Source organism: Mobula hypostoma, chromosome 1 (assembly GCF_963921235.1).
Source record: "Mobula hypostoma chromosome 1, sMobHyp1.1, whole genome shotgun sequence".
NCBI lineage: Eukaryota > Metazoa > Chordata > Chondrichthyes > Myliobatiformes > Myliobatidae > Mobula > Mobula hypostoma.
In genome coordinates, this window is record NC_086097.1 from 144664737 (window position 1) to 144953094 (window position 288358).

At 42.0% G+C, this 288358-nt stretch overlaps 1 pseudogene; it reads right to left on the bottom strand.

Moving 5' to 3' along the window:
* Window positions 1–68183: 68183 nt before the first annotated feature.
* On the bottom strand, window positions 68184–217258 carry LOC134345944 (uncharacterized; annotated as a pseudogene).
* Between the last annotated feature and the right edge of the window lie 71100 nt (window positions 217259–288358).

Consider the following 288358-nt stretch of genomic DNA (forward strand, 5'->3'; position numbering starts at 1 on the left):
TTCTTTACCATAGTTCTTGATCAGCCAAATTGGATAATGCACTGTTGTTCATTTTTATTTTCAAAAAAGCTTGTAATGCTTTTTAGCTTCCAGGGATGTTTTGGCACAAACTGCAAACACAGCTCGGTTGAAAGTAAAAAGCATAGTTGCAAAACCTTACACTTGCAGCTGATAGTAAAGCATTTAAAGAAGTGCAGAGCCACAGCTCTCAAGGACAAGGCACTGACCGAAAAGCTCCAGCCCGAGGATTAGATAAACACTGGAAGTTTCATATTAAACAGAGCATTTTACGATCAAGCATGCTGTTACCTCAGCAAAGAGTCACTTTTGATGTTTGTTTAATTGACTATTCAGTGAAATCTTGTATATTTATTTTAAGTGTAATGATTTTTTGTAAACGTTGTATATTATATACATGTTGAGCAACAGATATCTCATATCCTGTTGAGTGGGCCAACAGTTCAATAGAGGGTCATTTATACCAAGTAGAAGGGAGTCAAGAAGTAGAAAGAGCTCTGAATGCAAGAATACGCAAGAGTCAAAAGAGGAGAACATTGGTTGACGCTACTCCAACTCCCACCTGAATTTTGATCCCTTAAACTATCCATTGCTCCACACCTATTGACCCCCATTTTCCTACAAAGATTTGTTTAATTCCTGTAAAATCTAATTGGCTAAACATTCAATAATTTTCTGAGAGTTCTGGATTTCCACTGTTCTCAGTGTGAAGATGTTCCCTGTGATTTGGTCAGAGCATTGACTCTGCACAACCGAATTGAAGTAGAAAGCTATCAGTTTAGACTGCTATGCAGGACCACACCCTGTAACCTAAGTTGACACCACACTGCGGTACTGAATGCCGGATGTTAAATGGTGAAAAGCTGTCTGTCTGCTCTGGTGGTTCAGGTTGGTGTTCAAAATACAGTACTATTCAAATAAAAGGAATTTTACTGCTGTCTTGGCCAACATTTCCCCATCTTTCATTTTGCTGTCATTCGTAAAATATGACAGATTGTAGTCCTACACTGTAAAAAAACAAATGAACACCACATGCCAAACAACACAATGCAAAGCAACCTATATGCTATAACTGCAATAGTTCTGAAATGAGAGAAAAATAATCTGCAAAAGCAAGGAATTTTGCCTATACATCTTCAGTAGTGTCTTTATTTTGGACCCCAGTATGCTGGGGCTTCTGCCACTGTTCTGATAAATACAGCATATGGCAATACCCTTGGCAGCTATCTGAGAAAAGACATTACTTCTCTAATGTAAATGTTTGCTAAGTCCATTGAAAGTTGAGGTGTCTTCATCAATCTACACAAGGATACTGCCCAGAAAATAAAGACATGAATATTTCCTCTCCATCTCCCATCACCAACCAAGCATTCCTTCCTTCTGAAGCAGCAACAATAATCCACAGCTTCATGACAGAGGAATCTATTAATTATGAATGGATTCCGACTCCAGTGGAACAGAACCTGGCTCAAGGTTTTGGAGAGGTCCTCAAAGGGAGGCCAAAGTTTCCACTCACAGACCGATGAACAAGTCTGGCTTTCTTAGATAGAGCCTTAGCCAAGCCCTGCCACATCCCATTAAACTATGATTATTATTAGCCATTTATAGGTTGTTTCCTATTGCCATCTAGACAAGAAAAGCACTGGAAAGAATTGTTCAAAGATAATGGGGGTTATTCTTTTGCAGTCTGAAGATCAGCAGACAAGTTGTTTCCACAGAGATAGTGTACAATCTCCTAAAATGAAACTTTCCATTTCCTGTCAAGTCTTCTTTGTTTTCTTAGATATTAAAGAGAAATACTAGCAAATTTCAGTGATACTTGACTCTAATGCTGTTTATACAAGCAATGTCAAAAACACATGAGAAAAGAAGGGATTATCACATTCAAAGTCTGCACACTAACGACAAGCGGCACAACTCTATGGTCAAGGCTTGGAGAGGGTGCAGAAAAGATTTGGTGGGATGATCCCAGTGATGTAGATCCTCTGTTAATGACAGAGATGACAGTTGCAGGGATGATTTACTGAGAGCAAAGTGTTCTAAAGAAGATTTTGCAGAAGCTTACTAAATAAAGTTTATAGTTTTAGCAGATTACTGATTATGTCTAGGATTTTAAATGACTGTTATATCCACTGGCAAGAATGCTAGGTAACTCAAAGGACAGGGAATTAGGATAATTGGCAGAAGAACCAGAGAACAGATGTAGAAAATATATTCAGGGTGGCATTAATATAAATTTCTACTGTAGTAAGATGAGGTACACTATCTAAAAGAGTCGTGGCAGATTCATTATTAGCTTTTAAAAGAATATTGTAAAGAAAGAAAAATGAAAAGGAAAGTAGGGACAGCCTCTGCTTTAAATGAGCCATTATAGGAACGAAAGGCTAAATGCTAGAGCTTTACGTAGCTGTTGTGTTGCAGTTGTGTTGCATTCATTAAGATTCCACTCGCATCTGAATTTCAGAATTGGAATCAGAATCAGATTTATTATCACTGAGCAGACTCGGATTTAGTATCACTAACTTGTATGACCGAAAGTTTGTTTTGCAGCAGCAGTACAGAGCAAAGAAATAATTTTTCTACAAATTACAAAAATAAATAAGTAGAGCAAACTAAAGAAATGTGCAAAAAAAAAGCAAAATGATGTGCTGGAAATACTCAGCAATACCTGTGGGGAGAGAACAGGATTCATACTTTGAGATTATTGACATGAACTAGTAATTCTGTTTCCCTCTCCATAGATGCTGTCAGACCTCCGAGTATTTCCTTCATTTTATGTTTGCATTTCAAACTTATGGCATTTGCATTTTATCTTTTATTCTTTTGGTTACTGCTGTCTGTATGAAGTTTTTATGTTCTCTCCTGTGACTATATGGGTTTCCTCCAGGTATCTGGTTCCTCCCACATCACACAGGCATATGCGTTAGTAGGACAGTGTGAACTTGTAGGACTGGAAGGGACTTTTGCTATGATGTAAATTTAAGTAATAACACTGGACAGCAAATTTTCTCAAAAGTGATGCTTCCTCAGAATTTTTTTTGTTTCTGATAGACCAGTTGAAGCTGAACACAACTATAATTCCAGACTACTTGTATCACGTAGGAATTTGGAGAAACAGTAAACTAACTTTTACTGACTATGATGCATTTAATTGCATAACGGTGCTGACACTTTGCCTTGTTCAACTAAGTTAAAAATGTTTTACTGATGATTTTCATTTGTACTCTGTCTGAGGGTTCTCGCTTAAGTGTTCAACAATAATCAGCCAGCATTGATGGATTCCAGTTGCCCTGGTACCGTTTCTCCATGACCGCAATGTCCTAGTGAACTCTCTTAACATGTTCATCACTGACAGCGTCAAGATTTGCAGGGAAGAAGTCTAAATGGGAATGCAGAATATGAATCTTTAGTGATATGTTGCACATCATGGTTTTGTATGCTTGAAGAATGTTGTCAACCAGCTGCACATAGTTTGGCACTCTGCAGTTGTCAAGAAAATTTTCAGCAACCTCCTTGAATGGCTTCCATGCAATCTTCTCCAGCTCCCTGAGACGTTCTTCAAATTGCTTGTCATTGATGATCCATTTGATTTTTGGACCAACAAAAACCCTTTCCTTAAATTTGGCATCAGTTATTCTGGGAAACATCTGTCTCAAATATCGAAATCCTTCACGTAAATTCTTGTCTCTGGTAACAGCAATCCATCCTTACAGTCCTGAAGCCAGTAACTCTGCTTTTGTTGTTGACAAACCCAAGTCTCTGACCAGGTCATTTAACTCAGATTGAGTTATCGGATAAGGCTCACTCAACAGAAAGGGTTCAAAATCTATATCAGTATCAGTGTTGTTTTCCATTCCTGGCTCATGCATCATGGCATCTTCATCTGCCTTCTCTAGACTGCATATCTCTCGTGGCTTCCATACTGGAAGACTATCGTCATGCAGCACAGGGAGTTTGGTGAATTCAATAGATTTCTTGTTTTTGGCAGAGAAACCAGACACACTAGTGAGACAGAAGTAGCAGGTTGTCACATGATCCATCAGCTCTCGCCATATCATCAGGGCAGCGATCGGCATTGACATCTGAGTATCTCTGAGCCAAACTGTGAGATCAACAGCAGATGTTGCACAACAAAGGTGAGGATCCCAGGCTTTGTCTTGGTCACCAATTTTACACCCAAAGTAGAGCTCATAGGTTTTCTTAAGAAGAGGAGTCATGCTCCAACTTTGAGATGTAAGAATATACTCACCACAAATACTGCATAACAGAAAATTTGGCAACTATTGTAACACTGCCGAGACATTTTGCTATCACACATACTCTTGAAAATACAATTACTTTATCATAATGAGTACACACAACATGCTGTGCACATAGAACTGATTACATATAAGGGCAATGCATAGAATAGTGTGTTCCTGATGCTTTTATAGTCTTTCGAAAACCTGTCCTGCCATGGGGTGTTCATCCTGCCTAAACATGCCCAGGCATGCCTGGACAAGATAGAAAACTTTTCAACTAACATTGTGGGCAACACTTTAATTGACTTGAATTATGAATTGAAATGACAAATACAGGCAATTTCAAAAAACTGGTACGTGGTAAAAAAAATTTCAAGGTGGTTTCATGATCAGCAGCCAAAAATCCATAGATACACCCAACTGTTATGAGACGCTTCCAAACACATCAGCTTCTGAGATTTAAATGCTCTAACTCTCTGGAGTATGGTTAGCTGGTGCAACCTCTTTAAAGGCTCAGGGCATTCCTGTTAATTGGTAATCTTGTTTTAGGCACCAAGAATTGAGTATTTAAGGAACACCTGAACATAGGTCAGTGCTCAATCTAAATCTAGCATTTGTTTTGCAATCAATTTCTCGATCCAGTTTGAGACCATGTCTCGGTCCCAGCTGTGGAAAAGAGGCCTCCATTATCTCTCTCCCGACTGGAAGAGCTTTGACCTGATATGGACCAGATTGTAGGCACTCTGGGAGTCTAATTTTGTGAGTACCCTCTACCCTTGCAGCACCTCAAAAGCCATATTCATAAGAGGAGTGGGGTAGCGATTCTTAGTCATTATGTGGTTTAATCCCCTGTAGCCAATGCATGACTGCAGGCTCCTATCTTTCTTTTGTATGAAGAAAAACCCTGCGCCAGTGGATGAGGTGGAGGGCTGAATGAAGTCTTTGGCTAGAGATTCCTTTATATACTCATTCACAGCGCTTCTCTCTGGGCCTAAGAGCACATACAAATGACCCCACAGAGGACAAGTACCAGGCAGCAGCTCTGTGGCACATTCGTAGGGTTGGTGTGGTGGAAGAGTTGAGGCCTTTTCCTTAATAATACCTCCACTAAGTCCTCGTAAATGGAGAGGATTTGACCGGTTTGGGTGATGCTATCTCCTCCGAACCTTCCTCCGAGGATGACTCCTGAGACTTCTTTGCTGACAGGGGTGGTTTGACAGTCCTCTCTCTCAGCTCACAGAATCCATCCGTGGGAACAGTGGTCGAATTGCAGTCTGGCTCCCTGTCTGTATCCAGGGCTAATGGCAGCAAGGCCTTACAGAGGGTCCTTGCATTCACACGAATAGGCTTTAAAGATCGGCATAAAGAAGACTTTTGAAGAGCTTAATCTGTGGTTTCCTAGAGCTCTCATCTTGGTTTCTTCCATCCTGGACCTTCCCTTCATTGTGAAAGTAGATTGTCAGACATTGGAGTTGGTGCTGTCTTGTCTCAACAATCACCTTCAGACAGTAAACTGCACCCGTGTGTATTCTTCTCTAGGCGGTTATCCTCCACAGGGAGGAACTATAACGTCGGGAATCAGGAGATTCTTGCAGTTAAGTTTGCTTTTGGAGGAATGGCTTCACTGGCTGGAGGGGGCCAAGAACCCTCTATCGTTTGGACTGACTATAAAACCTATATTCAAGAGGACAAGAGGCTGAATTCCAGGCAGGCCAGGTGGTCTTTGGTTTTTAACTGGTTTAATTTCATCCTGAGCTATCGACTGGGGTTTATGAATGAGAAACCTGATGCCCTGTCCCACAAGTTTGACAAACCCGAACGAGAGAAGCATCCTACCACCATTTTGCCTCAAGCCAGGGTGGTAGTGTCAATTCATTGGGGAATCGACAAGGCCCAAGACCCAAGCGCAATGAGAGATTTCTGAGAATGGTCCTCCGAGTCAGCTGTTCGTCGCAAGTTCTGTCTGGTCCCAGGTACTGAATGGGGATATTCGCCAAGATTGACCATACACCCAGGGATTGCCAGGACCCTTGACTTTATCTAGAGAAGGTATTGATGGCTGGAAACGACAAGAGAAGTTCAGCAGTACGTGCAGACATGCGAGATGTGCGCTCAGAACAAGGAGCCCTGTACCTAGCCTCAAGCATTCCTCCAGCCCATACCCATTCTGAAAAAACCTTGGGCCCACGTCTCCATGGATTTTGTCACGGGTCTTCCACCATCCAAGGGGAAGTCAGTCATCATGGTAGTTGTTGATTGGTTTTCGAAAGCCTGCAAGTTTAATGCCTTAGAGAAGCTACCTTCCACAGGGTAGGTGGCCGAGATTGTCCTGGTCCAGCTCTTCAGGGTCCATGGACTCCCAGTGGACATTGTCTCGGATCATGGTCCACAATTCTTGTCACATTTCTGGAAGGTTTTCTGTAAACTAACAGAGGCAACAGCAAGCCTTTCCTCTGGGTTTCACCCGCAGTCCAACGGCCAGATGGAGCGGACTAACCAAGATTTAGAATGTACCCTGAGATGCCCGGCCTTGGAAAGGCCTGATTTATGGTGTGACTATCTGATGTGGGCTGAGATCACCCACAGACCTCACAGCACTCGGCACATGGGATGTCACCATTTGGGTGTCAGATTGGTTGTCCTCTATCCCTCAACACAGAACAAGAAGCCAAGGTTGGGGTCTTTGCAGCAGAAGACCGTCTCCAACCCTGCAAGGAGAAATGGATGAGGGCAAGAGAAATTTTGCTGACCTCAACCTGAATTGCAAGAGACAAAGGCGAACCAAACAGAAAAGGCTGGAATCTATGTTTCAGCTTGGGCAACAGGTCTGACCGTCCACTCATGTTTTGCCTCTCTGAGTGGAATGTAGAAATTGGTAACCAAGTTCTTTGGTCCTTTTAAGATCCTAAGAAAAGTAATCATGGTGGCTTACACCTTGCAGCTCCCCAAGACCCTAACGATCAATCCCACCTTCCAGAATCTCTAAGTTAAAACCTGTCTGTACCAGCCCCTTAACCCCACCACCGTTGGTCCCACTGCCACCCAGGCTTATCAAAGGGGAGTAGGTCTCCAGGGTGAAAAAACTTCTGGTCTTGCGTTCTGTTCAAGGTGTTTGGCAATACCTAGTGGACTGGGAGGGATTCAGACTGTAGGAAAGGTGCTGAGTGCCGGAAAGAGACTTCCTGGATCTGACTCTCATCCACATTTACCATCTCTGCCTCTTCGAGCAGCCAGGGCCACCGGCAGTCGGCTGGAGAGGAGGGGGTCCTGTTACAAGATGCTCCCAACCACGCCAGCTTTTGAGATTTAAACATTCTAACTCTCCAATGTATGGATTGCTAGCATGGCTTCTTTAAGTGCACAGGACGTTCCCGTTAATTGATTCCCGTTAATTGTTCCCGTTAATTGATAACCATGTTTTAGGCACCAAGAATTGAGTACTTAGGCAACACCTGAACAGACGTTCAGTGTTCAGTCGTAAGCCTACCAGTGATTTCATCTAGCATTTGTTTTGTGCTCAGTTTCTTGATCCCATTTGAGAGCACATCTCAGTCTCATCCCTGGATACTCCTGCATTTGTGTCCAAGCCACCCTTGTCAAGGAGTATCGTCACATCCCAGTATTCAGGGAGCAATATCTTTGTTATCCATTGTAGTTAATAATTCCATTTACATGCCCTTGTCCCATATTCCTTCATTCCCTCAATGACCACTTCCAGTTTTGAAAGGATAATTCATCCAACAGTCATAAACTAATAGAGAAGAGAACTCAAACTATCTTTACAGTAGACAACTGTAAAAGAGTTCAACAGAGAGTATTTAATTGTCTGTTTTCTTTCCCCAAAACTGATTGAGGTGCTGTATGTTCCAATGCTTTTGAATGCAAACCAACAAAAGTCTCCTAAGATTGATTCATCCAAATGGAACATGTAATAATCAACGGGTGTGTGATCTTGCCTTTGTTTTTGAATATACATGAGCAAAGGGAACGAACAAATCCAGGGTAAAACAATTAATTAAGGCAGCGCTACAGTGAAAAACCAAGAGATGGAAATGAAAAGATATGCATTAAATAGTGATTTTTATGATCTTGGGATATCTCATGAACTTTTCCAAAGGTAAAGAGTATAGAGAATTGATTGCATGCAGTTTAGTGTGATCAATGCACGTTGAATTAAACCTGTCTCTCCTCATGTTTTGCTGAAGCTGATAGGAGACATAACAGGCTTGTAGAGTTATGCTGCTGGTGAAATATAAAGTAAGGCAGAAACTTAAAGCTGTATGGTAGTTAATGGAAGAGAAAGATTCTTAAACATCATTTGGAAGATCATGGAATTATCAATGCCATTTTGGGGATTCTGTTCCAGGTGTCCTCTCACATCAGAAATGGTTCTTGATTTTGCTCCTCAAGATTTTGACTTTAGCTTAGGACTTAGTTCATTCATTCACGTAGTATAACCACCACTGGTAAATCTCTTCATGTTGTCCATTTCTAATTGCTCTTGAGAAAGTGATAGTGCGTTACCTACTTGAACTGTTACAGTACATCTCATGGTTTTATTACCTATGGAATTTTACTCAGAAATAGCAATGGATAGACATTATATTTCCATATCAGGATGGTGTGCCTTTCAAGCAATTTTAGAGGTGGTGACATTCCGATACACCGAATGATCATAGAGTTCACAGTTTATTTTTGAGTTGCCATTGAAAAAGTCTTGGTAAGTTTCTTCAAGGCAGCAAATAGTTGATACAAAATACAAGTCATGATGTACTGATACGAAAGAAAGTGGATGTTTAAGGTGGTGACTTATTCCAGCAGCAGATTAATGCAAGTGGCTTTGAGAGGAGTTAACTAGTTGCCAATAATTCTTGGGAGCCACAGGAGAGTACAACTGGCCTGGGTGGGATAATAAAGAATATAAGACGCAGTAAGCTACTTTGTCTGAATGTTCCATCATCTTAAGAAGAGTCAAAATGTAAATAATTGATTAGATAGACTTTTTGGAATTTGAAAAATATTACATTGGAAGGGCTTAATTCAATGAAAAGAGTAATGAGAAATTCCACAGCAACTGTTTCCACAGACTAGCTATATTTTTGTGATTTTATAGGGAAGATGACCTGGTATGTGATGGAAAAGAGAGTTTCAGAAAATGCATCTCAATATGGGATATGAGGGTCTGAGAACACCACCTGGACCTCAGGTCCATTTGAGATAAGCACAAGCAGGCCAAGATCTGTGGAACAGAGATCAATGAGGTCAAAACAAGAGCATGGGAATGCTTGCAGAGGATGTAATGGGACATGTTTACGAACCAGCCTGTACCTTTGGGAAATGGCTGGATAGATTCCATAATGCACCTCAGCCTGAGTCACTGAACACATTGCATCACAACCAGTACTTAATGATCCTTTTAAAAACAGCGTATATATTTTCCATCCAGGCTGATTGCAATTCATTGGAGTGCAGCATATCCAGTTCCTTGAAGGAAGGAGTGATATGGAGGTCATGAGCGGGTTTCCACCTGTTTGGTTTTGGCTCGGAGTCTAGATTTTTAAGTTGTGTCTGGAAATATTTAAACTGTGAACTATGCACTGAAAGAATCCAAATTCTTTAAAATAAAAGCTATTCCTCTTCTCAACTGTTTACTCTGTAACTTGTGTTCTAAATGCACCTTATTATTTGTTAATTTATTTGTGGTAATATTACCTTATGTGTTATGTGCGTGAATTATATGTACTGTGTTGTGCAACTTGGTCTGGAGGAACATTGTTTTGTTTGGTGGAATACATGTGTATAGTTGAATGACAATAAATTTGAACTTGAACTGCATAAAGGATTTAGAGAAAGAGGGGCTTGCAGTCTTGAGACAAATTAGGGTGGCTAAATTCTGAGAGCCCGAAAAGGTGGTCCTGCTTAACCTGTGGGAGGCAGTGCAGAAATTACAGGGACCCTCATAGAGGTATTTAAAACATCCTTATTCATTGGTGAAGTGGCGGAGGATTTAATTATAGGCCAGGGAGCCTGACATCAGTAGTAGACAAGTTATTGGAAGGTATTTGGAGGGACCAGTTATATAGTTCTTATAAAAAGTATTCATATCCCTTGGAAGTTTTCATGTTTTATTGTTTTACACAATTGAATCACAGTGGATTAATTTGGCTTTTTTTGACACTGATCAACAGAAAAAGTCTCTTGTGTCAAAGTAAAAACAGATCTTTACAAAGTGATCAAAATTAATTGCAAATATAAACCCAAAGTAATTGAATACATAAGTACTCACCACCTTCAAGTCAATATTTAGTAGATGCTCCTTTGACAGCAAATATAGCTTTGAGTTTGGGTGGATAAGTTTCTATCAGCTTTGCACATCTAGACGCTGCAATTTTCCCCCATTCTTCTTTACAGAACTGCTCAAGCTTTGTCAGATTGCATGGGGATCGTGAGTGAACAGCTCTTTTCAAGTCCAGCTACAAATTCTCAATTTGATCAAGGACTGAACTCTGATTTGTCCACTTCAGGACATTAACTTTATTGTATTTAAGCCATTACAGTGTAGCTTTGGCTTTATGCTGGTGTCATTGTCTTGCTAAAAAAACAAATCTTCTCCCTAAGTCGCGGTTCTCTTGCAGGCTGTATCAGGTTTTCTTCTAGGATTTCCCTGTATTTTGTTGTATTCGTTTAACCCTCTACCTTCACAAGCTCTCCATTGCCTGCTGCAGTGAAGCATCCCCACAGCATGATGCAGCCACCACAATGCTTCATGGCAGGAATGGTGTGTTTTTGATGATGTGCAGTTCTTTGCTTAAGCCAAACTAAGAGTTTAGTCTGATGGCCAAAAAGCTCAATTTTAGTTTCATTAGACCATAGAACCTTCTTCCAGCTGACTTCAGAGTTTCCTACATGCCTTCTGACAAACTCTAGCCAAGATTTGATGTGATTTTTTTTCAACAGTGGCTTTCTCTTTGCCACTCTCCCATACAGCTGTGACTGGTGAAGCACCCGGGCAACAGTTGTTGTATGCGCAGTGTCTCCCATCTTAGTCACTGAAGCTTGTAACACCTCCATAGTTGTCATATGTCTCTTGGTAGCTTCCCTCACTAGTCTCCTTCTTGCACGGTCACCCATTTTTTAAGGATAACCTGCTCTTGGCAGATTTTTAGGCAGATATACAGCTGTGCCATATTCTTTCCACTTCTTGACGTAACTGTACTCCAAGGGATATCAGAGACTTGGAAATTTTCTTAGATCTATCTCCTGACTTATGCTTTTCAATAACCATTTTGCAAAGTTGCTTGAAGTGTTCTTTTGGCTTCATGGTGTAATTTTAGCCAGGATACTGACTCACCAGCTGTTTGACCTTCCAGATACAGGTGTATTTTTACTACAATCAACTGAAACACCTTGACTGCACACTGTGATCTCTACTTAACTAACTATATGACTTCTAAAACAAGTTGGCTGCAGCAGTGATGTTTTCATATGTCATATTAAAGGGGGTGAGTACTTATGCAATCAATTATTTTTGTTTTTTATATTTGCAATTAATTTAGACCATTTTATAGAGATTGGTTTTCACTTTGACCCAGAAGAGGCTTTTTCTGTTGTTCGGTGTCAAAAAAGCCAAATTAAATCCACTGTGATTCAACGTTGTAAAACAATAAAACATGAAAACTTCCGGGGGGGGGGGGGAATTCTTCTTTATAGGCACTGTATAAGTGGTTGGATAGATAGGGACTGATTAGGGATAGTCAGCCTGGCTTTATGAGTGGTAGGAATCTGCCTAACCAAACCTATAGAGTTTTTTGAGAAAGTCAACAGGAAAGTTGATGAAGGCAATGTAGTGGATGTTGTCTACATGTACCTTTGTAAGGCCTTTGAAATGATCCCGCATGGGAGGTTGATTAAGAAGGTTCAGTACTTGACATTCAGGATGAGGTAGTAAATTGAACTCACAGGAGAAGCCAACGAGCAGTGGCAGTAGATGGTCGTCCCTCTAACTGGAGGCCTGAGATTAGTGGTGTGCCACAAGGATCGGTGATGAGTCCATTGTTGTTTGTCATCTATATCAATAATCTGGATGATAATCAAGATTGGGGGTGTAGTAGACAGCAAGGAAGGTTATCAAAACTTGCAGCGGGATATGGACCAGCTGGAAAAATGGGCTGAAAAATGGCAGATGGGACTTAATGCAGGCAAGTATGACCTGCTGCATTTTGGGAGGACAGACTAGGGTAGGACTTCCAATGTGAGCAGGGCACTGAGAAATGCAGTAGAACAGAGGGACCTGAGAATGAAAATCTATAATTCCTTGAAGTTGGCATCACAGGTAGATAGTGTCATAAAGAAAGCTTTTGGAACATTGGCCTTCATGAATCAGAATACTGAGTAGAGCAGTTGGGACTTTATGTTAAAATTGTATAAGATGTTGGTGAGGCTTAATCTGGAGTATTATGTGCAGTTTTGATCACTTATTTATAGAAAAGATGACAATAAGATTAAAAGAATGCAGAGAAAATTTACAAAGATGTTGACAAAACTTGAAGACCTGAGGTATATGGGCAGGTTGAGCAGGTTCGGAATTTATTCCCAAAAGTGTAAGAGAATATAATAAGATTTGTTAGGGATATTCAAAATTATTAGGGGTATAGATAGGGTAAATGCAAGCAGGCTTTTTCCACTGAGGTTGTGTGAGACTAGAACTAGAGGTCATGGGTTAAGGGCAAAAGGTGAAATGTTTAAGGGGAACATGAGGAAGACCACCTTCACTCAGAGGATGATGAGAATGTGGAATGAGCTGCCAGGGGAAAAGGGTGGATGCAGGTTCAATTTCAACATTTAATAGAAATTTGCATAGATACATGGATGGGAGGGGCATGTGCAGGCGCAGGTCAAGGGGACTAGGCAGACTAACAGTTCAGTATGGACTAGATTGGCTGAAGGGCCTGTTTCTGTACTTTTGTGTTTTATGACTGTATGTATAAACAAGTTCCCAAACTACTATCAGTTTCCTTTCTGTTATTAAACCAGGTGCATGAATCAACCCTGTACAAAAATTACATTGAATCCTTCTACAAGGAATGCTACCACAATAAAGCAGCATCCATCATCAAGGACTCCCATCATCCAAGCCCTTTTACCTTCGGACAGGCAGTTCAGGAGCATGGAGTCCTATGCCTCTAGGTTCAAGAACAATTATTAACCTACAACCATTAGGCTTCAGAGCTAGCTTAGATAACTTCACTTACCTCACTGAAATGACTCCTCAAGTTATAGACTCACTTTCAAAGACTTTACAACTCAGTTATAAAACTACAACTATAGTTTATCTAAATTCTATTGTATTTCATAATTTTCCTGTAAATGCCTGCAAGAAAACATATCTCAAGGTAGTATATGATGAAATATATGTATGTAGATAATACATTTACTTGAAATATGATAATCCTACAAACATGCAATTATACATCATCATCTTCATCATCATCAGGTGTCATGCCCAGTTTGAGCTTTGACTGCCATAGCCCACACACTCCTGTTTCGGGTCAAGTGGATCAATTCATTGGTATTCATTTCCAATTCTCTGGCTGCTGTCTCCATCATCATTTGTCTTTGTCTTCCTCTTGCTTTCTTCCCTTCAATCTTTCCCATAATTACCGTGGATTCTAACTCCTCTTTCCTATTCACATGTCTAATGAAGTTACGTTGCCTTTTCATGATCTCATACATTATTTCTCTTTTTGTGTTTGCTCTGTTCATGACACCCTCGTTAGATATTTGATTCGTCAATGATACTCTTTGCATCCTCCTCAAAAACCACATCTCTGCTGCTTCAATTCGTTTCCTCATGTTACTAGATATTGTCCAATATTCTGAGCCATATAACATAACTGGATAAACGTAACATTTCAGTACTTTGAGGCGGGTTGTCATGCCTAGTTTAGTACTGGTCCGTATACTCCTCATTCTTGTAAAGGTGCCTTTTGCCATCCCTATTCTTCTTTTGATGTCCAAGTTGCACCTGCCATCTGATGTCACCCAGTTTCCTAAGTAGCAAAAGTTCTGTACTTAAAAAAATAAGAGACATCTTGGGAATCAAAGTTGACGATGAAAACATCAATAATTTCAGATATGCAGATGACACTGTGTTAATTGCAATTACGGAGGAAGAACTACAAAACTTAATTGATATAATTGTTGAAGAAAGTGCATAAATGGGTCTATCTATCAATTGCAAAAAGACAGAATTTGGTGATATCCAAAAAGAAGGAGAATCTTATTTGCAGGCTGAGAATAAACGAGGAAAACATAAAACAAGTACAGAAATTTTGCAATTATACAGGTTTTTCAAACCTAAAGAAAAATAGATATTTCTGGAAATATTCAGTAGATGGACACAGCAGTAAGAAGAAACTCGGAGCTAACATTTCGGATCAGTTTTTTCCGATAAAAAAATTATTGCCCTGCAATGTTAGCTCGTTTTTCCTCTCTATATGTACATCCTAGTCTGCTGAATAATTCCTGTATTTTTCATTTTTATAATCAATTTTATGTATTTTTTATCCATATGCCTACTAAAGTAATTATTTTACATGATAGTTCCAAAGGCAACAATTCCTCCTGGCTAACTTCAGCAAATGCTGGAAGAATAGTTGGTTGCTTCTTTTAATTGCAGACTCGAGAAGCTGCAGATGCAGGAATCTGGAGCAACAAGCTGAACTTGCAAGATTCATCGTTTATGCCATTGGGCTGTCAACTATTCAAGTGGGTCATGATGTGCTGTTCCTCTAATTTACATTGAGCCTCACCCAGGCAGTGGAAAAAGCTGAGAATGGACAGGTTAGCGTGGGAATTAAGGGGAAATGAAATGGGATGCAACTGGTAGAACTAGATAGCTATTACTCTGCAAATCAGTCTGTATTTGGTCTCACCGATGTAAAGGAAGTCAGATCAGGAGCATTGACTAAAAAGTGGTTGAAGATGAAGGGGAGATGGCTAGTGATGCGCTCTCAATGCAGCTATTGGATATGATGAATGATGATGTGCTGGGGCCTAGTAGGATAAAAAGTAAGGAGCAGTCGATCTCTATCTCAGTTCCGTGTAAAAGGAGGTGGGATCAGATTAGATGTCTGAAGGATTGAAGAAGTGTAAGAGAAGGTTTCTTCAACCACAACAGAAGGAAAGCCATGCTTCCTGAAAAAGGAGGATATTTCAAGTGGCCTGAAATAAAAGATCTCATCTTGAGAACAGCTGCAGCAGGGTAGAAAAACTGAAAGAAAGAGATGGCATCCTTTAAGGGTACAGGGTGAGAAGAGCTGTAATCCGGGTACATGTAGGAAGGAATTAATGCATTTCTGTGTCTGAGATGGGATTGCAGAGATCCAGAGAAAAAGGAGGTGGGGAGGAGTATCGGAAATGCTCCAAATTAATTTAAAAGCTGTCTGAAAGCTAGTAGCAAAGATTATAAAATTGACAAGTTCCACATAGTGCAAGAAGTATCACCAGTCCATGTTATTGAGAGTGTTGTGGAGCAATATCAGAGAAGGTTTGGAACAATGACTGTTACCTTGCCCCCCAGCAGAAGCTGCTTGATCTACTGAGTTCCTGCAGCAGATTGTTTGTTGCTCTCGATTCTATCATATGCTGTCTCTTGTGTCCCCTGACCTTAGATGTCTCCTATCATTCATAACTTGTGCATTGACTTGGCTCACAAAGAATAGGTTTAAGCCTTGGGTAAGGCCAATTAAATATCAAATGATACCTTACACTTTGGGCAACAGTGAACATTCCAATAATGGGACTATGTCCAAAATGGCTGAGGGCATGTAATCTTGGAGGAGTCGATGAATATCCAGATTCACCACAGCTGTTGAAATGAAAATGAATGAAAGAAATGTTGGAATCCTGAGAGAATTCTACTGGATTGTTTCACATTTTACAGCCCAAAGATTTGCCCATTTGCCCCAGTAGTCAAGGTTTGTGTTTTTTCTCCAAAAAAGCTCTTTGACGCTGTCACATTGAAAGTAATGGAGCCAAAGATGGAATCTTTGTCTCTTTGTCCCACTGCATCTGCATTAACTATTGAACACACATTTACGTTAATCCCACTTTTCCTCGTGCATCCCCTCATTAGTCAAGTAATACAGAGAAGCAATGGCCTTTAAGAAAAAGACCACAGTTAACATATTGTTTAAATACTATTCCCAAAATGTAAGCAGATCTCAAATTCTGAAAATGATAGAAAGCTAGAGAACAAGAGGGAAAGAGAGAGAGGAAAAGCAAATGTTGTTATAGTAAGGTACTTCAAACAGCCAAAATAAATTACAAGAAAATCTTTAAAAGAATTTATTATTGACTCTGAATTAAAGTTGGCCAGAACCTTGGGTAGAATTTTTGTATTATCTTTGAACTATCTTCCATGTTCTAAATCATTATTTGTGTAATACTATCCACAAGACATACAACACAGCAACTTGGCAAGACTTCTTTGGTAGTGAGACCCAAACTTGCAGCCTCTGTCATCCATCAGTCTCAGAACAAAAGCAGTATGGGAATCCTATCACACCCATTTTTTTTCCCTGATTCACATTTCTCTAGAATCATCCCTTCGTTGTCATCAGGTTAAAATTCTGCAACTTAGATCTTAAACAGAATTCCTGAGTTTCAAGGAAAGCATTCATCATTGTCATGACAAAGATAAAACAATGCTAATTTCCACATGCTGGAAATTATTTTAATTAGTATGGATAGAATGCTTAGAGAGATGCCCATGCACACTTAATTCATTTACAATATGCCAGAAGAAGATTTCCACCTCTGAGCACGACTGTTTACTTTGACTGTACATATATGTACACATTAGACAATATTAATATTAATACACTCAATGGCCACATTAATAGGTATGCCTGTACACCTGCTCACTAATACAATACCTAATCAGTCAATCATCCAGTTCACATGTTATTAATAAGCCAATTTCCAATGATTATTTACTATATGTAAGATTATTTGTAGCAATACACAGGTTGGGAATCTTCTCTCTGGCTAGACTATGAGGTGATCTTATAGAGGTGCGTAAAGTCATGAGGAGCCTATATAGGGAGAACTCACTCAGTCTTTTTCCCAGAGTTGGAGAATCAAAAACTAGAAGGCAGAAGTTTAAGATGAGAGGGAAAAGATTTAATAAGAACTTGAGAAGCAATTTTTTTTACACCAGGGGCAGTGGTGGTGGTTGTCTGTTGCATCGGACAATGACTGAAACTTGTGTAGGAGAGTTTTTAAAGTGGAAAAACCATTGCTCTGGGACAGTTCAACTCTCTCGATGTCAGAAGTCCGGGTCCAGTGGTCTGAGTACTCGTCACAAAGTGGGGTCTTCCTTGGTTGCAGTGGATAAACATGACTTCTTATGTGCCTTGTCGTGCCCTTTGCTCTCCACAAGATTTGCCAAACTGCCTTGAGGCTGGTGCAATGCAACTTTTAAAAGACAACTTTTAAATACAACTTTTAAAAGACAGCTCAAAAGGCTATGGGCCAGGGGCTGGTAAATGGGACTAAACTGGATGGGACATCTATTGTATGGACCACTTAGGCTGAAGGGCCTGTTACATTGCTGTTTAATCCTATAAATATAATATTCTTAACAATACCAAAAATAAATCAAATACTTATGCAAATCACTCTAATTTTTGTGCAGGTATATATTGAAAATAATTCTCAAGATTTGAGAATGTCTTGAAATGTTTTATCTTTGAGATGGTAATGATGAGTCTTTCCGTGGAGAGTGAGTACTGAAAATAATCCACAATTCTGTTCAAGAAGCAAGCTGCAAAATTTTGAGCCTATCACATTTTAATTGAAGGACATGACAATGGCCTGTCAAGAAGAGCTAGTAGTCATAAAAAAGCACTTTGACGTTAGCCTTTAATCTTCTGCTTTTGTGTCTTCATCTGGCAGGACAACATACTGTATTATACTACTATTGTTCTCTCTGTCAAAATATTTTTCTCAATGTGTAAGTGTAGAGGCCTTCAGTATGGTGACTCACCTGTGGTGTGTGTTTGAGTTGCTTTTGGTTGCTCAGCGCTCTGTGTTTGTTGCTTTCCTTCTCCAATATATCACCTTACAACCCCTACTCCTCCACCCCAGATTCCGCCTTGCACTTGGCAGGGCATTTGCAATGATTTCATTGGAGCTCAGTTAATCACTGCAGGGTCAATGTGTGGTTTGTGTGGTTGGAGTTCTCAAGTTCCCATAGGTCAACAGAACCAATGTAATGATGTAAGATTTGAATAAGACACTATAGAATGACTAAGTCTCACTTAAAGTTGTTAGGAAATACTCATATTGCCTTTGAAGAGTCAATTTTCCTCCCAGTTGCTTTACAGACAAATTAAAATGATACATAGCAGAACATTTATGCTGCTGTCAGTAAAGTCATACTCTCTGTCTGAAACAGGCTTGAGTGAATAGTTTGATATGAATCAATACCAGACCAGCATATTCATGCTATACTTAATCCTTATTATTTGCTGCATACTTGTTTTAATGAGAATCAAGAGCAGATGCCTGACTATTTCCTTATTTTATTTTATTGCCCCTCTCCAGTAGAGTTAAAGCGTTAATCTCATCCTTTCCTTCTCTCCCCACATACATTTTTTCTCTAGTGAATAACTTAGCCAGTAAACTATTTTAGCAGCATTGGAGAGATAGCTCTTGTATTATTGAAGGCAAAGTGAAACAATTTGCAGGGATGGCAAGTTGAGAATAGATATAAGACCACTAGAAATAATAACGGGCAACAAGGAGTTGGCAGATGAACTAAATGAGTATTTTGCATCAGTTTTCACTGTGGAAGACATTAGCAGAGTGCCCAGAGTGACGGAAGAGAGGTAAGTGTAGTTACTTTTACAAGGGAGAAGGTGCTCAAAAAGCTGAGAGACCTCAGGGTACATAAGTCACCCAGACCAGATGAACTGCACCCTAGGGTTCTGAAAGAGATAGCGGGAGAGATTGTGGAGGCATCAATAATGTTCTCTCAGAAAATTACTGGAAAATTGTGAATGTCACTCCACTCTTTACGAGAGGAGGAAGGCAGCAGAAAGGAAATTATAGACCAGTGAGCCTGACCTCAGTGGTTGGGAAGATGTTGGAGTCAATTGTTAAGGATGAGGATATGGTGTACTTGGTAACACAGGACAAGGTAGGACAAAGTCAGCATGGTTTTTTTCAGGGAAAATCTTGCCTGACAAACCTGTTGGAATTGTTTATGGAGATTACAAGTACGATAGATAAAGGGGATGCAGTGGATGTTGTATATTTGGACTTTTAGAAGGCCTTTGATAAGGTGCCACACAAAAGGCTGCTTGCCAAGTTAAGAGCTCATGGTATTACAGGAAAGTTACGCTAGGTTAGAGCATTGGCAGAATAGTAGGAGGGAGTAGTGGGAATAAAATTATCCTTTTCTGGTTGGCTGTCAGTGACGAGTGGTGTTCCACAGGAGTCGGTGTTGGGACCATTTTTTTATGCTGCATATAAATGATGGAATTGGCTTGGTTGCCAAGTTTGCAGACGATATGAAGATTGGTGGAGGGGCAGGTAGTGTTGACGAAACAGGTAGGCTACAGAACGACTTGGACAGATTAGGAGAATCGGCAAGAAAGTGGCAAATGAAATATAATGTTGAAAAATGCATGGTCATGCACTTTTGTAGAAGAAATAAGTATGTAGACTATTCTGTAAATGGGTAGAAAATCCAAAAATCTGAGATGCAAAGGGACCTGGGAGTCCTTGTGCAGAATATCCTAAAGGTTAACTTGCAGGTTAGAGTCAATGGTGGGGATTGCAAATGCTATATTAACATTCATTTCAGGAGGTCTAGAACATAAAAGCAGGGAGGTGATGCTGAGAATTTGTAAGGCACTGGCGAAGCCTCACCTTGAATATTGTGAATAGTTTTGGGCTTCTCATCAAAGAAAAGATATGCTGGCTTTGCAGAGGGTTCAGAGGAAGTTCACAAGGATGATTCCAGGAATGAAAGGGTTATCATATGAGTAACGTTTGATGGCTCTGGGTCTGTACTCCCTGGAATTTAGGTGGTGAGTGGGGAATCTCACAGATACCTTTCAAACGTTAAAAGGCCTAGACAGAGTAGCTGTGGAAAGGAGGTTTCCAATGGTGGGGGAGTCTAGGACAAGCAGGCACAGCCTCAGGATACAGGGGTGCCCATTTAAAGCAGAGATGTGCATAAATTTCTTAGCCAGAGGGTGGTGAATTTGTGTAATTTATTACCACAGGCAGCTGTGAAGGATACATTATTGGGTGTGTTTAAGGCAGGTTTTGATAGGTTCTTGATTTGACATGGCATCAAAGATTACAGAGAGAAGGCTGGGGTGTGGGGCTGAAGAGGGGAAAAAAGATCAGCCATGTTTGAATGGCGGAGCTGAACTGATGGGCCAAGTGGCCTAATTCTGCTCCTATGTCTTATGGTCTTACGGTTTTCTCACAATCACTGTGTCTGAGGATGGATCAATGGAGGTAGGAGGATTGGAGAGATGAAAATGGATATATGAAAGAACATTATGGTCCAGAAAGCATGGAAACACCAAATTAATGTCAAAGTCAAGTTTATGTCCAATGCAGAAGTACATGTATGCACAGTTGCAATGAACTCTTCTTTGCAATGGCAAAACAGGCATTGAGCATCATTCACTGGATAGAAAAACAAATTAAATATAAAATACACCTAATTTTTACAAGAAAGAATATATTAGAACAAGATGTCCTTCTCAGTGCAAAGTGATTGAAGTGATCATGGTGTTGCTATAGTGAAGTAATGATTGGGGTTGGCTTGGTTGGTTCAGAAACTAGATGTTTCAAGGGAAGTAGCTGTTGTGGAAACTGGTGATGTGGTACCTCAGGCCTCTGCATCTCCTGCCTGACGACTTACCAGGTCATGATGCAACTAGTCAGGATCTTTCAACAGTACAGTATATCTGTAGACTCGCCACTTGATCTTTACAGATGGATCACCCTTGCCTTCCTGACCAACAGAATCAGTTAGTAACCATAGACATCAACACCTCTATCACAATTATCCTTAAAACTGGTACCCCACAAGGCAGCTTCCTCAGCCAACAACAGGAATTCTGCAGATGCTGGAAATTCAAGCAACATACATCAAAGTTGCTGGTGAACGCAGCAGGCCAAGCAGCATCTATAGGAAGAGGCGCAGTCGACGTTTCAGGCCGAGACCCTTCGTCAGGACTAACTGAAGGAAGAGTGAGTAAGGGATTTGAAAGCTGGAGGGGGAGGGGGAGATGCAAAATGATAGGAGAAGACAGGAGGGGGAGGGATAGAGCCGAGAGCTGGACAGGTGATAGGCAAAAGGGGATACGAGAGGATCATGGGACAGGAGGCCTAGGGAGAACGACGGGGGGGGGTGACCCAGAGGATGGGCAAGAGGTATATTCAGAGGGACAGAGGGAGAAAAAGGAGAGTGAGAGAAAGAATGTGTGCATAAAAATGAGTAACAGCTGGGGTACGAGGGGGAGGTGGGGCCTAGCGGAAGTTAGAGAAGTCAATGTTCATGCCATCAGGTTGGAGGCTACCCAGACGGAATATAAGGTGTTGTTCCTCCAACCTGAGTGTGGCTTCATCTTTACAGTAGAGGAGGCCGTGGATAGACATGTCAGAATGGGAATGGGATGTGGAATTAAAATGTGTGGCCACTGGGAGATCCTGCTTTCTCTGGCGGACAGAGCGTAGATGTTCAGCAAAGCGGTCTCCCAGTCTGCGTCGGGTCTCACCAATATATAAAAGGCCACATCGGGAGCACCGGACGCAGTATATCACCCCAGTCGACTCACAGGTGAAGTGATGCCTCACCTGGAAGGACTGTTTGGGGCCCTGAATGGTGGTAAGGGAGGAAGTGTAAGGGCATGTGTAGCACTTGTTCCGCTTACACGGATAAGTGCCAGGAGGGAGATCAGTGGGGAGGGATGGGGGGGACGAATGGACAAGGGAGTTGTGTAGGGAGCGATCCCTGCGGAATGCAGAGAGAGGGGGGAGGGAAAGATGTGCTTAGTGGTGGGATCCCGTTGGAGGTGGCGGAAGTTACGGAGAATAATATGTTGGACCCGGAGGCTGGTGGGGTGGTAGGTGAGGACCAGGGGAACCCTATTCCTAGTGGGGTGGTGGGAGGATGGAGTGAGAGCAGATGTACGTGAAATGGAGGAGATGCGTTTAAGAGCAGAGTTGATAGTGGAGGAAGGGAAGCCCCTTTCTTTAAAAAATGAAGACATCTCCCTCGTCCTAGAATGAAAAGCCTCATCCTGAGAGCAGATGCGGCGGAGACGGAGGAATTGTGAGAAGGGGATGGCGTTTTTGCAAGAGACAGGGTGAGAAGAGGAATAGTCCAGATAGCTGTGAGAGTCAGTAGGCTTATAGTAGATATCAGTGGATAAGCTGTCTCCAGAGACAGAGACAGAAAGATCTAGAAAGGGGAGGGAGGTGTCGGAAATAGACCAGGTAAACTTGAGGGCAGGGTGAAAGTTGGAGGCAAAGTTAATAAAGTCAACGAGTTCTGCATGCGTGCAGAAGCAGCGCCAATGCAGTCGTCGATATAGCGAAGGAAAAGTGGGGGACAGATACCAGAATAGGCACGGAACATAGATTGTTCCACAAACCCAACAAAAAGGCAGGCATAGCTAGGACCCATACGGGTGCCCATAGCTACACCTTTAGTTTGGAGGAAATGGGAGGAGCAAAAGGAGAAATTATTAAGAGTAAGGACTAATTCCGCTAGACGGAGCAGAGTGGTGGTAGAGGGGAACTGATTAGGTCTGGAATCCAAAAAGAAGCGTAGAGCTTTGAGACCTTCCTGATGGGGGATGGAAGTATATAAGGACTGGACATCCATGGTGAAAATAAAGCGGTGGGGGCCAGGGAACTTAAAATCATCGAAAAGTTTAAGAGCGTGAGAAATGTCACGAACATAGGTCGGAAGGGATTGAACAAGGGGTGATAAAACAGTGTCGAGGTATGCAGAAACGAGTTCGGTGGGGCAGGAGCAAGCTGAGACAATAGGTCGGCCAGGACAGGCAGGTTTGTGGATCTTGGGTAGGAGGTAGAAACGGGAAGTGCGGGGTGTGGGAACTATAAGGTTGGTAGCAGTGGATGGGAGATCCCCTGAGCGGATAAAGTCGGTGATGGTGTGGGAGACAATGGCCTGGTGCTCCTTGGTGGGGTCACGATCGAGGGGTAAATAAGAGGAGGTATCCGCGAGTTGTCGCTGTGCCTCGGCAAGGTAGAGGTCAGTACGCCAGACTACAACAGCACCCCCTTTATCAGCGGGTTTAATAATAAGGTTAGGATTAGTGCGGAGGGAGTGGAGAGCAGAGCGTTCCGAAGGAGTGAGGTTGGAATGGGGACAAGGTGCGGTGAAGTCGAGATGGTTGATGTCCCGTCGGCAGTTAGCGATAAAGAGATCCAGAGCAGGCAGAAGACCAGAGCGGGGTGTCCATGAAGAAGAGGAAGGTTGAAGACGGGAGAAGGGGTCATCGGTGGGGGTGGAAGAGTCCTTGCCGAAGAAGTAGGCTCGGAGACGGAGACGGCGGAAGAAAAGTTCCGCATCGTGGCGAACACGGAACTCGCTGAGGTGTGGGCGAAGGGGGACAAACGTGAGGCCCTTACTGAGAACAGAGCGCTCTGCCTCCGACAGTTGAAGGTCGGAGGGGATGGTAAAGACCCGGCACGGATGAGAGCTGGGATCAGGGGGGGGGGAGGCTGGGGGTGTCAGTGGAGAGGGGAGGGTTGGGGTGAAAGGAAAATGGAGCCTCTGAGGGCCCAGGAGCTGACGGTGGGATCTGAGGAAGACGGGGCTGCGGAGTGGTGGTGGGGGAAGGGGAGACGGGATCACAACAGCAGCACATAAAGACCCGGCCTGGAGTTCAAGGCTGGAGTCGCAGTTGGTGGTTGTGCAATCGCTGTGAAGGTGTCCATGGTCGTTGCTGGAGTCCGGGTTTTGAATATGTCCTGAGGTGTTGGAGCCGCCGAGATCAATGGCAGGCGCCGCAATTGAAAGTTGATGCCTGCTAGCGTCGGGGCCGGCAGGCTCTGGAGTCCGTAGATGTAAGATCTTGCGATCTTTGCCTAACATGACAAAGTCAAAAAAACGGCGATTGCAGGCGTGGATCCGACGGAGGATGAAATAACGGGTAGGACCATTACAGACGGCGAAGAAAGTGTCCCGAAGGTGTGGAAGGGTCTGGGATAGGGACACCAAGTACCTCCTCATGGCGGAGAGCGTCGCCTTCAGAGCTTGACGGGAGAAGCGGCGAGAGGCAGAGTCAATAAAATGTGAGTACCTGGGATCCTCAGAAGGTCCAAATTGAGAGGCTTGGAAACGAATCCTAAAGCCAACTGGAGTAAGTTGGCGACGGAGGCACGTTCCAAGAAAGGATACATGGCTGTGATACATAGCTTCCTCAGCCCCCTATTCTGCTCTTTGTGAACATGGGACTGTGTGGAAAGATTCTGCTCTAACTCTATTCCACCTGCTTACAAGTGACACCAGCACAGTGGGCCACATCTCAAATAACAATGAGTCAGAGTACAGGAAGGTGGGGGGGGGGGAGGGAGGGAGGAAGAGAGAGAGAGAGAGAGAGCACGAGCGCGCGCCTAGTGCCATGGTGTTATCACAGCAACCTTTCCCTCAACGTCAGCAACACAAAAGAGCTGGTCATTGACTTCAGGAAGGGGGATGGTTCTCACATCCTGTTTACGTCAACATGTTAACAATACTGAGGATGAGATGGTTTCAAGCTTCAAGTTCCTAGAAATGAAGATTACCAGTAGCCTATCCTGGTCCAACAACATAGAAACATGGCCAAGGCAGCGGCCCCTCGACTTCTTCAGGGTATTAAAGACGTTTGGCCTTTACCAACATACCATAGAAAGTACACTGTCTGAATGCATCATGGCTTAGTATGGCAACTGGTTTGCCTGAGACCACAAGAAACAGCAGAGAGTTGTGAATGTAGCTCAGCACAATATGGAAACCAACCTCCCCTGCATGGATTTTGTCTTCATTTCTCACTGCCCTGGTAAAGTAGCCAACATAATCAAACACCCCACCCACAGAGGAATTCTCTCTCCCTCCTCATCACACAGATGCTACAAAATCCTGCAAGTATATACCACTAAGATCAATGAATGCTTCTATCCTGCTGTTATAGGGATGTTGAACAGTTTGCTAGTATGATAAGATGCAGTCTTGTCCTCACGGTTTACCTTGTCATGGCCTTGCACCTTATTGTCTGCCTACTCTGTACTTCCCTGTAACTGCAAAACAGTCTTTCCTGGTTCTACCTCAATGTACTGTTGTACTGAAGTGATTTGCATAGATAGCATGTAAAACAAATGTGTTCACTGTACCTCAGTGAATGTGACAATACTAAAGCAATTTACAAATTTACCAATAGTTATCCTATTAATTGAGATTTGAAGTTTAGTAAGCTCAGCTTCGTTGGCAATACGCATGATTCAGAATCAGAATGCTCAATTCAGAACGATTCCAGAGTGAAATGCTGCCTGAAACAGATCAGAGACTGAACTAAGTCTGCTTTTGCCAATTTAGATGAATGGTTGAAGACTCTGTAGCAACAGGTGAAGATAGCTTTCTTGTTCAATATTCTTCCCTGAACAAGCTCTATCAAAAATAAACTAATCAACAAAGCAAGGATAATACAACTGTTGGAACAATTGACATTTATATCGAACCTTTAATGGATTAAAAATTCCCAAAAACACTCTATGGCAGGATTATTGACACAAAGCCAACGAAGGTGATATTAGACCAAAAGAATAGTCAAAGAGTTTAATTTTAAGAAGCGTCAAGAAAGAGGGCAAGGTTGACAAGATATAATTTTGAGGAGAGAATTCAGGGGCTGGACGTCTGAAGGAAATGCCACTTGTGGTGAAAAGGAAGAAGTAGGGGCAGGAATCAGAGGAATGCAGTGTTCTGAGGGAGAGTTGTGCTGGTGCCAACTCTCTGCAAGAGTCATTTATTTTGTTCCATTCCACATCCTTTTCTCCACACACTTTCAATTGTGTTTCACTTTCAAATATTTATTCATTTCCTATTATGGATTTCTCCAGCTCTCCATTCTGTAAGGACATTCCATGGTTTAGGAATCTTTTGCATACATGTTTTTCCAAGCACAGTATAATTTTGGTGATCTTAAATTCATCCCTTTTTGTGAGTGGTTTACTGACCAACAGAATGAGTGTACCTCATCAAAGTATCTCTTGCTGTCTGTAGAATATGTAAATAGATAGTTAGAGGTCCGTCTAGTGGTGCCATGTAGGTCATCTCATTTTCCTGTCTTTTCCAGTGAAAATTCTATGAGCCCTCCCATTTCTCCTCAAAATTAAGGTTCAGCGACATGCCAGTAGATTTCTTCGGCACTCAACCCACTGACCTTGAATTATTTTGTTTATTTTTATTTTGTTAAGTTCCTGAGTTCCTTTTCATTTATTATCATTGCTCACCAAAATCAAATTTGTTCAGCCATTAAGCAAAGCATCAATTTTAGTTTCTATAGTATTATAGCTAAATTGACAATCACCTGGGTTTTCAAAGGCATTCACTGCTGCCTATATTTTACATTCCAGATCTCTTTTCTGCCCAAGTTGCTAACTACTTTAGCCGCCTGTCCTATATGAGGAAAATTGCAGGGTGAGATCTGATGTACTGTATGCTGCCTATTCTCTGGAAGCTTCTTTTTATGGCTGGGATTGAAAATAACAGGATTAGGGGGAGCTCCTGTTTGCTAGCCATTTTACACTGCCTCACCATTCCCACACTGACATGTCTGTCCTCTGCTGCCAGGGTGAAGCTAAACACAAACAGGAGGAACAGCACCTCATATTCTTCCTGGGTAGTCTACAACCCAATGATACGAATGTTGGATTCTCCAGCTTCCCCCTTTGTTCCTTTTCTCTCCTCTCCCTACTTATCAAGTTTTTCTGACAGTCACCTGAGCCCCCATAATCTTGTTTCTCCCCTCCTCCCATCCATCCATCTGCCATTCACCCATACGTTACACACATTAGTTTCCTTTTCCCCACTGATCCTATCTACCCTACCCAATTCCCTCACTTGATTCCATGCTCCACATTCCTCTCCTACCAGATTCCACCATCTTCAGCCCTTTGTCTCCTCTGTTTATCACTTGCCAGTTTCTGTCACTGTTACCACTCTCCCCTCCTTTATCTGCCTGTTTCCAACCCCTCCTCTTCCCAGATCTACCGATTGTTTGTTAGCAATTACTCCACCCTTTTCATCCGCTTAGATTTCACAAACTCTTTTCTCCCTTCTTCCATCAGGCAGAAGGTACAAGGACCTGAATGGATGTACCACCAGGTTCAAGGACTAATTCTATCCCACTGTGTAAGACTATCATATATTTCCTAGAATGACTAAATGGACTCTAGTCCCCACAATCTACCTTGATATCATTGTGTACCTTATTGGTTACCTGCACTGTATACTTGTTGAGCTGTTGCACTTTATTTTTCCTTGTTTTACCTCAATGCACAATGTAGTGATGTAATCTGTATGAACTGTGTGATCTGCCTGACAGACCTTTCACTGTAGCTCAGTACATGAGACAATATTAAACCAAATGATATTCCTGTACTTTATACTGGTTATCTCCCATCTATGAAAGGTCTTGATGCAAATTGTTGACTGTCCAGTTCCTTCCATAAATGCGGCCTGACTTGCTAAGTTCCTCCGGACTCATGCAATGGTGCTCTGGAATCCAGCGTCTGCAGTTTCTGGTATCGCTAGGACCATTTGGCCAGATTTTCAGTTTCCCTCCTCTGTGCTGATTTGTCACCACCATTGATTCGGCCAATGGTGACCAGAGTTCAATAAAAGCATGCCTGTGGTATTATGGGTCAGAACCAACATGAAAGCAGAGAAAGACACATGGCCCTAAAATAACCTCATTCTGCATGTGGTCCAAGAGGCGCACACAGTAATTGTTTTTCTTAATTTGTTTTATATAATGTTGTTGAGGTGCCTTTATATGAACAGTGTGATACGTTTTAGTGATTTATTTGATTTCAGCACACATCTGATGTGCTAACATGTTTGAACCTGTTTATTGGCGGACACTAGCTTGATAGACTTTAAAAGACTGAGAGATGTATGTTTCAAACTTTTATGTCCCTTATTTTCTTGTAGTTTTCATGGTGTCTACTGAAGAAAGAGAGAGGGAAATAAAAATAAATCTTCAAGGACATCTGTATGTTGTGTGGCCATTATTTTATTGGACCGGTGCAGTTACATCAGTCAAAGCTGCATATTCCTTCAATATACAAAAGAAGAGAAAGGCCCCAGCCTTAATAAGCACATACTTATGCCAGCCAAATGGTAGCAGAGATCCTCAAAGATATATTGTTTGATGCAAGAGGTCTGACCGAGTTCATTAAATAAAGTGCTACTTATTAGAAAATAAGGTATTTCTGCTTAATGTAACTCTAGTTACTTCAGTTACGTATGCAATATAAGTAATCAGGCAGGGATTCAGTCAATAAAATGTTATTATCATTGCAGAGTTTTTTGCCATCATCTTGGCTACCTTGTTGATTGTTAACATGCAAAGCTGGTGATGATGACTAGAGTGTAGAAAGGAAAACAAGCTAGTCCTGACGAAGGGTCTCGGCCTGAAACGTCGACTGTACCTCTTCCTAGAGATGCTGCCTGGACTGCTGCGTTCACCAGCAACTTTTATATGTGTTGCAGAATATAATTTTCTAGGCTTCATGAGAGAATCCTGTCATTCTCAAGGGATACTGTACAGCCTGTGCAACAGAGTCATAGAGTAACATAGCATGGAATCAGGCCCTTCAGCCCAATTCATCCATGCCAATCAAGGCTAGCCCATCTTTGGCCATATCCTTCCAAAATTTTCCTGTCAGTGTACCCGTCTAAATATACTTTAAAGATTGCAATTGTACTTGCAGTTACACTGAGAGCTCATTCCATACACACTTCTCTGTGTGAAAGATTTGCCCCTAAGTTACCCATGATATTTTTGCCTAATCACCTTTGACCTCCAGTTTTGTTCCCCCTACCCTGGGAAAAAGAGCTTCAGACTCCCCTATGCTATTGTAACAATTTCTCCTCAGGGAGATGAGGTTGTGGATGCTTAGTGTGACTCTGGTAGACTGTTTATAGTCTAGGTTTTCTTTTTCCTAATGGTTTGTAGGCACAGCTCCTGATGCCCCAGCACCTTATTGGCCAGAAAGTAATATAGTTTACAAATCAGTGAATTCAAATGAAGTAAGGACAGTGGAAGCAGACAGACAAATTTTCTATTTTTCTTGCCAGGCATTTGAAGGAATGGAGGCTGCCATTTTATGGAGCTGCTCTGCATCCTCCATTTTGTGAAGTGAAGTTGCTTGGCTGGATGAGTGTCTTAAACTAGACACAATAATGCTCCATGTAATCTGCTGGACTGGAGATTATTTCCAAATAAGTTATTTATGAGTCCTTCTTTGGTTAGATATAACATGCAGGTTTGTGATTGGTGGGGTCTGTATCTACCCTGAGTGATTCGAGCTGGTTACTTGTTCGATAACTGAATTAGAACAAACAGCCATTGCTGTTTGTGACCAGTTGTCACTTGCAGAAGAAGTCCAATAAATAGATCCTGGCCTGAACTAGAGCCAATAAGAAGGTGTTATAGGTCAGTCAGATGACCCATAAGCCAATGGCATTGAAATGCAACATTTGAACTAATAAGGAATGAAGATGAAAGCAGAGGCTTTTTTGAAGGAAAGATAGCAATAACTTTGAAGATGAACCATCACAGATACAAGTGTGAATGACCCTACGTGGAGCACATGGAGTGTGGTTTGGGATTATGTGGAATGCTTGGCGAGCATAGACTCCTTCGCCTGGGTATTACCTTTTCTATTTTTTGACTCTTCAGCAGAATCAGGGAAACCTAGTGAATGTACACACAGGTACTTAGTTTATTAATTCATGTGCTTGTTAGTTTAAACAATAAAGGTACTTGTCGGTAATCACAGATTCTCTATGCGCGTTCCTGATCATTACTACTAAGGAGTGAGCCTTGTAACAACTTTGTCTCATCACCATCATGATCAGGTGCCATGCCCAGTTTGAGATTTGACTATCATGGCCCATACACTCCTGTTTTGGGTCAAGTGGATCAGTTCATTGGTATTCATTTCCTGTTCTCTGGCTGCTGTCTCCATCATCATTTGTCTTTGCTATCTTTTGCTTTCTTCCCTTCAATCTTTCCCATAATTACTGTGCATTCTAATGCCTCTTTCCTAATCACATGTCCAATGAAGTTACGTTGCCTTTTCATGATCTCATACATTATTTCTCTTTTTGTGTTTGCTCTGTTCATGACATCCTCGTTAGATATTTGTTTCGTCCATGATATTCTTTGCTTCCTCCTCAAAAACCACATCTCTGCTGCTACAGTTCGTTTCTTTATGTTACTAGATATTGTCCAACATTCTGAGCCATATAACATAACTGGATATATATATATATCTTTATATATCTGAGAAACCTTTGTATCCTCTTTGACATTATTGACTAGCTTAGCTTCATTTTTCATTTTTTCTCTCCTTATGGTTTTTTAGGTGCCTTCTGTTGACTTTTAAAACCTTCCCATTCCTCCAACTTTCCAACAATTTTTGCTACATAGTGTGCTCTCTCTTTTGCTTTAATGCTGTCTTTGACTTCCCTTGTCAGCTATGGTTGCCTCATCTTCCCTTTAGAATACTTCTTCATCTTTAGGATGTTTCTATCAGCAACTTCCAAGTTGCCCCCAGAAACTTCAGTCATTGCTGTTCAGTCAATATCCCTGATAGTGTCCCCTTCTAACCCTTCTAATCAACTTTGGCCAGCTTATTTCTTATGCCTCTGTAATTCATTTTACTCCACTGTAATACTGATACATCTGACTTTATCTTCTCCCTCTCAAGCTGCAGGGTGAATTCTGTCATATCATGATCACAGCCTCCTAAGTTGTCCTTTACCTTAAACTCCCAAATAAAATCTGCTTCATTACACAACACCCAATCCAGAATTGCCTTTCCCCTAGTGGACTAAACCGCAAGCTGCTCTAAAATGACACTTCCTAGGCATCTACAAGTTCTCTATTTTGGGATCCAGTACCAACCTGATTTTCCCCCAAAAAATATCCAACATCCTCTCTGTAATTCTTTCCAATCACTTAAAAATTGTGTCCTCTCATATTAGCCATTGCCACCTGGGGAAAAGCACTGGCAGTCTACTCCACCTTTGCCTCTTATCATTTTATACACCTCCATCCAATTGCCTTTCACCCTCCTTCACTCCAAAGAGAAAAGCCATAGCTTGAACAGAAGATTTTTCCACTCAGAGTGCCAGCCTTAACTGTATATACCAAATTTCAGGAATGCATGCATGACCGAATCTTCTTGAGAGAGTCCTAGACTCCCGGAGGTTGGCACTATCCAGAGGGGTGAGTTCAGGGTGACAAGGCTGGCCCTTTGCTTCTGTGGCTGCTCACACTTATAACCTCTTTACAGCACAGGAGAGCAGGCACAAGGGACAAGGATAAGAATGCACCTTTCCCATTCCTATTCCAACATGTCGGCCCATGGCGTCCTCTACTGCCATGAAGAGGCCACTCTCAGGCTGGAGGAGTAGCACCTCATATTCTGTCTGGGTAGGTTCCAGTGGGATGGCATGAACATGAATTTCTCTAATTTCTGGCAGTTTCTCCCCTCCCCATTCTCTATTTTTCTGTTCCATATTCTGACTCCCTTCTTATCTCTTCTCTTTTTGTCACATGCTTATCACCACCCTCTGGTTCCCCACTTCCTCCTCCTTCTCCCAAGATCCTGTCCTAACACATTCATTCTTCTTCAGCCCATTACCATTTTTACCTATCACCTCTCAGTTTCTTCTATCTTCACCCCTCCCCCACCCACCCACCCACTCCCCATTATCCTTCTGGTCGTTTTCATCACCTTCCAGCTTATACCCATTTCCCCCTCCCTCCTTCTTATTCTGGCTTCTTCCCCCTTCCTTTCCGGTCCTGATGAAGTGTCTTGGGACGAAACATTGACTGTTTATTCCTCTCCATAGATGCTGCCTGACATTCTCAGTTCCCCCAGTATATTATGTGTTTTACTCCGGATTTCCAGCATCTGCAAAATCTCTTGTGTTGAGAGTACCACAGAGCTCCTGGAGCTGAGATTCTATAGCTTGTTGAGTAGTGCATAGCGTGTTCTAAGCTGCACTGTTTTGCCAGTCATGGACAACAGCCGGAAGAAGAGGAGCAAGGAGCCCCTGGGTCTCAGGGCCACGAGGCAGAGCTGGAGAGCAGCAGGAGAAACACAAGCAGGACTAAAAGGAAGGCCACTGGGGGATGTGTCTGCACAACATCCTCAACCAGATGAGCAGAGGAAACAGGCAATGGCTGCACGGGATATAAGGGACTCCCTAATATGGAGGCATTTCTCAGAAGCATCCTGTAAAATCCCAGTCCCCACTGCAAATCAAATAACCCTCTTCACACTGAAATTCATCAGGAAGCACTCAGCTGGGAAAGCCCAGATAACACATGCTGATTATGTCCACCTGCACTGAATATAACACGTTCGTGAATATTTGCCTGATCCTACATCTTAACTGGCTTGTTATAAAATCCATGCATTTCCTGATGAGTAGCACTTAAAAAAATTGACATTCCTGTGTAAGATTCATTATCCCTGGATCAGCTCCAATTTGCATGTCATAACATTGTTCAAGATGTTGAGCCTTTTGCATATTTGCTCAATCAGTCTTGCAACCATGCTAGCCAAGGGGAATATACATATAACATATTGATCAGATTGGCACTAAATGCGTCAGGAGATACATTGATATTTTAAGCCTAAGAAGTCCACGATTATTTACCAATGAGGGTCTGACTGAGGTTAATTTTAAGCCACTGTAACAACTGAGTCTTCCAAATGATGATGTATTAGTGGTAGAAAGAGGTGCTTCACTCAACTTATAGTAATTTAATTGGATGAATGAAGTGTACGCTTTTCTGCAAAAATGAGCATTTCTCAGCAATAGTCTCTTCATGATACTCGGACACAGCAGTCTTATCGCACTCTTATTCTTCTGACCTGGAATATCTAATGATTAAGTACAGTCTATTCTACGTGCCAAGAAAATTCTTCACAATGATCCTGACAGCAGCTTACATGCTGCCAAAGATGAGTGCTAAGGAAGCACTCAGTGTATTTAGTGCCACGACTAGTAAACAAGAAATAGCCTACTCCAGTGCCTTTCCAATAATTGCCCAGGACTTCAATCAAGCTTGCTTGGAGAAATCAACATATCGCCTGCAGCACCAGGGGTCTCAACACACTCAACCACTGCTACACTACCATCCATACCTATTCTGTATGCCTGCCATTCCATACCTGTTCCGTATTTTGGGAAATTTGATCATCTGGTTGTCTATTCCCTACCTGCAAACAGGCAGAAGCTAAAGATCAAGGTTCCAGAGGAATGGGCAACAAAGAGGTGGTTACAGGAGACAGAGAAGCTGCTAGGGGATTGCTTCAAGTTGGTGGAAAGGGCCATATTCAAGGATTCATCAGAGGTTAGATCAGTCATGATCGGCAGGAACTTCATGAAGTCAGTCATGGATGAGTGTGTCACCACTAAATCATTCCCCAATGAGAAGCCTTGATTGAACCAAGAGATCTGCAATCTGTTGAGGGCCAGATCAGTGTGTCATGGTCCTGATCATTTATTCCCTAGCTTCCTCTAATTTCCTTTGATTCTGCCATGGTTCCAACAGTTAATTTCCCAATTGCTTCTAATTTTCTTTGATGACGGCACAATGTAACTACACTGGTCCAATGAAATAATGCCCACGCAACATACAAATGTCCTTGAAGATTTATTTTATTTCTCTTTCTCTCTCTTTCTTCAGTAGACACCATGAACACTACAAGAAAATAATGGACATAGTTTGAAACTTACATCCCTCGGTCTTTTAAAGTCTCTCAAGCTTGTGTCGGCCGATAGACAGGCTCAAACAAATTAGCACATCAGAAGTGTGCTGAAATCAAATTAATCACTAAAACGTATCACACTTTTCATATAAAGACACCTCAACAACATTATATAAAACAAATTAAGAAAAACAATTACCATGTGCGCCTCTTGGACCACATGCCGAATGAGGTTATTTTAGGGCCATGTGTCTTTCTCTGCTTTCATGTTGGTTCTGACCCATAATACCACAGTCATGCTTTCAGTGAACTCTGGTCAGGTGACCCATTAAACTCTGGTTATGTGACCCATTAAATAAACCTTACATAAAATATTTTGTGATAAAATAATCATGAATTTATGACAAAAACATATAAAATAACCATCTTAATGAAACATGTCCCTGAGACAGTTACAACTGATGCCCTTCAGAAATCCTGCTAGGTCTCTTTCAGTCTTTGATTCTGGATGTAAGCCACTTTAAAGTGCCTTTCCAATATCTTTTTGATCAGTGTTATTTCTTTTTTTTTGGGGGGGGAGGGGGGGAGAAGTCCTGGTTGTTTGGTGACTTTCAGTGTTTTCCAGCAGCCCAATCAAATAGTAATTCATCAACAAGGGCAAATAAAAATAAGGCAGGGAGAAGTGGAATTGCTTTTGTTGAAGTGGCCATTTGGCCATTGTGTGAGTGGACCAGGGTTAGAGTGCGAAGGCTTTGGCTAATCGGACTTCAACGAGAACAGGCTTGGGCGAGATGCATTTCTGTTAAGTTTCCTCTTTGCCATTCTTCATTCTTCATCTGTTAGGAGATAGTTAGAGAATGGCTCCAGGGGTTGTGTTGTGTTCGTTGTGTGAGATGTGGGAATTCTGGGAGACTTCCAGCTTCCCGGATAACCACTTCTGCACCAGGTGCACTGAGCTGCAGCTCCCTCAGAGAACATGTTAATGAACTGGAGCCACAGCTCAACGACCTTTGGCACATATGGGAAACTGAGGAGATGATAGATCGGAGCTGGAGGGAGATAGTCACCCCTAAGTTGCAGGAGACAGGTCCCTGGGTGACAGTCAGAACGGAAATGGGCAGCCAGTAGAGAAGACATCTGTGGCTGTTCCCCTCAATAATAAGTATACTGTTTTGGAAACTGTTGGAGGGAGGGAGGACCTACCGGGGGAAGCCACAGTGACTGGATCCCTGACACTGGGTCAGGCACTGTGACTCAGAAGGGAAGGAGGAAGAAGAGGACTGCAGTAGTCATAGGAGATTCAATAGTTAGAGGACTAGACATGAGATTCTATGAACACAATAGACACTCGGCTGATATGTTGCCTCCCAGGTGCCAGGATCAGAGATGTCACGGATCAGGTTCACAGCATTCTAGAGGGAGAGGGCGAGCAAAAAGAAGTCTTAGTGCATATTGGCACCAATGATATAGGTAGAAAAATGGAAGCGGTCCTGAAGAGAGAATTTAGGGAGCAAGATAGAAAGCTGAAAAGCAGGACCTCCAGGGTAGTAATCTCTGGATTGTTGTCTGTACCATGTGGCAGTGAGGGTAAGATTAGGATGATCTGGCAGATGAATGCCTGGATGAGAAACTGGTGTGGGGAGCAGGGCTTCAAATTCCTAGATCACTGGGATTATTTCTGGGGAAGGATTGACTTGTAGCAAAAGGACGAGTTACCTCCTGAACCCAAGGTGGACCAATATCCTTGTGGGCAGATTTGCTAGAACTGTTGGGGAGTGCTTAAACTAATCTGGCGGGGAAATTGAGTGGTAGAGCTGAGAATGGGGCATTTGGTATACAAACAGAGGCAGTGTGTATTGAGACTGTCAGGAAGGACGGGCAGATGACAGGGCAAAATTGCAGAGAATGTGATGAGTTGAAATATAACAGGGAGACAATATTGAAAGGGGTGATGAATACCAGACTGAAGGAATCATATTTGAATGCATGCAGTATATGGAATAAGGTAGATGATTTGTAGCACAGTTGGAGATTAGCAGGTATGACGTTGTGGGCATCACTGAGTTGTGACTGAAGGAAGATTGTAGCTGGGAGCTTAACATCCATGGATACACATTGTATCAAAAGGTCAGGTAGGTATGCAGAGGGGGTGGCATGATAAAAAATGAAGTAAAATCCTTTGGAAGAGGTGACATAGAATTTTAAGATGTATAATCATTGTGGGTAGAGTTAAGGAAGTACAAAAGTAAAAAACCATGAATGGAGTTTTATAAAAGCCTCTGAACAGTTGCCAGGGTGTGTGCTATAAAATAGAATGGGAGATAGAAAATGCATGTCAAAAGAGCAATGTTACAATAGTCACGGGGCATTTCATTATGCACATAGACTGGGAAAATCAGATTACTGATTTTGGATTCCAAGAAAGAGAATTTGTATAATGTCTATAAGGTGGCTTTTCAGAGCAGCTATGATTGAGCCCACTAGGGGATCAGCTATTCTGGATTGAGAGTTGTGTAATGAACCGGACTGGATTAGGGAGATTAAGGTAAGGGAACTTGTAGAAATCAGTGATCACAATTTAATGGAATTCACCCTGCAATTTCAGAGGGAGATGCTAAAATCAAAAGTATCAGTATTACAGTAGAGTAAAATGAATTACAGAGGCATGAGGGAAGAGCTGGAGAAAGTTGTTTGGAAGGGGACATTAACAGGGATGACAGCAGAGCAGCAAAGGCTTGTGTTTCTGGAAGCAATCTGCAAGGTGCAGAGTAGATACATCCCAAAGAAGAACGAGTATTCTCAAGACAGGATGATGCAACCGTGGCTGACAAGGGGAGTCAAAGCCAACATAAAAGCAAAATTAAGCAGGAAGTTAGAGATTTGGGCTTTTAAAAGCCAGCAGAAGGCAACTAAAAAGGCCATAAGCAGGGAAAAGATGAAATATAAAGGTGAGCTAACCAATAATATTAAAAAGAACACATTTTAAATTTCAGGTATGTAAAGAGTAAAAAAAGAGGCAAGAGAAGACCATAAGACCATAAGGCCATAAGACAAAGGAGCAGAAGTAGGCCATTCGGCCCATCGAGTCTGCTCCGCCATTTTATCATGAGCTGATCCATTTTATCCTATTTAGTCCCACTGCCCTGCCTTCTCACCATAACCTTTGATGCCCTGGCTACTCAGATACATATCAATCTCTGCCTTAAATACACCCAATGACTTGGCCTCCACTGCTGCCGGTGGCAACAAATTCCATAGATTCACCACCCTCTGACTAAAAAAATTTCTTCGCATTTCTGTTCTGAAAGGGCTCCCTTCAATCCTGAAGTCATGCCCTCTCGTACTAGACTCCCCCATCATGGGAAACAACTTTGCCACATCCACTCTGTCCATGCCTTTTAACATTCGAAATGCTTCTATGAGGTCTCCCCTCATTCTTCTAAACTCCAAGGAATACAGTCCAAGAGCGGACAAACGTTCCTCATATGTTAACCCTCTCATTCCCAGAATCATTCTCGTGAATCTTCTCTGTACCCTCTCCAACGTCAGCACATCCTTTCTTAAATAAGGAGACCAAAACTGCCCACAGTATTCCAAGTGAGGTCTCACCAGCGCCTTATAGAGTCTCAACATCACATCCCTGTTCCTATACTCTATTCCTCTAGAAATGAATGCCAACATTGCATTCACCTTCTTCACTACTGACTCAACCTGGAGGTTAACATTAAGGGAATCCTGTACGAGGACTCCCAAGTCCCGTTGCATCTCAGAACTTTGAATTCTTTCCCCATTTAAATAATAGTCTGCCTGTTTATTTTTTCTGCCAAAGTGCATAACCATACACTTTCCAACATTGTACTTCATTTGCCACTTCTCTGCCCATTCTTCCAATCTATCCAAGTCTCTCTGCAGACTCTCCGTTTCCTCAGCACTACCGGCCCCTCCACCTATCTTTGTATCGTCGGTAAACTTAGCCACAAAGCCATCTATTTCATAATCCAGATCGTTGATGTACAATGTAAAAAGAAGCGGCCCCAACACTGATCCCTGTGGAACACCACTGGTAACCGGCAGCCAACCAGAATAGGATCCCTTTATTCCCACTCTCTGTTTCCTGCCAATCAGCCAACGCTCTATCCACGTATGTAACTTTCCTGTAATTCCATGGGCTCTTATCTTGTTAAGTAGCCTTATGTGTGGCACCTTGTCAAAGGCCTTCTGAAAATCCAAATATACAATATCCACTGCATCTCCCTTGTCTAGCCTACTGGTAATTTCCTCAAAAAATTGTAATAGGTTTGTCAGGCAGGATTTTCCTTTAAGGAATCCATGCTGAGTTCTGCCTATCTTGTCATATGCCTCCAGGTACTCTGTAACCTCATCCTTGACAATCGACTCCAACAACTTCCCAACCACTGACGTCAAGCTAGCAGGTCTATAATTTCCTTTTTGCTTCCTTGCCCCCTTCTTAAATAGTGGAGTGACATTTGCAATCTTCCAGTCCTCCGGAACCATGCCAGAATCTATCGACTTTTGAAAGATCATCGCTAATGCCTCTGCAATCTCCACAGCTACTTCCTTCAGAACACGAGGGTGCATTCCATCTGGTCCAGGAGATTTATCGACCTTTAGCCTATTCAGCTTCCTGAGTACTTTCTCTGTCGTAATTGTGACTGCGCACACTTCTCTTCCCTACCACCCTTGAGTGTCCGGTATCCTGCTGTCTTCCTCAGTGAAGACTGATGCAAAATACTTGTTCAGTTCCTCTGCCATCTCCTCATCTCCCATTACAATTTCTCCAGTATCATTTTCTATCGGTCCTATATCTACTCTCACCTGTCTTTTACTCTTTATATACTTGAAAAAGCTTTTAGTATCCTATTTGATATTATTTGCTAGTTTCCTTTCATAGTTAATCTTTTCTCTCTTAATGACCTTCTTGGTTTCCTTTTGTAAGGTTTTAAAAACTTCCCAATCCTCTGTCTTCCCACTAATTTTTGCTTCCTTGTATGCCCTCTCCTTAGCTTTAACTTTGGCTTTGACTTCTCTTGTCAACCACGGTTGCATCCTTTTTCCACTCGAAAATTTCTTCTGTTTTGGAATATACCTGTCTTGTACATTCCTCATTTTTCGCATAAACTCCAGCCACTGCTGCTCTGCCGTCTTTCCCGCCAGTGTCTCTTTCCAGTCAACTTTGGCCAGTTCCTCTCTCATGCCACTGTAATTTCCTTTACTCCATTGAAACACCGACACATCAGATTTCGGCTTCTCTTTTTCTAATTTCACAGTGAGCTCAATCATGTTATCCTAAGGGTTCCTTCACCTCAATCTCTCCAATCACCTCCGGTTCATTACACAATACCCAATCCAGTACAGCCGATCCCCTAGTGGGCTCAACAACAAGCTGTTCTAAAAAGCCATCTCGCAGACATTGTACAAATTCTCTCTCTTGAGATCCAGTGCCGACCTGATTTTTCCAATCTACTCGCATGTTAAAATACCCCACAATTATCATAACACTGCCCTTCTGACAAGCCTTTTCTATTTCCAGTTGTAATTTGTAGTCCACATCCCTGCAGCTGTTTGGAGGCCTATAAATAACTGCCATTAGGGTCTTTTTACCCCTGCTATTCCTTAGCTCAACCCATAAAGATTCTGCACCTTCCGATCCTATATCACCTCTTTCTAATGATTTAATATTTCTTACCAATAAAGCCACGCCTCCCCCTCTGCCTACCTTCCTATCCTTCCGATACACCGTGTATCCTTGGACGTTCAGCTCCCAGAGACATGCATCCTTTAGCCAGGTCTCAGTGATGGCCACAATATCATACCTGCCAATCAGTAGCTGTACAATAAGATCATCCACCTTATTCCTTATGCTGCGTGCATTTAAGTACAACACCTTAAGACCAGTATTTGATACTTTTTGCTTTGATTTCACTGCAACTTTATTGCACTTCAACTCATCCCAATGGCTACACATTTGCCTCATCACCTGCCTGTCTTTCCTGACATCTTTACTGCTCACTATCTTAGATTTGCTTCTGTTTTCCCCTTCCTCCGCTCTATCATTCCGGTTCCCATCCCCCTGCCAAATTAGTTTAAACCCTCCCTAACAGCTCTATTAAACTTTCCCGCCAGGATATTGGTCCCCTTCGGGTTCAGGTGTAACCTGTCCTTTTTGAACAGGTCATACTTTCCCCAGAAGAGATTCCAATTATCCAAGAATCTGAAGCCCTGCCCCCTACACCAGTCTCTCAGCCAGGCATTCATCTGCCTGATCCGATGACTCTTGCCCTCGCTAGCACGTGGCACAGGTAGCAATCCTGAGATTACTACCCTGGAGGTCCTGCTTCTCAGCTTCCTTCCTAACTCCTGGAAATCTCTCTTCAGGACCTCCTCCTTTGTCTTATCTATGTCATTGGTACCAACATGTACCAAGACAACTGGCTTCTCACGCTCCCCCTTTAGAATATTCAGGACCTGATCCGAGACATCCCGTACCCTGGCACCTGGGAGGCAACACACCATGCGGGTATCTCTGTCAGGCTCACAGAATCTCCTGTCTGTTCCCCTGACTATGGAATCCCCCACGACTACCGCATTTCTCTTCTCCCTCCTTCTCTCCTGCACAACAGCGCCAGGCTCAGTGCCAGAGACCCGGTCACGTGGGCATCCCCCGTCAGGTCAAGCAAGCAGCTGGGAAATGATGATGGAGTGGTAGTAACATGGGACAATGAAATGGTGGATGAACTGAATAAGTATTTCGCATCAGTCTTCACTGTGGAGAACACTAGCAGGATGCCAGAAGTTCGAGAGTGACTTGGGCAGAAGTGAGTGCAGTTGCTGTTACTAGGGAGAAGGTGCCTGGGAACTGAAAGGTCTGAAGGCAGATACATCAGTTGGACCAAATGGTTTACACCCCAGGGTTCTGATAAAGGTGGCTGAAGAGTTTGTGGAGGCATTAGTAATGATATTTCAAGATTCTGGAAGACTGAAAAATTGCAAATGTCACTCCACTCTTCAAGAAAGGAGAGAGGTAGAAGAAAAGAAAATACAGGCCAGTTAGTCTGACCTCAGTGGTTGGGAACATGGTGGAGTTGATTGGTAAGGATGTGATTTCCAGTTACTTGGAGGCACGTGATAAAATAAGCCATAGTCAGCATGGTTTCCTGAAGGAAAAATGTTGCCTGACAAATTTGTTGGAATTCTTGGAAGAAATGAAAAGCAGGATAGACAATGGAGATTTGGTGGATGTTGTGTACTTGGATTATCAAAAGACCTTTGACAAGCTGGTGCAGATGAGGCTACTTGGCAAGCTAGGAGCCCATGGTATTACAGGAAAGATACTTGCTAGAATAGTGATTTGGCTGATGGCAGGACGCAAAGAGTGGGAATAAAGGGAACCTTTTCTGATTGGCTGCAAGTGACTAGTGGTATTCTGCAGGGTTCAATGTTGGGACTGCTTCTTCTTACATTGTGTGTCAATGATTTGGATGTTGGAATTGAAGACTTTGTCACCAAGCTTGCCGATGAGACAAAGACAGTTGGAGGGGCAGCTAGTGTTGAGGAAGTAGAGAGTCTGCAGGATAGATTAAGAGAATGGGCAAAGAAGTGGCAGATGGAATATATGTCAGGAAGTGTCCAGTCATGCACTTTGGTAGAAGGAATAAAAGCATAAACTATTTCTTAATAGGAAGAAAATTCAAAACTCCAAGGTGCAAAGGGACTTGGGTATCCTTATGCAGGATTCCCTAATGGTTAATTTGCAGGTTGAGTTGATGGTGAGGAAGACAAATGCGATGTTAGCATTTATTTCAAGAGGACAAAAATATAAAAACAAGGATGTAACGATAAGGCTTTATAAGGCACTGGTGAGGCCTTACTTGGAGTACTGTGAGCAGTTTTGGTCCCCTTATCTAAGAAAGAATTTGCTGACATTGGAGGGGATTCAGAGGAGGTTCACAAAAATGATTCTGGGATTGAAAGGCTTATCATATGAAGAGTGTTTGATGACTCTGATCCCGTACTCACTGGAATTTAGAAGAATGAAGGGGAATTCATTGAAATCTATTGGATGTTGAAAGGCCTCGATGGAGTGGATATGATGAGGATGTTTCCTACAGTGGGTGAGTTTAGGACCAGAGGGCACTTCCTCTGAATGGAGGTATGTCCATTTAGAATGGAGATGAGGAGGAATTTCTTTCGCCAGAGGGTGATAAATCAGTAAAATTGATTTCCATGGATGGCTGTGGAGGCCAAGTCATTGAGTGCATTTAAAGCAAGGTTGATAGATTCTTGAGAATTCAAGGCATGAAGGGTTATGGGAAGAGGGCAGGAGAATGGGTTTGAGAGGGAAGTGGATCAGCCATGATAAAATGGCAGAGTAAACTTGATGAGCCGAATGGCCTAATTCTCCTTCTATGTCTTATGGTCTCTTATGATTTTTTAGTGCTATTTTCCCATTGTCTACAATGCCTCTTGTAAGTAGTTTAGCCCTCAGAAGGATGTAGAAAACTTCATAATTCGTGGTGCTACTTGTTAGCAGTATAAATAGTGGCAGATATGTTGAGTTGGATGCATTGGCTTTCAGTGAGAAGCAATATACTCTGAAGGCATTGATATTTTAGTGAGAAATGGTCTGTTTTTGATTGCTTGAGATGTATGGAAAATATTTTTCAGATTCTTCGTGACAATTTGCTGAATAAGTCTGCCTCTGCTGCCTTACATTGATCATTATAACTCTTGCTTCTTGTGTTTCATGCAATAGTTTTACGGTACCAATAATGCCATTGCCAGGCCCTACCAACAACATTTGGGCCCACAACTTGGTCTGCAAAATCATAAAGTAGATAAAATGACATCACAGTTGCTAAGGATGCACAATACAAGTTTATGGATATCCAAAGGGTGAAATTATCCTTGGAGATTTTCAGTGACATGCCTGTGCTGTATTGTTGCCTTCACTGGAACAGTACTTTGCCATGCTCAAGAGACATCACAAGCCAAGGGAGTAACAAAACCCTGTTTCAATCCTGCTGCCAAGACTGTTCTTTCCCTTGGTGTTGAGAGAGGACTTATTCATGGACAACAAAGCGTAAGATCATCATTACCGCTCTTGGCATATGGTACTTTCATGTGCATAAACTGTTAATGTAACCCTGACAACTAAGATAGGCGTAGCAATTATGAAACATTAGAAGGCTCTTTATGTTATCTGTGGGAGAACAGTCAGAATGTATTAACTGAGCTGCTTGAAAAGATGTGCATTAGTTCCCTAGTTTATAAAGAGTTCAACAAATTAAAGCTGATGTAAGGCCCCCATGGAATGAACTTGTTGCACATAGTTTAATGCTGTGGTCAGTCGTTGCATATCTTTTTGGAGCTTCTGCCCCACAACCTCAGTGCCCTGGACTAATTCTGATCTCTGCTGCTGCTTGTGTGTGTACAATCCCTGTGTGACCTGATGGGATTCCTCCAGGTGACCCGATTTCCTCCCTACCCCAAAGACATACAGATTGGTATGTTAATTAGCCTCCGTGAATTGCCCTACTGTGTAGAGATTGGGGGAAGTTGGGTGCAAATTTAGGGAAAATAAAAGTAATTGGGATTAGTGCCAATGTCTTCTGCAATGATTGTCACCTTGTTGTGGTGGAGGCTTGTGAGTTCTTGCGATGCTGAGAGTGATGCTGTCTGGATCATAGTTCCTAGTAGTGTCACCCATGGTGCTAAGGTCAACGAGGGTGTTCCAAACAAAGGTCCATCTAACCAAGACCTCAACATTGGAGTTGGTGGAAGATGATGACTCTCACAATGAAGTGAAGTCGGAGAAAGGCTATAGCTGAGAAGTGTCCCCAGTGGTCTTACACTCCATGCTGCTGGACCCTGACCCCAACCTGTCAAGGACCGTGTGGTAGCAGCCCCGACATCAGCCTCTCCACGCTAAACAAAGTCACCACAGACATTCTCCTTTAAGGGGATAAACCCTTGGGAGAACATTATACTCGACTTGAGTGTTCGTATTACTACTATAGTGTAAATGTATGCTTAGTAGTGCAGACTCAGAGAAGCAAAGAACTTGTTTCCCCACTGCATTATTCTATGAATCCATGAGTTGAAGCTGCTAATATCACGCAACTTAGCTAAAGAACAGACAGTAATACTGAAAGAGCTTCCTCCAGAGTTTCATAACTAAGGCATTAACACCTGTTAGTTCGAGAATAAGGTCTCAGAAATTGTGCTTGGGTCAGTAGTATCCCATTGACCATTATTAGGTGTTGTTTGTTTGATCTAGTTAAAGGTAAAGATTAGCTTTATTTGCCAATTGCACATTGAAATATCGAAGCATGCGGTGAAATGTGGCATTTGCATCAACAACAAACAAAGTCCGAGGATGGGATGGGGGCAGCCCTCAAATGTTGCCATGCTTCCAATAACAACGTAGCATGCTCATAACTTACTCGCCCTAACCTGTTCATCATTAGAATGTGGGAGAAAACCGCAGCACTAGGAGGAAACCCAAGTGATGATGGCGAGAATGTACAAACTCCTTACAGACACCAGCGGAACCGAACCCGGGTCACTGGTGCTATAAAGTGTTACACTAACCTCAATGTGTTACACATGCCACCCCTTTCTTTCAAGCACCTATTACGGCTTCTTTTACAATCTCCTGATATTCCTTCTCTCCTGAGCTATAAGTTTTAAACAGGATTCACATTGACCACACCCAACAGGATGGACAAAGACCACAGTCAACAGGATAGGCAAACAACCAATATGCAAAAGACAACAAACTGTGCAAATACGGAAGGGAAATAATTATAATTATAATAATAGTAAATAAGTAAGCAATAAGTATTGAGAACATGTGATAAAGAGTCCTTGAAAGTGAGTCTATAGGTTGTAAGATCAGTTCAGTGATGGGGCAAGTGAAGTTGAGTGAAGTTATCTCATCTTGTTCAAGATTCATGGTTGAGGGGTAATAACCGCTCCTGAACCTGATGGTGTGAGTCCTGAGGCTCCAGTATGTTTTTCCTGATGGCAGAAGCAATAAGGGAGTGTGGGCTAGGTGGTGGATGTCCTGCTTTCCTGCAACTATACTCCGTGTAGATGTGCTCAATGGTGGAGAGCATTTTATCTGTGATGGACTGGACCACATCCACTACTTTTGTAGGATTTTCTGTTCAAGGGCATTGGTGTTTCCATACCAGGCCATGATGCAACCAGTCAATATACGTACTCTCCACTGTGCATCTATGGAAGTTTGTCAAAGCTTAAGATGTCATTGCCATATCTTTGCAAAATTCTAAGGAAGTAGAGGCACTGCCATGGTTTAGCACTTACGTGCTGGGCCCAGGCCAGATCCTCTGAAATGACAACACTGAGGAATTTAAAGTTGCTGATCCTCTCCACCCTTGATGCCATGATGAGGGCTGCCTTGCGGACATCCGATTTCCTCCTCCTGAAGATAATAATCAGCTCCTTGGTCTTGCTGACATTGAGTGAGAGGTTAGTGTTCTGGCATCATTCAGTCAGATTTTCAGTCTCCCTCCTGTATGCTGATTCATCTCCACCTTTGATTCGGTCTACGACAGTCGTAGTGTTAACAAACTTAAATGTGGTATTGGTGCTGTGCCTAGCAACTCAGTCTTAAGTGTAATGTGAGTAGAGCAGGGGGCTAAACACACAGCCTTGTGGTGCAGTTGTGCTGATAGAGATTGTGGAGGACTGTGGAGTTTGCTAGTGAAATCAAGCTACCACTTTGCTCTGTATCTGATAATTCATTTTGCATCTGTAATGATTTATGTCCGGATGTCCTATAAAATATTTGTATTTTAGCCTAAGAGATGTGATTCATCCATGTAGCATTGCAGCACCTGTAAAAGTGATTGGGAGAGTACAACAGGGATCAAGTCCCTCAGTGTGTCCAACAAAAGGAGAATTGTTTACACCATGACTCACTGACCTGTTCACTCTGCTCCAGGCGTAGAAATTTCTAATCATGAGATTTATGGCACTGCTTATGGAATTGCCTTTGTTGTAGCTACCACAATTAAAGCACGTTGAGTGATAGAGTGACCAGGCTTTCTAATAATCTTCACTGCAGACTCTCACCATCTCTATGACTGACTTAGATCATAGCGCACTTCAGCTAATCTAGTCCATGCCAAACACTGATTCTGCCAAGTTCCATTGACCTTCACCTGGACTTTGGCCTCCACACTCTTCCCATCCATATGCTTATGAAAATTTCTCTTAAATGTTGAAATTGAACCCGCATCCATCACTTCTGCTGGCAATAGCTCCACCCTCTCACCACCCTCTGAGTGAAGAAGTTCTTCCTCGGGTTCCCCTTGAATATTTCACCTTTCACCCATGACCTCTGGTTCTGGTCTCTTCAAATCTAAGTGGAAAAACTCTGCTTGCATTAACTTCTTCGTATCTTCCCCCTATTTTTGGACTTGGCATCATCAAGTCTTATGCTAACATATGATTTTCTTCCTCATATGGAAAGCTTAAAACAGTGATAGGAATTGAAAAGAAACTATTAGAAGAGGAAGTTGCCACACTGAATCAATGGGCGATGCATTACTTGCTGTGATAGTGAGCCAAAAGGCTAGTAAGGACCAGTATTTCATTGCTGGTCTGTGCTGAGTTAGCTGCTTTCAGTGGGACCAACAGTAGAGGTGTTACAGTTGGCATTACTACACCAGACTGGAAAAAAGGAAAATAAATTTTGCAAGATTTCTTGTTCTTGATTTCTATCCAATGAGCTCCTTTTGAAAAGTGTGCATATGTGCTATGCCAAGGTGGTGAGGACCAAAATGGGTTCATATGCATTGCCTCCTGTAGTTGAGTCGCTGTGAAGTTCAGTGCCTCAGCATATGCAAATAAGGTATGACCATCTGGGCAAAATCATCAAAGGAGCCCACTGATGCCTCCAGAACTGCTGATTGATGGCTTTGAGGAGGGTGAGAGAGAAAACAAAAAAGAAAATGTGGGAAAAAGAACAATTGTTGGAGAAAAGACACCAGCTGGCACCATCCGGCTGACCCACAGATTTAACACAAGTTCCATGACTGGTTCAGCTAATTGTAACTTCCACATGCATAGAGCAAAATTCAAGGTGATGACATCGGCTGAACACATGCCTCCTTTCACACTATTCGTAGAATTTGGTGAAAAGAAGTCCAAATACCTTTCTTCACTTGACTTTTGGCCAGGAACAAGAATGCAAGGAAGACAATATTGTTAAACACTTGTCACTTTATCTGCCGCTGTTTTGTATCATTCTTCTGTCAGCTATTTCTGCTTTGTTTCACCTGCTTTATTTCTATGCTCTACTCTCCTTATCTTTGTCTATTAATCACATACAGGTAGGCAGTAAACAGCAAAAAAATATAAGCATTTGTCCACAGAACTAGAAAAATGAGAAAAACAATTCTGAAAATTCTTCCTGATGTCACTCCTGTTTCATGAACCAGAATATCCTTGGTTGAAAAACGGTGGAGTTGCACAGAATGTTTTCTGTCCTTAATGGAATGTGGAGCAATTATAGTTTACTTCTTGCGAAAGCAAGAGAAAAAAATAATGACCAAGGGTAGCATAGAAGGAGAACAGACTCCTCCTTGCTTGTCAGCAGTCAAGTTTGAATGCAAAACGGCCAGGCACACAAGGAAATTTTATGGCAAGTCATGGCCTGTTTGGATCCACAGGCTGAAGAATACTATGCACTTTCCGTGCAAACCCCTTCCCTTGCAGCCTTCCCATGCCCTGTTTATTGAAGAGGCTGCATGCTAGAACACTCGTCAGACCAGCTTTATAGACACTACAAACTTGCATACAACTGTTGTCAATGCATTTACTTGCAGCTGCTTGGAAGCTTTCACCTCCAGCTCCTCCAGTACTTTTGACACGCCACCAAACAAAAAAAAATGACTTAAGCCAATTCAAACTGACATTGGATTACCACCTGCTTGGCCCATACGCTACTTGATTAGCCAGATGTTCCTGCTTGGCTGTAGGCCACAGTAATGAGTCTTGCTGTTAGTTACATAGCAGGAAGAAAACTCAGAGATGAAGGAACATATGGAACTGGGTGGCACAATATGTTCAATCTTTGTCTTTTCACCTCTCAGCGCAGGGCTTGAATCCAGACCAAACAGTTCAAACATAGCTCTCTCTTTCCCTCTCTCTTTTCCCAATGGCTGTCAAAAAACTTAACTCAATATTGTAAGTTTGTATAGTCTCATTCCACATCCCAAAGGAGATGATTCTACAGCACATGGCTGCCCTAAATCTGACATTATTTGGCTTTAACTCAGCAATATTACTTAGAAAGGTCATAAGGATAGAAAGTGTGGGAATTAGAAATATCAAAAAAGTGCAACAAGGCAAGTTTAGGCCATGATAGGGTTGAGACTAGAGTGCATATCAGCGGTAGATGGGCAGTGACATGTTACAGAACACACGAAATGGAAATTCATATGAATCCATTGGCTCAGGCAATTGCATTGATGTTTACCAGGCAGATAATTATAGTGACTGAGTGCCAGAATTAGAGCTTTTTTGCAGAAGTATGCTTGTCTGATTTGGTTTTCTGAAATTTATCAATTTTCAAGAGGCCACCAGTTGAAAGATTGAATTCATGTTAGGTAATCTGCCAGGTCAGAAGGAAAGGGTGGCAAAGAAGTTAACATAATTGGTCCATTCTCTTTGAATCCCATGAACTAATTAGAAAACAGCATTGTTGGTAACTATTACACTGGCTATTCCTATCTCGAGAGAGGTAGGAAGAGTGATATTATCAATATTTGTTATTGTATAATAGATTACTTTCATAATAAAATGCTTTTTTCTACAGCACTGAAAATTTTGTTTTACTTAGTGACTTTAGGCTGCATGAAAATCTACGTAAGTTTTGATGTATAGTCAATCATGTAGAAATAACGATACTCCAGCAACTTTGTACAAAGTGCAATGGGACATATAACCAAGTGATGACTGTTTATCAGGACACTGGGAAGAAATAAGAAATTCTTCATTTTTTTTTAAATGGTCCCGCAGAAAGGGTGGAGAAGAAATGAATTTAATGTCTTGTTTGAGTTGAATAAGGTGACACTCCTATAATTACACTGAAATGGGGATTGCAAAATGCCCTCTTTTCTCATTGTCCAAAGATACTGTTTCTTAAAGGACTGGATGCTTTGTCCATCTAATCTACATAACTCAGCTCCCCAATGAGGTCAGGTAAACTATGCAAACCTAGGATATAGAAGGCGGCCCTTTGTCTCATTAGATCTATGACTATGTGGTAGGGAAATTCTCAGCAGCTTCTAGAGTAGATGGCATGGTCATCACAACAACAAGGGCCTGTACTGTGCTGTAGTATTCAATGTTCTATGCTCTATGTTCTAAGGTGACTACAGGAGTGAAACCTGATGTAGTCTTCTGCTGCTGTAGCCATTTCTGTGCTATGCATTCAGAAATTCTCTTCTGTACACCATTGTTGGAATGTATGGTTATTTAAGCTACCATTGCCTTCCTGTCAGCTTGAACCTATCTGGCCATTCTCCTCTGATGTATCTCTCTAAGAAGGCATTTTTGCCCACAGAACTGCCACTCACTGGATGTTTTTTTTTTGTTTCTTACACCATTCCTTGTAAACTCTAGAGACTGCTATGCACAAGAATCCTAGAAGTTCAGCAGTTTCTGAGATACTCAAATCACCCCATCTGGCGCCAACAATCATCCAAGATCAAAGTCACTTTTCTTCCCCATTCTGGATGATTTTATGTATTGAGTTGCTGCCATATGAGTTGAGTGGGCTGAGGAACAGAAAAAAGGACCTGCCATGATTGAATGGGGGAGCAGACTCAAAGGGCCAAATGGCCTAATTCTGCTCCATGCCTGATGGTCTTATACGATTAGTTGATAAGATATAACGAGCAGATGTACAGGTGTAATAAAATGGCCACTGAGTGTATGTCAAATCTCAGAGAAATTCTTTCAACCCTATTTCCTCACTTATTTTGTCGTTACCTGTTTTCTTACATATGGCTTTTAACGGGCCCACAATCTCTCACCAGTCACCTACATTAGGATAATTCACAGTCGCCAATTAAACTACATACCGGCACATCTTTGGGATTTGGGAAGAGACTGGAGCAACTGGAGCAAACCCATGCAGTCAAAGGAAGAATGTACCTACTCTATACAGACAGCATCCAGGGTTAGAATTGAACAGGGGCCACTGGAGTTGTGAGACATCTGCGCGACCTGCAGTGCCACTGGGTCACCCTTGGCACACTCCATTAACTGAGATCACTGGTGCTAATATGAGGCCTGTTTATGTTGACAGTACAGGGCTATGCCTCCAGAGATCAAGCATGATATACTGTGAAGGAAAGTCATTATGTACTTGTTTCTTTTTCATAATTTGGGACCAGCCGCTAAGTTCCAAAGGTGCACCTATAATGAAATATATTTGGTATAATTTGAATAGTTTGTGCGATTCATTTGAAAATAGTCTCATTCAATAGCCAGCTCCAGACATAAAGAATTCCTATTACATAGGTGCTTTGAGATATCCTTTTTTAATAATCTTAGCAGCTGATTGCTACAACATGAAGAAGACGCAATGCCGGCCTTATTTCCAAAAGCACTAATAGATGTCATAAAGAAGAGAAAATCTGCAGATGCTGGAAATCTGAGCAACACACACAAAATGCTGGAGGAACTCAGCAGGCCAGGCAGCATCTATGTAAAAGAGTACAACTGATGTTTCGGGCTAAGACCCTTATGGAGAAAAAAATGTTGAGGAGTCAGGGCTAGAAGGTAGGGGGAGGGGAGGAAGAAACACAAGGTGATAGGTGAAACCGGGAAGGGGAGGGGTGAAGTAAAGAGCTGGGAAGTTGATTGGTGAAAGACATACAGGGCTGGAAAAGGGGGAATCTAATAGGAGAGGACAGAAGGCCATCGAAGAAAGAAAGAGGGGAAGGAGCACGAGACGGAGGCAATGGGCAGGCAAGGAGATAAGGTGAGAGAGGGAAAATGGGATGGGAAATAGAGAAGGAGGAGGGTGCCCATTAGCAGAAGTTTGAGAAATTGGTGTTCATGCCATCAGGTTGGGGGCTACCCAGACAGAATACAAGGTGTCGCTCCTCCAACCTGAGTGTGGCCTCATCACAACAGTAGAGGAGGCCAAGGATAGATATGTCAGAATGGGAATGGGAAGTGGAATTAAAACAGGTAGCCACTGGGAGATAGATGACATATCATGTTAGATGATTATTGTTAAAATCAACTGGAAAGTTAAAAAAAATAATTCCCTTATTCTGTGAAATGTTTTGATCTGAAGTGGCTGAAGGAATAGAGGAAACAAGTTTGAAATGAAACTTTCAATAGCAAATTGGTTACTTTATATACTTGAAAATGACAATGTTCAGGGCTATACCGAAAGAGCAGAAGAGTGAACCTAACTAGGATACCTTTCCAAAGAAGCGGGGCAAATGCCATTGGTTAAGTAGCCTTTTATTGTATGGATGGATAATTCTATTGATATACAGTGTGGTGCTAGAAAGTTTGTGAACTCTGTAGAATTTTTTCTATTTCTCCATAAATATGACCTAAAATATGCTCAAATCTTCACCTAAGTTCTAAAACTAGATAAAGAGAACCCAATTAAATAAAGGACACAAAAGTCATTATACTTGTATCATTATACATCTGAAACTTAGTAGAAGTTGGATAATGCAACAAGCCAATGATCTGAAAAATACAAGTAAATCAACAACAGAATAGTTTAGGAAGAAGAAAATTGGTGTTTTGAAATAGCTGAATCAAGGTCCAGACCTTAATCCTATAGAAATGTTGTGGAACGACCCGAAGCAAGCAGTTCATGCAAAGAAACCCACCAACATCCCAGAGTTGAAGCAATTTCATAACAAAGAATCGGATTGTGTGTTCTAAATTTTACTTCGGTACTGAGGTTTGCCTGCGTAACTCTGTCTCTCCGTGTCAAGATAAGTATTGTCTGCCGCCTGCTTTTCCTCCTGTTTGCCATCAAACTCCAGCAACGCTCCGTGTCAAGATAAGTATGGCCTGCCGCCTGCCTTTCCATTCACCCTCCTGTTTGCAGTTCAGCTCCAGCCACGCTCCCGTGCTCATCTGCATCCTAAATCTATCTTCGTGCCAGTGTCCTGTCTTTGGGTTCACCTGTTCTATGCAACAGAGCCATCTGGCCACCATGGACCCAGCAGACACAAACTCCATCCAACAAGCCCTCGCCAGCCAGGGTTCCCTACTGGGACAGCACGACCAACTCCTCCAGGAGGTCATGGGGAACTTCCGTTCCCTGTCTGCTCACGTCACGCAGATCGGTGACCAGGTGGACCATGTCTCTGCTCATGTCCCTCAATACACTCCTGGAACCCAGTCTAGCCAGCCCAGACAGCCAGTAGCGGTAACCCCCCTAGCTTCACCAACATCCTCGCCCAGAGAGCCTTCACGTACCAAAGCCAGAGCACTACACGGGAGATTTGGGGAAGTGTTGGGGTTTCCTCCTTCGGTGCTCCCTGGTGTTTGAACAGCAGTCGTTGACTTACTCCACAGATAAATCTATAATTGCTTATGTCATGGGGTTGCTATGGAGGAGCACATTAGCGTGGGCCACAGTGGTTTGGGACAACCAACCAGATATCTGCTACTCTTTTGCTAGTTTCATCACAAAGATGAGAAAAATCTTTGATCACCCCGTCCATGGTAAAGACGCCGCCAAGCATCTACTCATTCTCCGCCAGGGCTCCTGCAGTGTTGCTGAATATTCAGTGGAGTTCCAGACATTGGCAACCGACTCAGGGTGGAACGATGAGTCACTCCAGGAGGTTTTTCGGAATGGACTCAGTGACCTGGTGAAGGACGAGTTGGCGGTGAGACACAACTCTGACAGCTGGATTCCCTGATCTCCCTGGCCACCAGGATGGACAATCACCTCCGAGAGCGCCATAGAGAGAGAACTGGTCGTCCAGCATCTTTGGCCACTTCTCGGCTCTTTTTACCGCCTCCCAGCAGAACAAGCCTCTCTCCTCCTCCTGCACTCTGAGTAGCTCCCAGCCCCGCCGTTTCCACCAGCCCAGGAGAGGAACCCATGCAGTTGGGACGGGTCCGCCTTTCTCCCACTGAACGACTCCGGAGAATGAAAGCGGGCGTGTGTCTATATTGCGGTCAGTCCAGCCACGTCCTTACCATCTGCCCCCTTCGGCCAAAAAGGGAGGGTTCACCAGTAGCAGGGGGGACCAGGGTGAGCCAGACAACCTTCCCTTTCATCCCCCGACCCCGGATGCAGCTTCAAGCCACTCTGTGTCACAGCCAACGGTCCTTGCCTCTGCTATTGCCAGTGGACTCCGGCGCAGAGGGAAGCTTCATGGATGAAAACTTAGCCTTCCAAGCTGGTATTCTTTGTGAACATATGTGTACCCCCCTGGACAACCAGGCGCTAGACAGTAGACTCCTGGCCCGAGTCACGCTCTGCACGGAACCCCTGCTTCTCCTTCTCTCCAGAAACCACTGGGAACAGGTACGATTTAATCTAATTTCCTCTCCTCAAGCCCCTTTAGTTCTCCGCCACCCTTGGCTAAGCCGTAATAACCCCCACATCAACTGGCCCCCCGGGAAGATAGTCAGCTGGAGCTCGTTCTGCCATTCCTCTCACCTGCAATCAGCTCTTCCCCCAGTAGCGGTCGCTGCGACCTCATCTGCCTCTGAGCCCCCTGACTTGTTCACGGTTCCTGTAGAATATCACAATCTTGGAGAGGTGTTTATTAAGCAACAGGCCCTTTCTCTGCCTCCACATTGCCCTTATGATTGCGCAATTGACCTTCTCCCCAGAGCCTCATTACCCACCAGTCGGCTGTATAACCTGTCCCGCCCGGAAAGAGAAGCTATAGAGATGTACGTAAATGACTCCTTCTCGGCTGGCATCATTCGACCCTCATCTTCCGCTGTAGGCGCTGGTTTCTTCTTCGTGGGGAAGAAAGACGACTTGCTACGCCCATGTATCGACTACCGTGGCCTGAACAACATTACCATAAAGAATAAGTATGCCCTGCCCCTGATCAACCCAGCATTCGAGCCCCTTCACGGAGCCACAGTTTTCTCTATATTGGACTTGCAGAACGTCTATCACCTGGTCAGGATATGGGAGGGAGAGAATGGAAGACAGCCTTTAACACCCCCCTTGGTCATTTTGAATACCTGATGATGCCTTTCGGCCTGACCAACGCTCCCGCGGTGTTCCAGGCTCTGGTCAACGACGTTCTTAGGGACTTCATTAACCGATCTGTTTTCATTTATCTGGACAATATCCTAATCTCCTCCCGTAATCTCCAGGAGCACACCTATCATGTCCGCCAGGTCTATCAGAGGTTTTTGGAGAACAAGCTATTTGTTAAGGCCGAGAAGTGCAAATTCCATGCCCGTTCCATCACTTTCCGGGGGTACATCATTGAGAGCGGGCAGGTGAGGGCGGATCCCGAAAAGACCCAGGTGGTGGCAGAGTGGCCCAAACCCACGATGCTTAAACAACTCCAGCGATTTCTGGGATCCATCAATTTCTATCATCGCTTCATCAGGGACTACAGCCGGGTGGCAGCACCCCTTACTCAACTCACCTCTCCTGTGACCCCCTTCCACTGGACTCCAGAAGCGGACTCAGCCTTCTCAGAGCTGAAGAGGCGTTCCACCTCCGCTCCCATCCTGGTCCAACCTGACCCCTCTCGCCAGTTCATAGTGGAAGTCAACACCTCCGACTCTGGGATGGGAGTGGTCCTCTCTCAACGCTCTGTCCCAGACCAAAAGCTCCATCCTTGCTACTTCTTCTCTCATTGTCTATCCCCCGCTGAACGGAACTAAGACATAGGGAACCGGGAGTTGCTGGCCATCAAACTTGCCTTGGAGGAGTGGAGGCACTGGCTGGAGGAAGCAGAACACCCATTCATTGTTTGGACAGACCATAAGAACCTGGCATACATCCAGACAGCTAAACGCCTTAACTCCCGTCAAGCCCGTTGGGCACTGTTTTTTGGCCGCTTCAATTTCACCCTCATCTACCGTCCTGGTTCCAAAAACGTGAAGCCTGATGGTCTCTCTCGTCATAATGTCTCTGAGGAGGACCCTTCCAATCCTGCTACCATCCTTTCACCATCCTGTGTTGTGGCTGCCCTCACCTGGGAGATCAAGTCTGTAGTTAAAGAGGCCCAACGGACTCAACCTGACCCAGGCGATGGCCCTCCCCAATCGTCTCTTCGTGCCTGATGCTGTCCTTTCTCAGGTTCTCCAGCGAGGGCACACTTCCCTACCTGCCATCCTGGGAATCGGTCGAACCCTGTCCCTTTTGAAATGATATTTCTGGTGGCCCACCATGGACTCTAACACTCGTTCCTTTGTCTCCACCTGTTCTGTTTGTGCCCACGGAAAAGCCTCCCATTGACCACCTGCTGGGCTGCTTCATCCCCTACCTGTCCCTGGCCGCCCTTGGTCCCACATTGTTCTGGATTTCGTTACTGGACTACCCCCTTCACATGGTAACACTGCTGTGCTCACCATGGTGGACCGTTTTACCAAAGCCTTGCACTTCATAGCCCTTCCCAAACTCCCTACTGCCCGTGAGACTGCCGACCTCTTTGTCCGACATGTCTTCCGCCTTCATGGAATTCCCTCTGACATTGTTTCCGACCGGGGCCCCCAATTCATTTCTCAAGTCTGGAAATCCTTCTGTCAAGCCCTTGGGGCTTCAGTAAGTCTGTCTTCCAGTTTCCATCCACAGACTAACAGTCAGACGGAGTGAGCAAGTCAGGATTTGGAAGCAGCACTGCTCTGCATTTCCGCCAGTAACCCGTCATCCTGGAGCACACATCTCATTTGGATTGAGTACGCACACAACTCCCTGGTCAGCACTGTCACCGGTATGTCCCCTTTCGAATGTTCCCTAGGCTATCAGCCCCCTCTGTTTCCTGCCCACGAAGACAACATCGCTGTGCCTTCAGTTCAGGCCCATCTCCGCCGGTGCCGCAGGTCTGGAAGGATGCACGCTCGGCCCTGCTCCTCCCCACTGACCGCAAAAGGCATATTGCTGATCACCACCAGATTCCAGCACCCAGCTATCAGCCTGGTCAGAGGGTTTGGCTCTGTTCGAAAGACATCCCCCTCAAAACTGAATCCAAGAAACTCACCCCTCATTACATCGGACCATTCGAAATCGAGAGCATCATCAACCCCTCCGCGGTCAAACTCAAGCTACCCAGATCCATGCGCATTCATCCCACGTTCCACCTCTCCCAACTGAAACCTCTGTCTGTCAGCCCTTTGTGCCCTCCTGCCTAACCTCCTCCATCAGCCCGGGTCATCGACAAGCACCCAGCTTACACCATCTGGTGAATACGGGATGTGCGCTACTGAGACAGGGGCTTCCAGTACCTCGTCGATTGGGAGGGATATGGTCCTGAGGAGTGCACCTGGATCCCTGCTCCTTCATCTTAGACCCCTCTCTCATCCGAGACTTCCATCGCGACAATCCAGGCAAGCCTGGTGGTTCACCTGGAGACTCCCATTAAGGGTGGGGTGGCGCGGTACTGTCACGGTCCCGACTGTTAATTCCTGATATGTTCTCCTAATTCCCTTTTCCCGTGTTCTCCGGTGCTCCTTGATTGCAACGCCTGATTCTCATCTAAACCAGCAGCATAAAAACCCCATCTTTGCATCCACTCGTTGTCAGATCGTTGTTTTCAGCCAGTCTGGTAATTCACGTTCCCGACCTCTTAGGATTGTGTATTCTAAGTTTTACTTCAGTACTGAGGTTTGCCTGTGTAACTCTGTCTCTCCGTGTCAAGGTAAGTATTGCCTGCCGCCTACCTTTCCGTTCACCCTCCTGTTTGCCGTTCAGCTGCAGCCACACTCTCGCCCTTGTCTGCATCCTAACTCTATCTCCATGCCAGTGTCCTGCATTTGGGTTCACCCATTCTATGCAACAATTTCAGGTCATATATATGCAGAAATAGTGAAAATTCTATCGGGTTCACAAACTTTCTAGTACCACTGTATGCAGATGGAGTTACTTTACTGTACTTTTATGGGAATAGGGGAATAATAAGGAAAAATGCTATGGTCAATCTCTTTCCCCCAGACATCTTACTATTCACACAACTCAACAATAATGCATAGTACATCAACTCAATGAAGAACAGTGGATATGATCTGGATGTGACTAATGTACAAATGACATGAATTTCGTTAGCATGTCAAATTTGATGGGTTTTCCACAGTCCCTCACAACTAATGGAATCAATGGCTTTTGTAAGTTTGATAAATGCCATCTGTCATGGCTAGTGCAACTCCCTACTACAACACACAAACTTTATCAACCTTACTAAAGCGTTTTGCATCTTAGCTTGGGAGGGACTAGGAACCACCTCCCAGAATTTAACTACTCTCACAAACTAGTATCAGAATCACAATCACAATCACAATTAGATTTAGTATCACTGGCATATGTAGTGAAATTTGTTGTTCTGTGGTGGCAGCACAGTGCAATACAGAAATATTGCTGTAAGTTACAACAAAAACACATAAAAATAGATGAACAACAGGAATTCTGCAGATGCTGGAAATTCAAGCAACACACATCAAAGTTGCTGGTGAACGCAGCAGGCCAGGCAGCATCTGGAGGAAGAGGTGCAGTCGACGTTTCAGGCCAAGACCCTTCGTCAGGACTGACACAACAACAGACAGATTTCACTTACATCAGTTTGATCACTGAGCTTGTCTACCAGGAAGTCTGGAATTCAATATAGTTTTTGTTCCAGGGTGCAGTTTGGGAACTGCGATTCACTTCCTAAACTAGAAGCAGACAATGCTTGCTGAGTATTTGGAAAATTAGTATGTGCAATTCTAAAAGGATTACAATGGTTAGACCACATACAAGTAACTTTTAAGTAAACAAAACTTCCACAGACAATGTTTAATTGTCCCAAACAATGTCGTAGAGTACCAATAGCAGCAAACCTTTGCTTAATAAATATTTTCCAATTTAAGCTGGAACAAAGAAAAATCCTGAACTTCATTTCCTTCATAGCAAGGTTGAGGGTTTCTTACTCCCCTCCACCTATAATCCTCAATGAGCCAGCTAATTAATTTTCCAATATGGTCATTAGTTTGTTGATTTGACTCTTTTGGGCAAAATGTGTACTGCAAAAACAAAATATCCAAACTATCATGTAAACAGACATTTGTGTTTCAATCATGGAAATGGAATATGTCAAAACTCCTCAGACGAGAAAACAAATTTTACAAAGAAAGATCCACCAAGTGTGAGTGCTAAGTAAGCTTTTAGACTGGGCAAGACAGTTGAAAAGGAGAGGGAAACACACTAGAATAAATGAGAACAGAAAAAGTAGGGATAAAAACGAGGAAAAGGTATCTACAACAACCTAGTTAACTTTGTCCCGACGAAGGGTCTCGGCCTGAAACGTCGACTGCACCTCTTCCTAGAGATGCTGCCTGGCCTGCTGCGTTCACCAGCAACTTTTATGTGTGTTGTAAAAATAGATGAAGAGTGCAAGAAGGGTACAGAATAGCAAAGTTCATGCACTATTCAGAAATCAGAAGGCAGAGGGGAAGAAGCAAGAAATTTCTCCTTCTCTCTACTCCAAATGGATATCCCTCGGTTCTGAGGATGACTCGCCCACTATAGGAAACATTTTCTCTATATCCATTCTATCTAGGCCTTTCAATATTTGATAGATTTCAATGAGGTCCCCTCTCTTTCTTCTAAACTCCGGTGAGTACAGGAGGCCCAAAGCCATCAAACCCTCCTCACGCATTAACCCTTTTATTTCTGGAAAAATTCTTCTGAACCTCCTCTGGACCCTTTCCAAAGCCAGCACATCTTTTCCTTAGATAAGGGACCCCAAACCGCTTACAATACTCCAAGTGCAGTCTGCCCAATGCCTTAAAAAGCTGCTGCATTGTATCCTTGCTCTTTTCTTCTTCTTCTTTCAAAATGAATGCCAACATTGCAATAGCCTTCCTCAACCTGCAAGTTAACCTTTAGCGAATCCTGCACAAAGACTCTAATGGGTGAATTTTCTCCTCATTTAGAAATTAGTCCACACCTTTATTCCTTCTACCAAAGTGCATGACCATATACTTCCCTACATTCTATTTGCCGCGTCTTTACCCATTCTTCCAATTTGTGTGAGTCCTTCTGCCAACTCCCTCTGTTCTCAGCACTGCCTGCCCCAAATTAAAGGAGTAATGAAAAGCTGTTCAACCCATGCATGTACCACAATCTTATTGCCATATCAGTGGATTTACAATACAGTATTTGCATCTATCAATAGTATGGAAAATTGCCCAGGTATATCTTATCTAGAAAATGCAGGACAAATTCGTTCTACTTGATTACAACTCCATCAGTCTATTCTTAATCAGTATCAAAGTGATAGAACAGGTCATCAATGGTGCTTTCAAGTAATACTTTCTCACCAATAACATGCTCACCAATACCTAATTTAGATAAAAACCACTACCGCATGAATCCAACTTCATTAAGCTTTAGTGCAAACATGAACCAAAAGGCTAACCTCCAGACTGCCCTTGACAGAAAACCAAACTCTTTAATCAAACATAAATAACCTTTGTAAAACCAGACTCAGTGGTCATCAGGGAGATAAATGCTTGGAGAACCTTACCAAAAGAAAAATAATAGTGGTTGCTGGAGGTCAATTGTGCTAGTCCCAGAACATTAATAGCAGAGTTTCTCAGGATATGTCATAGGTCCCATGGTCATCAATTGCCTCATGAATAACCTTACTTTGATCAAGAGAACAAAAAGAGGGATGTTGATTAAAAATTACCTGCTGTTCAGTTCCATTTGAAACTCCTTAGCAAAGGAAATGGTTCATAATTGCATAGCTAAGATTTAGACAATTTGAAGCACAGGGGCTAGTAAAACTTGCAGAACACAAGTGATGTCAGTGACCACTACCATCAACTCCTAACCACCTACATTCAGTGACTTTACTGGGAAGCTTGTACGTTCTCCCCATGACCATGTGGGCTTCCTCCTACATTCCAAATTTACATGAGTCAGTAAATAAACTGGTCAGGTGGGCATAATTGGTCAGCATGAGGTCATTGGGCCAGAAGAACCTGTTACCATGCTGCATCTCGAAAATAAAAAAATCCTGCTAGTCACTGTTGAGCAGAAGCTTCAATGGGTATAAGCTCAATGGCTAGAAAAGCAGGTCAGAGGCCAGGTATTTCACAGCAAATGACTCATCTCTTGACAGTATGTCTGTATACCATCTTAAGGCCACAAGTCAGTGGTGTATTGGAATCTTGACCACTTGCTTAGATGAATGGTATCTGATAAAAGTCAATAAACTTGACATCATCCAGCTCGAAACAGTCTGCTTGATTGGCATCTGATCTATTATCCTCTGTATTCTCTCAGTAGTGAGTGTCCAATGACTCCTGAGGATGCTTTCTGCAAAAAGCACGTTTTTCTGCAAAATTCTCCATGACTACCCTGACAACACCTTTCAAACACACAACCGCTATCTCCTGGAAGGACAAGGGTTGCAGATATACTTTATTACTGCCTCTCCTCTCAGTCACACACTTCCCTGGCTTGGAAATATATTGCAGTCCCTTCATTGACAACTTGTCTAAGTTTTAGAACTCCCAGCCATCTGCATTGTTAGAATATCTCCCAGCAGGATTGCAACTGTTCAGGATGCTTTCTCATTACCACAATGCCTACATTCAATGAAATAAATAAATAACAAAACAAAAATACCATTAAATGCTGAACTTGAAAGGATCAGTTCTATTGCTTCCCCAATGTTTCAAAGAGATTGTTTCGTTGACTAAACATTCACTCAAACAATGTTTCTGCAAGTTAGTTTTGAGCTTTCTTTCCTTTGCTGGACAAAGATGAAGTTTGGTCATGCTCTCCATTAGCATTCATTCCCGAGGGAGTTCTAACATTCTGTACGTTCTGATGTCTTTGCTCAGCTATCAGTAGGCCAAGTTGAGTTTCACTTGTTGTCTTTTATTCCAGCTCTCCCCTTCATTTCATTGTAGGCCTGATCAATAGGAACAAATTCTAATTAACCAACTAAGGTAATGTATTCTACTGAAAGACAGCACCCGTGCTTAGAATTGGCTGAGTGTCAACCTTAAAACCTTAAACTACATAAGCAAGACCAAGACAACAGTCAGGCGCAGTGGCATGTAACACTGGCAGCACAGAAGCACTAGGCAAATGACCACTGGTATCAAAACAGAGCCTAACCACCTCTGATATTCAAAGGCATTACTATCATCAAACTTGTTCATTATAGCTTGTTTTCTCTGGAGCGTCAGAGCCTGAGAGGAGACTTGATAGAGTTTTATAAAGTTATGACAGGAATAAATAGTGTCATAATCATTTTTCTAGGGTAGAAATATCAAATGCTAGAGGTCAGAGCTTTAATGTGAGATGGGGAAAGGAGATGTGCAGGATAAGGTTTTTACACAAAGGGTGGCAAGTGTATGGAATGCTCTGCCGGGGTAATAGTGGAAGCAGACATGAGAGGCCATTAAGAGGTATTGAGACAGGTACATGAACATGTAGGGAATGAGTGACATGGGGAAATGAATCGTGTGCAGGCAGACAGATTCAATTTAATTTGTTATCATTGTCAGCACATGGTTGAAAAGTCTGTTCCTGTGCTCTACTGTTCTATGTTCTTTGTTTTATGATCAGTGTTCTATATTCTATGTTCTAAATTCCAATTATTGGCAATAGGTCTCTTTCTGCAAAAGAGAGGTGAGAGTTGATATTGGACCACTGGAAAACTATGCTGGAGAGGTAGTAATGGGGGACAATGAAATGGCGAACAAACTGAATAAGTATTTTGCATCAGCCTTCATGGTGAAAGACACTAGCAGTATGGTGGAAGGTCCAGGTGTCAGGGGTCATGAAGTTTGTTAAGTTGCCATAACTAGAGAGAAGGTTCTTGGAAAACTAAATGGTTTGAAGGTAGATGTGTCACCTGGACTAGATCATGTGCATCCCAGAGTTCTGAAAGAGGTGGCTGAAGAAATCGTGGAGGCATTAGTAATGATCATTCAAGAATCGCTAGATTCTGGAATGGTTCCAGAAGACTGAAAAATTACAAATGTCACTCCACTCTTCAGGAAGGGAGAGAGGCAGAAGAATGGAAACTATAAGCAAGCTAGTCTGACCTCATTGGTTGGGAGGATGTGGAAAGACATTGGAGTCGATTATTAAGGATGAGGTCTCAGGGTCCTTGAAGGCACTTGATAAAATAGGCCATAATCAGTATGGTTTCTTCAAGGGAAAATCTTGCCTGACAAATGTGTTGGAATTCTTTGAAGAAATAACATGAAGGATAGATAAAGAAGAATCGGTTGATGTTGTGTACTTAGATTTTCAGAAGGTCTTTGACAAGGTGCCACACATGAGGCTACTGAACATGGTATTACAGGAAATATTCCAGCATGGGTAAAGCAGTGGCTGATTGGTAGGAGGCAAAGGGTGGGAATAAAGGGAGCCTATTCTGGTTGGCTGTCGGTGACTAGTGTTCCTCAGGGGTCTCTATGTTGGGACCAATTCTTTTTACGTTATTTGTCAATTATTTGGATGATGGAATTGATGCTTTGTTGCAAAGTTTGCAGACAATATGAAGATAGCTGGGGGCAGGTAGTTTTGAGGAAGTAGAGGGGCGACAGAAGGACTCAGACAAATTAGGAGAATGGGTAAAGGAATGGCTGATGGAATATTGTGTCAGGAAGTGTATGGTCATGTATTTTGGTAGAAGAAGTGAAAGGGCTGACTATTTTCTAAATGGAGAGAAGATACAAGAAACTGAGGTGCAAATGGACTTGGAAGTCCTTGTGCAGGATTCCCTAATGGTTAATTTGCAGATTGAGTCTGTAGTGATATACAATCTGTGGTTTCAAGAGGACCAGAATATAAAAGCAAGGATGTAATGTTGAAACTTTATAACACACTGGTGACACCTCACTTGGAGTATTGTCAGCATGTTCAGGCCCCTTATCTTAGGAAGGATATGCTGAAACTGGAGAGGGTTCACAGGAGGTTCACAAAATTATTCCAGGATTGAATGGCTTCTCATATAAAGAGCATCTGGTGTCTCTGGGCCTGTATTCGCTAGAATTCAGAAGAATGTGGGTTGACATCATTGAAACCTATTGATAGAGTGGATATGAAGAGGATGTTTCCTATGGTGGGAGAGTCTAAGACCAGAGGACCCAGCCTCAATATAAAGGGGCACCCTTTTAGAATGGAGATGAGGAGTGGAATTCATTGCCACAGGCAACTGTGGAGGCCAAGTCTTTTTTTAAGGCAGAGGTTGATAGATTCTTGATCAGTCAGGGCATGAAGGGACATGGGGAGAAGACAAGAGATTGGGGCTGAGAGGAAAATTGGATCATCCATGATGAAATGGTGGAGCAGACTTGATGGGCAAAAGGCCTAATTCTGCTCCTATTTCGTATGGTCTTATGGTCTTTGTTGCCCAGTGACATATTCTACTCCATTCGTGGATTCTTGCAAAACACAGTAATCTACTTATGTCCTTCAGGGAACCAAATTTGCCCGTTACCCATTATGGCTAAATATGCTTTCAAACTCACATCAATGTACAGGCTCCAGTGTGAGCAACATGGCACACCACTCAATAATTTCAGAAAACCACAGCTAACATTTATTATTAGAACAAGGAGAGGCAAAGTGTACAAACAGGAATTAATTTTCAAAACTACTCAGACCATTTCCTCACATTGTGCAGTATTACTTCACATATAGCTAAATATAACTATCAATAAGATTGCAGTAGTGGTAAGCAGGTAGATGTAGTCAGAAAGGATTTTAGATCAATAAAGCAGGAACTATTTTATGATGAAATTATTATGCCACTAGGTTGATAAACTGAATTAAGGGGATGATTAAAACACGAACACCATAATAATAACAAATTAGATTTTAGGATGCAATTAATTTTGTGAAGTCAGTCAATGTAAGTGGTATTTTGTTTTTGAAACAATGCACAGAACTGCATGGTGTTGTTATTCACTGGGGAGTGGAGGGGAGTGAAGAAATGTTATTGATGAGGTTCCTTTGTCACTAGACTGAACATCTCTCCTCTCCATCATCAACACTTTGGTGTTGCAGTATGTATGTACCACCCTTTGGAAGTACCACAGCAGTTAGGCAAATTTATCTTGACTGGATCTCCTATTTCCAAGCCCTGTAATGCCAGTAAGACCTGGACCAAGAAACAAACTTGATTTCAGACATTAATCTTCATGATCAAAATTCTGCAATTATCTAACATCAATGTAAAAGTACCATTGGTCAGAAAACCTTGGTTACTTAAGGAGGAAGTCCTCCGTCACATTCTCAGAGCCAGATAGAGTTGGACAATAAAGTTGTGACTTTCACAACACTTTATGCCTGATTCGACAAAGGATTTGAAACAGTGGGAAAGTACAAACAATCTGTCAGCATGTGACATCACATTGGGAGGAAAGGTACTTTCATACAATAGAGAAATAGGCAAACTGACAAAAAAAAAGTTCACTTTTGACATCCTAGATTCTTTCTTATTAATCACAGTACACAAGTAAACTCTGATCATGGTCATCTACCTACAGACTGTATAAAATGTATGCTATACATAATATTATATTTTGTCTCCAATGTGCTCCTGCTGCAAAACATTTACTATTGTTTGAAAAACTTCAGAGCTTCTTGGGTCATTATGTCCCTAATTGTCCTGATAGTTGGCCAGATAAATGTTAAGCTCAAGATGATCAAAATAGTTTGAAGCAGATGCTATTCCATTTAATTCCTGGAAACCTGAATGTCTGGTCATGGTTTTGCAGTTATAAGGGATACAACTTTTCATGTCCTCTGTTCAATTCCATCTTGAAAGGAATTGGAGCTCTCATTTGGTCTCATTTCGGACAGTTTGAATCCACCTGGAGTTGTGTGACACTCTATGGAAACAAATACACATTTTATGGGGAGAAGTGGTGCCAAAGCTGAGCCATTATTGTTCCTAGTATTCCAAGAATTTGTTTTTTTTGTAAAAACACAATCAATTCTCTAATATCTTTCAGGGAAGGATATCTGCATCTCACCTAGTTAGTCCTAATGCCAGTGATTCTTTATTACTCTTGGAAGTAATATAGCAGTACACTCAAATTATCATAGCCATTCGGGATAGGCATGTAAAAATTCCCACTTCTCGCTAATATATAACAAGTAAAGTATAGTATTTTCTTATTTCAGAAGTTAAACAATAGTCTACCTTGTAAAGCATCTTGCCACATTGTATTGTACTAAATTTACTTTAAAAATACAAATGGTGGTTGTTATTATTATCACTGATGTGAACATTACTACTGAAACAAAGTCTGAATGAAATCTTTTAAAGACTTTGCTTTCAGAATGGTGATGACACTGGGAAACAAGACCAGTTCTTATTCCTGCAGGTTGAATGATCTTTCAAGAAAGTTGCGGAGAAAAATAAAGAACTGTACACCAGCAAAGTTTCACTTCAGTGGTTGCAACTAATGCAGAGCCAACTGAACAATGTACCAGGTCACACTGCATCACCAGCAAAAGCCATTATCCTTATTTTTTTTTCTCCCAGCCCAAAACTTTGACTGTTTATTCCTTTCAGAATCAGAATCAGAATCAGGTTTATTATCACCGGCATGTGTCATGAAGTCGGTAAACATAGCAGCAGCAGTTCAGTGCTATACATAATATGGAAGAAGAAGGAAAAAATTAATCAATCAATCAATCAATCAATCAATCAATTGCAGTATATGTATAATGAATAGATAAAAAATCAAGCAAAAACAGAAATTACATATATTAAAAAAGTGAGGTAGTGTTCAAAGGTTCAATGTTCATTTAGGAATCGGATGGCAGAGGTGAAGAAGCTGTTCCTGAATCACAGAGTTTGTGCCTTTAGGCTTCTGTACCTCCTACCTGATGGTAACAGTGAGAAAAGGGCATGCCCTGGGTGCTGGGGGTCCTTAATAATGGGTGCTGTTTTTCTGAGACACCGCTCCCTGAAGATGTCCTGGGTACTTTGAGGGCTCGTATCCAAGACGGAGCTGACTAACTTTATAACCTTCTGCAGCTTCTTTCAGTCCTGTGCAGTAGCCCCTACCCCCCACCATACCAGACAGTGATGTAGCCTATCAGAATGCTCTCCACAGTACATCTATAGAAGTCTTTGAGTGTTTTTGTTGACTTACCAAATCCCTTCAACTCCTAATGAAGTATAGATGCTGTCTTGCCTTCTTTATAGCTGCATCGATATTTTGGGCCTAGGTTAAGTCCTCAGAGATCTTGACACCCAGGAACTTGAAACTGCTCACTCTCTCCCCTCTGATCCCTCTGTGAGGATTGGTACGTGTTCCTTCCTCTAACCTTCTTAAAGTCCACAGTCTTTACTGACGTTGAGTGCAAGGTTGTTGCTGCGACACCACTCCACTAGTTAGCGTATCTTGATTCTGTAGGCCCTGTCACCTCCATCGGAGATTCTACCAACAATGGTTGTATCATCAGCAAATTTATAGATGGAATTTGAGCTATGCCTAGCCACACAGTCATGGGTATAGAGAGAGTAGAGAAGTGGGCTAAACACACACCCAAGGTGCACCAGTGTTGATTGTCAGTGAGGAGGAAATATTATCACCAATCCACACAGATTGCGGTCTTCCGGTTAGGAAGTCAAGGATCCAATTGCAGAGGGAGGTACAGAAGCCCAGGTTCTGTAACTTCTCAATCAGGATTGTGGGAATTATGGTGTTAAATGCAGAGCTATAGTTGATGAACAGCATCCTGACATAGGTGTTTGTATTGTCCGGGTGTTCTAAAGCCATGTGAAGAGCCATTGAGATCGCATCTGCCATTGACCTATTGTGGCGATAGGCAAATTGCAGTGGGTCCAGGTCATTGCTGAGGCAGGAGTTCAAGTCTAGTCTAGATCATTTTGATCATCACCTCCTTCTCATATCCAAACATAATGATACCAGTGTACATAGTGACTGGTGAAAGCAGAACCAGCAGTCAGAAAGCCCTGATGGACACTCCTACTGCAGTCCCTTTTCATTGTTGTGGATAGGCATGACATTGAGGGAGTGAGGTGCAAAGAATTTGAGCATTGGTTACATGGATAGCTTAATGTGAATTCTGGTATTTTTTAAAATCCTGATAAGCCTAAGGAGATGAAATCAACGTTCTTTTAGTGGTGATCCTCTGTTACGTGCAACATGTACTGCAACATGAAATTGGGAAAACTACCAAAATGTGTTACTATATGCTTTTTGGGAACATAATACAAATGGTGGATATAGAAGGAATGATTCCTCTCTTGGGAGAATCCGGAATTAGGGGTTACTGTTGGAAAATAAAGTACCATTTACTAAAGATAAAGATATGCAACTTTCCTTTGTTTCTCAGTGATTCTCAAAGGCTGTGGAAGCAGATTTGGAGAAGTTCATGATAAGCAAGACGGTGCAATGCTACCATGGCTACAAGAGCAAGCAGAGTTGAGATTGCTGTCAGATCAGCCATGATTATATTAAGTGAGACTTGAGGACTGAGGGATCTGCAACTTTAACAATAGGATATGGCACATCTCCGTCTGGAACCCGTCGGAGAATAAAGTCTCATCGGGAATTGATATTCTGTGAAGTTTACATTGAACGAATGTTTCCAGAAAGTAGTTTTTAAATCCCATCTTGTCAGCGCAGGCCAATGGAGCTCGTCATAAATTTTGCTTGCTTATTTTTGGCTCTGCACTGGATGTAGTTGAGGTATTCATGAGCAAGGACTGTTTCATTATTCTAAAGAACAAGCAATGGAGCTTAATGAAAGAATCAGGGTATGGTCTCACATAGAATATTGTTATTGATTGTAATTTATTTTGATGATTTGGAGCTAGAAATCAACATCAGCATCAAACGCTAGAGATGAAACCAAGCTGTCAGTCATAGGCTGAGGCTGGAGTTGGTTGTGTAAAGTAAGGTACAGCTGATACTGAGGAAGAAAGTGGCGCAATTCAAAATTTCAATTGAATTCATGCTCCCAATTTAGTTAAGAACACAGACAAATCTTATGTTACATACTTTAGCAAGAAAAGTTGAATCAGTATCTCTATGTCAAAATAAAAACTGAATGGATTGGAAAAGCAATAATAAGCTTTAGGGCTACAGGCTGGTAAATCACTGAAAGCAAAAATCCAAGTTAAAAAAATACAATTACATTGCAAACAAAACACTGAGATTTACTTTTAAGATATTCAGAAATACTGTAATAAAATTATTTCAAATTAAACCACTGATAGTTCTTTTCTCCATACTCTGAGAAGGACAGAGAAACCCTAATGAAAGAGCAGTAAAAATTATGAAGAACTGTGAGATTAACATGCTTGGAGATTAAAGATTGAGATTTTTTTAGATTGAGGAGAAGGTTTCACCAGAGCTTAGTGTGAAGTAGCAACTGAATGTGTACTCCCCTTCTGCAAAATGGTTTAATGGAAGTTGTCATTTTCCTGAAGCTTTGTATGTGCATTAATTATGATCAACTTTCTACCCCAGTGCTGAAAAATCCAAAATCCAAAAGGTGATTGAACATAAGGCAGCTATCAGTAAATCAAATGGGGCATAAGAAGAAGTTGATTTACTCAATGAATGGTTAGAATGTGGAGCTTGTTACCACAGGAAATGCTTTCAAATAGGAAACCAGACAAGTAGCTGAGAGAAGCAGGAATAGAAAACTAAAATTCTGCAGTGAGGTAGACAAAATAAAAAATAATGTATGGGGTATAAGTGCCAGCATGGGATTGTTGGAGCAAATGGCCTTTTTCTGTACACAAAAATATATCTATTCCTACATAAGATGAATATTTAGAAGAGTGTGTGCTTGAGAGGTATTGGATTTTAGGATGAATGCAGGTATTTTGTCTTATCTCTCTGCTGACTAGTATTGTAGAGTAGTATGGACCTGACTTTAGTTGTGTGGTTCAGAGCAACGTGTATGGACAACAGCACTTTTTTTTACAGTCCAAATCCTTATTAAGTATTTTTGGCATTTACTACCAAGTGAACAAGAGATTTGTTTTTTAACTGGGATCAAGTTATCCTCAACTTGTTTATTCATTTCTGAACTTGTTTGTCTGTCTTTTACATATCCCTGTGATTGCATATGAAAATACATCATTATGCACCTCATGAACACTACAATCAGGCCCGAATTATGTCAGAAGTTTCAAGATAATGATCTCAATCTCCAGAGGTTTTGTAATGTTACACAAGCTTTGTGCTTGGCTACTTGCCACCTCTGGAATTCATTATTTTTTGTTTCAGCCTGCACTGCGGGCAACCTGGCAGCACAGCACACCACACTGGTATTATAACAGTGAAATCGGAGAGCCTGGGACTTATCGCCTCCCGCATTCTCTGCTCCAATTCTCCAGTGGACCACCTGAGAAGACAGTATGCGGAGGATGGGCCTTGCAAGGGAGGAAGCAGTGAACACTAGAGGGCAGGCATTTCTCTGCTGAAGAAAGCTCAACTCGTATCAACCATGCAGAGAAAGTTGGCCAGATACAATGACTTGGAAAATCACCTTTGCGTGAAAAAGTGCACTAAAATAGTTCTGCGCAGGGGACTTGCAATGGCTTGTTGTTTGCCATTAGTACATGATTTCTGCCCATGCACCTCAGGCAAGGACTTGATACTTAAGGCGATGCCAATTGTAATGTTTTCCCCATTGCCATACATTAACTGTAAGTGATTTCAGAAGTTCCACACACCAGATGAAAATAATCTGCACTATTTCACATTGCAGTGCTCCTGTGCTACTGAAAGGGGAGTTGAGAACCAAACCCAGCCAGTGTTGGAAGTCATTATTCAGCGTGGGGAGCATTCACAACAACTACAGAATCACAAGTGTGGGAGTAGACACACACCTCAACCTTGCTGATGATGGAAGAGTTTGAGTGCAGGGTGCGGGCCTGATAGCGAGCTTGGGAAGCCCCAGAGCCAGACACGGTGAAAGTGAGTGCAAGTGTCCTGAGAGTTCAATGCCTACAGTGATCTCCTAAGGATTTGGTTCCAAGTCATAGAGGCAAGAAGTCATATACGATGGAAATGAGCCCTTTGGCCATCGCACCCATGCTGATGGTTGCCCAAAATAATCACATTTGCCTTCTTTAGGACCATATCATTCAATGAGGCTCTCCATTTCAACCTCTCAAATGTAGTAATAATGCATATCTGATTCCATCACCCGCTCTAACAGCACACTCTAAATGCTAACCATCCTTTGTGTAAGAACCTTACCCTTCAGGTCCACTCTAAAGTTCCATCTTCTCATCTTAAACCTGTGCCCTTGCATTTTTCAAACCCCTACCAATGGAAAAAGGCTTTTACTATCAACTCTATCTATGCTTTCTTGGTCTTATATATTTAAAACAGGTCACTGTTCAGCCATTTTCATTCCAAGTAAAGCAAGCCCACCCCATCCAATCTCTCTCCTCATAGCTGAAGTTCTCCAATCCAGGGACCGTTCTGGTGGAATTCAGGGTAAGATGAAACACCCAGTGTGAGTGGGTTCAGCCATTTTAGGGAGATGGGCAGTACATGTTTCAGCATCTTAGAGGGTGAATTCTCACAACAGTCTGCTCTAAAGGGCTCAGGAAAGGACTGTGATGCGGAAACATATAGATGAAGTGTCTGCATCAAATCTTTCGGACAGAAGGGAGCTGAACTCCAACCTTCCAATGTGGAAATGGGACCCACTTCCACATCAATAATTGCATTCATAACCATGGGAAAATCTGGCCCAAATCACAATGTCCATGACAGCCCATTTAAAGCCACTGGGTATCCGCGATGCCCAGAAAATTCTGACTTTGCCATCGTATCTCTTAGTTCAACTGTTGGCAGGGCATTATAAACTCCAGGAAATCAGGCCTCTGGCAGACCGCTGGGTCAGCTAAAGGCATATCCCAGGGTACCACAGACATACTGACAGCACCTTGTAATTTGCCCATTGGCAAACTAATCTAGTCCGTTCCTGTTTTTTCTTCCAATGTTGTAGTCTAAAAAAATACCACCAACTGGAAGAGCTAAAGCACGAAAAGCTCTGGATTTGGGAGCTGAAGCACAGCTGGTGTCACTACTGTCCATCCTGGAGGCCGAGCACTTTGAAGTCTGCACATTTCATAAGGTGGTTATATCACACCTCTAGCATGCAGAAAGAAGTGGGAAGGGTAGCTGTCTAATGAACAAAAAAAAAGCAAGCAAGCAGGTTGTTCAGGAGAGTCGGGGGGCATCTTACTGTTTAATTCCTGTTCGTCTCCAATGGGGAGAGGTTTTCCCAGGGGAATGCACTCAAAGCTAAGACAACAGTATTATGGGTAGCATAGTCACACACAAATAGAGGAGAAAGCTCAAGAGAATAATTAGTTTCCAATTCCCTCATTCAGACCACTGGATCTTCGCCAATGACATACAATCCCTTTACCTTCCATCTCACATCTGGAGAGTCCAAAGGAAGAGTTCGTGTATCAGTCGTGCTTAGGCTTGGTCCCCCAAAGCTATATCCATTGCTTAAATAACAATTTCATTTAAGTTGCTTACTGCACTGAAACATCAACACTTCTGCTGGCACTTAACACCGGGCTCTCATCTTCAAGGATTCAAAGGTTCAAAACACATTATCAATGTATGTATGCAGTACACAAAACTGAGATTTGTTTTCCCAAAGATAGCCACGAAGCAAGGAAATGCCATGGAACCCATTCAAAGAAAAACATCAAACTCCTAACATGCAAAAAAAAGAAGAAATCATGGATATGGCAAAAATTACAGAATATAAAAGATCAAGGGACCAAGTCAGTGAGCAATCAGGTTCATCTCAGTTCAGTTCAATCTAGTGCTGTGTTAGTCATTGACTACAGGCCACAGAGCCAACCCGCCCAATCAAAATCACACAAATTACCAACAAAAAAGGAGCAACCAGAAACCAGAAACACATCATAACATGAACTACAGAGTGCAGTCCACAAACTGCATCGATAAAACCTTGCTGAAGACCCAAGACTCCTGCACGAATGAAAGAGAGGGGGAGAGAGACCAACCAAATGTAATTACCTTCCTGCAGAAGTAGTGAACGAGAGTGAGGGAGAGACCGATCACTTGCAAGCAAATGGTACTGACTACACACTCACCTTCCACTCTTGTCCTGGCTGATTTCAATCTTCCTGGATGATTTAATTGGTGAGTTGGGTGAGAAATGGAGTTAGGTGATGGGTTCACGTCCCATCTCCAGGCTTCTTGGCACCCATGCCACACACTAGGCTCAAAACCTCACCCAACTCCCTCAGAGGCAGTAGAGTGCCAAGTCACTCAATTGACCCCAAAACACACAGCAAACTATGATCGCAGGCTCCAATTATAGCTCAATCATATTTGGAAAAAAGAAGTAAAAGAAGTAAAAGGAGTAATTTAGTGAACTGTCTGATGCATGTCTCCTTTGGTCACATAGTTTACTAGTGACATCTTCACATGGTCTATTCTGGTTCTCTCCATCACCATCTCAGAGATCAGGGTAGACACAAGCAACTACTATATGACCACAAGCTCCTACATGGATTCCCAAAAGGATTGTATAGTATGATCATTTAAATCGAGTATGATGTTTTCCTAAGGGGTTGTCTATTGGTGGACCCGCAGGTGATTGTAGAGGGCGATCCGGGATTTCACATATTCTGCCAGTGTGGGCATGAGTAAGTGGTGGCTGGGTTAGTTGTTGGGTCGGTTGATTGTTCAGTTGCTCCTTTCACAGCTGCCACATGTTCTCTGCAGCACAGTGAAGATTGCTGTCATACTACACAAGTCCTCTTGAACAGTTTTCTTCCAGGTGTGCTATTTAGTGCAAGGTTTACCCAGTTTTTAAATGTAATGTTGAATTCCTTCAAACCACCAGGGCTCGTTAACCTTCCTTTAACTGGGAGTAAATGATCCGTTTGGAGAGAAGTGAGTTAGGCATCTGGGTAACATCACGTATCTATCAGAGTTGGTGATGTTTTATCATGATGGAAATGATATCCATGTTGGCCTCCCCCAGTATGCCAGTGTTAGTACATCTGACCTTCCAGATGATCCTCAAAATCTTTCATAGGATTTAGTGTGTCTGTCCTTCCAGCTGACTAATAAGGATTCCATTCCATTCTTCAGTCCCTCCATTTCTATTGCATTTGTTCCAATGAAAAGATATTCCACTGAAGTCCTCCTTAGCCACAATTACCCTTCTGTCACAGCGGACAGAGCATTTGACTCACTCTCGGGTCGGCACCCTTCCACTTCATGTCAGCCCGTACCCACCATGCAGCCACAACCATTCTTCAGCTTTGAGATTCCAGTTCACCAAGCCCCCGGAAAACCACAAGAATGCCAGCTATGAGGAGCATGTGATGGCTCTGGGCCTGTAGAAGTTTTAAAAGGATGAGGGGAGGGGAATCTCACTGAAACCTATGGAATATTGAAGGTTGATAAGTTCTTCATTAATAAGGGCATCGAAGGTTACAGGGAGATGGCAGGAGAATGGAACTGAGAGGAATAATAAATCAGCCATGATGGAATGCTCAATGAGCCGAATAGCCTAGTTATACTCTTATGTCTTATGGTCTTATTAGTTCACTATGTTTTCAATTAGATTTCATTCACCACTAATCTGAACTAATTCCATGACTTACTGACTCACTTTCAAGTAGTCTTTAAGCCAATCATGCTCTCAGTATTATTTTTATTTCCACAGTTTGTCATATTTTGCAAGAAAATGTAAGAATGAAAACTGACCGACGCCTCTCCTTTCTGAGGAGGCTGAAGAGACTGGACAATGCTCATCTATGCTTACGTCCTTCTACAGTTAATTTGCTCTGCAAAGGATCCAGAGTAACAATTATTTAATTCTTTTTTATAGCTGTGTACTGGAATTGATATTAAACAATCTTGAATCTTGAATCACAAGATTGTATATGTAACATATACATACTTTGATAATAAATTTACTTTGACCTCACTTTCAATTGCCCATGTGTTTTGTAGATTTAAGCCATTTTATATTTACAGAGTTGCAGTATGAACAAGAATTGAACGCAGTTAAAATACATTCAGCCGTCGAACTGGAATTTTGAGTGAAAGGCAAGTTTTTACACCTGAAGACTACTCTGAAATATGAAGGCCAATGTAAATGCATTAATATGCGTCTCTATGATATGAGATTAGATTAAGATTCAGCATCAGTAAATAGTGGATAATAATTTACTCAAAAGTGCATCGTCTAAAAAGGCAAGTCAAACCAATGTTGTTTATGCGATTTTGGTTGAAGTTTCACAACATGACTGGCTCTATTATACACCAAGGTGGATTACAGACTAAGTGAGCAGGAGCAATAGAGAACTCTTTAGTCAGGATCACGGACAGGCATTACTGTGTCCATGAACAAAGCCTCCCTGGTGCCAGAGTGGGCACAGGGCATTCCGAATGTAAGCAGTCAAAGGTCATGGTCCATATTTGTACTCATGACATAGGCAGGAAGAAATAAAACACCAGTGGAACCGTACCGCATGCAAGTGAGGCAAGAAATGGAAAGACACGACAGTTAAACACACGGCTAAGCATCTGGTACAGAGGGGAAAGCTTCAGAAACATTGATCATTTGTCTCTCTTTCAAATTCGGTGGGATTGTACTACAAAAACAGGTTGCACTTGAACTGGGAGGGCATCAATATGCATGCAGAGAGGTTTGCTGGTGCTCCATAGCAGGACTCTGGGAACCAGGGTAATAGCTTAAATGCTGGAAAGCTTTAAGGTAAGAGGAGAACACTTAAAGGAGATTTATAAAAGTATTTTACACAGAGAGTGACAGATGTCTGGAACATGCAGCTGGAGGAAGTGGTGGAAATAGATAAAATAGCAATGTGTAATAGGCAGTTAGACAGACGCATGAGCAGGAACGGAAGGAGGGATTAGACCATGTGCTGGCAGGCGTGCAGTTTAAATTGGCATCATAGTTGGCAAAGACATCATGAGCAGAAAAGCCTATCCCTGTGTCCAACACCCACCACATTCTATTGTGCACAAGATACTTCGAGAAAAGGCAGGGTGGGGTGTGGCATTGCAAAATTAGTAGTTTTGTTGATGGTGAAGAAAGTAAAGGATAGAAAAGGAAGTGGATATGGAGTTTGCAATGCACAAGATTGGAAAAATCTGCAGAGGATTGTAGAATCAACTAGCTCCATTATGGATGCTAGTCTCCTCACCATGAAGAATATCTTCAAAAGCTGACGCTGCTAGAAGGCCACGTCTATCATTCAGCATGCTTGCTATCCAGAACATGCCCTCTTCTCATTACTACCACTGGGGAGAAAGTACAGGAGCATGAGGACATACACACAATGTTTTAGAAACAGCCTCTGCCCCTCTGCCACGTAGGAAGGATGTGATCGCCCAGAGAGCATGCAGGGATTACCAGGATGTTACACAGATGGATTAGTTTAATTATGAGGAGAGACTTGATAGACTGGGTTTGTTTTCCTTGAAGCGGAGGAAACTGAGGGAAAAGCTAACAGGGGGTATTCAAAGTTATGAGCCAGCTCCAGCCTGGTCTGCTTCTTTTCAGAGATTTGAAACATCTTTAGCACCAGAAGAAGTGCCAAAGAATTGCATGTTAACGAATGTTTTTCCATTGTGGAGAATGAGATGAGGGAGATCTTGAATGAAATGTTTTCATCTGTATTTACACAATGTCTATTGAAGTGAAGCAGGAGAGCAGTGAAGTCATGAAATGGATACAGATGACAGAAAAGGAGCTGTTTGTTGCCTTGAGGCAAATTAGGGTGGATAAATTGAAAGGCCAGACAAGATATTCCCTCAACACACTTAAAAAATGCTGGTGAATGCAGCAGGCCAGGCAGCATCTATAGGAAGAGGTACAGTCGACTTTTGGCATCTGCAGATTTCCTTGTGTTTGCGAAGATATTCCCTCAGACCTGTGGGGGACTGTGCAGAAATTGCAAAGGGCCTACCAGAGATATTTAAAACATCTTCAGCAACAAATGAAGTGCCGGAGGATTGGAAGATAACTAATGTTTTCTGTTGTTCAGGAAAGGCTCAAAGAGTAAGTCAAGGAATTACAGGCCAATGAGCCTGACATCAGTAGAAGGTAACTTACTGGAAGGTATTATAAGAGACCAGGTACAGTATGTCAGTATTTGCTTAGACAGCTGTTATGTCTTATATCTCCAAAACATAGAATTAATCAAAAGAAAAACAAGGGAGCCTCAGAGATGCGTGTAAACTTTGTCTTAACTTTTAGTGAGACATTCACTTATGACGCGGTGGCATGATGACATATGCCATTCACGTACTTTTACAAATGACCCATAATGCATTGTGTAAACAACAAAGAATGCTTAATCAAACCGTATATTTACAATACTGCTCAAATATTACTGAAATATTAAATGTACAAAGCTCTTCCCTGCTTATCTATAAACTCCAAATCAACATAGAATACAACAATTCAAATATGCAACTTATTGGAGGATTTTTTACTCTTTTGTGAAAATACCTTTACTGACAAGGGGGAAGGGGCACTCTGTAGTAATGAGTTCAAGTGTGGAGCACAGAAGCAGGAACCTTTCCCTTATTCATATATATTGGGCGTGTCCTACTTTGGAAAAATTTTGGAAAGATGTTTTTATCACTTTATCTTCCATATTAAATTGTCATTTGGAACCTGATCCTTTGATCGCTTTTTTCGGTATTTCTCGAGACTCTGACAAGCATTTGATCCCAGCTAAATGGCGAACATTGTCTTTTGCCTCTCTTTTAGCTAGACGTGCAGTACTCCTTAAGTGGAGAGATGTAGTTCCCCCTACCCATGTTCAATGACTTAGGGATATATGTCTTGTTTAGATCTTGAGAAGATTTATTATTCACTTTTTAATTCAGACATGACGTTTCATAACGTGTGGGGACCTTTTCTTGAATATTTTCATAATTTTCACCTAGATTGACAGGTGTATTTTTTTCTTCCCTTGATGGTCAGATCCTGCATTTCCAGCTTTCTTTGATTCTTTGATTAGGTAGCGGGCCGCTTTATTATTATTATTATTCATTTCTCTTTTTACTACAATATATAGTTCTGGGGTGATAAAAGTTTATCTCAAATGTCCTTTAAAATATTTATACTTATAATATAATGGTTGGCTTGGAGTTGGATAGTGGGTGGGTTGGGAGCTTTCCATTCTAATTTTTCATTTTTAATATGGGTGACTTGCTCATTTGTTAAGATATGTATTATTGCTATTTTTGTCTGTATTGCAATGATCCTTCTATTTATACTATTGATTTTTTTATTCTGTGCTGTAGTTTGTAGAAAATCATAAATAAAATATTTTTTAAAAAGAAAAGAAGCAGGAACCTGGTATAGTAATAGGACCGCAACTCTCACACGTTCTTTGGCCTTAGGGCATGCATGGCTACTTGACCACAGTAAGTGATGCTTGTTTTAAAGAATTCATGCTTGTCATGTCATGCTCTGAGCCCATTATCTTCTAATCTTTTTAACATTCTCTTGATATTTTGGAGATGTTCCTTGTTATTCTTACCAGTAAAAGTGATGTCAGCCAAGTAACACTAAGTGTCTAGGCACCCTTGTAGCACCTGGTCCATGGCTTTCTGCCAGAGTGCAGGTGCAGATGCTACTCTAAAAATAAGACTATTATAGCAATATAACCCTTTGCAAGTGTTTATGGTGAGAAACACTTTGGACTCTTCTTCCATTTTCATCTGTAGTTAGGCCTCAGCTATGTTCACATTGCTTAAATGTTTTCTTCCAGAAAGGTTTGCAAAGATATCCTTTATCCTAGACAGAGGGTATTGATCTAATTTGAGTACTGGGTTGATGGTGACCTTAAAATCACCACAGATCCTGACAAACCTATTTCTCTTGGCTACTGGGAGCACTGGCATTGCCCAAAGCTCCACTCAACCTTGGAAAGAATTCCTGCAGCTTCCAAGCAATCTAGCTCACCGGCCACTTAATCATAGATGGTATAAGGAACTGGACTAGCTTTGTAAAACTTGGGTATGGCATTTTCATTTAACACTATTTTACCCTTGATATATTTGAGTTTTCCAGTGCAATCCTTCAACACTCCTGTGACATCATCCAGTAACTTTTCTAACTTGCTTTCAGATAACTCCATTGCAGAGGATGTGACGTGCAAATGGTAGATGGATCTCCAATCAAGTTATAGTTGTCTCAGCCAATCATGGCCCCACAATGCTGGCCCTCCTGTTTTTACCACATACAAGCCAAATGTGGCTTGTTTGTTGTATTTCGCTGTTACGAAAGTTATTCTCACAGGAGTTACCTTTTTCTCAGTATAAGTTTTTAGTTGGATATCTGCAGAACTCAGTTCAGTATCTTTGGAATGCCATTCAAACTCATCATATATAATGACTGAAACAGCTGAAACAGTGTCCAATTTAATTTTAATTAATTTGCCGTTCACATCTGGCATAAACCATATTGCTTGTCTCTTGTTAGTTTTCACAATATAAATCTCAAAGCTACCAATTTCTGTGTCACTCTCATCATCAGATTTTTCATTAACATCATGCAATTAGTGCTCTTTTTGAAAGTGCAACTTGACTTTTTGTCTTTTTTTCTTCCTTGCGCAGTCCATTTATTTTTGTCTGCCTGACATGTTCTTTGTACAGAATGTAACCTACTTTGTTGCATTTTCTGCAAGTTTCACCTTTAAATCTGCATTTGTCTGGTGCATGTGAGCCCCTGCCACAATGGTAGCACAATCTGTTCAGCCAGGGAGGTTTCTGTTTAGACTCACTTTCATTCTTGAATTGCTTCTCAGTTGTGTTTCTGTCTGCTGTTTCTATTGTTTCCATTGATACAGTGATTTCGACTGCTCTTTTAAATGTATGTCGCACTTCAGATTGGACCGGTTTTTGAATGCTTTTTTGTGAGATTCCATAGACTAAGTGACATCTCATTGCATCATTAAGCCCATCACTGAAATTGCAATGGTCAGACAACTTCTTCAATTCAGCCACATAAGCTGTAATGGACTCCAGTTATGAAATCTAAAGTGTTCTGCAATCAACAATAGTTTCAGTTCTAAATTTTCCTTGCATTTTTTCACGATATCGGCAGAGCTAATTTAGACTGGTTTGGTTGGAGAAAGCAAACTTCTAAGCAAACTATTCCTTTCACCCAATGCACTCAGTAAAACTCGCCTTTCATTGGCTATTTAATTTGCTTCAAAATACTGCTCAATTCACTCTGTGTACCATCTCCAATTATTTCTTGTGCAATCAAACACATCTATCATTCCAATATAGTCAGCCATTTCTGCTCCTTTTTTTAAATTTATGATGAGAATCACCCTGTACTCACTGTTTATGAACCCGTGAATTTCGTCTGTTTTCTGCCTTTTTAAAAAAATTCAGCTGTCTTTCTCTTCTTTTTGTGAAGAAACCAAATGTTGCACTTTTTTGTTTAACTTAAGTGTCTCACTGTTCTTCAAGAGGTAGGTTGTCATCTTGGGTTCATTTTAAAGCTTATTCACCACCACTATTATGTTTTGTAACTCCAAATCATAAAGCTAATTGAAAGAAAAACAAGGAAGCCTGAGAGATAGGTGTAAACTTTATTTTTACCATTAGCGAGCCATGCACGTATGATGTGCTGGCATGATGATGTATGCCATTCCCGCACTTTTACATATAACCTGCATTGCATTATATAAACAGCACAGTATGCTTAATCAAATAATATATTTACAATATTACTCAAATATTCCTGAAATATTAAATACACAACAACAGGGATTGATTAGAAATGGTCACTATGGATTTGTATACGGTAAGTCATGTGTAACCAGTCTTAAAGAGTTTTTTGAGGAAGTTACCAGGAAAGGTGATGTAGGCAAGGCAGTGGATGTTGTCTACATGGACTTTAGCAAGGGCGTTGACAAGGTCCCTCATGAGATGTTGGTCAAGAAGGGTCCTTTGCTTGGCATTCAAGATGAGGTAGTAAATTGGATTAGACATTGGCACTGTGGGAGAAACCAGAGAGTGGTAATAGATGGTTGCCCCTCTGACAGGAAGCCTGTGACTAGTGGAGTGCTATACCGACCAGTTTGTCACCGAATGATAACATAGTAAACTGGATTAGCAAATTTGTAATGACACCATGATTGGGAATACAGTAGACAGCAAGGAAGGCTATCAAAGCCTGCAGAAGGATCTGGACCAGCTGGAAAAATGAGCTAAAATATGGCAAATGGAATTTTATGCAAACAAGTGTGAATTGTTACACTTTGGGAGGACAAACCAGGGTCAGACGGACATGGTAAGCAGTAGGGTGAATGTGCTACAACAGAGGTATCTGGGAATACAAATTCATAATTCCTTAGAATTGGTGTCAAAGGTAGATAGGGTTGCAAAGAAAACTCTTGGCACATTGGCCTTCATAAATCAAAATATTGAGTACTAGAGTGGGATGTTATGTTGAAGTTGTATAAAATGTTGGTGAGGCCTAATTTGGGGTATTGTGTGTAGTTCTGGTCACCTACCTATAGGAAAGATATCAATAAGATTGAAAGAGTACAGGAAAAATTTACAAGGACATGAGGACCTAAGTGAGAGGGAAAGGTTGAACAGGTTAGGACTTTACTCCCCAGTGTGTGGCAGAATGAGTGAGATTTGATAGGGGTATACACAGTTATGAGGGGTATAGATAGGATAATTGCAAGCAAGCTTTTTCCACTGAGGTTGGGTGAGACTAGAACTAGAAGTCATGGGTTAAGTGTGAAAGGTGAAATGTTTAAGGGGGACATGAGGGGGAACTTCTTCAGTCAGATGGTGGTGAGAGTGTGGAACGGGCTGCCTGTGTAAGTGGTGGATGAAGGTTGGGTTTCAACATTTAAGAGAAGTTTGGGTAGGTACATGGATGAGAAGGGTATGGAGGGCTATGATCTATGTGCAGGTCAATGGAACTAGGTATATTAATAGTTTGGCATTGACTTGATGGGCCAAAGGGCCTATTTCTGTGCTGTAGTGTTTTATGACTCTTTACAGTAAAAATATCAAAGACAACTTGTTTTACATCTTATATACATGCATCACAGCAAGAATCCAGATGTCAGGAGAAGGGCTGGGGGATTGAGGAGAGAAGCTGGGCCATATGAGGGGCTGGGGAAATAAAGAAGGAAGCAGAGAAAAGTAAAACGGAGAAAGCGTGAGAAAGAGCTGTTGTTGGAGAAATTAGAGAGGATGCCAGCTGGCATTATTCAGGTTTCCCACATTCCACCAGACTGCTGCATCAGTTTTTAGTGACTATGAATCCTGCCTTTCCAACATGACAGCTGATTTCTTATCAGACGCCTGCAACAGGGTTCCTCATTTGGCACCGCGTGTGCTGTTTTGGATGAAGGAGTTAACAAAGCTCTGAAACCACCTTTCCTCGGAGTAAATATTTTGATTATTTTATTTAGCATTGCCTAGTTTCAGTACAGCAGCTGAAGCCCAACTCAGCAAGATGCTGCAGGCAATGCTTCATGTACAATTACCCCACAGGGGGTTTGGGCAAATGTTCAGTTTGTGCAGATGTGGAGAAACACCAGTTGACCAGATTAGTGTAGGACAAAGTTTGGCGTGGCAAAATCGGTTTGTTCCTTAATAAGGTGTTTCCTCTCAACTGCAGCAACTAAGAGGGACTGGGAAATAAATTCCCAGAGAATCAGTCCAATATTTCAACATATTTTATTAGAAAACTAAGCTATCAATTGAAAACAGCCTGCAAACAGATCTGTTCCTTTCAAATATACTTTCAGATGCATACAGAGCCTCCTAAAGCTTACTTATTATTTTTTGAACTATATGAGTGTTAAGGACAAGAACTCCTCACCATTTCTATTTTGTTTACTTTGTTAATGATCCCATATACATGGATACTGATCTTTGCAAGAAATTAATATACAACCTTGGTAAGGTTATCAAAGATGTTAAAAGACAGTACCAGTCCCAAAGTGTGCCCCAGGCGAGCCATCAGTTGTGGCAGGACTTACGTGCTACAAAACAGTCAGGCAGCATTGTCGCCTACAGCACAACTCCTCCCAATGAGCAAAATGCATTCCATGCCCATTCTGAACAGTAGGGAACAGTTATGTTAACTCCCCACCCCAACAGCCTCCAGTGCCTCTGAACCCACAGTTACGGTTGCAGATGTAAGATCGGTCCTCCAGAGAGTGAACTCGAAAAAAAGCATCTGGTTCAGATTGTGTCCCTGTCAGTTTCCTTAGATCCTGTGCTGTTCAGTTGCAGACATTTTTTAACCTTGTCCTACATCAATCTATGGTTCCCTTCTGCTTTTAAGAACAACACTGTCATTTGACTACCTAAGAAAAACAAAATAACTTGCCTTAATGACTACTGCCCAGTGGTCATGACATCTATTATCATGAAGTGTTTCAAGAGGCTGGTTATGGCACACATTAATTTCAACATTCCAGATGACCTCACCCCTCTGTAACATGCCTACCGTTAAAACATGTCCATTGTGGATGACATCCCCCTGGCCCTACACTCATCCCTAGAACATCTGGACAGTAAATACATCTACATCAGACTACAGCCATCAACTACAGCACTGCCTTCAATACTACAATTCCAAGCAAACTGATATCCAAACTCTGAAGCATAGGACTCAACACCTCCCTTTGCAAGTGGGTCCTTAACTTTCTGACCAACAGATCCCAATCAGTAAAGATAGGCAGCAAGACCTTCACTGCGATTATTCCCAGCACGGGTGCTGCACAATGGTGTGTCCTCTGCTCCCTACTCTACTCCTTGTACATTCATCACTGTGTGATCTGATTCTGCTCCAAATCCACCTACAAATTTGCAGGTGATATCCCTAATGGTCCATATCTCAAATAATGATGAGTCAGAGTCTAGCAAGGAGATGGAGAGCTTAGTAACATGGTGTCATGACGATAAGCTTTCCCTGAAAGTCAGCAAAAGAAAAGAGCTGGTCATTGTCTTCAGGAAGGAGGTGATGCACATACATCAGCCATGCTCAGGCTGAGAGGGTTGACAGCTTTATGTTCCTAGGAATGAACATCGTCAGTGACCTGCTATGGTGCAAACATTTAGACATAATGGCCAAAAAAGCACTCAAATTCCATTACTTCCTTGGAAGCAAAAGAAGTTTATCATGTTCCCATCAATGTTGACTAATTTTTATTGATGCACCATAGAAAGTATCCAAATTGAATGCATAACAGCTTGGTATGGCAAATGCTCTGCATGTCTTCATGAGAAACTGCAAAGAGCTGTGGACAGAGGTCAACACATCATGGAAACCAGACTCCCTCTGTCAAGCAACATGCACAAAATGCTGCATGAACTCAGCAGGCCTAAACAGCATCCACGGAAAAAAGTACAGTTGATAATTTGGGTCAAAACCCTTCAATGGGACTGGAGAAAGAAAGCAGAGGAGTTGACTTGAAAGATGAGGGGAGAAACGCCAGACAATAGGTGAAATTTGGAGGGGAGGGATGAAGCAAAGAGCTAGAAAATTGATTGCTGAAAGAGACAGAAGGCCATGGAAGAAAGAAGAAAGGGGGTTGGGAGGAGCACCCGGGGGAGGTGATGAGCAGACAAGGAGTTATCATGAGAGAGGAACACGGGGATGGGAAATGGTGAAGGGGGAGGGGTGGTGGTGGCATTACTGGAAGTTTGAGAAATCGATGTTCGTTCCATCAGGTTGGAGGTTACCCAAATGGAATATAAGGTGTGGTTCCTCCAACCTAAGTGTGGCCTTATCCCAACAGTGGAGGCGGCCTTGGATGGACATATCAGAATGCAAATGGGAAGTGGAATTAAAATGGGAGGCCACTGAGAGATCCCACTTGTTCTGACGGACAGAGCTCCGATGCTCGGTGAAGTGGTCTCCCAAACTAGACTGGGTCTCACCGATTTACAAGAGTCCATAGTGGGAGCACCCCAACAGACTCACAGGTGAAATGTTGCCTCACCTGAAAGGACTGTTTGGGGCCCTGAATGGTAGTGAGGGAGGAGGTAGAGGGGCAGGTGAAGAACTTGATCCGCTTGCAAGGATAAGTGCCACGAGGGAGATCAGTGGGGAGGGACGGATGGACAAGGGAGTTGCATAGGGAGCGATCCCTGCAGAAAGCAGAAAGTGAGGGAGAGGGAAAGATGTGTTTGGTGGTGGGATCCAGTTGGAGCTGGTGGAATTTTCAGAGAATTATTTGCTATTCGCAGAGGCTGGTGGGGTGCTAGTTGAGGACAAGAGGAACCCTATCCCTGTAGTGTGGCAGGAGATGGGGTAAGAGCGGACGTGTGTGAAATGGAGGAGATGCAGTTGAGGCCAGCTTTGATGGTGGAGGAAGGGAAGCCCTTTTCTTTGAAAAAGGATGACATCATCTTCACTGTTGAATGAAAAGCCTCATCCTGAGAGCAGATGCAGCAGAGACCGAGGAATTGAGAGAATGGGATGGCGTTTTTACAAGTAGCAGTGTTGGACGAAGTATAGTCCAGGTAACTGTGAAAGTCCATTGATTTATAACAAACATTGGTGGATAAGCTGTCTCCGGAGATAGAGAGAGCAAGATCGAGAAAGGGAAGGGAAATGTCGGAAATGGACCAGGTGAATTTATGGGCTGGGTGGAAGTTGGAGGCAAAATGGATGAAATGGATGAGTTCAGCACAGGTGCAGGAAGCAGCACCAGTAGAGTCGTCAATGTAGCCTCCCTCTGGTGTTCCTCCCTCCCCTTTCTGTCTCTTTCACCAATCAACTTCCTAGCACTTTGCTTCATCCCTCCCCCTCCAAGTTTCACCAATTGCCTGGTGTCTCTCTCTCTCTCCTCTCTCCCCACCTTTCAAATCTGCTCCTCAGCCTTTTTTCTCTAGCCCTGCCAAAGGATTTCAGCCTGAAACATTGATTGTACTTTTTTCCATCGATGCTGCCTGGCCTGCTGAGTTCCTCCAGCATTTTGTGTGTGTCGCTCGGACTTCCAGCACCTGCAGATTTTCTCTTGTTTCTCCCTTTGTCTACACTCAGTGGTCAGTTTTTAATTATACCTGGACACCTGCTTATTGGGTTGGCACGGTAGATAGTGGTTAGCACAGTGCTTTACAGTACAGGTGACCCAAGTTCAATTCCCGCTGCTGCTTGTAAGGAGTTTCTACATTCTGCCCATAACTGCATGGGTTTCCTCCGAGTGTTCCCGTTCCCTCCCACAGTCCAAAGACGTATGGGCTGGTAGGTTAATTGGTCACTGTAAATTGTTCTGTGATTGGGCTAGAATTAAACTCGGAGAATGCTAGACGGTATGGCTCAAAGGGCCAGAAGGATCTACTCCGTGCTGTATGTCAATAAATAAATAAATTATCAATGCAAATTTCTAATCAGTCAATCACGTGGCAGCAACTCAATGCATAAATACATGCAATCATAGTTGAGAGATTCACTTGTTGTTCAGACCAAACTTCAGAATGGGGAAGAAATGTGATCCAATTAACTTTGACCATGGAATAATTCCTGGAGCCAGAGGGGGTGGTTTGACTGCTGATTCCAGGGATTTTCATATACAACAGTCTCTAGGCTTTACAGAGAATGGTACGAAAAATTAAAGAAGAATCCGGTGAGCTGGGGGCAAACACGCCTTGTTAATGACAGAGGTGAAAGGAGCATGGCCAGACTGGTTTAAGCTGAAGGAAGGCAACAATAACTCAGATAACTACACATTTGTACATGTTACAACAGTGGTGTGCAGAAGAGCATCTCTGAATGCACAGCATGTCAAACTTTGAGGTGGATGGTCGACAGCAGTAGAAGACCACGAACATATGCTTAATGGCCATTTTTTTTAATTTCAGGAGGTACCTAACAAAATGGCCACTGAGCGTATACTCCTTACTGCCTCTGCAAAGCAGCCAACATGATCAAAGACCTCACCCACCCCAGACATTCTTTCCTCCCCTCAACATGCAGAAGATACAAAAACCTGAAGGCACATACCATGTCAAAGCCAGATTCTACCCCGCTGTAGTAAATCTACCAAGTGGTTCCATAGTACAATAAGATGGACTCTTGACATCACAATCTACTTTGTTGTAATCTTGCACTTTATTGTCTACTTATACTTTCTTTGTAGCAGTTACAATTTATTCTGCATCGTTATTGTTTTCACTCGTTCTACCTCAATGCAGTGTATTGATTTGATCTGTATGAACAGTACACAAAACAAACTTTTTACTGTATTCCAGTACATTTGACAACAATAAATCAATTCAAATCCTCTGCTGGATACCTGTGCTCCCAATAATTATTTTGATACATTCTCCCTCTTCTTCCTTACAATATCGCGAAGCTGCAGATCAAGGGACATCGCTCGTTTCTTCTATTTGCTCTCTCTTTAATGAATGGGGCCTTGTGCCAAATATCTGCCCCTATAATTTGGCCACCAAAATTTTCATCTGTTTATTTTGCTTACCGTGGCAGTTAGCTGCTCACCAACTGAAGACTAAGTATATGGCATATTTCCCAGACAGAAGTTTGAACCCAAAGGGGTGAGATTGGAATAGTGGATAGCAAAGGACCAACAACAGCTACACACTAACACCAGTGAATGTGAGCAAATGCACCAGCCTAAGTAACCAGAGGTGGAGAGCCGTTGGCCAGAGGCCCATGTTGGCAATCTTTGTGAGTCCACTGGGGTAGTCTAAGGCCAAAAATCTATGTGTCCGCTCCGAATCCAGGTCCGCTGGATGCTGGAGGCTAAAGAATATGGACTGTTTTTGGGTTAGAGGACTGCAGATGTGTGTGTGTGGGAGGGAGGAATGGGGGCTTGTTTTGCTGCTGTTGTTTAGTTGCTTGTGTTCTGGTTTGTTGTGTCCTGTGTTGTTCTGCCGAACATTGTGGGCACACTATTCCGACCCTTGCGGTCTGCCCCCAGCACACCCGCAGATGTGTTAGTTGTTAATTCAAACAATGTATTTCACTGTATGTTTAGATGAACTGCATATGTGACAAATAATTTTGAATTTTGAATCTCAAATCTTGAATTCAAGTTACTACATCTTAAATATTATCAACAATCACCTGCATTTATATGGCAAGTTGAACACTGCATATTGCGTGACAAATAGATGAAAGTGGAAGCAGTCAGAGGTCAAAATCGCAGGTTTCAAGTGGCCTAAAAGGCAGAGTCAGAGGGGTGGAATTGGAAAGATTTAGCGGTATAACACAGACCTCAGGACTTTGAGAATTAGAACTAAGAGGGGCGGTGGAAAAAGTAGTGCCTGGCATATAGAGATAGGATAAAACTCAAACGTATAATTAGATTGCAGTTTGTACTATCACAGGGGCAGGGAGAAAGCATTCCCAGCATGATAAGGTGAAAATGGCTTCACAGTCTTGTATGAAATACTGCCCTGGTGCTGAGTCATGTAATTTTCACAGATCATGATGTGATTGTTTTTCTTCCTGTAGCTGGGCTGGGAAAGACTGGCAAGGCTGGGCACAGGCACCATTTAATTATATGAACTTCATTTCCATTGGTCTCCACTGAAGTCAGCCAGACCCCTGGCTGATTTGGCTTTGACATGCCTGGGAAGGGTATAGAGAGGAAATGGGTGGGTTTGCCCTAGTAGCACAATCTGGGGGGGGGGGATTTTTCTGAAGGGCTCTGAGCTCATAGGCTGCCTTGACCTGGCAAGAGCATTTTACGATCTGTGATAACTAAAAGGGATTGGAGTCAAAGGGTGGGTAAAGAAAAACACAGCAAGAAACATCAGACTGGGTGTCAATACTTTGTTCAGAAGGGAAACAATCATTAAAGCAACATTACAATCCCTGAGAAAATGACTCTCCTTAAAGGGGCAACACCAGCAGCACCTTTCATTACATGCTGTGTCAAATTACTGCATTTAGCCATGTTGACATACAGCTGTTTTGTTCCAAAATTAAATTCTCTCCGATCTCTTCTCATACAGCACTCCAAAGTCAGATTCAGACAGGGTTAGATTCAAATTAAGCAAAAAATCCCCAGCAAGCAATCCCAGGCCTAATTATAGTACTAATCAAATGCAGAATAAAACTGTTTCATGCCAGCCTAGGCTGACTGCTGGCACTATCTCTAAATCAGAAGATCAGAAAGTTGAGGGCTGCAATCAACACTGAAATTACTATAACCCATTGATGAATGTTGACTATTAGGTATGCTTTCATTTAGATGGGATGCTAAATCGAATCTTTGCCTGTGTCTTGCACATGCACAAAGCAATTTTGCTTTGCAATCTGCATGTCATAAGCAACACAAAGAAGAGGAAGTTGCCTTTTGTTGTTCTTTTTTAAATTGAAGTTTATGGGATCTTTGTGTATAAGGTGCAATGCAGAATTCTGACCAGCTGAATTCACAAAACGAGGTAGACTTGGAAGAATTAGGGTAAAGGCCAGAATGTCACTGATGGTTCTCTGGAGTTTCTCCCGGAAGAAGTTAAAGTGAAGGCAGGCGTCTTCTCTCTAATCACTATTGAGACAATCCCTACACAAGTTAATTGGCTGTGAGAAGACAAGCAGAGGTAATTTTCAAGAGCATCACCCCCAAGGGCCTGTATCTAGTGCAATAAACAATTCATGAGTAATAAGGCTTTGCATTTCTCCAGTCTCGCAAGCTCATAGAGTCATAAAGCACTACAGCACAGAAACAGGCCCCTCGGCCCATCAGGTGCATGCAAGCCTGGTCTGCTTTGTTCCATCTACCTGCACCTGGTCCACAGCCCTCCACACCTCTCGCATCCACGTACATATCCAAACATCTCTTAAATGATCCAGTTGACTTGCTGCCCTACTGACTCTCCCTAATCAGGCCTCGTCTATTCAAAAACTTATATAACCTGCCCTTATAATACATTCCAATCATTTACCCACAACCGATGTCAGGCTCACTTGCTTGATCCATTCTTATTGGTTTCATTGGTAGGCTTACCACCTTTTGCTGTGGCTTCTTCTTCTAAATGAACACTTTCTGCTCAATATTATTCAAACTTGGCTGCTTTTGCTTTTTTTACCTCTGAGTAGTTGTGCAACAATCACAACGCCCACAAAGTTGAATGGTTTTTCAACAGAGAAACTCAATCACTTTTGCCTTTTCTTTTTCTGCAGGATAAGACAATGCAATGTATAGCAGTTCGATTTTCTGTTTACTTTGGGAATCTCACCTGAACTTGGAAGGTCAGCCTTTTCTGAAGGTACTCCCTTGGTGGGAGAGTGTCACGGTCCTGTTTGATCAGCGGTGGACATCCAAGTTTCAGCACACCAAACCATGGAGTATAGTTAGTTGCCACTGTCTCTTTAATACTCAGACCGTCAATTATTGCCTGCCACATTCATGGAAAGTAGGCCTCATGCTGAGCACCCAGTGCTCAATCGTATGAGTTCCATTTCTAATGCTACTGTTTGCGATTTTGCGTTTAGATTTTGTTTGTGTTGGAGTCTGAGGCAATTCTAGATCTTACTCTGCACTTGGATTCACCACCATCCACAGCTCTCTTGTTACAGCACAGCGGAATGATGAACCCAGCAGAGTATGAAAGTCTGCGAACAACATTGGCCTGCCAGAGAGAAACTGTTGGCATGCTTCAGGAGGTCTTTACCACTCTCCAGAAACTCTTTGACCCCAGTTTGGCTGGATCAGCCGTCAGTTCTGGGCATGTTCAAACTAGAGACTCTGTCAATGTTCATGAGTGTTTGCTGCACTCAATGGCTCATGGGTGGTATGACGATAACCAAGAAGTATGCTGAGGATTCCTGGCTTAATGCTCCTTGGCCTTTGAGTTGCAGCCATCCAAGTTCCCATCGGAACAGAGTAATGTAGTCTTTATCATCTTGCTCCTTACTGGAAGAGCCCTTGCCTGGGCCATCACACTCTGGGAGAAGGCTTCACCCGCCTGTGCCAGTGCAGACATCTTTTCAAAGACTTTGAGGAGAGTGTTCTATCACCCTGATGGAGGACAGGGGTCTGTGATAAAGCTCCTCAACTTGCACCATGGGAGTCAATCTGTGGGCGACAATTTCATAGAATTTTGTACCCTGGTGACCGAGAATGGTTGGAATATGGAAGCACTAACTGCTTTGTTCCATAAGGGATTGAGTGATGGTCTAAAGGATGCCCTTGTAAACAGAGATCTGCTGGAGGATCTAGAGAGTCTTATGGATGTAAGGGTCTTTGCCCCACTGACCCCCCCATTGCCTCAGGTGAATAGCCATCAACCCCGCCAAACAGTGCAATTGCTTTGGTGCAGATAAGGTGTGAGTCACCCAATGATCAGCCACGACACAAATATGAAACAATATACAAAGTGCGAGTAAAGAATTATACTTCATAGCAAATTTTTGGTGATGGGTTAGTAGAAACAACTACCAGAAGAGGCGCCACATAACTAACTTATCAGTCTTGTGCACATAATATTTTAATACGTTGGAGCTCACGCCTCCGATTCCATCCACAACGTCCTTTCAAGACTCCAGCCACCCTCTGAACCCCCGAGGTCCGGTGTCCACCACCCGGGAACAGCTGTCCGTTCCTCATGTTTCCGTCCTGTCTGCTCGCCTCCCGAAAAAGCCCGTGCTCCTCAACTCAGCACACATATGCAAAATAACAGAACATGACTTCCATTGGCTAGCAAATGAATACAATTTCCATTATCTCCCTGTATAACCCAAACATTGCAGTTACAGAGAACCCCTTGCTCAGCAGTTAACATTACGAGAAGCCATTTTAATATAACACTTCAGAGAAGCCATTTTGGTAATAAGTGATCAACAGTTAACAATCCGTCTAGTATACTGAGAGCCCTACATGGAGAAGGAATAAACACCAAGGAAATTATTCCGAAGAGACTGTCTCATTGATTATTTTCTGTCCCCACCTATTCCCAACCCTAGACACCTTTGTTGACTCTGGTGCAGCGGGGAATTTTTTTGGACCGGGACAGGTCAGAAGGTTGAAAAACCCCTTTTCGCATCTCAACCAGTGGCTTGTTACCACAACCCTTGATGGGATACCTTTGGCGCCAGGGTAGATCAACCACCAAACACCCCCACTCAAGTTCAAGATTGGTCAGCATGTCAAATCAATCCAGCTCTATCTCATTCACTCCCCAGAAATACCACTCATTCTGGGTCATTCCTGGCTCTCATCCCACAACTTGAGAGCCAATTGGACTACTGATGTTGTTCTGGGCTGGTCAAACCAGTGCAAAAAGAAATTCCTCCAAAAGGGGCCAAAGACATCTTCCGGGTTACCTCCGAGAGGACCTCCAACATGCCTCTGAATTACCTGTTGTATCTGCCACCTCTAATCCCAGTGTATCTGATTTGTCTAGAATGCTATTGATCTGCTACTGGGTATTTGTCCTGATTGGGGATGGCTCTACTCTCTATCAGCCGCAGACAGAGAAGCCATGGAGGACTACATCCAAGTAGCTCCGGCATCTGGGTTAATTCAACCAACCACATCTCCCATCGGGGCTGGGTTTTTCTTCAACTCACCAAGGAGGATAGTGGACTAAGGCCCTGCATAGAGGATGGGGGCTAAATAAGATCACTGTCAAAAACCAGTACCATCTCCCTCTCATGCACACTGTCTTTGAGATTCTCCAGGGAGCTACAATATTTACCAAGTTGGACCCCCGTCACTGCGCATTCATAAGTCTCTCAACAAGAGATTTTCCCACGTGGGTTGAATCCAGAAAACCGGGCCCTTGTTACATTGGTCTATTCAAAAACCTGTGACACATCAACCCAGTTACCTGTTGCCTCCAACTCCCAAGCATCATGTGGAATCACATCACTTTCCACGTATCCCACCTCGAGCCCCTTAGCTCCAGTTCCCAAACCTCCTCCGCCACCCAGAACTGTTGAAGAACAACCCGCGTACAGTCTGGCGACTTTTGGACACCCGTGTTTTTCGAGGTAAAAGGCAGTACCTTGTAGATTGGGAGGAATATATACCAGAAGAAAGAAACTGAATTCCTTCATAGGACATCCTTGACCCTACCTTAATAAAAGACTTTCACCAGCACCATTCTGATCACCCTGGGCCATCAGGAGCCAGCTGTGGGGGCCGTTCTGTCATGGTCCCAAGTAAACAGTGACAGTCATCCAAGTTTCCGCACTCCATTTTCCCAGAGTATGGTTAGCTGCCACTGCCCCTTGATGACTTGAACTGCCAATTATTGCCTGCCACATTCCTTCATGGAAAGTCCGTACTTACAGGCCTCATGCTGAGTACTCAGTGCTCAATCATAGAAGTTCCATTTCTAGTACTATTGTTTGTCATGTTGCCTTTGGATTTTGTTTGTGTTGTCTTCTTTATTCCAAGTCTGAGTTAATCCTAGGCGGTCTCTTCACCACCAGCTATAGCTCCCTTGCTACAGAGACTTCAGCCTTTATTCTCCATGGTGAAAGTTGCTATTAAGTAAGGCTCAGATAAATCCTATGGATTATATATGCTATCTACTGAATGAAGGATGTGTTGGTATAGGCATGAATGAATATCCACACAGGTCACGCAAGCTAACCCTGTGGCACTTCTAAGGTTGGGGAAAGAAGCTGGGGAAACCGTTTAGAGTTTGGAATCATGCCATCCCTGAAGCAGAGTCTTTCTTGAACCCAGAATAATAATCAGGAAACTTGAGTACGTCAAGCTGCACCATGTAGTTATCCACCTCTACGCTGTCTCAGTGCCATGGTGACCATTGCCCCTATTTCTTTTTCAGTTTTATTTTTTCTCTCAGCATCTGGAATCGATTGAAGGCAATGCAGGGGCGGAGACTGCCTCAGTCACTTGTGTCCCAGATGGAAGAACAAATGAGCAATAGTCTAATCACAGGGAGAAACTGACTGATGTGCAAATAATTAAGTAAAATAGGAACCTGTTGAATATTAGAAACATTATGCATTGGGAAATTAATAAACAAAAAAAACACAAACTCCCAAAAATGGTGAGAGTAGCTGATTAGTGAAAGGAGTGATCTAATATCCCCAGTCACCCATGGAACTCCAGTGCCTTTGTTCTTTACTCAAATAAGCAACTTTGCACCTCCACGTTAAATATTTCTAAATGCTGAACTATTCATTTTTCTTTCTATTTAATCTGGGCAAGATCCCTTTCCATCTTTTTATAATCAACTTTTGCTTCCATCATCATTTACTCTATCCTCAACTTTTCTTTTTCTTTACACTCCCATAATTATTCTCAGGTCACTGTTTCCATAACATACAATGACCATTGGGCTTTCTGTTTGCTTGGCTTCATTATCCACAACCAGTTGGCATTAAAAATGGACAAAGAGATCCACTTTTCCTGGGAATCACAAAAGGTAGGAGACCATTTCAGAGTCTGGTGCCTGCTCTAGGTCTTTACAGAGTTAAACAATGTCATGTTCCCTCACTCATTCTCCACAATCCTGAAAATGAATATTGAATTCTCCAGTTTCAGACCACCTACTTCCCTCTGCTCCTTTCTCTCTCCTGATATACCCACATCCTCTCCTACACTGCCTTCTTTGTAACATCCCCATTTCCTACAGCCCCTTATCACCCAGTTTCTTACTTTTCCCCACTTGTTCCATCTGCCCATTATCCACACCCTCCTCATACTAGGTCCCCTAACTCCTCCCTCAGTTGTTCTCACCTGATCACCATTTGTCCCAGAAGACTGTAAGACCCAAAGACATAGGAGCAGAATTAGACTATTCATCCTATCAGGTCTGCTCCTCCAATCCATCTTGGCGGATTCATCATATCTCTCAACCCCATTCTCCCGCCTTCTCCCTGCAAACTTTGACACCCTTATTAATCAAGAATAAGGGTGGGGGAATGGAACTAATGCTTTTCAATGATCAGGCATGAACTCAATGGATTGAATGGTTTTCCTATATGCCACAACATTTCCATCAATCTATCATCAACCTATCCATAATCACTCTGCTTATTTTAGCAAATTATCTTTACTATGGGCTTTCTGCAGATAAATTACCTTCCTAATGAAAAAACTTCCTTTCACTTCATGAATTATTAATGAATCATTAAAACCTTCATAATTCCGATTATCCACCTTAAATCTCCTCTTTGCCTTTGCTTTTCATACAGCCATCCTAATATCCTTCCTCTCTCCACTCAAGTGAAATATTTAATAAATCACCTCTGCAGCATTATGAGTTTATGTGTTGCAGAATAGGGAGTTCACTTTCCGCAGGCACCTGCTCAGTTCTAATGATCAGCAACCATGGGGAATACAGGATAGTGTTGTTATTTTAAAGGAGCCCTTCAACATTTTAGACCTCCTTCTGCACAACATAATCCCAGGAGTCTGCACATTTCCAGGGCAGTCAGTCAGCGCAATATTTTCCATACACTTGCTCCTCTGCACACATGTTTTATTGATATTCAGTCATGAGTCAAGTTGTGTTCTAATACCTGCAACAACATATTTGACAACATTACAACCACCAGTGTTTGACAACAGTCTCAGTAGTGACAACGGAAGAGTTGACAGTGAGCCAATTGTCGCCAATCCTGAAACATGGATAGCAATGAAGTGATGACACCACATTTTTCATGGTCATTGAAATTTGTATCAGAATCAGAATCAGGTTTAATATCATTGGCATAAGTTGCGAAATACAATGCAATACATAATAATAGAGAAAAATGTGAATCACAGTAAGTACTTATGTGTGTGTATATATAAATAATAGTTATATTTGATACTGTATGTAGTGCAAAAATAGAATTAAAAAAGTAATGAAGTAGTGTTCATGGGTTCAATATTCATTCAGAAATCTAATAGCAGAGGGGAAGAAGCAGTTTCTGAATCATTGAATGTGTGCCTTCAGGCTTCTGTACCTCCTCCCTGATGGTAACGATGTGACCTGGGAGATGGTGTGAGAGAAACAGAGTTAATGCTTCAGCTTCAAGACCCTTCAGAATTCTCTCACAGTCCACTAGTTAGGCTGTTACTGAGGTAGAAAAGCTAATTAATATTAGCAATGACCTAGTGTCACCCATGCTTTGCAATAGGACATTGTACTCAGAAATTGCTCTACACAGCATTCAATTTATGCATTGCTCTTTTGACAAGTTTGTGGATAGGAGAGGTTTAGTGGGCTGCAGGCCAAACATGGACAGACAGGATTAGCTCAATGGGCAACACTGTCAGCATAGATGAGTTGGCCCAAAGGACTTGCTTCCGTGTTGCATATGACTGATAGTTCTAGTGACTACGACAGTTGTAAGGAAGGTTGACTCCCTTGTTCAGTAATAGTACAGATTATCCATGACCAGTACACTGGACTGCTCCAACAATAAAAGAAATCTTACCTTTTCAGTAGTCATAGCTGAAACAGTAACCACACATACACTATATCATATAATTAACAAAGTATTGATTCAACTTCACAACATGTTTACAAATTCTGGCAATTTTGCTCTGGTGTCATCTCTGTTCCATTACTCTCTTCGGAAGGAACAGTCTCCTTTCTAAATGCGTCTAATTAACTGTGGGCAACAGATTCATTCCCTGAAATCACACTATGTTCTGCAGTTTAAATCTGACCTCGCTACTAATTCTGCTTTTATCACTACTGAGATTGTTGTCAAATGCTGTAACTATTAGAACATGGAACATAAAATGTGGAACAGTACAGTACAGGACAGGCAGTATGTTTTATAATATCAAAGTAAGCTCAATCTCTTCTGCCTATTCATGATCCATATCCCAGCATTCCCTGTATATTCAGGGTTTTAAAGGGTCTCTATTGTATCTGCTTCCACCACATCCCTAGCAACCCATTCTATGCACGTATCACTCTCTGTGGGAAAAAAACCCTGCCCTACACATCTCCTTTAAACTTACCGCACCTTACCGTAAATACATGTCCTCTAGTATTTGACATTTTTACCCTGGGAAGAAAAAGATTCTGGCTATCGACGCTTCTCATAATTTTATAAACTTCTATCAGGTCTCTCCTTAGCCTAGATCACTCCAGAGAAAACAACATCTGTATGAGAATAGGAATTAAACACAGATGCTGCTCGACCTGCTGAGTTCCTCCAGAATATTGTTTGTTTCTCCAGATGCTGAAGTATGTTTGATACCATCTGCTCACAAGATCCTGAGTGAAACTATGGTCCAGTGTCAGAAGCTGTTTCCTTCAATAGACTATAACATGCAAACATGTTTTTTGTAACTCATCTAAGGTATGCTTCATGTAGATTCCAATAGGCTTAACTTCCAGCCACTTCAAAAAATGAAATTAACGACTCAAATCTCTTTTCACAGAAGTCTATATGCACTCATTGCATAAGTTTCTTTAACCATATCACACTTGCAATGCTGTTCCCCTGATGTTGAACTCCATCGCTGAAAAACAGTATATTGATTTGCCAGTTTTCCACATTTTCATTCAAACCTTGTTAGTGCAAAACAGTGAATGATTGCCTTCATTGTCCCTATACCAGTGTGCTCTATATGTAACTTGATCAATATCTTTGCTATTAGGACAGCAGGCATTACCACATCCATGCCATATGATTACCAATTTTGGTGGAAATAAAATTGCCTTAACTCTTCAGCTGTATATTTGCCCATATCTAACCAATTCATAAAACCATGTTCAGAAGCACAACTCACAAAATCTTTCCATGTTTGCCTTGTAATTTCAGAAACTATCAAGAGAAAATCTTCACTCTCTAACTCTCTAGAGTTAGAGTGCAAATGCCACTTGCACAGTTTGCAGTTGAGGTCTCATGAGGTAGTTTAGACCAATGCATTTGACACCACATTTAGCTTCGAGGCATTGGATCTGCTTGCGTATTAATCAGAAGTAGAAGAATTGAGTATCATTGCATTCGTAGGTTTGCCCTTCATCCCGTATCAGATTTCAGCCCAAGAATTGCTTCTGGTCGCATTTGGTCTATTACTAACGTGAATAGTCATCCAAAATGAATTGATGGAGTTTTTGACATTAAATGTGATGAAAACTCCTTTGACATAGTTTATTTTGTAGGTACAAAGTGATTTTTTTCTGGCTGTCATTCATCACATGGCTGATAACTACCCTAGTGCTGGAGCTTGAAGTATCATTCAATAAACTTAATTCATGGATGAGGGTATAATGGATTAGAATAGCTTTACTACCTCACAGTGCCTTATATGTATCTTAAGCACATCGTTGCACTTTGGCTGAGGTCCACAGAACATCCTTTTCAAATAAATGATGTAAGGGTGAGAGAACTGGTGCCAAATCCAGTGGAAGACCTGCTTAATATTGTACCATTCCCAAGAATGACCTCAATTCAGGTGCATTCTCAGGTTTCTGGAACTTTATAACCACATTTTAGTTTTCTTATACAGACTACTAAACATATGCATCTGCTCTTATTCCAAAATAGAGCACATTTGTTCCTTTTTAATTTCACATTATGCTTATGTAATCATATTAGTTCCTCTGTGAAAATTTGAAGACTTCCTATTTCAATGTTCATAGTAATCATAACATTGTCCCAATTGCACAAGGGGTGATTTATTCACAGAATCATGAAAGTTTAGAGTACAGAAGGAGGCTTTTCAGCCCATCAGTTCTGTACATGGAAATATTAAAAATGGAAACAGGTGACGTCTTTTCAGCCCTTTGAGTTTGCACCACCATTTAGCAGAAACATCGCTGATCATTTGCTTCAGTACCATTTTCAGATACTTTCCGTATAAATTTTGATATCTACACATCTAAAAAAATGGTCTCTTTGTCAGTCTATTTAGTGACATGGCTCCTACAGCCCCCATGGCAGTTAATTCCACAGGCTCACCATTCATTAAGGTTTTAAATGGATTATCTCTCATTCTTTTAAACTCTTGTGAATACAAACCAATTGACCTAATTTCTCCTTAAATTACATCCTACTATCTGAAAAAATCTGTCTGATCAACCTCTGTGCACTCCCTCAAGGCCAAGTATATTCTTTGTTAGAGAATGAAACCAACACTACACAGACTACTCCAGGTTTGCTCTCACCAAGGTCCTATATAATTATAACAGTGTATTATAACAGCTCCTGTGTTCAAAACCACTTGCAACAAAGACGAACATTTTATTGGCCTTTTTAACTGCTTGCTACATCTGCATGTTAACTTTCAGTAACTAGAGTACAATGTCAAATAAGTCTCTTGGTATATAAACATTGTTAAATAACGCATCATTTTCATCTTACTAACATGCATAGCTTCATTATGCTGTGTTTGCCAAATTTCTGCTCACTAACCATCTTATTTTCAATTATCACATTCCTCTACCCTCTCCCCATAACCCTACAAATTATTTCTTCTCAATAATTGGTTATCTCCCTTTTGAACATTACAATTTAATCAGTCCCCACTACAGACCCTAACTCAATTATAGATGCTCACTGCAGCCTTTCCAAAGCTTTCACACATTTCTTAAAGTGTAGCACCTAAGACTAGACACATTTTTTCAGTTAAAACCAATTCAGTGTTCCATATTTGCTTTTTATACACTTTGTGCTTTTATTTATAAAATAGAGGAGCCAAAATTCTTTGTTTACTACTTTTGCACCCAGTTATAGCATTTTGAATGGATTAAGTCTTAAGATCACTGTGCTGTGATGTGTTTTAGCATTGCTGCTTTAAGACTATATTGGTCTTTCTCATTCCTCCTACCTGAATACAGTATAGCATTGCATTTCTCAGCACCAAGTGCTTTACCCACTTCTAATGCAGCAAACTTTTTTTCAGAATGTCTTTTTAGCTCATACAATATATCAACCACATCTAACTTTGCTGAGATTCCAGCATCAACTTCTTCCTTGTTGCAGAACAATATAATTTGTCACTTAGCAGCTTAGGCATGTCCTCAGCCTCGCTAAGTAAATTTATATTTTGGCATCTAATCGGTGCCACCTCTCCTATTACAAAACATATCCTATTCATATACCAGACAATTTTTAGGATTATCTTTTATTTTCATTGCTAGTCTTTCTTTACGTTCTTTCCTTACCCTTTTCCTTCCTTGAACTTTCTGTACTCATCCTGGTTCTCACATGTATTAACATCCTGGTATCAGCTTTTTATCTCAGCTTTATTTTGTTCTCTATTCTTTCACTCATCTAAGGAACTCCGGTTTTACTACGTTTGTAGTTTCCCTACCCTCTCCATCAGGGGAATGTATACAGAGAGTAGTTAAATTAAGTCCTCTTAAAGATCCGCCATTCACTATTGAATGACAGCTTAGCCTGCCAAGCTTTATATCCACTTTACTCATGAGGACTGATCTGTTTTCATCTCATTGCAACTGGCCCTTCTCCAATTGGCTATTCTGTACCTTGTAGTGATCTTCCTTCTTTTCCACTGCTATTCTGAAGCGTAGGATATTAAATTCATTTTTCCTTAAATGTTCCGTCATTGACTCTTAGTTCAGTTAGCCTGGTTCATTTCCAAGAATTCCAGCAATGCAGTTTTCCTCATTAGTCCAAAGACTGATGAAGAAAATCCTTTTGAGCACTAAAGACATTGATGTTCCAGTCTACCTTTGGATGCTGAAATTCCCCATCATCACTACACCATGGCTTTTGCACATCTCTGTCAGTTTCCTTCAGGATTATTTCTCATTATTTTCTTCTCAATGGTCAAAATCCTACAGACTTGAAAATTGTACCTTCATTGCTTCACAACTCTAAGCTTGGTTGGTCTATACATCTTCTCTCTCCAGCATCATTACATTTCCTTTATCAATACACAACCTCAATTGCTTGCTCTTTCTCTCTCTCTCAGCCATGCTGTATTTCTCTGATGAACCATAAATTAGCATGTCTCCCTTATTAGAGACTCAGGTAGTTTCTTAGCAATAATTTCAGAAGAGATGGTTTACAGTTTGCTGGTTTTTCCTCTCTCATTTTTTAAAATAGTGGCATTAAAATTTTCCTATCGAAGTACATGGATCCTGGCTCAAGACAACTTCACTGTATTACGTTTAAGATACTTGCAAAGTTCTCACATTTTCGTTTAGAATCGTCCTGAAAAAGGGTCTCAGCTCAACTGTTTACTCTTTTCTATAGATGATGCTTGACCCACTGAGTTTCTCCTGCATTCTGTGTGTGCTGCTTTGTATTTCCAGCATCTTTAGATTTTCTTGTGCTTGTTTTCCTTTAAAATGCTGGTACTGAAATCCATGAGTCCATTTAACATTAGCAATACATTATAGACAAAACTTTATCTTACCTGCCTCATTATTTCACCCTAACAGAGAAATTACCTTTGTTCCACTCACATCCCCAAACTCCCACACACTTTCTCTGCTACCTAGACTAACTTCTTTCTTTCTTTCTCAGGTCTGATGGAAAAGTGCAGATCTGAAACACGATCTGCTGCCCTTTCTGCAGAAGATGATTGACAAGCAGAGTTTCTCCAGCACTTCTGGTTTTCTTTCTGATTTTAAACATCTACAGAATTGGCTTTGTTGATTGGTCACACATCAGCATTATTATTTTCTTTATCAGTGATATTTTACTTGTGTTAATTTTGGCACACCTCTGTCCCTTATTCCACATTAATTTTCTGAGGTAATCTGAAATCTAATCATTTTCATTTGTAGTTATGTAAAATTTGATTAACAAGTAATCACTCAACATTACTGACACTTACTTGCTTCTATTTATAATATAATTTTAATTCATCTGTATAGAGCCAAATTGTCCTCACCACCCTGTTCTCCCCTCAACCAATTGTAGCCTTTTTATATGGATTTAATTTGCAAGCTGCGTATTCATATCCATTTTATTATTGCTACTGTCTGGTTCTTCACCTTTAGCTGTTCCCTCTGTCTCTCCCAATCATGGAGAGCTGAGCTGTTTTTTTTTACATTTTAAAATGTTTTTCTTTTGCTTTTGTGTTGTCCTTGCCTTTAGTCTTCTATGACTAATTTTGTTTTGTAACTCAGCTGCATGTCTCTAGGGATATAAAGTGACTGTGTGTCAAATTACATTTCTTTCTCAGTACTTCCCTGGGGTCTACTTAGTGGATTTATTCATATTTGCAATAGATTCCCTCAGTATCATGTCTTTGACCTGAAACATTCTCTTTCTCCTTCTACAGATGCAAATTGACCTAATGTTTTCCAGCAATTTTCCTTGTCCTTTCAGACTTCCAGCATTCTCCATTGATTTCATCTTCTGCAGCAACTCTCACGTGGATATCACAATTTCCACATCTTCCCTTTGCTTGTTTTCCCACTATAGCTCCACATCATAGTATCAACTCGACAACGTTATAAACTAGCTTATGCCAAGGGAGTTCTGGTGTCAATTCATCAGCGATATTCGCCTAATCTTTCCATCTTTCCCCAACCCTTTCTACAATTTTAAACTCCCTTGTTTTCTCATTTTTCCAGTTCTGATCAAGGATCTTTAAACTAAAAGACTTACTCTGTTTCTTCTTTAATTCACTCTGGTGCCTATCTGACCTGCTGAGTGCTTACAACATTTTCAGATTTTATTTCAAACTTCCAGCATTTAATTTGTTTGTTGGTGTCTTCTGTCTCACCTGTCTCTGCATTAACTAAATCTGGAATGTTACTAATTGTTTTGCATTCCCTCTTTCAAACGTAGCATTGAATTTAGTGTTAGATTAGCTGCTAACAGATGTTAATGGACTATTTGTTTGTTCATCAAATTTGGCTCATTACTTCATATTAAATCTAATATGACCTGCTCCAAAATCACAATGCAAAGGAAATATGAATAGGATAGCACCATAAAATTTATCCGAGAATCTGAAATCCAGAGATCAATGACCATATATTGTAAAATAGAGAAAGGATGTGATTCAAGAAAGCTGGAGCCCCAAGGTGAGATCATATAGCCAATTGAATGACAAGCCTAATCCTATTTCCTTCCCAGAATTTTGAGGACACATTCCTCCTCGGTGAATGGACTTGTTCAGTTGCTTTTGTTCTAAATGTATATATTTTCCTTAATTATGCTGAGGCAGCCTAAGCAAGAGTTCAGTTGATGAAAACAAGTAGCTGTACAGAACAAGAATGTCTCAAATTTAATTCCCAGCCTGTCCTAAGCTAATTGACCTGAGCCACTTTGGTGCAGAAAGCTTTGGATGTGGATGACAGCCAGGAACTGAGCCATCTTGGCTACTTTGTTCACAAGAACGGTTTGAATCGAAAGTTTGCATTCTCTAAAAACCCTTAGTGACCAACCACCTCAACTGATTCTGTATTAATCATTTTCATACTTTAGCCTCTGAGTTATAAAGTTATAGCTCAATACCCATCCAGAAACTTGAGTACTACTCTTGGGCTGCAGAATGCTTGAGAGATTACTATTCATCAGGCTGAACTTCAAGTGGGTAGACATTCTTCTAATCAGCTAGGCTATTTGAAAAGTCCCGAGTACCACTGATTATCATTCTTATGTGTGGGACTTGCATGCAAACTAGCTGCCTCCATAAGAACAGTGACTACATGCTAAAAGGGATAAATGATTGAATTCTCCTGATCTTGTGGAAATACACCTTGGAAATTCAAGCCCTTTTTGGAGATTGTTCACAGTGTACTCAAAGAAGATTGTACAGCTGAGATAAAAATCCTCGTGGGATATATTGCCTATGAAATGAAAGGGCTTGATGAATTAATGAACTTACTTATTCCATACACTTTATCTTGCTATAACTAATAGATATAGAAGCTTTAAATTACCTTTTAAATATATTAGACTTTTACTTTGAACTAGACAAACTTTTTACAAAGTTCCTGCACAAATTGCTCTTTACTCGTTAACAGTTTATGCTTTGATATTCAAAAACATTAGTTACAAGAAGTTGTTTCCTAAATAAACGTTGACAACTTTTTGGAATCAGATGTTATTGAATTTCTCTTCGGAAAAAAAGCAGGACTGGTTTATATGTAAGCTGTCACATGGGCTCAGTGTCGAGTCGGAAAAGCTGTAACACCAGGATTATTCTTCCGTGGCAACATGCTGGGTTGCAAGAAACCATCCCTGATGTCAGCACTCAGAGTTGACTATCAGCTCAGTGGTGTTTTCAGTGTATTGGGTAACATACTGAGCTGAAAATTTAACACACTTTTCGATTTCAAACACACAGCCACAGTGAAATATTGCTTTACGTTTATTACACATATCAGTGTGAAAAGTAACACTCCATATATCTGCTACAAATTAAGCCCCAGCACTGATTGTGTTTAGTTTTTTGTAAAAATACTTCGACTCATTTGTAGGATTAGACGTTACTTTTAGTTCACTGCCCATAAGATTCCACCCTGCTCTCTAAAGGAACACATTACGAGCTAAACTTTCTTTCCTTTTTTCCACACTCCTCTCCTGCAGGCCTGATTAAAGTTAGAATATGATTCCATGGATACCTATAATGCTATAGAAGCTCATACGCCAGAGATTTTCTAGACGTGAAAGCCCAGATATTTTCTGACACCAATCAATTCAACACTGAAAACAACAATTTAAGAAACAAATCTTCTCTTTACTCTACCAAAAGAAGACATCGTTAATCTTCAGTCCTATTCCTTGCACACTAGTAATTTTCTTCAAGATGCAAGAGACAGTAGATGCTGGAATCTGGACCAACAAACAACCTGCGGGAGAAACTCGGTGGGTTTCTTCCACTCCTAACCCTCTGGATAAAAGGAACACTGATACACTTATTCATGTCTTTAATTCCCAGTTTAAACTCCATATATCCCATTGAAGGATTACTTCATTGTCCTTGTTCTTGGCTTTAAACGTTTCCATGTTCTCACCCAATCAAAGAACAGCATCCTTCAACCAGGTACTCAGGAGCAGAAGTAGTCCATTCATCCACTTACATATGCACCATCTTCAATTCCATTATGGCTACTAGGCTCTTCAACCACTTATCTATCTTTAATCCATATTTGTGAATAACTTACCTAAAGGTGAGTTCCTAAAAGTCATAAAATACAAGATCCATAGACCATTGGAAATATAGTTTCTACGGCATTTTTATTACCCTTTCCACACAATATGTGTGTCTCGAACCCTCTCCTAAATAATCTATGGTGCTTTACTTCACATTCAAATATTTTTAATCAGATTAAAAACACCAACTATATTAGTTCTCAATTTATTTTGCTCAGTGAATTTACTGTATATAATCTTTTTGCATGATTTAACCATTCAATCCTCTATTATCGCGATGAGTAAGCACATTCCCATTGCTATGCTGTCCAGAGCAAAGCTATACTTCCTGAAGGGCGATGCCCAGATCTGAATGAAATATCCCAAAAGTGTTTTGATCAAACTACTCTTCAATGGAGCGGGTCCTTCAATAGATTGTATTTTGTGGACTATATTCAATTAATTGATTGAGGTTTTTTTTTCTGCGTGAAGGAGACCACATAATTATAAGTTATCACAGAAGGGTTAATCACAGAAGTATTATCTGCATTTGCCAGCAGCCTATTCCTTGTACTGAGCAGAAAAATAAATTTCTTCTGATCTCCGATTTTGCTTAGGGCTTGTTAGTATTACTCATGTTCTCCATCTCTGCATTCACAGTTGAATCCAGGATGGCTGCCAGCACCAGAGCAGCTGAAATAGCTGAACTATAGCCCCAGGCTTTGGCCTACTTTTTTCTCAAACTGTAGCACATTCTGAAAGCCAGATTGACACTGCTAATATATGATGCCAGTCAGCAGTAGTAGTATCTCTTGGTCACACTGCCAGTTGAATATATGTAATTACTATTCAATTTGCGATACATAACTACATATATATAGAAAGCATAGTCATATTTACCACACATTCAATATATCAAAATTATATGAGTGTTGAAGACCTGTAATAAAGCCTAAAGTGTCAGAAATGTACAGAAGGCATGCCAAAGAAATAATCGATCAATATTTCAGATGGAAATCTTTTGTGTGAACAAATTAGCGTTCTGAATTTTCCCCAAAATCCATCTTCAAATCAGAAAAGACAAGTGCAGGAACAACAGCACAAGACTAAATGATAAGGACTCTAGCCGCCTTAATTTGGATTTTCTACTTACATGTTTTCTGCTGGCTGTGACACCAGCTTCCAACCCAGCCATTTATACATGCAAATGTTACGTTTCCCGGTCCCTTTTCACTCGCATTCTCAGCTTCTGCTGTGATGCTACCAGTACCCAAGGCTACAGGTAACCACAATAGTAATTCTTAAACAGCAGCATGGAAAGACCTTAGTCTCTAGCTAGGAAAGGGATCTTCATTATTGTCTCTTCTCCGTTTAGTTATTCAAGATTCACTTCTAAAACTCCCCAGCTAAAGAAATGCAAAGAAAATGCACTGAAAAATCTCTTTAAAAGATGGAAAATTATATTGATCTATCCAAAAGAAGCTTTTGTCTAATAAGAGCAAATCTTTAAGCCCTTGATGTATTAAGGCAAACAAGACCACTAATAATAAGTAGGGGATTATCTCTAAAATAGTTGTAATTTCTCAGTTTCCTTCTTCATTACTCCTTCTGCAGAAACACATTAGTTACATCTTGAAGCCACTCAGTTCCTTCAGATTTGTCCATGATAATTTGTTGTCTCTCAGAATGTATGCAAAATATTTTTTACTCTATGTCTATGCTTTGTTTTATGTAATGTCTGATATCAATAGCATCTGTATATAATGTGTGTGTGTGTGTGTGTGTGTGTGTGTGAATGTGTGTGGGAGATTTTACATACTTATCCAGTCCCCCACCCCCCCCCCCCAATTTCTGGGCAAAATGTAACAACTTAAGGCAGGTCATACGGAAGAATCATTGGGTTCCCAGTGTTTGGTTATCATCCTCATTATTTTGCATTGCAAATTCTTAAGAGCAATAATGATTCCGTGCTGTAGTAACCAATATGTACAAAGTGTTCCAAATGGGATTGAATCAGCTGTAATATTAGCCCTGTTGTGGAAAATGGTATGTAACTTTTGAGATCAATTTTTAGATTTGTTTGGGTTTGGAATTTGGCTTGTAGCAAAATGCATATAACATGTGAATCCTGAGCCAGTTTATAGTTGGAGAAATAGCTTTCTTTGGAGTCTCAGATGCTAAGAAATTGAGCTAGGTCAATAGAGTTTAGAGTTAGCATCCCAACTCATAATCATCATTGGAGGACACAAAATTGGACCTATCCATACAAAATATCTAATAATACTGCAGTATTAGCAATAAACGATAATTAATGACATTGATCTTAACATTCCCAATAGTTCAAAGCACTACTACCAAAACCTCTTCAGAATCAGAAAGTTATAGATTCAACTCTTTTTCCAGAAACCTGCATAAAAACACTCAGCTGGCATTTCTGTGAAGCGATAAGGGAGCAGAGGTATGTTATTAGGATGCAATGCCAAACCAATCTATCCTCTTAGATGTTCAGGAGAGCTTATACTGTAGCGATGTGCTACACACATTGCTAGAATAACCACACGGAGTCGGTGAGTTAGAGTTGCGATGAAAAAGATTTATTCAAACTTCGCGGCCCACTTTAAAGCCTTCCCATTCCCGCCCTCCCAGGGCGGGATTGCTGTGGGGAATGCATATTCCCAGACCCTTTCTGCGCGCGGGATTCTCCCCCTGCCGGTGAAGATGGCCTGGCGCCCTTTTTGGGGCCGGCCCTCTGCCTACGCGCGCTGTTGTGAGCCGGTTCGTGTGTGCCAGAAAGTGGGTCGCCACAAACCCCCCCCCCCCCAGAACCGGCGATACCTCCCCCAATGTCCACAGTCTGGATTGGCCTCTGTTTGGGAGGTCTGCCCCTGCGCCGCGGTGCCTGAGCCTGGACCAGTTGCGCCAAGTCCACATGGGCCGGTTTGAGTCGGTCCACCGTGAAAACCTCCTCTCTTCCCCCAATGTCCAGCACGAACGTGGACCCGTTGCTCCTGATCACCCTAAACGGTCCCTCGTAGGGCCGCTGTAGCGGTGCCCGGTGTCCGCCCCGTCGTACAAAAAGAAACTTACAGTTCTGCAGGTCTTTGGGTACGCAGGTCGGGCTCTGTCTGTGCTGTGAAGTGGGTATGGGGGCCAGGTTACCGAGCCTCTCCCGTCGTCTGTCCAGGACTGCTGTGGGTTCTTCCCCTTGCCCCCTTGGGGCTGGTATGAACTCTCCTGGGACGACCAAGGGCGCGCCGTACACCAACTCGGCCGACGAGGTGTGTAGATCCTCCTTGGGCGCCGTGCGGATTCCGAGCAGGACCCAGGGAAGTTCGTCCACCCAGTTAGGCCCCTCCAAGCGGGCCATGAGAGCCGATTTCAGGTGACGGTGGAAGCGCTCCACTAGTCCATTCGACTGTGGGTGGTAGGCAGTTGTGTGGTGTAGCTGTGTTCCTAAAAGGCTGGCCATAGCCGACAACAGGCTGGAGGTGAACTGAGCGCCCCTGTCGGAGGTAATGTGGGCTGGTACCCCGAAGCGTGCTACCCAGGTTGCGATCAGTGCTCGGGCACAGGATTCGGAGGTGGTGTCGGTGAGCGGGACTGCCTCTGGCCATCTGGTGAACCGGTCTATCATAGTTAGGAGGTACTGCGCTCCTCGCGACACTGGCAGGGGCCCCACGATATCCACATGGAGGTGGTCGAACCTCCAGCGGGTGGGTTCGAACCGCTGCGGTGGAGCCTTGGTGTGCCGCTGCACCTTGGCCGTTTGGCACTGCATGCACGTTTTGGCCCATTCACTGACCTGCTTACGAAGTCCATGCCACACGAACCTGTTGGCGACCAGCCGGACGGTCGTCCTGATGGAGGGGTGCGCTAAGTTGTGAATGGACTCGAAAACCCGCCGGCGCCAGGCTGCTGGGACAACGGGGCGGGGTTGGCCGGTAGCTACGTCACACAGTAGGGTCCTCTCACCTGGGCCTACGGGGAGGTCTTGGAGCTGCAAACCGGAGACTGCAGTCCTGTAACTGGGGATCTCAGCATCTGCCTGCTGTGCCTCTGCCAGCGCTGCATAGTCCACCCCCTGGGACAGGGCATGTATGGTAGGTCTGGATAATGTGTCCGCCACAACGTTGTCCTTTCCAGAGACACGCCGGATGTCCGTCGTGTACTTGGAGATGTAGGACAGATGTCGCTGCTGGCGGGACGACCAGGGGTCAGACACCTTAGTGAACGCAAAGGTAAGCGGTTTGTGGTCTGTGAACGTGGTGAAGGGCCTACCTTCTAAGAAGTACCTGAAATGCCGGATTGCCAGGTATAGTGCCAATAGCTTCCGGTGGAAAGCACTGTATTTGAGTTCGGGTGGTCGTAGGTGTTTGCTGAAGAACGCCAGGGGTTGCCAGCGACCCTCGATGAGTTGTTCCAGCACTCCACCGACCACTGTGTTGGATGCGTCCACCGTGAGGGCAGTAGGAACGTCCATTCTGGGGTGCACTAGCATCGCGGCGTTTGCTAAGGCTTCTTTGGTTTTAACGAAAGCGGTTGCGGCCTCTTCGTCCCAGGTAATGTCCTTGCCCTTACCCGACATCAGGGTGAACAGGGGGCGCATGGTTCGGGCTGCTGAGGGGAGGAAACGGTGGTAAAAATTCACCATACCCACGAATTCCTGCAAGCCTTTGATTGTGTTGGGTCGGGGGAAGTGGTGGACCGCGTCTACCTTGGCGGGCAGCGGGGTTGCCCCGTCTTTAGTAATCCTGTGGCCCAGGAAGTCGATGGTGTCGAATCCGAACTGGCATTTGGCTGGATTGATTGTAAGGCCGAATTAGCTCAGGCGGGAGTAGAGCTGGCGGAGGTGGGACAGATGCTCCTGCCGACTACTGCTGGCTATGAGGATGTCGTCCAAATAGATGAATGCAAAGTCCAGGTCGCGTCCCCCCGCGTCCATTAGCCGCTGGAAAGTCTGTGCGGCATTCTTCAGACCAAACGGCATTCGGAGGAATTCGAAAAGTCCGAACGGGGTGATAAGTGCTGTTTTGGGGATGTCGTCCGGATGTACAGGGATTTGATGGTATCCCTGGACGAGGTCTACCTTGGAAAAGATCCTTGCGCCGTGTAGGTTTGCTGCGAAGTCTTGAATGTGCGGCACAGGGTAGCGGTCTGGCGTTGTAGCCTCGTTCAGTCTGCGGTAGTCACCGCATGGTCTCCAGCCCCCCATTGCCTTGGGCACCATGTGAAGGGGGGGAGGCCCATGGGCTGTCGGACTGTCATATGATCCCTAATTCCTCCATCTTCTTGAACTCCTCCTTCGCCAGTCGGAGCTTGTCCGGGGGAAGCCTTCGAGCACGAGCGTGGAGGGGTGGTCCCTGGGTCGGGATGTGGTGCTGTACTCCGTGTCTGGGCATGGCTGCCGTGAACTGCGGTGTCAGTACTGATGGGAAATCCGCCAGGACCCTGGTGAATTCATCGTCGGACAGCGTGATGGAGTCCAGGTGTGGGGCTGGCAACTGTGCTTCACCCAGGGAGAACGTTTGAAAAGTCTTGGCGTGGACTAATCGCTTCCCTTGCAGGTCGACCAGCAGGCTGTGGGCTCGTAGAAAATCTGCCCCCAGCAGTGGTTGGGCCACGGCGGCCAGTGTGAAGTTCCACGTGAACCGGCTGGAGCTGAACTGTAGCCGCACCGTGCGGGTGCCGTAGGTTCGTATTGTGCTGCCATTAGCGGCCCTCAGGGTGGGTCCCGGTTCTCTGTTGCGGGTGTCGTAACTCTTTGGAGGTAAGACGCTGATCTCCGCTCCGGTGTCGACCAAAAAGCGGCATCCCGACTGCTTGTCCCAGACGTACAGGAGGCTGTCCTGATGGCCAGCCGCCGTAGCCATCAGCGGCGGCTGGCCCTGGCGTTTCCCGGGAATTTGCAGGGCGGTCTGCAGCAGCGGGCCTCTGTGCCCCACCGCTGGTGGTAGAAACACCATTGTTCGTTGGGCTCTGCTGCCGGGCCTGGTCTGGTCTGTCGTTGGGCATGCAGCTTGGTGATCTGTGCGATGGATGCCCCTCTCTCTTTCCTGGCAATCCACAGCACATCTGCTCGGGCCGCCACCTCCCGGGGGTCGCCGAAATCTGCGTCGGACAGCAGCAGGCATATGTCCTCGGGCAGTTGCTCTAGGAACGCCTGCTCAAACATGAGGCAGGGTTTGTGTCCTTCAGCCAGGGCCAGCATCTCGTTCATTAATGCTGACGGCGGCCTGTCTCCCAAACCATCCAGGTGCATTAAGCGGCGTGCTCGTTCGCGCCATGAGAGTCCAAAAGTCCTTATGAGCAGGGCTTTGAATGCTGTGTATTTGCCGTCCTCCGGGGGCGACTGTATAAACTGCTCAACTTGAGCAGCAGTCTCCTGGTCGAGGGAGCTCAGCACGTAGTAGTAGCGAGTGGACTCCGAGGTTATCTGCTGAATGTGGAATTGTGCTTCTGCTTGTTCGAACCATAATTGGGGTCGCAGCGTCCAGAAGCTTGGCAGTTTTAACGAAACTGTGTGAACAGATGCAGCGTCGGTCATCTCTGGTCCAAATATCGTTTGGGCCATCGGCGTCACCAATTGTAGCGATGTGCTACACACAGCGCTAGAATAACCACACGGAGTTGGTGAGTTAGAGTTGCGATGAAAAAGATTTATTCAAACTTTGCGGCCCGCTTTAAAGCCTTCCCGTTCCCGTCCTCCCTGGGCGGGACTGCTGTGGGGAATGCATATTCCCAGATCCTTTCTGCGCGCGGGATTTTCCCCCTGCTGGTGAAGATGGCCTGGCGCCCTTTTTGGGGCCGGCCCTCTACCTGCGCGCGCTGTTGTGAGCCGGTTCGTGTGTGCCAGAAAGTGGGTCGCCACAATACCATTAATATTACATCAAAGAAGAGGAAGGGTAAAGAAGATGAAGGAGAGGGATTGAAGTTAGAAATAAGTAAATGAACAAAGTCAGAAATAAAATCAAATGTAGGTTGGATGTCAATGTAATCAGTGGAGTGGGTGGAATAGTTGAAGAAACAGAGCAAACACCAAATAAGCAATGAAAGTCGAAGAAGCAACAGATGCAACAATACAGCCACAGAGATAAAGAGACAGAAATAGCAATTAAGTGGCAGAGGAGACAGATGTCAATGATACAGTATACGACCGTTCTATAATATTCCTACACACCCAGTTCAGCAGTAATGTTTTTTCTCTTTCCTTCAGTTTACAGATTAGAAATCCTGACCCAAGCATAATTCTGATCCAAGGATAGTTACTTTGGCAGTACTGGTTTATAGATTCGTCAGAATGCAGCTCTCTTCAGCAATCATTAATGTTCAAAGAAAACCAAATAGAAGTTGTTTTTGAGTGTCCAAAACAGGTACCGATTTCATCATCTGTTCTCAATCTTTAACCACCTGAGGGCTGGGAACAAAACATTGCAGACTTTTTGAAATAAACTCAATGAGTTGTCAATTTTGGGAAATAAACCAGTGATTATTTTAAAAATCTTCTATCGGAGATGATTTTTCGTCCATATAATGTGAAGTTCTCCTGAAGAAGCCAAAATTAAAGGAAAACAAGAGTAATTTTAGGATCTTACACTGAATATGTGCTCCGGCTTAAATAACTTATTCTCAGGGCATCAAACCTCTTTGAGTCTCCCTTCAAAAATTGGAACTGATTTATTATTGTCATATTTACTAAGATTCGGTGAAAAGCTTTTCTTGTTGGGGGAAGGAAAAGTGTACAAACTGGAAGGTTATAGGTGAATCCAAGCAGATGGGGATGAAGAAGCTGGGAGGTGAAAGGCTGGAGAAGAAGGAACCTTCTTCCCAGAAGGAGAGTGGACCGTGGGAGAAAGAGAAGGTGGAGAGGCATCAGAGAGAAGTGATAGGCAGGTGAGAAGTAAAGTGGGGGGGAACAGAATGGGGAGTTGAAGAAGAGTGAAGAGGGAGGGGGGAGAATTACACTGTTGGAAGAATCAATGTTCATGCCATTAGGTTGGAGGCTACCCAGTCAGAATATGAAGTGCTGCTCCTCCAACCTGAGCGTGGCTGCACCATGGCAGTAGGGGAGGCCATGGGCCAATATTTTAGAATGAGAATGGAGATCAGAGGTAAAATGGTTGGCCACCAGAAAATCCTCCTTTTTGTGGATGGAGACTGAAAGATCCAAAGTCTCTCTTTTATAGGAGACTATTTTATAGTTTTATAACAACAGGGCCTTATGGTATGTGCTTTCAGACTATCCTGTTATCTGCCCAATAAGAGAGGGTAGAAGAGAGAATGTCCGGGGTGGGTGGGTCTTTGATATGCTGGCTGCTTTACTGCGTTCCATTCCGTAAATACCAAAGTGGAAAGGATGATTAAAGAAAAAAATAAATGCTCATGAAAGTAGTCATGATCTGTCTAACTTGGTCCTCTAAAACATGAACTTCTGCGAGACACTTTAAATATGGATAATATGTTTGTGTAACATGTCACTCAAATAGCAATAAAATTTAAATTCACGTGCGTGTTCTTGATTGATGCTTTTTCAAATGGAGATTAAACAGAATTTAGAGAAGCCAAATAGATTGATCTCTGTGCTAATGTCTTTCCTATTTTTAATTATTTCCCAATGTTTGGCAGACTTTGACAGTCATGATGTTTATTCTGAATCTGCTAATTCTTACTTTGCCTGAGAAGGGGGCTTTCCATACTTCAGAAGTTGGACCAATGTGATCAGCTCTCCAGTCACATTTTAGCCAGGCTAGATAGAATCAGCCAATTTCCTTCTTTGGAGTACCTAAGCAGACCAACTGGGTATACAACAAATGTGTAATAGCTTATGGTCATTTCTACTTCTATCAATTTTTGTTCAATATTCTAGCAAAAAACAATCTCCAGAATTATTTTTTTGGACTCCACAGTAAAATTTGCCCTCAATCTTATTTTCAGCTGAGCAAGATAATCACAACACAACACTCACAAAGTTATGAAAAAAAAATGCCTTGCTAGCCTTCTTACCAGCTAGTATGGGGTTCTCTTATGTGCCGAGTAGAAACAGACAATAGGTTAACGTGAATACTTGCTCGTATCAATCAATGTCCCATTGAGTTAGAACTAACTGTGTTGTTCTTTGGCTTGATGCATGAGTTGGCAGTCATTCTGAAATTGAGTCTGGCCTGGGAAACAAAAGGATGGTGTTATGTGGGAGAACACTGGCACCAAAACAATTGGATGCTGCCCCGGAGGTCCTGGTGCAAAAGGTGCAAGAGAAGAGAGTTATCCTGCAGGAGAGATTAGCAAGGGCCTGAGAAGACTCCCAAATCTATGCAAAACAAGAAAAGGGAACTTTTAACCATGGATGTCAATACCTGGACGCAAGCCCAGAGCGTTTATATAAAATAGGTGACAAAGAGTATCATCAAAGACAGAGAATGCTTCTTATATCCCTCATCCTGTCAAGCATTCTGTCGATCACAACACTTTATAATTCATCAATCTCTTATTACTCACCTACACACAATCACTGTCATCTGGAGTTCATAACTAACTTGCAGAAGAAGCTGATGTGAATCAAGAAATGCTTGGTGCAGTAGGTAGGAAGCCTTTCAGAACATGAATAAACCTGTCACAATTAGGGCACAGGACTTCATAAGAATATGGAAGTGCAGAAGAATTCTGCGCACCTGACTCCCAAGGCTTGAACATCCTGACAACTGTCTAACCATGGCAGCCATTTTACCTAGATGTAGGGTGGTTGGCACAACACTTTAGAGTACAGATGACCTGTGTTCAATTCCCACTGCTGCCTGTAAGCAGTTTGTATATTCTCCTCCTGATCACACGGGCTCTTTTGAGTGTTGTGGTTTCCTCCCACAGTTACAAAGATGTACTGGTTGGTAGGTTAATTGGACATTGTAAATTATCCTGTGATTAGGCCAGGGTTGAATCGGTGCACTGCTGGGAGGAGCTGCTCAATGGGCCAGAGGGGCCGGTTGTGCACTATGTCTCAATAAATAAATAATTGCACAAAACACATTGCTACCCTACACCGTCACTTGCACAATGAGATAAGCAGAGAAGGACTGCAATACCACCAATGAAAAGATGTTGTTGGCTAATTTTGTCACGATAATTACAGAGGCTCGGTAGCTGCGAGTTGGAAACCTTTAGAGGTGACACCATATGCAAAACTAAACCGTCTTTTCATATTTTAAATCCCCTTCAATAAAACTTGCTTCTTAGTTAGAGCTGCTGATAGTGCACACCAACAATTCTTGATTCCACCCCACTCCCCAACAATCTCCTTTACCACAATCCAGGACCCTTTATCAGTCCATTCACTGAAGCACTGCATTCTGGCCACGAATAGCAGCAGCAAAAAAAAAAAAAAAATTGATGAAGGCATCCCAGAGCTCAATTATTCACTTATAGTCACCATCTTAGAACCTGATATACCCCACTGGGAAAATACAGAGATGAGATCTACATCTTGTGAGGTGTTGGAGCAAGTGTCCGAAGGGGCAAATTTAGCTCAGACACAGTCCATCAGTGAGCAAGATTGACAGCGGCTTTGCTGCAGATTATTGAGGTTTGGACTTAGATGGATAAAATTGTGATGGAAGAAGTTGATGGGAATCATGAAGTGTTTTGCACAGTTGAAAGTTTTTGAGAATATCTAGTTGCAGTAATGAGCATTGAATAATGCAGTAATAATGAGTAATAATAATGCAGTAATAATGAGCATTGAATAATGCAGTAACTGAGTATGCCACAGGACTGTGCAGAAGGGTAAGATCTTGGCTTTTCCAGTGGGGAAAAGAAATCACTTTACCAGCATCACTGGTACTACACCAACTGTACAAATGGATAGGAATATAGATCACTTTCTGCCTTCTTCCATCTCTTCCTCCTCCTTCCGCTCAACTGGTGATTATTGTTCATTTGGTAACCAGGGAAATAAAAAATAATTTTCACAACCACAAGGACAGCCCCGGCAATGTGACCCTGTACTACTCTGCATTTAGGCAGCGGATTTCCGTAAAAGTGTCCTTATTGAAATACAGGCACTTCTTTCACTCCTCTGGCCTGTGAGTTGATTTTGGAGAATTGCCTTCATCACACATTAGGTAGCATTAACAGACTAGGTTGACCTAGACAAACAGTACACATATATTAATTGACTACAGCTCAACCTATAACAACATCATACCCTCAAAACTTGTTACCAGGTTCCAAAACATCGGCCTCTGTACTTCCCTCTGCAACTGGATCTTCAACTTCTGCACTGCGAGACCCTAATTTGTACAGGTCTTAAAACTCACCTCCTCCTCACTGACCTCAGTGCTGTGTGCTTAGCCGCTTGCTCCGCTCTCTCTATACCTACGGTTGTGCGGCTAAGCATAGTTACAATTTCATCTATAAATTTACTGATGACACCACCGTTTTTGAGAGAATCGTGGATGTTGAAAAGGAGGCATGCAGGAGTGGATAGGTCAGGTGACTGAATGATATAATAACAATAACCTTGTACTCAACATCGTCAGAACCAATCGTGGAATTCAGGAAGGGGGAACCTAGCAAGCTAACAGCAGTCCTCATTGAAGGGTCTGCAGTGGACAAAGTGTGCAGCTTCAATGACCTGGGTATCTCGGAGGATTTGTCCTGGGCCCAGTACATAGATGCAACCATGAAGAGGGTGTGTACAGTGAAAGCGTCACGGCCTGAATGGAAAACCCATTGTAGAGAAATCCAGGAGGCTACAGAACATCACAGGAACAGCTCTCCCCACCATCAAATACATTGACAAAGGCAAGATCTCAGGAAAATCATATCCATCATTAAGGATACCGGCCTTCTGGGACATCAGGTTTTTGAATTGCCCCGAAAAACACTAATTCTACCTTGGACTATATTTCCCTCAACTTGCACTAATGTGTTATATTTTATTTTGTTTAGCTATATGAATGATGTATAATTTATATTAACTTTATTGATGTAATTTATCCTTGTCACATTTGTGACGTGCTGAGCTGCTGCTGCAAAAAGCTAAATTTTCCTGTCACTTATACACTGGGTATGTGTTCTCATGGCAATAAACTTGAAGTTCAGATTTTTGACTTCGATTGTTCCGATGCAGGGTCTTGTCTTGAAATGTAGAGAATTTCTTTCCCCCCACAGATGCTCACTGACCTGCTGAGCTCCTGCAGCAGTTTGTAATTTGGCTCATTATATAATGTTAACTGTTGAGTTAAAATTCAGTCATTGGTTTCAGAGTATGAATTTTCCCAAGCTATACCTCTGGCAGACAGGCTCTCAAATCTTCTTCGTCTCAAGCAGACCCACTGCTGTTAGGCTGTATTCAATAAGTGGAAGCATGGTTATCAGTCAAGCCTTAATACTATCTCGTCTCACCAAGGACCAAGTGATAACAACACATCTGGGTGTCTTCATTTCCATTAGTGACTCATGCCAGCTTATACAAGAAGCTGGCTGTGGAATAGGCTTCTTTGCTTTGAAACAGTGGAGGGAAGGACCTTGAATCTATTGTCATTCCCTGTACACTGAGCTTCGAGTGACCTCACAGGAAGGGTGCTCCTACTCCTCAGCAGCTTATTTCTGTGAGAATTACAACCCAGCCCTCTTAGTCACCTTCTGTTCAGCATCCTCTGTGACTCACAAGGGGCTGTCAGGGAACGGACATTCTCACAACCTCACCTCTGCCTTGGTTAGCCACAGGAGATTTAGCTAGAGTACAGAGCTCAGGCCTTCTGTGCAGTTCTGCTGAGGAATGAGTGTAAAATAATTTGGGATTTTACTTCTGTTCCATCAAGATAACAAAATATACACACTACAACATGTTGATTATATAGGAGCATGATACAAGGTACAAGACACACTAAGAGTTTCTATTCCTGATCCTTGCCATTTATTGCAATCTTGACTGGCGACCCTGTGGGAGAAGGAAATATATTTAGTTTACGTCACACTATATTATGCTGGACTTGAAATACAATGGATTACATCCCAGCTGATAAGAAGTTTGTATGGCAAAGGGAAATTTGCTGCAATAAATCAGCTGCATAATAACCACGTCATATTGTATTGAGTCTAAACTTCTTACGGACCAGCTGTAACTGAGAATGACAGTATGGAATTAAATCAGAAAAAGCTGGAAACACTCAGCATGACTGTGTAGGAGGAAAGGGTTAGATTGATCTTAGAGTAGGTTAAAATTTCAGCACAACATTGTGGGCCCAAGAACCTGTATTGTGCAGTAGTGTTCTATGTTCTATGTCCTAGGTTAGGCAGCATCTATGAAAAGAACAGAAAACATTGTATAATTTTACAGATCTTCCTCAGGAATAACAACTATTAAATTGGCATATTGGTAAATTGGTTTATTATTGTCACATATACTGAAGAGTAGCACAAAACTTGGTTTTGATTGCCACCCATGCAAATCATTTCACTACAACAGTGTATTGAGGGAAAGCAATAAGAGAATGCAGAATAAAGTGTCATTTGCAGAGAAAGCAGAGATAGTAAAATGCAACGTCACAATGAGGTATGTTGTGAAGTCACGAGTCCATGGTAATGTATTTATCATTCAGTAATCTTTTCACAGTGGGATAGAAGCTGTCCTTGTATCTGACAGTATATGCTTCCAGTCTTTTGAACCTTCTGCCCGATGGGAGTGGGGGGTGGGGGTTGGAAACGGAGAATGTCCAGGTTAGGTGGGGTCTTGGATTGTGTTAGCTGCTTTATCGAGGAATAAGAGTTGTAGTCCATGGAGGGGAGGCTAGTTTCTGTGATGTGCTGAGCTACGCAACATTCTCTGTAGTTCCTTCTGGTCTCAGGCAGAGCAGTTGCCATACCGAGTAATCAAGCATCCAGATAGGATGCTTTCTACAATGTATTGATAAAAATTGGTGAAGGAGACATGCCAAACTTCTTTAGCCTCCTGAGGAAGAAGAGGTGCGCTTTCTTAGTCATGGCATCTTTGGATCAGCAAAGGCAATTGATAATATTCACTCCTAAGAACTTGAAGCTTCCAACTCTCTTGATCCCAGAGACCTCAATCTGTCCTTGCTGATTTTGGTCTATTGGCCAGGAATTCAGGGATCCAGTAATAAATGGATGTGTTGAGCACCAGGTCTAGGAGCTTAGAAATGAGTTTGCTTGGAATTACAGAAATGAAGGCAGAACTGTAGTTAATAATCAACAGTCTAATGAAGGTGTCTGTGCTGTCCAGATGCTCCAGAAATAAATGAGATGGTGTTGCTGATAAATAGCATTATCGGTGAATAAATAAACTATTACGTTTAATTTGCACACCAGGACTGCAAGGAATAGGGGAAAAGAACAAATATAATCTGAAAGGCGACACAAGAGACTGAAGTTGATGGAATCTGGAGCAACAAACAACTACTAAAAGAGTCAAGGGTCAAGCAGCACTTTTGGGAGGCAATGGAATTGTTAATGTTTCAGGAAGGTCCTAATACAGGGTTTTGACCAGGTTATTTATTGCTCAAAAAATGTGGAACATTTGCGTGGTCATCAGTTTATTCTGTGAAATGTTAAAATAGAAAAAGAAAGAGAGAGGGGATAAAAGTAGAAAGATAACAAATAAAAAAATAGGAGAAGCAGAAAATAAAGGACTTTTCTTTACATAGTACTTTTCTCAACCTCAGGGTGACCTCCTTAGGATCAGAGGATGGGGAAGTGTATGCATTTGAACATATCTTGATTCACAGTGTACTGAGGCCAGTGTAATTTTGCAGGAAAGTTGCTACGTCCTGGGGCAGTTCAATTTTGTGAGAACTTCTACCCAGTTCTTGCTGTGAGTTTCATGAGAACACAAGGACTTATGTCCAAAGAACTACTTCATAAAAGAGCCGCCACAACAGGCAAACAGCGCACAGCAGGGTCTCTACAAGCAGCAAGAGATAATGACAGCGTTTTCTGTTTTAGTGATCTTGTTTGAGAGTTGAATATTGGCTCCACATGCTCTTTTCCACATATTGTAAATGGATCTTTCACACCCACCTGGGAAATCTCAACAGAAATATAGCACCTCTGATAGTAGAGCATGTTCCACTGAGGTATTAGTGTTTTGCATTCAACTCTTTTAGTTTAGGGATTGAGCTCACAGTATTTTGACTCGACAAAGGTATTATCACTAATCAAGAATGAAACATTAAAATTATCCACGTAAAAAAGCTTGTGCAAAGTATGGGAATACCATGGGGCATTGCACCATAAAATGAAATAAATCAATCATGCCTTTTCTGAAATCTTCCTTTAAAGAAATAACTTTCGCTGAAAAAGTATGTTGTCATGCCTTCAGAATTTCTCTGGCATTGCATTAATCGTTTCTGATATGTTTTAAAAAAGAACATAGAAACAAGAGGAGGCATTTCAATTTTTGCAGCTTATTCCAACCTTCTGCTAAACTATAGCCAGTCTCTTCTATGCTCCATTTATCTGCTTTTGACCCATATCCCTTGATATCTTTATATAACAAATAATGTATCATGTTCAGCCCATTTGTCCCAGCAACCAAAGCCTCTGGGAGTAAAAAGTTCCAGATTTATAATGGCTTTTGTTTAAATAAATCTCTTTGATTTTATGCTTGAATGGTTCAAGTCTGTTTTCATTTTGCTCTCTTATTCTGGATTCCTCCTTAAAAAGAAACTATTCTATTTATCCAGCCTAGTGAATCCTATTATCATTTTATGAAGCTCAATTACATCAGTTCTCAACCTCCTAGAACCAACTGAATATAATGCTTTGCCTACTGTGTTATTTTAAAAATTGCATCCAGTTCAGATTAGTTCCAGAAACAGCCTTGAAACTGGTGTCTGGTTATTTACCTTTATAGTGAACGTTGTGAGTTTGAAGAAACTTATGCTCATCTTCAAACATTGGCATGTATTCAGCAAGCAATCTGCTGCAGGAACCCAGTGGGTCAACCAGCATCTGCGGGAAGAAAGGAATTGACGACGTTTCAGTTGAAACCCTGCATCAGGACCCCTAATTCTTTTCCTCCCACAGATGCTGCATGACCTTCTGAGTTCCTCCAGCAGATTGTTTGTTGCTCTAGAGCCCAACATCTGCCGTCTCTTGTGTCTCCTGGCATGAGATCAGTTCTGCTCACACGTCTGAGTAAGTCATCCAAAAGCAAGTGAATTTTCTCATTCTTTTACTGAAGCTTTGGAGGAAGGTTGGCAAAAATACTGATGAGATGATCAAGTGGAGCTTGTGTCAGTAGTAAAGCACTGCTGTGGGAGGGGGTCTAAGGAACTTTACTCTACCAGCCCTTGCACCCCACCTATCAATTTCACCCTTAAGTATATGACTTGGATTCTGGAACGTTTTATAGTCATTGCCCAATAGACTGCCAGACAATAGATGATATAATTGCTCATTATATTGAAATAAACAGCAACAAATGACACATTGGTAAATTCTACCATTTTATCTGCTTAAACTGCAAACAAGTGTGCACACACATGGTTCTAATTTTTTCCGTGTTTTTCCTTAGTTTTCTGGACTTAACCAAGCAGATTACACGGTAGCAATTAGCCTGTCTAAAATGCCCAAAGTGCTTGTAAGAAAAAAAAACAATCTTGGAAATCAAGTCTCCATATGAAAAGCATGTATTCTATAGTCATTATTCAGGTACAACTGTACCCGTGTTTAAGGTGGTGCCCAATGCCCGTTTCAAGGCTCTCTGGGAAATTGGATACCAGAGTAACGCACTAACTTAAAAATAAACATTCTCCAATCTGATTAACTGAAGAAAATTCTGCATCTCAAAAAACAGGACCACTGCTAATCCCAGCATCTTAATCTCTTCATGAAGATATTATTTACTCTGCTTTTGGATAAAAAGAAACATCAACTATCCAGATCCCTCAACTGGTTTGGTGAATTTTGAAAATCAGCAATTGAATTTTTGACCAAATCGTTGTTTAAACCTGCAATCAAGGTTATAAAATATAAAATTCTTTACAATCTTCAGCATTCAACCTTCAGTATTTAAAAGTAAGTTCAACAGTTTTGCATCATTTTTGTTCTGACAACAGGCAATGGCTTCCTAATGACACCTCATTTTCCTCAGCTAACACATTTGATGCAGTTCTGCACTATCATCCATTTTATATTTCACAACTCCCACCTTCTTTGCCAGTCAGCCTATTCTTATTGCTCTCCCATATTTCATAGAAATATAGAAAACCTACAGTACATTACAGGCCCTTCGGCCCACAATGTAGTGCTGACCAATGTAATGCTACTCTTGAGGTTGTCTTGAACTTCCCTACCACATAGCCCTCTGTTTTTCTAAGCTCCATGAACTTAACTAAGAGTCTATTAAAAGACCCTATTATATCCAAATTCCCCTGCCTTTGTGCTTCCTTAAGATCCATTATAGCTGTAGCATTTTCCTGTTTTGCTGACGGATATTTGACTTGAAACATTAACTATTTTTTCTTCTTAATGGATGCTACTTGATCTATCGAGTAACCACAGCACTGTTTCAGTTTTAAGGTAATCAAAGCTTCTTAATTAATGGAATATTAAAAGATATGCAAACCATTTTTCTTCCATTGGTGCTTATGCCTTGCTGATTATAAAGACGTAAGTAGGTCCAACACACATCTTGAGCTTCTCTCTGATAAATGAGGTGTCTAAATATTTGTCTTAAAAATAATGGCACCTCATTAATTTAAGCAGCTGAGCATCAGGCAGGAGGTGAGGAGCAGGACTAACAGTGTACTCTACAAACAAAACCAGAACAAGTGTTTAAACTATCATTTACCAAACAATAGTTACATTATGGACTGACTCCAAAGCTTTAAGTCACTTGAGATGGAAAATGGAGAGTGTGTAAAATACAATATTTAAATATTTATTTGGCGTCATAATGAATGTCAACAGTGGTGCAGCACTTAGAAAAGTTTAATTATGGGCAAAAAATATATATATCTGTATATTTCCTGGTCTTCAAAATGAACATCTGTCACCCTTGCTCACTCTCAGAATTCTCCTCCATTCTCCTTGCATTTCTTCATACTTCTTACATGCTTCCACATTCCAAAACTCATCACATTTCCTCACTGTTACTTCACATTCTCTCTCTCTCTCTCTCTCTCTCTCTCTCTTTACTTTCGCATTGACTTCTTAGCCTTTCCATTCTCTTACACAACCTCAAACTCGCTTTGGGCAATCTTTCCATTGCATATCATATCTTCTTATAACAAAGAGGGATTTCAGCCCATCAGGTTTATGCCAGTGGATGACATGGAAGCTGTGTGGAAAATGTAGATCAGACGGAAAGTTGGGCAGAGCATTGGCAGACGGAAGTGTGACTTACTTTATGGGGCAATTTATGTCCTGAAAATTAATAAGAAGCATTAAATTATTTATTTAGTATTTTATTTATTTAGAAATGCAGCACAGAATGGGCCCTTCCAGCCAAATGAGCTGCACCACCCAGCAGCCCACCTATACTTAACACTAGACAGGACAGTTTGTAATGACCAGCTAACCTACTAACTGTACGCCTTTGGACTGTGGGAGGAAATAGGAGCACCTGTTCATGGGTAGAACGCACAGATGGAAGTGACGGCACCAGAATTGAACTCTGAACTCTGGAGCACCCCGAGCTGTAATGGTGTCATGCTAACAACTTCACTGCCATAGCCATCTTTCAGAGGAGAAATTATAAACAACAGGAACAATGTCTTCTGATTTAGATGTACCACACTCAAACTCATGTACACGACTACTATCAGTGAACCAAGGAACCGTGAAAAGAGCCAACCTGTCAATGCTGACAAAGATTCCCATCTAAGCTACTCCCACTTGCTCCAATTTGGTCATGTCTCTCTAAACCCTTCCTACCCATGTACCTGTCCAAGTCCCTTTTAAATGTTAATGTACCTGCTTCAACCATTTCCTCTGGCTAGTTCCCTATACTGACCAACTTCTACGAGAAGAAGTTGCCCTTTAGGTTCAGTCTGCAAGGAGTTTGTATGTTCTCTCCATGACCACATGGGTGTCCTCTCACTTTCCAAGGACATATTGGATAGTAGGTTAATTGATCACCTGGGTGTAATCAGGCACCATGGGTTCATTGGGCCAATAGGGCCTTTAACACTGCTGTATCTCTAAAATTAAAAAAAATTAAGATCTCTCCCATTTCACCTTAAGCCAATGCTCTCTTGTTCTTGATTCCATAACCATGGGAAAAAAATTCTGTCTGTGACCCGATATCTATGCCCCTTTTAATATTATACACTTACGTAATATGCGGCACCCTAAAACTTCTGCCAACATTCATCCCTCAGCCAGCTCTGCAAAAGCCAAAGGTAGATTAATGATTCGTCTTCAAAATACATTTGGTGGGATCATACTGTCTGCAGAACTTCTTCTGCATTCCTTCCAGTTCAACATCATCTTCACTGGTATTTTCGGCAGGTGCCTCCTACCTTGCCTTTATTATGTCAGTACAAGTGACAGGAGGAGTGATGCATGTCACCAGGGATGTTCAGCCAGAATTACAATGGAGAAGAAAAAGGCCCAGAGTAAAGACAGCAGCAATAATCATTCATCATGACAGAAGCCCTCAGAGAGGTGATAAGATGTTTAACAAGTCAGACTTCGTAATATACCAAAGAAAGGGTAATTCAATCATTTTCCCTGAGTGAGGTCAACCAAAGCTTTAACTCCTGCTTTGTCAAACTTCATGTTTCCATTTGAGTAGTTCAATTAAAATACCGCATTATAATTCCCTCCCAACTGTTCATTACTTAGAGCACAAATGTACACCTGCAAAGTTCAGAAGAGCTATGGAGGAATGGAATTATTTCTGTTGTAACTCCTATTGTTCACGAAAGATCATCTTCCACAAAGGTGCTTTTGGTTAACCTGCATTCCAGAAAGAGCACAACAGTTGCACTCTTTATATTACAACCTGTATTGTTCTCTGTCTCTCAATAACCTGAACTTTAATACCTGATCCCAACTGATGACATATCTTCACCAAATAATAAGCCCGGACATCTGTGAATAATCCCTATTAAGTTAAATGGCATTTAATTAGATCGGCCCCTGGGTAGACTCTGAATTTTGAATTCAGTCCAACAGAACTTCTGGAAGAAATTGTTAACCCTTTTTTACTCTGAGTTTGAAAGAAAATAAAGGATTTTCATTTATTCAACAAATTCCATGTCTTTATCATGTCCAAAACACTTCACAGACAATGAAAGCTTTAGACATTGCTACGATACATGGAAATTCTGTGCACAGCAAGCTCCAAAAATTTAAAATGAAAGAAATGGGAATATGTTTTCAAGGAAATAGACATTGTTTCTGTTGGAGGTGCCATGTTTCAGATAACATGTAACCAGAGTTATGCCTGTTCTCTCACCTGGATGAAAAAAGTCTCATTACATTTTGCCCTGGAAGAGCAAGGAAATTTCATTTGGGGTCCCTGTCAATATTTACTTCTCATCCATCATGCCTGATATGGATAATCTAATCAATTTTATGTGGGGCCTTGCACAGCATTTTTGGATGCCCTGGCATTTCAAAATCTAATGTATAAATCCAGTACATCTCTTTGTTTTATTTGGAGACATGAAAAGCTACAGATACTGGAATGTCAAGTAAGAAACAAACTACCAGGGGAACTGATGCTGGATCTCGACCTGAAACGTTGTCAAACTCTCTGCCCCATTGATGCTACTTGCATGCAGAGTTTCTCCAGCAGTTTGTTTCTTGCTATGTTTTACTTTCTGTAAGAGTGATATGAAATCTTTTACAACAATGTGATATAGAAAAGAAGACGTAACATCTCAGCTCAATATACTGCACTGAGGTATTGGCCATGACTTTGTTCACAAGCTTCTCGAGCGAGGCTTAACCTTATAACTTCAGAGTCAGAGAATGCATATAAATGCTGAGACGAATTGAAAATGGATCTAGTGCCTTCCCAGTGTATATGACAAGTAAACTTTTCTTGGGCCTCTCAGGCTTACCTGTACCCAGCTGGAAGCCCAAAAAGAATTTATTCGCTGAGACAAATTGACCAAATCTCTGTAATGGGAGGCAAAAGTGTTCCAATTGACCACAGCTGATATTTTATTGGCTGCTTTCATTCCTCTTCCTTTTATATCAATTTTAGCATTTTATCCTAAATCAAGATGCCAAGAAAAGTTTGGTGCAGAGCCCAGAAATCTCTGTCCTTGTTTGATAATGTCGATGGCATTTGCTTTTTCTCTTGCTGGGGTGGAACCTTTATTTGGTGCTTTAGTAATTGCAGACAGACATCAGGGAAACTTAAATAGCTTCCCAGTAATTCTCAGAGTTTCCAACTTCCCAGGGCTCAGCCCTAGCACTTTCACAGATAGTTGATAATATAACACCCATTTTTCCAGTAAAAAGGGATTGTTCCTTCCATCAATATTCGGCTTTCTCCTCAAGCATAACGATAAATCAAGAGGAAGCATTATAAGTTAATTTCCTTGCCTTAAATTTGTTTACAGAATCATACTCCGAGAAGTGTAATTTTGTACTTACCTAGGGCATAAGCACAGGTAACCCAGGAACTGTGTAACTTTCAGTCTGATGGAAGAGAATCCTAAAGCCAAGGAATAAACTGTACAGAATCAACACAATCCCAAAGCCCAGGGCAATTAGCTCTATACCTGTGGGACATGGGATTATACAGCCCAGGACAATTGACTCCTGAAGTCAGGGCACAGGGCCATAAAACCCATCAATGCACCCTCAGCCAGCCCAGAGAAGTAGCCTCATACAACCTATGATACAGCTCAATCCAGCCCAGAATATAGTTTCTCACAACCCATAGATAACAGTCCTAGCCATCCAGGAAAACAACCTCATAAAATCCATGGATGCACTTTAATTCAACCCACAAACACCACTGAAAATATCCATTGATATATGCCTTTACATCCAAGGTCCCTAATGCTATGAACTTCATCCATACAATCCTATCCAGCCCAGCGGCATAACTTCATACTACCAATGGATATAGCCCCATCCAGTCCAGAATATGACCTCAGATCAGCCACGGACACAGCCTCATTCAACACAAGCATACATCTTCATAAAATCCATAGATACATCTCAACCTAGGCTTGAGTATAATGGATATAGACTAGGATACAGCTTCTTACAACCCAACAATACAACCTTCCTCACCCCAATGGAATAACTTGATATAGTTTTGGGATACACCTTTCTATAATGCAAGTACTCCACGTCATACATACTCGATGTACAATCTCATGCACAATGAGTCTTACACAATGCAACTATACATCTTCATACAAGCCAAGGATAAATTCTCTAAGACAGTGTCCATATACAAGGCTTGACTCAATCTTAAACACAATTTGATGCCATGAAGAAGGAAACTTCAAGAAACAGGCATAGCATTGCTGCTTATTTTTAATATTGAAATTTTACTATATATATTAACAATATATTGTCTGTAGAGGATATGAAATGTTAAAACAGAGAATCATTTGCAAATACATCAATTTTTTTTGCCTTTCAGTAAATGAAGTCTGTAAACAGGCTTAAGTCACTTCAGTGGAAGTGAAAGGAATAAAGGGGGATGTAATAGAGGTTATGAGAATCAGGGCTGTTAAAGGTCTATTTATTGTAAATTATTATAAATTACTATGATTTAACATTGCACATTTAGATAGAAATGTAACAAAGATTTTTACTCCTCATATATGTGAAAGATGTAAGAAATAAAGTCAATTCAATTCAATTCATTTCATGTGGGATATTTGAATTAGTTTTGGACAGCAGAATGGGTGGGATGGTATGGCTATGAGCTGCTGTGGGTCTAAATGAATTTGGAACATGTTTCCTTGCTGAGTGGTTGGCAGACCTTTTGAAGGAAAGCTACTGGGTCAAGGGCATTAAAATTCCAGGTTAAATTGGACAGAAGGTGGGGGGGGGGGTGATGGGAATATTGTTTCTCAGATCATCAAGAGCTCCAGGAATCTAGAAACTCAAACTCAGTCTAAGAGTGCTTGAAATCCAGAATTGAGATTTTCTATTTGCATAAGCTAAAAATATCTTCATGTTTCTTACAGTGTTTACTAAGATAGCCCCTCCAGTAACTTAGAACATAGGACATTATAGCACAGTACAGGCCCCTTAGTGCACAATGTTATACTGATCTTTTAACCTACTCTAAGATCAATCTAACACTTCCTTCCTAAAAACTTTCCATTTTTCATTCATCCATGTGGCTATCTAGGAATTTATTAAATGCCGCTAATATTTCTGCCTCTACCACCAGCCCTGTCAGGATGTTCTATACAACCAACAATCTCTGTGTTAAACACATACCTCTGATATCTCCACTATTATCTAGATGTCCACTTCATCTATGCCTCTTATCATCCTGTACACCTCTATCAAGTCACTTCTCATCTTCATTTGTTCCAAATAGAAAAGCCTTCGCTCGCTCAACTTATCCTCATAAGACATTGAATCTTATCCAGGCAACATCCTGGTAAATCTCCTCTGCACCCTCTCTAAAGCTTCCACATCTTTCAATGTAACGGGGCAACCAGAACTGAATGCTATATTATACGAATGGTCTAACCAAGGTTTTATAGAGCTGTATCACTACCTTGTGGCTCTTGAACTCAATGAAGGTCAAAACACATACATCTTCTTAATAACTCTATCCATTTGTGCTTCAACTTTGTGGGATTGATGGCTATGAAGCCCAAGATCCATCTATTCCTCTATATTTTTAAGAAACCCGCTATTAACCCTGTATTCTGCTTTCAAATTTGACCAATGCAGGTGAACATTTAATGATGGCATTAGATCCTTAATTTCGCCCTCTCTTTTCAAGATTACTGAATACGCAAGCTTTGTCTGATGAGTTCCTCACTTTGAATCTTGTTGTCTGTCTGTACACTCTTTGCAACAAGCTGGTACATCCAAAATGAGGTGTGGTCTTTTTATTTTTGTTTGCATAATGAAGGAAATAAATATGGAGGCAAGGGTTTTATTATTTTTGCTCCTTCCAGCCTTTAACTTATATCTCAAACTTGCAAACCCTGACGTTAGCACATTTTCAAAGATCCTGACTGACAATGAAAAATTGATTTCGCATTAATACAAGAGGAATGTGCCCTTCCAGCAAAGGATGTTTAAAAAACTACGTGTGTGTGCTTGACTCAATTATTTTTTAATAATATAACTTTTATAAGTCAAGTTAACCTCTCATATGTTGAACCGCCCTGTGTTTTTGCTTCAGGTGATGTCTGCAAGATTCAAATCCTTCTTGGCTTTACTTGTCTGGATGTTTAGACATATGTGCATTGTGGTGTCTGCAGAAAATGGAGTAAGAAGGAAAGAATGTATTGTGCCATTAAGCTGTTGAAATGCATAAAAACCCAACTGGTTTGCTTATGTCATTTAACTTCCACCCTGATCTTGTCTGTTGAGAATCGCCTCACATAGAAACTGAACACCCCAGCACTAAATATTATGAACAGATCTAGCAGTATCTATGAAAAAAAACAGAAAATTTAGGTCAAAGGGTCTATGATCAGAAGTATTAATCTTGTTTTTATTTTCACAGATGCTTTCTGACCTGCCAACAGTTCCCAGTAATTTCAGCTTTTGTTCCAGATTTCCAGAAATTGTACTTTTCTTGATTTCCATTAATCACATGAGAGTGTGTTCTATCAGGTCTACACAGGCAAGCATCTCGCACTTTCTGCCCAGCTAACAGGAGTGACCTGACACTTATTTCCAACTCATTACCTGCAAGTCATTAAATCCTGTTCTCATCCCCTGTCCTTTGGTTACTTTGTTACCCATTGAAGTAGCCAGCCTCAACTTGTTCACCCATCGAACCAGCCAGTTATTAGTAACCTCCAATTACCTTGTTGCCTTGTTGTGTACAGTATCTATTCTCTCTTGTTTTCTGGCCCCTCTTGGCTTGTTATTTTGCAGCTTACTAGTAAAATATTGGTTAGTGCTAAATCATCTCCATTGCTCTGCTTTTGGGTCAAGCCTCCTCCACACATCCTGATTGAGCCAGTAGAGAACGCCTGCCTAAAGGAAGTTATCTGTCAACAGGAGCACAAGATCCTGAAGCAGCAGGAAACCATTGACCTCCTGCTCGCCATTCTCAACCAACTCCCCGTCTTGATACAGCATCTCTGTGCCAGTCAGCCTCCTCCCCTTGAGGCCTAATTCTAATGCCTGAATACTTTGAAGGATCCTCAACCCGATGCCATGACTTCCAGTCCCCATATGTCTTATACTGCCCAGGCAGTCCTCGGCAGGACGAGGCACACCAGCGAGGAAACTGACAGGGATTCAGATGGAAGAGAACAGTCCTGCCTCAGGGTAACAGCAAAGACAGCCTGGCTTACCCAACAGAGGTAAAGACAGGAAAGGACAGATTCAACCTGAGGGTAACAGCAAGGACAGCCTGACCTACCCCATGGAGGCAAGGACAGGAAGGGAGCTCAATCCAGGGTGGCTCCAAATCTCAGGGTGGCCAGCAACCTTGGCTGGCTACAGAAACAGCCAAATCCATATCCAGCTCAGAATGGCAGACAGCCACTCAGCTGGCTCTGGAAACAGCCACGATGACAGCTCCGACTAGAAACAACAAGGCTCCATGAAGCAGTGGTCCTCCAACCAGGGCTTGAGATCACAAATGGCTGCTCTAGCCTTCCCCGAGTAGGTTGTTCTAAGGGGATACTGACAAGATGATCCCAGGGCCGCTTATATTCCCAGCCCCAAGAGGAGCATCAGGTGCCTATGATTAAGCCCAACTGAAACAAGGGACAGCCGGAAGGCCCGGAGTCCGGAGTCCATGAACCAGACCGTGAACCAGAACGCAGACTTCATGGACCAGCCCATGACAAAATCACCATTTTCAATAAATTTGAGGTAGTCAACACTGAGAAGTGCCTGGATGTACCCATCTGAACCCCTCTAGACCCTTTGTGTAGAGGAAGACACATTTGACATGGGTGTCAGGGCTATCTTCTCCTAGTAAGGACCAGATGGGAAGACATACCTTTGTGCCTTCTCCTCATGCATGTTCAGCTCTACATAGAATCTTTATGAAGTGGGAGACAGGGAGCTACTCACCATTAAATGACCAGAACCTTATATCCATACAACAGACCCGATCCCTCAGCCTCAAAGCTCATTCTGATTTTCTGGGATCCTGAGAACCAGATTCGCCAGGCCTTACAGCATAAGCCTGCTCTAGCTGATACACAGAGCAACCAACAACTGCAAGAACATGCCAGCAGCTGTGTGGTCTGATGCACTCCAGTGGGCCCATACCTCTAGTCTCACCTCTCTTACCACTCCAGGTGCACGACAGACTCTGGGTTTTCCGCGGTGCCTATTATGGTAAATCGCAGAAGTGTGTCAGTTGCCACTGCCTGCCCCCACTGTATCCAGACCAAGTCGCACAGCCAGCAGCTCTCTGGAATCCTGTTGCTCCTACTGTTCCCTCTATGCCCATGATCCCACATCACCATGGATTTCATCATGGGTTTGCCACCTTCCAATGGGCCACAGTGAACATGACAATGGTGGACCGTTTCTCCAAGGTAGCCCACTTTATTGTTCTCACCAAACTTCTGACAACTCCTGAGATGGTGGACCTGGTTCTCCATCATGTACTTCACCTCTACGGTTTCCCTTAGGACATTGTGTCAGACCAGGGCCCACAATTTGTCTCCTGCTTCTGATGAGCCTTCTGCTCCCTCCTCCGCACATCAGTGACGACCAATCAGCAAGTGGAGAAGTTTCTGTGATGCTTCACTGCCTGTAATCACTCCACAAGGAAGAGGTATCTACTCTGGACTGAACTATCCCACAATCTACACACCTCCTCTGCATGAGCATGTCAAACTTTCAGGTAGCTCATGGTTACCAACCCCATTTGTTTCTCGCAGAAGAGCCAACAGTTGAGGTCCCATCCACCAAGGCCCTTGCTTGTTAGATGCTGCCAGAATGCTTAGAAGTGGGCATGGATAGCCATCCTAGCTGCCAATGGTGTCCACGGAGGCAAGGCTATCTGCTGCCTGCACCCAGCCAGATTCCTCCACTCTGGGCTACATGTCTGGATGTCCAACTGAAATATGCCCCTGCACACCACTTCCTGCAAGCTCACTCCCCGGTCCATTGATCCCTTCAAGATTGCCCATTAGATCCTTCCTGTCACTTACCATCTCCGCTATCATCATCTCTCAGGATCACGCCTGCCTTCCACATGTCCTGTTCACCGGTTGATAGGTTCACGTTGCCATAATGGGATGTGCAGTACTTGGTCAACTGGGAAGAGTACAACTCAGAGGAGAAGTCTTGGGTGCCATCCAGTTATAACTCGGATCCATCGCTAATCGAGGAGTTCCATTCTGTGCATCCAGATTGTCCTGGGCCGCCAGGTACCAGCCATAAGAGGGATTTCCTGTAAGTCCTGCACAGGCAGGCACCTTCCAGTCCCCACCCAGCAAACAGGGGTTACTTACAACTTGCAGTATTTCCAACGCATCATCTGCAGCCTTATTAAACACAGCTCTCAGTCACAGTCCTTGTTCACCCGTCAAACCAGTCAGACTCACCCAGTTACTCCTAACCTTCAGTTACCCTGTTGCTTTGTTGTGTTAAATATCTGTTCTCTCTTGTTTTGTGGCCCCTTGTGGCTTGTTATTTTGCAACTATATTGGTAAAATATCAGTTATTCTGAAATCGTCTCTGCAGCTGTGCTTTTGGGTCAAACCTCCTCTACACTTCCTGACAGATTCATTCTGGAGTTTCGGTCAGAGAGGAATTTCCAGATTTATTTCCTCCTAAAAATGCAAACAGAATACTGGGAGTACTCAGTAGGTCAGATAGCATTTTTGGAAAGAAACAGTTCATGTTTAAGGTCAAAGAAGCTTTAATATGAAGGGTTTTCAATCTGAAACCTTAACTCTGTACCTCTTTCCACAGATGCTGCCTGGCCCACTGAGTCTTCTGAATATTATTTTTATTATTTTAGACTTACAGCTTCTGTGATTATTTTTGTTTTATTCCCCTCCCCGCACCCTTAAATTTATTTGTGTATGAATTTGGTTATCTGGTCTCTTCCAGAAGATTGAGGATTTCAGGTATGGATGAAGGGAACACATTGTAATGCATCATTATCACAGTTGCATCAGAGAGGTTGGATGAATTAGAAGATCTATTAGCAGTACCTCATACATTTATATCCTTGACCAGAAATATTTATGCAGATTGTTAATTCGTAAGATCACTGAAACCGTCCACATATCTCATCTGTAAAGAGTTTTTGCTGTCCCGTGTTAAGCTGAAACACCCTGAAAGTGGCAATCCACATGTTTAGTACTGTAGCTGGCTTTTCATTATACCACCACCACGTCATTTATGCCATACTCCATGTCTCAAAAATGAATTAAACCCAGCTGTGACAGATTATTGAACATCGGCTAAAATAGCAATTAAACTATTAATTAAGCACAGGCTTGGTAAAATAAGCAATGCTGTTATTTGCACATTTTATGTAGGTCATAAGGCAAATATGAAGTCAGTTTAATGGTAAGTGGCTGATCTCCCATATAGACAGTGCCTTACAGTAATTTGTTACCAATTCTGTGGTGACTGGGGAAATGGTAAATTAGCAAACACTCTGATGGAACCTCAGAAGTATTGTTGAATTTAAAAGAAATATATTATTTTTCTAAATTACTTAAAATGATTAATTTCATTTTGGAAAAGCTTGAATTGATGTAAGGAAGTTCTTCATGTGGACCGATTAACACTTGGAATGGATCACTGGGTAGAAAAGTGGAAGCAAAAGCCTTTAGGGATATTTGGAACGTAGCTGCTTACTCCAATGGGAGGATATGTCTGTTTCTAACTGGATGAAGCAGTATGAGTCAAATGGCCTTTCTCATTCATTTTATCTTACTAATCTTTGGAATGACTCTGAAATACTATTTTGTCAGTTGGGCGTCACTCTCTAAGTGTGAACAGGCAAACTGTTGGTTTAGTATTGTTTTCCGTACCTCTGACCACCAAGTGAGTTCAGTTCTCTACTGATGGTGCTGGGTTGTAAAATTATCCTCTTGAATTTATTTTTGTATTTTTTAGTTGTGAATAATTTCTAGCCTCTTCTATGTGAAATAATAAATATTTCCCCTTGGTATTGCTAAGCCCCTTCGCTAATACTTGTAGCCAATGTTTGTCCTTATTAATCTCTTCACTATAGAAAACCCATTCTAAACCTCTTCATTTGCACATAAACACAATTCCATCTTTCCAACTCCATTTGGTGGTTGATTTTCCTTTCCTCTCCATGCATTCCATGAAGTGTCTCAGACAACTTGTTAATTTAAAACATCTTTATGGTCAAAGTTATTGTGCTTATCCAGCTATTTGTATGAGTGATTTGGCTCAAGATACAGAGCTTTTTTTTTTCCATGCACAAAGAAATTAAATGATTCCCAAAGTGCTCCAATAGTGGCCTGATTCAGAACTGACTCAGTCGGATCCCAAAAAGGTAGTTATCATGGAATGGTATTTTTCACAGCAGCAAAGTGGGACAAGAATCAGAATCAGGTTTAATATGTTGTGAAATTTGTTGTCTTTGTGGCAGCAGTGCAATGCCATACATAATAATAAAGAAAAGATATGAATTACAGTAAGTATACATATTAAATAGATAAATTAAATAAGCAGTGCACAAAGAAAAAAAGTAGTGAGGTAGTGTTCATGGGTTCAACGTCCATACAGAAATTGGATGGCAGAGGTGAAGAAGCTGTCTCTGAAATGATGAGTATGTGCCTTCAAGTTTCTGTACTCCTTCCTGATGGCAGTAATGAGAACAAAGGCATGACTTGGGTGATTGGGGTTCTTACTGATGCATGCTGCCTTTTTGAGGCATCACTTCTTGAAGATGCCCTGGATGATATGGAGGCTAGCATTACCACTGTACTGGCTCATTATCATTCTACTGGCTCTTTGGAAGATGCCCTGGATGATATGGAGGCTAGCATTACCACTGTACTGGCTCATTATCATTGTATTGGCTCTTTGGAAGATGCCCTGGATGATATGGAGGCTAGCATTACCACTGTACTGGCTCATTATCATCGTACTGGCTCTTTGGAAGATTTAGAAATGTCACATTTCCCTCTCCAATCTCCAAATTTTGCAAGTGGATATAATTTCCTGTACCTAAATTCCAGTACTTCTCCTCATCCAACTATCTTAAATCTGTGACATCTGATATTTGACTGTGCTGTCAATGAGAAAGTCTTCAAATGTTCCACAATAACGTAAACTGTCACTTCTGTGATCATTTAACTCTCTGTATGATTTACAAGATCAGATATAACATGTAGCCCAAACAGGGTCATGGCAAGAAGGTCAAACGTGCAACATAGAACAGTATGGCCAATGATGTCTATGCCAAACATGATGCCAAATTAAACCAATCACTTCTGTTTGTACATGATTCATGTCTCTGCATCCCCTGCTTATTCATGTGTCCATCTAACACCACTATCGTATCTGCTTCCAACATATTCCAGACACCTAGGGTGTAAAAAAAAAACTTGCCCTTCATATCTCCTTTAAACTTTACCCCCGCACCCTAAAACTATCCCTTCTAGTATTTGAAAAGGCAAACATGAGGAATTCTGCAGGTGCTGGAAATTCAAGCATTCCTAGTGAGGTGGCAGAAGGATGGAGTGAGAGCAGATGTGCATGAATGGGGGAGATGCGTTTGAGAGCAGAGTTGACGGTGGAGGAAGGGAAGCCACTTTCTTTAAAAAGGGAGGACATCTTCCTCGTCCTGGAACAAAAAGCCTCATCCTGAGAGTAGATGCGGTGGAGACGGAGGAATTGCGAGAAGGGGATGGCATTTTTGCAAGAGACAGGGTGAGAAGAGGTGTTGCTGAACACCTACGCTCTGTCCGCCAGAGAAAGCAGGATCTCCTAGTGGCCACACATTTTAATTCCACATCCCATTCCCATTCTGATATGTCTATCCACGGCCTCCTCTACAGTAAAGATGAAGCCACACTCAGGTTGGAGGAACAACACCTTATATTCTGTCTGGGTAGCCTCCAAACTGATGGCAGGAACATTGACTTCTCAAACTTCCGCTAATGCCTCACCTCCCCCTCGTACCCATCCGTTATTTATTTATATACACAAATTCTTTCTGTCTCTCTCCTTTTTCTCCCTCTGTTCCTCTGACTATACCCCTTGCCCATCCTCTGGGTTTTTCCCCCTCCCCCTCTTCCTTCTCCCTGGGCCTCCTGTCCCATGATCCTCTTATATCCCTTTTGCCAATCAACTGTCCAGCTCTTTGCTCCATCCCTCCCCCTCCTGTCTTCTCCTATCATTTTGGATCTCCCCCTCCCCCTCCCGCTTTCAAATCTCTTACTAGCTCTTCCTTCAGTTAGTCCTGACGAAGGGTCTCGGCCGGAAACATCGACTGTAGCTCTTCCTAGAGATGCTGCCTGGCCTGCTGCGTTCTCCAACGACTTTGATGTGTGTTCCTTCTAGTATTTGATATTTCTACCATGGTAGAAAGTTCCTGCCTGTTGGCCCTACCTTCGCCTCTAATAATTTTATAAATCTCCATCAGATCTCTCCTTAGCTTCTGATGCTACAGAGAAATCAATCCAACCTCCCCCTATGGCTATGCCCTCTTTTACTCCCTAAATCAATCCAACCTCTCCCTATGGCAACATCCTGGTGAACCTTTTCTGCATCTTTTCCAAAGTCTTCATATCTTTCCTGTAATGGGGCAACCAGAAATGCACACAATGGAAGTGAAGCTGAAGGCACTGTTGAAGGTATGAGTACACCATTTGACTCATTGCTAATGCTCTCTATTGCAGGCAGTTTCTTGGTGAACAACTTTGGCAACCTCTCCAAAGCCTCCACATCCTTCTTGGAATGAGGTGACCAGAGCTATAAGCAAAACTCCAAGTGTGGACTAACCAAAGTTTCATACAGCTTTGACATGAATTCTCGAGTCTTATATAAATATAAATAATAATATACTGTATAATTTTGTCTCCTTCATCAGGAGCATAATAAAATACCTGCAAAATTAGATAAAGGCTGGGAACAAGATGTAATGATTCATTCAACCATTCTGGAACTCAGTCCTGTTCAGTTGATACCAGAGTAATTTTCAAGTCTGGAATTAGTACAAAAGTTCAAGCTTAAAGTTCAGAGTAAATTTTATTATCAGCGTACATATATGTCACGACATAGATCACTGAGATACACTTTCCTGCGGGCATACTCAGCAAATCTATAGAATAGTAACTGTAACAGGATCAATGAAAGATCAACCAGAGTGCAGAAGACAACAAACTGTGCAAGTGCAAATATAAATAACAAGATAAAGAGTCCTTAAAGTGAAATCATTGGTTGTGGTAACATCTCAATGGATGGGCAAGTGAGTGTAGTTATCCCCTTTTGTTCAAGAGCCAGAAGATTGAGAGGTAGTAACTTCGTGAACCTGGTGGTGCAAGTCCTGAGGCATCTGTATCTTCTATCTGACGGCAGCACTGAAAAAATTGCGTGGCCTGTGTGGTGAGGATCCCCGGTGATGTTTTCATGCAACAGTGTTTCATGTAGCTGCACTTAATAGTTGGGAGGGCTTTACCCATGGATGTACTGGGCTGAATCTACTACCTTTTGAGAGATTTTCCATTCAAAAGCATTGGTGTTTCTATACGAGGCGAGGGAAGAGATTGCTGAGACTCGGTCTAGGATCTTCCTGTCCTCGTTGTGCACAGGAATGATACCAGAGGATTGGAGGGAGGCGAATGTTGTCCCCTTGTTCAAAAAAGGTAGCAGGGATAGTTCAGGTAAATATAGACCAGTGAGCCTTACGTCTGTGGTGGGAAAGCTGTTGGAAAAGATTCTTAGAGATAGGATCTATGGGCATTTAGAGAATCATGGTCTGATCAGGGACAGTCAGCATGGCTTTGTGAAGGGCAGATTGCGTCTAACAAGCCTGATAGAGTTCTTTGAGGAGGTGACCAGGCATATAGATGAGTGTAGTGCAGTGGATGTGATCTACATGGATTTTAGTAAGGCATTTGACAAGTTTCCACACGGTAGGCTTATTCAGAAAGTCAGAAGGCATGGGATCCAGGGAAGTTAGGCCAGGTGGATTCAGAATTGGCTTGCCTGCAGAGGGCAGAGGGTGGTGGTGGAGGGAGTACATTCAGATTGGAGGATTGTGACTAGTGGTGTCCCACAAGGATCTGTTCTGGGACCTCTGCTTTTCGTGATTTTTATTAACGACCTGGCCATGGGGGTAGAAGGGTGGGTTGGTAAGTTTGCAGATGACACAAAGGTTGGTGGTGTTGTAGTTAGCGTAGAGGATTGTCAAAGATTGCAAAGAGACATTGATAGGATGCAGGAGTGGGCTGAGAAGTGGCAGATGGAGTTCAACCTGGAGAAGTGTGAGGTGATACACTTTGGAAGGACAAACTTCAAGGCAGAGTACAAAGTAAATGGCAGGATACTTGGTAGTGTAGAGGAGCAGAGGGATCTGGGGGTACATGTCTATAGATCCCTGAAAGTTGCCTCACAGGTAGATAGGGTAGTTAAGAAAGCTTATGGGGTGTTAGCTTTCATAAGTCGAGGGATAGAGTTTAAAAGTCGCGATGTAATGATGCAGCTCTATAAAATTCTGATTGGGCCACACTTGGAGTGCTGTGTCCAGTTCTGGTCACCTCACTATAGGAAGGATGTGGAAGCATTGGAAAGGATACAGAGGAGATTTACCAGGATGCTGCCTGGTTTAGAGAGTATGCATTATGATCAAAGATTAAGGGGGTTAAGGCTTTACTCTTTGGAGAGGAGGAGGATGAGAGGAGACATGATAGAGGTATACAAGATATTAAGAGGAATAGATAGAGTGGGCAGCCATTGCCTCTTCCCCAGGGCACCACTGCTCAATACAAGAGGACATGGCTTTAAGGTAAGGGGTGGCAAGTTCAAGGGGGATATTAGAGGAAAGTTTTTTACTCAGAGAGTGGTTGGTGCATGGAATGCACTGCCTGAGTCAGTGGTGGAGGCAGATACACTAGTGAAATTTAAGAGACTACTAGACAGGTATATGGAGGAATTTAAGGTGGGGATTAAATGGGAGGTAGGGTTTAAGGGTCGGCACAACATTGTGGGCCGAAAGGCCTGTACTGTGCTGTACTGTTCTATGTTATACCTGGGCATGATGTAGCCAGTCCATATACTCTCCACCACACATCTATAGAGGTTTGTCGAGGTTTTTGATGTCATGCCAAATTTCCGCAGAGTCCCGAAGAAGCAGAGGCACTGCCATGCTTTCCTCACAATTGAACTTACATACTCGGCCTAGGACAGGTCCCAGGATGTATATTTTGTGGAGTAAGAAATCAATAGATTTTAATCAAAGAGAAGTTAATGGTGTAAAGTACAGTTTAGATATATTCCAATGGAATTGAAATCAATTAGAGGTAATATAGTTCCAATATGATGTTGTTCATTTTATCCATTTGTTGAAATCTAATTTATCTCAAAGCCTTAAACAGAAATTTTATTTTAGCACTTTGCTGAGGGATTTTCAGAAGAGTGGGTGTAAAAAAAAAAATTCAAGTTGATTACATTAAGAGCTTTGGCCAATAGTCTTCCTTCAACCAAAGGATACTTTAATAGTTCATTCATCATATTTAATGTTTATTTGGGCCTGTACTAACACTGGCTTATTTGCGAACAGTAAATGACTGAGTAAGTTACAGGCTGACTTGCACTTTGGGACATCCTGAGATCATGGTGAGCTATTCTATAAGTCTATATTATTTATTTATTTATTCCACGGGACACAATTGTTTCCTGTACTGGTGAGGCCAAAAAGTAAGACTGCTGTCTGTAAGAGGCAGCACGCCAACTTTGTGTCATAGAAATGAAAGCATGGGTGAGTACTCTGGTGTTTTGGCGATTGCTTTTGGAGATTGGGGACATTTTACGTCAGGTTTTCCAGAGCCATTTGCACAGGTGTTAGGTCCTTGTAAAGGTAAGTTCTAAAGTACCCGTGAAAGGAAATGGCTGGATTTTGATGCTGTTTTTTACTCTTGTCCTTTTACCTCCAGTGTTCACTCCAATAATTATGGGCCGTGAATGAGTGATATATATTGTGTCTCATTCATGAATTACAATGTGAATTCACATCTGAGAATTTTTCACTTGATCAGCTCTCAGAATCAGGAAAAAAATTCATAGCTTCCAGATTATTGAAGGTTTTGCCTCACCATGCTCTGGAGATTAAATAAATCTGTGGGAGATCACAAGTATGAGCTACACAAAGTCTATTGGAATAAACAGTTTTGATGGACTGAATTGAAGATGAGATATTTTTGCCAAGTCCATGAACAATACAGAGGCAATACTTACAGACAATATGTCCTTCTCTCAGTGATTAGCTCATCCTGCTGTCAGCCATGCAAAAAGAAAATTCTGAGGAAACCAAAATCCCATGCCCACAGTGTAGACAGCAGACAGTTGGCCTGCCAAGATGGAATCAAGGGAAAAGCGTGGATCTGCTGGGATTCCATCACATTCACAGCTCATCCTGTATTCCAGTCGGTGTGATGTATATTCTGTAACAATTACTTTACTGCCAGACTCTGGAGTGCATTATTCCCACATTATTTGGCAACAAGTCATACTTAGGCATGCCAAATAAATGCTTCTCACAGGATATCAAAAGGATTCTGCCATTGAGATTTATGTACTTCAACCCAATGGAACTTTTACCATCTGGGTGCTGTTATGAAAAATACTAAAACCTAATGAACCTGTCTTCACCCAGAGCATGAGCTTGAAGTAAGAAGGTAACTAATTAATCGATTCAAGCTTCCTGTGGGTGCAACACCCAATTGGAAGCATAATATTTCAGAATCATGGTCGCCTGATTTGTCCACAACTCTTCCCTAATCAGTACATGGGCTGCATTATGTATTTACAGATGTTTCTATTTCACTAAAGAAATTCAATGGAAATGAATTCAAGGAGAAGAGATGTACAGAGACTATTACAGAGTCCATTTCATACTGCCTGCTGGGAAATAATTACTAGGCAATCAAAATCCCACAAGCAGAAGGCAATTACTCCTCCAGGTATGTCATAAGGTTTGGAGTTATTTCTTTGATCAAAAAGGGAAAAGCAGAATATTAGGACTGTGAATTAGTCATCTGCTATATTCCATATTGTTATTTGCTGAATGATATCTTACTTATATTTGAATAATTCTTTTACAACTATCTTCACCTTTTTAGCTAGCATGTAACATAAATTAATTGAGTTAACTGTTTCTGCAGATAGGTATCAATGTGATTCCAAATATTTTGATGATGTTGCCAGAACTACATTGAAACTATTATGATCACATAACAGAAAACTGCATTTACATTCACAGCCAAAACAGGGTTTACACATGAAAACCTGTATCAGAAGGTAAAATGTCTTTTAAAATCATTCTGGATTCATTCATTATTGTAAATTATTTATTATTTGTTTTCATTGCAGTTTTCTCAAGGCAAAATTACCTTATCATAATTTACCGTGAAAGGAAATTCACAGAAATTGCTATTAAAAAGAAAGATGATCAAATATAGGGGTGTCACAGTGTCAGATATTACAGTCATTGTTTGATTCATTGCTAAACTCACTGATTAGAAAACCAGGAAATCCTGGGATGAACTTACCAGTGAGAATCAGCCAGTGTCAAATTTATAGCATTTGGCACCATAATTTCCACTTCAGGAAATTCAAAGCCATTGTTTTTATAAACTGGCAATGTGGTAACAAGGAACAAGGAGGAGTACACTATGATTATCATTAAGCAAATGTAAGAGAAAACTAGCAGATTAAAAAACTTGGATCAATTTTGTACCTCATTATGACCTGAGGATATTATAAGCAACTGAATCATTGTCACTGTGTGCATACATCTATTGATGCTTCTGGACACATCTTCAGTGATGTTCCTGGAATCATCGGGTGTTTCGGGTCTTTCAACATCATACAATCTCCTCCAGGTGACCCAGCCGGGGCTGATCAGACCCCAGCTTGTGTCCAGATGGCTAGCTACTTATGACTCCATGGCTCCCCTCTTTTGAGCCACAGCCATCTTGAGGCCCTCTCTGCCGCATCGGTGATACTGCGGATGGCTCTCCTCTTCCTCTCTCCCTCGATGCCCAAAATGCTGAAGGCTCTAACTAAAGAACGGGCTATGAATCCCCTACAACCAACCTCCACTGGGAGACACCTCGCTCTCCATCCAGCCTGGTGACATTTGCTGACCAGTCCTGCCTACTTGGAGAGCTTCCTTTCAAAGGCCTCTTCCAAGCTATCTTCCCATGGGACTGTCAGCTCCAGTAGTACCACTTGCTTAGTAGATTCATACACTAGGACAATGTCTGGTTGCAGGGTGGTGGCTGCGATATGGTTGGGGAACTTCAGCTGCCCTTCGAGGTCCACCAACAGCTGCCAGTTCCTTGCAGAGGTCAGAATGCCTGCAGATGTTCTTTTGGCAGGTATTGGCTGCTCCCCAGCTCTGACAAAGGCAATGGTCTGCTTGGAGAGTCGGGACCGCTTCGCCCACTCAACTCCTGCGCTGACGGCTTCAGCGATGGTCTTCAGGACCTGATCATACCTCCACCTGTACCATCCCTCACCAAGTGCCCTTGCACAGCCGCTGAGGATGTGCTCCAGGGTTCCTCGCTTGCAGCACAGTTGGCACACAGATGACTCTACCTTGCCCCATGTGTGCAGGTTTGATGGGCTTGGAAGCACATCGTACGCTGCCTGGATGAGAAATTGGATGCGGTGTGGTTCGGCTTTCCAAAGATCAGCCCAGGTCACTTTCCTCTCAACCGCATTCTCCCATCTTGTCCAAGCTCCCTGTTGCTTCATTCCCACCGCCTTGCAGGCTCTCATCTCCTCCACTACTGCCCTCACCTCCTCCTGAACTAGACGATGCCTTTCCTTCCCTCTGGTGTCCATTTGGGGAGTTGGAAAGGATCCTAGCCCAGCTTGGCCTTGTGTGACCACTCCCACCAGCCTCCTGTGACGCAGCCTCGCCTCTGCCTCCTGAACAGCTTCCTCTGCCCTCCACTTCCTGCCAGTACTTACTTGGATCCCTGCTCTAGCTACCTTTTTAGTATCTAATGGTGTTCCCTCAGTTAAGAAAGGCACAGGGAAAACCTAGGTAACTAGAGGCCAACAACAGGAATTCTGCAGATGCTGGAAATTCAAGCAACATACATCAAAGTTGCTGGTGAACGCAGCAGGCCAAGCAGCATCTATAGGAAGAGGCGCAGTCGACGTTTCAGGCCGAGACCCTTCGTCAGGACTAACTGAAGGAAGAGTGAGTATCCCTTACTCACTCTTCCTTCAGTTAGTCCTGACGAAGGGTCTCGGCCTGAAACGTCGACTGCGCCTCTTCCTATAGATGCTGCTTGGCCTGCTGCGTTCACCAGCAACTTTGATGTATGTAACTAGAGGCCAGTGAGCTTTATATCAGTGGTAGGGAAATTGTTGGGAAAATAGTTCTATGGCAGAGGATTTGTGTATGTTTAGAAAGCAGGGACTGATCAAGTATAGTCAGCATAGCTTTTTGTAGGGAAATCCTGATTCATTCATTCATTTTTTTAGGAGGTAACTAAGAAGTCTGATAAAGGCAGAGTAGGAGTTATTGTCTACTAATGCATTTGACAAGGTACCAGATGATATACCGGACCAGAGATTAATAATAATTGAATCCAAAATTAGATTAATGATAGAAGGCAGAAGGTAATCTTGAAAGAATGCTTTTCTGATTGGAAGTCTTTGACCAAAAGTGCATCTCCAAGGATTGGTGGTTGGGGAAATTATTGTGATATCTAATAATGACTTGGATGTGGATGTAGTTGTATGATTAGTAAGACTTTGGATGGTACAAAAGTCCGTGGTGTTGTGGACAATGAGTAAGGTTTCAACAGGATGTAGATTATAGATTAGATGGAAGTTGGACAGAGCGTTGGCAGATGAAACTTAATCATGACAAATATATGTTGGGAAGTCAAATAAGAGTAGGACATATATCTTTAGTATATAGTAGGGTGCTAAGGAATGTTGATAAATAGAGTGACCTTGGGGTTCAAATCTAGCCATTGCTCAGATTACATTTGGGGTACAGTGCACAATCCCAACTTCCCAAACTATAGAAAGAATATGGTTGCGCTTGAAAGAGTACAGAGGAGATTTTTTAGGATGTCACCCAAATTGAAGGATGTTAGTAACTGGGAGAGATTAGACAGATTAGATTTGTTTTCCCTGGACCAAAGGAGGCCGAGGGTGATCTGACACAAAATTATAAGTAGCACAGATAGAGTAGATAGCCAGAAGCTTTTTCCCATGGTAGAGATGTCAAAAACAAAGGAACTTAAGTTTTAGGTGAATGGCAGGAGTTTTAAAGGGCATCAAAGGAGGAAAGATTTTAGGGTAGTTGCTATCTACAACTCACTTCTGGAGGAGGCAGTGGAGTCAGATATAAACATTCCATTTAAGAGATATTTGGATATTTAAATAGGAAAAATACAGACCTAGTGCAGGAAGTGTATGTGTACAAAAGGTCAGCAGGGACATGATAGGCCAAAGAGCTTGTTTCTGTGCTTCAAACTCATGACTTGCTTGTAGACAAATACAACAACTGCTTGTGAACACAGTGCTTGGAACTTCTTACTGAGATGCCATACTGAGCAACAGTGTTTTCTATTCCACTCATGAAATTTATAGTTACAGTCAGTACCGAGGAAACTGAGAAGATTGCTTAAGGCAAGATGGTGGACGCAGTCCATATGGATCAATAAATCGGAGTTATTTTTTAATGTTGTTAAATTGGGTGAGATTTTTCTGGCCATTCCTGCAGGAGACTTCCTGCTTTTCTTAAATAATGCCTATTATGTCTATCACAGTGGACAGTTATAGGAAATATTTTCCATCCAAACGTAAAGTGCATGTGGAATGCATGGCGTAATTAATGACTGAAGCCAAGAATATAAAAAAAAAATTCCTGAAGTAGAATTTGCCATCATATGACGATTACCTTGAATTTCCTGGAATGAGGATATTGGGAAACGTTAGATAGTGTAATGGGGATTATATAACAGCATAGGGTTGATTGGATGAATAATAACTTTAACAATGAACAAAACCAAACGGGGATTAATTTTTTACTTGTATTTGGAAACTGTAGGCTGGTGAGTTTATCATTACTGTGGGTAAATCGATGCAGGGGATTCTGTGAGATAGGATCTACTAACACTTGGAGAAGCGGTATGATTCTGGAAGTCATCATGGCTTTGTCCAAGGAAAGTTATGTCTAATAAATCTCCTGCAGTTCTTCGAAGAAGTAACTAAAAGGATAGATTGAGGATAGGGCAGTGGACGTTGTCTGCATGGACTCTTGCAAAAACTTTGACAAAGTCCCTCATGGCAGGCTAGTCTGGAAAGTTAGATGACATGGGATCCGGGGAAAATGGCAGATTGGACTCATAATTGGCTCAGTGGTATGAAGGGTGATGGTCAGGGTTGTTTGTTGAACTATGTTTAATGGTGTACCACAGGGATCAATGCTGGGACCTGTGTTGTTTACAATTTGTATAAATGATTTGGGTGCTAACATATAGGGAATGTTAGTAAATTTGTGGATTATATTAAAATAGGAAGTGTTGTAGATAGTGTAGAAGGATACAAGAATTATGGGTGAATCTTGACCAGCTAGGTATGCAGGCTAAGGATTTGAAAGTGGCTTTCAATCTGGATAAATGTGAAGTATTGCACTTTGGGAGATCAAACAAGGGTAGAACTTACACAGTTCTTGGTAAAACCAAGTGAAATGTTAAGGAGCAAAGGTACCCAGGAATGCTCGGGCGTAGTTCAGTGAAAGCAGATTCTCATGTAGATAGGATGGTGAAGCAGGTTTTTGGAATGCTGGCCTTCGTCAAGCAGGGCATTGAGTGTAGGGGTTGGGAAGATATGCTGCACTAATATTACACATTGGTGAGGCCGCATTTGAAGCATTGTGTATTGCTCAAGGAAAGATGTTATTAAACTAGAGTGAGGTCAGGAAAGATATCACGGAATGTTTCCTAGACTTAGGGGTCAGATTTACAATGAGAGGTTGCATAGACTCGGACTCTCTGGAATGTAGGCGATTGTGGAGTAACCTGATGGAGGTATATAAGATCATAAGGTGCAAAGACAGGGTGCACATAGTCTCATTTCCTGGGTGGGGATGCTAAAAATATGACGGCACAGGTTTAAGACAGTAGGAAAAATATTTAAAAGGGAAATCAGGGGCAGCTTCTTCATGCAAAGGAATCAGAATCAGGTTTAATATCATTGACATATGCTGTGAAATAATTGTTTATATATAAAATTGTAAAATTAGTACAGAAAGAGAGGGGGAAAATTCTGAGGTAGTAATCATGGTTTCATTGTCCATTCAGAAATCTGATGGCGGAGATGAATAAGGTGTTCCTGAAATATTGAGTGTGGGTCATCAGGCTCTTGTACCTCCTCCCTGATGGCAGCCATGAGAGGAGGGCATGTCCAGGGTGATAGGGGTCCTTTTTGAGGCATTGCCTTTTGAATGTTCCTGGATAATGAGCAGACTAATGCCCGTGATGGAGCTGGCTGAGTTTACAACCTTCTGGACCTTTTCCCAAACTGTACTGTACCCCGTTCCCCCCCCCCCCATACCAGATGGTGATGCAACTTGGGAGAATGCTCTCCACAGTAGAAAATACATAGAAGACATAGAACATAGAAAACCCACAGCACAATACAGACCCTTTGGCCCACAAAGCTGTGCCGAACATGTCCTTATCTGAGAAATTAACTTGGGATACCCATAGCCCTCTATTTTTCTAAGCCACATGTACTTATCCAGGAGTCTCTTAAAAGACCCCATCGCATCTGCGTCCACCACCATCACTGGCAACCCACTCCACACACTTACCACTCTCTGCGTAAAAAATTTACCCTTGATATCTCCTCTGTACCTACTTCCAAGCACCTTAAAACTGTGCCCTCTCATGCTAGCCATTTCAGCCCTGGGAAAAAGCCTCTGACTATCCACATGATCAATGCCTCTCATCATCTTATACACCTCTATCAGGTCACCTCTCATCCTCCGTCGCTCCAAGGAGAAAAGGCCAAGTTCACTCAACCTATTCTCATAAGGCATGCTTTCCAATCCAGGCAAAATCCTTGTAAATCTCCTCTGCACCCTTTCTATGGTTTCCACATCCTTCCTATAGTGAGGTGACCAGAATTGAGCACAGTACTCCAAGTGGGGTCTGATTCGGCTCCTATATAGCTGCAACATTACCTCTCAGATCTTAAACTCAACCCCACGATTGAGGAAGGCCAATGAACCATATGCTTTCTTAACTACAGAGTCAACCTGCACAGCAGCTTTGAGTGTCCTATGGACTCGGACCCCAAGATCCCTCTGATCCTCCACACTGCCAAGAGTTTTATCATTAGTACTATATTCTGTCATCATATTTGCCCTACCAAAATGAACCACCTCACACTTATCTGGGTTGATCTCCATCTGCCACTTCTCAGCCCAGTTTTGCATCCCATCAATGTCCCACTGTAACCATTGACAGCCCTCCACACTATCCACAACACCTCCAACCTTTGTGTCATCAGCAAATTTACTAACCCATCCCTCCACTTCTTCTTCCAGGTCATTTATAAAAATCATGAAGAGTAGAGGTCCCGGAACAGATCCCTGAGGCACACCACTGGTCACCAACCTCCATGCAGAATATGACCCATCTACAACCACTCTTTGCCTTCTGTGGGCAAGCCAGTTCTGGATCCAGAAAGCAATTTCCCTTTGGATCCCATGCCTTCTTATTTTCTCAATAAGTCTTGCATCGGGCACCTTGTCAATTGACTTGCTGAAATTTTTGGTCGAAGATGAGTGAATTTGGTGACATAACAACTCTCCTCAAACTCTTAATGAGGTATAGCCACTGTCATACCTTCTTTTCAATTACATCCATATGTTGCATTCAGGATATATCCTCAGAGATACTGACACACAGGAACTTGAAACTGCTCACCCTTTCCACTTCTGATCCCTCAATGAGGACTGGTGGGTTTTCCCTTGATTTCCTCTTCCTGAAGTCCACAATCAATTCCTTGGTCTTACTGATGTTGAGTGCAAGATTCTTGATGAAATACACTCAACCAGCTGATCTACCTCACTCCTCTACGTCTCCTCATCACCATCTGAAATTCTACCAACAGTAGTTGAGTCATCAGCAAATATGTAGATGTCAGTTGAACTGTCCCTAGCTATGCCATCATGGGTATAGAGGGAGTAAAACAGTGGGCTAAGCAAGCATCCTTGAGGTGCACCAATGTTGATTGTCAGTGGGGAGGAGATGTTATTTCTGATCCACACAGATGGTGGTCTCCTGGTGAGGAAGTCAAGGATCCAGTTGTAAAGGGAAGCACAGATTGTTTTTAATGCTGAGCTGCAATCAATAAACTACAACCTGATGTAGGAATTACATGGTGATGCAAGGCTGAGTGGAGAGCCAGTGAGATTGCACCTACTGTAGACCTGTTGCTGCGTTAAGCAAATTGCTCTGGGTCCAGGTCCTTACTTAGGCAAGAATTGAATCTAGCCATGACCAACCTCTCAAAGCATCTCACCACAGATGTGAGTGGCACTGGGTGGTAGTCATTGAGACAGCTCACCCTGCTCTTTTTGGTCATTGGCATGATTGTTGCCCTTTTTGATGTCGGCCTCTGAGACAGAGATTACAGGGTCAGCAGATGCTGCAGGGATTCACAAAGGTGTAGATTTATTTCCCCTTTCAAAGTGTGCATAAGAGTCATTGAGATCATCTGGGAGTGAAACATCATAGTTAGCATGATGTTAAGTTTCACTTTGTAGGAAGTAATGGCCTACAAACTCTACCAGAGCTGAAGTGCGTCCGATTCCATTGCTAATCTTAACTGGAATTGTCTTACACCCTTAAAACAGCATTGTGTGGGTCATACCTGGATGACTTGTATAGTTCTGAATCACTGGTCTTGAATCTGACAAATCTAGTCCCCAGCAGACTATGAATCTCCGGGTTCATCCATGGCTTTTTGTTTGGGTATGTTCTTGAAGGTATGCACTTATCTACACAGGTCTTGATGAAGCCAGTGACTACTGTGACGTATTCATTCAGACTCAAAGACGAATCCCTGAATATTGTCTACCTTTGACCAAAGCAGTGCTGTAGGCACTCCTTCACTTCCCTTGACCATACCTTCTTATTCTTCACCACTGGTGCTGCAGTCTTTAGTCTCTGCCTGTACACTGGGAGTAGAAATACAGCCAGCTGATCAGATTTTCCAAAGTTTCGGCATGGGATGGCGCGGAAGGCATCCTTAATGGTGATATAACAGTGGTCAAATGCATTGGCTCCTCTGGTTCTGCAGGTGATACGTTGGTGGTAGTTCAGAGACTTATTCAAGCTGGCCTGGTTGAAATCTCCCACAGTGATAGGGAAGGCAACAGGATGCTCAGTCTTGTACCTGCTGATTACGTTGCTCAGCTCCTCCAGTGCCTGCTTGAAGTGGAATGTACACTGCCACCAGGAAGATGGCGGAGAATTCCCTGGCAGAAAAAATGGACCATATTTGAATACTAGATGCTGCAGGTTAGGTTGAGCAAGATTAAGACAGAACCATCAGGTTTATACATCATGATTTGTTGATCATGAAACATACTCCACCTCCTCTGCTTTTAAAAGACTGAGTTGACCTACCTTTGTGGAGAATGGTGAAGCCTTCAGGCTGCAGTGCTGCAAATGAGGTTGTCAGTGAGAGTCAATTTTGATAACACAGAGTACTCAGCTGTCCCTGATATCCCTCTGGTGCAGTAATCTTCCTCCGAGGTCTTCAGTTTTATTTTCCAGAGACTGTATATTTGCCAGCAGGATAGTCAGGAGTGGGGTCTAAGGCCTGCTATCTGATTTCTAAATCAACATTGAACCTATGAACACTACCTCATTACTTTTTTATTTCTGTTATTTTGCACTTCTTATTTTAACTAAACTACTTAATAGACATATACTCTATATACTTAATGTAAACCAGTCTTTTCCTCTAAATTTAGTTATCATGTTTTTCATTGCACTGCTACTGTAGAGTGAACAAATTTCATGGCATATTTTGGTGGTATTAAATCTGATTCTGTAGAAAGACCTCCCTGCCTCCATTGTTTTACAGGGGAAGTGCACTTGCAATCCGAGTCTGCCTTTCAAGGTTTATCGACTTAAGAATGTAATGCTGAGACATTATAAAGCACTAGTAAGGCCTCGCTTGGAGTATTGTGAGCAGTTTTGGGCCCATTATCTTAGACAGGATGTACTGACACTGAAAAGGGTTCAAAGGAGGTTCACAAAAATGATTCCAGGATTGAATGACTTCTCATATGAAGAGCGTTTGATGGCTTTGGCCTGGTTTCTCTAGAATTCAGAAGAATGAGGAGTGACCTCATTGAAACCTAACGAAAGGTGAAAGGTCCTGATAGAGTGGATGTGGTGATGTTTCCTATGGTGGGAGAGTCTAGGACCAGAGGACACAATAGAATAGAGGGGTATGCTTTTGAAATGGAGATGAGGAAGAGTTTCTTTAGCCAGAGAATTCATTGCTACAGGCAACTGTGGAGGCCAAGTCCTTATGAGTATTTAAGACAGAGGTTGATATATTCTTGATTGGTCAGGGCAAGAAGGAATATGGGGAGAAGGCAGGAGAATGGGGCTGAGAGGAAAATTGGATCAGCCATGACAAAATGGTGGAACAGACTTGATGGGCCAAATTGCCTAATTCTGTTTCTATATCTTATGGTCTTAAGATTTTGAGTATCGATAGAATTTTAAATGTCTTAAAACGATGCTGTTTACTGAAGTACCCATGGCTGTGATTATGGATTTCAGCTGTAGTAATAATCCTAAATGGGAATATTTGATGATTTGCCATTGGAGCTGCACACAAAGAGTCAGTACTTAATGGAGCCATTTTACTGGAACCAATATTTGGGACGGTACTTGAAACAAGCTTCCAAATAGTAACTGAGGTGAGCACATTAGCAACATTTAAAGGCCATCGAGATGAGTGCATAGATAAGAGAGTTTTAGAGGGCTATGGGCCAAATGTAAGCAAATGGGGCTAAATTGCTGGGCAACACATTCGGCATGGCCCAAAAGGCCTCTTTCCATTCTGAATGACTGTCTCTATGGAATTAGGTTCTCCGAAATACAGAGCCTTCTTCCTTCACAAGGATTTCAAAACTGAGTGACTGTCTTTTCCTTTCCATCTTCACTTCCTTTAACAACCTGCAATTTCTGAACATTCAAACTTCTAAATTCCCAACCACTATTTTACAATCAGTTACCCCTTTGCCTTCCACTCTTCAGTCTTGCTGATGGTCTGCAGTCTGCACTTTGAATCTTCATTTGGGTTCATTGATTTAACCTTTCAAGAAAGGTCTGTAGATTGGAACTGAAGATTGTAAATTGGAGTTTCAATGAAAATAACAACCGATTCAGGCATAGTAACATATTGTGGAAAACTTACTGGATAACATCCATTGCTATGCATCATTTTTATTTCTTATTCCAATATTATACTTAAGGCTTCCAGTTATCCCGGGGAGAGAACATGTAACTAGTTCTATCCAACCTAACACACACCTCTTAACCCCCAACCACCACGAAACACAAAAGTTGCAGAAAAAGAGCCAAACTAAAAGTAAGTTTTATAAATCAAAAATGACATTAAATTTTACGAGCCAGGAAATGACAAGATATGGGCCTTCTGCCCGCTATTATTTGCTTTGTGGAATTCTTCACATATCAGGGAGGGGAGTGCGAGATGAGATCTTTCTCCATTACGTGAGAATGTTGGGAAGGATTGTTCTTTAACTTCTTCCCCACCGATGGACATCTGCCATTACGGATGAGGTTACATAAATTGCCTTTCCTTGTTGTCTTGAGATAGTGGAACATCATCCAAAACTGCTGGATGAAGTTTTGATTCAAACAAATGGTTTTATCAGACACCACAGACAGCAGTTAAGATTTAATCACGTTGACATGGCTAAGTATCAGATATAGACCACATGGGTAAAGCCTGCAGAATGCCTTTTCTGGAGGATGTTGGTGACATGGTTAAGATTTTATCGCAATCAGTGTTATCTAACAGCTTTTGTCATTTTCAAATATTTTAAGCACTGAATTCAAATGCTCCCTTGGAGGTCCACTGCATTATTAGCCCAGCCCCCTTGACTAATATTCCAGCAATTTTTTAAGAATATAAATTGAAGTCTTCAATTTGATGGTAACTTTTTACATTTTCTTTTCCTCGCCAATTTTCTAAAATCACGTAAGATCCAACAGTCGAATTTCAAGGCCAAAACAAATAAAACCCAATCTTGTCTGAGAACAACTCCTGCATCTGCAGAGCAGACGTGTATGGAAACATTCTTTCTCCCCATTTCTTAATTGTTTTTGATGCTGTCTCAGTGGGGAGCTCTCCTGCATTGTGAGAATATTAACAATGCTTTTCTGATTTCAGTAGACAAGTAGAACTGTTTTCTCTCCCTGGTTTTATTCTAACTCCTGAAGGTACCAAATGGCTCTGAGGTGTGATTCTATACACACACATAATCCAGTGCCACACACATACTGTCGGTATTTCTCACATGTCATGTTCAGGCTGTATATGGGGGGCAGGGGGATCATCACAGTCAAACAGGATTCTGGTTCAGGTCTGTCAACAGTGCACATATGTAAACGTATATATTAATACATAAACACATATCCACACAATTCACACACACAAGCATACACATGTTTCTCTAGCTGTGTGTGTACTCAGTTGGTCATCCAGGATTCAACACATTCACCCAACTAAGAATAAATTAAATCTATTTGATTAGAAATAATATGAATGTTTTGTGAGAAATTGTTGAAATACAATCTGTCAATTAAGGGATAAAGTAGCATAGTATTAAATTACAAGATTATTATCCAGAGGCCACATTAATGATCCAGAGAGAAACGCTTTAATCCCACCATGACAACTGAGCACTTAAATACATCTGATTAAATAACATCAAAAAATTAAACTTAACGGGTGACCATGAAACTACAAGCTGATATTAGACAGAAGGCGATATTAAATGGTATGGGGAGAGAGTAAGATTTTTGGATTACTTGAATGGTGTATTAAAGGGTATAGGGATCAGGATTAGTTAAGGTGGGATTGTAAAGGATGCGATGCGTGAGCAGTAATTGTAACACTTGCTTCATGTGCGGAAATCTTCCAGGACCGAAATCTGTCAGCCAAGCATTGTGTTTCCCTGATGAATCATACGATGAATCTGAGATTGATATAAGTGTTTATCATATCCCTTAGAAACATCTCAAAACATACTTAGTACTTTGTAACAATGGCTGCAGTTTTGGCAAATTTGGCCAGTTTTTGCACATAGTTTGATTCATAAGCAATGCAATAAATATGTAGTTCATTTATTTATCTAATTATATTGCTCAGGACTTTCGGAAACACCCTGATTCTTTTAAATCCTGGCGCAGCTTCTTTTCTTTGGTCCTGACATTCCTCCATTAATGTGCAAACCCTCAGCAGAAGTCTAAAATGTCAACCCAGAATATATGATACAGATGACTACAGTTTGGATGCTAGACTAGAATGAACGGGGAAAAGAATCAACTCACTAAAAAGTGCCATGTGTGGCTTAATGGAACCTACAGGAGAGGAAATCTGTCAATGGAAAAAAATACATAAAGATTGATAAATCCTGACTAATATCCAGCAGTTGATGGCTTAGATCCATCATGGAAACATAGAGCTAGCCAACATTTTACTGTTCCTCTCAGTTGCTCTGGTCTCAGATGTAAAGTACTACTTGTAGTTTTAGACAGTAGAGATTCACCAGAATGATGTCATAATTTGAAGCATGGGGGCAGGCTAACAAACTTGGTTTATCGTCCTTGAATTCAAGTACAGTCGGCCCTCCTTATCCGCGAGGGATTGGTTCCGAGACCCCCCGCGGATACCAAAAAACGCAGATACTCAAGTCCCTTAATTAACCTGTCTCAGTGCAGGTGGACTTTAGGACCCAGGGCAGCACAGGACCCACCGCCCTCAGTGTTTCTGTTCCGTTGACTTATAATACCTAATACAATGTAAATGCTATGTAAATAGTTGTTATCGATGCTGATTCTCCCATGCTGTAGCGCTTTACACAGCCAGCCAGCCATCCCTAGCACTAACACTTCCACGAATTTCAGCTTCTTTCTGTTTTATTGTATGAATGCTCGATTCGTTCTTACCGACCTTATGGCTCACTTCGGAATGCAACATGCCACGTTTCAAAAGATTTGATATTTCTAATTTCTCGGCAAGAGAGAGCACTTTACATTCCCTCTTAGCCTTTGAGGAATTGCTTTGACCACGTAATTGCTTTTTAGGAGCCATTTTTTCACAGAAACAAAGTAGCGAACGAACGAGGCGAACAATGCTTGAACGAGTGCTGGAGAGTGAACTTCCGGGTATTCCCGATTCGCGGTTGGTTGGTTGAATTCACGCATGTGGAACTCGCGGATGAGGAGGGCCGACTGTACTTGTAAATCATCAGTATAAGTCTTAAGTCTTAAATATAAATGGTTAAAGAGTGTTCTGATTAAGGAGTTAATAATTATTTTTTCAAATCAGTTAGTTCATCTCAGTTGCTTAGAAGTTAGACCTATTTGAATATGAAAAGGGTGTTCCACACATTGGACTACACCAGGGATCATTTCCAGGGTGATTAAGCACTACCTGTAAATTCACCCTGGGCGCTTCTGGGTGCAATTCACAACAGCATATCTGACACAGTCCTCCCGTCAGATGTACAGTACATCTAATGGAGTCATCTGATGTGCAAAGTCTGCTTACTGGCAGTAAGTAGATGGTAAAGATGCAACCTAAAATCTGCAATCCAAACTCAACAATAAAATGCAGTAATCAGCAAAGATCCTCCCTGCTCCTTTGATGTTTTGCTTCTTGTGTCAGTCAGCTTCACTTCCTGTACATCAGCATATTTCAAGACCCACTGTTAAGTGGTGTCTAACATTTAGCAGCCATCCAGCACAATTCACTGCTACAGAAACATGTTACCATTTCTGCCAACACGATGTACATTCACCGTACAGTGGTGTGAGCCACTTGTGGCATAGAACTAAAGGATTCAACCTATGTGGACAGTTGTGACTGTGGGTGCCAGACACAATGAAGACACCACACCACACCACACCACTTTAGTCTTTCTTAAAGTTGCTCTCTGGCTGCTCTGAAGAGAAGCTTCCCCTGCTTCATAGAAGTGATGATTCTTCTGCTATGATCTCTCCAGGCGGCTGCTTTCAGAAACATGAGTCGAGGTTTTTTTTTGTGTGTCTGAATCGTGAAGGAAGGTACTTGAACCATTTCTTAGTCAAATTCTCTCAGATTTCCTAGTTTTTTTTTGCAAGCCGCCTCATCCTACTTTCCATTCATTTCTGTACTGCTCCCAATCTGCTTTCATTTATAAATATCAGCTTCATATTTTTGAATATTTTGCATTTTTAATGGCTATTCAGCCTATTGTGTCTATGTCAACTCTTAGACCATGCATGTCAGTCGTAGTCCCCAATTTATATCTTGTAACCTATTCTCAAGTTCACTGTGATTCTTCCACTGCCTGTTTAGGGGTAATTTAAAAAAGCCAATCAGCTTTTTAACACAGCCATGTGTTCTCAGGATGTTGGACGAAACTGGAGCACTTGGGAAATTCATAAGGTCGCAAGAACAACCCAGAGGAAAGATTCTGCAGCCTTTTTCACTCTTAGTCTGGGTAGAAATCTTAACCACCTGCTGAGAGCGTACAGGAATGACTGAGGAGAAGAAGAACAAGAAAGAATTTGTGTTAGTATTTAAGAGAGGAGGGAACGTCGACTCAGACCATGAGAGGCCTGTGTCGGGCATTTTCATGCCTTACAAGGTGCAGATTGGAAGTCTGTGTGGGGCGCCACTCCGCTCACAGACTAGAGCAATGTGTGATTAAGTGCCTTGCTCAAGGGTACAAACACGCTGCCACAGCTGAGGCTTGAACTAGCAACCTTGAGGTAACTAGACGGACGCCTTAACCACTTGGCCACATGCCCTAGTATTTAAGAGGAACGGTAATATCACCTGGACAAATGAATAAATTGGCATTTATCTTACTGCTGCTTGTGAATCAGACTACTTGCCCAAATTTAGTAAACCTGTAACCATCATAACAATGGAATTCATTTAATAAAATTGACTTTTTCTATTTCAAAAATGATGCATTCCATAAGAAGGATGAGCTCAAATTTTGAGACAACAGGAGCAATTTTTCTGATGTGAGAATCCACAAGAATCTTAAAATTAGGGCAAGGCTATTTGAGAGTGAAATCATAAAGTACCTTCCACAGAAAGATTCATATAAATCTAAAATTAGCACCTCCAAGGTATTATGGCTGCCGACTGAATTGAAATTTTCAGTAGTGACATGATTATAGATCATGTAAATGAAGTTGAAATACATATCAGCAGTTATCTAAAAGGATAATGAAGTACATTCAAGAGGTTAATAGGCCTATTCCTGTTAACATGTTGCCATAGCTGTTAAGTTTGCCACCTACATAAAAAATACAAGAGAAATACTGACATAAAACTGAAATGCGAAAAAGAGCAAGCGATTAATGTTATAATTCAAGATTTCTTGAATCTGCATTTTTTGACTCCAAAAGAGAAATATTTATATTTACAAAATAGTCTTCACAACCCTGGGATATTCCAAAGTTTGAAACAAATCATTTTTGGGAAATATAGCAACAAAGTTTCATAAAAATTACAAAGTCAAAATCAAAGTTGAGCAAACAGATGTATAAATAGCTGCAATGAAAAGTTTTCTTGTAGCAACATCACAGACACGTATCATGTAATCAGAATCAGATCTACTATCAGTCACATACGAGGTGAAATTTATTCGCTTTCTGCAGCAGTACAGTGCAAACTGGTAAAAATTGTTAAATTACAAAAATAAATAAATATTGTGAATAAAAGGAATACAATGCCATGTTCATGGATTTATGGACCATTCAAAATTTTGATCATGCAAGGTAAGAATTTGTTCCTGCATCAATTAGTGAGTGTGCCCCTGTACCTCCTAATTGATGGTAGTAACAACGGGTAATCATCTCTAAGATGGTTAAGGTCCATAAGAAGTATTCACAAGGAAATCTTTAATTATACATAAATTAAACACAATTCTTACAAGAAAGAACACAATTCAAACAAAAGTGCAAAGTGATCAAAATGGTCACACACTCCGTAGCCATATTATTAGCTACCTCCTGTACCTAATAAAGTTGTCACTGAGTATATGGTTGTGATCTCCTGCTGCTGTAGACCATCCACTTCAAGGTTTGATGTGTGTGCATTCAGAGATGCTCTTCTGCACAAGTAATGCATGGTTATTTGAGTTATTGTCACCTTCCTGTCAGCTTGAACCAGTCTCTCTGACCTCTCTCATAAACAAGGCATCTTCACCCACAGAAGTGCCACTCACTGGATGTTTTTTTTGTTTTTCATACCATTCTCTGTTAGCTCAAGAGAGTGTTGTGTGTGAAAATCCCAGGAGATCAGGAGTTTCTGAGGTACTAAAACCATACCATCTGGCAATAACAAACTTGGTTCTACAGTTGAAGTCACTTAGATCACATTTCTTCCCAATTGTGATGGTTGGTCTAAACAACATCTGAACCCCTTGACCATGTCTGCATGCTTTTATGCAAAGTTGCTGCCACATAATTGACTGATTAATTATTTGCATAAACGAGCCGGTGTACACGTGTACCTAATAAAGTGGCCACTGAGCAAAGTACTGCTAAACCGTAGTGACACGCATAAAAGTTGCTGGTTAACGCAGCAGGCCAGGCAGCATCTCTAGGAAGAGGTACAGTCGACGTTTCAGGCCGAGACCCTTCATCAGGACTAACTGAAAGAAGAGCTAGTAAGAGAATTGAAAGATCTGAAGAGATTTGAAGAGCCTTTCAAATCTCTTACTAGCTCTTCTTTCAGTTAGTCCTGACGAAGGGTCTCGGCCCGAAATGTTGACTGTACCTCTTCCTAGAGATGCTGCCTGGCCTGCTGTGTTCACCAGCAGCTTTCATGTGCGTTGCTTGAAACTCCAGCATCTGCAGATTTCCTCATGTTTGCTAAACCATAGTGATTAAGTTAGTTCCAAGTCAAATGGTTGAAGTGAGGTAGTTGTTTTGAACTTTGAGGTTCTATACTTTCCTCCCAAAGATGGTTGTGAGAAGATGGAAATACTTACATTCAACTCATTTAGCAGTCTGCTTGACATTTAATCTATGGGACAGTAAATCACTAGGTTGAAGTGTTGCCTCAGTTTGGATGAAAATGCCAAACTCTGGTATGGAGCTTGGGCTAGCAACTTTCTGACTGAGAGGCAAGAGAGCTACGACTGAGCCATGGCTAACACCCGACATTCTGCTATATTTCCCAGTCCAAGTTCACAACGTCCATTATGGTAAGGCTGATTGTCATCCATGAAGCTGCATTGACATAAGCAGAAGTGCCTGAAGGGAAGCGGGGTGAGAATTAATATAAAACACTCATAAATATAAGCTCCTTTCAAAAGAGGTTCATCCAAGACAGTGCTGAATCAACTATCCCATCTGCATCATTGGCTGACCTAACAGGGCAGCATAAGGGGAGCTCTGGATGCACATTATGAGGAAATGACCCTGAGGGGAGCTGAACGCTTTTCATTGAAGTGAAAGAACCAATTTAAATACAAAAAAAATACTGACAGGAATTTTTGACCTATTATTAATTAGCTTTCTTAATTCCACCAGGTCTCTTGCAGTCTCGCCCGTGAGTGGCCAATTGCTCTGTGATTGGATTACATAAGTCAATTATCTAAAGATTGTACCATAAACTGTGAGACATTAACCCTGTCACCCATCTGACACACTGCAGAAATACTAAAGTGAAGCCTCAAAAGGCAATGGCCTTTCGTAATGTTCTTTTAATTAGTTCTGAGATAGTGATAGACCATTTCCTGTTTGAGTTCACCAAACATACTGCGCCAATCTAAAGAGAAAATAGCAATAAAACCAAGTTTTTTCACTAACTTAACTCTTTAGAGACCAAATAGACCATCATCTGGAAAACAAAACTGCTTTGCATTTATACTTCAGTTTTTCCCAACGTGCTTTATAGCCAATTGAGTTCTGAGTTCTCCTGTAATGCAGTCAGCATTGTTTCCTTCTTAGGCAGTCACTTGGAGTCAGGAAAGACCTGTTTTCACTCTGTTTTCAGGTAGCTGATGAGGCCATTGTGAGAGCGATCATCTCTTCCACAAATCTGGAAGGAAGTGACCGCACGGAGAAAGTACAAATAGCCCAGTTACTTGTTGACAACTATTACATGCAAGAGTTTCCACGCTTTGGTCAAGCACAGTTCACTGAAAACCAAAGCTAGGGATCAGCACATAAGAGAGAGAAGGGGGAGAGGGCAGACAGTGCCTGTTGTAAGAACACTTTTGAAGAACTCTTCAACTATAACTCTGGTCTTGACATGAGCACCACGGACTCCATTTCACAAAAACCTCCTTGGGCCTATCTTACTACCTCTCCAGACTGGCAAAAATTCAGGAGGGCCATATCCCGACTCAAAGACTTGGAGGCAAATGGCATCCTCACTAAACCCTAAAACTGATTCGTGAAGAGCTTCAGTCACAAATCCTCAGCTTTTTCACCCACATCTGGGAACAGGAGGGGATACCAGGGGAACTCGAGGACTGTGGCAACCAAGTCTGTCTGTGTTCTTTGCTGTCTCCCACAAAGAAAGTCATCACCAAGTTCCTCCTCTCTTACTTCTCCCGAAGGCCAGATAAGTGCTCCCTGAATAACAATGTCGATTCACTTGCCCCTTCAACGTGCCATGACAATCTTTGGGTCACAGCTTCTAATGAGCACATTTCCATTTGAAATAAAGGAGGCTATTCAGCCCTCTGAATTCATACCAGCATGCAGAGCAATTCCATGTCTCCCTGTGACCTACCCTGCTCATATTCCCATCAAACCTGCTACATTTTACACTCTCCACACCACCACTCCAAGGACAACTTGCAACAGCCTACCAACCTGCATGTCCTCCGAATGTTCAAATTTCAAAGTTCATGATCAAAATACACATACTGGTATGTCAACGTATACCACCCAGAGATTCTTGCAGGCATCCACAGTAGAACAAAGAAATACGATCGGATCAGTGAAACTGTAGCTCTGAAAGAAACAAACATGGTCAGAGGACAAATATGCAAACTCCACGCAGACAGTGCTGGAACTGGAATGGGCTGTGAATATCATGAGGCATTGGCTTTGTTAGCTGTACCACTGTGCCACTCTGTAGGCGTACATTAGATAACAGATGATTCATTTGAAAAAAAAAATTGGTTAATTGTGCAATGTCAGCCAAGATATTGGGTGGAAAAGGGCAAACAGTACTTAAGAAACACAAATATCCGAGGTAGGGGGAAGTATAGGATGTAGATGATACTGTAACCAGGGTTTTGAAGACCCTCTGGTTTATGAAGGATTATTTAGGATGGCTGGGGAGGGATTTATTTAAGTAGCCATATGCAGTTGTAAGATTAAAGTGCACAGATGAAGCTTTCAGCAGCAGATGAGCTAAGCTAGGTGATGTTACAAAGTTTGGAAATAGGTCGTCCTAGTTTTTAGCAATGGCATGGATGTGAAGTCTGTAGGTTTTTCTCAGGATTCAGACATAACACCAAGGGTACGAGTATTTTGGCTCAGTTTCAGACAAATACTTAGGAAAGGAATTGATCAGTGGACAAGGAGCAGAGAACAGGAACCATCCTGAAGCCGATTATTTGAAAAGTATCATGTATCATGAGATCTTTCACGACAATTTGTGAGAATGGAATTTCCCTCAGTTTAATGTAGCATCCGAAAGTCTGTTATCTCCAACCTTGAAGCAATGCTCACTCAGCAGTCCACCAAGCAGTCATCACAAAAATAAATTCCGTTGTAGGATCTGGACACCATTATCAAAACTCGTTAGATTCTGGACTAGTTCCTGAGGATTGGAGGGTGGCTAATGTAACCCCACTTTTTAAAAAAGGAGGGAGAGAGAAACCAGGGAATTATAGACCGGTTAGCCTAACGTCGGTGGTGGGGAAACTGCTGGAGTCAGTTATCAAGGATGTGATAACAGCACATTTGGAAAGCGGTGAAATGATCGGACAAAGTCAGCATGGATTTGTGAAAGGAAAATCATGTCTGACGAATCTCATAGAATTTTTTGAGGATGTAACTAGTAGAGTGGATAGGGGAGAACCAGTGGATGTGGTATATTTGGATTTTCAAAAGGCTTTTGACAAGGTCCCACACAGGAGATTAGTGTGCAAACTTAAAGCACACGGTATTGGGGGTAAGGTATTGGTGTGGGTGGAGAATTGGTTAGCAGACAGGAAGCAAAGAGTGGGAATAAACGAGACCTTTTCAGAATGGCAGGCGGTGACTAGTGGGGTACCGCAAGGCTCAGTGCTGGGACCCCAGTTGTTTACAATATATATTAATGACTTGGATGAGGGAATTAAATGCAGCATCTCCAAGTTTGCGGATGACACGAAGCTAGGTGGCAGTGTTAGCAGTGAGGAGGATGCTAAGAGGATGCAGGGTGACTTGAATAGGTTGGGTGAGTGGGCAAACTCATGGCAGATGCAATTTAATGTGGATAAATGTGAAGTTATCCACTTTGGTGGCAAAAATAGGAAAACAGATTATTATCTGAATGGTGGCCGATTAGGAAAAGGGGAGGTGCAACGAGACCTGGGTGTCATTGTACACCAGTCATTGAAAGTGGGCATGCAGGTACAGCAGGCGGTGAAAAAGGCGAATGGTATGCTGGCATTTATAGCGAGAGGATTCGAGTACAGGAGCAGGGAGGTACTACTGCAGTTGTACAAGGCCTTGGTGAGACCACACCTGGAGTATTGTGTGCAGTTTTGGTCCCCTAATCTGAGGAAAGACATCTTTGCCATAGAGGGAGTACAAAGAAGGTTCACCAGATAGATTCCTGGGATGGCAGGACTTTCATATGAAGAAAGACTGGATGAACTGGGCTTGTACTCGTTGGAATTTAGAAGATTGAGGGGGGATCTGATTGAAACGTATAAGATCCTAAAGGGATTGGACAGGCTAGATGCAGGAAGATTGTTCCCGATGTTGGGGAAGTCCAGAACGAGGGGTCACAGTTTGAGGATAGAGGGGAAGCCTTTTAGGACCGAGATTAGGAAAAACTTCTTCACACAGAGAGTGGTGAATCTGTGGAATTCTCTGCCACAGCAAACTGTTGAGGCCAGTTCATTGGCTATGTTTAAGAGGGAGTTAGATATGGCCCTTGTGGCTACGGGGGTCAGGGGGTATGGAGGGAAGGCTGGGGCGGGGTTCTGAGTTGGATGATCAGCCATGATCATAATAAATGGCGGTGCAGGCTCGAAGGGCCGAATGGCCTACTCCTGCACCTATTTTCTATGTTTCTATGTTTCTATAATGGTCATCATTGATTGTCCAGTTATGTTTTCCCTCTGGAATTAGTGGCTAGTCAGGCCATTAATTAGTTAATTACATTGGTTGGTCTGCATCCCTTCATCTAGAAAGAGCCTTCAGTCCCCAGCCTCTGACTGAGAGGCATGCATGCCAAAGCAGATCTCATAGTAGAAGGTACTAGACATAATAAGAAGATCAAAGTAAAAAGTAAAGCAAAAAAAACAGACAATAGGCTTTAAATCTGAAATGTAAAATACAAGCAGAAAATACTGGAAATACTCATCAGGGCAGGACACATCTATGGGAAGTGATGTGGCCTGACCTTCTGAATATTTCCAGCAATTTCTCTTTTTATTGAACAGACAACGAATATGGTCTCTGAGATGTTGCAGAGAGAACGTCAGAGAAAATCCTAAAAAGCATTTTTTTGAGTTCTAAGGAAAGGTTAAGGAAATTGATCTGAAGATAAATTAAGAAAAGCTAATTAAGACTAGGGTTAAAACAGACAAAGTGAATTCAGGAAAACATATTTCAGTTGTTCAAGAAGATAAAACTGAGGATATGAATTGCAGGAAGGTGAAATTTAGAAGGGTGGTCAAGTAAGAGCTTCGATATGACAGAACTATGTGTCTAAGCAATGTATTCGAAAAATAAATGGTACCTCTGGATGCTTGTAGAAGAAAAGATGGAATAGGAAAGTAAGCAGTTGGTGTTGAGCAATAAAAATTGGATGGGCTGATTGGATTTCTAGCCTTTTCCTATTCTTAAAATAAATTATGCTGTTATTGAGAGCCAACTCAGTTTGTATTGGCTGACCAATTTTTCACCTTTCTAATCCTAGAAGGAGCATCCAATTCTTAAACCTGTCAAGGTTTGGTTAAAAATGTGAATAGCATTCCACAACATCTTAGCCTGAAAACAACTCAGCCTTCTCATTTGTTACAACAGATTATGATTTCATTTTCTATTACTGTGGAAGCCCACCAGTCTCAAGAAAAGTCTCAGGGATGTATTTGTTGACATGTCACATTCACACTAGCCTAAGGTGCATCATTAAAAAAAAATAACCTGATACCTAACTTCAGTTTCACTCTCAAACTTGTTAACAAGATATCTCATTAGACGGGAACATTTGCCTGCAATTGAATCTCATAAGTTGTTTCCTTGATGTTTCTGAAGAAAAGCCAGATCACCAATCACACTAATGGTGATGATCGCTGGGTCTCGCTGGGTTTTTTACTGAACGCTGCTGTGGGAGCACACTCATGGGATTTGACCCAAAATAATATATTATGCCAAGACCACTTTTGCTCTGCAGACAAATGTTTAAAAAAATCCAGAGTGGAATTTTAATATCTACTATTCACCCCTTCACACAAAATGGATCTGTTACCATTGTGTTGTAGGGCCTTGCTGTGTGAAGATTAACTGCAATGCTACTTATTTTGAAATAAATGTTTGAAGGTTACTTCATTGGCTCTTTGGGATGTGCTGGAGTCGGAAAAGGACTATAAAATCCAGTTCTTCCTATATCTGAAGATGTTTATCTGGCCATTTATTTCAACCCTGGGATATCGCAAATTAGCTGCAAACTTTTCTTACAGTAGCTGGCCAACGATGCAGTGAAGCCAACTGGCCAAATGATTACTGGCCTTTTTTTTGATGGGGCTGAGACCTATCATTAGTCTTGACTGAAGGTGAAGAGCCAAAAGTGAACCATATGTGCCACCCAAATTACCCTGATAACCTGGTAACAACTTCTGCTATCAAAGACCCTTTCAACAATTTCTAAATTATCACAGGTAAAAGAAATTGAGATGGATTTAAATTCTTTATAGCTATACTACAAATATTTTAATGAATTAGAGATAATTTTATTTAAAACCATATTAATTAAGACCAATTAATTAAAAACATTAAAATTAATTAAAATGAACAAACCACTTATCTTGACTTGTTTTCCATCCAAATTAACAACTCCATTCAAAGGAATGGAATTCCGGTCACCACACGAGCCCTGACCAGTGCAAAACTGTAGAATTAGGGGGAATGAACTGTATGCTGCGCAGTTTATAGAGCTGATGCATCATTGCTCCAATAATTTGGGTTCAGTTCTGACCTCCGATGTTTCTTGTGTAGAGCTTACACATTCTCTCGGTGGCTGCATCGTTTCTCCCACATGCTTCAGTTTTCTCCCACAGCCCAGAAATGTGCATGTTCCTTGGTTAGTTACTGAAATCTGGAGCAACAAGCAGAATGCTGAAGGAAGTCAATGGGTCAGGCAGCTGCTGTGGAAGGGAATGAACAGTTGATGTTCCAGGCTGAGATCCTTCATCAGGATGGCAACTTGTTTGTAAACTGCCTGTAGTACATAGGTGAGTGGTGAATCTGGTGAAAGGGAATAGGAGTGAGGGGAACATGGGTCGCAGGGGGTGAAAACTCAGTTGTCACCAATTCAATGGGTTGAAATTACTTCCTTTCCCCACCATATCTTGCTCCCTAGCTAAGCACATCTGAGCACTGCCAAGTCCAGTAACAGAGTATTAAATATGAAACCAGATAAGTTGCCATCTGACCACCAGAGAGTCCTATTCTTACACACAGCTGTGCAGTGCTATAAATGGGTGGTTCTAGAGAAAAACGCAAGCTGACTAGGACATGATCTAGGCCATTAGCAATGCCACCAGAATACTTCCCAAGCTATTTCAGACATCTTAAACTAATTTTACTTTTCACTTCCTCTCCTTCCTCACGTCTCCATGGAAAATCCTTTGACACTGTTACCCAGCAACATATACAGTGGTGCAAGTTGCTGCCACTAACTGCTGATAAAGAGTTATTTGTTGATGGGAGTGGTAGAGTTCAAATCAGTCTTCGTTTTGTTTCCCATTAAAAATCTGGTCTGAAAGGTTCAACGTGAGGGGAACAGCAGGGAAGCAAAAAGTGGCAAAGGATGCACTTCTTCAATGATGAATGGAAAGTTGAATTGAATCCACAACCAGGCATACAAAACCTGTAAACATAAAAAAGTCTGCAGATGCTAGAAATCCAAAGCAACACACACAAAATGATGGAGGAACAGCATCAGGTCAGGAAAAAATAAACAGTTGACATTTTGGGCTGAGACCCTTCTTCAGGACCTGTATAAAGCCTGTATCACCCACCATCCAGTTATGAATTACTGAATGAAAAAGTCAAATAATGTGGCTTTTTCTTTTCTCAAATAAGAATACAAAATCATAACCAATCCAGTGTGCAGGGTGCAGACACAGGTACTGAACCTGGTTAAAGGTAGACAGGAAAAATACACTAAATTAAAAAAAGCAGAAAATGCTGTTTTGACTGGACACATTCACCAAAAGTGACTCAGAATAGTTATGTTTTTCAATCAGAATGAAAGTTCTGGAAATATTCAGCAAGTTAGCCAGCAACTATGGAAAGAGGGGCAGAGAAAGAATATTTTGTCCAATGAGGATGAGAGGTGACCTGATAGAGGTGTATAAGATGATGAGAGGCATTGATCGTGTGGATAGTCAGAGGCTTTTTCCCAGGCTAACATGGCTAACATGAGAGGGCACAGTTTTAAGGTGCTTAGAAGTAGATACAAAGGAAATGTTAGGGGTAGATTTTTTACCCAGAGAGTGGTGAGTGCATGGAATGGGCTGCCGACGACTGTGGTAGAGGTGGATATGATAGGGTCTTGTAAGAGTCTCCTGGATAGGTACATACAGCTTAGAAAAATAGAGGTCTATGGGTTACTCTAGGTAATTTCTAAAGTAAGTGCATGTTCGACACAGCATTGTGGGCCAAAGGGCCTGTATTGTGCTGTAGGTTTTCTAATAGCCTAATTCTATGAATCTCTTCATAGAACCTGTCAGACTTGATTCCAGCATCTGCCTTTAGAATTATGTTTGGTTCGTGAAGAATCTCTGCACCAGTCTAGGAAGAGGGAACAATACTGAGGTTGGTGCCACTTGCTGATCCCAGGAGAAAAACTGTATGCCACTGTTGCGTATAGATGATCCTGGTCTCCAATGTGACTGTTGAATGGTAGAATGAGTTTCTGCATAATCATTATTCACTTCACATTGACAGTGCTTCACATTAATGGTCTCATCTCTGAATCAGAAGTTTACTTCCTCCGGTCCCAGTGCAGTGAAGCACTTACAAAACAATGCAGCAATTCAAAATCTGTTAGGTGACATTATAAAACCAAGATACATTCCAGCTCTGCCAACAATCATATGAAAATGGCATTGAAATGTTTTGAAGTGAAAGTGAGTCTCCAGTTATTCTAGATTATATTTATGCCCCAGTTACTATAATCAACAAATTGTAATGTGTCTGATTTTTATTTGTGATAACTAGTTAGGGTTTACTTCACACAAAATGCTGGAGGAACTCTGCAGATCAGGCAGCATCTATGGAAATGAATAAACAGGCGGTGTTTTGGGCCTTTTCAGGTCTGAAAGGAAAGGGGAAGAGAACAGAATAAAAAGGTGTGGGGAGGGGAGGAGGGTTAGCAAGAAGGTGATAGAGGTGAAGCCAGCCAACAGCTGGAGAAGGAGGAATCTGATAGGAGAAGAGAGTGGGCCATAGGAGAAAGGGAAGGAGGGGCATCAGGGGGATTGATGGGCAGGTGAAGAGAAGAGGTAAAAGGCTACAGTAGGGAAAAAGTACATTGAGAGCCTCCCTGTGCTTTCCTACAATCATTTTAAGATTATGCCCCCTTGTATTACCTATTTCTATCTTGGGAAGTCCACGCGATCTTTGCTTCTTACCCTCTTGTACACCTTTATCAAGTCACCTCTCATCGTCTTTCACTCCATCCTCTCTCCATATTTAGTCATTCTCTCTGTAGGATGGTTACTCTGTTTTTCTCTAAAAATCAACTATTCTTTAAGTATGCTTAATTGACTTTTAATATTCATAGATGTACATTAGCCCAATCATTGAAGGAATTATATGTGATTCTTAATAATCCATTTAAATTTGTCAACAAGAGGGTGTTGCAGTTTAATATCTCATCTGGAGGATAGTTCCTCCAACAATGAAGCATTCCAACAGTCCTGATGGAGTCAATGTTCACGACTCCTTTTGTGAACCACAAGTGGATCCTAGCCTGAAGAACTATCACATAAACCAAATTGACATAATAACCAGATACTGTATATCACTGAACTTCATTATTTTGGTATTCAGTTATTCAATTGTTGCTCTCATACCTTCTCAAAAAGTTTCAGAGCCTGTGAGGTTTGTCATAATGGATACTTGGACTGATTCTTGAGTGGTGAACCTTCCTATTATCCAAAATGAAAAGGTAAAGAATTGAAGTACATTTATGTAATGAGACTTACATTACCAACAAGAAATGATGTAAATGATCAGTAAGAGAACGAGCAAGAAAAGAACTAATTTGGCTGCGAAGGGTCATGAGATATAAGTTAATCTTTTTTTAGTGTCATGTGTACTGAGTGACATTGAAAAACTTCTCTTGTGTACTGTTCATACAGATCAATTTATTAACGGTGAACTGAGGTAGTACAAGGTGAAACAATAACAGAGTGCAGAAGAAATGTTGCAGCAAAAGAGAAAGTGCATTGCAAGTAGACAATTAAGTACAAGGTCACAATGAAGAGATTGTGAGGTCAAGTGTCCATCTTATCATACGCGGGAACTGTTCAATGGGATTGTATAACAATCCCATTGGGATAAAATCTGACCTTGAGCCTGGTGACATGTGCTTTTAGGCTATTGTATCTCCTGCCCAATGGGATAGGAGAGAAGAAAGAATGGCCAAGGTGGATGGGGTCTTTGCTTATGCTGGCTCCTTTACAGAGGCAACGAGAAGTGTACACAATCAGTGGAGGGAGAGGCTAGTCTCCATGATGTGCTGAGCTGTGTTCACAACACTTTGTAGTTTCTTGCAGCCTCAGGCAGAGCAGTTGCCATACCAAGCCACGGTGCACCCAGATAAGATGCTTTCTTTGTTGCATCAATAAAAATTGGTGAGGATCAAAGTAGATATGATAAATTTCTTTAGCCTCCAGAGGAAGTGGACGTGCTGTTGAGCTTTCTTGGCTGTGGCATCAATGTGGTGGAACCAGGATAGGCTATTGGTAATGCTTACTCCTAGAAACTTGAATCTTTCAACCCACTTGACTGCAGCACCAATGATGTAAGCAGGACCAAATGCACTGGCCTCCTACTTGAAGTCAATGACCAGTGCTTTTGTTTTACTGTCACTGAGGAAAAGGTTGTTGTCATGACACGATATCACCAGGCTCTCTAAGTTCTTCCACACTCTTACGCATCATTATTTGTGATAGGGCGCACAGCACAGGTATAATTTGCTAACTTATAGATAAAGTTAGAGCAGAATCTGGCCATGCAGTTGTGAATGTACCATTGCTGAGAATGGCAGGGGTGTTGCTGCCTATCCTTATTGACTATGCTTTCTGTTGATCAGGAAATCAAGGCACAAGTTGCAAAGGAAGGTATTGACTCCCAGGTCTATGAGCTTGGAGATGAGCTTGCTGGGAACTCTAATACTGAAGGCCAAACTTCAATCGATAGAAAATAGCCTACGTAGGTGTGTCTTTACTCTCCAGAATCTCCTGAAATTCTGGAAGACTTGCTGTAGACTTGGTCTTGCTGTGGGTTGAGTTTGTCAAGGAGGCTGGAGTGAATGGGTGCAATGGCCAACGTCTCTAAGCACTTCATGATGGTAGGTGACAGAGCCACCAGGCAGTAGTCATTAAGGCATGTTACCTTGTTTTCTCAGGTCAAGGAATGATAGTGATCTTCTTAAAGCAGATGTGAAAGGTGTGACGAAAATGTCTGAGCCTTCAGAAGGAACTTCCAAAAAACGGAGTAAGATAAATAAACTACTTTTGGATCCGATTTGATTTCATAAAAGCAAAATTTATCTGAAAGTTTGTTCTGTTGAATACCATTCAATAACCTTTCACCCTGGAACATCTTAAACTTCCATTCTGAGGCAATCATCATGTTATCTCCAAATTTACACATTGTCCAGCTATCTGGAGAGCAGGAGTCAAACAGATTTTCCATTGTAATTAATGTTTTTGGTAGAGTAGACCACATTTTTATTACCATCTACCTGTTATTTGGCCAATAAGCATAAAATCCTACTCTTTTTATGGTGAGAAGCCATTTCAGTGTATTTTATGCATGTCTTTAAAGTTTTCCAGATCCTCTTTGTTTTGGTTCTCCCATAAGATCAAGCTATTAAACAATAAAATAGCTCTCAAAATGAATCAACACTAAGGAAACCCCTTCTATTCCCAATAGCTGCAGAGCCAATCAAGCTTTACACTGGCTACAGGCCAATTAATTCAGATCACTGTCTCGCAACATCATCTCAGACAAAAGAAAGTGTAATTATTATCAGGAAGAGACACAATTTTTTGATTAAAACCAGACTACATTGGCCATTGATTTCATCCTCCCTCTTCTCTTCTTAGCCCAATGACTGTATCAATCCAGAAGTAGAGATAGCCTTTACTTTTGTAATATACCAGAGTGGAAAACGTAGTCTACAGCTACACATAAACAGTATTTCCAAAGAATTTTCTGCAGGATAATGCTGGCAAAAGTGAAATTGGTCTAAGGAAGATCTCAGTCACAGAGACTGTGAGTTCTAATGCCAGCTTCATGAGGTTAATTTGCACCAACCTGAACCTTCCTGGACTGACCTTTGACTGTTAGAGTGGCCCAGCTTTGGGCTCAACAGGCTTAGCCAAGAATAAGATTGGGCAATCACAAATGGAGGTTCTAAATAAGTAAGAAAGTTCCTAGTAAGCAACACACACAAAAAATGCTGGTGAACACTGCAGGCCAGGCAGCATCTATAGGAAGAGGTACAGTCCACAGGTCCTAGAAAGTTTTATTTTTCTGTAGTACATAGCTAATGCACTGAAAATGGATCTGGAAGTAGTGGTATGTTCCTTGTATGAGATGTGGGAAATTTGGGAGACCTCCAGTCTCCATGATAACTACATCTCCACAAAGTGCATTGAGCTGCAGCTCCTTAGAGACTACGTTAAGTAACTGGAGCTGCAGCTTGATGACTTTCAGCTCATATGGGAAAATGGGGATGTGAAAGATAAGAGCTGCAGGGAGGTAGATAGCCCAAAGCTGCAGGAGGCAGGTCCTTGGGGGACTGTCAGGAGAGGTAAAGGGAACAGGCAGATAGAGCAGAGTAGCTCTGTGGCCGTTCCACTCAATAGTAAGTACACTGCTTTGGATACTGTTGGGGGCAATACCCTGCCGGGGGAAGTACAGCAACAGGGTGTCTGGCACTGACTGGTTCTGTGGTTCAGAAGGGAAGGGGTGGGGAGAAAAGGGGAGCAGTAGAGTAGGGGATTCCATAATTAGAGGAACAGAAAGCAAATTCTGTGGATGTGGAAGAGACACCGGGACGGTATGTTGTCCCAGGTGTCAGGGTCAGGTCTACATCATTCTAAAGTAGGAATGTGAACAGCTGGAAGTCCTGGTACATACTGGTACCAACGAATAGGTAGGAAAAGGGAGGAGGCCCTAAGAGAGAATATAGGGAGTTAGGCAGAAAGCTGAAAAGCAGAATTTCAGGGCAGTAATCTCTGGATTGCTGCCTGTGCTATGTGCCAGTGAGGGTAAGAATAGGATCATTTTGGTGTTATGTAATGACCCAGATTTGATTAGGAAGCTGAAGGCAATGGCACCCTCAGGAGACAGTGATCATAATATGATAGAATTCACCCTGCGGTTTGAGAAGGAGAAGGTAAAATCAGATGAATCAGTATTACAGTGGAGTAAAGGGAATTACAGAGGCATGAGAGAGGAGTTGGCCAAAGTTGGAAGGCAACACTATCAGGAATGATGGCAGAATAGCAGTAGCTGGTGTTTTTGCTGGAAATTTAGAAGGCACAGAATAGATCCATTCCAAGGATGAAGAACAATTCTCAAGGGATGATGAGGCAAAGCATAGGTGACAAGGGAAGTCAAGGACAGCATAAAAGCAACAGGGAGGGTGTTTAGTATAGAAAAAATAATGGAAAGTTCAAAAATCAAAGGTGCAGCAAGACTTGGGAGTCCTCGTGCAGGATTCCCTGAAGGCTAACTTGCAGGCTGAATTGGTGATAAGGAAGGCAAATGTAATGTGAGCATTCATTTTGAGAAGACTAAAATACAAAGGCAAGGATGTACTGCTGAGGCTTCATAAGGCATTGGGCAGACTGCATGTACTTGGAGTATAGTGAGCAGATTAGTGCCCTTTATCTAAGGAAGGATTTGCTGGTACTGCAGAGGGTCCAGAGGAGGTTCACGAGAATTATCCCAAGAATGAAAGGGGTAATATATGAGAATTGTTTGATGGCTGTACACCTATACTTACTGGAACTTTGATAAATAAGGGGGGTGGATTTCATTGAATTTCATCTCATTAAATGGATAGAGTGCATGTGGAGGGGATGCCTCTAATAGTGGGTGAGCATATGACCAGAGGACACAGACTCAGAATTGAGGGATGCCCATTTAGAATAGAGATGAGGAAAAAATTCTTTGGCCAGAGAATGGTGAATCTGTGAAATTTTTTGCCACAGTTGACTGCGCAAGCCAAGTCTGTGGGTATGTTTAAGTCGGAGGTTGACAGATTCTTGATTAATCAGGGCATCAAAATTTATGGGGAGAAGACAGGAGGATGGTGTTGAGAGGGATACTATACCAGCCATGCTGGAACGGCTGTGCAGTCTCAATGGGGCACGAGGCCTAATTCTGCTCCTAAGACTCATAGTCTTATGGTATTAATTAAGAAGAACACACCAAACAGCAGAACTAAGAATAAATCTTCTTACCTGGTGAGAGAACATTTTATAAAATAATTCTTGAATTGCTGTAATGGTTGGGAGATTATTTGCTTCTTCAGGTCAGTCAACTGAAGCTTCCAAGGGCAAAATTAATATTCTAATTAGTGAGGGGTATGAAGCCATATGAATTAAAGGTGATAATCTATTTTGAAAGTTTAAAGTAGCTTGGATAGTGATATGCTGTTCACATGCTCAATTTCAAATTTCTTTATGATATGAACTCCCCCTTCTTCTGTAAACTTTCCTCCCATCTAACATTCCCTAATCTTTCTTCAGTTCACCAATAGAAGCCATGCCTTTAATTTACAGGCCCTATTTTCCAGAATTTCATCCTTAAAGCCATCTATAAGCCACTTCTTTAAGCTTATTTTAAACCAAATTTTATGATGAAATTTCAATCAGACCTCCTAATATATTTTTCATGGACTTTGTCTTGATTTTTATCCAATGAAGCACACCGGGAACACTTTTACAATAAGTTTATTAAACTATTACTGTACTTGTTTTATCACATGGCTGAAAGTTTTGTGAGGCCAAGTGAAAATCATTGAAGCCTGTGCAAAACCCTTAACGGTAATCCTTGATTACTCCTGGGAGCTGGGAGATTCAAAGTCTACAGAGCTAATTTGTTATATTAAGTGACATAGGGTGATAGAGCCATAGAGAGATGTAGCATAGTAACACACCCTTTGACCCACTGAGCCCACACCAACCATTAACCACGCATTTCCACTTATCCTTCAATAATCTCATTTTCTTATTCTCGCCACATTCCTATCAGCCCCACCCCAGATTCTACCACTCAGCTTCACACAAGATGCAATTAACCAAACAACCCACACATCTTTGGGATGTGGGAGGAAACCAAAGCATTGGAGGGAGTCCACAGCGTCACAGCGATAATGTGCAAACTCTCCACTGGCTGTCTTTGAGGTCGGAATTGAACTTGGCTCTCTGCTGCTGTGAGGCAATGCCTCTAGTTGCTGTGGCACTGTGCCACTCAGCATGTAATTACACATCCAGTTTTTAGGAGTTGCTGCTTTTTATTTACCTTTTTGGTATTCCCACAAATCAAAAATTTTCTATTTGTATTTATTTATTCATATCATGTGTGCTTTTTCTCTCCCCAGTACACAAGAAAATGATGGTGAACCACCTTCTTGGACGGTGGCACTCTTTGTGGTGAAGCACTCCTACAGTGCTGATGGATAGTGGCTTCCGGTAATTTGAACCATTGCCAGTATAAGAATGGCAATGTATCTTTGGGTCAGAAGATCAGGACAGTTTTTGACAAAGAGGAAATTGGAGATGGTGTTGTTCCCGTATGTTTGCTGTCCATATAATTCTGCTAAAATAAGGCAACATACTGCTCACATTCCCCTTCACCAGAACTGCAGGGTTCTATTTCTAGCATTCCTGCCCTGACCCCTTCCCCTTGAATCCATAACAAGGATAGGGTCCCTCTTGCCTTCACCCTCTAACCCATCCAGAGGATCGACCTTAGTAAATTCCAGTGCCTGCAATTAGATTGCATCATCAGACATGTTTTTCCATCTCTCAGCTTTCAGGATTCCAAACAAAACATTCCTTCTGTAACTACCTGTTTATTTTCCACCTAGACCAACAAACACTTCAATCCTCAGCGTACTTTCCCATGCTACTGTAAAAGATGCAAGACTTGCCATTTTACCTCTTCCCTTCACGTAATTCAGGGACCCAAACGCAAAGTAAGGCAGCGTTTTTTTCCCAATTGCATTCAGTACTCACAATTTAGTCTCCTTTACAATGATAAAAAGTCATGGATTGAGTGACCTTTTGCAGAATAACTCCACCCTGTCTGCAATGGTGATACCTGTCATTTTTTTCCTCCATCCTCTCCTATTAAGAGTTCTCTACCTTTGGCCTCTTCCCCTGTTCCAATAAAGACCAATCTAAATCCAAGTTACACCATCTCCTCTTCCATCCAAGCAGGCTGCAGCTCTCAATGTTCAGTATCATATCAGGTAACCAGCCTTTTTGAATTTGCATCAGAATGAGCCAGTTGTGATCCAGGGCCATCAGTTTGTAAAGTTAACTTTATTTTCTCTTTCTAATGATGCTACCCAACTAGATGAGCATTTCTAACATTTTCTTTTATAGCAGGTTTCCAGCAACTGCTTTCTCCTATCAGCCTATCAGCTCTTTTTAACCTCTCCACCACCTCACACACTCACCTCCTCTGCAAATTAAACCGCATTTCTTTCCCTCATTTTTCCCAGTCAATGAAAGACCATTGACTTGAACTATTAATTCTACTTATCTATCTACAGAAGCAAAAACAGAAAATGATGGAAAAACTCAGTGGGTCCCATAAGTCGATGGTTTCTCCTTCCACATACACTGATTTGCTGAGTGCTTCCGGCACTTTCTGGTTTTGTTTCAAATTCCAGCATCTGCCGTTTTCTGACTTTCTCCATAGTTTCTAGCTGACCTGCTCAGTGGTTCTGCCTTTTCTGTTTCTAATCCATTGTGTAATGAATCATTGGGGTTGGGAGTTGCTGTTAGAGAAGCTGTAGCAAGGCACAATTGTGATCTACATTGTCCTGAATGGCATGGGGTATCCCTAGCATATAGAATATTGCTGTGCATGCGTTTATTCATGGGCATAGATACATCATGTTGAAAGTTGGTATTTCATTTTCAGATGTGACTGAGACTGGCCTCTGGCATGTTCTTTGACACTGCTCATTGAACCAGGGTTATAAACTCTTGGCTTGAATCTTACAGTAAGCTGGCAAACACGTCAGACTGTGAGGTTACAGGCTATGTTGGTATACAATTCTGCTGCTGTTTTAGTCCATGTCACCTTATTGGCACCCAGTTTTTAGCTGTTAGACTTGTCCTGGATCTAAGCCACTTAACATCTTGGTAGTGCCGCTAAGTTACAGCAGCCCAGGTGTTCCTGCAAATAATAATGGCATAATTAATTTAGTGCAATCATGAAATAGACAAAGCTCGGACTGAGGGCAAGTGGTAAAAGAGTAAGTTTATTGCTCAGCGTCAATATATCCTTTCCTGAAACAACATTACAAATAATTAAATGCATTGACTGATTCACATTTGGCAGGACGGTGCTAGCTAAACACCCATATGTGATCGCGGCCAAGAATAACTGCACCAAGTGGATGAACTGAACCAACTCAAACCTCAAACAAACTGTTTATTGGTTTAGATGAGTGTTCTTTATTCAGTAACTAAATGAAATTATGCTTGGGGGTTGCAATGATCAGCCAACAACCAAGTACATCACTGTGTAATGAGCCTCAGGCTCCAAGATGCATCTCTGTGCCATCATATAAAGATCTGATATCTATTATTTATATTTTTCTTTCTATTGCATCACACAGCATCTGTCACACATTAGATATTACAGATCAAATTTTTAATTGGCTAAAATACAAAAAAATACTTCAATTTCTTTGATGTCTCTATCCAAGGTCAGTTTGGAGTTTCCAATCAAGATTCTCCAATTCTTTTTTCTCCCAATCAAGTGAATTCCATGGCGGAAAACGAGAGCTACCTATGAGGTGCGTATTAGGAAACAGAAAAAACAATTGCTAATCATATGGAGGAGACTGACAGCTTTTAGTGACATAAAGAAGAAATAATTGATTGCTTTAGAGTTAGTGAAAGAAATAAAGCACCGATTGAGAGTTATTTAAAAAAGTAAAGGAACAGCAAATAATGAAGTACATGAGGGAAAATACTATTCTGCCAGTGAGTTCTAAGGAGGAGACAATTTGGTAGTTAATTATGTGGAGGAAAAAGGAGGCTTCTTGTGAGCTGCAAAAGGAAATACATAGCTGATGGTAAATTACATGAAAGAGAAAGGAAATTAGACCATAAAACATAGGAGCAAAATTAGGCCATTTGGCCCATTGAATCTGCTCCACCATTCAATCATAGCTGATCATTTTTTAACCCCCTCAGCCCCACTCCCCGACCTTCTCCCTGTAACCTTTGATGCCATGTCCCATCAAGAACCTATCAATCTCTGCCTTAAATACATTCAGCGACCTGGCCTCCACAGCTCCCTATGGTAACAAGTTACACAAATTCACCACCCTATGGCTAAACCAATTTCTCCGCATCTCTGTTTTGAATGGATGCCCCTGTATCTTGAGGCTGAGCCCTCCTGTCCGAGAAATCCCCCACCATGGGAAACATCCTTTCCACATCTACTTTGTCTAGGCCTTCCAACATTCGAAAGGTTTCAATGAGATTCCCCTTCATCCTTCTAAATTCCAGTAGCACAGACCCAGAGCCATCAAACATTCCTCATATGATAACCCTTTTACTGCTAGAGTCATCCTTGTGAACCTCCTCTAAAACCTCTCCAATGCCAACAGATCTTTTCTTAGATGAGGAGCCCAAAGCTGTTCATAATACTCAAGGTGAGACCTCACCAGTGCCTTATAAAGCCTCAGCATCTCATCCCTGTTTTTGTATTCTAGACCTCTTGAAATGAATGCTAAGATTGCATTTGCCTTCTTCAATATCGACTCAATCTGCAAGTTAACCTTTAGGGTGTTATATACAAGAACTCCCAAGTCCCTTTGCATTAGAAATAAAGTGGATGACCTTGCTGCACAGCTGCAGGTTAAAAGATGTGGCCATCACCGAGTCATGGCTAAATGATGGATGTGATTGGGAGCTGAATATCCAAGGATACACAGTGTATAGGAAAGATAGGAAGGTAGGTAAAGGGGGTGGCGTGGCCCTGATGGTAAGTAACGATATCAAATCAATAAAAAGAAGGGACATAGAATCAGAAAAGGTAGGATTAAGAAATGGCAAGGGTAAAAAGACACTAATAGCAGTTATATACAGGCCTCCAAACAGCAGCCGGGATGTGGACTACAAGTTGCAGCTGGAAATAGAAAAAGCGTTTCAGAAGGAAAATGTCAAGATAATTATGGGAGATTTTAATATGAAAGTGGATTGGGAAAGTCAGGAAGGAATGGATCTCAGGAGAGGGAGTTTGTAGAATGCCTACAGGATGGCTTTTTGGAGCAGCTTGTCCAGAAGCCCATCAGGGGACTGGTTGTTTTGGACTGGGTGCTGTGTAATGAACCTGAGATGATTAGGGAGCTGGAGGTAAAGGAACCCCTTGGAAGTAGTGATCATAATATGATTGAGTTCAGTTTCAAATTTGAAAAGGAGAAGCTAGTATCAGGTGTATCGATATTTCAGTGGAACAGGGGAAATTACAGTGGTATGAGAGAGGAACTGGCCCAAGTCGATTGGAAAAGTAAACTAAATGGAGGGACGGCAGAGCAGAATTGGATGAAATTCCTACAAGAAATAAGGAAAATGCAGGAAAAATATATTCCAAGAAAAAAGAAAATCATGAATAGAAAAATGGCACAAATGTGGCTAACGAGAGAGGTTAAGGCAAAAATCAAAGCAAAAGAAACGGTGTACAAGGAAGCAAAAATTAGTGGGAAAAATGAGGACTGGAAGACTTTTAAAAACTTACAGAAAGAAACTAAGAAAGTCATTAGGAAAGAAAAGTTGAATTATGAAAGGAAGTTGGCGATTAACATAAAAAAGGATACTAAGAGTTTTTTTAAATATATGAAGAGTAAAAGAGTGACAAGGGTAGATACGGGACCGAATGAAAATGATGCTGGAGAAATTATGATGGATAACAAAGAGATGGCAGAGGAACTGAATGAGTATTTTGCATCAGTCTTCACGATGGAAGACATGAGCAATATACCTGATAGCCAGAGGTATCAGGGAATAGAATTAGGTACAGTCAAGATTACTAGAGAGAAAGTGCTTGGGAAGCTAAGTGGACTAAGAATAGATAAGTCTCCCAGTCCAGATGAGGTGCACCCAAGGGTTCTGAAGGAGGTGGCTTTGGAGATTGTGGAAGCATTGGAAATGATCTTCCAGGAATCAACAGACTCTGGCATGGTTCCGGAGGACTGGAAGGTTGCAAATGTAGTTCCACTATTTAAGAAAGGAAGGAGGCAGCAAAAAGAAAATTACAGACATATTAGTCTGACATCGGTAGTTGGAAAGATATTGGAGTCAATCCTCAAGGACGCGGTTATGAAATACCTCAAGGTGCATGACAAGATAGGCCGAAGCCAGAAGGGAAGATCCTGCCTCACCAACCTATTGGAATTTTTTGAGGTAATCTCGAATAAGATTGACAAGGGAGAGGCTGTGGATGTTGTGTATTTGGATTTTCAAAAGGCCTTCGATAAGGTGCCGCATATGAGGCTGCTTAATAAGATGAGAGCCCATGGAATTATAGGAAAGGTATTGGAATGGGTGGAGCATTGGCTGATAGGCAGAAAGCAAAGGGTGGGAATAAAGGGATCCTATTCTGATTGGTTGCCGGTTACTAGTGGTGTTCTGCAGGGGTCGGTGTTGGGGCCACTTCTTTTTACGATGTATATCGATGATTTGGATTATGGATTAAATGGTTTTGTGGCTAAGTTTGCGGATGACACCAAGATGGTTGGAGGAGCAGGAAATGTTGAAGAAATGGAAAGGTTGCAGAGAGACTTAGTTAGTTTAGGAGAGTGGGCAAAGAAATGGCAGATGAGATACAACGTTGACAAATGTACAGTTGTACATTTTGGAAGAAGAAATAATCGGGCAGATTATTATTTAGATGGGGAGAAAATTCAAAAATCGGAGGTGCAAAGGGACTTTGGGGTCCTCGTGCAGGATACCCTAAAGACTAACCACCAAGTTGGATCGGCGGTAAGGAAAGCGAATGCTATGTTGGCATTCATTTCAAGAGGAGTAGTGTATAAGAGTAAGGAGGTGTTGATGAGGCTCTATGGGGCATTAGTGAGACCTCATTTGGAATACTGTGTGCAGTTTTGGGCCCCCTATCTTAGAAAGGATGTACTGATGTTGGAGAGAGTTCAGAGAAGATTTACGAGGATGATTCCTGGAATACAGGGGCTAACATATGAGGAGCGTCTGTCGGCTCTTGGACTGTATTCATCAGAGTATAGAAGAATGAGAGGGGATCTCATAGAAACGTTTCGAATGTTGAAAGGGTTGGACAGAGCAGATGTGGAAAGGTTGTTTCCCTTGGTGGGTGAGTCCAGGACAAGAGGCCATAGTCTTAGAATTAGAGGGTACCCAGTTAAAACAGAGATGAGGAGAAATTTTTTTAGCCAGAGGGTCGTGGATTTGTGGAATTCGTTGCCACATACTGCTGTGGAGGCCTGATCATTGAGGGTGTTTAAGGAGGAGATTGACAGGTATCTAATTAGTCAGGGTATCAAGGGATATGGGGAAAAAGCCGGAAATTGGAACTAGGTGGGTGAATAGTTTAGCTCATGGGGGGCTGCAGAGCAGACTCGATGGGCCAAATGGCCTACTTCTGCTCCTTTGTCTTGTGATCTTGTGATCTTGTGAACTCAGATGTTTGGATTTTCTCCCTTGATAGAAAATAGTCTACACATTTATTTCTACTACCAAAATGCATAACCATGCATTTTCCAACGTCGTATTTCATTTGCCACTTTCTTGCCGTCTCCTAATCTGTCAAAGTCCCTCTGTAGCCTACCTGTTTCCTCAACACTACTCGCCCCTCCACCAATCTTCACATCATTTGCAAACTTGGTAACAAAACCATCTATTCCATCATCTAAGTCACTGATATACAGCATAAAACAAAGTGGACCCAACAACTTCAGAACACCATTAGTCACTGGCAGCCAACCAGAAAAGGATCCTTTTATTCCCACTTGCATCCTCCTACCAATCAGCCAATATTCTAACCATGCCATTACTTTTCCTGTGACGCTATGGGCCCTTAACTTGGTAAGCAGTCTCATGTATGGCACTCTGTCAAAGGCCTTCTGAAAGTCCAAATATACAACATCCACTGCATTCCCTTTATCTATCTTACGTGTGATCTCCTCAAAGAATTCCAACAGGTTCTTCAGGCAAGATTTTCCCTTAAGGAAACCATGCTGATGTTGTCCTATCTTCTCCTGAGTCACCAAGCACTCCATAACCTCATTCTTAACAATTGTCTTCAACATCTTCCCAACCACTGGGGTCGGGTTGACTGGTCTATACTTTCCTTTCTGCTGCCTTCCTCCTTTCTTAAAGAGTGGAGTGACATTTGCAATTTCCAGTCCACTGGCACCATGACAGAGTCCAATAATTTTTGAAAGATCATTGCTAATGCCTCCACAATCACTACCACTACCTTTTCCACATCCCTAGCGTGCAGCTCATTTGGTCAGGAGACTTATATACCCTTAGGTCTTTCAGCTTTTTGAGCACTTTCTCCCTTGTAATAGTAACTGCACCGACTTTTCTTCCTTCATACACTACAACATCTGGCACACTGCTTGCGTCTTCCGCAGTGAAGACTGATGCAAAATGCTCATTTAGTTCTTCTGCCACCTCCTATCCTGTGTTATTCTTTCTCCAGCCTCAGTTTTTGGTGGTCCTATACCCATTCTTATCTCTCTTTTATTTTTTACATACTTGAAAAAGCTTTTACTATCCCACTTTGAAATTGTTTGCTAGCTTACTTTCATAGTTAATCTTTTCCCTCCTAATGATTCTTTTAATTGCTCTCTGTAGGATTTTGAAAGCTTCCTAATCCTCTATTTCCCCTCTAAATTTTGCTTTGTTGTACGCCTTCTCTTTAGTTTTTACGTTAACTTTCACTTCCCTTGTCAGCCACGATTGTACTATTTTGCCATTTGAGTATTTTTTTTCATTCTTGGAATACACTTTCCTCATATTTCCCAGAAGCTCATGCCATTGCTACTCTGCTGTCATCTCTGGCAGTATCTCCTTCCAATTTACTTTGGCCTACTCCTCTCTCATATCACTGTAATTTCCTTTACTCCACTGAAATACTGTTACGTTAGACCTTACTTTATCACTATCAGATTTCAAGTTGAACTCAGTCATATTGTGATCACTGTCTCCTAAGTGTTCTTTTACCTCAAGCTCACTAATCACCTCTGGTTTGTTACATAACATCCAAATCGGTATCGCTGATCCCCTAGTAGGCTCAATGACAAACTGCTCTAAAAAACATCTCATAGGCATTCAACAAATTCACTCTCTTGAGATCCATTACCAACCAGATTTTCACAATCAAGCTGCATGTTAAAATCTCTCATGACTGCCCTTTTGACATGCCTTTTCTACGTCCCTTTGTAACCTGTGGTCCACTTCCCAGCTGCTGCTAGGAGGCTTGTATATAACTGTTATCAGGATCCTTTTACCCTTGCAGTTTCTTAACTCAACCCACAAGGATTCAACATCTTCCGATCCTATGTCACTGATTTAATGCCATTTTTTACCAGCAGAGCCAAATCACCTCATTTGCCTGCCTTCCTATCCCTCAGATACAATATGTAATCTTGGGCATTCAGCTCCCATCTACAAACATCCTTCAGCCACGATTTAGTGATGGCCACAACATCATCCCTGACAATCTGTAAAAGTGCGACAAGATCATCCACCTTATTTCTCATACTCAGTGCATTGAGACGTAACACTTTGTTTATTGTATTTGCTACCCTTTTTGATTCTGCGTCCTTAATGCACTGATACTCACCCTGCTGGCTATAATTTTGTCCTATCATCTGCCTACCCTTCCACGCTGTCTTTGCTTTTTGACCATCCGTCCTTTCCTGCATACTGTCACTCCAGTTCTCACCCCCATGCCAAATTAGTTTAAACCCTCCCTAACAGATCTAATAAATCTGCCTGCGAGAATATCGGTCGCCCTCAGGTTCAAGTGTAACCCATCACTTTTGTACAGGTCATAACTCCCCGAGAAAAGACCTCAATGATCCAGGAACCTGAGGCCCTGCCCCTTGCACCAGCTTCTCAGCCTCACATTTATCTGCCAGATCATCCTGTTTCCACCCGCACTGGCAATTGGTAGTAATTTACGCAGCGGCTACTGTCAACTAGTCATAATCTAGGTCGAAAATGGTAACTAATGAGTTAAATGCAGCACTAAGAAAATAAACATAGAAATAGTTAAGCAACATACATCAAAGTTGCTGGTGAACGCAGCAGGCCAAGCAGCATCTATAGGAAGAGGCACAGTCGACGTTTCAGTCCTGACAAAGGATCTCGGCCTGAAACGTCGACTGCGCCTCTTCCTATAGATGCTGCTTGGCCTGCTGCGTTCACCAGCAACTTTGATGTATGTTGCTTGAATTTCCAGCATCTGCAGAATTCCTGTTGTTTGCATAGAAATAGTTAGAAAGTTATCAACATCTCTAAAGAAAAAAGGTATCACATGAGATTGAGAGCCTGCAAGTAATTAATGTCTAAAACATTAAACTCTGATTTCTCCCATTCAGATATCTCCAGATTACTGAGCATTTTCTCTCTTAATTTAAAATAATCGCATTCTGCTTTCCGGCAGATTTCCCTGCACAAAATTATATTTATTACTTCCTGAAAATCATTCAAATTCTTTGCTTTCTGGTTTGTGCATTAATGGAGGTGGTGAGTTTATGGAAAAAAGAAACATCCTTAATTAGAAATGTTTTTTTTTCATTTTTAAAGTTAGGCAATAAATTAAAAGCAGGAAGTCACAACCTCTTTCCAGCCTCATCCTCCCTTCCATGAAGCTGACTTTCCAAATGTAAAATCACATTACATTCAGAAAATAGAAACGTCTTGCCCTCTACTGGTGAAGCTTGTGCACTATTTTTCTTGTGAACTGTACCCATCTTAGTTTAAGGAATTCCTGCCTTCTTCCAAGGTTCTCTAAGGGTTAAGGGACAAAGGTACCAGGAACTGGTGGTGACAGTTTGCTCATAATAGCTTGTCAGTCAATTACCCTGGGTGTGGCTGCAAATTTCAGGTTATCTCTCACTTCTGAAGTGCTGTTTTATGCAGTCAAGTGGAAAGTGGTTGATCTCAGTTAGAGGAAATGGGATTTCCAAAAGGAATATCAAATCCTCTTTCTTGTTTCATCAGTGCAGGAAATCTAACTTCAGTTCCAGTTCCCAGGTCAGTGAACAAAAAATACAGAGGAGAGAAAGAAAGCCTGAAAGGAATTTCAGATGCCAGATTTCTCTGGTGAATGCTTGTCTTATTGTTTTATACAACTGAAATGGTCAGACTCAAGAACATCATAAAAATAAGGCCTTATTTTCTAAACTAGAAGTTTTAGTCCATGGGGAAAGATGCCACTGTGGCTCCAAATAATCAGATAGAAGAACTGACAATCAAGTAGTACTTGATTTCAAAGGTATGCTCAGTTCAGCGCTGGTACTCTTGCCACTGTCAGGGTTAGAGTTGCTGTTTTATTTCTGATGGGATAGCACATTAAGGGCTCAACACAAATTGTCCAGGAAGATCTTGTGGTGCTATTCAGTGGAGAACTGGGGAGCACACTGCTTAAGGATACTGGGTTAATCTACATTTCAGAAACAGATTACCGAGTCGTTTATTTCATTTCTATTTGTATGATCCTCATATGCATAAATTGGTTGCCATTTTCCTAAAACAATAATTACAAATTCAAATGTGCACTTTGTTATGCAGCCTAGTGCTTTGGGATACCCAGTAACCAAGAAAGATGGTATACTAATGCAAATCTTTCATTTATAGATTAAAATGAAAAAAGGTTTGTGCTTTTGGAGTTACTGCATTTTAGGAAGAAGATAAATTTCTGGATTGTGAACAACTTTACCAGAGAAATTTACCCATCAGGAATCATATTCCTGATTGCGACACAATAGCATAGTGGTCAACACAATGCTTTACAATACTGGTGACCCAGGTTCAATTCCCACCACTGCCTGTAAGGAGTCTGTATGTTCTCTCCATAAACCGCATGAGTTTCCTCCGGGTGCTTCAATTTCCTCCTTCAGTCCAAAGACGTACCAGTTGGTAGGCAAAATGGTCATTGTAAGTTGTCCCGTGATTAAGATCAGATTAAGTCTGACAACTGCTGGGCAGCACAGGTCAAAGGGCTGAAGGGCTATTCCATGTTGTATCTCAATAAGTAAATGTTTCCAGACATTAAGCTCCTCCATTTAACCTTCCAGTGAGTATCAGCTCAGTTTAATGTATTTAAAATCCTTTATCCAAGAATACTGAATCAAACAATATTTTGCCTCTCTCAGCTTGAATTAGCCAAATATACTAACATTTCTTGTTGTTAAGTGACTCCTTGGTAGAATGCCTTCATCTTTCTGAAGTCTGGATTCAGACATAGGCCTGATTATTGATCCCATTTTTACTGTCTTCTGCCAGCAACGAAGACACAAGCAGCAGTAGGAAAATTGTCAACTGCAAATTCCATTCTGTATTACATGTTATTCTAATTTGGGCAAGTACCACTATTCAGAGATCAGAATCCTGCATTTCCCCACCTAATACCTTCATCCAGCCATTACCATCCACAAGCAGTTCAAGAAAAAGCTCAGTGTTGTCTCTGGAGTAACTGAAGATAAATTCTGACTTGCTGGCAATGATCATTTCCTGATTTTTTTTTTGCTGAGAAATTTTAATTAGTTCAGCAGTTGAACCTATTTTCAACCTAGCAGCAATCAGAGTGAGAGCGATTGTGTAGGTACAGGTTTGGGAAACACTATTAATGTACGAGTACACTGGAAGTTGCTGCATTAAGAATATGACAGGGGAATGCGGGGATGAAGAATATAAGCTTAACCACACCAGTGCATTGGCTTTAGGCACAGAGAGTGCACGAGTATCTTGGACTGCTCGACGGAACCAGACAATGTTCACAGAACTTTACTGCTTACATAACTCGCAGTACACTCGCCTCTGCAAACGCTTAATGTGACAGCATTGAAGGTATTTTCTTCTGTGTGTAGGTTGTGGTGCCTCTGACCTGGGGATTCTTGACCGACTCTAGAGGAAAATGTATATAAGCCTACCTAAGGTGGGAATGCTTAATCAGGTATTTTGTATGTAACCGCTGCTCTGCCCAATCTTGGGTACTGGATAAGATCAGACTGTGTGGATGATCTAATTTAAACAATCCTGCTCTGCTCTGAAAATAAAATGGAAGGTGGTAATAGATATCAGAAACTTAAGGCCGTTCTATTTCAAGCTTATAAATCTCACCACGATGATTCCATTTGAAAAATACTTTTGCCTTGAAAAATCACCAACACCACTGTCAATCTTCTGTATGTTACAGATTTAGTGTTATCTTGAACTAAATTCTTCAAATGCTTTGAAGAAGTTACTTCTTAGTGGATTTCAACGTTCTAGTTGACAGTACGCAAATCCTGGGTTAATTTGCCTCTCAGATAGAGATCCCATGACACAGGACATACTTTTTCCTGGCCAGATTTCTTCCCTCAGATGAAAGTGTTTAAAGATGTTCAGTTCATTATTAATTGAGGCATTGTGCTGATCAATTGGTTGCAGCTTTAGTCAGTGTAACAGGCCTGACAGCACTTCAAGCTAATTTATTGCCTGCGAGATGTTCTGATACATGCTATTTAAATGCAACCATTAATTTTTTTACTTCTTTACCTCGTATTCAGCTACCTCCCCTCACACAAAATATTTCTAAGCACTTCAAGAGGAAAAGGAGGTCACATGGGAAAGATTAAAGGGGAGGTGTGGTGTGAAAGGACGGCGTTGGGAGCTGTTTGCAGATTTATTAAAAAGTAGGTTTTCAGGAGACTTTTTGCAGGAAGTCAGAGAGCAGTAAGGCATCAGCCAGGTACAGAAAGAAAATTCCAAACCGGAATTACTCTCTTAATTCAGGAACTTCAGCTGGAGGCTGCAAACTTTCCATGCAGTGTCTCTGAGAAAAGGTGAAAAGGTTGGAACTCACTCCCTGCGGAAAACAACAAAACCCTGAGGATGTTTTCACTTCACCATTGCCTGCCGACCCGATATTTTCTTTGCACGGGGATCAGCTGAGGAAATAAAGCAGAAACAGAGCGGGTGGAATTGATTGTAAGGCTCCATGTTATGAAATTTCATCTGTTTCCTACAAGTGCAATGAGATGGAATTTTTCCCACATGCAGAACGTCTGGGAGGGGGCTGGTTGCGAGAAAAGGCACGCACAGGGAGTAATTTTCCAAGTTGCAACACCAGCCACTGCCCTAATTTCCCGGTATGTGTCTGCCTTGGCTTAGTGGTAGCACATTTGTCTCTGAGTCAGAAGATTGTGGGTTAAAGTATCACTCCAGACATTTAGGCATTTAACATAGGCTAACAGTGTGAGTGCAATACCAAGTGAGTGCTATATTAATGGAAGTGCTGTCTCTTGGATAGGGCATCCAACCCAAGTCCTATCTGCACTCTCAGATTCAAAAAAGTCCAATGAACACTTTGGACATGGTTCTCCCTACTTTCCTGGTTAACACATAATGCTCAGCGGAATTTACCAAACAGAGCTATTATCTAGCTCTTTACTTCATTGATTCTGATGAAAGGACATTATTATAAGAAGAAATATTAATGCTTTCTTTACTCATATGACCTGACCTACTAAGCATTTCCAGCATTTTCTATTTCTTTTCCAGATTTTTGCATCATGTATTTTTGGCCATTGTCATTGCCATTCCGCTGCTGTTTATTGTGCATAAATTACCTGCTGCACTTACAATGTTCTAACATTGAGAATAACTGAAAGAACCACAATGTTACGGATAACAGCTCTGTTGTAGCAATGGCCTTGGAGTTTTATCCCAGCTGTAGTGTAGGGTGAGCATTCACTGTAGCTAATTGATATGATTCTACTGAGATTGGATCAAAGGTGGGACAGAGCATAGAAACGTAGAAAACCTACAGCACAATACAGGCCCTTCGGCCCACAAAGCTGTGCGGAATTTCTTGAGCAATTGCTGTGCTCCATTTGTGGAGATACTTTCTACATGCTTGAGTCTTCTGTACTGCCTGGATTTCTTGTTCAAGTCTGGAACAGTACATTAGTGTTAAGGGATGAAGTTCTGTCTTATTCTAGACACACAGGACATGCTGTATATTCAGGGACACCCCCATGATTAACTTTAGCAGATGATCAAAAATCCTGGGAAAAACCTCAAAGATTCAAAGAACATTTTTTTTTAGCAAAGTATGTATGCTGTATACAACTCTGAGATTCTTCTTCCTACAGACAACCATCAAACAAAATAACACCATGGAACCCATTCAAAGAAAACATCAAACAGCCAACATGCAAAAAAAAAGGAACAAAGTGCACAGATGGCAAAAACAAAATGAGTGAAAAACACATAGAATATGATTTGGAAGGACCCGTGAAGGGTTTTGACCCAAAATATTGGCAATTCCTTTCTTCCCACAGAGGACCTAGTGAGTTCTTTCAATAGATTGTTTGTTACTCCAGACTCTAGTATCTGCATGCTCTTGTGTCAACTAAGTTTCAAACATACCCAGCTTACCCAGTTCAGTTTGATGCACTATAAGCTCACTAATCATCCCAGCAATGAGTCTGTATCATATGCCCAGAATAGCACCATAGGGTATGGGATATGATTTTCTTTTCATTTCCCACTCTGACAAAACTTTGTCACCAACAAAACAAACCAGTTCAACTACTTAATAAGCAACAATTTAACCCTTTTTCTTAGTTCTTAAAAGAGATTATCAAGTCAGAATTCCCTTGGTCTGTTATCAGATCCCATGTAATCTAGTGCAGTCTGTTCCATAGTCAAGTTGTTAGTTTAATACTTGGAGAAAGAATGTGTGCAAACTGTTCACTCTATCAAAGGCCTGGTTGGCATCCTGTGAACGAACAGTCATCCCACTTGGAGAGGAGTAGGTTGGTATCAAATCACCTTGCCCAAAGAATCACAGGCAATCCACTAGGGTCACAGAATTTCTCCCATCCTATGTCCATAAGAAGAGCCAATCAGAGGGCCAAGTGGAGCTGGATTAGTGCAGCATCTATGGTATCACAAAGGTCACAACAGCCCCAGAGCTGACCTGATTTGACACCTGTGAGTAAGTAAAGTATTCCTTGGCTCTAGTTAGAAATCAGTCATCTTTTTCACCCAGAAAGGCGTTTCTGATTTACTGTTCTTCTGATACTCTGGAAGCTATGCATCGTAACAAAGTTTCAGCATTTGTTACCTTGAATTGGCAGTATTATGTCTTTGAAGGTATTGCCCTTTTGTGAGGCCCTGAAACTTCGTTAATGTAGCCATTATACACGTATGTATGTTCTCTGCAGCTTACTGCATAGACATAGAGCTACAGCATTGAAGCACTAATTATCCACCCCATAATCTCCACTTTTGCAATGCTCTCGACTGGAGGCTTGTATTACCTCCTGTGGTTTTGTGTTTATGCAGCTGTCTGTCCATGTGTTATTGTGTGTGTTTATATGAAAGATTGTTGAGAGAGGGAATATATGAGTATGCACTTATCTGTGTATGTACTGTAGGTGAATATGTGCTTACATATGTTTGTGCATCTGCATGTTTATGTGCCTGTGTGTCCATGGCTCTGTACATTGAAATATCAGCCAAACCTAACAGTAATTGACTGTTGCCATAGTGACATAACAGTGTGAGAGTTCTCTTCTTATTGGCTCCAGCTTAGTATGTGTGTTTTTACAGTCCAATAGAGCCGCTCTCCAGTGTCTATTTCATTTTATATTTTCTGATAAACTCTCAGAGCATTGCAAACCTTCCACCGTCCAACAAGAGTTCCTTGACTTTTAGCAGTTTCGTGACCATTCATTATCATTCAAGAAAGTTGAAAAAATTCAATTTAATTACCACCTTGTCACGTATCTCAGAAAGATACCAAAATACCGTATGTGTTGCTACAATATAGGTGAACAGTAAGAGCCCACTAAAATTGACTGAGGGAATGACCCTGGCAAGGTGATATTGGATGGGCGAAGAAGATAGTCCAGGACAACTCCTTGTTTTGCTTTAAATAATGCGACTGTATCTTTAATATTCATCTACAACAAGCAGGCAATGTTAGTTTAGCTTTTTATCCAAAGAACGGCTCCTCTTGATGATTCCTAAATAAGGACTGTCAACCTGGAATATGTGTTGAAGTCCAAGAGTGCATGTTGAAGCCAAACCTTCTGAGTCGGACGCAAGAGTACTACCCCAGAGCCAAACGTAACTGAATGATAGGAAAATAACAAAGTACTTTAATCTAATGACGCACAAAGACTTGGTTACGAGCTGGCAGGTTGACAACTCTGTTCTCCCAGTTGCCACTCTCTTCGTTGTTTTTAGATGGGTGACCAGCCCATCATCTGGGTCCATTGAAAAAGAATGGAAAAGAAGAATATGTTCCCTGAACTACATTCAATCCCTGTCATTCTCTTTTCAGCAAGGCATAATTCACACCCAAGCTGGCTATCGTTCTTGCATTTGCAGTAACATTGTGCTGCATGAGGTCAGCCTTACACAGTTAAGAAACACAATCAGATGGGATCACACTCCTAATGACTTTCCTGTCTCTTATGAATATGCTCATGTGTTACACACGAGAACCATGACCCCTTTACTATGTTAACTGTAGAGAAAATAGCCACAGAATAAAGGACAAATTTCTGTCCCTGAAGCAGAATAACACTCTTTATCATTAATATCTGACAGTATTAGTCATATCATCGAGCGAGAGGAAAGAGGCAGCAACAACCCTGTCCTCAAAGATACTGGAGTTGAGTGAATCCTCTTGCTGGCTGTTCTCTGTTCCGATAAGTTCATTACGAATGATGAATCCCCATGGGCAGATGAGAGCAACCAACTCACTATCTGAAAAAAAAATCATGGAGCGGTGATGAGAACTGGGGTTCTGCCACATTCAGCTAAAGTAAAGCTGCACTGGAGGCACAAGACAGCTACCTGAGAATGGAGAAAAGAATGTGAGTAGAAGATATATATCACAAATATTTTTCCTCCTGTTTTCACTAAAATGTCTTTCTTCCAACATTTCCTCTCAAGTTCTTTCAGAGTGAAATGAAAGTAGAAATTGCTAGAAATATCTTCAGCCCGAGCAACACTGTGGAGAGAGTAAAGGAACTAATGCTTTAGATTAATGACCTTTCATTTTTAGGAACGAGTTCATCCCAGGTTTATCTTTGAGACGTTTGGAAAATTTAGACTTTTGCAAATGCAATTCCTTTCCTATTTTGGAGATTTATCTATTAATAGAAAAAGCAAGCCCTTCAATTTTTACACTGCCATCACTTTTTGCTTGACTTACTTTTAGTCTTCTTCTGGTGCTGGTATTTATCCTCCTTGCATATAATGCAGGGAGATACAAATTCTGCTGTCATATTTACTGGAATGCAATGGCCATACATTTTCCATAGCTCCTACCTTCCTCCTAACTTACTAAAACTTACATTATTACTCTTGGTTTTGAAATGTCTCTGAGTTAAAGAACAGCAGGGTGAGCTGCCTCAACATCTGTGCCCAAGTTGCACTCACATCTACTATAATGAAGTGCTTTGAGGCTGGTCATGGCCATAATCAACTCCTGCCTGAGCAAGGACTTGGAGCTATTGTAATCTCACTGGCTCCACATTCAGTTCTGGGTCACCTGGATCATAGTAATACCCATGTCAGGCTGCTGTTTATTGATCACAATGCAGAGTTCAACACAACCATACTCTCATTTCTAACCAACAAGCTCAAAAGTCCTGGGCCTCTGTACCTCCTTAAGCAACTGGATCCTTGACATCTTCACTGGGAGACAACAGTCAGTGTGGATCTCCTCACTGACAATCAACACCAGTGCACCTCAAGGATGCGTACTTAGCCCACTGCTCTACTTTCTCTACACTCACAATTGTGTGGCTGGGCACAGCTCAAACAGAATTATAAATTTGTTGATAACACAATTATTGTTGGCGGAATTTCAGGTGGTGATGAGGAGGCATACAGGAGCGAGATAGATCAGCTGGTTGAGTGGTATGGCAACAACAGCCTTGCACTCATCATCAGTAAGACCAAGGGAATTGGTTGTGGACTTCAGGAAGGAGAAATCAAGGGAACACAAACCAGTCCTTATCGAGGTATCAGAAGTGGAAAGGGTGAGCAGTTTCAAGTTCCGGGTTGTCAACATCTTGGAAGTTCTATCCTGGGTCCAACATATTGTTGCAATTCCAAAAAAAGCACGACAGCGGCTATATTTCATTAGGTATTTGAGGAGACTCAGTATGTCACCAAAGGCACTCGCAAATTTCTACAGATGTACCGTGGAGAGCATTCTAACTGGTTGCATCACCATCTGGTATGGAGGGGGCCATGGCACAAGTTCAAAAAAAGTTGCAGGAAGTTGTAAACTCAACCAGCTCCATCATGGGCAGTAGCATGCCTAGTATTGAGGAAACCTTCAAAAGGCACTGCCTCAAGAATGCGAAATCCATCATTAAGGACATCCATCATGCAGGACGTGCCCTCTTCTCATTACTACCATCAAGGATTAGGTATATATAGGAGCTTGAAGACACACACTTAAAGTTTCAGGAAAGTTTCTTCCCTTCCACTGCCAGATTTCTGAATAGACAATGAACACTACCTCACTATGTTTTTAGCTCTCTTTTTGCACTATATACTTCATTTAATTTTAATGTCTATTTCTTATTGTAATTTCTAGATTTTTTATTATTATGTATTGCAATGCGCTGCTACCGCAAAACAACTTTTGCAATGTATACCAGTGATATTAAACCTGTTTCTTATGCTGGCACTGATTCACCCAGGGCTTCAGTGTTTCATTGCGATGTCCTTCTGCTGGCCCTGGTTGTATGTACAGCATCTGTCAGAGCATGTGATCGATCTGCCTATTCCATTCTGGTTCATTTGTTTTGTTTTTCGTGCAGGAAGCGAGATTTCGGAGTTTGTTCATTTTTCCGTGTGTGGATTTTGAGGCTTGATGATCACGCTGCTTTTGTTTTCTTTCTTGATTTCATGGCTACCTGGAGAAGAAGGATTTCAAGTTGCATACTTTGATAATAAAATGAAGCCTTGAACCTTTGAACAGGATAGAACTTGAATATACTGTTGCCTTTCTCTATCAGGCTCCTATGGTCAAGTAATCTGCAACAACTCCCTGGAGAAGTGACAGATGAGCAAAGATATTGACAGTATTCTGAAATGGGACTTTGTACTAGGTTCAATAGCTTCAGGGTTAAGAACCTTTCATTCGATGAAGCCAGGATTATATGTTGTTTGTCTGAGATTCTTGTTGGGACATGATTTTCGTCTGCTGTTAGGTTCATCTATTTCTCCAGGCAGAGTTGATTGCACCTCTTAACCCCTCGTAGTCTTACATTCAAGTACAAAACAGGCCTGTGTTTTTGTAACTAGCCATCCACAGGGACCATAAAAAGAATGCAGATACATTGCTCTCCAATATTAAAAATTAAGAGGTGCTTAAGAGAGCAGAAAGGAAAAAAACTGTAAGTTCAGTTGCTAGAGGATAGAATTAAGATAAATAACAAATTGATTATGAAAAAGACGAGCAAAAATCTTTTGTGCACGATCTTCAATGCAGTGTCTGAAATAGAGGTGGGAACAGCTCCAATAATTTTTTTTAAATGGACAAGACGCACATTTGAATGGGGAAACCAGGCTATCTGTATAGGAGTAGGGGCGTTGGAAAATGCTGAGTTCTTTCTAGCGATTAGCAAGGGCACAGTAGAATACATGGCCACTTTCTGTGCCTTGAGCTAAGATACCAGGAAGAGGAAAAAGCTGTACATAAAAGAGTTGTACTCAGGATTATTATAGGAAAAAAATAGCAGTTCATTCTTTACACCAACCTCCTGCAGCAGGCTATCAACAATAGCCAGATGTACATGTTTAAGGACCCAGCTCAGCATATGTATTTTCCATTAAGCTCTACAAACAACAAGTGCAGTGCTCTGTCTCTGTGGGGATTCAGCTGTTCCTGAATCACTTGTCCATCCCAGTCTGGCTGTAATGTGGAATGTATAAATTGTTTCAAAATGATCAAGTGGAAATCTGAAGGAGATATTTATTTTGTTTTAATTGGTAGAATTTGTGAACCCTTTTGAACCCTTTAAAGAGCTGAAGGGATACTTCAACTCCAAAACAAGCTGGAGCAGTGCCAGACAGTGATTCCTTTCCCTCTGAATTCCTTCCCTCTCACTCTTCTCTCTCTCACACATAACAAGCTGGCAAGGGGCCAATCCATAGTGAGGCCTTTCCTGAAGAGCTGGATCACACTCATTTCATGGTGAGAGCTATTTGTAGGCCTCACTCATTGTCTTTGTGCCTTTCCTGTCTCAAATAATTAAGTTGTACAGAGGTCAATCTACACTGAGTCTTTTGGTCTTAATAACGTGCTGATCTGTGGCCAGGTTATGATGAAAAGATATCTTGGGCATAAAATTCAGATCTGTGGCATGAATGTTTGGGGCTTTACAGCTGCTACTTCAGTTCATTGGAAGCCGTGTTGAATGCTTCTAGTGCAGTGTGGGAAAATCCTGGAGTTCACTCTCCTCCCCAATAAACCATCAATATGTCTTTTTCTATTTTTAAATGGGTTCAGTGTCTTGTAGCAGCCACATTATATCCATCCTGCTGTGGCGGAGGGTCACTTTAAGCAGTGCTAGATTTTTATAGTCAAGGGTCTCCAGATAGGAGTGTAACCAATGAACAACAGAGTCAATACTAACAGCACAATACATCACCACGCTGACTTTAGCCTGAAATTGGTATGGTTCCTCCATCAAAGTCAAAGTTGAGTTTATTGTCATATACACAGTAGATGTATACACATTCAAATGAAAAGCTTACTTGCAGAAGTATTACAGCCACCTTGCATCAGGTAAGCAGCTTCACAAAAATAATCCATAAATTATACACAACTTTTATGAGAAAGAGCACAATTAGAACAAACAAAAACACAAATCAGAACCAGAATCAGGTTCATTGTCACCGGTATGTGATGTGTAATTTGTTAACTTAGCAGCAGCAGTTCAATGCAATACATAATCCAGTAGAGAGAAAAAATAAATAAATAAACAAGTAAATCAATTATGTATATTGAATAGATTTTAAAAAGTTCAAAAACAGATACTATATATTAAAAAAAAGCGAGGTAGTGTCCAAAGATTCAATGTCCATTTAGGAATCGGATGGCAGAGGGGAAGAAGCTGTTCCTGAATCGCTGAGTGTGTGCCTTCAGGCTTCTGTACCTCCTGCCTGATGGTAACAGTGAGAAAAGGGCATGCCCTGGGTGCTGGAGGTCCTTAATAATGGACACTGACTTTCTGAGACACCGCTCCCTGAAGATGTCCTGGGTACTTTGTAGGTTAGTACCCAAGATGGACCTGACTAGATTTACAACCTTCTGCAGCTTCTTTCAGTCGTGTGCATTAGCCCTTCCATACCAGACAGTGATGCAGCCTGTCAGAATGCTCTCCACGGTACAACTATAGAAGTTTTTGAGTGTATTTGTTGACATGCCAAATCTCTTCAAACTCCTAATAAAGTATAGCCGCTGTCTTGTCTTCTTTATAACTACATCGATATGGTGGGACAAGGTTAGATCCTCAGAGATCTTGACACCCAGGAACTTGAAACTGCTCACTCTCTCCACTTCTGAACCCTCTGTGAGGATTGGTATGTGTTCCTTCATTTTACCCTTCCTGAAGTCCACAATCAGCTCTTTCGTCTTACTGACGTTGAGTGCCAGGTTGTTACTGCGGCACCACTCCACTAGTTGGCATATCTCACTCCTGTACACCCTCTCATCACCACCTGAGATTCTACCAACAATGGTTGTAATCGTCAGCAAATTTATAGATGGTATTTGAGTTATGCCTAGCCATATAGAGAGTACAGCAGTGGGCTAAGCACACACCACTGAGGTGCACCAGTGTTGACTGTCAGTGAGGAGGATATGTTATCACCAATCCGCACAGATTGTGGTCTTCCGGTTAGAGAATCGAGGATCCAATTAAAATCCATTTTAATACCAAGTGATGAAAGTGGTCATAGTGTTACTAAAATGTAACCGTTAGGTTTGTACCAGTTGGTACAAGAAACAAATGGATAAAGGGATGTAACTGTTCTTGAACCTGCTGGGACTTCAGGCTTTTGTATCTCCTAACCAATGGAGGCTGTGAGAAGATGACATGACCTGGATGATAGGGATCTTTAATTATGTTCATTGCCTTCTTGAGGTGAGGAGGAAAGATGGGAAGGGATGTCCCTGTGATGTATTGGGCTCAGACCACTACTCTCTGCAGCTTCGTATCTTCTTGCATATTTGAATTTCATACCAAAACCATCACAGTCAAGATGTTTTCAGCAGTACATCTGGGGAAGTTTATTGGAGTGCTTGGTAACAATTAAGCCTCTTTAATCTCCTAAGAAAGTAAAGACATGGGTATACCTTACTTGTAAATTCATCAGCAGAAAAAGACAAAAACATAATCTCCAATGAGATTCTGGTGCTCTTTCTTGGTGGTTATTCAACTTTTTCACTCCCCCCCCCGCCCCCACACACACACCAGTCTCCCTTTAAACCTAAACGCCTTCCTCTCAACCAGTCTCTATCTCACTGCTTGGATGTAATAGCCTTTTATCTCTCTAGGCTCAACATTATTTTGAATCCTTTCTCTTTTTTTTCATTCTCATCCTTTTCAGTTGTACCTTCTTATTTTCTTCAGTTTTTTTCTCCCTGCAGCCTTCATTTTCACCCAGTATCAACATCCATTGTTTCTGCAAGTTCCTCACCTCTCCTCTGTCAAAAACACCTCATTATGTCAATTTACAAATCTCCTTTTCATCATCTCCATTTCCTCCCTCTGCTTTCTTTTTCACACATTATTCTGTCTTTTTGAAACAACAATGGCAGAATAAAGAGTAAGTTTAACCTAATAATTACCTCTCCCTTGTCCATCCTAGAGTACTCCCCCTGCTCATTGGACAGGAAGCTCATTCAGTCTTAAACTGTCACAGCAGAACCATACTTAGTTTTACATTCTTCCTTGTCTTTAAACTATGCCAAAACAGAAAGTACATAGAACTATTTAATGCTTCCTATACTTCATTTTATTAGATAAACTTTTTTATCTTTCAATGTTTAGATTTCTTGTAAGTGAATACACTGTATTGAGATGCTGGTCAACTGCGTGGAAGTTTTAGGTTCTATCCTGAGACGTGAGCGTAGCCAGGTGATTCCTTGCAGAAGCAGGGAAACTCTCAGTCCCTTCAGAATCTGTGGCTGGACGAGTCAACTAGATAAATCCAACATTTTCACAGGGTAGCATCCAGCCCTCTTATGGGCTGCTGACCAGGCTGTTAGGTGCCAGAAGAAAACAAAAACATAGTGGCACACATGAGCAAGTTTTGCATAGGAACCGTAGCAAGTGTTTCAGAGTAAACTAGAAGCTAATAGAAAGCCAAGTACACTATACCTAGTTAAGTCAAGTGGGTAGCACAATTCCCAATATGCAGCTGGAAGGGCTACATTCATTCCTCGGCTGGACCTGGCAAGAGGAAGGAATAGGTTTGAACTTCATGGCCAATGGTACCAAGTTCAACCATCTTATGGGATGGGGCACAGTTTATGGCTTATCTAGCTGAATGGAACTGAATGCACAGAGGCAGGTGATAAGGATAAGCGAAGAGCCCTTCTTTATTTTTTTCATTTAAACTCCATTCGAAGTAGTAGCTTTTTCTCCAAAAATAACATCAAACACCACTTGAACTCTGTAATATTTTTATTTTGTGTGAGTGCATTTTCTTTATAGCAGATCCTGCTACTTGGGCCCCAAAAAGGAAAGTTAACTGCAGCCAAAATATTATTTATGTGCAAGGCTGGAATATTCCACTAGCCAATGGCTCTAGGGAGGCAGAGGGATTTTAGCAGGGGGGCTGGGTGGGGGAGGCAAAGTACATCTTACATTTTTGATGCCTAACGTGTTATTCTATCACAAGTCATAACATGTTACCTTGCTCAGAACACTGGCCTTATGCAAATTACTCAGAAAAAAAGCAGTTTTCTGAATATTAGATTACATTAAGGTTGGTTAGCAACCATCAGGATACTAGCCTTGGCATTTCCAGGTATGATTCTCTTATGCAAGGTCACCACATTCCATCAGTGGGATGGTATTGATGATACGAGATGTACAATGTATATTCACTCTACTGCTGGCAGAAATTGGAGCTTTGAGTGAAAAGCGGCATTTGCCCCAGACTGAGGGGAGTGGTCCTGAGTTCGAATCCGGCCCGCTCTTTGCCTGAGGCTAGCAACTCAGCCTCGTAAAAAACAGACAAATGTTAAAGAAACTGCAAGGTTGCTACCCGATGCGCCACAAGACGTGGAGAGGAACAGAAATAAAAGTGACACTATGGCCTGCACGCACAAAAGTATTGGGAGCATTGCATAACGTACAAGATACGACAAACCTTCAAGGTCTACACTGTCCTATCTTTTGATCAATTATTATAGGAGTGTGTGGTGCTCATACGGCTACTGTACTTGGTGAGGTGTCGCTGGTCTCCTGCCCTCCATCCTGGAAATCACTTGAGTTGTCTTCAGGTTCAGGTAGACTGAGTTCACTCATCATTTGGTTCTGCTCAGTCACGTTCGATGACCTTCCATCTCATACATTTTCCTCTATGTCCATGGGAGCTCTTTCTGCTGCCATACAACAGCTACCATGAGCGGAGTTCTTTACTTTCGGCTCAGTGGGTGAGGTTGCAACAATGTCTGGATGCATTTTCCGATCAGAAGCACATCTTCAGAACCAGAATTAGGTTTATTTTCATTTACTTAGATGACATGAAATATGTTGTTTTAGTGGCAACAGTACATTGACATAAAGTTACTACAAATAGCAAAAATCAAAATAAACACAAGAGATTCTTATATGCTGCAAATCCAGAGCAACACACAAAAAATTCTAGGGGAACTCAGCAGGTCAGGCAGTATCTATAGAGAGGAATAAACAGTTGACATTTCAGGATGAGACCCTTCATTAGGACTGCTGAGGTCCTGATAAAGCTGTTTCTGAATCATTGAGTGTGCGTCTTCAGGCTTCTGTACCACCTCCAAGATGATAGTAACGAGAAGAGAGGATGTCCCAGATGGAGAGGATCCCTAGTGATAGATACTGCCTTCTTGAGGTGCCATCTCTTGAGTATGTCCTTGATAATGAGAAGGGTTATGTCTGTAATGGAGCTGAATGAGTTTACAACCCACTGTAGCTTCACATGATACTGTACATTGGAGCCCCCCAAAAGTTGTTTGTTTGCCAGCCCATCGAGGTACACTTTCTGTACACTATAGAAATGTATTAGTCTTTGATGACGTACCAAATCTCCTCAAATTCTTAAAGAAGCATGGCTCCTTGCTTGCCTTCTTTTTGATTGTATCAATGTGATAGATCTTCCAAGATGTTCACGCCCAGGAACTTGAGGCTGCTCATTCTTTGCACTGCTGACTCCTCACTGGGGACTGGTATGTGTTCTCCTGACCTCCTATTCCCTCAGCTTTGATCACGCACATACTCGGTGGCCACTTTATCACGTACAATTATCTAACCAGCCAATCATGTGGCTGCAACTTAATGCAAAAAGCATGTAGACATGGTCAAGAGGTTTAATTATTTTTCAGTTCGAACATCAGAATGGGGAGTAAGTGACTTTGACCATGGAATAATAGTTGGTGCCAGACAGGTCAGTTTGAGTGGCTCAGAAACTGCTGATCTCATGGGATTTTCATGCTCTAGAGTTTACAGAGAATGGTGTGAGAAACAAAGAACATCGAGTGACTGGCCATTCTGTGGGCAAAAATACATCTTCTTAACAAGAGAGGTCAGAGAAGAATGGCCAGACTGGTTCAAGCTGGCAGGAAGGTGACAGTAACTCAAATAACCATGTATTACAATAGTGGCGTGCAGTGGAGTATCTCTGAATATACCCTGAAGTTAATTGGCTACAGCAGGAGAAGACCATGAACGTACACACAGTGGCCACTTTATTAGGTACAGGAGGAACCTAATAAAGTGGCCACTTACTGTATATCAGTACACCAAGTGCCTTAGCATAAGTTATTTTTTTGAATTTGTGACAATTTCAGAGTAGGGATTAGGATAACATAGAGCACATTTGTCACAGCAATAGAAGATAAAACACAGCAACTAAGACCTATATCTACCTTCAGAAATACACTTAGCTGAAAGGCCTCTAAATGGTCACCCTTCTCTTTCTAAAGCGTGTTTCCCAATAGGAGTAATTTTTCATTACTGGTAAGGTCTGGAGGTACAATTGATCCTCTGTCCTCTAGGCACAAAATATATGGAGCTGTAGAAATGAATCTCAGGGATGGGGTATGACCACTGCTCCATTTACGCTATCGTGGATGACCAGATGTGTTCTTTGATAATGTAAAATTAGGTATGAATATTAGTCTAATCAGCTGGAGAACTCCCCCACTCTTCTTTGAAATGTACCGTGGTATACAAGCAGCATGATCAAAGGATATATGATCATCTAGTCATCAAGTGCCCACTCTTTCCAACTAATGGCAGTAATTATCTAGACCAGCAAAGGTCAGACTACAATGACTGTTGAACCCTGCTCACTCAGCACACCATACATGGAAGTCATAGGTTGCAGATTGGAAGTGTGTCATTTATGACAACCATTGATTGATGGTAGCATGGCAGATCAAACTTGCTGCGGGAAGAATGAGAAGTGGAATGTAGAATAAAGTATTCTGAAAGAGGTGCGAGAGCTGAAGGACCTGGGCCTAGGAGTGCACCTTGAAAGTAACAGGACAGGCTGAGATAACATTTTTGTACTTTATCTCCGGAGGTACTGCGATAAAAGCAGGTAAGCCAAGCTGAACAGTGATAAAATGTTGGCGTGGCCTCAGCTTCAGTCTTGCCAACTCATTATGGGCAGGATTTGGAGGCTTTGAAAAATACTCAAAGGTCTGGAATGGAGAAACTGCAGACATAAGGATAGATTAGAGAGGTTTGGACAGAATGGATAGTAGGGGACTTCTCTTGTTGGGTGGGGGGTTGAGGACTAAAGGTCACAGATAGTTAACCAAAAGGAGCTGAGTTAATAGTGAATTCATGTAAACAGTTTTTTTTACTGCTGTGTATGTTTAGAATATGAAATGTATTGGCTGGGAATGCAAGGGAAAGGTTCCATTGTGACCCTCAAGAGGGAATCGGATAAACGTATGGAGTGGAAGATTTATAAGGCTATAGAGAAGAGGGAAGGGGTGGGGCAAAGTAGAGTTGATAGGGCAGGGAACAGTGAATGGAAATCACAAAACTGTAGACTCTAGATGTCTGCAACAAAATGGAGAAGACTGGAAAAGTTCAACAGATGGGGCAGCATTAGGTGTTAGTGAAAGGGACAAAGCAGAATTAATGTTTCAACTATTATCAGAACTAACAAGTTGCTCTGGTGGAGAACCAGCATGCTGACTGTCCTTGATTAATCTGTAACTTTCTATATGAAAATTTATAATGTCCCTTAGGATGGGTTTCTATAATTTGTCTAATAACCAAAGTTAAAATGACTCTTTTACATTTATTTGGCTGTTCCTAAATTATGGCACAATATTAGCAGGAAGATTTGAATACAGGATCAAATTATATAGGGCTTTGATGACATACACCTGGACTGTTGTGTACATTTTTGGTCTCTTTACCGAAATAGGGATATACTTGCTATAGACAGAATATCCTGCTGATTCACTGGAGCGTTTCCATGAGCAATAGAGGTGGACAGAAATTTCATAAGCTAGATTTACATACTTCTGTTGCAACGGACAAGATGAACCCAAACGCAGGACACAGGAACGGAGATTGAGTTCGGATGCAGCCGCGGGTGTGAGCATTGAACGGCAACAGGAGGGAGTGCAGGAAAGCAGGAGGCAGGCAGAACTTATCTTGACACGGAGAATAGAAAGGAAAGCGGCGGCCAAAACTTTTCTTAGCACGGAGAGATGGAGTTACACAGGTAAACTTTGGTGCTGAAGTAAAACTTAGAATACTTATCTTGATATGGAGAGACTGAATTTCACAGGTATACCTCGGAACTGGAGTAAAACTTCGAAAACTTATCTTGACACGGAGAGACTGAGTTTCAGAGGTAAATCTCAGTACTGAAGCAAAACTTCGAACACACAATCCTAAGTGGCCAGGAAACGTTAATTACCACACTGGCAAAACCAATGATCTGGCAACTAGTGGGTGCAAAGCCGGGGTTCTTATGCTGCAGGTATTGATGAGAACCAGGTGTGCCGCCATCAAAGGAAATTAGGAGAAAATAGGGAATTAATGGTCTGAACCGTGGCACAATCAAGGGGAATTAGGAGAAAATGGGGAATTAACGGTCAGGACCATGACAATATCCCCCTCAACAGGAGCCCCCAGGCGAACCACCAAGCTTGTCCTGATTGTCTCTATGGAAATCTCGGATGAGGGAAGGGTCCAAGATGAAGGAGCGGGGAATCCAGGTGCGCTCCTCAGGACCGTATCCGTCCCAATCGACCAGGTACTGGAGACCTCTGCTTCAGCGGCACACATCCCATATTCGTCAGACGGTGTAAGCTGGGTGATCATCAATGGCCCGGGCGGGTGGAGGAGGTTCAGCAGGAGGGCACAAAGGGCTGACAGACACAGGTTTCAGTTGGGAGACGTGAAACGTGGGATGAATGTGCATAGATTTGGGCAGTTTGATTCTGACCGCCGAGGGGTTGATAATCAATTTCGAATGGTCCAAGGTAACGAGGGGTGAGTTTCTTGGGTTCATTCTTGAGGGGGATGTCTTCTGAAGAGAGCCAAACCTTCTGCCCAGGCCGATAGTTGGGCACAGGAATTTGATGGCGATCAGCGATCCTCCGGTTGCGGTCAGCTGAGCAGAGCAGGGCCGAGCGTGTATCCTTCCAGATCTTGTGGCACCGGCGGAGATGGGACTGAACTGAAGGCACAACAATGTCATCTTCATGGGCAGGAAACAGAGGGGGTTGATAGACAAGGGAGCATTCAAAAGGAGGCATTCCAGTGGCGGTGCTGACCAGGGAGTTGTGGGCATACTCAACCCAAACGAGATTGGTGCTCCAGGATGACGGGTTATTGGTGGATATGCAGCGCAATGCTGCTTCCAAATCCTGGTTTGCTCGTTCTGTTTGACCATTAGTCTGTGGATAGAAACCAGAAGACAGACTTACTAAGGCTCCAAGGGCTTGACAGAAGGATCTCCAGACACGAGAGATGAAATGGGTGCCCCGGTCAGAAACAATGTCAGAGGGAATTCCATGAAGGCGGAAGACGTGTTGGACAAAGAGGTCGGCTGTTTCACGGGCTGTAGGGAGTTTGGGAAGAGCTATGAAGTGCACAGCTTTGGAGAAATGGTCCACCACGGTGAGTACAGCAGTGTTACCATGTGAAGGGGGTAGTCCAGTAACGAAATCCAGAGCAATGTGGGACTAAGGGCGGCCAGGGACAGGTAGGGGATGAAGCAGCCCAGCAGGTGGCCGATGGGAGGCTTTTCCGCAGGCACAAACAGAACAGGCAGAGACAAAGGAATGGGTGTCAGCGTCCATGGTGGGCCACCAGAAATGTTGCTTCAGAAGTGACAGAGTTCAATCGATTCCAGGATGGCAGACGAAACAAGTAGTATGTCCCCACTGGAGAACCTGAGACCGGACAGAATCGGGCACGAAGAGGCGATTGGAGGCTCCGTTGCCTGGGTCAGGTTGAGTCCGTTGGGTCTCTTTGACTATGGATTCGACCTCCCAGATGAGGGCAGCCACTACACAGGATGGTGGAGGGATGGTCTCGGTGTTGGGAAGGCCCTCCTTGGAGAAGTATTGATGGGAGAGAGCACCGGGCTTCCAGTTTTTGGGACCAGGATGATAGGTGAGGGTGAATTTGAAATGGCCAAATAATAATGCCCAACGGGCTTGGCGGGAATTAGGGCATTTAGCGGTTTGGATGTATGCCAGGTTCTTATGGGCTGTCCAGATGATGAATGGACATCAGCTCCCTCCAGCCAGTGCCTCCACTCCTCCAAGGTGAATTTGACAGCCAGTAACTCCCAGTTCCCAACGTTGTAGTTCCGTTCGGCGGGGGATAGACAGCGAGAGAAGAAGGTGCAGCGATGGGGCTTTTGGTCTGGGATGGAGCATTGGGAGAGGACCGCTCCCACCCCAGAGTTGGAGGCATTGACTTCCACAATGAATTGGCGAGAGGGGTCAGGTTGGACCAGGATGGTGAAACGCCTCTTCAGCTCCGAGAAGGCTGAGTCCCCTTCGGGGTCCCAGTGAAAAGAGGTTGCAGGAGAGGTGAGTTGAGTATGGGGAGCTGCCACCTGGCTGTAATCCCTGATGAAGTGACGGTAAAAGTTTGCGAACCCCAGAAACCGCTGGGGTTGCTTGAGTGTCGTGGGTTTTGGCCACTCCGCCACCCCTCGGATCTTTTCGGGATCCGCCCTCACTTGCCCGGTCTCAATGATGTACCCCAGGAAACTGACAGAACAGGCATGGAACTCGCACTTCTCTGCTTTAATGAATAGCTTGTTCTCCAAAAGCCTCTGAAGAACCTGACGGACATGATGGGTGTGTTCCTGAAGACTGCAGGAGAAGATTAGGATGTCGTCCAAATAAACGAAAATGAAATGGTTAATAAGCTCCCTAAGGACGTCGTTTACCAGGGCTTGGAAGATGGCAGGGACATTGGTGAGACGAGTGGCATGACCAGGTATTTGAAATGACCGAGAGGGGTGTTAAGAGCCGTTTTCCATTCATCTCCCTCCCTTATCCTGACCAGGTGATGGGTATTCCGCAGGTCCAACTTAGAGAAAATTGTGGCTCCGTGAAGGGGCTCGAAAGCAGAGTTGATAACGGGTAGGGGATACTTATTCTTTATGGCGATGCTGTTCAGACCACGGTAGCAAATGCAGGGGCGCAGTGAGCCGTATTTCTTCCCCACAAAGAAGGAACCTGCAGCTACAGGGGAGGATGAGGGTCAGATAATGTCAGCTGCAAGAGAGTTATTTAGGTAAGCCTCCATTGCTTCCCTTTCTGGCCGGGACAGGTTATACAGCCGACTGGTGGGTAGAGGGGCTCCGAGGAGAAGGTCAATTGTGCAATTGTAAGGGCGATGTGGAGGCAGGGAAAGAGCCCGTTGCATGCTAAACACTTCTCCCAGATTGTGATACTCTACTGGAACCGTGGACAAGTCAGGGGGTTAGACAGGGTTCCAGGAGTGGGTTGAGTAAAATGAGTGGAGGCATGGTCCACCTGGTCACCGATCTGTGTGACGTGAGCAGACAGGGAATGGAGGTTCTCCATGACCTCCTGGAGGAGTTGGTTGTGCTGTCCCAGTAGGGAACCCTGGCTGGCGAGGGCGTGTTGAAGGGTATTCATGTCTGCTGGGTCCATGGTGACCAGATAGTTCTGTTGCAACGGACGAGGCGAACCCAAACACAGGACACAGGAACAGAGATTGAGTTCGGATGCAGACGCAGGCGTGAGCGTTGAATGGCAAACAGGAGGGAGTGCAGGAAAGCAGGAAGCAGGCAGAACTTATCTTGACACGGAGAGACTGAGTTTCACAGGTAAATCTCGGTACTGAAGCAAAACTTCGAACACACAATCCTAAGCGGCCAGGAAACTTTAATTACCACACTGGCAAAACCAATGATCTGGCAACAAGTGGGTGCAAAGCCAGGGTTCTTATGCTGCAGGTCTTGATGAGAACCAGGTGTGCCGCCATTAAAGGAAATTAGGAGAAAATAGGGAATTAATGGTCGGAACCGTGGCACAATCAAGGGGAATTAGGAGAAAATGGGGAATTAATGGTCGGGACCGTGACAACTTTAAAATTTCAAAGAATGAGTAGGGATCTCATTGAAACTTTAAAAATCCTTATGAGGCTTGAAGATACGAGAAGGATATTTCCCTTAGATGCAGAGTCTAGAAGTCACAGTCTCAGGACAAGGGGTAAACCATTTTAACAGAGATGAAGAAAAATTTCTTCATTGAGGGAATAGTGAATGCTTGGAATTCTTGACCTCAGCACTGTGGAGGTCTTGGTGTTCATTCAAAACCCATGCTGATGGATTTCTGGACATTGTGAATCAAGGGATATAGTTGTAACACTAGAAAATGGTGATGAGTTAGAAGATCAGCCATTCTCAATGAATTGTGAAATAGATTCAAAGGGTCAGATGGACCAAATCTGTTCTTCAGAATGACTGATTTACAGAAATGAAAGTTTAAATTGTTCCCAACTACTTAGGAATGGCATGCCAGTGATTTGGATGATGGAATTGATGGCTTTGTGGCCAGGTGTAGTGTTGAGAAAGCAGGGAGTCAGTAGAAGGACCTTGAAAGATTAGGAGAGTGGGCAAAGAAGTGAAAGATGGAATACAGTGTAGGGAAGTTTATGATCATGAACTTTGGTAGAAGGAATAAAGGCATGGACAATTTTCTAAATGGCAAATAAAATCAGAAATCTGAGGTGCCAAAGGGGTTTGTGTGTCCTCATACAGGATTCCCTGAAGGTTAACTTGCAGGTGTCGGTGGTAAGGAAGGCAAATGCTAATTCAGCATTCATTTCAAGAGGAATGAACATAACACCAAGGATGTAAGGCTAAGGCTTTTAAGGTCCTTGGTCAGACCACACTTGGAATATTATAAGCAGTTTTGGGCCCCTTTTCTAAGAAAGAATGGAGGAGGTTCATGAGAGTTGTCCTGGGAATGAATGGGTTAACATATCAGGAGCATTTGATGGTGGCTCTGGGCCTGTACTCACTATAGTTTGTAAGAATGAGTGGGGTTCTTATTGAAACCTATCGAACATTGAAAGACCTAGATAGAGTGGAGGTGGAGAGGTGTTTCATGTACTGGGGGTGTCTAGGGACCAAAGGGCACAGCCTCGATATAGAAGGACATCCCTTTAGAACAGAGATTAGCTTGAATTCCTTTAGCCAGAAAGTTGTGAGTCTGTTGAATTCATTGCTACAGGTGACTGGAAGCCCAAGTCCTTAGGAATAATTAAAGTAGAGGTTGATAGGTTCTTGATTATTAAGGGTATTAAAGTTTATGGGGAGAAGCTAGGAGAATGGAGTTGAGAGAGAGAATAAATCAGTTATGCTGGATGGTGGATCAGACTCAATGAGCCAAATGGTCTCATTCAGCTCCAATATTTTATGGTCTTCTGGTCAAGTGCAATAATCTCTCACATCTGCAAGTGAAACATTGCTTCCACGGAATGAGACAAATCATTAACTGATGAAAGATGAACAGAAAGATCAGAGACCATGTGCAAAAATGTCGCAGTTTGACGATAAAGGGGAAGCCTTTTAGCACCAAGATGAGGAAAAACTTCTTCACACAGAGAGTGGTGAATCTGTGGAATTCTCTGCCACAGGAAACAGTTGAGGCCAGTAGATTGGCTATATTTAAGAGGGAGTTAGATATGGTCCTTGTGGCTAAAGGGATCGGGGGTATGGGGGGAAGGCTGGTACAGGGTTCTGAGTTGGATGATCAGCCATGATCATACTGAATGGCGGAGCAGGCTCGAAGGGCCGAATGGCCTACTCCTGCACCTATTTTCTATGTTTCTATGTTTCTAAAAATGTAATACCCGTAGATAGTCGTAGGGCCTTGGGTATTATGAAAATTAGAAGCCCTACATCCCATTAAATATATTAATGCATTGAACATATGTAAAACCATTAAATGTTTTAAATTGCGCATTAATAAACAAAGCATATTATACAATGTCAAAACTAACTCTTAATTTTCCATCATAATAAAACCATGTCTTTAAGGAATAACTATTTTCATTTAAATGTACATTTCACATTGTTCCTGCACATCAGCCCAGTGTATGTACAATGTTGACACATCAATTTATACAATGGTTATGAGCATGACTCCAGGAATGCCACTGGTGACACTTACTGTTAAAAGAAGTTGTAGACCTACAAAATACATCTCAGTATTTAATCATCCCAAACATGTACTAAACATCCTCTGCTTCAAATTTCATGTCTATATATCCGATTACACACATTTTAATACTGTCATCGCATAATTATGTAACAAAAGTGTGAGAAGAAAATTCTCATGAGAAAATACTGCTTGCCTGTTAAATCAGCCATTCTTCCAACATAAATGAGCAGTGCCTTCCAAGCTTTGAAGTAGGAAAGCTCGTGTATAAAGTCAGCCATGTTAAGCTGCCGCACTAGTTTCAGACTCTATTTTTTCCAGAGATCTTTCATCAGAATTGTGAAAAGTGGTGGGTACCTACTGCCCAGCAAGAAACAGGGGGATCGAGAACCCTGTAAAAAAATGAAACACATGTAAAGCCCTGGAAAGGAACCAATCAAAGGAATAGTTTTTCTCAGATCTAGTTCCATAGAGTTCCTGAACGAAGAGACAATTTTGATCAAAGTCATCTCAATGGAAAAACATATCAGTTGATTATTTCTCTATATTTTCTTGGGGGAGGAAAACATTTAAGGAAATACCCATTTATGCCATTTGCAAACTCGAAAGGCAGTTTGCTGGATACGTAACTTTGAGCTGGTGATTATGAACAACAGGACACTCGTGGCAAGGTTGACACACAAAATGCTGGAGGAACTCAACAGGTCAGGTAGCATCTATGGAGGGGAAAATAGAATCAACCGGAAAGGAAGGGGGAAGAAGCTATGATATAACGAGGGAGGAGGAGAAGGAGTACAAGCTGGCAGCTGATAGGTGAGACCAGATGAGGGGAAAGGTGGGTGGGTTGGTGGGGAATGAAGTAAGAAACTGGAGATAATAGATTGTAATACAACAAGCATATTTGTAATATTTTCATGTAATGGCAGTATGAGTGAAGAAAGGGTTATTGAAGTCATATTACAACAGCTAATCTGACTGGAGGAAATGAAACTAGGAGATGGATATCAACAGAGGAGTGAGAAGCCAAAAAGCAAAGCTGGATCTGTGAAATGCGAACACAGCAGTAGCTGAAATCTCTCAGCCAATACCACACAGAATGCTATTCAGCTGTTTTCATCTTCACCTATCACAGATACTCCTTTTGTTTTCTCCTTCCTTCTGCTCACTCTGGTTTCTAATATTTTCTTGTTCTGCCTGAAAGTTCATTGACCTGAAACACAAATCCAGATTCATTCTTCACACAGATTGCCTGATCTGCAAAGTACTGCCAGCATTTTCTGGTCATGTTCCGAATAATGACAATGGGCACCCCTTAAAAGGGGAGGTGCATTGTGGCTTAACCAGGTACTGCCAGTCCTGCAGGATATGAATCTCAGTTTGGAGACAATAAGAAATAATGGAATATGATGGGAGTTGAGCCTAAAATATTCCAGGTACTGTACTTGAGGTCTTGATGGAAAAGAAAGTGTATTGCAACTTGTTTTCATTATAGATTTAGTTACCTCAGTTGCCTTACAAGTTTTTCATTTGTGAATACAAATTCCACTGTGGCAAATTTAGTCACTAGATCTTTAGAAATAGAAGCAGCAGAAGGTCATATTGCAACTCAATCCTAGTCTATCATTAAATAATGCCATGGCTGAACTATTAGCTCAAGTTTGCATTCCCACCATATCTCCATAATCCTTGATTTCCCTGGTGTCCCAATATTTATCGATCTCAGTTTTCAAATATGCTGAACCATTAAATATCCATATCCCCCCAGAGGAGAGAATGCCAAAGATTTACAGCACTCTCAGTAAAGACATTTCTCTTCATCTCAGTCATAAATAACTGACCCTTTACCCTCTGCTTTTAGAGCCTTCAACCTGATGGAACGTGTACCCTGTCAAACTTTCTCAGAATCATAAGTATTTCAATAAGATTTTTTTCTATTGCACAATTTGATTAGGACAATATTACTGTCTCTTTGCAGAAAATCCATTTCAATAAATTGAATTGCAATAAGTTTTGGAGTTTTTCATTGAAAAATAAGTTTTCCATGATTGCATTGTGTTTCTTTGGATCTATTGTGAATGCCTGCAAGAAAATAAATCTCAGAGTAGTAGATGATCACAAACATTTTTTGATAATAATTTACTTTGAACTTTGAACTTTTAACTTTGACTAGTTAATGATTAGCTCCAGAAAGAAAATGGCATTAAAATCTGTAAGTTTATTGTAAAACTTAGTTATTTAAGAAATAAGGCAAAAAGCTGTCTGGCCACAGTGGACACTGCCACATTCAATAAGGTCACAGCTGATCTGCCCCATTTTCTGCCATATTTAGGCTGAATTTAGTGTTATGTGCAGTTCTGGTCAACTAGCTACCTATAAGTAAAATATCAACAAGCTTGAAAGAGGGCAGAGAAAATTTACAAAGGATGTTGCTGGGACTTGAGGACCTGAGTAATATGGAAAGATTGAATAGGTTAGAGTTTTATTGTCTGAACCATAGGGGAATGAGGGGATAGCTTATAGAAATATACAAAATTATGAGTGGGATAGATAGTGCTGCATTTCTCCCTTCATATTGGGTGAGACTAGAATTAGAGGTCAGAGGTTGAAGGAGAAAGGTAAAATATTTAAGGGGAATCTGAGGGGAAACCTCTTCACTCAAAGGGTGGTGCAAGTGTGGAATGAGCTGCCGGCAGAAATGGTAGATTTACATTCAATTGTAACACTTACAAGAAGTTTGGGTAGGTACGTGGATGTGAGGGTTTTGGAGTGATATGGTCCAAGTACAGGTAGAGGGGACTAGGCAGAAGAACAGAGCAGCATGGATTAAATGGGATGAAGGGCATTTATCTCCACTGTAGTATTCAATTATTAGATGACTCTATTTCCATATCCTTTGATTTCTATAAAAATATTGTGGTCTATGAACCAACATACATCAAAGTTGCTGGTGAACGCAGCAGGCCAAGCAGCATCTGTAGGAAGAGGTGCAGTCGACGTTTCAGGCCGAGACCCTTCGTCAAGATTAACTGAAGGAAGAGTGAGTAAGGGATTTGAAAGTTGGAGGGGGAGGGGGAGATCCAAAATGATAGGAGAAGACAGGAGGGGGAGGGATAGAGCCGAGAGCTGGACAGGTGATAGGCAAAAGGGGATACGAGAGGATCATGGGACAGGAGGTCCGGGAAGAAAGACAAGGAAGGGGGAGTGACCCAGAGGATGGGCAAGAGGTATATTCAGAGGGACAGAGGGAGAAAAGGGAGAGTGAGAGAAAGAATGTGTGCATAAAAATGAGTAACAGATGGGGTGCGAGGGGGAGGTGGGGCCTTCACATTCTGACATGTCTATCCACGGCCTCCTCTACTGTAAAGATGAAGCCACACTCAAGTTGGAGGAACAACACCTTATATTCCGTCTGGGTAGCCTCCAACCTGATGGCATGAACATCGACTTCTCTAACTTCCGCTCGGACCTCCTGTCCCATGATCCTCTCGTATCCCCTTTTGCCTATCACCTGTCCAGCTCTCGGCTCTATCCCTCCCCCTCCTGTCTTCTCCTATCATTTTGGATCTCCCCCTCCCCCTCCAACTTTCAAATCCCTTACTCACTCTTCCTTCAGTTAGTCCTGACGAAGGGTCTCGGCCTGAAACGTCGACTGCACCTCTTCCTACAGATGCTGCTTGGCCTGCTGCGTTCACCAGCAACTTTGATGTATGTTGCTTGAATTGCCAGAATCTGCAGAATTCCTGTTGTTTGTGGTCTATGAACCTCTGTTTTGAATGAACTCAGTGACTGGCCTTTCACAGGTATGGACTTCCAAAAGCTCATCACTTATTGGTTGGAACATTTCTCTTCATTTCAATCCCTTTACTTTGAGACTGTGTTTGGAGGGCTTGAAACACATAAAGATGAATAAGTCCCTGGTGCCGAACCCTGTGTACCCTAGATTATTAAGAGATGTAAAGCTTGACAATGCTGGAGCTTTGGCAGAGCATTTTGCATCTTAGTTTGCCACCGGTGAGGTATCAAAAGACTTGAAGATAGATAGTATTGTGCCTTTATTTAAGAAAGGCTGCATTGATATGCCAGAGAGCTACAAGCTGGTGAACCTCTCAACAGTGGTGGAAAGGTTATTGGAAGGGATCCTGATGAACAGGACTTGTTTGCCTTTGGGAAGGCAGGAAATGATTAGGAATAGTCCATATGGCTTTAAACATGGGAAATCAAATCTAACACATTTGACTGAGTTTTCTGAAGAGGTCGCCATGGTGATTGATGTGAAGAGGGCGGTAGGCATTGCCTACCTGGACTTTAGCAACACCATTGACAAGCTGCAAGATAGGCTGGTACGTGATGTTAGGATACATGGGAGCCAGGGTGAGCTGTCCAATTGAACACAACATTGGTTTGGTGATAGGTGATAGGAGATAGAGGGTGGTTTTTCAGACTGGAGACCTGTGACCAGCAATGTTTTGCATAGATTGGTCTTGGGTCCTTACTTATTTATCAGATATATTATTAATATAGATGTGGTACGATCAGTAAGTTTGCAGTGACACCAAAATTGTTGGTATAGTGGACAATGAAGAAGGTTGGCAAAGGTTAAAATAGAATATAGACCATCTGGAAAAGTGGCCAAGGGAATAGCAGATAGAATTTTACTCTTGAAAAATCTGAAGAGATAAATTTTGGGAAGATTTTGGAAGGACAAACACAAAGAAAGTGATGTTCTAAAGCTTGAGGTTTAGGGCGAGAAGGAAAAGTTTCAAGAGGTACCTGACAGGTAAAACAAACTGTCAAAGGAGGAGGTGAAGTCAGAACAGTGAATGTAAGAGGCATGGGTACAGGTACTTAAATGAACACAACGTAGAAGGATATATAACTAGAATAAGATTCAAGATATAGTTACAGATATATGTTATGAAATTAGTGCAAGACATAAACAGTGTTATAAGTTACAAAAAAATAAATACAACAAATCGTGCAAAGCATGAATAATGAGATAGTGTTGATGAGTTCATGGATATTTCAGAAATCTGATGGCAGAAGAAAGAACTTATCTTCTTAAGCCATTGCTCCAACAGGGCATAGTAGCTCACCAGAGTCCTCTGTCCTGGACTTTCACTTTATCTCCAGATGTAGCCACCTTCTTCTTGTATTATTTCTCTCCCAGGGATGGTTTCTGTTGGCACTTCTGTAGCATTGGGTTGTTATGGAATGGTGTTGCTAGCTCCATATCCAACCCTCCTTCTTTTGCAGCTGGGCTTAGGACTGTCCATGATGGAGTTCAGGGGGAAGAAGCTGTTCTTATAATGTTGAGTGTGAGTCTCCAGGCTTCTTTCCTTCCTCCCCGATGGCGCTAGCACAATGAGGTTACTTCCTGTATCATGAAGGTCCTTAGTGATGGATGCTGTCTTCTTGAGCCACCCCCTTCTTAAAAATGTCCTTGGTGTTGGGAAGGGTGGTGACGTGACAGAACTGGTTTAATCCACAACACTCTGCAGCCTCTGTTCTGTGTTTTGGAGCCCCCATATCAGTCTGTGATATAACCAATCAGTCTGCAGTGATTTTGTACATCTGTAAAAATTTGCAAATGTCTTTTGTGACTTATCAAATCCCCTCATACTTCTAATAAATTATAACTGCTAGTTGGCCTTCTTCTTGATTGCATCAATGAGTTTGGCCCAAAACAGATACCCTGAGATGCTGACTGCCAGGAACTTGAAGGTTTCCACCATTGACCCCTCAATGAGGAAGTGTGTGTGTCATCCTGACTTCTCCTTCCTGAAGTCCACAATCAGTTCCTTGATCTTGCTGACACTGAATGCAAGCATGTTGATACGACACAATCCAATCTATTTCATTTCTGTGTGCCTCCTTGTCGCTATCTGAGATTCTGCCAGCAATTGTCATTGTTGAATTTACAGATTGTGGTTTCAGCTATGCCGAGCCATAAGAATGTAAGAAGCAGAACTCACAATTTTCCAGCTGTGTTCTGACAATTTCTTATAAAACCTCAGCATTACATCCTTCTTTTTGCTTTCTAGTCCTCTCGAAATGAATGCTAACATTGCATTTGCCTTTCTTACCGTCAACTCAACTGGCAAGATAAGTGTATGACTATGCATTTCCCGACATTATATTCCATCTGCCATTTCATTGCCCATTCCCCTAATCTTTCTAATTCCTTCTGCAGATAACCTACTTCCTCAACACTGCTTGCCTCTCCACCTATCTTCAGATCACCCACAAACTTGGCCACAAAGCCATCAATTCCTTCATCCAAATCATTGACATACAATATGAAAAGAAGTGATCCCAACACTGACTCATGTGGCAAAACACTAGTTACTGGCAGCCAACTAGAAAAGGCCCACTTTATTCCACCACTTTGCAGTCTGCCAGTCACCCAATCTTCTATCCTTTCCTGTAATACCATCGGCTCTGATTTGTTAAGCAGCTTCATGTGCCCTTGTCAAATGTCTTCTAAAAATCCAAATATACAGCATCCACTCAGTCTCCTTTGTCTATCTTGCATGTGATTTCCTCAGAGAATTCCAACAGATTATTATCAGGCAAGATTTCCCCTTCAGAAAACCATGCTGAAGTCAGGCTAATTGGACTATAATTTCCTTTCTCCTGTCCCTCTCCCTTCTGGAAGAATAAAATGACATTTGCAATTTTCCAGAACTCTGAAACCATTCCAGAACCTAGTGATTCTTGAAAGATCACCACTAATGCCTCTGTAATCTCTTCAACTACCTATTCCAGAAACCTGGGGTAATGCTCATCTGGTAAAGGTGACGTATCTACCTTCAGGAGTTCAACTCCCCATGCATCTACTCCTTAATATTAGCAATACCCATTTCTGCCCCTTGACACTCTCAAATTTCTGCAAATGTCTTCCACAGCCAAGACTGATGCAAAATGCTTATTACATTTGTCCAATATTTCCTTGCACCCCATTAATACTTCTCCAGTATGATTTTCCAGTAGTCTGATACCCACTCTCGTCTCCCTTTAACTCTTTATATACCTGAAAAAGAAGTTTTTTTTATCCTCTTTTATATTATTGGCCAGCTTCCCTGCATATTTCCTTTTTTCTCTCTTTATAGCCTTCTTAGTTGCCTTCTGTTGGTTTTTAAAAGCTTCCCAATTCTTACCTTCCCACTAGTTTTTGAAATATTGTGTGCCCTCTCATTTGCACTATACTGTCTTTGACTTCACTTGTCAGCAACGGTTTTCTCATCCTCCCTGTAGATTACTTCATCTTTGGGATGTATCTATCCTCCACCTTCCATATTGTCCACAGAAACACCAGGCATTGCCGTTCTGCCATCATCCCTGCTAATGTCCCCTTCCAAATGACTTTGGCCAGCTCCTCTTTCATGCCACTGTAATTCCCTTTACTCCACTGTAATATTGATACTTCCAATTTTAGTTTCTCTTTCTCAAACTGTAGGGTGAATTCTATCACTGTCTGCTAAAGGTTCCCAGACATTAAGCTTCTTAATCAAATCTAAATCATTGCATAGCACACAATCTAGAATTGTCATTCCCCTAGTGGGCTCAAGCATAAGCTTTCTAAAGAGCCATATCGTAAGCATGCTACAAATTCCCTCTCTTGGGATTCAGCACCAACCTAATTTCCCAATTTACCTGCATATTGAAATCCCCCATGACTATTGTAACATTACCCTTTTGACGTGCCTTTTTTATCTCCCATTGTAATTTGAAGTTCGCATCCTGGCTATTTTTCAAAGCTCTGTAGATAACTCCCATCAGGGTCTTTTCACCCTTGCAGTTTCTTAACTTTACCCACAAGGATTCTACATCTTCCAATCCTATGCCACCCCTTTCTAAGGATTTGATTTCATTTTTTACCAGTGGAGCCACCCACCCCTTTTGCTTACCTGCCTGTCCTTTTGAGACAAGGTGAATCTTTGGATGTTAAGCTCCCAACTATGATCTTCTTTCAGTCACGACTCAGAGAAGCCCACAAACTACCAATTTCTAATTGCACCTCAAGAGCATCTACCTTATTCCAAAAACAAATATAACACCTTCAGTCCTATATTCATCATCCTCTTTGATTTTGACAGCCTATTACAATTTAACTCATCCCACTGACTGCAATTTTGCCCTATTATTTGCCTGTCATTCTTCAATGTCTCACTACACCTCTGTATGTATACCAGCTGCCCCATCCTCAACCCTATCACTCTGGTTCCCATCCCCCTGCCAAACTGATTTAAACGCTCCCTCACAGCTCTAGCAGACTTGCCTTCAAGGATATTGGCACCTCCCTTCACCCCCCCCCCACCACCCTCAGGTGCAACCTAAACTTTTTATACAGATCATATCTTCCACAGGAGAGGTCCAAATGATCCTGAAATCCGAAGCCCAGCTCCTGCACCAATTTCTCAGACGTGGTTCATCGGCCAAATCATCCTATTCTTGCCTTCACTTGCACATGGATCAAGCAGCAATCCAGAGGTTACTCCACTGAAGGTTCTGCTTTTCAGCTTTCTGCCTAGAGTAACGCCCTATGTTCTCTCTTCAGGACTTCCTCCCTTTTCCTACCTATGTTGTTGGTACCAATGTGCACCATGACTTCCAGCAGTTAACCTTCCCCCTCTAGAATGCTGTGGACCCAATCCAAGAGATCCCTGACCCAGGAGGCAACATACCATCTGGGTGTCTCTTTCATGTGCACAGAATCTGCTTTCTTCTCCTCTAATTATGGAACCCCCTATCACTACTACACTCTTCTTCTCCCTATTTAACCTGAGCCACAGAGCCAGACTCAGTACCAGACACCCTGTCACTGTGGCTTCCCCCGGTAGGCAATACCAACACCGCGCCCCCCCCCCCACCAAAAGTATTCAATGCAGTGTAATTATTATCAAGGGGTATGTCCACAAGGATACTTTGCACTATCTGCCTTTTCCTTTTCTCTCGTGACAGTCTCCCAGGGACCTGCCTCCTGCAACTTAGGGGTGACTACCTCCCTGTAGCTCCTATCTATCACTTCCTCAATCTCCTGTAAGAGCTGAAAGTCACTGAGCCACAGCTCCAGTTCCTTAACACGGTCTCTACGTTGCTGCAGCTCGATACCCTTCATGCAGATGTATTTATCAGGGAGATTGGAGGTCTCCCAAATTTCCCACATCTCGCACAGGAAAATACCACTAACTCTGGATCCATTCTCAGCGTATTAGCTATGTACTAAGAAAAAATTTATTAAAAACTTTCTTACTGACTTACTTATAACCTCCGCCTGTGCTCGTTGAAGCCTATTCTCACCTAAGCCTGTTGAGTCAAAGCCGCGCCACTCCAACAACGTCCGCTTCGCTTACACCTCTGTTCCTTTCATTGGCCCCTTGCTGACAACAAGTTGAAAGCTCTCAAGTTCTTTTTAAATCTCGCACTGCATCACCAATGAATGATGTCTCATGCTGATCTCAGCCTGCTGCCACACAGTCATAAGTCTGGAGAGAGTAGAGCAGTGGGCAAAACACATGTCCTTGAGGTGTGCCTGTGTTCAGTGAAAAAAAAGGTATTAGTATTGACTGTGGTTTCCAGATACAGAAAGTGATGATCCAGTTGCAGAGGGAAAAACAGAGGCCCAGATTTTGAATCTTGTTGATTAGTTCTGAGTCAATGATGGTATTGAATATCGAGCTGCAATCAAGAAGCAGCAGCCTGAGATATGGCTTGCTGTTGTCTACCTGCTCAAAGCAGATTGGAGAACCAGTGCAATTGTTTCCACTGCAGACTAGTTGTGGTGATAGGTGATTTGCAGAAGGTCCAGGTCCTTGTTCAGGTAGGAGTTAATTCCAATCACGACCTATGCAATATGTGGAGTTGTGTGTTTCATAATAAACTCTCTGAGGTATTCCGATGTGGCAGATTTGTCAAACTCATGTTCGCCCAGCCTTGAAAACCTAGTGATTAAATGCCATGCATTCTATTTATCTAGGGAGTTCTCATCCATCATCCTCACTGGAGTTTACCTACCTCTTGAGGTACTCCGCGATGCCATCACCAAACAAGAAACAGTCCATCCCAACGCATTCCAAATTAGAGGCTAAAGAGCAAGGCTCCAGAGATAAGAACAAAGAGGTAACCGTGGGAGGCCGAGGAGTGGCCATGAGATTCCTTCAAATTGGTGGAGTCGGCTGTATTCAGGACACAGGTGGATCTGAATGAATACACCAAGGCTGTCATTGACTTTATAATGACAGTTGTAGATGACTGTGTCCCCACAAGATCATTCGGAGATTCCCCAACTAGGAGCCCTGGATGAACCATGAGATCCATAATCTGCTGAGGACAAAATCAGAGATATTCAAGTCTGGTGACCAAGAAAGTTGTAAGCGGTCCAGGTACGATCTCTGGAAAGCCAGCTCACAGGTGAAGAGGCAGCTCCAGACTAAACTTAAATCAATGAATGATGCTTGACAGTTGTGGCAGGACTTGAATGCTATCACCACTTATAAGGTACAATCAAGCATCATAGGTGACAATAAGGCTTCCCTTCCAGATAAGATAAATGCCTTCTATGCTCACTTTGACCATCAAAACACAGAGGAACCTTCACAAACTCCCACAGACCCCAATGATCCTGTGATTTCAGACTCTGAGGCCAAAGGGTGAGCTTCCTTCAGGATGTTGAACCCACGAAAAGTATCACCCCAGGCAAGGTTCATGGCCAAGTACTGTTGCTCATAAGAACATAAGAAATAGGTGCAGGAGTAGGCCATCTGGCCCATCAAGCCTGCTCCACTATTCAGTAAGGTCATGGCTGATCTAGCCATGGACTCATCTCCACCTACCTGCCTTTTCCACATAACCCTTAATTCCCCTACTATGCAAAAATCTATCCAACCCTGTCTTAAATATATTTACAGAGGAGCCTCCACTATTTCATTGGGAAGATAATTCCGCAGATTCACCGCTCTTTTGGAAAAGCAGTTCTTCCTCATCTCCATCCTAAATTTACTCCCCCCGAATCTTGAGGCTATGTCCATCAGTTCTAGTCTCACTATCAGTAGAAACAACTTTCCTGCCTCTATCTCATCTTTTAAAGGCATCCGTTAGTCTTGCGAGACCATGGATCTGCGCCTGGAAAGTCTTCACTCTCCAGGGCGCAGACCTGGGCAAGGTTGTATGGAAGACCGGCAGTTGCCCATGCTGCAAGTCTCCCCTCTCCATGACACCGATGTTGTCCAAGGGAAGGGCAAGGGCCGATACAGCTTGGCACCAGTGTCCTCGCAGAGCACTGTGTGGTTAAGTGCCTTGCTCAAGGACACAACATGCTGCCTCGGCTGGGGCTCGAACTCACAACCTTCAGGTCGCTAGTCAAATGCCTTAACCACTTGGCTACGTGCCCAAGTGGTTATCTATCCCTTTAATAATCATATATGTTTTTATAAGATCTCCACCCATCCTTCTGAATTCCAGCAAGTACGGTCCCAGGTGACTCAATCTCTCCTCATTGTCTAGCTCCCTCATCTCTGGAATCAACCAGCTGAACCTGCTCTGCGCCACCTCCAAAGCCAGTATACCATTCCTCAAGTATGGAGACCAGAACTGCATGCAGTACTCCAGATGCAGCCTCACCAGTACCCTATATAAAGGCAGCATAATCTCCCTGCTCTTGTTCAATCCCTCTAGCAATGAAGGGCAGCATTCTATTTGCCTTCTTGATAGCTTGCTGCACCTGCAAACCAACTTTTTGCGATTCGTGCACAAGCACTCCCAAGTCCCTCTTCACAGCAGCATGCTGCAATCTTTTACCATTTAAATAATAATCTGATCTTCCATTTTACCTTCCAAAGTGGCTGACCTCCCATTTACCAACATTGTATGTACTCCATCTGCCAACCCTTGCCCACTCACTTAACCTATCTATATCTCTCTGCAGACTCTGCATATCCTCTGCACAATTTGCTTTTCCACTCAATTTAGGGTCATTAACACACTTAGACACATTGCACTTGGGCCCCTCTTCTGGACTGTTAATGTATATCTCGAACAGTTGCAGGCCCAGCACTGACCCTGTGGCACACCACTCACCTCTGAATGCCAACCATAGAAACACCTATTTATCCCATCTCTCTGCTTTCCCATTTCTCTATCCATGATAATACATCACCCCCAACTCTATGCATCCTTATCTTATGGATAAGTCTTTTATGTGGCACCTTATTGAATGCCTTCTGGAAATCCAAGTAAATAACGTCCATCTGTTCCTCTCTATCTGCTGCACTTGCTATCTGCTCAAAGAACTCCAGTAAGTTTGTCAAACAAGACTTGCTCTTGCTGGGTCCATACTGCGTCTGCCTGATGGCTGGAGTGTTCATTGAGATCGTGAACCTCTTGCCTCGGCAGTCTGAGGTACCCACCTGCTTCAAGCAGGCTTCAATTATACTGATCCCTATGCAAAACGTGGTAGCCTGCCTCAGTGACAATCATCCAGTAGCACGTACTGTGATGAAGTATTTTGACTCCTGCCTGAGAAGTGACGTGGATCTAAAGAGCAACACACGCTAAATGCTAGAGGAACTCAGCAGGCCAGGCAGCATCCATAAAAAGAGTACAGTCGACATTTCAGGCCAAAATGCTTTGGCAGGGGTGGAGAGCATTCCTGGAAGTTAGTGAAATCGATGTTCATGCCATCAGGTTGGAGGCTCCCCAAACGGAATATAAGGTGGTGTTCCTCCAACCTAAGTGTGGCCTCATCACAACAGTGGAGAAGGCCATGGATATACATATCAAATTTGGAATAGGAAGTGGAATTAAAATAGGTGGCCACTGGAAGATCCTGCTTTTTCTAGCAGATGGAGAGTAGGTGTTCGGTGAAGTGGTCTCCCAATCTATGTCAGGTCTCACCGATATACTGGAGGCCACACCGGGAGCACCGAACACAATATATGACCCCAACAGACTCACAGGTTAAGTATTGACTCACCTGGAAGGATTGTTTAGGGCCCCGAGTGGTAGTAAGGAAGGAGGTGTAAGGGCAGGTGTAGCACTTGTTCCGCTTGCAAGGATAAGTGCCAGGAAGGAGATCAATGGCAGCAGCCTCAGGATTCACAGCACCAGGTTCAGGAACAGTTATTACCCCTCAACCATCAGGCTCTGGAGATGACTTCACTTGCCCCATCACTGAAATGCTTCCACAACCTATGGACTCACTTTCAAGGACTCTTCATCCAACATTCTTGATATTTATTGCTTATTTAAAGTGCAAAATATATTTCTTGCCGAAGTATGTGTGCAACTTTGAGGGTCATCTCCATACAGGCAGCACAAAACAAAGAAACCCAAAAGAGTGTAAGAGTTCGGCACAGACTAGAAGGGCTGAGATGGCCTGTTTCCATGTTGTAATTGTTATATGGTTATATGGTTATAAAAAGAAAGCTGTCAAACACCCAATGTACAGAGAGAAAAATTAATTCTGCAAACAATAAACGTAAGTATATAGAATTCAGAACTGAAGTTTTATGAAAGGCAATCCACAGACACAATGCGAGGCATCACTGCTGCCAGAGCAGGCCACAGACTCACTGCGGCCAGAGCCAAGTTGATGTCGAGGAGCAGCAAGCAGAACTGAGCAGGACCTGGCAGAACTGGCTGTCCCACCGCCCTGAGCTTTTCAATCTGGCCAGTGTTTAAATCCTCCAAATGTTGTGTCATTCCTCGCTCTTGAACCGCTCTGGGTCCCTAACCCCACTGCCAGGATTCGGCCCATACCCGACTTTCCAATTCGGCCAGGCACTTAAATTGATCAAACCTTGCATCTTTCCTCATTCTCAGGGGTACCTCAACTCTGTCTCACCTCTGCTCGCCTTGACTCTACTTCTCCATTGTTTATGCTGATCATTATTAATAGTGTTTTTAATAAAGTTGTTTTCTTTGTTTTGTTTCCCAACAATAATTATTGTAGTTGCTGGGTTTCACCAGCACCAGCCTAAATATTTATTATTATTATTTTATTTCTTTTTGTATTTGCACGGTTTGTTGTCTTTTGCACACTGGATTGAACGCCCAGTCTTTCATTGATTTAATTATGGTTATTATTCTATTATGGATTTATTGGGTAAGCCTGTGAGAAATTAATCTCAGGGTTACATATGGTGGCATATATGTACTTTGATAATAAATTTACTTTGAACTGTGACCAACCTCTTGAAGCACTACATTGCATTAACTGTGAGTGCTCTCTGGTGATTGTCTTTGAGGTAGCTCTCCATGCTTTCTTCGATACTGGTATGATTCATGCCCTTTTGAAGCAGGTAGGAATATCTGACTGTAGCAATGAGAGGGCGAAGATGCCCTGAAACACTCCAGCTAGTTGATCAGCACAAATTTTCTGTATCCTGCCAAGTACACCAACGTGGCTTGATGCCTTGTGCGGGTTCACCCGCATGAAGCATGTTCTGACTTTGGACTCCATGACTGAAATCACAGGGTCACCAGATGCAGTGGTGATTCCTTTTCAAGGCGTGTATGAAAGGTGTTGACTGCATCTGGGAGAAAAGCATCACAGCCATTTAGCTGTTAGGTTTCACCTAATAGGAAGTTATGCTATGCAGACTCTGCCACAGCTGTTGTGCATCCATTTGTGTCTCTAACTTCACATAGGATTGCCTTTTCACTCTCACAATGGCCTTCTAGATTTGTAGACACATAGAAAAGTACAGAACAGAACCTTCAGCTCACCTAGTCCTTACCGATCCATTTAAACTGCCTGCTCCATCGACCTGCACCGGGACCATAGCCCTCCATACCATTACCATCCATGTAACTTTCCAAACTTCTCTCAAATGTTGAAATTGAGCTCGCATGCCCCACTTGCACAGGCAGATCATTCCACACTCTCACAACCCTCTGAGTGAAGAAGTTTCCCCTCATGTTCCCCTTAAACTTTTCACCTTTCACTCTTAACACATGGCCTCTGGTTGTAATCCCACCCATCCTCAGTGGAAAAAGCCTGCTTGCACTTATGCCTTCTATGTCCCTCATTATTTTGTATACCTCTATTAAAGCTACTTTCAATATTCTATATTCCAAGGAATAAAGTCCTAAACCATTCAATCTTTTCTTATAACTCAGGTCCTCCAGTCCCTGCAATGTCTGTTTAAATTTCTTTGTACTCTTTCAAACTTATTTACATCTTTCTTATATATATAGGTGACTAAAGCTGCACACAATACTCCAAATTAGGCATCTCCAACATCTTATACAACTTCAACATAACATCCCATCTCCTGTAATCAGTACTTTGATTTATGAAGGCCAATATGCCAAAAGTTTTCTTTATGACCCCATCTACCTGTGACACAATCAGTCCATGCCTATCCAAATACTCATACATCAGGTCCCTTAGAATACTTACCAATAACATTTTCACTACGGATGCCAGGCTCACTGGCCTCTAATTTCCTGGTTTATCTTTAAAGCCTTTCTTAAACAGTGGAACAACATTGGCCATTCCCCAATCTGGTATTTCATCTTTCACTGAGGATAATATAAATATCTCTGCTAGTGCCCTGGCAGTTTCTGCACTTGCCTCCCACGGGGTATGAGGGAACACCTTGTCAGGCCCTGGGGATTTATCCACCCTAATTTGCCTCAAGACAGTAAACACCTCTTCCTTTGTAAACTCTATGGGGTCCACAAAGATGATGTCACTTTGCCTCACTTCTATAGACTCTGTATCCATCTCCTGAGTAAATACAGATGCAAAAAAATTAGTTTAAGATCTCCCCCATATCCTTTGGCTCCACATATGGATTACCATCAGCCGGCTGATGGCATAGTGGCATCAGCGCTGGACTTTGTGGGGGAAGGTCCTGAGTTCGACATGAAGATATGATATCATTCAATATGAATGACATGAAGGAAATCTGGAAGTCGAACCTGACCAGAGGGCTTAAAAAGCAGTCATAGAGTCCATTCTCACGCACGGATGCGAAACATGGACACTCACCAAGACTGCAAAAGTCTCTAGATGGTTGCTATACACAAATGCTCCGGATGGCTCTTGATGTGAGTTGGCAACAGCACATGACGAACGTCGAGCTCTATAACGACTTGCCAACGCTCACCACTAAAATCAAGGTGAGAAGACTGCAACTAGCGGGGCACTGTCTACGCCACCCCGAGCTACCTGCCCAAGCACGGGAGGATGAACCCTGGACGCCCTCCCAAAACTACAGTCAACACGCTCCTAGAAGACAGCGGCGCGGCTAATGTCGATGAACTGACACACTGATGAGGGAGAGGGAGAAGTGGAGAGTCCGTCATCGTGCCTGATGCTGGCCCCCTAGGCCTGAGTCGACATAGTAATAGTAGTCCTGAGTTTGAATCCAGCCAGCTCCCATGCACGCTTTCCATCTGTGCTGGGTTGAGCGTCGAGCTAGCAACTCGATCTCATAAAAAAGCAATTGCCTGCTACAGAAACATCAACAGCAAAAAGTTGATGGCCTATGATCTCTTATGAAAGGCAATTTCTTTCTGTTCCCTGCAATCCATTTGTTCTTAACATTATCTATAGAATCTCTTAGGATTCTCCTCCACCTTGTCCACCTTGTCTACTAAGGCAACTTCATGCTTTATTTTAGCCCTCCTGATTTGTTTCTAAGCCTTCTCTTGCATTTCATATACTCCATAAGCACCTCATTTATTCCTACATGCCTATACCTGCTATGCACCTGTTTTTTTTTGTATCTTAACCATGGCCTCAATATCTCTTGAGATTCTTGTCAGATTCTATCTTCTTCAGCCCATTAACTTTTCCACCTATCACCTCCCAGCTCCTCACTTCAGTCCCTCTCCCCTACTCATCTAACTTCTCCCTCATGTGGGTTCACCTTTCATCTTCTAGCTTGCACTCCTTCCCCCCACCCCGCTTTCTTAAATTGGCTTCCTCCCCCTTCCTTTCCAGTCCTGACGGAGGGTCTCAGCCTGAAATATCAACAGTTTATTCCTTTCCATAGGTGTTGTCCAAACTGATGAGTTCCTCAGGCATTTTGTGTGTGTTACTCTCAACCTCTCCTTTTATGCTGATCACTACCATCCAAGCATTCAATCTAGTGACTGTTTGCTGCACTCCCTCTATAATAATATACCCTATTTTAGGTAGTGATGCTAAAATTGAATGCAATACTCTAAGGGTGTTGACTCACTATTTTAATTGCAATAGGAAATTTGTACTCAAATCCTCTTTCAGTGAAAGCCAACATTGCATTTGCTTTCCTAATTGCCATCTGCACGTGCATGTTAGCTTTCAACAACTTGTGTATAAAACACCAAGGACTCATTGAACATCAACAATTTTAAACATTGTATATTTTAAAAAGTCACTTGTTTTTTCTGTAATGTGCCCCAAAGTGGATGACTTCACATTTTTCCACATTCCAGTCCATCTACTGCGCTCTGGCCCATTCCCTCTGCTTGTCAATATTGCCCTAAAATACCTTTACATCCTGCAGTGTATACATGTTCAGTTCCCCTCCAAGTGGATAACCTCACAACTTACCACTTGGTCTTGTGCCTACCATACTATTGTTCAGAATCAGATTTATTATTATTGACTTATACGATGTGAGGTTGTTTTGATTTTAGGCAGCAGTACAGTGCAAGGGCAAGCATAAATTTACTCTAAATTACAAAAACAAAGAGTGCAAAAAAAAAACCCAAAATAACAAGATAGTGTTCATGGGTTCATGGACTGTTCAGAAACCTGTTCCTGAATCATTGAATGTGGGTCTTCAGGCTCATGTACCTCATTTCCATGAACAAGAAGAGGGCACACCCTGTCCCAAACTTCTACAGATGTACCGTGGGGAGAATTCTAACCGGCTGCAACACCTTCTAATATGGGGGAGGGTTGCTACTGCATAGGATCGAAATAAAAGCTGCAGAGAGTTGTAAAGTTAGTCAGCTCCGTCATGGGCACTGGCTTCCATGGTATCCTGGACACCGTCGAAGAGTGATACTTCAGACTGGTGGCAACCACCATTAAGGACCCATCAACCAGGTCATTGCCTTGTTCTCATTGCTACCATCAGGAAAAAGGTACAGAAGCCTGAAGGCACACTCTCAACGTCAAGAACAGCTTGTTCCCCTCTGCCATCAGATTTCTAAATAAACATTGAGCCTATGTACACTATCTCACTACTTCTTAATGTCTATTTTTGCACTATTTAAGTTAACTATTTTATATATATAAAATATATATTTTATAAATTTTTGCTGTAATTCGAGGTTTCTTTTCTATTATGTATTGCATTGTACTCCTGCCATTGTACTCAGGACATATGCCAGTGATATTAAAGCTGGTTTTGATTCTGGATGGTGAGAGTCCTTAGTGATTAATGTTGACTTCTTGAGCCATAGCATCATGAAGACAGAGAGAGTAATGCCCATGATGGAGCCACTTGCAATCCTGCGTATTGAAGCCCCCACACCAATCTGTGATGCTATCATTCATTTTGTTATCATTCATTTAGCTTGTGTAAAAAACAGGACCTGGGGTGGTTGCAGGTCTTTCATTGGCACTAAAGCAGCACTGGATGTCACACCATTACTGTTTGTGAGAGTTGTACAAAGGGCAATAAATCCAGTGGTGTGTTTCTCAGTGCATCATTGTCTGCTTCTCATCCCATAGAATTCCTTCCCGATGCAGTGCAAGATCTTGCAGTTCTCGGCACGTAGCCCAGCAATTGCGATCTTTGCATCCAGTTCTTCAAGAGCCATAGTATAATACAAGCAATGCTTTTTCATCTACTAGGGGGTGCTGCTACTGACCATGAAAGTGGATGTTGCAACAATGGAAGAAGGATTGAAGAGTGTTCCCAAAGGGTTAAGGGCAACCCATGTCAACAGGAGGCACATTCATTGTGCAGAGCGTCACAAAAGCATTGCAAAGTGATGTTTAATGCCCTCCTGGTAAGAAGTTGCCAAGGGGGTTTCTGTAAGGATAAGTGTAGACAAAGGATATGTGTATCTATTATCTGTGGAAGTCTGCAATGCCTTTGTTTATTCTGACTGCTCTTGTGAGGTAAAGGAGAAGCAAAGTCTTACTTCCTTGAGCATGGCTTTCAGGTTACTTCCCTAATGCAAGAGTGTGTTGCAGATAGCAAACATCACCAGGCACAGGCTGCAGTGCTCCCAAAACAGAAACCTAAGGGATGCAATGTCTATGATCTCCATCAACAAAGCAATCCAACGTGCATATGTGTGATCTTAGGAGTATGGAATTTCTAATGAGACAAAGAAAGCAATTAGCCCCTTAAACTATGTGGCTTCAGGGAAAGCAGAGTTGAGTAAGGTTGGTAGTTCTGTGAGTAAATAAGGATTGTCAGTTTATTTTAAGGAACTGAAGTTATAACATTGGATGTCGTACTATTTCATTTACACTTGAAACTAAAGCAAAATAAAAACCTCTCCAAGAGATGGGGAGACAAATGCCCTTATGGATACTAAGGCACCCAGAAGTGAATGCACAATTGGTCCACTCAAGGTAAACTCAATTTCAACTGCAAAATGTTATTTTCTGCAGGTCTGTGCACATAAATTTCAAGTGCTGGAACTTTGTCACCCAGCACAAAGGATAACAGAAACCTGGGAAACCGTCAGCAGAGGAATGGGGGATGATCAAAAAAGAGTGATCAATTGTGGAATAGCAGAAAGAAATGTCAGGTAATTAAGAGACCAACAAGGAAAAAGGAAAAACAGATTACTGCCAATGATGACATGTAAATTGCTGTTTAAAATGTTTGCTTGAACCATTCAGCTTGAAACAGGCAGAGATTTATGCTGTTTTTAAATGGAGCTGGGAAGTGACTTGCTCAAATTGATGCCCAATGCCAACACAAATTTTTCCTTGCCATTATTCTGTTTGAACTGGAGTTAAGTTTCAGTTTTCACTGACATCTGAGCTGGTTATATGTTGGAGGCCAATTAAAAATTTATTTTTTTAAACTTAAACTTGTAATTTCTTTCTCCCTCCCCACACTCCTCACCCATACCTTGTATCCTCTTCTTTCTTTTCCAAGTTAGTTTCCTTGATCTGCCATACTACTGTTATTCCAAAAGACACACCACTATCATGAATACTGTCAACGTTAAAAGAAAGCATTTATATATGACCCCGACAGATATTCCCCACCAGTTCTCAGTAATGTCCGAGCATTTTGTTTCTCCAGGAGCCAGTGGGAGGGATTGAGAATGGAATGTGAGTTGGGGTCTGGTCTTGACAGAATTATGAAACTTCCTAGTCAGCAAACCATACCAGGGCGAATTCTTTAAAATATAGCTACCTAATTATGATCCTTTTCTTGCTCGTTCCTATATTTTTGCCTACTTCCTACTCGATTGTTTTATGAATTTTTTTCCTTTGCCATTTTCTATCAATTCACAGAACATTCAATATTTTAAGGCCATAAAATCTTGCAATGCACAAGAAGGCTATTCCGCCCATCATATATCTACTAGCTCTTTGAAAGAGCTACCCAAAGTTTCTCTCGACCACCTTGTTCCTCCTCTTGACTGCTCTCCTTCTTGTGCCCTACAAATAATCCTCAGTCGGTTGTGGACCAGAAATGCCAGAGGATTCTCTTTCCATAGATGCCCAAATGATTTTTTTGTAAGTTATCTGAAATCTTTTTCTTCTGGTCACCACCAACATCTGCCACCAGAAACCGATTTTCAAATTTTCTGCTAGCTGGAAAGTGATAGCTGAAGCCAAGTGAGTAGGAAAGGTAAAGGACTGGAGAAGAAAGAATCTCATAGGAAAGGAGAGTGGACCATAGGAAAAAGGGAATGAGGAGGGGACCCAGGGGGAAGTGTTTCGCTGATGTCATCTTTTACTTCTAGATTTTTTTAATAACTGAATTTAAATTGTCGAGTGGCCCTGCTGAGATTTAAACCCAGGTTTCTAATGACAATTGCCCAGACCTTGGAATAACTAGTCCTGCTCTTCACATTCTCTGTAGCTGTAATGCTTTATTCTACATTGTTATTATTTTACTTGCATGCTCTATTTGCCTGTTGAACCCATAGCTTATGCCTCTCCTTCTGCTTCCTTCCTCTCTACTCTGGTCCCAGATGCAACTAATTTCCTTCACTTTCCTCACCAGTGGAGAAAATTCAAGAAAATATAAGCTCTCAGGCATTGTACTGGTGAACCTGCAAGTAAAATATTCATAGACCAGTCATATAACTTATCACACCTTCTGAGGCACCAATACAATTGTAGGCATAGCTCCCACACCACAATTTGTTTGACTTGTTTTATGTATTTCAACCAATCATTCACTATTGTCTAATCATGAACTGAATTTCAGTCTATCACTACCAGCTCGTCTGCATCTAAGTAACCAGCATCCAATATGTCTTTCTCAATTCTTCCACTAGCTACTGACCAAGCATCTTCTACCAAAACTTCCCCCATTTCATTGTAGTGATGATTACCTGGGTCAAAGCTACTCAATACACCCAATAGAATTTGGATAGGAATTCATACCCAATTTGCTCTCACTTGCCCAGTTCACTTGGCTCTTCTCACACATAGGGAACACCTCTACCTGCTCTGCCAATGCCCACCTTTCATTTTGATTTGGTCATATATAATCTGTCTTTACGGTTACTTCTGCTGGATTTCAGTCAAGGTTCAAGTGTGAATTTACGGGAGGTTCCATATCTGGGTTGGTGAAGGATTGGCCTGTATGCTTGTGCATCCATGCAGCTTACCTTTGCCTTACCTGAGTTAGCCCGAAACAAAATCATGGACGGTGGTGAGAATGACCAGGAACAGTTGTGAAGAAAATGTATACTACAGAAATTAGAGTGTTGCTGAATGACGTTGTCTTGGAAACATAGAAAACCTACAGCACAATACAGGCCCTTCGGCCCACAAAGCTGTGCATGATCTTGTCCATGCTTTTCAAAGTAAATCTAACATTGCCTTCAAAAATTTTCCCGTTGGTAATCAATGAAAGGTGTCTAATTAAAGGGGCAATTACAACCTCTTGGAGTCTGGCTGGATAGTAAAATAAATAAGGGTGACAGGTCAAGCTATCATTTATATATCTAAATGAAGTTGAGTGCACTAGATTTCCTGCCATATTTAACCAAGGCTACCAACACCTGATAGGAGGAGTGAACTGCTTCACGAGCAGGTAGGTGCTTTTTCAGAATGTGGGATGGTGGGAGCACTAAGTGGATATGTTAATTAGGGTGACACAATATGCAGTTATGGCCCAGGTGCAGAGGGAGAGACACTGAAGCAGATGAATAGTTCATTGACTGTGCAGGGAGTAAATGCTAGACCAGCAGGGCTATTACCTACAGTTACCAAACTGAAAGCTAATGCTAACACTGTGGCTAGGAAGCAGGAACTAATTTAATACTTCCCCTTTACAGTGACAACTGAAACAGTAGACTTATTTCCTGGAACAAGGAGAAAGGTAAACGCAGAGCATAGATGTAGCTGTGTTTTTGGTAAAGTCTTGACAAGATAACAGTTAAATACCACCTCAGTGAAACACTCATTGGTTAGAAGGTGCATACTCACAAACGTGATTGCCAAACCTGCTCCGCAACCCACCTGTGAGGCCACACAGACCTACGGCAGAGACTGAGGTTGTGACATATTGTGATGATGGCCAACCCTGTTCAATTGTTTGCCCATGTATTTACCAATATGTCCCTTCTCAACCACATCCCTCTCCAGCCCAAACCCATACCATCCACGTCACCCTCCTGCAAACTTCTCATAGGGTCATCTGTGATCTTCTCCATTGAACCCCTGAGAATTTCATCTATCATCTCCTGATTAGTCTCCTACCTGAGACCCTTTTCCTCAATAACATCAGATCTCCTCAGCCACTCAGTCTCTGCAGGCAGTTCTTTCATTAGCCTTTTCCAGCCTCTGATTTTGTCTGGCACATTCTATGCCCACATCAGGACTCAAACCCCTCATTTATCATCCTGACACACACCATGCCCATGTCAGGTCTTGAATTTAAATTTGGCTGAATCTGAGGGAAAGCATTTTTTTTATCATTTCCTCAGCAGCTAAATTATATCCAACTATCCCATTCTTTCCTCCCAGCCACATCTTCCAATTTTCTGGTTAGATGGTGGTGAGCTTGGTTGCAGCAGCCTTTCCAGGTCCAACAAAAGATGCAAATGTTTGTCTTAATTGTAACTTTTGCAATCAGAAGACCCTGATGGATATTAGTAGGACAAAGTACTGCAAGTCTGATTCATTGGTGAGACCAAAGGCAGCAGAGCTGTGTGGACTTGGTTGTTGCACGGACCAGACCCTCATGCCACAGCGTAGCTTGTTACAGACACCCAGGGGAGAAGGCAGTCTAGGATGGAACAGAGCTGCAGCAAGTTGACGCCTGAAGGTCAGCTCACCCATCAGTGTTGGTCTCTTTGTTCGCTCACTGGAAGACAAGCTGAATTGCCTATGGCTGACTCAGCAAGAGACAAGCAAATTTGCCTTTGTCTGCAGCTGAGAGAGATCAGGAACTGCTACATACTTGTTCTTGCAAAAACATGGCTCCAAGACAACATCCCATGCTCCATCAGTCTTCAGGCCATGCCACTCAGGAATGTGCTAATATTATATTGTGGCTGTATGTGCTATCATAACTATATATGTTGCATGCTATGTGAACTGTGTTTTGTACTTGGACCTGGAGGAATACTATTTCATTTAGCTGTACATGTATATGGTTGAATAGTAAATAAACTTGACCTTGAAAACCAAAGCCCATGTCTCTGCATAGCCTGCAATGAGAAATTTGTGTAAATATTATGCTGACCACACTGTAAAGTGGCCACTATACTTCCAGTACAGGTAAGTTTCATGTTCTGCAGTGTGCTGTAACCACAGAGCTGGAAAATAATTTGCTCCATGTGAAGTAATGTCTCACACCAGTACCTATTTAAGAGGAAACTAAATTATACTGGTGGTGTTGCTACTTTGTGTGAACGGAGAAAAATCTCTTCTTTATTTATTTGCTTGCTGTCTTTTAAACATCTATCAAACCCTGCAGTTATTATGAAAGCGGCAGTCCCCAAAGTAGTAGGCATGGAAGGATACTGTATCAGTAAAGGTCATTGTGGATTTGGCGAGCCCATTGACCCATTTCAGAACCAGAATCAGGCTTATTATCACTGATAAATATCATTAAATATGTTATTTTGCTGCAAGACATCATTCGTTTGTTATGTGCTGTGTCCTGTGATGTAGGCGATCATGGTCTTTGCATGACCATGATTCTTCTTGGCAAATTATTCAAAAGAAGTAGTTTGCATTACCTTCTTCTGGGCAGTGTCTTTATAAGACAGGTCACCCCAGACATTATCAAGTTGAGTCTCTCAAAAGCAAAGGTGGAGGAGGTGTATGCCTCATGGTCAGCTCCTCTTAGTGCTCAAATGTATCACAGCTGTCCCAATTCTGCTCACCAGATCTGAAGTATCTCATAATTAAATGACATCCATTTTCACCTGCCGCGGGAGATTCCTGTGATCATTTTGGTGAGCAGTGTACATTCCACGTCAGGCCAATGTCAAACAGGCTCTGACTGATCTATGCAATGTGATCAACATGCACGAATCACACCCCGGCACCTTCACCATCATTTTGGGGGATTTTAACTAGGCCAGCCTGAAAAAGTCACTAAATAATTAACATCAACAAATCACTTGTACTACCAGAGGAAGCAATACACTGGACCACTGTTACACCTCTATCAAGAGTGCTTACCATGCTATTCTACACTGTTACTTCAGAAGGTCTGATCATCTGGCTGTACTTCTACTCCCTGAGCATAGGCAGAGACTGAAGACTGCAGCATCAGTAGTGAGGGGCAAGAAGGTTTGGACAAGGGAAGCACAGGAGCACCTACAGGACTGCCTTGAATCGTTGGACCGGGCTGTATACAGGGATTCATCTTCCAATCTGGATGGTATGCCGCAGTCGTTACCAACTTCATTAATACTTGCGCGGATGAGTGTGGGCCTACAAAAACTTGCTGTACTTTCCCAAACCAAAAGCCATTGATGAATCAGGGATTCATTGTCTGCTGAGCGCGAGATTTGTGGCACTTCAGTCAGGTGACCCAGGTATATACAAGAAAACCAGGTATGACTTGTGGAGGGCTATTTCAAGAGCAAAGAGATAATTCCGAGTGAGGTTGAAGGCGATGTCAAATACATGTCAACTCTGGCAGAGTTTACAAGACATTACTTCCTACAAAGCAAACCGAATAGCCTGAATGGCAGCAATGCTTCACTGTCAGATTATCTCAATGCCTTCTATGCCCATTTTGAAAAGGAGACTATAACTGCAGCTGTAAATGTTGTGTCTTTGCACAACTACATACATATTAAATAAAAGAATACATGTAGAAGATGGTTTTAGCTGGTGTAGTCACATTGGGGGGAGAGAGTGGGAGAGAGAGGGGAGAGAGGGAGGGGAGAGGGAGAGAGAGGGGAGAGAGAGAGGGGAGAGAGAGAGGAGAGAGAGAGAGAGGGGAGGGAGAGAGGGAAAGAGAGAGAGGGGGAGAGATGGAAAAACAATGTGCATACGTAGATAACAGCTCATGCACAGGCAACAGGTCAATAGGTAGTGCTAAGAGGTGGGGGGTGGGTGTCTTTGCTCTAAAAGAAATAAATTCATACATTACAGTGAAGATCCCTGCTGCACCCAGTGATCTCCGTCTCAAAGGCCGATGTTGGCCTGTCTTTAGGGAGGGTGAACCCTTGCAAGGGAGCAGGCCCTGATGGAGTACCTGGTAAGGCTCTGAAAACTTGTACCAACAGCTAGCAGAAGGTTCAAGGTCATTTTCAAACTCTCACTGCTGCAGTAGGAAGTTTCCACCTGCTTCAAAAAGGCAACAATTATTCCAGTGCCTAAGAAGAGTAGTGTGAGCTGCCTTAATGACTATCACCCAGTAGCACTCACACCTCCGGTGATGAAATGCTTTGAGAAGTTGGTCACGGCTAGAATCAACTCCTGTCTCAGCAAGGATTTGGACCCACTACAATTTGCCTATCACCACAATAGGTCTATGGCAGATGCAATCTCTTCACACGGCCTTATGTCACCTGGACAATACAGACACTTATGTCAGGATGCTATTCATTGACTATAGCTCAGTATTTAGTACCATCATTCCCACAGTCCTGATCAAAAAAACTACAAAACCTGGGTCTCTGTACATCCCTCTGCAATTGGATCCTTGACTTCTTAACCAGAAGACCACAATCTGTGTAGATTGATGATAATATCTCTTCCTTGCTGACGGTCAACAATGGCGCACCTCAGGGGTGTGTGCTTAGCCCACTGCTCTACACCCATGATTGTGTAACTAGGTATAGGTCAAATACCATCTATAAATTTGATGATATTATTATTAGAATCTCAGATGGAGATGAGAGGGCGAGATAGACCAGCTAGTTGAGTGGTGTTGCAGCAACAACCTTGTACTCAATGTCAGTAAGACCATAGAGCTGATTGTGAACTTCAGGAAGAGTAAGATGAGGGAATATGAACCAATCCTCAGAGGGATCTGAAGTGGAGAGAGTGAGCATTTTCAGGTTTCTGAGTGTCAAGATCTCTGAGGATCTAAACTGGTCCCAACATATTGACATAGCTATAAAGAAGACAAGACAGCAGCTATATTTTATTAGGAGTTTGAAAAGATTTGCTTTGTCACAGAAAACACCAGAAAACTTCTATAGATGTATTGCGGAGAGCATTCTGACAGGCTGCATCACTGTCTGGTTTGGGGGAGCTACTGCACAGACCAGAGAAGCTACAGAAGTTTGTTAAATTAGTCAGCTCCATCTTGGGTACTAGCCTCCGAAGTATCCAAGATATATCCAAGGAGCAGAGCCTCAGAAAGTCGACGTCCATTATTAAGGACCACTCCGCTCCCCCCCCCCCCCATCACCCAGGGCACGCGCTCTTCTCATTGTTACTGTGAGGAAGGAGGTACAGAAGCCTGTAGGGACACAGTGATTCAGGAACAGCTTCACCCCTCTGCCATACAATTCCTAGATGGGCATTGCACCCATGAACACTAGCTCACTTTTTTTTTTCTTTTTAAATATATATTATTTATGTTTTTGCACTGCTTTAAATCTATTGAATGTATATATATACTTACTGTAATTGACTTACTGGGTTATTTATCTATTTATTCATTCTTTCTATATTATCAAGCAATCGCATTGTACTGTTGCTGCTAAGTTAACAAATTTCATGACACATGCTGATGATAATAAACCTGATCCTGATCAATACTCTCCAGGGATGTCTGCCTGACAGATAAGGATGCTCATACGACCATCCACCACCAGCTCCCGTGCCTTCGCATGACCCTGATCAGGTGGCTAAGCAGGTGCTACACCTTGCCCAAGGGTGACTTGCAGGGTAGTAGAGGAAAGGAACACTTTAAGCCTCCTTTGGTAGAGACGTATCTCCACCCTGCCACCCAGTGCAATGCATGATATATACTACATATTATCACAACAAATATATATATTTTTTAACTTGATAAATACCCATTTCTATGTAGAATCACTCCATGACCCTGACTCAATGCAAAAGATACATGCAAATCCAATGCAATGTCTGTGTACATCACATAGAAGTTTAATGTGGAAGTTCAGGGATATGGGTTTAGAAGAGTGATGCTGTAATACTCCTTGGATACCTTCCTGTTTTTGATTTCGCAAGCAAAGGGAGAGACCTTATTAGTGAATCAGAGAAAAAAATTGAGCTATTTCTGGTGTGCCCTACCCACTCAGATAAATAATAGTTCAGAACTGTGAGATCTGGGCTGGTTTTGAGGGATGTGTATGTCCTGTGATGTGTGAGTCCAGATGAGGGGTGTAGGCTCAAAATGTCAACGATTTACTCTTTTCTATAAATGCTGCCTGGCCTGTTGAGTTACACCAGCAATTTGTGTGTGTTGCTTAGATTTCCAGCATCTGCAGGTTTTCTCATGTTTCAGGGGTGTGAGGAGGCCTGCAATCAGGAAGTAGGCTGAGGGTAAGGTAAGAGTCCGTGAAGTGTGAAGAGAAGTTGGATCGAAAAGGGGTATTAGCAATTGTGCTACAAGGGTGAACTGACAAAAGCACTTTAAATCTGATGACTAGTATGTCTGCTCTTACCCCATCCTCCCGCCACCCTGCTAGGGATAGGGTTCCTCTTGTCCTCACCTACCACCCCACCAGGCTCCGTGTCCAGCACATAATTCGCCGAAACTTCCGCCATCTCTATGGGATCTCACCACCAAATGCATCTTTCCCTCCCCCCCCCCACTTTCTGCTTTCCACAGGGATCACTCCCTACACAACTCCCTTGTCTATTCATCCCTCCCCACTGATCTCCCTCCTGGCCCTTATCCTTGCAAGCGGAGCAAGTGCTACACCTGCCCTACGCCTGCTTCTTCACTACCATTCAGGGCCCCAAACAGTCCTTCTAGGTGAGGCAACACTTCACCTGAGAGTCTGCTGGGGTCACTTACTGTGTCTGGTGCTCCCAGTGTGGCCTCCTGTATATTAATGAGACCCAACGGAGATTGGAAGATCGCTTCACTGAGCATCTGGTGGATGGAGTACAGAAAAAGTGGGATCTCCCAGTGGCCACCCATTTTAATTCCACTTTCCATTCCCATTCCGATATATCTAGCCATGGCCCCCTCCACTGTCGTGATGAGGCCACACTTAGGTTGGAGGAACAACACCTTATATTCCGTTTGTGTAACCTCTAACCTGATGGCATGAACATCGATTTCTCAAACTTCCAGTAATGCCCACCTCCATTACTCATCTCCTTTTCTCTCTCTCACCTCATCTCACCAATCAACTTCTCAGCTCTTTACTTTATCTCTCCCCCTCCAGGTTTCACGTTTCACTTGGTGGTTCACTTTCCCCTCCCCCTACCTTTTAAATCTACTCCTCAGCTTTTTTTCTCCAGTCTTGCTGAAGGGTTTTGGTCCGAAACATCAACTAGCCTGTTGAGTTTCTCCAGTGTTTTGTGTGTGTTGCATGGTGTTACCACAACGTCCAATGTTCCCAGGACTAGGGATGGCCTCAGAGTGGGATCTTCAAGCAGGAGTTCGGCCCCTGACCTGCAATGGTCCTATTTTAGATACAAGTTCTGATCATCTGTTTTTCTTTCCCTTCGTCAACATGTCTTGCCCTACATTTCCAGCTGGACATATGCATTTGATTCCTACCCATCAAATTAATGGTTTACCAAAATGGCTAATGACCGAAATGAGGTATTTCTAACTGGATTCACATGCCTAGCACAAAATTCAGCTTTATGCATGAGCTGTACCAAACATCAATTCAATCTGAAAATCAAAACACGAGAATAACAACCAAATTAGCAGGATAGAGTCCTGCAGCTGATCCACTCGGATATTCAGATCACTAACCAGGATCATTATTTTTGGCAGCCTGTCAACATCTGAAATTAACACAAGCCTTTGATCAACAGCAATGAATTATAATAATTAGCTCCTGGTCTGCCTGGTATGTCTTGCTCTTGAGCAGGCCAATCAGCAATATTTAAAGGAGTCACTGAGGGACATTCATCTAAACAACCCAAAACCTCAGTAATGTTGTTGATTAGGGAACCAGAAAGAGGAGGAGTGTAACTCTTGATTTCTCCTACAATAATATAAGGTCTGTTAATCCACAGTTCGGTGACCCACAGCCTCATCTGGACCCAGTCACGCTTAGAATCCTGGCTAAGGAAATACTCCCCGAGCATTCACCACACATGAATTTAGCCATAATCAGAGTACTACAGCACAGAAACAGGCCCTTCAGCCATCTAATCCATACCAAACTGCATCTTCCCATCAACTTGCACCGGGACCATAGCCCTTCATTCTCCTCCCATCCATATACCTCTCCAAATTTCTCTGAAGTGGTGAAATCAAACCTGCATCCACCACTTCACTGTCAGCTTGTTCCATATTCTCACCACCCTCTGAATGAATATGTTTCCCCTCATGTTCCTCTTAAACATTTTACCTTTCAAGGCTCCCTTCTGCAATCTCCTGCTATCCTTACTGATGGATCTTCTTCACCCCCCTGCCTTAGCACTCAGCCCCTTTACCTCGGATTCCCAATTCCACTCAAACTTCTAAGGCTATTCCTTTTTTTACCATGCTTCAAATCAAGTCGAGTTGCTTTTATTGTCATTTCAACCATAACATCTGGTAGAGTACACAGTAAAAACGAAACAATGTTCCTCCAGAACCATGGTGCTATATGAAACAACACATAACTGTGTGTGTATAGGTTGGTGTCAGACTAGACTCTGGGAATTGAGGAGTCTAATGGCTTGGGGGAAGAAACTATTACATATGCTTCTGAAACATATCCTGAAAATCAACTCACCTACTAAACTAATTTCAGCCTTTTATTATCTCTTTTTTAAAAAAAAAATTATTCTGTCTGGGCCTTCCATTTCTGGTATGTCTCTCTATATAGTATGTGTGTTCTGCTATAAATACAAGCTGGCTCTGATGTTATGAAGTAGCCAGTCTATTAGTTATTAAATGTCAGATTAATATCATAGCAACCAAGTGAACTAACACAGACACCAAAGTCCATTTGATTTACCTTAGTACCACAGATATATGTCACAGTGGTCAGTAATAGCATGTTGCAGGCAGGAACCCAAGAACAGTTCACTTGACTACCCTTTCAAATCCTTGGATCACACCTGACACAAACCACACCAAGTGATAGATTAAATAAACAATTTACAAAAAAATAAATCACACCAGAGGCAGAAAGAAGTTATGAGTGAGCAGCAAATACACACAGTTTCTTTTAAGCAGGTAACTGACTCACAGTCTAATCTTAATGGGGCTCCACCCTCAGAAGAAAAGGCTGCACAAGCTGCCATGATAAAAATGATTGATTATTCATCAACCTTACTAAGAAGTAATCCATTCCAAACAGCCCTCGTTGAAACCATTAGGGGTTTAATTTGGCATGGTTGTGATCCCAAAATGAGTGAAATTGTAAAAAATAAATATAGTTCAGAGGCTGATGTGTTTCATGCTCTATTAACCCTTACATACAGTTCATCTTCTATACCTTCACAGTATGGTCTGGGTCAATTTTGACCCAGCCCAAGAATCCCCTCATAACAAGTGTCTATACCAAATTTTGAACCACAGATCTACTTAGAATGAATAAATAGCCTATCTGACATTAATAAATAGGTGATTAATCCTTAATTAATGTTTCAGAGATTTAATAGATATGGGTCAAATTTGACCCAGAACAGCCTAAATGTACAAAAATCTGTAGCACCTGTACAAAAGTAAAATATTTTTAAAATATTTTCATTTTTTGCATATTTTGGGTCACTTTAGGAAAAGTCATCAAATTTCGGCTAAAAAAATGGCATTTAGGGTGTTTTTACTGCTGTCAAATGTCAAAATGGGTCAAATTTGACCAAACAGTATGTAAGTGTTAATAGATTAACAGATGGCTGAAATAAGTGCAGACTTCATTTCAACATTGAGATGAAGCCTTGCGCCCATATCCATCCCCGAGTGATAAATGAGCCAATTCAAATGTAGCTCCAATCCGTATGGTCCAATTTGAATTTGTAACAAGTGGAGATCATTCGAACAAAAGGGCCCTAAAAACAGAAATATTTACCGTAGTGCCAGACGGAGTGGGAATTGCTCAGCTGGTCTCATGCCTTCCTAATAACTTTTCCCCGCCCTTTAGCCTCCCCATTTACAGCCCACTATTATCCTTTGCTGAGTCATTTCTGTGAGGTATCATGGTTCAAATTTAGTCTGATCATTAGGCCTTTAGGTTCAAGATTCCTATCATTTGTTGAAACTCTGTTATTAAGAATTTATTCCCATTGCCTTTGCTTTTGCTCTTGCCATTCTAGAGCAGAGGGATGCACAGAAGGCCATAAAGTCATGCAGACAACTGCATCATATATTCAGGGATCTCCTGAATATACTCATAACTTCACAATGCCCAGTCCCACTCTATCCACTGCCCTCTCCAACTCTCAAGTCCAATGAATAGGCTGGGATCCTCCGCTGGCAACTATTACTTTTATTTTATGAAGCTATGCAGAGGGAGTATAAAATTCACCCTTTCAGTTTGTGCGGAGATGTATTACCATATTATTATTACACACTCTGGGCTGCTCTGTAGAAAACGGAATCACTGGAAGACACATAAACCCAGTCAGAGAAGCATTTTTCTGGCCATGGTCCATGGCCCATTGTTTCACAATTAGACCTGTCAATATGCACAGTTACAAATGTCATTCATTTCATGTCATTCCCCACCTTGTCAACCAGTGGGGATCCTCGCCCTTCCTTCCTGGAAGCTCCACGCCATAGGTATTATAGCACCTGTGCCTACCCCATTCTGCATGCTGTCGGTTGAGGCAGTGTATAAACACCTGTTGCCCTAGGCATGAAATTTGTCCAGTGCCAGCGTGAAAAAAAATTGCACGTTTTGGTAGGATCTACACAGGCCCATGAAATTGTGTTGACTTGATTCTCACATTTGGAGAAATTGTTATGTCTCTGAATCACCTTAAAACCTGGAAAAAGTGTTGAATTTTGGGAAGTCCTCTGAAATATTAACACTGCATCTCTCTCCAAAGATGTTGTTTCATCTGTGAGCATCCACAGTATTGTCTGTTTTTATTTCAGATTTCTAGTATTTAGAGTTTTTGTTTTCCATTCACATCAATATCCACCTGCTAGGAGTACATTGATTTCGGGACGCACATGGAAAGGTTGGCAGAAACTATTACAGGAAAGTTAATTCATTCATTACTAAATTTACGTCTGCAATATTCCAGATCACAGTTCTCCTCTATGCTTTTTGTGAGACTAGATAAAGAGTTGGAGTTTTTACTTGTGAGACTGTTGTCCAAGTTTCCCTTCATAAAATCACACTAAAACAAACATTGTCAACTTTGACATTGATTCCCTGTAGATGAGTTTGAAGTTGGCATTTCTCTCAAGATCAATTGCTGCATGTGTGATCTTTGCACCCATCACTTAAAGACATTCAATGTTTGGAGTAGTGAGTGAGAGAGCGACATCTTGCACAGTGGGAGCCATTTGGAAAAAGCAAGGCTCGTCAGGAGTGAGTCATTGTTGAAGTAGTGGGAGAGAGTGAGATCATTCAGAGTGAGTTTTATTTTAGCCAATAAAAAAAGAGGCATAAGTGGAGCAGCTATTGTGGGAGTGGCAATTGTTGGAGTTGCCCAGAATTAAAGACTTTGGATGAGCAGGCTTCAATGAGAATATGCAAAGATTACGGATGGTGTGTGTTTTGGAATCATTTTGCTGATTGTAGACCTTAAGATTATGAAGTTAGAGCCATATGTAAAATAATTATAGGCAGGATGGTAGCCATGGCAGTGGGCTGCTCCTCCTGTAAGATATGGGATTGCAGGGTACCTATCGGTCTCCCTGATAACTACATCTGCAGGAAGTACACCCAACTTCAGCTCCTAATTGACAAGGTCAAGGAACTGGAGCTGGGTGTATTCAGGACAATCTGGAAGGCTGAAAAACTCATAGATAGGAGTTCTACAGAGATAGTCAATCCCTGAGTGCAGGCTGCAAATAGTAAATCAGTGACCACAAGGAGGAGAAAGGAGAGTAAGACATCAGTGCAGAATTCCCCTGTGGCCATTCTCCTCAGCAACAAATATGTCCCTTTGGATACTGCTGAGGTGGGGGATGACCTATCAAGGCACAGCAAAAGAGGCCAGGCTAGTTGTACAGTGGCCAGCCCCTCAGCAGGGGACGGTAAAGTCAGGTAGTGTGATAGTGATAGGAGACTTGATAGGGAGATAGACATAGACTCTGTGACCACAACAAAGATGCTAGGATGGTGTGTTGTCTCCCAATTGCTAGGCTCGAGGATGTCTCAGAATGACTACAGAATATTCTCAAGAGGGAAGATGAGCAGCCAGAAGGGATGGTACACATTGGCACCAATGACATACAGAGCCTATAAAAGGTACTCACCCCCATGGAAGCTTTCATGTTTTATTGTTTTACAGCATTGAATCGCAGTGGATTTTATTTAGCTTTTTATGACACTGATCAAAAGAAAAAGACTCTTTCATGTCAGTGAAAATAGATCTCTACAAAGTGATCTAAATTAATTGCAAATATAAAATACAAAATAATTGATTGCATGAGTATTCATCCCATTTAATATGACACACCAAATCATCACTGATGCAGCCAATTGGTTTTAGAAGTCACATAATAAAATAAATGGAGATCTGTTGTAGTCAAGGTGTTTCAATTGACTGTAGTAAAAATACACCTGTATCTGCAAGGTCCAACTGTTGGTGAGTCAGTATCCTGGCAAAAACTACACCATGAAGACAATAGAACACACCAAGCCACTCTACAAAAAGGTTATTGAAAAGGACAAGTCAGGGGATGGATAAAAGAAAATATCCAAGTTACAGAATATCCCTTTGAGTACATTTAAGTCAATCATCAAGAAATGGAAGGAATATGGCAAGCTGTAAATCTGCCTAGAGCACGCGATCCTCAAAAACTGAGTGACCATGCAAGAAGGGGACTAGTGAGGGAGGCTACCAAGAAACCTATGACAACTCTGGAGGAGTTACAAGTTTCAGTGGCTGAGAGGGAGAGACTGTGCAGACAGCAACTGTGGCCCGGGTGCTTCACAGCTTTCTGGGTTAGTGGCTAAGAGAAAGCCACTGCTGAGAAACAACTCACATGATATCTTGGATAGAGTTTGCCATAAGGCATGTAGAACACTCTGAGGTCAGCTGGAAAAAGGATCTATGGTCTGATGAAACCAAAATTGAGCTTTTTGGCCATCAGACTAATCCCTATATTTGGCATAAGCCAAACACTGCACATCATCAAAAATGTACCATCCACCATGAAGAATGCTGGTGGCTGCATCATACTGTGGGGATGCTTCACTGCAGCAGGCCCTAGAAGGCTTGTGAAGGCAGAGGGTAAAATGAATGTAGCAAAGTACAGGGAAATCCTAGAGGAAAACCTGATACAGTCTGCAAGAGAACTGCAACCTGGAGACAATTTGTTTTCCAGTAAGACAATGACCCCAAATATATAGCCAAATCTACACAGAAATGACTTAAAAACAACAAAGTTAATGTTCAGGAGTGGCCAAGTCAGAATAAAGAATGAAAACTTCCAAGGGAGGGTGAATAATTTTTATAAGCACTGTAGATAGAAAAGGAGAAGAGGCCTTGCACAGTGAGTATAGAGACTTCGAGAAGAGGGTGAAGAGCAGTCTCCAGATTACTCCCAGTGCCACGTACTAGTTAGGGTAGGGGTATGATGATAATACAGGTGAACGGGTGGCTGAGAATCTGGTGCACGAGGCAGGTTTCAGTGTACGTACTGGATCATTGGGATCACTTCTGGGGAAGGTGTGACTTGTACAAAAAAGATGTTACACTCAACCCAAAGGGTCCAATATTCTTGTGGGCAGGTCTGCTAGAACTGTTGGGAAGGATTTAAGCTAATATGGCGGGGGGATGGGAACCGGAGTGATAATGCTGAAGATGGGGCAGTCAGTATAGAAGTAGATGCAATATGTGGAGAGATTGTGAGGAAGGACAGGCATTTGAAAGGGCAAAATTGCAGTCAGTGGGATAAGGTGCAGCATAACATGGGGGCAAAGTTGAAAAGAGTGATGAATACAGCAGTGAAGGGGTTATATTTGAATGCATGCAGAATAGGAAGTAAGGTAGATGACTTTGTGGTGCAGTTAGAGATTTGCAGGCATGATGTTGTGGGCATCACTGAGTCATGGTTGAAAGATGATCATAGTAGGGAGTTTAACATCCAAGGATGCTCATTGTATTGAAAGGTCAGGAAGGTAGGGTAGGCAGAAGGGGTGGGGTGGATCTATTGGTAAAAAAATCAAATCAAATCATTAGAAAGAGGTGACATAGGATTGGTAGACAGAGAATACTTGTTGGTAGAGTTAAGAAACTGCAAGGGTGAAAAGACCCTGATGGGAGCTAGATGCAGGCCTCCAAACAGAAGACAGTACATGAGATATAAATTACAATTTGAGATAGAAAAAGTATGTAAAAAGGGCAACAATCATGGAGGATTTCAATATGCAGGTAGATTGGGAAAATGCTGGATCTCAACAGGGGAATGTGTAAAATGCTTATGAGGTAGCTTTTTAGAGCAGCTTGTGGTTCAGCTGCTAGGCAAATGGCAATTTTGAATTGGGTGTTGCGTAATTGATTAGGGAGCTTAAATTAAAAGAACTCTTTGGAGGCACTGATCATAATATGATAGAATTCATAGTGCAGTTTGAGATGGAGAAGATAAAGTCAGATGTATCAGTGTGGAGTAAAAGGAATTAGAGAATTATCACAGTGGAGTAAAAGGAATTACAGAGATATGCGTGAGGAGCTGCCGAAAGTTAATTGAAAGGGGCACTATCAGGGATGATGACAGAAGAGCAATGGCTGGAGTTTCTGGAGGCAATTCAGTAGGCGCAGGACAGATACATCCCAAAGATGAACAAGTATACTAAAGGGGAGAAGAGGCTGATAAAGGGAGTCAAAGACAGCATAAAAGAAACAGCATACATCAAAGTTGCTGGTGAACGCAGCAGGCCAAGCAGCATCTATAGGAAGAGGCGCAGTCGACGTTTCAGGCCAAGACCCTTCATCAGGACTAACTGAAGGAACAGTGAGTAAGAAACAGAGAGGGCTTATAATATAGCAAATTCTATTCACCTGTGAAAAGGACCTTGGTTAATTGTCAGGATGATTTACAACGAATTGAACCACTTGAATGTATAGACATTAAGAAAGAGGATGTGCTGGAGCTTTTGAAAGGTATTAAGTTAGATAAGTCGCCGGGACTGGACAGGATATACCTCAGGTTAATGTGGGAAGCAAGGGAGGAGATTGCTGAACTTTTGGTGATGATCTTTGCATCATCCATAGGGACAGGAGAAGTACCAGAGGATTGGAAGGTTACAGACATTGTTCCCTTGTTCAAGAAAGGGAGTAGAGATAACCCAGGAATTTATAGATTAGTGAGTCATACTTCAGTGGTGGGCAAGTTGTTGGAGAAGATCCTGAGAGGGAGGATTTATGAGCATTTGGAGAGACATAATCTGATTAGGGATAGTCAGCCTGGCTTTGTCAAGGGCAGGTCATGCCTTATGAACCTGATTAAATTCTTTGAGGATATAACAAACACATTGATGAAGGTAGAGCAGTGGATGTAGTGTATATGGATTTCAGTAAGGCATTTGATAAGGTCCGCCATGAGAGGCACATTCAGAAAGTAATGAGACATGGGATCCAAGGAGACCTTGCTTTGTGGATCTAGAATTGGCTTGCCCACAGAAGGCAAAGGGTGGTTGTAGGTGGCTCATATTCTACATGGAGGACCGTGAGCAGTGGTGATCTGTTGGGATCTGATCTGGGACCCCTCCTCTTTGTGATTTTTATAAATGACCTGGATGAGGAAGTAGAAAGGTGGATTAGTAAGTATGCTAATGCAAAGAAGTTGGGGGTGTTATGGATAGCCTGGAGGGTTCTCAAAGGTTATAGCACAACATCGATAGGATACAGAACTGGGCTGAGAAGTGGCAGATAGAGTTCAACCCAGATAAGTGTGAATTGGTTCATTTTGTTAGGTCAAATTTGAAGCCAGAATATAATATTAATGGTAAGACTCTTGGTAGTGTGGAGGATCAGCAAGTCTTGAGGGCTGTGTCTATAGGACACTAAAAGCTGCTGCACAGGTTGACAGTGTTGTTAAGAAGGCGTATGGTGTGTTGGCCTTCATTAAATGTAGGATTGTGTTCAAGAGCCGCGAGGTAATGTTACAGCTATATAAGACCTTAGTTAGACCCCACTTGGAGTACTGTATTCAGTTCTGGTCACCTCATTACAGGAGGGATGTGGATACTATAGAGAGAGTGCAGAGGAGATCTACAAGGATGCTGTCTGGATTGGAGAGTATCTCTTATGAGAAAAGGATGAATGTACTTGGCCTTTTCTCCTTGCAGCGACGGAGGATGAGAAGTGACCTGATAGAGGTGTATAAGATGGTGCGAGGTATCGATCGTGTGGATAGCCAGAGGCTTTTTCCCAGGGCTGAAATGTCTAACATGAGGGGTAGAGTTTTAAGGCGCTTGGAAGTAGATACAACGGGGAATGTCAGAGGTAAGTTTTTCACTCAGTGAGCAACGGTAGTAGAGGCAGATACAATATGGTATTGTAAGAGACTCTTAGGTACATGGAGCTTTGAAAAATTGAGGGCTACGTGGTAGGCAAATTCTAGGCAGTTTCCAGTGTAGGTTACATGGTCGGCACAATATTCGGGCCAAAGGGCCTGTAATGTGCTATAGATTTCTATGTTCTAAATATCAGTGGGTAGTAAGAAGATGTTTTCAAAACCACAGAAGGCAATTAAAAAAGCCATAAAGAGAGAAAAGTTGAAATATGATGGTAAGCTATACAATAATATAAAGAGGATTCCAAAAGTTTTTTTCAGATATAGAAGGAGTAAAAGGGAGGTGAGAGTGGATATCAGATCACTGTAAAATGATGCTGGAGAGGTAGTAATAGGAGACAAAGAAATGTCAGATGAAATTAATAAGTATTTACTTTGTGTTTTTACTCTGGAAGGTACCAGTAGTAGACCAAATATTCGAGAGTGTCAGGAAGCAGAAGTGAGTGTTACTATTATTAAAGAGAAGGTGCTTAGGAAGCTGAAAGATCAGAAGGTAGATAATTCATCTGGACCAGATGGTCTACTCCCTGAGGTTCTGAAAGAAGTAGCTGAAGAGCTTGTGGAGTCATTAGTGATAATCCTTCAAGAATCACTAGATTCTGGAATAGTTCCAAAGGACTGGAAAATTGCAAATGTGTTTCCACTCTTTAAGAAGGGAGAGAGATGGGAGAAAAGAAATTTAAGCCGATTAGCCTGACCTCAGTGATTGGAAAGATGTTGGAGTCCACTGTTAAGGATGATGTTTTAGGGTACTTGGAGGCACATAATGAAATGGGCCAAAGTCAGCATAGTTTTCTAAAGGGGAAATTGTGCCTGAAAATCTGTTGGAATTCTTTGAGGGAACAACAAGCAGGATTTACAAAGGAGAGTCAGTGGATGTTGTTTATTTGGATTTTCAGAAGGTCTTTGCCAAGGTGCAGTGCATGAGGTTGCTTAACAAAATAAGAGCCCATGGTATTACAGAAAAGGTGCTAGCATGGATAGAAGATTGACTGACTGGCTGGAGGCAAAAAGTGGGAATAAAGGGGACCTTTTCTGATTGGCTGAGGGTAACTAGTGGTGTGCTACAGGGATAGGTGTTGGGACCGATTCTTTTGATGTTGTATTGTCAATGATTTGGGTGAAGAAATTGATGGCTTTGTGGCCAAGATTATGGACTATGCAAAGATTGACCAAATGGCCTAATTCTCCTCCTATGTCCTATTGTCTTATGGCTAGGCACAGCTCAAATCAATGTATAAATCCACTGATGACACCACTACTTATGGCAGAGGAGGCACACAGGAATGAAATAGATTGACTGGTGTTGCATCGAAATGCTTACACTCAAGGAACTGATAGTGAACTTCAGGAAGGGGAAGTTGGGTGAATGCACACCATACCTCAATGAAGGGTCAACAGTGGAAAAGGTGTGTAACTATATAGAGATAACAGGCAGGAGAGACAAAGGGGAGTCAGTGGATGTTTACTTGTGTAACACCCTGGGAAATGTTTCACTGCTAATGTAATGGTCTTTCTGTAGAAGCAGTGTTTGGGTTATGGTTAGGGATAATGGGTGTTTTGGATGTGAGCCATCCAATGACAGGACGGTGTTTCTGTGCCGCGTGCCTCACACCAGGGTGGTCGGGGTCTTTTGTTCGGTGGGAGATGAAGAGAGAAGACGCCGGAGCAGAGCCATGATCCGATGAAGGTCAGGGAGAGACTGAAGGAGGATCAGCGAAGGGGAAACCGTAAATTCTAGCTTCTGCACATTAGACTGTTTCATTAAAATGGGCCCTTTTTTTTGCTTTTTCTTCACTAATCCTTTAGTCAAATTGAGAACTATAAAGCTAAATTGTCTAATTGTATGCGGTGTTCTGTATGTTATTTTGTGGTACTGATTTGTAACAGGGTAACAAATCATGCAGCATGCCCACAAACAGAGGGGTTTCGGTGTGAACTCGCATCTCAATCTCACCCGTTTGGCAGGGCCAGAGATTGTCTTCCCTAGACACGTAGCCAACAGAACTGGAGGGTTACACTTGAATTATAGAAGGCATTTGATACGGTGCCACACACGAGGCAGCTTAACAAGATAAGGGTCCATGCTATTGCAGGAAAGATACTAGCACAGATGAAAGATTTGGCAAAAGCCAAAGAGTTGGAAAAAATGTCCTTTTTTCTGGCTGGCTGCAATGGCTAGTGTTGTTCTATAGGCGGGTTGGTATTGGGACCACTTCTTTTCACGTTATATATCAATAATTTGGATGGTGAAACTGATGACTTTGTAGCCAAGTTTACAGATGATATGAAGAAAGGTGAAGGGGCAAGGTGTGTTGAGGAAGCAGGGAGTCTGCAGAAGGATTTCAATAGATTGGGTGAGTGGGAAAGAAGTGGGAGATGCAGTAAGGAAGTGTATGGTTATGCACTTGGGTAGAAGGAATAATGATACAGACTATTTTATAAATGTGGAGAAAACTAAAAAATTAGAGGTGCAAAGGGACTTGTAATTCCTTGCACAGGATTTCCTGCAAGTTAACTTGCATGTTGAGTCAGTGATAAGGAAGGCAAGTGCAATGTTAGCATTTATTTTAAGAGTACTAGAATATAAAAGGAAGGATGTAATGCTTGGGCTTTATAAAACATCGGTCACACCACACTTGGAGTATTATAAGCAGACTTGGGCCCCTTATTTGAGAAAAATGTGCTGGCATTAGAGAGGGACCAGAGGAGATTGACAAGAATTATTCCAGAAATGAAAGGGTTAATGTACAAAGAGTGCTTGATGCCTCTAGGACTCTACTAACTGGAGTTTAGAAGAATGAGAGGGGATCTCCTTGAAACCTATCAAATATTGAAAGGCCTAGATAGAATGAACGTGGAGAAGATGTTGCCACATTCACTTTTGGAGAGTCTAGGCATAGCCTCAGAATAGAGGGACGTCCATTTCGAACAGATGAGAAAGAATTTCTTTGGCCAGAAGGTGGTAAATCTGGAATTCATTGTCTCAAATGGCTGTGGAGGCCAAGTCATTGAGTATATTTAAAATGGAGGTTGATAGGTTCTTAATCAGTCAGGGCATTAGAGGTTACCGAAAGAAGGCAGAATAATGGGGTTGAGAGAGATAATAAATCAACCATGATGGAAAGGCAGAGCATACTCAATGGGCTGAATGGCCTAATTCTCCTCCTATGTCTTTCTATGGCCTAAAACACTTTTCTTTGCAATAGGGGAATGGTACTACTGGATGAATGGTTACAGCAATCGTGGATGTGATGTGGGACAATGCTTCAATGGGATGAGGTAGAAAATACGAGTGGATGTGCTTTCTGTGCCAAGTGGGAAAACCTCCAGAAACCTTCTACTCCCAATTCATTATGATCTTGCACCTTATTGTCTTCCCAATCTGCAATTCTTCTGTGGCTGTTACACTTTATTCTGCATTTTCTCGTAGTTTTACATGGTACTACAAACGTTTGTACATCAATGCAATGTTGTAATGAATTGATCTGTATGCACAGAATGCAAAACAAACTTTTTACTGTACATCAGTACATGTGACAATAATAAAACAATACAATTACAATTACAGCCATACACTTCTGGAAAGGTGACGATAGTAAGAACTCTGTAAAGAAGTTAATACCTGCTCTTTGGAAAAGGTTCCTGGATATGGGCTATCTGTTCCTGTGGACCGAAGAAAATGCAAATGAAGTTCTCTCTTTGAATGTAGAATGTGAGTGATATCCCTAACACAGCAGTGAGCAGTGAACTGCAGTTTTCCGTTGCATCAAATGGAGTTTTTTTTAAACACTTTTGGATAGGTACATGAATATGCGAAAATGAAGGTACATGGACATTCTGTAGACAGAAGGGGTTAGTTTTATTAGGACATTTAATTGGTATAGCTCAATATTGTGGGTCAAAGGACTTGTTCCAAGTTGCACTGTTCTATGTATCTTGGAATGACCCTGAAGCTCGAAAGCTGAAAGTGAAACTGACATGAATCCCAGTGGGCAAAACAGTAAAGGCATGTGTGGTTATATTTGAGTTTGCAGGAGATCATAGACCTTACTGAAAACAAAAAATATAGTTTGTATTTTAGAGCATTAAATAGCATAATTTCATTATAACAAGGGTTAAACAAAATTTTGATTATTCTATAAGATTTCTTTAACCACTTAAGTTGAAAATCTCAGAGCAATGAAATTTTGCTGTTTAGACTTGGGGAATTTTTATGCCAAAAAGAAGTGCAAGAGAGGATGAAAATCCTGCTGCAAAGAGAGCTTTGAACGTTTATGTTAAGATAAGTAGAAATGTGCCTAAAATCGCTCTTCTCTGAATTAAGTTAATTATCATCAGAGCAATGTCATTTCTTGAAGAGTTGTGTGAGCATATTTTGAAGCCCTAATTTCACTTCAGAGTCTTTCAAAGACTTTTACCACAAGATCTAAGTTGACATTTCAATGTAGTACTGTGACAGTTGTTGCCTTTCGGATGCCGTATTAAACTAAGACCCCTTCTGCTCTCTCAGTCAGCCATGTCAGGTTCCATAGCCTTATTTCAAACAAGAGAGAATTCTGCATTTTTCCTTCAGCCAATATTACTCAAGCAGATTATCTGGTCATTATCACAGTGCAGGTTCTGGAACCTTGCTGTGCGCAAATTGGCTGCCACATTTTGGGCATAGTAAAAGTGACTACTCTTCAAAAGTATGCTATTGGCTGTAAAGTGCTTTGGGACATCCTGAGGTCATGGAAGGTGATACATAATCCAACAAATTTTGAGAGCTGTGCTTATTCCAACATTACATTTTATCTTCAAGTTAAAACATGTAAACAAAAATTGAAACCAACATAATTCATCCAAACTTCACCATTCTGGTTAAAACAGATTGCATCAGTGGAATGCTAAAGCCTTGTCACTGCACTCCAGTCATTTGTTTTTCTACCCTATTGGGTATGTGTACTGTCATTTAAATATATTGAGCGAACTGTTCATTGCACCATTTCCCAAAGCCATGAGCTCACACCTCAGAACACTTCCTGTGTCGATTATGCAGCTGGCTACATCATTTACAATTTGTGGAATGGATCAATGGCAAAACATAGAAGAAATCCTTGATGCGGTGTTCCAAACTTGGGCTGTATATGTCTCAAATTTGGAATAAACCTGGCACAAAGCACATGTGCTGTTATATTTCCATCTCGGAGGATTGAAATGATTTTATTTCTTCTTGATTACTCCTCAATGTTAACAAACCTATCAAGTTATCTGCTGATTTAATATTTATCTGCTCCTGTTCTCTCTCCATTCTAAAGCCATCCATCCAGATCCAAGTGCTAGATTTCTAGGAATCTAACAATGAATCTAAATAGCACCCCAGTTGAGCACAGTATTGACTTCAGTATTTTATTTGTAAATTTTATCAGCTTTCATACTTTATTTATAGGTGAGTTTGAGTTCCCAGAAACAAAAAAGGGGCATTTTTTACCCCTGAGAACTGGACATAGTTATCAGCATGTCTTGATAATGAACAGAGAGTTTAGGTCAGATTAACTTTGCTGAACATTTCTGGCTCAGCTGCCACATCTGACATGGTACATCTGCTCATTCAGATTGCCATCTATGCATTCTTACTCTGTGAATATTGGCTGCATCCTCTATCGCCCACTACAAAGGTGAATACACAAAGTACTTCTTTACACCTAAAGAATTCTAAAATAGAATAGAATTAGAATGACAAGATATAAATTCCAGCCAGATAGTTTTTGATGTTTATTGGCTGGATCAACAAGATTGATGAGATGGAGTTTGAGAAAGAGATCAGGAATGTTGTACAGTGGTGGCAGAACAACTTAGCCTTTAATATCAGTGAGAGCAAAGAATTGATCATTCACCTAAAGAAGCAGGGTGGGGTGTGGGGTAGTAGAAAACACAATATTTTGTCACCAATGGAGCTGCTGTAGAGATTCATGATAGCTTCAAGTTCCTTGGCATCTGTAATTACAGCAACATTTCGGGATCCCTTTATACTGATGCAGTGATCAAAAAAGCATATTAGTAGACATCTAGGCACCTGAGAAGATTTGGCATTTACACGAGGATTCTCTCAAGTTTCTACAGGCGCACTATATTCCATCTAAACCTGTGAAGAGTTGCAAGTACACCATAGTCATCACAGCTCATCAGTTTCTTCAGTCTATCTTCATAATGCATTCATTTAGGAAGGCTATTGACATTGTCAAGGGCGTCTGCTACCTTGATATTCCCTTTACCTTCTTCTACCTTATGGGAAAAGATGCAGGAGCTTGAAAGCCTGTCCAGAATTAAAAACAATTTCTTCCCCACTGCTATCACACTTCTGAACCAATCACCTCTTCCAAATTACCTTCCCCATGGGACTGCCATGTTCTTGTACTTTTAACTCGGGGAAGTGGGTGCACAGTAGCATAGTGGCTCACATAACACTATTACAGCCACAGCAACCTGCGTTCCATTCCCAACACTATCCGTAAAGAGTTTGTACAAGCTTCCCATGGCCGCATGGGTTTCCTCCAGACACTTCAGTTTTCTCACACATCCCAAACACTTGCAGGTTAGTAGGTTGATTGGTCGCATGGGCCGGAAAAGCCTGGTATCAAGCTGTATCTCTAAATAGATTAAATAAACTCTACCTCACTCGGTTATTATGTTGCTGTCATTGTGGTATTTTTTATGCACTACTTCAGAGAGCACCATTCTGCTTTGGCACTCATTATTTATTGTTATCATGTATATAGAAACATAGAAACATAGAAAATAGGTGCAGGAGTAGGCCATTTGGCCCTTCGAACCTGCACCACCATTCAGTATGATCATGGCTGATCATCCAACTCAGAACCCTATAGCTGCCTTCTCTCCATACCCCCTGATCCCTTTAGCCACAAGGGCCATATCTAACTCCCTCTTAAATATAGCCAATGAACTGGCCTCAACTGTTTCCTGTGGCAGAGAATTCCACAGATTCACCGCTCTCTGTGTGAAGGAGTTTTTCCTCATCTCTGTCCTAAAAGGATTCCCCTTTATCCTTAAACTGTGACCCCTCGTTCTGGACTTCCCCAACATCGGGAACAATCTTCCTGCATCTAGGAATTTCCTCCGTCTCCGCCGCATCTGCTCTCAGGATGAGGCTTTTCATTCTAGGACGAGGGAGATGTCTTCATTTTTTAAAGAAAGGGGCTTCCCTTCCTCCACTATCAACTCTGCTCTTAATCGCATCTCCTCCATTTCACGTACATCTGCTCTCACTCCATCCTCCCACCACCCCACTAGGAATAGGGTTCCCCTGGTCCTCACCTACCACCCCACCAGCCTCCGGGTCCAACATATTATTCTCCGTAACTTCCGCCACCTCCAACGGGATCCCACCACTAAGCACATCTTTCCCTCCCCCACTCTCTCTGCATTCCGCAGGGATCGCTCCCTACACAACTCCCTTGTCCATTCGTCCCCCCCATCCCTCCCCACTGATCTCCCTCCTGGCACTTATCCGTGTAAGCGGAACAAGTGCTACACATGCCCTTACACTTCCTCCCTTACCACCATTCAGGGCCCCAAACAGTCCTTCCAGGTGAGGCATCACTTCACCTGTGAGTCGACTGGGGTGATATACTGCGTCCGGTGCTCCCGATGTGGCCTTTTATATATTGGTGAGACCCGACGCAGACTGGGAGACCGCTTTGCTGAACATCTACGCTCTGTCCGCCAGAGAAAGCAGGATCTCCCAGTGGCCACACATTTTAATTCCACATCCCATTCCCATTCTGACATGTCTATCCACGGCCTCCTCTACTGTAAAGATGAAGCCACACTCAGGTTGGAGGAACAACACCTTATATTCCGTCTGGGTAGCCTCCAACCTGATGGCATGAACATTGACTTCTCTAACTTCCGCTAGGCCCCACCTCCCCCTCGTACCCCAGCTGTTACTCATTTTTATGCACACATTCTTTCTCTCACTCTCCTTTTTCTCCCTCTGTCCCTCTGAATATACCTCTTGCCCATCCTCTGGGTCACCCCCCCCCCCGTCTTTCTCCCTAGGCCTCCTGTCCCATGATCCTCTCGTATCCCCTTTTGCCTATCACCTGTCCAGCTCTCGGCTCTATCCCTCCCCCTCCTGTCTTCTCCTATCATTTTGGATCTCCCCCTCCCCCTCCAGCTTTCAAATCCCTTACTCACTCTTCCTTCAGTTAGTCCTGACGAAGGGTCTCGGCCTGAAACGTCGACTGCGCCTCTTCCTATAGATGCTGCTTGGCCTGCTGCGTTCACCAGCAACTTTGATGTAAGACGCTAATAAACTAATGTAATCTAACACTTCCTTCTGAATTTTATTGATTTCGTATACTTCTTCAAATTCAAGATTGTTGTCATTTAACCATATACATGTATACCATCACGTGGCCAAGTGGTTAAGGCATTGGACTAGCAATCTGAAGGTCATGAGTTCGAGCCCCAGCCGAGGCAGCGTGTTGTGTCCTTGAGCAAGGCACTTAACCACACATTGCTCTGTGACGACACTACTGCCAAGATGTATCGGCCTTTGCCCTTCCCTTGGACAACATCAGTCTCGTGGAGAGGGGAGACTTGCAGCATGGGCAACTGCTGGTCTTCCATACAACCTAGCCCAGGCCCGCACCCGGGAGAGTGAAGACGTTCCAGATGCAGATCCATGGTCTCGCAAGACTAACGGATGCCTTAGTATACTGCTAAACAGAACAACGTTCCTCCGGACCAAAGTGCAGCGCACAGTAGATATAACTCACACACAAAACTTAAAGTAATATTACTACAAGCAAATTAACAAATAATAAGGTTCATGAGTACAGCACTACGGGCACTTTATTCATATGTGATGAGACCTGGACGTGGCAGGGTGTTCAGTAGTCTCACAGCCTGGGGGAAGAAGCTGTTTCCCATCCTAACAGTTCTTGTTTTAATACTGCAATACCTCCTCCCTGAAGGTGGGGGGCCAAAGAGATTGGTGGACAGATGGGAGGGATGCTAAATGCGTTGCACACACAGCGCTCCCAATAAATATCTCAGACGGGTGAAAGAGAGACCTGTCCTCATTGGGGGATTAGAAGTGGAGCAAGTCAGCAGTTTTAAATTCCTCAGCATTATTATTTCAGAGGACCTGTCCTGGGCCCATTATATAAGGTGCCACGGTCCCGATCGTTAATTCCTTACCTTTCTCCTAATTTCCTTTGATTGTGCCACAGTTCTGACTGTTAATTTCCCATTTGCTTTTAATTCTGTTTGATGACAGCACACCTGGTTTCCATCAAGACCTGCAGCATAAGAACCCTGGTGCTACAACCACTACAGATCGTTGGTTTTGTCTGTGTGGTGATCAACATTTCCTGGCCGCTTTGAACCGTGTGTTCTAAGTTTTGCTCCAGTTTCAGGGTTACCTATGAAACCCTGTCTCTCCATGTCAAGGTCCCTCCTGTTTGCCATGCAACTTTCACGTCTGTGTAAGCATCCTAATTCAATCTCCGTGCCAGTGTCCTGCACTTGGGTTCACTTCAGTCGTTCATTGCAACAGAACAATCTGGCCACAATGGACCCAGCGGACACGAGAACCCTGCAACAAGCCCTCACAAGCCTGGTCTCCCTACAGCGTCTGCACAATCAACTTCTCTGGGATGTCATGGAGAACCTCCGTTCCCAGTCCGCTAACGTATCAAAGATCGGTGACCAAGTGGACCGTGTATCCACTCATCTTACCCCATCCACTCCTGGAACTCAGTCTAACCAGCCCAGACAGCCTGTACTGGCAATCCCCTACGTGCCAGCAACACCCCCGACAAGAGAGCTGCACGTACCTGAACCAGAACATTATGCTGGGGATTTGGGGAAGTGCCGGGCCTTCCTACTGCAATGCTCCTTGGTATTTGACCAGCAGTCATCCACGTACTCCACAGATAAGTCAAAGATAGCTTCTATCATGGGGTTGTTGCGGGGAAGTGCCTTAGCGTGGGCTACAGCTGACTGGGATAATCAACCAGATATCTGCTCTTCTTTCCCCAACTTTATCGCAGAAATGAAAAAGATCTTTGGCCACCCCGTCCATGGTAAAGATGTCGCTAAGCGTCTACTCACTCTCCGTCAGGGCTACGCAGTGTTGCCGAATATTCCGTGGAGTTCCGGACTCGGGGTGGAACGATGAGGCACTCCAAGGGGTATTTCGGAACGCTCTCAGTGACAGGGTGAAAGACGAGTTGGCAGCAAGAGATGACACCAACAGCCTGGATTCCTTAATCTCCCTAGTCACCAGGTTGGACAATCATCTCCGAGAGCGCCATAGGAAAAGAACTAGTCGTCCACCACCTTTGGCCACTTCACGGCACTCATTACCGTCTCCCACCAGCACAAGCCTCTCTTCTCCTCCTGTTCCTAGAATAACTCCCAGCCTGGCCGTTTCCACCACCCTGGGAGAGGAACCCATGCAGCTGGGAAGGACCCATCTCTCTCCTACAGAGCAACTCTGGAGCTTCAGAGCAGGCGAGTGTCTCTATTGCGGCCAGTCTAGCCACTTCTGTGCTACCTGCCTCCTTCAGCCAAAAGGGAAGACTCACCAGTAGAAAGGGGGATCCTGGTGAGCCAGACAACATTCCCTTATGTCCCAGATGCAGATCCAAGCTACACTACATTACAACCAACAGTCCCACCCTGTCAGCTCTAGTGGACTCCGGTTCTGAGGGAAACCTTCTGGATGAAAACATAGCTTCCCGGGCCGGACTTCCTCCGGAGCCATTGAGTACCCCTCTGGAAACCCAGGCACTGGACGGCAGACTCCTGGCCAGAGTCACACACTGCACACCACCTCCATCTCTTATTCTCTCCGGGAACCATCGAGAGCAGGTACAATTTAACCTAATTTCCTCTCCTCAAGCTCCTATAGTTCTTGGGTACCCCTGGTTAAGCCGCCATAATCCCCACGTTGACTGGTCCACCGGGAAGATAGTCAGCTGGAGTCCGTTCTGTCACTCCACGTGTCTACAGTCGTCCCTGTCCCCTGTGAAAGTCACCGCGACCTCGTCTGCCTCAGAAACCCCCCGACTTATCCAAGGTTCCAACAGAGTATCACGACCTGGGACAAGTGTTTAGTAAGCAACGGACCCTTTCCCTGCCTCCATACCAACCTTACGATTGTGCTATTGTACTTCTCTCCAGAACCCCTCTACCCACTAGTCGGCTGTATAACTTGTCCTGGCCAGAAAGGGAAGCAAGGGAGGCTTGCCTAAATGAATCTCTCGCAGCGGGTATTATCCGACCCTCATCCTCCCCTGTAGGTGCAGGTTTCTTCTTTGTGGGGAAGAAAGACGGCTCACTGCACCCCTGCATTGACTACCGGGGCCTGAATAGCATCACCATAAAGAATAAGTATCCACTGCCCCTTATCAACTCTGCTTTAATACCCCTTCGTGGAGCCACAATCTTCTCTAAGTTGGACCTACTAAGTGCCTACCAGCTGGCCAGGATAAGGGAGGGAGATGAGTGGAAAACAGTTTTTAACACCGCTCTTGGTCACTTCAAATACCTGGTCATGTCATTCGGTCTCACCAATGCCCCCACCGTCTTCCAAGCCCTGGTAAACAATGTCCTTAGGGACTTTATTAACTGTTTCATTTCTGTTCATTTGGACGACATCTTAATCTTCTCCCGCAGTCTTCAGGAACACACCCACCATGTCCGTCAGGTTCTGCAAAGGCTTTGGGAGAACAAACTATTCATTAAAGCTGAGAAGTGCGAGTTTCATGTCCTTCTGTCAGCTTCTTAGGGTACATCATCGAGAGCGGGCAAGTGAGGGCGGATCCCGAAAAGATCCGAGCAGTGGCGGAGTGGCCAAAACCTACGACACTCAAGCAACCCCAGTGATTTTAGGGGTTCACAAACTTCTATCATCGCTTCATCAGGGATTACAACCGGGTGGCAGCTCCCCATACTCAACTCACCTCTCCTGCGACCCCTTTTCACTGGGACCCCAAAGTGGACTCAGCCTTCTCGGAGCTGAAGAGGCATTCCACCTCCGCTCCCATCCTGGTCCAACCTGACCCCACCTGTCAATTCATTGTGGAGGTCGATGCCTCTGGGTGGGAGTGGTCCTCTCCCAACGCTCCTGCCCAGACCAAAAACTCCATCCCCGCGCCTTCTTTTCTCGTCATCTTCCCCCGCCGAACGGAACTACGACGTTGGGAACCGGGAGTTACTGGCTGTCAAACTCACCTTGGAGGAGTGGAGGCACTGGCTGGAGGGAGCTGATGTCCATTCATCGTCTGGACCGGTCTCAAGAATCTCGCATAGACTCAAACCACCAAATGCCTGAATTCCCACCAAGCCTGTTGGGCATTATTTTTTGGCCGTTTCAGATTCACACTTACCTATCGTCTGGGGTCCAAGAAAGGGAAGCCCGATGCTTTCTCCCATCAATACATCTCCGAGGGAGGCCTTTCCAACCCCGATACCATCCTGTGTAGTGGCTGCCCTCACCTGGGAGATGGAATCCATAGTCAAAGAGGCCCAACGGACTCAACCTGACCCAGGCAATGGACCCCCCAGTTGCCTCTTCGTGCCTGACTCGGTTCAGTCTCAGGTTCTCCAGTGGGGGCATACTTCTTGTTTCGCCTCCATCCTGGAATCGATCTAACTCTGCCCCTTCTGAAGAGACATTTCTGGTGGCCCTCCATGGATACTGACACTCGCTCCTTCGTCTCTGCTAGTTCTGTTTGTGCCCGCGGAAAAGCCTCCCACCAACAACCTGCTGGGTTGCTTCATCCCCTACCTGTCCCTAGCCGCCCCTGGTCTCACATTGCGCTGGATTTCGATACAGGACTACACCCTTCGCTTGGGAACACTGCCCTACTCACCGTGGTGGACTTGCTTCTCCAAAGCTGTGCATTTTGTAGCCCTTCCCAAACTCCCTACAGTCTGTGAGACAGCCAACCTCCTTGTTCATCACATCTTCCGCCTTCGTGGTATCCCCTCTGACATCATTTCTGACTGGGGCACCCAATTCATCTCTCAAGTCTGGAGATCCTTTTGTCAAGCCTTTGGAGCCTCCGTAAACCTGTCTTCCAGCTTCCATCCGCAGACTAATGGTCAAACAGAATGAGCAAACCAGGATTTGGAAGCAGCACTGCGCTGCATAACTGCCAACAACCCGTCATCCTGGAGCACCCATCTTGTTTGGGTCAAATACGCCCACAACTCCCTGGTCAGCACTGCCTCCGCAATGTTCCCCTTCAAATGCTCCCTCAGTTATCAACCCCCTCTGTTTCCTGCCCACGAAGATGACATCGTTGTGCCTTCTGTTCAGGCCTATCTCTGCTGGTGCCACAAGATCCGGAAGGATGCACGCATGGCCCTGCTCCGCTCAGCCAACCGCAACCAGAGGATTCCCAATCACCATCGAATTCCTGCACTAAATTATCGGCCCGGGCAGAAGGTTTGGCTCTCGTCAAAAGACACCCCCCTCGAGAATGAACGAAGAAACTCATCCCTCACTACCTGGGACCATTCGAGATTGAGAGTATTATCAACACCTCGGCGGTCAGACTCAAACTGCCCAGATCCATGCACATTCATCCCACGTCCCACGTCTCCCAATTGAAGCCCTTTTCTGTCAGCCCTTTGTGCCCTCCTGCCAAACCCCCTTCACCCACCCGGATCATTGACGAACACCCAGCATACACCGTCCAGCAAATACTGGGTGTGCACAGCCGAGGCAGAGGCCTCCAGTACCTGGTCAATTGGGAGGGATATGGCCCGGAGGAACGCTCCAGGATTCCTCGCTCTTTCATCCTGGACCCTTCCCTCCTCCGTGATTTCCATCGAGACAATCCAGAAAAACCTGGTGGTCCGCCTCAAGGCTTCTGTTGAGGGGGGGTTATTGTCACGGTCCCGATCGTTAATTAGAAACATAGAAACATAGAAAATAGGTGCAGGAGTAGGCCATTCGGCCCTTCGAGCCTGCACCGCCATTCAGTATGATCATGGCTGATCATCCAACTCAGAACCCTGTACCAGCCTTCCCTCCATACCCCCTGATCCCTTTAGCCACAAGGGCCATATCTAACTCCCTCTTAAATATAGCCAATGAACTGGCCTCAATTGTTTCCTGTGGCAGAGAATTCCACAGATTCACCACTCTCTGTGTGAAGAAGTTTTTCCTCATCTCTGTCCTAAAAGGCTTCCCCTTTATCCTTAAACTGTGACCCCTTGTTCTAGACTTCCCCAACATCAGGAACAATCTTCCTGCATCTAACCTGTCCAATTCTTTTAGGATTTTATAAGTTTCAATAATATCCCCCCTCAATCTTCTAAATTCCAGCGAGTATAAGCCTAGTCGATCCAGTCTTTCATCATATGAAAGTCCTGCCATCCCAGGAATCAATCTGGTGTACCTTCCCTATCTTTCTCCCAATTTCCTTTGACTGTGCCACGGTTCTGACCGTTAATTTCCCATTTGCTTTTAATTCTCTTTGATGACAGCACACCCGGTTTCCATCAGGACCTGCAGCATAAGAACCCTGGCGTTACAACCACTAGTCGCCAGATCGTTGGTTTTGTCTGTGTGGTGATTAACGTTTCCCGGCCGCTTAGGACCGTGTGTTCTAAGTTTTGCTCAGTTTCAAGGTTTACCTATGAGACTGCGTCTCTGTGTCAAGGCTCCGTGTCCAGATCCCTACTGTTTGCTGCTCAACGTTCACGTCTGCGTAAGCATCCTAACTCAATCTCCGTGCCTGTGTCCTGCTCTTGGGTTCACTTCATTCGCTCATTGCCACATAAGGGCAATTACAAGCAAAGCACAACAGTGCGTCTACTTCCTTAGGAGTTGGCGAAGATTCGGTATGACATCTAAAACTTCGACAAACTTCTGGAGATGTGTGGTGGAGAGTATATTGACTGGTTGCATCACAGCCTGGTATGGAAATGCCAATACTCTTGAATAGAAAATCCTACAAAATGCAATGAATATGGCCCTTCCATCATGGGTAAACCCCTTAGCCCCATCCCCCATTGAGCACATCCACATGAAACTTTGTTGCAGGAAAGCAGCATCCATCATTAGGGATGCCCACCTCCCTGGATATGCTCTCTTCTCAAGGTACTGGAGCCTCAGGTCCCTCACCAGTAAGAACAGTTACAACCATTTAACCATCAGGCTCTTGAACCGGGGAGGATAACTTCACTCAATGTCACTCACCCCATCATTGAAATTTTCATTTCATTTCATTTTAAAATCTTTTTTATTAATTATTACTGAAAATCAACAAAAATACATTAAAGTAATCAAGTCAACATGTCAATATGGACAATAAGAATTAAATTATCAAACAACTGGTTTACAAAGCTAAACAATATATCAATAATAAGAAGAAAAAACAAAATGTTAGAACTATTTTTTTGGAAAACAGAGTGAAAGAAGGGAAAAAGAACCCTTACTAACTAACACAAAAAAAAACCCTACTAATGAAAAAAATGGAAAAAACACCATTGGGAGCACAACCCTGGAGCTATACGCCATACAAACTTCCATAAAAGAAAAACATCAATCTGCCAACCAAATCCATTTAAACAAGAATCATAAGGGGACCATCTTAATTAACTCAAATCAATTAATAGTAGCGGGCAAAAGAACCCCACCTTTTCTCAAAGTCAAATCGAGGATCAAAAGTTCGACTTCTGATTTTCTCCAAACTAAGACATAACATCACCTGCGAGAACCATTGTATCAAAGTGGGAGCAGAGGCATCTTTCCATTTCAATAAAATTGCCTTTCTGGCCAATAATGTGAAAAATGCAATTACAAATGTTTGTACATGTTGGTCTAATATAGAAATACCATGAATATATTGAGGGATTATACCGAACAAAACTGTCAATTTATTAGGTTGTAAACTAATTTTTAAAGCTTTAGAAATTGTAGAGAAAATAGATTTCAAAAACTGTTTCAATACAGAACACGACCAAAACATATGCATCAATGTAGCTGTCTCAGTTTTACATCTATCACACTGACTATCAACATTAGGAAATATTTTAGACAGTCTCTCCTTTGTCAGATAGTAATGATGTACAGTTTTAAATTGAATTAGAGAGTGACTGGCACAAATCGAAGAAGAGTTAACCAACTTCTGAATTCGCAACCAATCCAATGTTATCAAGGTCATGTTAAGCTCTCTTTCCCAATCTTGCTTAATCTTAAGTAAAGGATAATTGTACTGTTGTAATAGTAAATTATAAATTTTCTCAATAAAACCTTTCACTAAAGGATTCATTTTTAAAATAATGTCCAACAGGTCAGAATCTTGTATATATGGAAAATTACTTAAATGTTCTTGTAAGAAATGTCTGACCTGAAGATATTGTAAGAAATGTGAGTACGAAAAAGAATATTTAGTTACTAAATTTTCAAAAGACATCAATCGGCCTTCTTAGAACAGATCCATGAAGGAATAAACTCCTTTATTCCTCCAAAAAGAAGAGGTAGGATCACTAAGTGAAGGTTTAAATAAGCAGTTTCGATAAATTAAACTAAGAAGGTTAAATTAAAAAGAATCACAAAACTGGTACCAAATTCGTAATGACTGCTTAATCATAGGATATAAATTTAGAATAGAAATTTTGGCCAGTTGTACAGGTAAAGAAGCTCCTAATAACGAAGTTAAGTAAAAGTGTTTCACAGCTTTCAATTCCAAATCAACCCAAGGAGGTCGTTCATTTTTATCAGTCCAACATAACCAAGAACACACATAATGTATATTAACAGCCCAATAATACATTCTTAAATTAGGCAGAGCGAGACCTACATCCTTTTTTAATTTTTGTAAATGATATTTTCCAATTCTTGGTCTTTTATTATTCCAAACAAAAGACGAAATAATTGAACCAACCTGATCAAAAAACTTCTTAGTTAAAAAAATAGGAATATTTTGAAATACATATAAAAATTTTGGTAAAATCATCTTCTTAACTGCATGAATTCGGCCAGCTAACAAAAGTGTAAGTGGATTCCATCTACAGAATAATTGGTTCATAAAATCCACTCAGGGAACCAAATTAGCTCTATAAAGGTCTCCGTAATTTTTAATGATGATAATACCTAAATATTTAAAAGAGTCCATAACTTTAAAAGGAATGTCATCATATATAGAAGCAGAATCATTTAAAGGAAATAATTCACTTTTATAAAGGTTTATTTTATATTCCGAAAACTTTCCAAATTCATTTAATAATTTCAATAAACTAGGAATGGATTCTTCAGGATTCGAAACATAAACTAAGAGATCATCAGCATAAAGGAAGATCTTATGAATAGTCCCATTTATGGAAATTCCTTGAATATCTTTAGCTTCATGAAGTGCAATGGCCAAATTAAATAATCGGGGACTTAACGGACATCCTTGTCTCGTACCCCATGAAAGTCGAAAAAAAGGAGATCTGCAATTATTAGTAATAACCATGACCTATGGATTCACTTTCAAGGATTCTTCATCTCATTTTCACAATATTTATTGCTTATTTCTTTTTTTATTTGCTTGTTTGGTTGTTTGATTGTTTATTTATTTATTTATCTTTTGTATTTGTACAATTTGTTGTCTTTACCATATTGGTTGTTTGTCTGTCCTGTTAGGTGTAGTCTTTCATTGATTCGATTACGTTTCTTGGTTTTACTGAGTATGCCTGCAAGGAAATAAATGTCAGAGTTGTTTATGGTGATATATACAATATGTACCTTGATAATAAATTTACTTTGAACTTTGATGATCCTCTCAGCAGCCCTCGCAATCCTTTGTAGGGTCTTGTGGTCAGATGCCTTGCAATTCCTGTACCAGTCAATGATGCAGCTGGTCAGGGCACTGTCAATGGTGCTCCCGTAAAAAATGGTTAGGATGGGGTAAAGGGTGTGCCTTGCTCACCTTCAGGAAGTGGACATGCTGCTTTGCTTTCTTAATTAAATGGGTAATGATGAGGGACAAAGAGAGATCGTCCGTTATATGCACTCCCAGAAAATTGGTGCTCCTAACTCTGTCCACAATGGTCTTGCTTATGTGCAGTAAGGAGTGGTCAGCCAACACCTTCGTAAAGTCTACAATCATTTCTTTCGTCTTGTCAATTTTGAGACTCCAGTTGTGTTCGCACCATTTTACCAGCTGCTCTATCTCCTCCCTGTACGCGTCTCGTCATCATTATAGATGACACCAGCCACTGTTGTACCATCAGCGAACTTGACAATTTGGTTCAAACTGAATCTAGCAGTACAGTCATACTTCAGCAGTGTGAACAGCCGCGGTGGGGGGGGGGGGGGCCTAAGTTCTCAGTATTCTTATTCTTCAGTGTTCAGAAGTTCTTATTGAACCTCTACATTCGCTTTCATCTCCCATCTAGTGCAAAGCAGTGGGGTGGCAGGGTAGTGGTTAGTACAGTGCTTTACACCCACAGTCCAAAGGTGCAACCGGTTGGTAAGTTAAATTGTTATTGTTAATTGTCCTGTGATTATTTTAGGGTTAAAATCGGAGGGCAGCACGGTTTGAAGAAGCGGAAAGACCTATTCCCCACTGTATGCCAATAAATAAATAAATAAATTGGTTAATATAATCCACCAATTTAACCTCGCCTTCCTTGATGTCTCCTTAAAGGAAAACAGAGAAGACAGGAATCAGGTAGCATCTGTTGAGAAACAGTGATGACGTTTCCAATGTTAATTCTTTCTGTAGGAGTATTGTCTGACTCTGACTCTATCCTGCACTCACTGTCCTTAGTTCAGATTTCCAGGTTTCCAGTATCAGCAATTTTTTGCATTTTGCTTCTTCCTTATGTGCCTTGGTATCAAAGTAAATTTGATAATGCTTAGATGAAGCACTTTAGGATGTATGGATGCAATATAAATGTAACGCTGTCGCATCTTCCTCACATAACTGGTAAAAAAAATTATTTCCTTGAATCTAACATCAGTGGTGATGCCCACTCAGCCACTCTGCCTGTGCTATGTAATTACTTTAATTAATCCTACTGTCCCCATTTTCTCTTTTTTCCTTTTTAATTATTTATTTCCAAGGAATTTCTCCTCAATCTGCCTCTGCACAATTATGAGGCTGTACATTTCAGATCACTTTAACTCACTGCGTACAGAAGTATTTCCTTTTTGTCCCCATGTGATTATATGAATAATCATAAACTTAAATCCACTAATTGGTGGTGACTCTCTTTGCTACATTTCTCTTCGTTGCTTTGTCAAAACTCTGAGATTGAAGGTCCTGTACTGAATTAAGGTTCATGCATTTGCCTTGCTTTGAGCAACACACACAAACTGCTGAAAGAACTCAGCAGGTCAGGCAACATCTATGGAGAGGAATAAACGGTTAACAGTTTGGATTGTGATTCTTCATACAGATTTGCCTGACCAGCTGAGTTCCTCCAGCATTCTGTGTATGTGCCTCTGGATTTCCAGCATTTGCAGAATCTCTAGTTTATTAATTTTATCCTAGAGACATAGAAACATAGAAAATAGGTGCAGGAGTAGGCCATTCGGCCCTTCAAGCCTGCACTGCCATTCAGTATGATCATGGCTGATCATCCAACTCAGAAACCTGTACCTGCCTTCTCTCCATAGCCCCTGATCCCTTTAGCCACAAGGGCCATATCTAACTCCCTCTTAAATATAGCCAAATAACTGGTCTCAACTGTTTCCTGGGGCAGAGAATTCCACAGATTCACCGCTCTCTGTGTGAAGAAGTTTTTCCTCATCTTGGTCCTAAAAGGCTTCCCCTTTATCCTTAAACTGTGACCCCTCGTTCTGGACTTCCCCAACGTCAGGAACAATCTTCCTGCATCTAGCCTGTCAATCCCTTTAGGATTTTAAATGTTTCAATCAGATCCCCCCTCAATCTTCTAAATTCCAGTGAGTATAAGCCTAGTCGATCCAGTCTTTCATCATATGAAAGTCCTGCCATCCCAGGAATCAACCTGGTGAACCTTCTTTGTACTCCCTCTACGGCAAGAATGTCTTTCCTCAGATTAGGGGACCAAAACTGCACACAATACTCCAGGTGTGGTCTCACCAGGGCCTTGTACAACTGCAGTAGCACCTCCCTGCTCCTGTACTCGAATCCTCTTGCTATGAATGCCAGCATACCATTCGCCTTTTTCACTGCCTGCTGTACCTGCATGCCCACTTTCAATGACTGGTGTATAATGACACCCAGGTCTCGTTGCACCTCCCCTTTTCCTAATTGGCCACCATTCAGATAATAATCTGTTTTCCTGTTTTTGCCACCAAAGTGGATAACCTCACATTTATCCACATTAAATTGCTTCTGCCATGAATTTGCCCACTCACCTAACCTATCCAAGTCACTTTGTATCCTCTTAGCATCCTCCTCACAGCTAACACTGCCGCCCAGCTTCGTGTCATCTGCAAACTTGGAGATGCTGCATTTAATTCCCTCATCTAAGTCATTAATATATATTGTAAACAACTGGGGTCCCAGCACTGAGCCTTGCGGTACCCCACTAGTCACTGCCTGCCGTTCTGAAAAGGTCCCGTTTATTCCCACTCTTTGCTTCCTGTCTGCTAACCAATTCTCTATCCATATCAATACCATACCCCCAATACTGTGTACTTTAAGTTTGCACACTAATCTCCTGTGTGGAACCTTGTCAAAAGCCTTTTGAAAATCCAAATATACCACATCCACTGGTTTTCCCCCATCCACTCTACCAGTTACATCCTCAAAAAATTCTATGAGATTCGTCAGACATGATTTTCCCTTCACAAATCCATGCTGACTTTGTCCGATGATGTCACCGCTTTCCAAATGTGCTGCTGTCACATCTTTGATAACTGACTCTAGCATTTTTCCCACCACCGATGTTAGGCTAACTGGTCTATAATTGCCCAGTTTCTCTCTCCCTCCTTTTTTAAGAAGCGTGGTTACATTAGCCACCCTCCAATCCTCAGGAACTAGTCCAGAATCTGAAGAGTTTTGAAAATTTATCACTAATGCATCCACTATTTCTTGAGCTACTTCCTTAAGCACTCTGGGATGCAGACCATCTGGCCCTGGGGATTTATCTGCCTTCAATCCCTTCAATTTACCTAACACCACTTCCCTGCTAACACGTATTTCCCTCAGTTCCTCCATCTCACTAGATCCTCAGTCCCCTACTATTTGCGGGAGATTATTTATGTCCTCCTTAGTGAAGGCAGAAACAAAGTAGTTATTAAATTGGTCTGCCATGTCCTTGTTCCCCATGATCAATTCATCTGTTTCTGACTGTAAGGGACCTACATTTGTCTTAACCAATCTTTTTCTTTTCACATATCTATAAAAGCTTTTACAGTCAGTTTTTATGTTCCCTGCCAGTTTTCTCTCATAATCTTTTTTCCCTTTCCTAATTAAGCCCTTTGTCCTCCTCTGCTGGACTCTGAATTTCTCCCAGTCCTCAGGTGTGCCGCTCTTTCTGGCTAATTTGTATGCTTCTTCTTTGGAATTGATATTATCCCTAATTTCCCTTGTCAGCCGTGGGTGCACTACCTTCCCTGGTTTATTCTTTTGCCAAACTGGGATGAACAATGGTTGTAGTTCATCCATCCAATCTTTAAATGCTTGCCATTGCATATCCACCGTCAACCTTTTAAGTGTCATTTGCCAGTCTATCTTAGCTAATTCACGTCTCATACCTTCAAAGTTACCCTTCTTTAAGTTCAGAACCTTTGTTTCTGAATTAACTATGTCACTCTCCATCTTAATGAAGAATTCCACCATATTATGGTCACTCTTACCCAAGGGGCCTCTCATGACAAGATTGCTAATTAACCCTTCCTCATTGCTCAATACCCAGTCTAGAATGGCCTGCTCTCTAGTTGGTTCCTCGACATGTTGGTTCAGAAAACCATCCCGCATACATTCCAAGAAATCCTCTGTGTTCCCTTTCTGACTCTTGTCAGAGCCATGAACTGAGGCATTAGAGAGTGTCCAGAGGAGGTTCTCAAGAATCATCCCAGGTATATTGGGAGGTTGTTAGGTTCTCAGTGAGTAAGAGTGGCAAAGGTAACAAAGAGAAGGCAAGAGAATGGGGCTGAGAGGGTAGACAGGATAGACATCAGCAACAAGCAGACTCAGTGTTTCCATCGAATGTTAATGGAACTTGATACAGAAAATGGTTTAAAACTGGGGAAAAGATCTGGTAAATATGGATCCAAGATCTTCTATTATAAAACAAAAAAAAATGAAGGAAACAACAGATTGGCAGCACCTGTGGAGAGAGAAATAGAGTTGGACATGACATGTTAGAGTTGGTGTTCAACAGAATTAAGAATGGTTAGAGTGAGCAAAATTTTGAACATTATATCTTTATTACAATTAAAATATAACAGATTAACATTTTCTCAAACCATACGGAACTTACAAAAATTGACTTACTCATCTTTGTCAATTTTACTGTGACTAACTAGAATGTGAACAACCATTCTGTTGTTGAATGTATTGTGAGATAGGCCAATTTAAAGAAATGCTATCTAGATTACCTCCCGCAATCATAATAGTTACAAGAAAGTACAACAATATAGCTGGAGAATAACAGCAATAATTCTTTATCAATTAGTGTAATTGATAACAAATGACATCAGTTGATAACAATCTTCCAAAACATGAGGAAAAGAAACTGCCAGAGGAGAGTTTTGAAAATCATGGGTTTAAAGACACCTGTTCCTTCATAATAATTTCCATCAAATGTCTTGAGTAATCTATTTCAAAACGATATCCAAAGTATTTATACAAAAATAGTCCTCCCTCAGGAAAAAGGAATTTCATCTCATAGACATGTCAGCAGATTTCAACAATATCCATCATCAGTACATTGCAATATCTCAACTTTTATAGAGTCTGTTGCTTATATGTTCCTGCTTCTGGGGTCCTATTTGCTAGTGGAATGTGGCATACAAAAGAACGGTGCTGATTTTAGCTGGTGTTCATAAGTGTTTCAGTGTGATTATGCCAGCTTGCTGTTCAATGCCTTTGTGCAGTACTTTTTTCATCATGGATACTCCAAAGGTTAAACTGAAAACTTTACAGGATAAAGTTTCCTGAATGTATTTAGTCTTCTCCAAATATTACGAGTTGGCTATTGCCAATTCATCAAGAACTTTTTTACATTTTTTTAAGTCTGTAGTGACTGTTTACAACATGTGACTTACTCCGCCGGCTTAGGTGTGAGTAAAAGGACATCAAAGTAGAAAGGACCAGAAACAAAGCAATACACACAAAATGCTGGAGGAACTCAGCAGGCCAGGCAGCTTTTATGGAAAAGAGTAAACAGTCGACGGTTTGGGCCGAGACCCTTCATCAGGACTCATGAAGGCTCTCAGCCCAAAAAGTTGACTGTTTAGTCTTTTCCATAGATGCTACCTAGCCTGCTGAGTTCCTCCAGCATTTTGTGTGTATTGCTTTGATTTCCAGCATCTGCAGCTCTTCTTGTAAGAGTCACATCTAGCCTACATCAAATAGGGAATGATACTTTTCCTTCCTTGAATAACATTGTGAACTTGTAGGAATTTATAATGATGCAAACGCTTTCCATTGTCAGTCCTTAAATGACACAGAAATGAACATTTTATACTGACAATAATTGAGGCAGGAATCCTGGTCAGACCACAACAACACTTAATTGAATAGCTCCATAGAACTTATAAGTATCCTTTTGCATTATCTGTAGAGTCTGTTGAGCCTGCCCAATTGACATCAGCATCTAACCTGTAGCATCAGAAGTCCCAACAAACTAGTCCTCTGTTATGCCAAGATAAGGAATGCCTACCGTTCCATGCCCAGACTGCATTTTGGTAAATGTGATCACTTGACTGTCCCTCTCCTACCTGCATTTGCTAAAGAGCAAAACTCCAGAGATTAGGACAACAAAGGGGTGATCGCAGGGGCAGACAAGTGACTACAGGATTACTTTGAGTCAATGGACTAGGTCATATTCAGGGACTCACGTGTGGATCTGAATGAATACACCGTAGCTAACACAGATTTATTAAAACAATTGGACATGAATGTGCCAAAAAATCATTTTGAGTCCCCAAAAAATCATTTAGTCTTCCCCAAAACAGAAACCCTGGATGAACCATGAGATTCTGAATCTGCTGAGGGCCATATCAGAGGCATTCAAGTCTTTGTCGACAATAGCTCAGCATTCAATACTATGATCGTCTCAAAACTAATCAATAAGCTTCAAGACCTTGGCCTCAATACCTCCTTGTGCAATTGGATACACAATGTCCTTACCTGCAGACTGCAATCAGTTCAGATTGGCAAAAATCAGTCACTTTTACCTTGGTTTGGCAATGAGCAGTGATACCCATTTGTAAGGGATGGCATCTTTAAGCTGGACAGACAGACAAAGCTGCTGTCCAATGCTTTCTTCTAAAGGCTGTGTCCTCTGCTCAACAATGCAGCACACTCCCTCAGTTCTATACTAGTGTGGCCACCAAGGTGATGTTCTCCGGACTAAGAATGAAATATGAAAAGAGCAAAGAGTTTCAGTTTAGTTTTAAAAGGAGGCCATATGGAGCTGGTTACTGTGTGCTAAAGCAAGTGCTTCACTCTGAAAGGCCCCTCCTGGGATTCCTTAGTTGAGTCATTGTTTTGCATATATTTTTGCTTTTTCTTTCTGAAGACTGTCCAAAGATTTCCCTAGTCGTGTTAAATTATGCAACATTGGAAATAAGATTCTGGTCTCTCAAGTTTGAGCATCAGACAATGAAAATACAGCATTCTGAGATTATGGAATTAATTATTCTTAATCACTTGTAATTTGAGTTTAATTGGCTCATGTTTCAGAGACGAATCAAAATTGATGGAAAAAGCGTGTCCAACATGGTTGGCCTTTGGAGTATTTATTTTCCATTAGCTCACTCCCAGTGTTTGATTATTTATCACTATCATTTGATGGCTGATGGGGCCACCCTATTATACTGAGGCCATGGAGGCACTTACCTCTGTTTGGGGAAAAGAAAAGCAATATCAGTTTGAAACTGAACTGACAATCAGCATTGGGTCCCTGATTGAACTTCGCCTGGAATCTGAATCTGGGTCCAACCTTTATCAAATTATTTTTCCAAGAGGGAAAGGAAAGAAATGAGAAGCTCTTACATCTGGATTGCTCTTGAGGAAAAGAAACACTTTTCATTTAATAGCACCCTTTAAGGTTTCAGGATGTCCAAAATACACAATAGCTAATTAAGTATTTTAGAAGACGTTTAACTATAAGAGACTATGGATGCTGGAATTTGGAGCAACACATAAAAAATGCTGAAGGCACTCAGCAGGTCAGGCAGTATTTATGGCGAGAAATAGACAATCAACATTTCTGGTCAAGACCTTTCATCTGGACAGTGAGGTGGGGCAATGATCTATGTGATAGTCTGAATAAAAAATCAGGATACGTGTCCAGAACTGTCCAGAGCTAACAATCTCCAGCAGCACCATCTTGGATTGTGCTTCATACTTACACATTGGATTCTGATGACTGGGTTTTGTCAGAGGCAAAACATGAAATGGATTGCTTCCCATGTCAAATGCATGATACAAAGCACAAAATGGACTGTACACACGTCACGTGTTTGCAGTACAACAGGGAGAAAAATATGAAGTCTAAAAGATGAAGTAATTGACAACTATATCTCAGATGGATGATATGGAAACAGCACTTATCTAATGAGCACAAAGACATCATTTACCCCCTTGGTAAACAAAAATTAAAAATTCCTGCAGATGCTGGAAATCTGAAATTGTAATCAGAAAATGTTGGAAACACTCGGAGGTCAGGCAGCAGTTGTGGAATGAGAACCAGACTTAGTGTCTCATGGAGTTCTGTCAAAGCTTCACATGTCTGAAAAATTAAATCTGTCTCTCTTCCCTCACACACTTCTTGATCTTTAAAACAGAGATGAAGTGGAATTTCTTTACCACAAAGGTAGTTAATCTATTCATTGCCAAAGATTGCTGTGGAGGCCAAGTCACTGGATATGTTTAAAGCAGAGGTTGATAGGTTCTTAGTTAGTAATGGCAGTAAAGGTTACTGGGAGAAGACAGGATAATGGCATTGAGAGAGAAAATAAAGCAGCCATGATCAAATAGTGGAGTAAATTTGATTGGCCAAATGGCTTAATTCTGCTCCTACATCCTATAGTCTTACAGACCTGGCTAGTGTTTCTAGTCATTTTCTATAAATTTCTATTATCTCTTCAGATGGCTCCATGTCAGATGTTATTTGATAATATTCCCATGAAGCAACTTGTGAAGTAGTAAGTGCAGTATGTAAATAATGTTGTTTGTGTTATCTATTTACTGATGGTGTGGAGAAGGCTCTCCCAGCCCTTCGAGCCAAGCTGCTCCACTACTCCTTGACAAACCTAATTAACTCTAACTGTAATGTATAGATCTATTTCTTTTAGAGCAATTTCATCCCCCACCCCCAGCACTACATACTGATCTATTGTCTGCACATGTGCTGTTGTCTATGCATGTGCATTGCTCTCTCTCTCTCTCTCGCTGCAATGTTAATACTCCAGTTAAAGCAATCTCCCGCGTGTGTGCTTTTATTTAATACAGTATATATGTAGTTATGCACAGATACCACAAATTGATGGTGAGTACGAAACTAAATGTCAGAAAATATCACACACTACATCGACATTTCTGGCACGATTACGGGACGAAACAGTAAGAGTTAAACAGTATAGAGAAGGCTGTCACAGACACTGAAAAACGCACAAGTACAGTGCATAGTAACAGTGAAAGACACCCTAAATTTAAAGTGAGAATAACATGGCAATAGCTTCAGACAGGAAAGTTGACAAATTTGATAGTGATAATTAAGTCTGGGAGTTGTATATTGAGAGGGTTGAACTGTATTGTAATGCGAACAATGTAGAGCAGAAAAAGAAAGCCCATACACTTCTTAGCTTAATGAGCACAAGAACGTACAGTCTCTTGTGCAACTTAGTAACTCCTGAAAAGCCAGCAAGCAAGGCTTTTGATGAAATTGTTACAATTTTACAAAATCACTTGAACCCTGAACTTCTGGCAATAGCTGACAGATTTAGATTTTACAAAAGGAACAAGTCAAAAGATGAAAGCCTTTCTGAATAAATTGCAGAACTGCATAAACTTTTCCAGTATTGTGACTTTAGAGATGGACTTTCTGATGCATTAAGGGACAGGCTTGCATGTGTCATGCATAGTCAAGCATTCAAAAGAGGCTACTGTCCAAAAAGAAACTTAACTTTAGAACAGGCATTGACCATTGCAATGTCATTAGAGACAGCAGCAAAGGGTGCAGCAGAACTACTGAAAAAATGTTTAGAATGTAAAATGCACAAAATGTCCCTGAATGGTGCAAAAGCCAAAAATGTTATTGATGTGGCAAATCCTCCCATGATGCAAATGACTGTTCAGTTTGCAGAATGTGTCACAGGCAAGGTCACAGAGCGAATGTGCAAGACAGACAGAAAGCAGAACCAAGTGAAAGGTTTCAAACACAAAACTAAGAAAATAAAACCTACGGTCTTATGGTCAAGAGCATAAAGTTATCAAGTGTAAAACAGAATCAGACAACACAGAGTCTGACAAAGGTGAACTTGTTATGCCTAGAACTGTATAGTATTACTGAAGCAAATTACTACATCATCTAGATCACAATAGATATGTCTGGTGTAAAACTGAAAATGGAGCTGGGTACAGGTTCAGCTTTGTCCATCATTTCAAAGGCTGACTACAACAGACTGTTTTCTAAGATACCATTAGAGAAGACCTCAGTGATGCTGAAGTCTTAAACAGGTGATAAAATATCTTCCAAAGATAAACTGAAAGTAAATGTGAACTGATAGAACTTCATGTATTGAAGAGCAGAGGACTAGCAATTTTAGGATGTGACTGGTTGAGAAAAATTCAACTAGAATGAGACTCAATTAAAGCTCTCAGTGTGACATCAACAGGGAATGGTCGCACTAACCAGAGACTGTCACAGTTGCTCAATGCTAATGAGAAGGGGTTTGAGAAAGGGATTGGTAAACTCAAAGGCATGAAGGCCAGAATTGAACTGGATGAAACAGTAACACCAAGATTCCGTAAAATGTGTCCAGTGCCTTACGCAAAACGTCCTAAAGTGATGCCGAACTGCAGAGCTTGGAGGCGTCTGGAATTCTCTCCAGGGGTAACTGGAGTGATTGGGCCACACCCATTGTCCCAGTGACCAAAAAAGGAAAGACTAGAGCCGTTGGCATATGTGGGGATTTCAAGGAGAGCACTAACCCGGTGCTGCATACTGTGCAATATCCCCTGCCGCAAATAGAAGACATTTTTGCATCTTTGGCAGGCGGGGAGAGTTTTTCAAGATTGACTTGTCATAAGCCTATCTGAAAATGGAGACTACTTCAGGAGTGAAGTAGGAAGTTCCTCACTATCAACACTGACAAGGGGCTGTTCCAGTACAATCCTCTCAACTGTGGTGTCCATCAGCTCCAGCAATTTGGCAGAGCAATGGACCAAATTCTCCAAGATATTCCAGGAACATAAAGTTACCTTGATGAAATCATTGTGACTGGCAAAAATGATGAAGAGCACGTCCAGAACCTGGTAAGGTGCTTACCAGTCTGAGTGACTATGGCCTGCATGCTAAAAGAGAGAAATGTGAGGTTTTCAAGAATGAAATCTCATATGGTGGTCATGTCATTTACAACCATGGCTTCTCACAAGAGAAGTCTGAAGCAGTGCTACAGGTACCTAAACTGGAAAATGTGTCACAACTCAGGTCATACTTAGGCCTTGTAAATACTACATGTGCGTAAGGCACCGGTTTCTCCCAAATATTGCGACACTGCTGCATCCATTGAATGCACTGTTGCAGACAGGAGCAAAGTGGGAATGGTCAGAAAGATGTGAAAGAGCATTCAAGGGAACAAAGAGACTAATAACACCCGATGAACTACTCACCCTTTATGACCCATCCCTACCCATCAGAGAGGTGTGCGATTCATCCCCTTATTGTGTTGGTGTAATTTTGTCACACACTATGAAAGGTGGATCTGGAGGGGACTGCACCTGTCTGTAAATGGAGTAGCAGCTGTTCTTGTGCTGCTCTTAGTTCTGTTCTTTCCCTCTAGTTTAAACTTCAAATTTAAGGTTTTTATTTGCTGATTCTTGAGGGGGAATAATATGTCTATGTCTACGAGGAGTGGGAAGAACTTGTCTGAATCTAGTGATAAAGGTAATGGGAAAGGAAAGATGCAAAAGGAAAGATCTGATGAAATGCCACCAAGGGCTGAAGATATGGTTCAGACACTGAATTCAATTAAAGATCAGAATGGGTCAATTAAAGACCAACTGGAATGGAATAGTATTGAAATGGTCGGCAGATCAGGCAGCATCCGTGGAAAAGATCGGTCGACATTTCCACGGATGCTGCCCGACCTGCTGAGTTCCTCCAGCGCGTTGTGAGTGTTGCTTTGACCCCAGCATCTGCAGATTATTTTGTGTTAATGAAATGACGTCATTTCTGGGAAAACTTAAAGACCTGGAAACTCAAGATATTACACTCGAAAAGGAATTGAGGATAACCAAGTAAAAATTGTTTGAAGCTACAACTCATTTGGAAAGATATCAAAATAAGATTATAGACCTGGAAACCAGGTATCGCCGAAGGAATATACGATTTGTTGGGCTGCAAGAAGGAGCTGAAGATGAAGATTTAACTACTTACTTTGGTAAGCTTTTTGATACCTTATTTCCTACCATATTATCACAGCCGCCTACTATAGAAAGAGCACACAGAACCTTTACTTCGAAATCTAAAGATCCAAATAAACCAAGATCTGTTTTGGTTTGTTTTCATCACTTTAAAATTAAGGATCAAATAATGCAACAGGCAAGAAAACAGAGTTTTTAGATTTAAGGAATCTGAGCTCCGTTTTTATGAGGATTATCCAAAGGAGGTAATGGAACAAAGATCAAAATTTGCTCTGGTAATGAAACAGGCATATGATAAGAAACTCTTTCCTTCTTTACGTTACCCGACAAGAATTAAAGTTTTTACCCAAAAGCTACACTGGAGTTCGTTCGAACTATACCTGCTGCCGCTGCTGAATGAACTGTCCGGGAGATTATTTGGTTATCTGTATATTATTGGCATTTCAGAAAGATTTATGAAGGTTACTTGGATGTCTCATTGAGCGACTATTAAAAGAAGAGAAGGAGATTTGTTCAATATTGCATATTACTGGTTTTTTTGGAAAGAAGATCTCTGGTTCAAGTATGACTGTTTAAATGGTTATGTGGACATTCAACTGAGAAAAATAAGGTAAAGGGACTTGTTCCTTTAACTTAATATCTGGTTTGATGTTTTTTTTTGTTTCTTTCTTAATTAATCAATTGGTAGTTTTTCCTACTAATGGGGCTTCTCTTTATACATATATTTAGGGGAGGGTTTAATTACTTACAATATTATTAGTTGGTATCTTTGAAAATTTAATTGCATTAAATATGCTATTAACTTTTTTTCTGCTTTATTATAACGTCTTATACTGTAACCAAATTTAAAGCTTTTTTAGGGATTTAATGTTAAGTTTTAAAATGGCGCTTTTTTTCTTTTTAAGAGATAACATCATTTTGGTTTTTTTCCTGTTTAAAAAGAAGATTAAATATAAACATGGGATAGTTTGTAGATACTGCAATGTAAATACTTTCCTCTGTTGAGATTTTGTCATTCCTCTTACAAGGTCGGTGCTTTCTTTTAAACTGGGATGGGAGAGGGAGAGAGAACCTCTCTACATCTTTTGTGTACAGTCAGAGCAGTCCCTGGCTTCGTATTCTATCATAGGGTGCCTGCTTTTTTTCGAGCTGTGGGGGGAGGGAGGTGGGGTTAGACTTAGGGGCTTTTTCCCATTGGGTGGTTCTGGAGCGTACGTGTTTTCTATGTGGTTGTATTCCTCATTGTCGCCATTTTTGATCATTTTGTATTGGTATGTGCTCTGTGCATGTGTAAAGTAAAATAAAATTATAGTATGGTATTTAAATGGATTAATGTAATAAGTTGGAATGTACATGGTTGGAGTCATTCTATCAAACAAAAAAAGGCTTCTAAATTCATTAATAGATTCCAACCTGATATAATTTTTGCCCAAGAGACACATATCAGGGCGGGAGATCAAAATAGATTTTTGTATGGTGGAGGGATTTGCAGTCTCACTCCACTTCTCAGAGTAAAACTAAGGGCATGTCCATCTTTATTAAATCCAATATATTTACTCAAGAGGATATTGAGCTAGATTTTAATGGTAGATTTTTAATTGTTAAAGGAGTAATTTGTAACAGAAAAGTTGTTTTGGTCAATTTATACAGTCCTAACTTAAATGATCCCTCTTTTTTTAAAAAGGTATTTGCTTTACTGCCTGATTTAAATGAATATATGCTGATAATAAGTGGGGATTTTAACTGTTGTTTAAATCCTTCGACTGACAAGAGCTCATCTAGTCACTGACTTCCAAATCGCTCCACGTCACATATTAATTCCTTTTTGACTGATTTTGGATTGATTGAATTATGGAGATATCTGTACCCTGATAACAGAGAATATGCTTTCTTTTCACGTTTATAAAAAATATTTGAGAATCGATTATATTATAATCGATCCTTGCTTCTTGTCTAGTGTTAAAAATTGTGAGTATGATGCTATTGCTATATCTGATCATGCACCTTTGAGTTTGTCTTTTGAATTTGATGATGTCATTCTTGCCCACCCACCATTGTGCATGTCTCAGACATTATTGCAAAACTCTGACTTGGTCAGTTTTGTTGAAAATCAGATAAAAAAAATATTTTTAATGATATAGGGGATACATCTAAATTAATCATATGGGATACATTTAAAGCATTTTTACGTGGTCAGATCATTTCTTATTCAGCTGAGCTTAAAAGACAATCTGAAATAGAATTAGATAAGATCTCAAAACAAATTAAAGACTTAGATAATATTTATGCAATTTCCCCTAATATTGATTTATTCAAACAAAGGGTGGAACTTCAATCACAATATAATCCATTATTAACTCATCCTATTGAAGGCTATGTGCTTAAGCTAAAGAGCCAACTTCATATGTTTGGAGATAAAAATAATAATCTGCTTGCATCTCAATTAAAAACAGCTAGAGCCAAAAGGCAAATTTTGAAAATCCGTAGGAAAGATGGTACCCTGGCTTGGGAATATGAAGAAATTATTAAGATTTTTCAAAATTTTTATACTGAACTTTATAAATCTCAATGTCCAGTAGGTTTTTCTAAACTGAATGCTTTCTTACGAAAGATTGCTTTTCCTAAAATTTCTGTTGAGAATCAAAAAACTCTTGATGTCCAAATTATTGAAGCTGAAATTCATAAAGCTATTTTTTCAATGCAATCTGGTAAGGCCCCTGGACTTGATGGCTATCCTGTAGAAGTTTATAAAAAATTTGGAAAATTGCTTTCTCCGTATATGTTGGAAATGTTTAAGGATTCTTTGGTGAAGGGTGATTTGCCCTCTACTTTTTATGAGGCTTCTATTTCTTTAATTCTTAAAAAGGATAAAGATCCTACTAATTGTGCCTCTTACAGACCCATTTCATTATTGAAAGTCGATGCTAAGATTCTGTCAAAGATAATGGTCAATCAGTTGGAGAATATTTTGGGTAAAATTATTTTTAAAGATCAAACAGGCTTTTCACAGGGTCATTATTCTTTTTCAAATGTTCGGAGATTATTTAACATTATATATTCATCCTCTTTTAAATCTCCACAATGTGTCATCTCCTTGGATACTGAAAAAGCATTCGATCAAGTCGAATGGAAATATTTATTTAATGTTTTAGAGAAATTTGGCTTTGGTGTTAATTTTATTAATTGGATTAAAATGATATATAAAATTCCTATTGCTACTGTTATTACTAATAACTGTAGGTCTCTTTTTTTCAGCTTTCACGGGGGACAAGACAAGGTTGTCCATAAGTCCTCTTGCTATTTAATTTAATATTAGAACCCTTTGCTATTGCTCTTCATGAAGCTAAAGATATTTATGGGATTTTTGTAAATGAGACCATTCATAAGATTTCTCTTTACACTGAGATTTATTGGTTTATATATGCAATCTCAAGGAATCTATTTCTGCCTTGCTGAAATTATTTAATGAGTTTGGAGATTTTTCAGGATATAAAATAAATTTTAGTAAAAGTGAACTGTTTCCTTTAAAATAATCTGTTTCTATATATGATAATACTCCTTTCAAAGTTACGGATTCTTTTAGATATTTAGGTGTTATAATTACTAAAAAAATAAAAAGATCTTTATAAGGTTAATTTTGTTCCCTTGGTAGATTCCTTGAAGTATTTATTTAGTAGATGGAGTCCATTTACATTTTCACTTGTTGGTCGCATCCATATAGACAAAATGATGATTTTACCAAAATTTTTATATTTATTTCAGAATATCCCTGTTTTTTTGACTGAGTTCTTTGATCAGATTGATTCTATTATCTTATCTTTTATTTGGAATAATAAAAGACCAAGAATTAGTAAAGGTCACTTACAAAAGTTGTAAAACGATGGAGGTCTCACTTTGCCTAATTTAAGAATGTATTACTGGGCTGTTAATGTGCGATACATGTCCTTTTGGTTACATTGGGCTGATGAGAACTATCGGCCAATTTGGGTAGACTTGGAATTGAAATCTGTGAAACAGTTTTATTTAACCTCATTATTGGGAGCTGCTCTATCTATACAATTAGCTAAAGTTACTAATTTAAATTTATACCCTGTGATTAAGTATTCTTTACAAATTTGGCTCCAGTTCTGCATTTTTTTTTAATCTTAAAAATTTAAACTTTGTAGTTTAATTTATCGAAATTACTTTTTTAAGCCTTCTTTGAGTGACCCAATTTTTTTACTTTGGAAAAATAAAGGTATTAATACTTTTTTGGATTTAATTAAAGAAGATAGACTGATGTCTTTTGAACAATTGGTTGATAAATATTCTTTTTCTTACTCATACTTTTTACAATACCTTCAAGTTAGACATTTCTTACAAAAATATTTAAGTAATTTTCCTTACATATTGGATGCTGATTTGTTAGATACTATTATGAGTATGAACCCTTCGATGAAGGGTTCCATTGGAAGAATTTATAATTTACTATTACAAATGGGATAAGCATCCTTTATTTAAGATTAAACAAGACTGGGAAAAGGAACTTAACTTGACTTCTATGACAGAGGATTGGTGCGGATTCTGAAGCTGGTTAGCTCTTCTTCGATCTGTGCTAATCATTCACTGATTGAATTTAAAATTGTACATCGTTACCATGTGACAAAAGACAGATTGTCTAAAATATTTCCTAAACTTGATAGTTATTGTGATAGATGTAAAACTGAGACAGCTACACTGACACACATATTTTGATCTTTTTCTGTACTGGAACAGTTCTGGAAGTCAGTTTTTTCGACAATTTCTAAAGCACTTAAAATTAATTTACAACCAAACAAATTAACTGTGCTTTTTGGAATAATTCCTCAAACTATCTGTGGTATTTCTTTGTCTGACCAACATGTTATTGCATTTGTTACATTGATAGCTAGGAGGGCCATTTTGTTGAAGTGGAAGGATACATCAGCTCCCACGTTGTCACAATGGTTCTCTCAAGTGATGCTATGTCTTAGTTTGGAGAAAATTAGAAGTCAAACTTTTGAACCTTTATTTGATTTTGAGAAAAGATGGTGTTCATTTGCTCAATACTATCATTTGAGTTAATTGATAGATTTCCTCCACAATCTAACTGTTAATTTTTGGTACATTTTTTTTTTTGCTGGCAGCTTGATGTTTATCTTTATGACGCATGGCTTCGGGGTTGAACTCCTAATGGTTTTTTTTTCTGCACTTTTTCTTGCTCAGTAGGTCTTTTTCCTCTTTTTTTAAATCACTAAATATTTTTTCAATCTTTATAATAATGTTTTTTTTTCTTGAGACATTGTAAGTGTTGTTTACTTTGATGTACTCTTGTAAATTTTAGATAATAATAAAAAGATTTGAAAAGAAAGAAAGATGGATCTGAACACCCAGTTGCATTGCTTCGAGATCATTTATGACTGCAGAACACAACTATATACAGAGTTACCGAGAGGCCCTTAGTCTAGTATGGGGAATAGAGAAGTCCCACCACTACCTCTCCAGACAAAAGTTTACGCTAGTGGCAGATCACCAGCCCCTTGTGTCCATTTTCAATCCCAGGAAGGGAATTCCAGTGATGACTGCTACCTGATTACAATGCTGGGCACTAATTCCTAGGAGCCCACTCTTATGGCATAGAGTTCAAAGGTACCAAACAACACAGCAACACTAATGGCTTGTTATGTCTTCCACTATTGGCAACTGAAGAAGAAAAGTTGTGACCCAGCAGAAGTGTTCCACACCGCATTGGTGGACCAGTTGCCGGTAACAAATTCCGAAATACAAAGAGAAACAAGGAATGACCTGACATTGTCAAAAGTCTATGAATCACCATGCAAGGATGGCCAGCTCATGGTAACCCTATGTTTCCAGAGCTCTCAGTGAGAAGAGACCAGCTGTCAGTATGTCAAAGAACGCTGATGTGTGGATCTTGTGTTGTGGTTCCCTTTAAACGGTGCACCAGAGTGTTAGAAAATCTGCATGAAGGACTCCAGGTTACCGTCAACATGAAGAGTCTCACCCAGAGCTCTGGGTGGTGGCTGCTAATAGATGAACAGATTGAAGACTTGGCCAAAATCCCTTTGGGATGCCAAGAAGTTCAAAATGCACTGCACCAAGAACAGTAATACCCATGGGAGTAGCTTCATCACCATGGCAAAGAGTACATATTGACTTTGCTGGGCCATTCATGGACTCCATGTTTCTGATTGCTGTGGATGTTCATTTAAAGTGGGCAGAGGTTCTACCAAAGAAGTCATACCCCTCAGCAAAGACTGTCTCTGCCCTGAGGACTATCGTCACCAGAAATGGCTTACCTAAACAAATTGTGAGTGTCAGTGGACCACAATACAGGTCAAAAGAATTCTGACTGTCTCTGCAGCAAAATGGCATGGACATTTCAAGTCAGCTCCCCACAACTGTTATTGTGAAAGCATGTTTATTTGGAATATGGGTTTATGAAAGGGAAATTGAATGTTTTGTACATATAGAGTTTTATGTTGCATTAATTTAAAAGGGGAGGAAATGTAATGTATGGACAAGCCAGCGAGCACTGTGAGGGTCATGTTTTTTGACTTCCCCAGTGCGTTCAGCACCATGCGCCCTGCTCTGCTGGGGGAGAAGCTGACAGTGATGCAGGTGGATGCTTCCCTGGTATCATGGTTCTTGATTACCTGACTGGCAGACCACAGTACGTGTGCTTGCAACACTGTGTGTCCGACAGAATGATCAGCAGCACTGGGGCTCCACAGGGGACTGTCTTGTCTCCCTTTCTCTTCACCATTTACACCTCAGACTTAAACTACTGCACAGAGTCTTGTCATCTTCAGAAATTTTCTGATGACTCTGTCAAAGTTGGATACATCAGCAAGGGAGATGAGGCTGAGTACAGGGCTACGGTAGGAAACTTTGTCACAAGGTGTGAGCAGAATTATCTGCAGCTTAATGTGAAAAAGACTGAGGAGCTGGTGGTAGACTTGAGGAGAGCTAAGGTACCGGTGACCCCTGTTTCCATCCAGGGGGTCAGTGTGGACATGGTGGAGGATTACAAATACCTGGGGATACGAATTGACAATAAACTGGACTGGTCAAAGAACACTGAGGCTGTCTACAAGAAGGTTCAGAGACATCTCTATTTCCTGAGGAGACTGAGATCCTTTAAGATCTGCCGGACGATGCTGAGGATGTTCTACGAGTCGGTGGTGGCCAGTGCGATCGTGTTTGCTGTTGTGGGCTGGGGCAGCAGGCTGAGGGTAGCAGATACCAACAGAATCAACAAACTCATTCGTAAGGCCAGTGATGTTGTGGGGATGGAACTAGACTCTCTCACGGTGGTGTCTGAAAAGAGGATGCTGTCTAAGTTGCATGCCATCTTGGTCAATGTCTCCCATCCACTACATAATGTACTGGTTGGGCACAGGAGTACATTCAGCCAGAGACTCATTCCACCGAGATGCAACACAGAGCGTCATAGGAAGTCATTCCTGCCTGTGGCCATCAAACTTTACAACTCCTCCTTTGGAGGGTCAGACACCCTGAGCCAATAGGCTGGTCCTGCACTTACTTCCTGGCATAATTTACATATTACTATTTAACTATTTATGGTTTTATTACTATTTAATTATTTATGGTGCAACTGTAACGAAAACCAATTTCCCCCAGGATCAATAAAGTATGACTATGACTATGACTATTTTCTTTTAGATCAATGACACCCTCTCTTCACCCTACATATTGATCTGTCATCCCTCTCTCGCTACAATGTGAATACACCAGTTAAAGCCAACTTCCTTTTATTTAATACATATGTAGTTGTGCTCAGACACAACACAAACCTAATCGTGGGACAGTTTACAGTGACCAGTTAAGCTACCCGATATGTCTTTGGACTACAGAAGGGAACCGGAGGACCTGGACAAAACCCTTGCATTCCACAGGGAGGACATACAGAGACTCCTTCCAAAACAGAGCTGGAATTGAACTCCAAACTCTGGAACACCCCAATATGTGATAGCATTGTGTTATTGACCCTAGGCTGACCTGCAACAAGTATGGCCACTTTCTGCAGTGTGTACACTCTCCAGGCATTGACCATTCCAAGTTTATTTGGAGAATAACCTGTCAGGAATAAAAGTAGTTTTAGATCAAGGATGCACCTCATCCCTCAAATAACTGAAGCATTCCTTGCTGGTAATAACCTCACAGAGTCATTTCACATAAGATCCTGACAGCCGGCAGACAGAAAAGATTTTCATTCCATCGCCGTGGTCTGGATGTGAACCCAACTCCCAGGAGTCAAAGTCTAGTGGTTAACCCACTGCACCACCCTATCCCCCCCAGGACACGATTAAAAATGTAACTCTTGAGTTTGACAGATTTTTGATTTTGATTTCTGTTGACCTTTCTTCCATGGAATATTTGGTTGAAATGCAGAACGCTGACGACATCATCATAGAAATGGTTGGCAGGAATTCCTCAACCACAGGGTATGAGAGAGCTGAGTTAACAGCAGTGAAATGACAGATTTACTCAAGCACCCTGTGTTAAAGACTATGTCTATTGATGCTCCGTCAGTTCTCTCTCACTAAAACTCCTCCTCAGTAGTTTCCCAGATGATGTAATCAAAAGTGCTCCTTGAATCAATGTATTCAAACATAGGGCCATATCAAACCAAGGCAACAGCTCACCATCCCACTTCAGAATATTACTCTATGTAATTGGTAGATTCAGATCAGTAAACTGCTAATCAATTTGTTAACAGAAGTCATGCAGAAATCAATAGAAAACAATCCTGATGTGTAAAGACCTCACAAATTGAGCATTGAATATATTTGTCTATTCTGAAATTAAATTCCTAATTCATTAAACTCCAGGGAATTTAAAGAGATATAAAGGATTGTTTGTTGGCCTTGATATTACTGACTGATTTGTTAAACAGATCAGAACCGAGGCTGGGCCATCTGCAATATTAATTACCTCACTTGCGGCAGTACGTCTAGAGATGAATTGTGATTATATGACTATTTCAGCAGGTGCTCTGAGGTTCATGTAAAAGTTACTCTGAACAACACCTCCATTTGCTGTCATAAAGTCATTGAGACATTCATCTTGGAAATAGTCCCTATGGCCCACTGAGTCAATGCTGGCTGTCAACCACCTATCTACATTACTGACCACCTATACATTAACGACAGTCTGTAATGGCCGATTAACCTGCTGAACATTATTCCCTTGGGATGTGGGAGGAAACCAGGGCACCCAGAGGAAATCCACACCATCACAGGGAGAACAGACACAAGGAGAAGAAGTCAGGACTGAACTCAGTTCTCTGGTGCTGTGAGGCCGCATGTCTACCACCTGTGCCATTGTGGCAGCCACTTGTACATGACATCTGTCAATTGTGGGCAATGTTGTTTCTAAATCAAATGGTAATTGACCCATAAAGTCAGTGAGCACTACAGCACAGAAACAGGCCCTTCAGCACACCTTGTTCATGCTGAAATGTTATTATGTCTTGTCCCATTACCCACACCTGGCCCATAGCTGTCCAGACCTCTCCTATCCATGTACAAACGTGTACTTACCTAAATATCTCTTAAATGTCGAAATTGAACCTGCGTCCACTAATTCTACTGGCACCACGTACCACCTCTGAATGAGGAAGTTCCCCCTCAGGTTCTCCTTAGATACTTCACCCTTCACATTTAACCTATGACCTATGATTCTGGTTTTACCCAACTTCAACCTTGTCTGTATTTCTCTTAATTGTATATACCTTTATCAATTCTCCCCTTATTTTCCTATGCTGTAGTATAATATCCACTGCAGACTTGATCACATCAGTTACGTTGGAACTTCAATAAAAAGTTGAAGAAACTGAATGTTACGAAAGAGAATTTGTCAATGTTGACTTTTGGACAGCCAGTTGTAGGTTGTATTGAGCAGCCAACTATTCTAGTAGCAAAGTCCTCATGAGTCCAGCCTCAGACGAGCTGTAGAGTGTGCGAAAGGTAAATTGATGCCTCGTCCATGGCCTGAATTGTGAACTGGAGTTAGTGAAGAGCAGGAAGGATTACAGTATATATAGATTTATGGATTAATAGAGTTATGCACCATGGAAACAGGATTTTTAAAGCCCAACTTGCCCATATTGACCAAAATGTCTATACACACTAATCCCATTTGCCTGCTTTTGCCCATATCCTTCTACTTTTGCCTTTCAAACATTGTGATTGTATCTGCCACTTCCACCTCATTTTATATACATATACTCGCCACTATCTGTATGAAAACAGTCCCTTAGGCCTCCTTTATATCTTGTCCCTCAGACATGCTCTTTAGTTTTAGAGTCCCTTAATTGGTGAAAACGACTGTGACTATGCTCTCTCTGCCATCACATTATTTTATAAGCACTTATAAGATTATCCCTCAGCCTTCTTTGCCCCAATGAAAACAGTCCCAGTTCATCAAACCTCCCTTTACAAACTTGGATGATACTTGATTGGCCATTAACGAGGCTTTGACTAGCAGCAGAAATGAACCTAATGATCAGGGGTGTAATTCCTTGTGTATCAAAATTTCTACAGCTGGAATAGAAGGCTGGAATGGAGAAGGTGGCTCTTCTCTAGAGGACAAGGTTAAACACATTATACTACAGAGGACGTTGGTGGGGCAGCCAAGTAAGCCATGATTCAGTGTCTAAGTGTCAGTAACAGAATGGTGTTGAGAGAGATAATAAATCACCTTTTATTAAAAGTTTGCAAACATTCGGCATGGCATCTTAAAACTTCGACAAAATTCTACAGAGTGGAATTTTGCATCACAGCCTGTTAAGACCATAAGATCATAAGACATAGGAGCAGAAGTAGACCAGTCGGCCCATCGAGTCTGTTCTGCCATTCAATCATGGGCTGACCCAATTCTTCCAGTCATCTGCACTCCCCAGTCTTCTCCCCATTCCCTTTGATGCCCTGGCTAATCAAGAACATATCTATCTCTGCCTTAAATGCACCCAATGACTTGGCCTCCACAGCCACTCGTGGCAATAAATTCCACAGATTTACCACCCTCTGACTAAAGTAATTTCTCCGCATCTCAGTTCTAAAAGGACGTCCTTCAATCCTGAAGTCGTGCCCTCTTGTCCTAGAATCCTCTACCATGGGAAATAACTTTACCATATCTAATCGTTCAGGCCTTTTAACATTTGGAATGTTTCTATGAGATCCCCCCTCATTCTCCTGAACTCCAGGGATTACAGCCCAAGAGCTGCCAGACGTTCCTCAAATGGTAACCCTCTTATTCCTGGAATCATTCTCGTGAATCTTCTCTGAACCCTCTCCAATGTCAGTATATCCTTTTTAAAATGAGGAACCTAAAACTGCACATAATACTCCAAGTGTGATCTCACGAGTGCTTTATAGAGCCTCAACATCACATCCCGGCTCTTATATTCTGTACCTCAAGAAATGAGTGCCAACATTGCATTCACCTTCTTCACAACCAACTCAACCTGTAGGGTAACCTTTCGGGTATCTTGCATAAGGACTGTTACGTACCCCATAACTGGGTTGCCAAACCAGCAGAAATGGACCACTTAGTTGGAGTCTGGATTACTGGAACTAAGAAAGTTTTATTAAAGAAATAAGCAACGCAATACTCTAATAGTAAGGATATAAATGCAACAGGTTAACAATGAATAAACACACATGTACACAGAACTAGGATAATAGGATCAATCAAGCTCTATCGCAGTCTAGGGGTAAATGATCAGTTTCGAGTGACGCAAAGTTTAGTTCAATTTAGTTCAGTTCAGTTCGCAGTAATCGCTGTTGTGCCGTTGGGGCGGGGAGAAGAGAGAGAGCGAAAGCGAATGAATATTCAAACCAGATTCCACACAGACCTTCGATATTCCTCGCAGTTAGCTTTCGGGCGAGTCCTTTGTAATGTCTTCTGAGGTCACCGACTGTGACCCCTCCGTTCCAGATACGATCGTTCTTCTGCGGTGAACCCGGCACCCTGGCAAGGGCGGACACACACACCAGGTTCCCGCCCGACCGTATCTTTCCACCCTGTGCATCTATAGCTGGTCCCACAATCAGACCTCCAAAAACTCCCACCAACTTGTGGGGGGGGGGGGCACACCGCTTTCAGGGTCTCGTTACCTCGTGGAGTCGTGTGTCTCTTGCCTTAGCGAACCTGTCCCTTTTTATCCTCCTGCTGGGGTATCGCCTGTCCATCAAACTTCAAACAGTTCAGGGTTCAAAGCCACCGGTCTCTGACAATGCTCGGAACCGTGTCTCCTTTCGGTAATCTCTCTCATCTCTCTCTTCTTAGCACCTTGCATGTTCCCACATTGTCCTCTTATCGGCATCAATCTTCTGATAACTGGTTCTTTTGTCACAGGACTCCCAAGTCTCTTTGCATCTCTGCATTTTGAACTCTCCCCCTCAACTAAATAATAGTCTGCTCGTTTATTTCTTCCACCAGAGTGCATGGCCATACACTTGCGAACATTATATTTCATTTGCCACTTCTTTGCCCATTCCCTTAAACTATCTAAGTCTCTCTGCGGCCTCTCTGTTTCCTCAACACTACCTGCTCCTCCACCTATCTTTGTATCATCAGCAAATTTAGCCACAAATCCATTAATACTGTAGTCCAAATCATTGACATACATCGTAAAAAGTAACGGTCCCAACACCAACCCCTGTGGAACTCCACTGGTAACCAGCAGCCAGCCAGAATAGGATCCCTTTATTCCCGCTCTCTGGCTTCTGCCGACCAGCCAATGCTCCACCCACGCTAGTAACTTCCCTGTAATTCCATGGGCTCTTATCTTGCTAAGCAGCCTCATGTGTGGCACCTTGTCAAAGGCCGTCTGAAAATCCAAGGACCACATGTCTACTGTATCTTCTTTGTCTACCCTGCTCGCAATTTCCTCAAAGAATTGTAGTAGGTTTGTCAGGCAGAATCTTCCTTTTAGGAAACCATGCTGGCTTTGGCCTATCTTGTCACATGCCTCCAG